The 268,609-nt window shown below is 35.6% G+C and overlaps 6 protein-coding genes and 1 long non-coding RNA gene across 10 annotated transcripts; 4 read left to right on the forward strand and 3 right to left on the reverse strand.

Annotated features, from left to right (window-relative positions):
- Positions 1 to 704: 704 nt before the first annotated feature.
- On the forward strand, positions 705 to 9,936 carry nudt3b (nudix (nucleoside diphosphate linked moiety X)-type motif 3b). Its single transcript, XM_030133697.1, has 5 exons — positions 705 to 1,267; positions 2,596 to 2,706; positions 5,291 to 5,335; positions 5,444 to 5,528; positions 5,843 to 9,936. The coding sequence occupies exons 1-5, from the start codon at positions 1,169 to 1,171 to the stop codon at positions 6,037 to 6,039; spliced, it is 537 nt and encodes a 178-aa protein (XP_029989557.1). The 5' UTR covers positions 705 to 1,168; the 3' UTR covers positions 6,040 to 9,936.
- Positions 9,937 to 12,398: 2,462 nt separating this feature from the next.
- Positions 12,399 to 16,341, reverse strand: rps10 (ribosomal protein S10). The gene is made up of 6 exons (XM_030133698.1): positions 16,254 to 16,341; positions 15,667 to 15,816; positions 14,499 to 14,673; positions 13,204 to 13,281; positions 12,782 to 12,837; positions 12,399 to 12,487 (listed from the first exon to the last, which is right to left on the reverse strand). Exons 2-6 carry the CDS (start codon positions 15,814 to 15,816, stop codon positions 12,446 to 12,448), a joined length of 501 nt encoding a protein of 166 aa, XP_029989558.1. The 5' UTR covers positions 16,254 to 16,341; the 3' UTR covers positions 12,399 to 12,445.
- Positions 16,342 to 19,554: 3,213 nt separating this feature from the next.
- Positions 19,555 to 94,190, forward strand: pacsin1b (protein kinase C and casein kinase substrate in neurons 1b). 4 transcript variants are annotated; one of them, XM_030133691.1, is made up of 10 exons: positions 19,555 to 19,666; positions 69,554 to 69,679; positions 80,627 to 80,783; positions 80,880 to 81,115; positions 83,302 to 83,457; positions 86,293 to 86,468; positions 87,814 to 87,934; positions 88,121 to 88,245; positions 91,071 to 91,267; positions 93,410 to 93,519. In XM_030133691.1, exons 2-10 carry the CDS (start codon positions 69,620 to 69,622, stop codon positions 93,517 to 93,519), a joined length of 1,338 nt encoding a protein of 445 aa, XP_029989551.1. In that variant the 5' UTR covers positions 19,555 to 19,666; positions 69,554 to 69,619. The 4 variants fall into 4 exon arrangements, with proteins under 4 accessions (XP_029989551.1, XP_029989554.1, XP_029989552.1 ...); XM_030133694.1 differs by lacking the exon at positions 19,555 to 19,666 and adding an exon at positions 43,305 to 43,654; XM_030133692.1 differs by lacking the exon at positions 19,555 to 19,666 and adding an exon at positions 61,861 to 62,041.
- Positions 94,191 to 97,063: 2,873 nt separating this feature from the next.
- LOC115419080 (uncharacterized) lies at positions 97,064 to 101,409 on the forward strand. The gene is made up of 2 exons (XR_003935396.1): positions 97,064 to 98,049; positions 100,774 to 101,409. It is a non-coding gene; the product is annotated as an uncharacterized LOC115419080 (long non-coding RNA).
- Positions 101,410 to 110,150: 8,741 nt separating this feature from the next.
- On the reverse strand, positions 110,151 to 145,743 carry spdef (SAM pointed domain containing ets transcription factor). Its single transcript, XM_030133695.1, has 6 exons — positions 145,323 to 145,743; positions 122,480 to 122,909; positions 115,685 to 115,882; positions 115,524 to 115,571; positions 112,044 to 112,178; positions 110,151 to 110,567 (listed from the first exon to the last, which is right to left on the reverse strand). Exons 2-6 carry the CDS (start codon positions 122,898 to 122,900, stop codon positions 110,389 to 110,391), a joined length of 981 nt encoding a protein of 326 aa, XP_029989555.1. The 5' UTR covers positions 122,901 to 122,909; positions 145,323 to 145,743; the 3' UTR covers positions 110,151 to 110,388.
- A 50,559-nt stretch (positions 145,744 to 196,302) lies between these two features.
- ilrun (inflammation and lipid regulator with UBA-like and NBR1-like domains) lies at positions 196,303 to 205,731 on the reverse strand. Its single transcript, XM_030133696.1, has 5 exons — positions 205,455 to 205,731; positions 203,664 to 203,818; positions 202,662 to 202,859; positions 201,908 to 202,212; positions 196,303 to 196,844 (listed from the first exon to the last, which is right to left on the reverse strand). The coding sequence occupies exons 1-5, from the start codon at positions 205,610 to 205,612 to the stop codon at positions 196,809 to 196,811; spliced, it is 852 nt and encodes a 283-aa protein (XP_029989556.1). The 5' UTR covers positions 205,613 to 205,731; the 3' UTR covers positions 196,303 to 196,808.
- Positions 205,732 to 211,186: 5,455 nt separating this feature from the next.
- On the forward strand, positions 211,187 to 218,530 carry snrpc (small nuclear ribonucleoprotein polypeptide C). The gene is made up of 6 exons (XM_030133699.1): positions 211,187 to 211,250; positions 213,234 to 213,276; positions 213,396 to 213,504; positions 215,308 to 215,367; positions 216,053 to 216,157; positions 217,995 to 218,530. Exons 1-6 carry the CDS (start codon positions 211,243 to 211,245, stop codon positions 218,114 to 218,116), a joined length of 447 nt encoding a protein of 148 aa, XP_029989559.1. The 5' UTR covers positions 211,187 to 211,242; the 3' UTR covers positions 218,117 to 218,530.
- Positions 218,531 to 268,609: the final 50,079 nt, after the last annotated feature.

A 268,609-nucleotide genomic window follows, 5' to 3' on the forward strand; every position in this document is an offset into this window, starting at 1 on the left:
GTGGACAGAAAACCCATAGCTGGGTCTTAGAATAAGAATAAATAAGTGGTATGAGGGATAAACTAAAATAGAATATATAAGGTTTATATCAAATCTATTTACAATAGCAGTTGTACGGAAATACAGTAACAGTTATGAGGTGAGAAGGTGCATAATGGAACAAAACAGCAGCAGAGAATAAACAAATCAAACAAGAATCCTTTAAATAGCTCAGCACAACTCTATTTATTGTCTCTTGTATCATGCTTTTAACAGATTTTATTGGTATTTTAGTGTTTTTTTAATTTCTGCTTTTCTGCTCATGCCTCTGTCTTGTGTTGTTTAAGTGTCCACTTCTGTCCTGTCTTTAAATGTTTGTGTGAGATTCCCACTCCTGCTAAGGCGGTACCAATCTACCTATGGGTATTAATAAAGTCACTTTGAACCTGGAAGTTTAACCTCAAAAACTAAAGGTGTTTCAAATCAGTAGGGATACTACAGTTTGTGTTACATCTCAGGTGATGTTATTATGACAAAAGTACGATGTTGATGTACCAATGACAATCCGCAGTAAAAATAATCGCATATAATTCTCCTAATTCTCTTTCATATGACACTGGTGAAGTCAGATAAGCCTGTGATGACGCATCCTCCCATTTTAGTTCCATCATATTTGGATCAGTTTTGAGGATCATGCTGGCGCTGTCCATTACCTGCGGTGCTGAAAGTGATGCTTCACACATCACACATCTTATTTATGCTGAAATACTATTTTCGTATTGTTACCCGGAAACTGTTCAAACTAAGTTGACAGAAACTTGGATTTGTTTCAGTTTTTAACAAGTGGCCGTGGAAAGCGAGTCAGAGCCCAAAGTGCTAGTTTGCTTCACCGGTTTCGAGCGTGGTGTTGCGTTTTCCTTGTATCCGTTGCCTCAATTCTTCAACATAAGTTAAGTGCATTTCTTACGCTGGACGAGCTATTAAAGGTTAAATTACGTCGTGGGCGTAGCGGCTCCTTGTAATGGCGACCGTGCCGTAGATGTGCCTAGGTTTTTGAAAATGAAGCGGAGAAGAAGTTATTTCTTTTAAGAAAAACGCCGAGGTTCCCCAGAGGAGGACTTTGCGTCTATAATCGTCATCTTTATAAGAGGTAAACGTAGCTGTACTTGTGAACTTTTGTGCCCCCGAAATGATGAAGCTGAAGTCAAACCAAACCCGGACGTACGACGGGGATGGTTACAAGAAGCGGGCCGCCTGTCTGTGCTTCAGGAGCGAGACTGAGGAGGAGGTGAGTCCGGTGATGTCGTGTCTGCAAGGCCCGGCTAACATTAGCCCTCGTAGCTGCTTTCAGTGTATCCTCTGTTTATAAACCAATATATATTTCACCGCTACTGTGGTTTGATGCCAGCTGGTAACGCCGACACACTAGTTACTTTAGCCTCTTGTCGCTTCTGTAGAGGCCGTGAATAACAATTACTTTTCAGCTCGTACTTACCTAAGTGTTATGTAAGCCTCTTTAGCAACATCGGTCTGGCATAGCTAGTTATACTTGGAAACAACCTGTTAGCTACATGCTAATGTTAGCATGCTAACTAGCCGTGTGGCTGCTGTGGGCAGCCGGCTCTCGGCCAGCGACCACAGCCCACAGCACAACCTGTGATCAGTGGGGACTTCATTCTTTTGATCAGCTGGCTACAGAACTCACTGTTTTGCTTTCTAAAATAAAATTTGCCCACGTTAGAGAGAAACTGGTTCTTAGTAATTGTTAGTGAGAACTATGTTAGCGTTAAGCAACTGGTATTGCTAGCCAACACTGGTAGATAGCTATGCTAGCAGTAGCTTTAAGGTAACACTGGACCTGTTAACCGGCTAACTTAGATTTCTAAATCTTACATGGGGTTGCCGAATATTTTATTATACGTAACACAAAGAATCAAAGTGTCTCTTAATCTCAATACAAACTCAGAACCTGTTTTGTCGTGTACAAATATCCCCACGTAGTTAACGGAACTGTGTATTGGCCACAGCCGCTACCTTAGTGCGCTCTCCCACGAAAACCTAGAACTCCAAGTAGCCTGCAAAGGGTTATTTCAGATCAGACGCGATTTGAAAAGCTGGTGTCCAGTCAACAACACAAACAAAGATGTCTTTGTTGTAGAAACATTTTACAAGGGGAGGAGACGAGTTGAGACTAAACTAATTCCTCAAAAGTAGAGGCAAGATTGTAAACAGCAAGGGTTGTTGATTTCGGAAAGCCATCTGTGTGATCAACACTTCCTTAGAAACTTTTACCAGAAACTAAAGTCTAGAAGGTTAGCACTATGCCAAACCTTGGGGTTTCATCCACAGATTTGCAGAAAAGCACGCTCACTAAGTCATACTTGAGTCATTAAATAGTTGGTGTAATCTGTGTGCAACCACATAGTGAGTCTCCAAAGGTGTAAACAGGCATGCTGTACATTATCTTTTCCTAAAAACTGCAGTGATTTTAATGAGTGTGATTACAGTGAGAGTCAAACTGTATTTTGAGACTGAATGGCAACCTGATAACTCTGACAAACACAGCATTGAGCCCAATTGTTATGCGTGTACAGTATTGATCGGGATTTGTTGCAGGTGCTGCTGGTGAGCAGTAGTCGACATCCTGATAAGTGGATAGTTCCTGGAGGGGGAATGGAGCCAGAGGAGGAGCCCAATGTTGCTGCAGCTCGAGAAGTGTGTGAAGAGGTGGGTTCTGTTTCAGAATAACTTGTATATTCAGTTTAGACTTGCATAGCAGATCTCTTTATTCCTTCTGACAGATGTTGTCAAATTCCAATGTGGCCAACTTGGCCTGACCCTTATCCAAAACCCGTGTGTGAAACTCGCAGCCAGGAATTTTGTTCTGAGAATTTACTTCCATTTGTAGTGAAGCACATTATAGGTTAACAGAAGTATTGTGTTTCATTTCTATTAAATCATGTCTGTATATAACACTGGGCCTAATACCTTACTCTCAAAACCCATTTCGTCAGTGTAGTCATCCTGTTTTCATGGACAGAGAGGCAGAGCCTAGCAACATGTAAGCTGTATCATAGCATCATGTTACATAGCAGTGTTTAGGTGTCAAAGGAGATTACACTGAGATTGAACACTTGCTGTCCAGTGGTTGCGTTGCGACACTATCCAATTGTACAACACTTTGAAATAAAAGAAAGGAGTGGGATTTATTTGTGTGTTCTGTTTTTATAGCTGTAAGCTTGTCTTTGAGGTGTTTTGAAGGATAAGACATGGATTTTTGTTTATATATGCACTAGGGATGAAGGGTATAAATTAGGTAGCTGCTCTAAACTTATTGGAAATCAGTACTGTGTTCAGTCCCTTTAATCAGTTGTTCTATCAGTGTTAAGAGTGGTAACATCTCTTGGGCATTATGATCTGAATTGTGGCAAGTAAGTGAAGGAATTGAATATCACCCGGCTGTCGGCTCTTGGCAGGGCACTCACCATATAAAGCCTATTCTCTGTCTGTGATCCATCACACTGACAGATGCTGATATCATCCCTTATCCTGGCTCCCTCTGTTTGGTAGCTTTGGTGGCTGCTGGAGTGGGCAGTGTGCCAACCCATTTCCACATGGCCAAAACCAATGTCACATCACATCTGATGTGTGTAAAAAGTGCTAAAAAGGCTGCATTGAGGAACTGTGGTGACTTTGAGTGATGCTCAATACATCACCTCTTACACTGGCTTCCTAAGCTTCTTATTGGACGGTGGTGTAACAGGACATATCCTAATCCTGACAAGCTTATTCTGATGACCGTATGATCAGCGAGTCAGCGATTATGCTTACAGTTTTGGAGTCTTGCCCAGCATGACAGTGCAGAGACAGGATTCAGGAACAGGCCAAAGGTTAAACAGGGCTTCTTTGTCTCCCTGATCTAATGCCTGTTAGAGCCCAGCCCTGCGCCAATAAGATGCAGGACAGTGTTCCATAACTTGTAGCCTCAATGCTGTGCATCCTCTTTGTAGTTGATGCCCAGTAGTGTTGTCAACTGCATGAAAGCCTTGGGTGAAACATTTTCCATCTCATAAAAACACACAGATTTACTTTTGGTCAATCACTTTATCCCTGGTGCATCTTTTGGGCTTCTAGTGGTGGCCCGGTTCTTTTCCATAGGATCTTGCTGAAGGCTTGAAGAGTGCAACACTGACTTCACGGTACAGCATATGCAGTCAACATTTATTTATAGACTGAAACTGGAACCTGAAGAAGAAGCTGCAAAGATGTCAGCAAGTGGCTGGGCTCTGTATCGAAACCCGACCTGCTATTCACCTCTGGGACGAGCAGGATCTACATCTATGCAGGAGATTTTTTTTTCTTGTCATTGGAATTTTTAACGCGTTGAAAGTGTTTGAGTTCTCTCAGGGGAAAAAGTTGTGAGATCTGCATCTGGCTCTCGACTTGAAGAGCAATTAGAATATCATTGACAACCGTCAGGGAAGTTGTTATTCTGTTATGTGTACTGACCTTTTTATTTGAACTCGCATTATTTTGTACTGAAGCACTCCATTTGCAACACTAAACGGCAGCAGGATAGAGGTGTTTATGTGATTTGTGGCTGTATAATTCAGGCGTTTAGTTTATAGCCAGTGAGATATTCACTCTGGGTTACACGTTTTAGATTTTTACTGTTGTTCACACAATCATAGAACTAAGATTATTTAAACGTTATTGGACGAGGTAGATGACTGATAGATGAAAAGCTTTCCAAGTGTGGTTTATAATGCGAAAGTACTTGGAGTATGATTTCCAGTATTTCCAATCTCAGCACAGTTAAAGGTGCCCTATATTGGATTTTTTCATGGTCATGTGCTTTTGTAAAGTTTGTTGGAGTTGATTGCTGACATTACCTACCTCCATTACTGAGCTGATGACTGTTTCTACGATAACAACCTCTACACAGATTTCTGTGTCAAGGTTTCAGGTCATTTTTATGTGAAAATCCTCACATTCACTTCCCAGTTGTTCAGTGCCTCTCTTCTTCTCCTCCACCATTGCAATAGCGTGTAACACTGGACACTGTTAGCTTAGAAATTCTGTTAGCTAACGTCAACACACATTCAGTTCCCAGCACAATGTTGACTCTAACAGAGTCATCTGAAAATTACTTGCAAATCCTACATAAAGAACATTCAATTGATGAGAGAACAAAAATATGATTTGAAATGTTAGACTAATAAATATTATATGTCTTTTAAGAAAAAAAGAGAGTTCTGATACTTTATTACTGTGATGTATGTATTTGTTTACCACTGGCTTTATTTTTCAGGCTGGTGTGAAGGGGACTTTAGGTCGTTTAGTCGGAGTATTTGAGGTAAGCTCCCATCTGTTGACTATAGACTTTGTTTGGTCCTCAAATGTCAACACATTCTGCAGAATATTTGAGGAGTTAAAAAAAGAATTTCCTTTTCTCCCCCCACAGAACCAGGAGAGGAAACACAGAACCTACGTTTATGTTCTTATTGTAACAGAGGTGCTGGAGGACTGGGAGGACTCGGTCAACATTGGTAAGGCCCCTGAATTTGTTTACTTGTCAAAATGGGGATCATACGGGCAAAGTTCTGAGGCAGTCACATGGGGTTTGTAGCTTTAAAAGCCTTATTTCTTTCAGGCCTAAGTGATACTGCAGCTTAGGTTTTTTTATGATACGTTTGTTTGGGGATTATAACACGAGCTTTGTTCCTGCCCTTGTGATTTCTGCTTTAATGCTGCATACAGTACTGGTAATTATTCAAAACCTGCTTTCCATTGTGCTTTTTCCCCTCTCTTGTGTCTCACATGTTGTAACTCGTTCCACAATGGTGTCTTGCTCTGTCAACAGGGAGAAAAAGGGAATGGTTTAAAATAGACGATGCCATACAAGTGTTGCAGTGTCACAAGCCTGTGCAAGCCACCTACTTTGAGGCTCTCCAGGAGAGTTGCCTGACCAGTAACGGAACACCTTTGGTGGCCACGATAGGTGGGGACCTCTCCCCTACCTACAGCATCAATCAGAGCTCTGTCTCGGGTATCAGATAACTAAAACCACAACTCTGATACCCCCAGGAGCTTTCGCCACCACTTGCGCTCTTACTTGTGTCATTTCTCTCTTCTCTTCTCTATTCTATTCTACTCTTCTCTTCTCTCTACTCTTTTTTTGTCTCAATAACATGGTTTGCCTTGCCAACTCCTTTGTGCCAGACCTGTGGCACAGACTTGATGACAAGTGTTGGGTGAATAGTCTGAAACACTTTGTAAATGTAAATGTAATTTTTGACCCCTCTCTTTTTTTTTTTTTTCTTTTTACTGACAATTGCATGAAGTGTCCCCTCGGCTCCCCTCATTCTCTTTCCTTAACGCGCCCTTAGCGTGGTGTTTATTGAATGCAAGAACTACTTTTTACTGTCGTAATGTAAAAGTGTATACTTAGTGCTTAAGCTGAAGGCTTTCGGTGGTCTTTTTAATGTCTCCTCCATCTTCAGTTATTTTTCTGTGAATGAATGTGCCCATTAGTGTATCCCCTCCCCTGTCATGAGGATAGGAAATGTTGTCTGTATCTGAATGAACAGATTTGTGGGAAGTGACTTGTCTTGCATGAGCACTGTTATATTGTCTCACTCGCTCGAGTGACCTGATGCTGACTGTGCAAACAGACTTGTGGTAAGGTCTTTGGATTCTCTTCATTTTGCTCCTTATCGTGGTTGTTGATGTCTCTCGGATCAGAAGGATACAGCCCCTCAGTAGTCTCTCAATTTCAAGTGTTAAGTGTGTTTCTCTGTTATTTGGGAAGCTAGCCAAGCACTACAGGTTTCACCCTTTGAGTAAAGAGTGGAAGAATGTCAACATACATTGTGAAATTAACCACCTTTTTCCTCAGTGTCTTTACCTCCTTTTTAATCTTTTTTGTTTTCCTTTTGAAGATGCTATCTCTTGACTACAAAGTCTTCCTCCATATACTGAGAGGGTAGAAATAGTAGATTTCAACCATGGACTTGTAATTTCAAAATGCAGCACATATCACATAAGTTATTTAAACCCATTTCCATATTTTACTCCTCACATTCAGTTTGTTAAAAATCAAATGTTTACATTGTGTTGGTAACATAGCACAGGTGACTGTAGTGGGCACTTTCATCATGGTAATTTTTTTTAACCCCTTGTTTAGTATTTAATCTGCATCCCCAAATACACTCAAAACATCTGCTTGACATTGAAAGTAATGGAATCTATAATGCTGTCTTTGGCAAGATGCAGAACAAACAAGCCTTGTACAGTTTGAGACCTCGTTTTTAACATGTAAAATGCTTTTGGATACTAGTTTTTTGTTTTTGTTTTTTCTCTCTAACGTCTTGGCAAAAGTCTCTTTAGCCGAGCTGCGTCACATGCCTGGATGTGGCGTGAGGCAGCTGGCTCAATACTGTGAAACTGGAGGCGCTGTAGATAGCATGTAAGAGGTTTTTATTGTAAATTCTTTATTTCTGTATAGATCAAAGGTGAGAGTGCAAATGACAAAACGCCTCTTACACATCTGTGAGTGCTATATGTCATTTCAATTGAGGCTGGAAGAACTGTTGGCTTTGGTTTCAGTTCTGTTGGGAGTTTTGGGTTTTTTTGTTTTGTTTTTTTGTTTTGGAAGATAGCATTCAGTAAATCTGAGGCTGAAGAACGAGGAATGTGGCTGTGGTTGTGGCTGTAAGTGTCGGGCCTATATAAAACTGAATACTGTATTCTCCTACTTTTTTCTTAGACCAAAACAAAGTTGTAACTGTAAGGAATTACTGTTTTTCCTCATCTTTGGTCAAGCTATAAAAATGAAGTAAACATGACTGTGGTTTAGAAATGGACAGGCAGTAAATCTTTTTCAGGCGAGCCACTTTTCTTCTGTCCTCAAACCGGGGTCAGCCAGTAGCTAAAAATGCTGCTACTTGGGTGGGCGGTAAACACTGATCACCTCGCTCATTCTGATCAAAATGCCACCAATTACTTTGTGCAACAGCTGCATTTCCCAAAAACTACAACAAAGCACAACATACCAACTCTGACCAGTTTTTGAGTGTGTTATCAATTAAAGTTTGGAAGAAATTAGTCAAGTTAGTTTGTAGATGCTTTAGGTTATCCATTGACAGGCTTTTCTCCCACAATGCAATGCATAACAGAAGTAGAGGAACTGCTCACAGCTGCAAAAAATTTGAAATAATTGTGGAGAGCAATGAAACATCTCCGGGAATGTCTCAGGAAAAAGTCTTACTTAAGGAAAAAAACATTTTAATGTCTCTTTATGAAGGGTTTTTTTTTTTCTAGCATGTTAATGTCTCACTTTTCACCTATTTTTTTTAGAATAATTTCCTACTAAAATGAGGCATTTTACCACACTTACGTAAACTAATGATAAAAATCTATATGTAAAGATAAATGTGTTATGTAGAATTAGTTTGCAAGACTGAGTTGACATGGTTTATGTTCTGGTGAGGTTTTGGTGATCATACAGCAAACACTTATGGGAAATGTAGGTTGCTTGCCAGAAATGTTGTATTTTGATGAAAATGAATAGGTGTTTCAGGTCTACAGGCCATTGCAGCAGTAGATACCTTCTGAACTTTGAGTAAAACCATCTCAGACTGGTTTAAAGAATCTCATCACGATGAATTAATGGCTACTGGAACAAGATCTAACCTGGAAAAAGGCCATTTCAGAAACGGTTCTTTTTTTTTTTTTTTTAGCTTATTTTTTATTGTTTTTTCTCCCGTTTATCATTGATGAGGGCATCTCTGTCCTAACCAGTCCAGTTCATACAGACTAATATCAGTCTGTGATAATAAAACCTGATTTCAAAATGAGTCATGAGTAACAGTATGGCTGAAAAGAGTCTAAAGTCTCTGACCGTTTCAGACTCTGGACTGATTTTATTGCTGTGTCTCAGAGGTGTGGAGGCCAAAGTCTTGCTTTATTATGCCCCCAGGGATTCATGAAAGATTTTTGTTGCTTAGACCTTTTAGTTTTCATCTAAATATGCAATCTGAGCTCAAGGCAACTGAAACAAAATGTAACCCTGTATAATTGGCTACAGTTCAATCTAGTCTGTGGAGGGTTGACAGGTATGTCAAAATGAATGTGAGGAGGATTTCTGCAGGTAACAGCCAGTGACTAAAACATTAATTACCACTTGTTCTTTATCCATTTTTTTTTTTTGTTTGATTTTAATTTGTTTTGTTCTTGTACATCACTAACACAGTTCCCTTACTGCTAGCAGGTGTACTTCAAATGTAGTAAATAAGAGCTGTGCCCATTTATTACAAAAAAAAAAAAAAACTCCCTTCTAACTCAAAGGCAGTTCTTGTTCCAACAAGTGAGAACATCTGTGAAGGGAATTAGTAGAGAATAAGGAAAGAGTTAAAACTGAGGAAAACTGCTTTTCTGCCATCAAACTGCCTCTTTTGTATGACATCAGAGCTTCGGAACCGGAAAAAGACAAAACAGAGGATTAATTATTAAAGACGACAATTGGAGCTTCAGATAAACCCACTTCCTTAATCTACCAAAGTATGTCATTCTAATTAGATAGCCCCATCTTGTGGCCAAAGTTAAACAATGAAAGCATATCACCTTGCAGCTGAGGATTGTAACAGTCAAGTTTCCTTTCGCACAATGGTTCGACTAGTTTCCTACATCAACAGCTTGTAAAGGTTAAAACTGATTCAGTGGCTGATTTGAAAGAGTTCTCCCAAATGGTTGCAATTGAACACGTGTGCACTTCTAGCCGTTGACCTCAGCCTTGAAGTTACATACATGTTGTAATTGTGTTCTCCAAGGTGTATGTGTCACTGGAATTTTATTTTCCTCTTTTGTCATTTGGGACTGTGGAATGAAACCAGTGCGAGAAGACTGAAGATTGTAATATAAATGTGCCAACGAATAAACACCAGTATTTCACATCCAGGCTTGTGTCATTGTGTCCATGCGGTGTTCTTATCCCACAGACAATAGAGGATTCATGTGGAGATTACCCCGACTTCATCTAAACTTAGTTTCCTTTTATATGTGCCATGTTTGAAGGGTTGGAAATCAGCAGACGGTTGCATCATTCTTTATATAAAACTGTTAGACCAACTCGAACTACCAGTACATGATGCACTCAGTGTAACAACACAACAGGAAATGACAATTATGCTGTAACCTAAGATGGCTGCAGTAAATGAGCGTCACTTAGACTCCACAATCCAAATCTACAGCTTAATGCACGGGTGTCAAACATACGGCCTGCGAGTAGAGAACAGCTCACCAAAGGGCCCAATCAAGCTCATGGGATAAATTTATGAAATGCAAAAATGACACTGAAGATGTTTATCAATTTAGTTCATGCTCCACATTGAGTACAAATCAATCTCCAGTGGGTCTGATCAGTAAAATACTATCACCTATAAATAACTTCAAATTGTTTTTGTCTTAGTGTAAAGAAGTAAAATAACATACAAATGTTGACATTTAAAAAGTTTTTTTCTCAAAAATATGAATAACCAGAGCAAATGAGCAACCTGAAATGTCTTAAGTGTGATTTAACCAATATTCTATCTGTTATAAAATCAGTTTTTCAACCTCAGGGTCGGGACCCCATGTAGGGTCACCTGGAATTCAAATGGGGTTGCCTGAAATTTCTAGTAATTGATTAAAAAAAAAACAAAAAAAAACTTACTAATATATGGTAAGTTGAGAGACAATCACAATACATAAAAGACATGACGAACTGTGAAGTTGAAACTGAAGCACTGTAGTATTTATCTTTCAAATGTTCATTGTGGTCGGTTTCAGATGCTGCAGCTCTTTCATAATTCAGTTTGAGTTATCGTTTGTTCAGTATTAATTGTCAGCCTTGTAAATCCAAGCTGGACTGACTGTACATATCCTGACCAAGGAAAATAAAATTCTCACTGTGCAGTAATCTACACCTGGCTTTTCTGCCTCTGTCCATAATAATATACAGGGTGGGGAAGCAAAATTTACAATGAACATTTAGGGTTTTTTTCTCAGCAGGCACTGCGTCAATTGTTTTGAGACCAAACATATATTGATGTCATAATCATACCTAACACTATTATCCATACCTTTTCAGAAACTTTTGCCCATATGAGTAATCAGGAAAGCAAACGTCAGAGTGTGTGATTTGCTGAATGCACTCGTCACACCAAAGGAGATTTCAAAAATAGTTGGAGTGTCCAGAAAGACTGTTTATAATGCTAAGAAGAGAATGACTATGAGCAAAACTATTACGAGAAAGTTTGGAAGTGGAGGAAGCAACAAAAAAACATACCAAAGCTTTTATTAAAGCTCTCAAATCCAAAATCCTAAAGGATCCAACCAAATCCATGAGAAAAATGGCAATTGAACTTGAGGCAGACAACCGTTAGAAATGCAGTAAAATGTGATTTGAAGATTTAAATTCTCATGACTTTCAATAAACTAATTGGTCATACACTGTCTTTCAATCCCTGCCTCAAAATATCGTAAATTTTGCTTCCCCACCCTGTACATTATACAGGCTAAATGTCATCTAAAGTTAATGTTTATGTGCAACATAGTACAGCAAACTATTATATGATCAAAAAAATAATAATTTTAGCAAAAAAAAAAAAAAAAAGTCTGTTTTAAATGTCTGGGGTCATCAGAAATGTGTAATGTGAAAATGGGGTCATGAGCCAAAAAAGGTTGGGAACCACTGTATTAAATATTTGTGATCTGTAAGTTATGAACATGTGTAAACGACTGACTGTAAACGACTTCAGTTTTTCCACAGTTGTTCATTACTTTTTAAAAAAAGAATAGTGTGAACATTTTCATTATGTAACTGTAACTGACAATTATAGGTTGTTTTTACTGCTCCAGCCCACTCCAGATCATATTAGGATGTGACCTCTGAAATAAAATGAGTTTGACACCCCTGGTTTAATGAATGTCAGCCTGTGTAGGTAGTAACATACTCATTTACCGCAGACTGATACAAACTCACAGTAATGAGTTTACAGTAAAAAAGTTGCCTTTATCTGAACAATTTTTGCAGGTCACGAAGGCGGATTATGAGATTTTAAGCTCCATGTGGTTCACTAAAGACCTGAACAGTAAAGGTGTGCTGTGTTGCTGATGAGAGCACAGTCCTGACTCAATCAGGAGCCCAGTGAAAAACAAGGTAATTACATTATAGGATCAAGTTTAAAGAAACAATGAGATACAGTATCTAATCATACTGAGGAACTTCTCCTTTTGCATCTCATGAATAAGGAATAAAGCCATTTCACGTGCCATCTCACTGATTACTAAACTCAAGCCAACTTCCCTCTTCAGCATCACAGAGGTTTAACTGTATTCATGAACCGCCATAAACCCCCCATAAGAACACACACTGTTCATTTGTATTTCCATTTTTTCTTTATTGTACAGAAAGAGATAGTTAAATTTACTGAGGCTGCTGTCCTCTGCCACGTCCGAAGCCGCCTCTCTGTAACGGAGAAAAAAAATTTAATTGGGTAAACACACCACATAGCTGTATTTCAACATCAATTTCTTACTGGACTATGCAACCTAAATTTAGTGTTCTTGCATTCCTTGTTCAACTGATGTAAAACCGCAGCCACAAGTGAACAGTCTTTCAGGAAGACATTTGAAGCCTTTGTACAACCATTTCTCATTTGATAAAACTACAAAAATTGAGTAGAAGTAAAAAGATAATTCTGACAACTGCACAGTGTTCTGTAAAATACCTATAAAGAAAATTAACAGAAGTAGTACTCACAAACTGGAACTCTGTGGCAGCTCCAGCGCCAGCCTCTGCTTTCTTGTCGGAACCAGCTGAAAATTACAGAACTCAGTCAGTAATCAGCGTTCACATGTTGAATTTAAGGCTTCAGTCCCCAAAATGTTACAATTACACATATCTACCAATAAAGATCCTCTTATCACAGTTCACTCTTCAACGCTGTCATGCTTTAAAAAGGCGTTTAACATATACAGATTTGTACAGTGTAAACAATATTTTGCCAGTGACTAAGTCTTGCTCTTTTACTTTACCAAAAGAGTTGTTTATTTACTGGAGACTCAATTTGTAGTTGAATGTCTTAACACAGCCTCTCAAGGTAAAGACAACCTTTCTGTCATAAACCATTCACGCAGTGACTTTGGGGAATAGAAGTCTGAGTGTTCTGATGGTATACGTACGGGGTGCAGCAGATCGCCTGTATGTATCTCTGTCAGCCTCACCACGGTTAAGGCGGGCAGGCCTCTCTCCTTCCATTCCTGCAAAGAAATAACAAAAATCCCTCAGCTTCAATTCCACCAGTTATGAAGTATTCTACTTAGTACACAACTTCAACCTGAGAGTTGCTGAGCAGCTGTCAAAGGCCTTCATTAAATATGAGATGGGAGATTTTCAGGAGTTCCTTAATGTGCTCATAATTCATGACTAAACAGTAGAACTTTGCATACCTAAGAGAGCAAAATCCCTGAATGAACCACTGTCTCGTGTCAGACAATCTCTTTATCGTACACTTATCAGCAATTAACTCCTAAGCACTTAATTTCTTACTGATCTGCTTAATGATTACATTAGCCTGATAAATTAAGGATGATAGGAACAACTGTCCTGAACATTTACTTCAGGATGAGACATTCAGCTTTAAATGTCAGATTTGCAGTCAAATGGATCATTATTTTAACAGACCCAAAACAGGATGATTAACAAATCCAACATGTGGAAAAAACAAAACTGCAGCAAAAACAGTCAGTGGAAGTGGGAAGCCTTTTATAACTTCTTAGATATGTGCAGATTTCCATCCCTTCCTAATACATCCCCATTTTCTAATCCCATCTAGGGTTATCTGCACTGGATCAATGAAGGACAGAGCCATAGCTGCAGCCTTTTGACTCCCTGATGTTAAGGCGTATGGAATGTTTCCATTCAGCAGATTTGAAACTGGACAATGTCTGTCAGTTGAGCCCCAAAATCGGGCAGAGTTTAAGTTAGCGCTACACCCTATAGATGCATTAGTATTAATATCAGATAAATACCCAAAACAGATCCAATATATTTTGTGAGTTGATTAAGTATTTGCCTGACTAGTTTTCGAGTCTGTACTCAACATTACTACCATTACACATAACATTATATTTGAATCCAATTTCCAGCAAAATAAATATCACACTAAGCAACTGTCATCTCCCACATTCCAGTGCGGCCAATTTGGGACTTCAATTCCCGCATATATTCCAGCTTTACTCTTATTTGTAAAACTTCAGTAAGTCTGTATTAAAATTTGCAGGTAACAGGAAATATGCCAAGCACTGCTTACAATTATAAGGCAGTATGTTATTCAAATAAACACATCACTTCACAATATCACTGCCTGTCTCATCGATGACTAACAATCATTATCAACCCTAGACAAGCATACTGATCAGATCCTAACAGATCATGCAGAACTCCAGCCGAGCCACACATGTACGTCCAATCTTACCCTTGGGCCTGGGCCTTGCGGTCTCAGGGCGGGTCTGGCGGCGCAGGGTAGCGGGCACGATCTCAGGGGGAAGATGGAGGAAGTCTCTCAGGTACTGGATACCTTCATTGGTGAGGTACCAGTAGAAATGACGCCAGGCAAATTGCTCCTTGACATACCCACAGGACTTCAGGGACTGTGAGAGAGAACACGTCATTTAGACATCATGTACTCAACTAAGCCAATTCATGTCTCAACTACACTTGCTCAGACATCAGGGAAACCAGAGCTGTAAGTTAAATCAAACTGTCAAGTGCCTCAACTGATGAGCTTAACTGCTATGCAGATCATTAAACAAAATGTGTATGTCCATTTGCATGGGATGCTGTGATGACAAGACCTGACAGTAAACTGCCCTGCATTTCTTCCAGCTTGGCTTGTATATAAATCTTCAGAGTACCAGAAAACAGTTTGACAGCATAAATCCACAATCAGATTTCAAAGCCATTGTGTCTCACAGCAATTAACTTAAGTCAGATTGACATCCACTTTCAGCTGTCAAGTGTTCAGACTGAAATGCACCTGCAAAGTGTATAACAAATCAGATGTACATCTATCACTGTCAACATAACTTTCACATTAAGTCTGTGAGCAATGTTTTCTGCTCAACCTTACTAAAAATCAATGTAGATATGCATTTAACAGTCCTGGGCTGGGAGTCTGAACACAAACACAATAGGTAGCAGCACCTAGAACTCCTCTGCTGTGGGTAAAATTACTGTGCCCCTAAAACAGGGGTGTCAAACTCAGGTCCTCGAGGGCCAGGATCCTGCATGTTTTAGATATTTCCCTCTTTCAGCACACTTGGTTCAATTACTGATCAACTCATCATCATGCTCTTTTAGAGGCCTGAGAATGATGTAATGGCTCCCAGGTGTGATGGAAGAGGGAAATATCTAAAACATACAGGATACTGGCCCTCGAGGACCGGAGTTTGACGCCTGTGCCCCTAGAACTTTCCCCTTATCCAGAACATCCGCTTCTAATGTATGCTCATCAATCACTGCTCTGACAACGCAGACCACCACTTTCACTCCAAACAATACAAGGCACTGACGGCATTTCCATATTTGTTCACTTATACCTCTGATAACAGTAACAGGGTTCATCTCATTGCCTGGTTTCTCACCTGCATCGCTTTCATCACATGTAGGTTGGGCACATTCTTATCAGCGAGCTCGGGATGCTTGGCCAGGTGGACGTCTTTCTTGGCCACCATGACTCCCTCCTTGAAGAGGAGCTCATAGATAGCAATACGATTCTTCTTGGGCATCAGCATCTGAAACACAAGACATGATCGGTGTCACTTCCCTCCTGTGCGAACAGCTAAAGGTAGGCTCAAACACGTTAGCATGCTAACTAGCTTGCATGTTAGCTAGCTTGGTTAGATATATTACAAAGCAACATGGATCTTTTCACACACGTTACAACACTAATACAGTGTATTTATTCTACAATCACTACACTGCTGGTTAAACCTTTACTAAACAGTAACTTTGACGAAAGCGGCCTGTAACCAAGAAAAATGGCAGCCTTTCGTGAGCATCAGTGCCGGAATACTTCATCAAATATCAAGTGTTATTAAACATTTAGAGTCAAAATGCGTTTACGTATACCACGGTGACATTAACAACAAACAAATATTACGCATAAGTGGGTAATATAAAATAAGATGTTGAAGATTTATTTAGATTACGACGCCGGGTTTGTCTTTACCTTTCCACTTGATAAGTGACCGGAGCCGGAAGGAAAGACTGTCGTTGCTCCGGACGGTTTAATGTCGCCGCCCAGGCCTGGAGGGGAACAGCGCCCCCTGCAGGTGTGGAGTGGAACTGCAGCCAGATAAATACAGTCAGTAACGGAGCTGAATGGGAGATAATTTTACTACAAAGACCCACAAAGACGCGTAGAATTTAGTTTATTTTTTTTAATCATGAGTGCTATATTTTTTAACATTTATTTTTGTGCCGATGAACTGTGTATCGCTACTTTCATGTCAATATGCGTTAATAATCAGGAAAAACACCAACGCTTTGGTTAGTACGTCAACAAAATAAAAGCCCAACCAGTTTCGTATTTAGTTTTTAGTATCAGGATGTATTTTTTTATTTATATGGAAGAAATATGCAACTTTTGTCAATCTGAATCTGAAACTACTCAACACTTATTCTTTTTATGTGAACATTCTTCTAAGTTTTGGTCCAAAATTGAAAATTATATCATATCTAAAAGTAACAATTAAATAAATATAACATCCCAGAATGTAATTACTTCTTTTAAACATGATACTAACAATTTAGAATTTATTGTAAATTTGTTCATATTATTTGGAAAATTTCATATACATAAAAACAAATATACTAAAACACTCCCGAATTTTAAAATCTTCCTATTAGAATTTGGAAATTATATTAAATCTTTAGAAGTCATTTCTAATGATAATAATAATAATAATAAAAAAAAAAAAAAAAAAAAAAAAAAAAGCACTAACACCTTGGCTATTTATAAACAATTTTTTAATACTGACTGAACTCTCTGTTGCATTTATTTATTTATTTATATTTGTCAGAATTATTATTTTTTATTTATTTACTTTTTTATTTTTACTATTATTTATATATTATGCTTTGTATTTTTAAATCTGTTCATTATTTTCTTAAACTTATATGTTCAAATGCACTTTCCCTTTTGACATCTTGTTGTTTGTTTAAAATGTTGTATTGTATACTCAAATGTTAATAAAGCTGAAAGAAAAAAAGAAAAAAAAAATTGATGAAGAAGTTATGTAATTACTATGGCTCTTGTCTTTACATACGTGCAAAATACTCCATTTTGTCTTTTTTCCCCTAGACTTGTCTTTAAATTTAATTTTAGTTAATTTTTTAATTTGTCTTTTATCTAAGTTTTCTTTCTTTTGTGCTCGTGCTCTTTCTATCACTGTGTATTTAATGTAGTTTTAATGTTTTTATTTTTGAATTGTATTTATTTGTCTAATTGTGACACTTGTTTCATTGTGAGGTTTGACTGTTTCATTTGCTAATAACAAAAATAAAAGTTACTCAAAAGGCATTTGAGTGTGAAAAAAAAGATGAGGTGTATTTTATTTTATTTTATTTTATTTTATTTTAGCTGCATGTGAGTTTTGTCCATTTGGATTATAACATTTGGATAAACTTAATTTGAAGCATATTTATGTGTTTGTCAGTCAGAGTTAAATGTGAAACATGCAAAAATACTATATGTATGTTCAAGATTCAAAATTATTTGTCACATGGTCATGGTATGAACAGTGAAATGCAAGCACTGTCCACAAGGCCGTGCTATAGAAATTCTCATGTGTTCATAGTGCAGAAACCAGAGCATAATGTACATCTGTATAACTTGATGTATTTGACAAAGAAATAGCTCAGTATACATCATGACAGCATGGTGAAGGTCAAGATCATTTTCTTCAACTTATTTTGAAAAATCTGAAAAGCATCTGCAGTGAGCAACTGACCATTAAATACAGGACTGAAAGCTATAGAAGATCCTTCATGTCCACTGCTATTAAACTTTACCACATTTCAGTCTGATAATTCACATTTTATTTCTAATTGTCATTTGTATTTTTTTCCCTTTCTTTTTCTTGAGCTAATGAAAAAAGTAGATTAACTTCCGGGGATCAATAACCTCCTGAGATCCAGGAAATTAAAAGGCTTTTATACATTAAATAATTGTCTTGATTGGAAACAGCATAAAGCAACAGTTCTGTCAAATACATTTTATTTTATTTTATTTTTATTTTATGGAATGTCCTTTGCAGTGGACAGTTTTTAAGTAAAGCTGTGAAACCCTTGTTTCCTACAGAGGACAAAAGTGCATTGCTGGGTCTCAAGAGGCTAAAGTTCATTTGTGTGAGTATCTGGATCTGTTAAAACACACTAGGATTTTAAGTAGTCTTACATAAATGTAATTGTTCATGTTTAAATGAAAAATATACATCATATCCATTCATTTCATATTTTATGTATGTGGGTAAAGCCCCCTGTCTTACTATGAAATTATCTGAGAATATTGGAATATGGTGATTACAATATGACTTAGGAAAAGGAAAGGAAGCATTGTTAGGAAGATAGGCCTATATTTTAAAATGTGTTTTGTAGTTATCTTACAGTTAGGGGGGCGGCCATGGCTCAGGTGGTAGAGCGGGTCGTCCAATAACCGAAGGGTTGGCGGTTCAAATCCCGTTCTGTCCATGTGCTGTTGTGTCCTTGGGCAAGACACTTCACCCTCCAGTGCCACTCACACTAAATGCGTATAAATGTTTGGTGGCGGTCAGAGGGGCTGTAGGCGCAAATTGGCAGCCTCGCTTCTGTCAGTCTGCCCCAGGGCAGCTGTGGCTACAGATGTAGTTTACCACCATCAGAGGGAGAATGTGAGAGCGAATGAATAATGGATCAATAATGTAATGCGCTTTGGGTGTCTAGAAAAGCGCTATATAAAATCCAATCCATTATTATTATTATCTAGAACATTTGATGTGTTTTAGCTTATAATGTAAATTATCCAATCCAATCCAACTTTATTTATAGAGCCCTTTAAAACAACTAAAGTGGACCAAAGACTAAAAGCTCAGTAAAAATAAATAAATAAATAATAATAATAATAATAATAATAATAATAATAATAATAATAATAATAAAAGCAAGATAAAATAAACAATAAAACAATAAAATCAAATAAATAAAACAAGTTAAAATTATGTCTCTTATTACATGTTTAAGGGGCTCCATTTATAAGCAGAGGATTTCTTTTGGGGTGTCCTATTACAAAATGTATTGTATTAATGAATTGTTGATTTTAATAACTGTTTGTGATAATTTTGTAATAACTGAATAAATATAATTATTTATAATTGAATATTGATTGAATAATAATGAGCAATTGAATTGACGCCTTTATTTTGAAGGAGTCTTCCGGATCGTGTCGCGTCAGTGCGCGTGTCTTGGACATCAGCTGACGGACCCTCCCCCATCTGGAGGCTCCACTCACAGCTTCATTCACCGGCCATTCAGCGGACTCCTCCGATCAACACAACGATGACATTTTAACCGCGTTCACAGGAGCTGGATTATCACTTCTTCCCGGTACGTTCTGCTTTTCTTCTTCTTCTTCTTCTTCCATCACTTATCTTCACCTTCACCTTTGTTGTTACTGAAGAAGCTCATTTGACGACTGAAATGTTGCTGAATATTTCGTGTGTTATCGGTGAATGATCAGGGGTTTGTCACCAGTGATGGACCCACTGACACAACATGAAAGAGTCCACAGCAGTGGAAGTTTCGGCTGTGTGTGTTCTGGAGCTTCTGCATTTGCATAAAAACCCTGCAGTTTGCATCCAGCACACATCTAACCGGAACCAAAACCACACTGAGCCCATACTTTACAGTCAGTAGGAGTGTGTTTTTGCCATGTGTCCACAGTTTAACACTGCAGTGTAGGAGTTGCTGTGCAGATCAGTGTGTGCAGGCTGCAGCAGAGCACTGTGGGGATGGGAGGGGGGGGGATTGACCCGGGTAAATAACCCCTGTCTCTGGGGAGGGAGACTGGGCTCCCAGACCGGAACATCTCCATGATTTACGGCCTGAAGAGCAGCTGGTGGTGGGTCAGGTCCGGGATGTTGTGTGTTTCCTCCTATCCATGAGCTCTGTCCTGGGTTCTGAACTCCAGTCTCAGCCTGTTCCCAACGCATCATACTGTTTGCCTAAGTCAGGGGTTCACAACCTAAAGCAGGGGGGTCAAACTCATTTTAGTTCAGGGGCCACATTCAGCCTAATGTGGTCTAAAGTGGGCCGGACCAGTAAAATAATATAAATAATAGGATAAGAACTGATAAATAATGTCAACTCCAAAGATTTTTTCTATGTTTTTGAGTTAACCCTCTGGTATCCGGGTGTACTTTTTAGGCACACTTTGCAATTCGTTTTAAAAAACTTCATATTATTTTTCACAATTTAAATAAGGTTAGAATTCAAAAGTTGTTCATTTGTGCATTATCTTTAAAATTCTGGCCACCAACTAAAATATGCACATTGTAAACAAAAGAAAATTACCAGACTAGCATCTGTCTCCCAAGTGTGCCTGAAACGCACTATTTCTTCCATTATAACCACTGTTTTTGATCCGAAAGCCATTAAGGCATAAATCCTGCTTTTACTGATGTCTAAGCTTCATTTGAGAGGTGAGGGTCTAAATTAATTTATTAACATTGTTAATGTTGCTGTCAATCATTGACATATGCCAGGCTGCAAAAATCAAATAACATGTAATCCAATTTTTATGTAGTATTTTGAAAAAACCAAACAAACATATTTTGTGTTTTTTGCATCAAAAAATGTAGTGACATGATGAAAAGAGATCATTTAAAGGGTTAAAAAAGTCTAAAATGAATGATTATTTGATATGTATGATGATTAGGGCTGACCTTAATTTACAAAAATAAAATCAAATTAAAGCAGAAAAATAAATCAATAAATAATATTTAATACTTTGATTTATAGGTGTGCATTTTACGCACACTTGGTGACAGATGCTAGTATTTTTGAACATTTGACCTAGTGCCAAAAATAATCATGCAAATTAACCAGTGTTGGAGTTAATCACTGACATATGCCAAGCTGCAAAAATCAAATAATATGTGATCCACTTTTTATGTAGTATATTGGGAAAAAAATAATTTTATGTGTTTTTTTGCATCCAATAAAAAAGGTTTGTTTACATTACAAACACGACATGTAAAGGGTTAAAAAAAAAAAAAGACAGTTACTGAGTATTTGGTGTTTTTATTTACGGCTCAAGTTGATGAAATAGAAAAAAGTGTAGAATTAAAAACAAACTGGATGAAATTTTTTTTTTTTTGACATTATTCTACAAGTATGCCAAAATGGCACACTTGGTGCTTAGTAAGGGCCTTGCTGGATGGGATACTGGAGGGTTAAGAAAGTCAAATTCCGTAATGAAAATGTTTACATATACGAACTGTACTTGAACATTTAAACAAATATGAAGTATGTGGAATTGTACCAATATTCTTCCTTTTACTAAATGTTGTGTGTATTTGTAGATCCACTGTGATCTGTAAGTTGAGATGCATATGTATAAATGATCAACTAAGGCATGATATTGTTAACATACACAAAGTCATCAACACCGGATGCTTGGAATTGCAACGTGCTGTGAGCATGCTCACGCCGTGGTGAAAGAGTGGAGGGAATATTAGCAAATGTCGGAAAAATGGGAAAATGCAAGTTTCAGCAGAAGTGGTTGCAAGAGGAACTTTTCAGGACCTGGTTAACCCTTTCATGCATGAATTATGAGAACCTTAATCAAGATTTTTTTCCTGAGTGTTTTTATTCCTCTTTAGGCATAAAAAAAAAAAAAACAATGCGATTGAGATTTTTTTTTTTTTTTATCAACCTATTTTTCATAGAGTTGCAAAAATGTCCACTTAGCGGGGCACCATGGGTTTAATTTTTGAAGCAAAGAAACGTATTTACCGATACACTATGAAAATTATGAAATACAAATAAATTTTTAATGCTGCTAATATGATCTTTTCTTACATTTTAACATACTCCAATACTAGTTATTACTCACTTCATGGAGATAATTTGCAAAAAGAAAAATAATGTTTAAAAAAACTGTTAATTACCATCAAATAGCAATTAACATGTTAGTGCAGATCAGGTTTATCATGAACAGCAAAGTTACTGTAATGGTATGAACTGTAGCGTCCACTGTGTTGGCTGATTTGGAACTAAAACAACAAAATCCATGAATATACAAGAGAACAGCTGTAGAATAACTGTCCACTGTAGTGACCACTATGCATGAAAGGGTTAAAGCCTGTTGATGGTAAACCGTCATAAAACTATTTATAGAACTGTATCTGCAGTTGGACATTAAATTTGTTTAAAGTGGCATTAAAAAGCATTAAATTAGATTTGCTGATACCTGCAGAAACCCTGTGATATGAACAGAAATATTAGGACACATCATGGCCACAGCTGTCAGATGTCCTGTTCATGCTGATTTGACATATAAACATCAATAGTAATAATCAATATGATATTTATAACAATATAAAATTATATTATTACATTTGTCATTATTGTTTTGTATCCCAGACCCCTGTTAGAAAAAAACCCCACCTGAATTCAATTTGTCCCAATATTTTTGTCCATATACTATGTGACTTAGGCAGTTATGCTATGTGGCTAACGCTATGCATAACACACTGCAGACTGTAATCGAGCCATTATACTGAGATGTCACAACAGATGTGAAGCAGAAGTTAGATTTCTACCACATGCACAAGTTATTTGTTGTGTATCGTGGTATCGGAAAGGTTCATCTGCTGACATAGAAGAAGTATAATATATTTTAAAAAGACTCTGGGGTTTTCGACAACATAACCAATGTGGTATAATGAACTGTATACAGATAACACACCACTTTCAATTAGCGTGTTATCTGTGCGCATTATAAGCTTTCAGCATGTATATTTACACCATGTAAAATAGCACGCCATTAGCATGATTAGCAGCTAGCGAGATTAGCAGCTAGCACGATTAGCAGTTAGGGTTAGGTTTCCCAACCTTTTTTGGCTCGTGACCCCATTTTAACATCACAAATTTCTGCCGACCCCAGACATTCAAAACGGAGACTTTTTTTTGCTAAAATTAATTTGTTTTTGATCATGTAATATTTTGCTATACTATGTTGCAAATAAACATTAATTTTAGACGACATTTAGGCTATATAATGTATATTATTATGGACGGAGGCAGAAAAGCCAGGTTGAGGATATGTACAGTCAGTCCAGCTTGTATTTACAAGGCTGGCAATTAATACTGAACAAACAATAACTCAAACTATGAATTATGAAAGAGTTGCAGCATCTGAAACCAGCCACAATGAACATTTGAAAGACAAACAGTACCACAGCGCTTCAGTTTCAGCTTCAGAGTTTGTCTTGTGTTTTATGTATTGTGATTGTCTCTGTCAACTCACCATATATTTTTTATTACTAAGTAGTTTTTTTGTTTTGTTTTGTTTTTATCATTTACTAGAAATTTCAGGCGACCCCATTTGAATTCCAGGTGACCTCATGTAGGGTCCTGACCCCAAGGTTGAAAAACACTGGGTTAGGGTTAGGGTGAAAGGATGAAAATGCGTACGTATAGCCCAACAAATGCAATAAACTAGTGTCACATACAATGCAATTTCATGAGATCAGTCTGGCATTTTGAGTTTCAGAAATGAGGGAAACTGAAACATGGAAAGGGTAGTGTATTGGTCAGGGAAGCTTTCGCTAGTCAGAAGAGTTGAAAATATTGACTGGAAACAGCTCTTTACCGTCACACTGCACATTTAATCTTTGCAGGGAAGCGTAGACATTCTTCACATGTCGCATAAGCACACTTTTGTTGTGGAAAAATTAAATAAAGGGTTTTGACAATCCCAATTCATAAAACAAAAGCAGTGTATCGTACAGTTAGCAAAACATGTCCGACCTTGAGGTGTACAGGTTACGTCCTCACGTCGGTATACGTCACCATAATAATCAATAGTATTTAAAGCAGCAGTACACAGGGAGGCAAACATTATTATCATATCTTGGCTAAAATTTACTTAGGGGGTCAAGTGAGTGGCCATTTTTATTCAAAAAAAAAAAAAAAATTGTAAGAAATGCATAGAACTTTGTTAAATAAAGCTAATACATTTGTGCACAGACTACTGATGTTATTTGACAGTGGAAGCTATATTTTCAGAAATATTGGATTTGGAATAGCACGTGTATGTGAAAACTTTTGCTGATGGACGGATGTGACATTACCCATGATGATCTGGTCAGTACCAGTACTTTAATAGTAATAAACTTATATACTTACTATTGCTAATTATTCTCTTATTCATAAATGTTAGTATTGTGGATCTAAAACAATAACAGCTGACACAAAAACACAAAATGTGGCAGTGGACGGACGTGACATCGTTGTTATGGATCCCATCATACTGATGCTCGGCAGCCATGTCACCGTTTCCACAAATGATCCCTGTGCAAAAACTAGTATCATAATTATTTATTGTATAGTTTATCATCGTACTAAAGAGTAAATAACAATATAGAATTGTTCTTTCTTTATAAAAAATACTTATCATTAGAAAACGGTTGATTTAAAAAGTGACGTCTGACATTCTTAATGTACAGGGTGGGGAAGCAAAATTTACAATATTTTGAGGCAGGGATTGAAAGACAGTGTATGACCAATTAGTTTATTGAAAGTCCTGAGAATTTATTTGCCACAAGAAAATTGACATAATAGAAAATGTTTTTATTCTATGTGTCCTCCTTCTTTCTCAATAACTGCCTTCACACGCTTCCTGAAACTTGCGCAAGTGTTCCTCAAATATTCGGGTGACAACTTCTCCCATTCTTCTTTAATAGTATCTTCCAGACTTTCTCGTAATAGTTTTGCTCATAGTCATTCTCTTCTTTCCATTATAAACAGTCTTTATGGACACTCCAACTTTTTTTGAAATCTCCTTTGGTGTGACGAGTGCATTCAGCAAATCACACACTCTTTGACGTTTGCTTTCCTGATTACTCATATGGGCAAAAGTTTCTGAAAAGGTATGGATAATAGTGTTAGGTATGATTATGACATCAATATATGTTTGGTTTCAAAACAATTGACATAGTGCCTGCTGAGAAAAAACAACTAAATGTTCATTGTAAATTTTGCTTCCCCACCCTGTATGTATTGGTGTAACATAAGCAGGATGGATCAGCACCATACTCCATATTGCAACCTGTAAAAATAAAACGTGATATGTAGTATATAATCTTGTAAGAAAAATTGGGGAATCTAAAAGAATAGAATATTTGTTTTTCAGGTAAATTCAGTTCAAATATAACTTGGCCATTTGTGACATGAAAATATAGCATTAATTGTGATGAAATTGGACATTTTTGAGCTGAAAACATAGTTCATATGACCATCAACATGTTGCAACAGAACTGAAATCCTGTAAATTTGCATAACTTGCATTTACCAACACAAAGTTCCTTTAGGGATTCACTTATATTGATTTCTTATGCACAAAGACATAAATAAGACCTCTAAGCAAATTTTAGCCAATCTATATTATCATTATAGATCATCATTACAGTAGGATCCATTGTTTTTGCTGTTTTACTCACACTGACTAAATATCAGATTATGTCACCGCTAAAATGTTTTTATTCTTCCCGTCTCTAGATTTAGCAGAAGAGCAGGACTACATGCATTTCCGTTCCTTTACTGGAGGTGAAATGATCAATCAGACTGAAAATACTGCATCTCAAATGTGCTTGTCTCTGAAGATCTTTTTGGATTGACACTAATTGTCACACAAAAGGTGCAAAGTAGCGACCTCCCCTTCTGTTCTGGGAACTTCCGTCACTATAAATGAATGAAAACAACAAACCAATTCCCTCGATTAATATAACAGGAGGCAGCTTTATCAATTATTTGTAGCTCTGAAAACCCCTTTTTTTCCCCTGTTTTAGATTAATTTTGTATTTCATCACAGCTCCAGGTCATTTATAGAAGAGTGTGTTCCTGTGTGCGCCAAAGTGCTTTTATGTGAGCAAACGCCTAATTGGATTAATTCATATGACAAATTAGGGATCCTCATCTGATTTGCGGTGTCCAATTCAACTTTTGTCTTTTTTTTTGTAGCTGAGATGACAGATGTGGCGTCGTTGCTAATGTAATTAATTAGACTAAACCCTAAATTGTGTGTTTTTTTTTTTTTTTTTGTATAAGTAGATTCATCTGTGTTATTCCCAGTGGACACACACAGACACCACTGTTTCACTTCAGTTGCCATTTGTACTTACAAGCTTGGCATGTGACATCTGGTGCTCTCGAGGCCTGAATAATGATGGTATATGTTTGGTGGAAAACTGTTAAGCTTGTTTATTCTTCTCTGTGAATCCCCTTTTGCTTCTATGACCTAGAGATATGACTTCAGGCAGTTTTAGTGTTCCATCTATGTCTGTTTGGATCAATACAATTAAAGCTGTTTTCTTATAAGAATTGGCAAAGCGCTGAATAAGTACTGGTTCAAAGTTACTCAGTTAAAGTGAGTACTGTGTGTGTTTTTATGAATCTTAGACCACCAAACAGAAAGGGCGCTATTTAAGTTTCCTTCATACGTGTGTAAGGTTACATACGTGTGAGACAGTAGGGCAGTGGCTTTGGCGTGAACTCGACGGTAACTGGAGCCTGAGATAGGATCCTCACAGGGGATCATGGGAGAAAAGAAGGCAGCGTTTCCTTAAAGGCCCAGGGCTTTGAACATGTTTCTTTTCACATAGTGTTGCACAGTGAAAAGAGGCAGAGGTAGATTTTGACCTGTGATGTGTGTGTGTTTTTAGTGGAAAAGGACGAGTTCTCAACATGTATAGACACGTACCCTGGGGTGCCAATAAGGAGGAGTAAACAAGACAAATTCATGACAGAAGCATAGAAGTCAGGAATTAGACGTTGAAAGTATGTTAAGTTTCAGTTTCATTTTCATGCTAGCGCAAGTGAAGGTATGTGTGTACCGCGCACCCACCCAGCTCCGACAGATCAACAAGATTCTGAAATTCATGAAAGGGCACACAGTGTTTACGGCCTGATCACAATCAAGGGTAACAGGAGGTGTGCACAGATAGATAAAAAATAATAATGCTCTATCAAAAAATCAGACAGGCCATTTTATTTGTCTGATATTTCTCTGTTAAAGTCCAAAATATTTTTGTACAGTGGCGATTTCTCACAGACTTCAAGGGAAGCCCGGCTTCCCCTAAAATTACGAAAATCAAATGGTCAAATATGTACGGTTGTGTTGACGTTTTATTGACTGCAAATGTGTTAGAACACGTTCATCTCAAAGATGAGTTCGTTCAGAATCAGCTTTATCACAAATCAACGGACTTGATGTTGTTCACTTCTCATACATTCCCGTGTCGCTGTTTTCTCATTCGATCTCTGCTCAGTGCATTTGTCCGTAGACTGCGGGCGTCCCTGGGCTTCAATGGGACTGAGTGGAACAGTTTTATTCATTGCCTCAAAACTGGACAGTAATTGGATAAATGCCACGATGTTGTCCCGCCCCCGGACGCCGGGCGTCTCTGGGGGTGAATGGAGCTGTGGGCGGAGCTCGGCCGGGCTGGACGCCAGAATCCTACGTGCTGATTGGAGGATCAGTCGAAAGGCTGAACCCCGTTTGATTGACAGCTATTTTCAGATCTCCTCCTTCACTGACACAGTTCAGTTTAATGCCGTCACACATTCTGCTGTGAAAGAGAGAGAGAAACCACTACGAAATTACTCGTTCATTTCTTGCACTGTAAATAAAACACACTCATTGTACTTCCTTGTTTCAATTTAACATAATTTCAGCGTTTTCTTGTTTCAGTTACATAATTTAATTATTTCTTGTTCGAGTTTAATATCGTTTTGTCGATAGTTATAAATCAATCATACTGTCTGCTAGGTCGGAGTGAAAGGAGCATCTCTTGTTTAAAAAGGCTGAAGTCTTACACCCACAACACAATGGGCCAAGGCAATCTAAGCAGCCCAGCTCTGCTGGACATTAAAAGGACACTGGTCCAGTCCCTGGAAAAGACGCCTATTTGGTACGATAAGGTCACTGAGCATTTTCTTAAAATGGAACGGAGGGCCGAATTTATGTTTAAATAACTTGACAACTTTTTTCTTTTTCTTTTTTTTTTTTTTTGATGTAAGCTGACAATGAGCTTCCCCTGTCTGAAAGACAAGCAGCCGCCACTGTTTTTGTATTATGGTGTCTACTAAAGATTTCGCAGGCTCGTACCCCTGTCAAATCAGAAATTATTCGGTGTATGGATACTACAGCCTAATAGCCTCCATATTTAATGCCTACAAAGATATACAAATGTTTCAGCTGAAAAATTCCACTGGCAACAAAAGCATCTACTAATCTAAAATGTAGCACTAATCCTATTTGCACATTGAAATAATAATTTGATATACAGTTTCTCAGCTTTTCATCAACATCACACATGACATGTTTAATACATTAAATACAAATATTCAAAACTACGGACGATAAAATAAATACAGATAAATCCTTTGGAAAGATACAATGTAATTTGGAAGTCACCACAAAAATAGATAGTGCTGCAACAACGAATCAAATAAATAGATCCAAATCAATTCTTGACAGTGTTGGGAATGAATTTGGCAGTGGATTCGTTGGGTCTTGAGCATGTACGTGTTGAGGCATGCCTGCACACTGTGTGGTGTAACAGAGGAAAACACAGAGCACCAAATGTGAGGCTTCAGATGCCGGGCCAGATTTGTAAAGCTAGGTTTAAGTTATGTTCTCGGTGGCCACAGCAGCCCCATTTGGCTGAAACGTAGTGTGCCATTTATGTTAAAAAAAAAAAGGGGCAGGGCAGCAGAGGAACCACGTGACACTGAAACAGGATATGACCTCCAGTGAACCGTTCTTTGCTGCTACATCTTTTGTTGTTGTTTTGACTGTGAGACATCTCAAATCAAATCAAATTTTATTTATATAACACCAAATCATAACAAATGTTATCTCATGACACTTCACATATAGAGTTGGTCAGAACCAGACTCTAAGCCAATTTACAGAAACCCAACAGAATCCTCCAGGAGCAAACACTTGTGACTGGTGACAGTGGCGAGGAAAAACTTCCCTTTAACAGCAGAAACCTCGAGCATCTAGTGGCAGAAGTGACATAACAGATAAATCATTACCAAGATAAACACATTCTGTTACTTATAGGTTGAATTAGGGATGCACCGATACCGATACCAGTATCAGCATCGGCTCCGATACTCAGTGTGTGTACTCGTACTCGTAAAAGTAATCCGATACAAATGCACCGATACCACTTACGGCCGTGTGACATTCACAGTTCAGTGCAGCAGGTACGCAGCGGTGGAATAATGTGTGGAGAGTGTGAAGAGTGTGGAGATTTTTCAAAATAAATGACGGGGATAAAAGTAACGCTGACTGCAAGTAACGTCAAAGACACAGACGGATACGGACGCAGCGTTCTGTCCGTCCTCTGCGTACATTCCATCTGTTTACCAGGTGCTCGCAGATGCGTAAACAGAATGCGAATACCAGCGGATGTACAGAGCGGTGCAGATCGCTGCCAACAGAAGTGAAAACGAAACTTATGGCTCATTTCTCTTTTCTCTACCTGCTGAAGCTAAGCTTTTAAACCTTACCTGTGAAAACGCTGAAATATTAGTATCACATTAGTGTTACCTCTGTCATCTCCATGTTTGTTATTACTGACTTTCTTCTTCTCAAAAAAATTTACTCTTCTTCGTGGTATTTGCCCAGTATGGTTAATTAAGAGCGGCGCCCCCTGGTGGATTAATTGAGAAACGCTCATTCCAACTCATTAAATGTCAGTCGCAGCACTTTGTTCCAGTCAGACTAATGACGACGATAAAGTACATTTACAAAAGGAACTAAGAACTGGAATGGGATTATTAAGTACTCGCATTGGTACTCAGTATCAGCGAGTACTCAAATGTAAGTACTCGTACTCGGTCTGGAAAAAAGTGGTATCGGTGCATCCCTAGGTTGAATGCATCAGATTCAGTGCCTTTCAGTGATCATGTGCCATAGTATTCATAATTTTCACACAAAAATGCCAATATTTGTGTATTACCTTAGAATAACTTGTTTGTATCCACAGAGGGAGTGGGTCACTATTTTCTCTAAATAAACTTCCTCCTAAAACATTAGTAGCTCTCTGCAAAATGTCAAAAAAAGAAAATTATACTTATATTTTCCAAGACCCCAAGGCTGATCTCCTTAAAAGACTTGGTTTAATGGCGTGTTCTGTGTGAGCTGTTTTAGAGACATCTTCCCAGACACTGATTAAATGTCTGACTCTGCTGCGCAGTCCTGCTGGGTTCTGAATCAGCAGAATCACTGAACAGTGCAGATCGGCTGTGAATGACTTTATTCAAAACAGTGTCAGCTTAACCCAACCGATCAGGTCCACCCGTAGAGGTGCCTGATTAACACATAAGACAGGGTTTTATGGTGATTTAATTTCATTTCATGGGATGTACTTGCAAGTAGAGCTGCAACTATTAATTTTATAATTGATTAATCTATCACTCATTTTCAGTTAAACAATTATTCGAATAAAATAGTCAAAATGTGAAGAAGATATGTCTGAAAATGGCAAATCAATTGTCCTTTTATTCCAGAACCAGCTGAAACAACAACCACAAAAAGTAGGAAAGTATATATAAAATTATCTATATCGAAATAACAACAGTAGCTTAATAGTATGTATATATACTGTATGTGTGTAACTAACATACTAACTTACAGCTTTGTGTTGATCCTGCTGTCATGTGCGTCACAATAAGCGTCCATGTGAAACAGCAGTGGAGCTAGTGTTTAACGGCTGCAAAATTAAGGAAATGACGCTTCGATTCAGGAAAATTATAATTGAATCATTTTTTTAAAAAATTGATTCAAGTTGATTTAATAGATTCAGCTTCACTTGGAAGAAACTTTAATGGAGCCACATTGCAATATGGTTCATCTGCCAAAATTGTAACTTAATGATTCGTAATGTCTTTTGCACTGATTCCAGTTATAAAGTGGCTGAACTTCTTTGTTTAGTGTGTATTCGTACAAAAACGTATACATCTCGTAAAGTTTTCAACTTAATCAAGAATAACACTTTGTAGTTCACATCTCAGGTCAGTGTAAGAGGTATAATACTGAATACATTTATATTTCTGATGGGTAAAGTCCACAATTAAAGGCCAAATGTGTGATGAGGGGTCACGGGTAGATTAATTTTAAAGGGTCAAAGGTCAGGGACCAGTGTAAGAATTCCATGCTGTGGAAAAAGTCGTCATGAATGCAAATGTTGTTGGTTTCCATCACTGTCAGTTCCAATTGTGCATCCACATTCTTCCGTTTTCCAGAGTATAATGCATAAGTTTGTATCTCCAGGGCATCTGTGCAGTGGACGCTACATTACAGAAACCATCTAAAAGCTAAAGAGGAACAAGAAGAAGCTATTAGAGGCTGCTGGCTCTGGGTTTTCTGTGCTCCGCTGAGGCACAGGCGTGTCTGATTTATAGTGTCAGTGAAGTGAAGTGCTTTAGAGCCAAAGGAGGTGGAAGGAAGAGGGCTTCTTGTCGCCATGGTGATGGGGTCTGTGTTGTGTCTTTGTAGATGTCCACATGTGCTTATGGATTAAAGAGGATTAGTTTCATTAATTATTAGCCTGTGATTGTCACTTTTTTGTGACATTAGAGACTGTGGAGCAAAAAGACAAAAAGACATGCCATTTTTACACAGAGATCCTGGAAAAAAGGTGAGATGGTGATCCCACCTTTTTTCCACTATTGACTGATTTCCACAGCCAAGACAAAGGAGTAACAGAGGTGAGACTGGCTGGACTTTTACACAGTTCTGGAATCAAAGGGGTAGTGATGCAGCGTATAGAGGGTATGCACATACGTCACTTCCCCCCTGGGCCACGCCCCTCTCAGTCAGACTGAGTGGCAAAAAGCAACCTGCTCAACATGATGGAGTATAGCAGTAAACACAGCAAGACCAGGAAAATGTGAAATACGAAATTAAATTAAGGACAATTGGACTTGACATGGATCCGTACGAGCTACCAAAGAACAAGTGGTCCACGAACACTGACATGTGGCCCGAAATCACGTGTCCAGACATCCAGGGTGTAGGGGATCATTACTATTTTTACCTGAAACAAACATGGTTTCATCATTACTGACAACTAGGGTCCAAAACTAGGGCAGAGAACCAACTGATCCAAAGTGCATTTACAGTAGGCCGTGTACTGACCCCAGTGAATATATGCATGATCTACTGGTACTGAGGAGATTTACGTCTAGTTCAGATCAAGTACTTTATACAACACAGATACTACTGCTGTGGACCAGCAGGGTATGACTTTATTCTTGGAAATTATGATATTTTTCCTACCTGTTTCTAAATTACGGTATTATTCTTGTAATATTATGGCTTTATTGTCAGAATATGACGACTTTAATCTCATAAATGAATGACTTTTTTGTTAAATTATGAGGTTTTTGTTATAACTATAACTTTATTCTCATAACATTGTGATTCTTTTTGTATTCGACTTTATTATAAAAAAAATTAAAGGTTTTATATCGATACTTTATGGCTTTAAACTCGTAGTGACAAGCGTTTTTATTTTCTCATGTGGCCCTAATAGTCCGTTGTAGCTTTGTGCTGGAGTACCCCCTGTATTTGAAAAACTAGGTTAGCCTCAGTTTAAGTTAATTTACTAATCATGTAAGAGCACAAGGTTCAGAATCACAAAATGAAGACAAAAACCATGAAAGATCTGATCTTGAAACCAAGAGCTTTACCAAGAAGTAACGTTAGCCAAAACAATACATAATTTAAGGTATGATTTTACCCAAAAATACAGCATAAATTAATGTTAGCTGACACGAAACGGGATCCACAAATCTAGGTTTGGTTTCCTGGATTTGTGGATCCATCTACTTCTCTTTTCTTTGTCTTTCGGTGTCTGTAAAAAAATATCTCCGACTGCTTTTCAAGCCTGTTCATACAATCAATCTCACAACAGCTCTTCCCCATTTTTTTATTGAATATTGTTCTTAAGTTTAGACAGTATTGAAGCCAACGCTGTCACTCATCTCCCTCTTTCTGCCACTCAGTGAGTGTAACCACGGTGACTTCCGCTAGCGGTGACGTCACGTGCATACCCTCTATACTGTGACGTATTACTTCCGCGTCGGAAATATCCTGAGCATAGCGGTGTTGCTAACCTCTCCAGAGTCGGCCTGTCTTTCACCGTTCCACAAATCTTAACATGGATAGAGTCCTCCGCCTGAAGTGACAGCAGTTCGTAGATCTCAGCGTCTCCCCAGTTTGACATCTTTCTGGTCACGTTGATATGTTTGTTTACTGTACACAGCCCACACTCATTTTTAAATCCCCCGGCACGAGGCACATGTAGTATGTCATCAAAGCATCATACCTTGGTTGTGGAATGAGAGGTGTTCCTTTTACACAGTGTTCCGGAATCATGATTCCACCTGTATTACTACCTCCAGCGGCGTTACAGAGCCGCGATAATGGAAGGATCAAATAATCCCACCATTTTGTTTACGCAGACGTCATTCCGGAATAAAGGCGAAATATTCCCGTAACAGAAGTGCTGCAACAGTCTGATATGTTTTCTTTGAACAATGTACTCATAGAATCAACACCTATGCAATTTGGAAAGTGTATTTACATTGGTATGTTTTTGTTTATAGTTAGAGTAAGCAAAGTGAAGTTTACTGTTCAGTGTATTGACTCATTTTGGGAATAATGTTTTTTCTTAAAGTGTTAAATATTCATCCTGTATTATATATCTGCCACAGGTTTAGGGATCATTGCAAAAAAAAGGTTATAGAATGATCTTTTTTTCTCTCCTTAGTATTATTACCATGTGGGCCTCAAAATAATGATTGTTTGGACTGTAATGTGAATATATAGGTACATCTCAAACATTAGAATATCATGAAAAAGTCAATTTTTTTTTGTCACTCATTTCAGAAAGTGAAACCCATATATTATATAGACTCATTAGACAAAGAGTGAAATATTTCAAGCCTTTTTTCTTGAAATGTTGATGTTTATCGCTTACAGATAATGAAAACCTAAAATTCAGTGTCTCAGAAAATTTGAATATTGCATAAAATCAATAAAAAATGGATATTTTAAACAGAAATGTCAGGCTTCTGAAAAGTATGTTCATTTCTATGTACTCAATACTTGGTTGGGCCTCCTTTTGCATGAATTACCGCACCAGTGTGTCAGGGCATGAAGGCTATCAGCTCAGGTGGAATGGAAGCCCAGGTTGGTTTGATAGCAGCATTCAGGTCATCTGCATTGTTGGATCTGGTGTCTCTCATCTTCCTATTGACCATACTCCATAGATTCTCTATGGGGTTCAGAAACCTGACATTTCTGTTTAAAATATCCATTTTTTTATGGATTTTATGCAATATTATAATTTTCTGAGACACTGCATTTTGGGTTTTCCTTATCTGTAAGCCATAAACATCAAAATTTCAACAAATAAGGCTTGAAATGTTTCATTCTATGTCTAATGAGTCAATACAATATATGGGTTTCACTTTCTGAAATGAGTGACAATTTTTTTTTTTTCTTTTTCTTGATATTCTAATTTTTTGAGATGTACCAGTATTCTTCACAGACTGCAGATCATACACAGTACATATTTATAATAGATGAAGCTCCCATACTTTCACCTATTTTTAGTGCTTTTTTGATGCTTTGAGTGTGGTATTTTGGCTATCAACATCATATTATTTAGATAAAACTACTGAGCTGAAGAGCCACTAAGTCGAGTACCGGCGTTACGTTAAATGTCACCAAATAATTAACCTACTTGATAAATAACAATGTCAACCTCATGTAATGCAGCGTTATACACACTCATTAGAGCTACCTGGGCTAATTAGCAGTCTGACAGACTACATAATCCATTAAGAATTAATGCTAACATTAACTAATACTAAGGTTGCATCAGCAGGCTGGTAATGAAGTAAACAGTTAATGAGATGACAGAATCCTTTCACAGTCTTGTTGGTGTAACTCTGTAAACACAACTACAGTTAACTGTTGGGGAAAAAAAAAAATTTATTCAGTAAACAGAAGCTCTGAAAGTCTGACTCAGCAGCCGAGCTACTACTGGCTGTCAATCAAAGCTCACAAAGAAGATGTAAACTGGACTCGCCTGTCAGTCACAGCATTCACACTGTCTGTAAACATTCCATAATTTTACACTTTAATATAATTTAACTCATAAAGACCCAAACAGCCACTGGTGACCAAAATCATCTACTGATGTAAAATGTTTAATAACTTCTGCACCACTAATCCTATCAATACATGTAAATAGTTGGTATAAAATGCAGTTTGTAATTTTTTCATTGAATTGAATTGAATTGAAAAATCTTTAATGTCCCCGAAGGGCAATTTGATTTGCAACAGAAGTGTACATATCTCACATATCACCAAAACAATCATTCTCACATAGTTTAATAAATACAGTAAATAAGTCATCATAGTTAATGGTGCATTGTTCCCAACAAGCTTATCTACAGGCTATTTAAAAACTTAACGGCAGATGGTACAAATGATTTGAGATATCGGTTTGATTTGGCTCTGCAGGGAAACGTGTACCTTCTCTTAGATAGAAGAAGCTGAAACTCTGCATGAAGAGGATGGAGAAGGTTTGCCAAAATGGCCATGGTCATCAGATATGACCCATTTGGACGTTCAGAGGTTCTGTAGTGAACATGGAAACACCATCATCTTCTACAACATTGATTCACTACTAAAACCCACAGAGTTTGATCAATGACAATGGATGGAGACTTGGTTTATGTTTGATTAATTAGATATTTTACTGCAAATGTCACTTTTTCTTCAGTTTTCTCTGTTTTTCATATAATAACCCTCAACTTTAATTTGAGCTTTTCTGGACATCTACATAATCGGTAAATTAAAAGTATAAAAATACCAGATTTTTTACTTAAAACTGCAACAAAAACTGAGCATAATAATAGAATAAATGGTGACAAATCACTCAGGAAAGGTTGAAAATGGAGAACATTTCATTTGGGAACTGACACAGAAGTAGCACTGTGTCTTTATGGGTTAAATGGGCAAATTTCACCATCTGTGAATATATTTATTTCTGCTAAAAATTTGGACAGTTCAACACCAGGGTCCGACTGAGTTGTTTTTGGAGTCAGACTCAAGTGGCATCTCTTTGAAACAGAGGTTTTATTTTGTTGTCTGAGCCGTAGCCCACATAGTTTGCACTTACCTGACTCATCCCTGATACTGTTTCCTCTCAGTGGGTCTCAGTCTAACAGCCACTGATCCACCACCAGAACAAAAACAGACACTGTTACTGTGTCTCAACACGTGTGTGTGTGTGTGTGTGTGTTCCCTTAAAGCTATTAGCAGCTGCACTGTCTTTGAGCTAGTTTTCATCCTCTGAGGTTTCAGCATCTCTCTGTACACAGCTCTGAGTGTGCACACTTTGACTCCGGCAGCTGGACCTGGGCTTCAATAAACAGCCTGTCCACACAGCCCTTATGCACCGGGCAGCAGGAAAAAAAACAAATTATTGATTACAAACAAACTGGAACAGAGAGCACTGAGGTCCAATACATTCACACTGAAGCAGAGTGAATTAATTTATTTGGTCATTTAACTGTTGTTTTGACTGGGAGTGTTTGAGGTCAGCATCTCCTATTTTAATTAAATGCACAATTGTAATGAAATAATATTAATAAAAGACAATTAAGTTAAATCATAAAATTTTGAGAGTAACTGCAGTCAACAAACTTTTAAATTCAGACTGTGAGAAATTAGCTTCAAACTAAGTGGTGTTCTCATTCTTGAATACAAATTTTGAAGTAATGTCTTTAATATTTTTCATGGTCACGTCAAACTCATGTTATAATGTAATGTTTAAAACAGCACATGCACATCCCAAAAAACTTCAATGTTATTCATTCAGTTTTTACATCATTTAACCAACTATTGATTTAAATTAAATTAATTAAAAATAAAAAGGGAGAAAAAGTCAATTGCAACAAGTACTAACATTAACATCAATATGGAAGTTGTTATTCTTGTTTTTCTTTATTGTCAAACAGATAATGTACAAATGATAAAATACAGATAAAATACATTTTAAACACCAGCAGAACATATAACACAAATGCAGACAGAAAACAAAATAATCCAATAAAACAGTAAAAACTAGTTTCTGTATATAAGAACACAGTCACAGGTTTCAAAGAGCTTATTGCATATCCGGTTTTTAGACAAAAAAATGAAAAGCAATTTAGCTAATTTCTGTTTGTGAAAAACAAATTTTCCATGTAGAATAAAAAAATGCTTAGAAATCTAATTCCATCAGCTGCATTATGATCGTAAGTGATAATATCCCCAAGGTTAAGTGGGCAGAATTAGAAGGATTATTCCCTGTAAAAGAAATAACATCAACTTGTACATAGAAATCAAAACTTTTATGGAAAACCAGCTATTGTATTAGTGTTATCATTAAAACTAACTTAAAAGAAGAAAAAAAAATCAAATAATTTGTAGATTTTGAAAAAGTGAGTAGATGTGGCTCATTGACATTAATGTCTGAGTTTTCTTCTCACAACAATAAAAAGGATGTTGTTGGAAAACAGAGTCAATTATTAGATTGTGTCTCGTCTGCCAGGAAAATGAGCAGACCTGCAGCACTCCGAACTCTTTTCTTGAGCCTGCCCAGTGGTTGTAAATTACTTCCTGCAGTAATGGGATCTAACACTGGGGTCAAACGGAGTGGGCCCTCGGGGAGAAACGTGATTAGATGATCCACAGATGGCACACACTGATGGGCTCAGCGCATGTCTGAGTGGACACAGCGGTTTTTATTTGAGGTTTTTTTTTTTTTTTATTGACTTCAGGAGACATATCAGGGTTTAGATGTTTCATTATCACCAGACTCTTTATGGATACATGCCTTTGTTCTCTGGAAAATAAATGATTTCCCCTTAAATGTGTACATGCATTAATTCTCTAAGTTTTCTGGGGTCATGTTTTACAATGCGGTCACATCTCCTGTCTCTCGTCCTATTCAGCCTTCACACGTGGTTTCCATTGTGCATCAGTGATTGTTATTGATTGAGCAGATGCAGCACAGCTGACCTGATACCCTGATGTCTGTCCTCAACTGAACAGTCTTTATCTACCACCTGAGAGACCGACTCCTTTCTCTGTCCTTTCTATCTTCTATCTTTTCAATAAGTGCCTTTTATGTCTTTCATTTTTTTCCTCAGTCTCTTGCCTCTCCTCTGCCAGATTACATCTTTTTTTTTCAGCATTATTATCCTTCTAAAAACTACAAAAATAGAACCAGTCGCCCTGTATTTTACCGGCATGTTCTATCAAGATTTGTAAGTTGAATTTGTGAAGTTGTGTGGTTCTGCCGCTATGTTAGAGTCCTGTGGTCTTGATGCAGATCAATCTTGAAATAGAAGTAGGTGGTACTTTCACTAGAGGAGAACTTATGTCGCATTTCCACTACGTGGAACCGGCTCGGCTTGACTCGGCTTGGGTACCAGGTCCTATTTCTGGAGACCGTTTCCATTACAGGATACTACCAACTTTACATTACCTGGACGTCATAGCGATGCAGCACATTACTTCCGTGTCGTCTGCTCAGAGAGTTGCTGATAAACTCGCTTGTTGGGTGTTGTCTCGTCAAGTTCATGCTGAATTTTTACATCTGCATCTCCTGGACCGACCATGGTGCAGTTTTCGGGCGGTCATCATGTGGATTAACCTACCGCTATATTTACTGTAAACTTCCACATCTGTTTTTTATAAAACGGCGGGTCACAGAGACGACTCTCTGACCAGTCAGTGTTCTGCAGTGTTTACACGTCACCTTTTAGTATCTGGTCCCCAGTCCTCGAACCTTAGCAGAGGTGATACCAAAAAAGTAGTACCGGGTACCAGATTCCAGGTCCTTAATCATATTGGAAACACAAAAAGGCAGAGTCGAGTTGAGTCGAGTCGAGTCGAGTCGAGCCGGTACCATGTAGAGGAAACTTGGCATAATTCAATCAAAGTCCATATATGACTTCTATCAGTGATCAGTGGTAACTGTATTGACATCTGTAACCATTTCCATGTGATTCCAGCCATCTAAAGATTGCCCATTATAACTAATGTCAGTTATTTAATATTTAAAAAAATTTGTCAAAAAAATCTAAATTTCTCAAAACTGTGAACAAACTGTGTAGACATTGTTCCAAGGAAGCTACAGATACAATTTGAAATGAATCCAACCAGTAGTTTCAGAGAACAATGTAGACATTTGTGGCCTTGAGTTTGACCCTTCAAGGTCGCTCAAGGTCAAAGGTCAATGACCCAAATGAAAGCCCATATATGACTTCCTATCAGTGCTCAATAATAACTATTTTGATATATTTAACCATTTCCATGTTATAACTCATTAAAATATGGTCCATTATAAGTAAAAGGAAATTTGTAATAATTAAAAAATTCAAAAATCTAAATATCTCAAAACTTGAAACAGACGTTGTAGACATTATCCCAAGGAAGCTACATAAAAAATTTGAAATGAATCTGATCAATAGTTTTGTCAGAGAAGATGTTTGAATTAATTGCTAACGGTGAAGACAACACCGGACATGCCTTCATCATCATCATCATCATCATCATCATCATAATAATAATAATAATAATAATAATAATAATAATAATAATACATTTTATTTGTATAGCGCTTTTCATGGAACTCAAACACAATTTACATACAGCAGACAAAAGATAGAATAGAACAGAACAGATAAAATAATAGCTCATGGTCCATCAGTGGGTGAACTAACTAGCATTGAGTGCAAGAATAAAGTACCTTTGAAAGCAAACCCTGCACACAGACAAAAGGTCCATGCCTTATAATGGGAGAATCCATTTATATCATACCATTTCATTAATTTTTTAACCTAAATGCATCAAAATGTAATTATGTCTAGATATTCACTCAGTGTACCTCTTAAGTGTCATAAAGATTGATGCAGTTGTTGGTGAATTACTCTGGTCATACACAAATCACATACAGTTCGTTTCTCCGAGCTAAGAGCTGATGTAGACAGGAATTCACACAAGTAATCAAGGTTACACACAAAGAGCCACATGAACACAAACACACACTTAAAGAGCCCTGCTGTTTTAATAGACTGCCCATTCAATACAAAGTTAAAATGTCAATGGCCATCCACAAAAGAACCATAACTACATAGTAAAGCTTTTAAAATCACTCTAAAACAAGGGAATGTTGGAGTCCACTCCACAATAACAGAGTTAACAGTCTGTTATATTCAACACATTAGTGCTGCTGTGGGCTTTTACTAATAATATGAGTATCATGGCTGCACACTGCCTTTTTTTTTTATTTTGTGTGGTCTTTGTGGATAAAATCTAAAAAACATGTTGACTTGATGTTTGTCCTGTGACCAGTGTTCAGACTCAGCTGCTGTTTCACTGAAATACACACTGAAAGGAGCACAGATTCAGGCCTAGTGAGTTCACAATAATACTGAACTATAGATTAGATTAAAAAACAGAAGTAATAATTCAGTGTTTATTTCAGACATAAACACTGTTTGGCAGCTTTGACATAGTAGTAGTTAGGGATGTAACGATTACCGGTATAACGATAAACCGCGGTAAAACTGCAGACGGTTAGAATTATCGTTTAAATTCTAATTATCATGATAACCGTGTTTGATTACCGCACTTTTAGGGGAAAAAAACACCTATGTAAAGCTATACTTTTATGCCAAATATTTCAGTATAGTTTTAATTTTTTACAATTTGAATTTTATATACCTAATAGTTGGAGCCAGTATTCACTTTTAAAGTCTTTGAAAAGGTTTGTTAAACATCTTTGTGTTATTTATGCAATAAAGTATATACATTTTTCAAATCGGATTTTATATTTTTTTGTGTTTTCTGGCTTTTTATGTTGATATAGTAGGTTAAAGTGAAAAAATAATAGGCAGATGATATAGATTAAGTTGTGCTGAAAAAAAAGATACCAAACATGGGTAGAGTAAACATTTCTGTATATAGTATATAAAGGCAAAATCAAAAGTACTGAAAAACGGCCAAATAGGCTCAGACCACTAAGGGTTAATATTTGAATGTTTTTGCCAACAGAATTTTGCCAATTATTTTATTTATTTATTTATTTTTAAATACAACTTGGTTAAATTATTTCAGTGTGCGTATAAGTACTTTTTGAACATTTTGAGCACAATTTCAATAATACCGCAATATTAACTATAACTGTGATTATTTTGGTCACAATAACCACAGTGTGAAATTTTCATATCGTTACATCCCTAGTAGTAGTACATGATGATCTTCCATAATGTGTTCCTGAAGTATGTTTTATATTAAAAACCTTAAGGATTAAACAATTCTGTCAGATAGAGCCTTTAATTTGAAAGGGTTACAGGAAGTGCTGCTTTACAGGATGTGATGCCATTGTGTGTAAACTGTCGATTTAGATGCAAGAAAAAATACAGGGTTGTGAATATTATCAAGTCACATAAAAGACGGATCTATTGAGGAGTTGGTCTTCTCACACCCTGCTGTAAAACTGGGCAATAGCATGATAAGTATCTTTATCATGATATATATATAGTACTGTGGAACCCTAGGCCAGGTTTGACGGTTTAGTAAAGTTATAATGATCACACAAACGCGTGTCTCAGTCTCTGTATTTAGATCTAATCAGGATATATGTGAAGTATGAACAGCAGGAAAAACAAAGGTTTCAGGGTAAAAACAGATTCTATAAACCACAGTTGTATTTATTATGACCTCCCTGTGCCTTTCACATGTTTTTAACCCTTTTGTTCAGACAATATGAGATTTATTGCATTCATTTTCAAGGTTTTTTTACGCCAGGTTTCATTCAACACAGGTGAGATGTTCGTAACTGTTTGCGTTGCTTCTTGTCATGGGGTCAGAGGTCACAATAAATAGTCACTTTGTACTAGTATGTACTGTACATGTCATTTATACATTTTGTGTATTTTTCAAAACTGTAATACTTTTTGTCGGTTCACAGCCACCCAGGTCCCAGTACGTTCTTGGTTTATGCGAACTTGCAATTGGAACAGTACTTGGGCCACAACCGATGATGGTTTACGAGAACAGAAGAACAGACCAGAACGCTAATATTTTTCGCTAATATTTTTCGCTTATATTTTAATATATATAACTGGGAAATGCACAATTATCTCACAACTATGACAATAAAATTACTTTTTTTTTTTAGAACAACAAATACATTTTGGTAACAAATATGAACATTTCAACAATATTAGTGGCTGCAGTAAGCCTGTTTACATTGCAAATCTCAGAACATTGAAGTGAAAACTGTGCAAAAACAGAAACACTTTTTCTCCCCCAGTCCAATCCTTGTCCATTCTCTAAACCTAAACTCTTTTTCTAGTCTCACCATGGCAGTAGATTGGTTTGTTGTGTGTCCCTAAAATGAGTTCAGGGTGCTCAAACGCTAGTTCCACCTCCTACATGTTCTAACCTGAAGAAGAAAAAACACCTAGGAGTGATTCCATGCCCCCCCCCGCCCCCCGGCAAGCCTTCGCACCTCCCCTAGGGGGCGTGCCCCACAGTTTGAGAAACACTGCTTTAAACAAAGAAATAATAATTTGTCATTTATTATGGTAACTATTTCCTTGTATACAGTTTTGTTTTCCTGATATTTTTACCATACCTCCATGGCCTACCCTGTTCACATTCTGCACACAGGGTGAAAATCATATTTCTTGCATTCTTTCATCTTTCAACGTCTGTAACTCAGGGTGTTTCCCATAACTGAAAAATCCAAACTATCCTTAAAACGAAACTAAAACTGGTCAGTCCTTTAAATACAGAAAAAAAAAAAAAAACAAGACAAAAACTCTTACATCTACATATGAGCTTCAAAAGATAAACAAAAAATCAACTAACATTAAAAACCAAACCTATAAAACCTGAACAAAACACAAACTGTTGTAAATAAAAGAAATAACATAAAGAAATTCTCCAGACTGTAGGAGTTCTGTTCTGTTTCTCCACCCGTTCTTGCATGTAGGTAATTATTGATGACTCAGTGTGTCCTCTCAGGTAGATGTCAAAGTTCAGCCTTGCCTCCGTGTTTGTAGAAAAGGTGTGTTGGACCGCACCATGTGTCACAACGGCAGGTGAACACAAATACTCTTTGACTCTCGGTCTCAGGTGTCGGCTCTCCCGAAAGCTCAGAAATTAGTCGGAGTGACGCTGTCGAGGACTGAGCAGCCGTTGGGAACATCCAGGTTCAGTAACGTCTACCTTTAAGACCATTTACCCGTTTGTAACGTGATCTACTTTCAGTTTCATGTAACAGATGATTCAGTGGATTAGTATTTATTTGTAGAAGTGTTATTTTGAGTAGACCGTGTTGAAAACTAGTCAAGAATCATCTTAATCTCAAGATCACGCAGAGATTTATCTGAATCCTGGTCTGAGCTTGAAAGTGTGTAACCTATAGATCACAGGTGTCAAAGGGTCCACACCGGCCCATGGTAGGAATTTGTGAAATGCAGAAATTACACAGAAGATATTAACAGTCAAGGATTTTAAAATAATTTTAGTTCAGGGGCCAGATAAATATCAGTGTGATCTCAAGTGGATCAGGCCAGTAAAATTATATCATAATCACCTATAATTAATGACAATTCAATTTTTTCTCTTTGTTTTAGTGTAAAAAAAGTGGAATTACATAAAAAAGGTTATATTTACAAAATATTATTTCACAAAAAATGTGAATAACCTAAACAAATATGAACAACCTGAAATGTCCTAAAAGTAGTGCAATTCTAACTATATTCTGCCTGTTACTAAATGTTTTGTGCATTTGTGGATCCAATCCATAATACATATGTATAAATGATAAGCTGAGACATAATACTGTTAAAATTGCACTTATTTTTTTAATGACATATCAGGTTGTTCATGTTATTCACATTTTTAAATTAACTTTATAGTAGGGATGTGACGATTACCGGTATAACGATAAACCACGGTAAAATTGCCAACAGTTAATATTACCGTTTAAATTCTAATTATCATGATAACCGTGTTTGATTACCGCACTTTTCCGGAGAGAAAACGGCTATGGAAAGATCTGCTTTTATGTCAAATATTTGAGTATAGTTTTAATTTATTACAATTTTAATTTTATATACCTAATATTTAGAACCAATATTCATTTTTAAAGTCTTTGAAAAGGTTCATAAAACATCTTTATGTTATTTATGCAATAAATTATATACATTTTTCGAATCGGATTTTATATTTTTTTTGTGTTTTCTGGCCTTTTATGTTGATATAGTAGGTTAAAGTGAAAAAACAAATAATAGGCAGTTGATATAAATGAAGTTGTGCTGAAAAAAAGATACCAAACATGGCTATAGTAAACATTTATTTATATAGTATATAACGGCAAAATCAAAAGGACTGAAAAACAGCCAAAAAAGGCTCAGACCACTAAGGGTTAATACTTGAATGTTTCTGCCAACAGAAGGTACATTGTGCCAATTATTTTATTTATTTATTTATTTTTAAATACAACTTGGTTAAATTATTTCAGTGTGTGTAAAAGTACTTTTTTGAGCATTTTGAGCACAATTTCAACAATACCGCGATAACAATGATAACCGTGATAATTTTGGTCACAATAACCGTGATATGAAATTTTCGTATCGTTACATCCCTACTTTATAGCTGTAAATATTTTTGTAATGTAATTATACTTTTTCACTGTTATTATTTTACTGGTCCAGCCCACTTCAGATCATACTGGGCTGAATGTGGCCCCTGAACTAAAATGACTTTGACACCCCTGCTATACATGGATGTGAAGACTTTTTTTCTGCATCCATAAATGACCTACGTCTAATTTGGTCACCCTTGGTTCTGCTAATCAATATGGCATTGATCCGACTGTATGCTGGCTGCTGCTGGACACTTCACCAAACACACCATCTGCTTGTGTCTCAAATATCTGTACTATCAATGATACATGAAGTGACTGTTGTAGAGAATGGGGAGTGAGTTTCACCGCTCTACAAATCTTTGCCAGTTGTGGGACTCACACTAATGCCTTTTTCTGCAGCTGTTTGGTCAAGGAAAGTCCTTCCTGTTGAATCTTTTCCAACAAAGCACTCCTTTCCCATTCATACAGTTGCACATATTTGTGTGTGGGCATTGCACAATAATTACAGCGCTGCTATTAAGCAACAGCAGCTGAGGGTTAAGTGCATTTTTTATCGAGCCTTCTTCAGTTACTCTAATAGCTGTTGAGAGAGACAAAAGCCTCACAGATTCTTGTCTTCCATTCATGTTTTATTTACACTACAAAAGAAATGTTTGAGGCTCACATATCAGATGAGAAATGAAACTATGTCACAATGAAGGGTTTATTTATCAGAGACCATTAACAGGAAAATACAAATAAGAAAGACAGAAAAAATCTGGTGGGTGAGTGTATTTTTTTCCCTCAGTAAATTCCTGCAGGCTGAGACTAGGCTGTATAACAAACACACATTCACTGATCGATTTAGTTTAAAAGTGGCTGAAACTGGGATGCAAATAATGATTTTCTATACAGTTCTTTCGTAAAATCCAGCCTGAAATCCAAAACTCATATATTATGTCTTCTACCAGACACAATGAAAAACATTAGATCCTCATATTTGAGAAAAAGCTGCTAACAGTGAAGTTTTGTAGATTTGCTCGACAAATCAGTTCAACCTCTCTCTCTTTTTATTTTTTTCAATCCTACAATCCTAATCAGCTAATTGTCTTTTGCAACACAGGACTATGATCAAAAAAACTCTTCTAAAGTCACCGCTGCTAACTTGTATTGATCTCCTGTATGTTATAATCTGGTTGTCTTTGGGGGTGACGTAAAATTAGATCAAACCTCAAAGACGCCACATGATTGGGGTTGGTCATCTCCTCTATCTGTTTACACAGCAGTGTGAATTATTGATGAATGTGACTCTATTTATAGGATCTGAATCTGATGAGGGCAGCAGTAGCACAGTTTGTCCTGAGGGAACCAAAAAGTGCTGCATTTGACTAATGTAGTCGAGACCACTCTGTGCAGCGCTGGAGGTGGAGGTGTTTGTACCGGAGAGAAACTCCACTCTGTGTGTGTGTGTGTGTGTGTGTGTGTGTGTGTGTGTGTGTGTGTTGTAGTTGAATATGTGTGAGGTTAGATGATAGAGAAAGCATCCGTTGATCTTGGGATAATCAGCAAACAGGACAGAAAGCTGTAGTAGTACTCAAAGGGTTCAGTTTTAACCCATAAAGAACCAGTGCTACATTTATAGCTGTTCCAAAATATTTTATTTCTCTATATTTAATATTTCTTAACCCTCTGGTATCCCATCCAGCGAGGCCCTTACTAAGCACCGTGTGCCATTTTGGCACACTTGTGGAATAATGTCAAAAAAAAAATTTCATAGTTTGTTTTTAATTCTTTTACACTTTTTTTCTATTTCATCAACTTGAGCCATAAATAAAAATACCAAATACTCAATAATTGTCACATTTTTTAACTCTTTAAATGCCGTGTTTGTATTGTAAACAAACCCTTTTTTAGGTGCAAAAAACACATTTTTTTTTTTTTTTTTTTCCAATATACTACATAAAAAGTGGATCACATATTTGATTTTTGCGGCCTGGCATATGTCAATAATTAACTCCAACACTGGTTAATTTGCATTATTATTTTTGGCACTAGGTCAAATGTTCAAAAATACTAGCATCTGTTACCAAGTGTGCCAAAAAGGCACACCTATAAATCAAACTATTAAATATTATATATTGATTTATTTTTCTGCTCTAATTTGATTTTATTTTTGTAAATCAAGGTCAGCCCTAATCATACATATCAAATGGAAGAAATAGTACGTTTTAGGCACACTTGGGAGACAGATGCTAGTCTTGTAATTTTCTTTTGTTTACAATGTGCAAATTTTAGTTGGTGGCCAGAATTTTAAAGATCATGCTAAATGAACAACTTTTGAATTCTAACCTCATTTAAATTGTGAAAAATAATATGAAGTTTTTTAACACGAAGTGCAAAGTGTGCCTGAAAGGCACACCCGGATACCGGAGGGTTAAGTGATTTATCACCATGAATTCTAATATTATCCTCTGTATTTTGCGTTTTTTCATTGAACATCAGGTATTTTTCTATATTTAATTTGCTGATCATGTAGATCACAGGTGTCAAACATACGGCCCGTGGGCCAAAACCGGCCCTCCAAAGGTTCCAATCTGGCCTGCGGCATGATTTTATGGAGTGCAAAAATTCCGCTGAAGTTATGAACAGTCAAAGGTGTTGAACTGGTTTGAGCCCAATGTGACCTAAAGTAAAATAATATAATAGTCTAATAACCCTTACAATAAAATGTGAACAACCTGAAAATTGAGTACAATTTTAACAATATTCTGTCTGTTACTAAATGTTTTGTGGATTTGTAGATTCGATGTGTAAGTTGTGTTAATAAGTTGACACATAATATCGTAGACATTCTTATTTTAGTTACACATTCCAAACTTCAAAATTTCAACAATATTATGTTTGTGTAACATTGTGTGTAAATGCACATGTAAAAGTGATAAGTTGAGGCATAATATTGTTGAAATTTAGGTTATTTTTCTTAAGAAATTAATTTTTTTTCTGGTTATTCACATCTTTTTGGCGAAAAGATAGTTTGTAAATGTAAATATTTTCATAATTTAATGTTTTTTATTGCACTAAAATGAAGAGAAAAACTTGGAGTTGTCATTATTTATAGGTTTTTATGCTAATTATTTTAAAGGTCTGGCCCACTTGAATTAGGCTGAATGTGGCCCCTGAACTAAAATGAGTTTGACACCCCTGATGTAGATGTTCATAAAAGGTCAGATTAAAGTTGAGGGTTATTATATCAAAAAAAGACAAAACTGGAGAAAAAGTGACTTTTTCAGCAAAATATATCATTAACTAAACATTATCCAAGCATGTCCATCCACTGTCATTGAACTCTATGGGTTTTACTGGTGAATCAATGTTGTAGAAGATGACAGTGTTTCCACGTTCACTACAGAGCCTCTGAACGTCCAAATGGGTCATATCTGATGACCATGAAAAGATGACAAACTGTATTTTACACCAGTTATTTACATGTATTGATAGGATTAGTGGATCAACAGGTATTAAAGATTTTCAGTATCATCAGTAGATGGTTTTGATCTTTATGGGTTAATGATAGGGCTGCACGATATTGGAAAAAACTGACATTGCGATTTTTTTTTTAACCCTGCAACATATATTGTGATATGAAAAAATACTCAGGAGGATATAATAGCTGTGTGGCACCAATGTGAATGGTCAAACAAATTAGTTGTGTTTCCTCTTGTTGTGGCAACAGGTGCAAGACACTATGAACACAGAACATGTGTTTCAGTATCATCCTTCTTGTAGCCGAAATAATTCCAAATAACTGACGGTGCTTTTCTTTTTGGCACCAAGTCGTAGTTTTTGATGATTTTCTCGTTCGTTGGTCATTTTTCAATGTTGTTACCAGCGATTCACTCCATGTGTAGGGGCGTGGTCTGCTTCGGCAAACTGATTAAGAACAATTTTGATTGGTGGATCGCTGCATGCAGTGTGTGTCAGGTACCCAGGATGAAATTAGATCAGAACACGTTGAGTCCATTTGCCTCCTACATTGCAGGATCTGCGACGTGACTATTGCGCACATGTACATTGAGATGACAATGCTCAAACGATTTATTGTGCAGTTCTAGTTAATGACGTATTAAAAATGAATAGATCAGAAAGACGATGATTTCACCACAAATCAGCCTGAAATGTATTAAATCACCTTTAGGAAAAGAGTTTTTAGTTTGTCCAAAGTCCCATAGGTTACCATGGAGGAGGTGGGGTTTATGACCCATATTGCAGCCGACCATCAGGTGGACATCCAGACATTTTGGACTAAAATCCAAACTGTTCTTATGATATCCATTGTACTGTACTTTCCGGGCTGTAAGTCGTACCTGTCTATAAGCCGCAGGTGTCCACGTTGTGACATGAGATATTTACACAGAAAGACGGTAAACAGAAAGATTATTTGAATTTTTATTTCCATACCTTAACTGCTTTTTTCCAAACAGTGCCTGTAACACGGCAGTAAAACGGCAGGAAAACAGCAGGTTAAAACACCCAGAAAAGTCATTGATGTCTATCTTCATTGTCCTTCTGCTCATTAAACCGCTGTAGTCGTCTTCTTCAGTGTTGGAGTTGAACAGCCTCAAAGGCTCCGTCACACACTTTTTACGTCTCTCCTTCGTTGTTGCTCAATGGCACTTCCGTGCTGCAGCTCTATTTCCTTCTTAGACAAAGGCATCAATTGCTTTTAACTTAAAAGCTGCAAAATATGCATTTCTTTGTGTGTTTTCCATGATGAGGGTCTGTGCATGACACACAAAATGATTGTTAAAAGTTAAACTTAAAACTTCTCCTCTTCATCACCTCTTCCACCTGTCTGTCTCACTTTTGCGCTTCCTGCTAGAGCGCCCCCTGGAGGCCGTTAGCCCGTATAAATCTATACTCGAGCTGCATCGCTGTATAAGCCACAGGGTTCAAAATGAGAAAAAAGTGGTGGCTTATAGTCCGCAAAGTACGGTATATAGAGTCTTTGTGGTACACTGCACATAGTGATAGTGATAGTAATGAGCCATTTGTTATATGATCCTCTTCTCAGATGGACCATAAAGATGGTGTCAGTAAAAAATAAATGACAGTGCTGTCAAAGTTTTCTGCTCAGCCAACAGCCTGTTTATCAGTGTAATTACCATGTTTTACAAAGTGTAGCTCTACGCTCTAGGTCTGTGGTGTTAACACACGTTGCTTATGTAGTGAGTTTATGTCACTCTGGTTATAGTGATACTTTAGCGTCTGTCTGCACTCAAGTGTTCAGTTTCAGTCCGCATTAGCGTGCAGGGTTTATGTAATGTGTTGTTTTACTGCTGCTGGAGAAGAAATCACTAAGATTTACCGTAAGTAAACGGGTCTGGTTTTTCAGCGCTTGGTTTGTAATGGATACTCTGCAGCTGAATGTTGACTGTGTTTACATCATCTAGATATTATCAAACTACTGTAGTAAGTTTGATCCAAAATGATGCAGATAATATCACATACAGCTTAAAATGACAGAAAACCAGAGGAAACTTGTTATAGTTTGGATGTAACTCCTTTATCTTTAACAAGCGGTAAGACAAGTGACGCAGGTTGTGGACCATCAATCTGTGTCAGAAGATTGTCATGTGATCGTTTGTCCAGATTACCAGCTCTATTCTGAAGTAATGAAGCGACAACAAGAACAACTCACATTTTCTGGTGGTTTTACATCAATAAAAACATGGATATGATGCTCTATTAGTGTCTTAAATCCACACTGGACCTTTAAATACTGGTGTTAGTGTTCACAGATCGAACAAAAAAGTTCCTTCTGGAAAAAATGTTTTTCTTTTTTTTTCTTGCACATTTCTGCAAGAACATGTGTCTGTTTATCAGTCAGTTGACAAGACACATTTAATTCATGACTTCTTTTGAACAGTTTGCTAGAATGTCACAAAATGTAAAGGAAATGTTCACTTGGATGCAAAGATGAACTGAAAAGATTTTGGTGGCCAAAGGTCAAAGGTCCTTGTGTTTTGACCTCATGTTTGTCCAAACTCCTGAACAAGATATATCAGAGTGTTACTTGTGGGAATTTTATGTAATTTTTCACCAGTATTGTGCAGGTTACTTCCAAACTGTAATACATTACAGATGACATATTACTGTTATTTAAAAGTAATCCCTTGCCTTGCAATATTACTGTCTCAGAATTGTAATGCATCACATGACTCCTGGATTAGTTTTGAGTTGGGAGCCTTGGGACGCATAAATTTGTGCCCTGAAGTACATGTGGACGGTTAGCTCAGTAAGTAATGCTACAGTCTACGATGTTTGAATCACCGCAGGAATGCTTGCATTTTTTTCAACATTTAACATGTTGAAATGGGGTGCAGTGCTGAGGACGCTGGTAGATAAATCCACAACTGACAAAGAATTCTAACTAGTCATAGAAACGTTAGCTTACCTTATCATTGCTAATCACAGGGCTCATGCTAACTACCTTCTGTAAAGCAGGGTTAGAGTTAGTAATGAGCATACGTCCATGTGGCCAATGGACTGTCTTCTACCATCTTCACCCATTGGCTGAACACCAACAGGAAATAGAACTTTCCTGCCACATTTTTGTTCCTTAATGCTGCGTTTCCACTACGTGGAACCGGCTCAACTCGACTCGGGTACCAGGTCCTACTTCTGGAGACCATTTCCATTACAGAATACTACAGACTTTACAGTACCTGGACGTCATAGCAATACAGCGTGTTACTCCCATGTCGTCAGTTTAGACGGTTGCTGATAAACTCGCTCGTTGCGTGTTGTGTTGTCAAGCTCATGCTGAATTTTTACGTCTGAACCTCCTCGACAAACCATGGTGTAGTTTTACAGGCTGTCATTATGTGGATTAACCTACCGCTATATTTACTGTAAACTTTCGCATCTGTTTTTTGTAAAACGGTGGGTCACAGAGACAATTCTCTGACCAATCAGTGGTCTGCAGCGTTTACACGTCACATTTTAGTATCTGGTCCCCAGTCCTGGAACCTCGGTGGAGGTGATACCAAAAAACTAGTACTGGGTACCAGATTCCCAGTCCTTTTTCGTAATGGAAACGGAAAAAGGCCAAGTCGAGTCGAGCCAATACCACGTAGTGGAAACGCGGCATAAGGTCTCGCAATCTTGCTGGTTTTTTTGTTTTGTTTTGTTTTGTTTTTGTTTTTTTTGTTGTTTGGTTTGGTTTGGGGTTTTTATTCATTTGAGCATTAAATTATGGGTGAAAATTGTATTGTAATGCAAGCGCTATTAAACATGTACCGAGTATAATATTACTGAAAACTGATTAGTAATACCTTACACTACTGCATTACAGCAAAAAGTAGCCCATTACTGTAATGCATTACTTTTGTTCCTCCCAACAATGTTTGTCACGAACATTCACTTGGACCTGAGGATCTACTAATTATATCTTTGTTGCCAAAGGTTAAAGACTGTTGTTACCTCACAAATCCCAAATTTGACCAGAACCTTTATCCACAGATTATGAATGCAGAGTCGGTGAACACATGTGGTTGAACTCGTGGTTGTTTAGTTGTTAAATTCCTGTCATATTTTATCTCAGACTTCTGCATTCTGTTGGTTACTACTTTCCTGACTTTCACATACCTGTAGTTCTATCTTCATAGTTTATCAGTTTATCTAGTTCATTTCGTTCTTGTATTTCAAGCCTTTTGTGTCTTTGGGTTTGGTTCCTCATGTTTCAGACTGAACATGAGATAGAGCCAAGTGTTCATGCGTCTGACTATTATTATCTGAGGTATTTGTTGCCGTGGCGTGTCCGTCCTCCACCTCACCTGTTGTGTTCATAACTGCGCACAGATCAGATGTGGTGACTCACGGAGACAATCGACCCGGTTTGTTCTGACCGGCCCGTCGGGTCTCGTCTCACTGACAATCAGACGATGACTTCATACCCGTCAACCTTCAGCCCAGACTCTGACAGACGTCTGTCTCTGTTGTTCTTCTGATTTTTTTTTTTTTTTTACGAACAACAGGATGTCTCCGATCATTTAATAAATGTGATGAAGGTGAATGTTTATTATACAAGTAATGACAAAGTAAGGTCAACATGAAATTCTACTCATGTCTTTCTACTCAGCTGCTTTTTTTATATATTTATTATTTACATATTTATGAATTTATTGTGGTTTGGCATTTGTCCCCTACATTCTGTTGTCTAGTGTAACTTTTGCTCTGCAGGTTAATGATAAGTTGTCTACTTATTAATCATTTTATGGCTGCCATGTCAACAGCAGGGCCCTGTTCTCTGGCCTTAATGCAGATTCAGATGAACAGAAGAGTTTATCTATCGTAGAATCATCCCCACCCTTCATGTGCTTAGACCTATATTGTCATAATCTACTTTGTCCCACCCCAGCTAGATTTTCTGGTAGATTGTACACAATACTTCCTTTAACATGTCTTGACACTTACTCACATTCCATCTTCAATTTTTTTTATTTATTTATTTTTTATCTCCAGTCTCCACCTTCATAACTATAAAAAAGCGGAAAACCTGTAATAAATCCAGTCGTCAAAAGAAAAACATAACCAAATGGCTGTAGTTTCCATTGTTTTAACACAGTGTAACACGCAATGTAATGATGTGACAAAAAGATGGCCACAATCTATTTATAACTGAAAAAGTGGCGTTTTGGACTACTTATGTATTTTGGGCCAAGGAACAAACAGGCGAAAACTGTTTATTAATACGACCACTACTTTTGGAGTTGTTAGTTGTTTGTAAAATTACAATGGGCTTACAGGTGGCCTGCAGACAAAGTCCATGGTCCGTGTCGATGTCAATACGAAACTAAATGAGGGCCATTCTGTTTCTCCCTAATCTGTGTGTTACACCAGTAAGATTAGTCATCAAGTAATGTGAATGTGATGAAGTCATACAGTCATGATGTAGCTAAAACCCTTTAAAACACATAAATAAGGTAACTATGAAAAAAAAAGAAAAGAGATGAATAAACAGTGTTGTCTTCAAGTGTCCTGGGAAATATGAGGAGCACCTGCAAGACCGCCTCAGTATCAGCATAAAATAAATGAGGGAAACCGTAAATATTGTATCGTGGAAAAAAAAAAAAAAACTTTCCAAGGGATGTTATAACAGTTTGGGTTTTTTTACATTTACAGATCTTTTTTTTTCTTATTTTGATATTTGTCATTTTGTAGTCACCCTGCTGTAAAATTATCCATGCCTGTCTTTGACTATTATACACTGTTGTCCATAAAGTTTGAATAATATATTTATACCCTTAAAAAAAAAAAAAAGGTAACAATGAATGCATTCTTGTCTGTTGCTTTTAGGGATGCACCAATTCTGATATGAGTATCAGGCATTAGCTCCGATACTCAGTGTGTGTACGCGTATTCATACTTAAAGTACGTAAAGTACGTAAAGTAATCCGATACAAATGCACCGATACCACTTACAGCCATGTGACATTCACAGTTCAGTGCAGCAGGTACGCGGCGGTGGAATAATGTGTGGGGAGTGTGAAGAGTGTGGAGATTTTTCAAAATAAATGATGGTGATAAAAGTAATGCTGACTGCAAGTAACGTTGAAGACGCAGACATGGACGCAGCGTTCTGTCCGTCCTCTGCGTATATTCCATCTGTTTTCCAGGTGCAGGTGGATGTGTACCCAGACGGAGAATACCAGCGGGTATTCTGCGGTGCGGACTGCCACCAGCGAAAGTGAAAACGAAACTTACGACTCATTTCTCTTTTCTCTACCTGCTGAAGCTAAGCTTTTAAACCTTAATAGCGAAAGCACTGCAACATTAGTATCCCATTAGTGTTACCTCTGGTGTCGTCTCCATGTTTATTATTACTGACTTTCTTCTTCTTCTCAAAAAACTTTACTCTTCTTCATGGTATTTGTCCAGTATGGTTAATTCAGAGCAGCGCCCCCTGGTGGATTAATTGAGAAACACTCATTCCAACACTTTAAATATCAGTAGCAGCACTTTTTTCCAGTCAGACTAATGACAACGGCAATAAAGCACATTTACAAAAGGAACTAAGAACTGGAATGGGATTATTAAGTACTCATATCAGTACTCGGTATCGGCAAGTACTCAAAAGTAAGTACTCATACTCGGTCTGGAAAAAAGTGGTATCGGTGCATCCCTAGTTACTTTTAATTTCAATACAAAACAAAATGAGGGTCATTATATTTTTCCTAATCTGTGCATGACACCAGTAAGCTTAGCTCAGCTCTATATGAACTTTACTGCTTCTAGAACCTGTGAATTCTCACAGGTCAATGCGCCAGTAATAATAATAATATTACAAAATGGCCATTCTGTGACACACTGCAAGACCATCACCTACAATATATTCAGATTCAGATTTCTTTATTTATCCCCTAGGGGCATTTCAGTTAGCAGGCATGGGTCACAGCAGGACAGGACATTAGACACACATTCCACTATACAATCCACTCAGATCTGTCAATGGACAGGACAGCTGAAGGGTCCAGCCATAAAGTGCAACAGCAACAAAGTGCAACAGTAGCAGTAAATAGATAAAATACATTTAAAACCTAAAAACAACACATGTAACAGCACAGGGTACCCTACACTACACATTACGCACTGTCACTGACATTTAAAAGTCTGATGGCAGAAGGAATACAGTTTCAGTCTGTGTAACTGAAGAACACACACCTCTAAATAGACAAAAAGCAGCTATTGTGAATTAAATCCCTTCATTGTTGTGTCAGTTTCATCGAATTTGTGTTTTAACTTTGTGCCTCAAGTACACCGTAAATAAACTTAGAGGATCAGCTTAAAATATTCTCCAAGTACTGAAATATTATTTTAATTTAGATATTGAAGTTTTAGGATGAATTGTTTTATTAGTTAATAGGTACTGTTTTCACATAGGATTCATTTGTTTAATCTGTTTTATTTCAATAATGTTAGTAGTGAGTTCTTTGTGACCAGGATTTATGTAGTACCCTGTTTCAGTTTAAATATTTTGTTTGTGTGTTAAGCTTGTTAAGATAGGAAACATCAGTATGCACCAAGGTTATTATCGTTAACGAAAACTAACGAAATGACGAAAACTAGAATTGTAAAAACATTTTCGTTAACTGAAATAAATAAAAACTATAATTAAAGGAAACAACAATAACTAACTGAAACTGCATTATGTGCTTACAAAACTAACTAAAATATATAAAAGTTATGGATAAAATTCCCTTCGTTTTCATCTTTGTCAATGTCAGATTGATATTAAATCAATTTATTTCCCTTGAGCAGTTTTAGCTGCTGGCACCATATGGTACTTCACGGTCCGTCACTTCTCGTCACTTGTGGTTTAGAGTCATCTTCTGGTTCCCACTCTACCTGGAAACATGGAAACTAAAGTTAGGAGAAAGCAGCAGAGTTCTGTACGGGATTTATTTGAATACAACGGCAAAGAAGAGAAAAGATATTAAAAAAAACTAAGCTAAAATAAAACTAAGCATTTAGACCAAAACGAAAACTTATAAAAAACTAGCAAACCTGCTCTAAAAACTAATTAAAACTAACTGAATTAGAGAAGAAAAATGTCAAAACTAAATAAAACTAAACTGTAATGAAAAATCCAAAACTTTTTTTTTTTTTTTTTTTTTTGGCCTGTGGGTTGGGTGGGTGGGAAGGGATGGGTGTTGACAGTCAGATATGTCACTCTTGATTGTGCATTGACTGCTACGAATTGATATGTCTGTCGTGTTCATTGAAAATGTTCAATAAATATAGTGGGAAAAAAAAAAAAAATCCAAAACTATTAGAACGTTGGTATGCACAGGATTTAAGTATTTTCTGTTCTTCCTTTAGATACACGCCTAAACACACACATATTCACACACATAGTGTTGTCAAACATAGGTGATAAGAAGTAAACTTAAAACAAATTAAAAACTACAATATTTTCTCCAGAAACTTTGTAAAGTAGTGACATAACACAGCTAACAGTCTGTGCAGCACTTCAGTAAATGTGTCCTACTTAGTTCATTTCTGCTGCTGAACCTCCGTCATCTGCTGTGAATCCAAACCAGAACCAGAACTCAGCCACAGACCTCAGCCCCAAAAATCATCCTCTGTAGATCAGATGTGTTCATCTGTCTGTAACGTCAATCTAGAGAACATGTGCAGCATATTTCTCATCAGAAATGTCTTACCACAGACACTAAAGCTGACAAGTGACACAGCTTCCACTGTATAAGTTAACAGTTAATGTTAGCCACATGTAAACATTGAACAGCAGACGCACACAGAAGGATGGTGCAGACGGTGCAGTTTTAAGAAAAGTTTTAACTGACTTTTTTTCCCCTAGCAATTTATTCTAAAGACACACAATTTTTTTTTTTTTTTTTTTGCTACATTCATCAGTACAGTGATAGTTTAATACTGCAGCAGCTTAGTCATTTATTGTGATAAAATACAGCAGATTGAGTGAACAGCACAATGCCTGTACATAACAAACAGCACAGACAAATACGTGCATCAGAAAGTAATGTGAATAGATATAAAGCACTTCCTTCTGTAGGTGCAGCTCTGAGGGTCTGGGGTCTGTGGATACCATCATACACTTTCATCATACTGGACATTACAGTTTAATGCAGCTTAATAATAATAATAATAATAATAAACTTTATTTGTATAGCACCTTTCATACAGAAATTGTAGCCCAAAGTGCTTCACATTGATTGAAAAAATACAATATTAAAATACATTAAGATTTGATTATACATCAAGAAATAAAATGAAATTTGAGAGAAATACAATAAAATAAAAATAAATATAAAAACAGCGCACATTAAAATATTTGATTATGCATAGAATTTTTGAAGTGCAAGAAATAAGATGAAATTTGAAATACAATAAAATAAAAAATAAAAACAGAAATACAATAAAATAAAATAAAAATAAAAACTGCACATTCCTGGTTCCTGAATTGTGACCCCATTTTTATCTCCTTTCAAAGGCTAATGAGAATAAAAATGTTTTTAATTTGGTTTTAAATATATTCAGTGAACTGGCTTCTCTAATGTCTTTTGGAATTGTATTCCATAACTTTGGTGCATAGTTAGTAAAGGCTGCGTCCCCCATTTTCTTTGTAATATTACTGGGAGTCGCTAGTAACCCTGCGTTTGATGACCTCAGTGTTCTAGCTTGTACATAATTGATCAGTGAGTTTGCAATGTAACTTGGTCCGGTTCCATTTAGAGCTTTATACGTGAGGAGTAGTATCTTCAAATCAATTCTGTAGGTTACCGGTAGCCAGTGCAGGGAAACCAACACTGGAATAATGTACTCTCTCTTCTTGGTTTTGGTTAATAACCTAGCTGCAGAGTTCTGAATCAGCTGAAGTCTGTCTGTGCTGCTTTTTGGGAGACCTGTAAGGAGTGCATTACAGTAGTCCAGTCTGCTGGAGATAAAAGCATGGACCAGTTTTTCAGCATCCTTTCGATTTATAACCAGCATTACCTTACACTTATTTTTGCACCTTACAGTTTAATTATCTTTTTTCTTTTTTTTTTTTTTTTTATCCAGGTCTGTTTTTATACTTCTAATTTACTATGTATAGTGTGTTTACTCTTGTGTTCTATTTTTTACTGTCTTGCTACTCCTGCTGCTGCTGCTGCTGCACTGTAATTTTCCAGTTTTGGATCAATAAAGTGCATCTATGTAATTATCTATCTATCTATTAACACTCCTGGAATCTCAGACAGGTCAGGGGGAGAAGACGGGAGTAAAAAATACTAACACCCATGACACTTTAACACCAAAAGAGTAAATTCAAACCATATATCATTTAACTCAGGTGTGTCAAACTCATTTTAGTTCAGGGGGCACATTTAATCCAAATATGATTTAAAGTGGGCTGGAGCAGTAAGATAACAGCAGTGAATAAAGCAAAATTATATTATGAAAATGGATAGATAGATAGATAGATAGATAGATAGATAGATAGATAGATAGATAGATAGATAGATAGATAGATAGATAGATAGATAGATAGATAGATAGATAGATAGATAGATAGATAGATAGATAGATAGATAGATAGATAGATAGATAGATAGATATGTACTTTATTGATCCCAAAGGAAATTCTGTGAACTCTGTTGCTCACATACATACATAAAAATGACACAGTGAAACATATGTGCAATAGTGCAAATATGCATAAGAGTTAAGTATAAAGAATAAGAATAATAATATTAAGGATACAAATGTACAAAGTTTCCTTACAAATCTAAATAACACCAACAACTTGGAATGTCTTAAAAAAAAAATTAAGTACAATTTTAACAATATTATGCCTCAGTTTATAATTTACACATGTGCATTAAAGCTTACATTACAAATACGCAAAACATTTAGTAACAGGTAGAATATTGTTAAAATTACACTTTCTTGGCTTAGGACATTTCAGGTTGTTCATATTTGTTCAGGTTATTCACATATTTTGTTTGTAAATGTAAACATTTTTATGTAATTTTTCTTTTTTTACACCAAAACAAAGCAAACTAGAAAAGCACTCAGAGAGCGCAGACCTCCGCCAAGGCAGATCAGTGGTCCCCCACCCCCGATCACCACCAAAATTTAATCATTTGTTCCTTGTGCCAGTATTAACATTTCCTGAATTTTTCATCCAAATCCATCCATAATTTTTTGAGTTATCTTGCACACGGACAGACAGACAAACCAACTCCGGCAAAAACACAACCACCTTAGCAGAGGTAAAAATTTCATGTTTTCATTATTGGTAGGTTATTATGATAGTGTTTTATTAGTCCAACCCACTTGACATCAAATTGGTCTATATATTGAACCTAAGTTAAAATGATTTTGACAATGATTGTTAATATCTTCAGTGTAGATTTTGCATTTCACAGATTCATCCCACAGGCCAGATTTTCCCTTTGGTGGACATGTTTGACATCTGTGATTTAACTCTTCTACTAATTATCACACCAGTTCATTGTTGGCAGAAAAATAACTTATTTCTGACCAGAGTTGCATTCACTCTTAAAGAGGAAGGCTGCTCACACCTTATGAATTTGCTGCTAAAAACACACAGAATTCATAGGCAGAATGGAGCTGTCGCAAAACAAAATTATAAATGCAGTTCTCAAACCTGGGGAGAGCAGTGTCAGGTACACATCTGGACTTTGGAGGCACTGGAGACAGTGCTTATATGTACCACAGGTAAAATGTTTCCTGTAGGTGTGTGGTTGTTTTTTTTGGTATGTTTTTTGTGCTCTGTCTTTTGTGTTCTGTCTTTGTGCATAAGAAATCAATATAAGTGAATCCCCAAAGGAACTTTGTGTTGGTAAATGCAAATTATGCAAATTTACAGGATTTCAGTTCTGTTGCAACATGTTGATGGTCATATGAACTATGTTTTCAGCTCAAAAATGTCCAATTTCATCACAATTAATGCTATATTTTCATGTCACAAATGGACAAGTTATATTTTAACTGAATTTATCTGAAAAACAAATATTCTATTCTTTTCGATTCCACAATTTTTCTTACAAGATTATATACGACATATCACGTTTTATTTTTACAGGTTGTAATATGGAGTATGGTGCTGATCCATCCTGCTCTTGTTACGCCAATACATACATTAGGAATGTCACACGTCACTTTTTAAATCAACAGTTTTCTAATAATGAGCATTTTTATAAAGAAATAACAATTCTATATTGTTATTTACTCTTTAGTATGATGATAAACTATACAATAAATAATTATGGTACTAGTTTTTGCACAGGGATCATTTGTGGAAACGGTGACATGGCTGCCGAGCATCAGTATGATGGGATCTGTAACAACCATGTCACATCCGTCCACTGCCACATTTTGTGTTTTTGTGTCAGCTGTTATTGTTTTAGATCCACAATACTAACATTTATGAAGAAGAGGATAATTAGCAATAGTAAGTATATAAGTTTATTACTAATAAAGTACTGGTACTGACCAGATCATCATGGGTAATGTCACGTCCATCCATCAGCAAAAGTTTTCACATACATGTGCTATTCCAAATCCAATATTTCTGAAAATATAGCTTCCACTGTCAAATAATATCAGTAGTCTGTGCACAAATGTATTAGCATTATTTAACAAAGTTCTATGCATTTCTTACAACTTTTTTTTTGACAAAAATGGCTACTCATTTGACCCCCAAAGTATATTTTATATATATATATATATGGACCTCTGAGTCTGAATTAAAGACTGACTGAATTGAATTGGTAACTCTAGTGACAAACTCCTTTATTTTTGTATATCCAACATCCACACTTGCTATTGAACCAACATTTTTAACACACACAAACAACTTTTTGCGACAGACAAAACTGGGCTTTTAGGACGAAGTCAAAGAATATCCATCATGAACTTTAGGAGTAATACTTTGAAGCTTTCGTCTGTGTTATGTTTCTGTTATATAATCCTAGTGTCAAGTCAAACTCAATGATTCACTGATCTGTTCTGAAGTTTAGTCCCAGACACCACAGTTCCTCCAGCCCACCTCTCTCTTCCCCCTCTTTTACCTTTTCCTCCTCTTCTATATCTCTGTCTGATCCATTCACACAAAACACCATGGGATTATCCCTCATTGAGACACACACACACACGCACACACACACATACACACTTTACACCGTGCAGGCTCGAGGCAGGAACATCTCAGATCACAGATTAGAGGGAGCAGCCCCCGTTCTCCTGCTCTGCTCGCTGATGCTCCGTCACTCAGTCAGTCAGTCACAGAGGCAGCAGCGAACCAAAATAAACCAGAGGGGAGGTGAGGAGCAGAGGGGCTGACTGCTGGAGGAGCCCACGTGCCTCTCTTTTCTCCTAGCTTTAGCCTTAGCCGCTGTGTCACATTAATGGAGGACTGGGGGTAAGCTTTTGTTGCTTGTGGCGGGGGTCTGTGCTCTGCGTCTCTGAGCATTCGGACGGCTTTTGTCTCTGTGAAGGGGAAGGGGTCGGACTGCCTCGGCGTGTTGATGCGACCGCTTGGCCGTGGCTGCTGCCAGTTTGGGGCTTTTTGATGCCTGTGCACTTGCTTCAGAGGGATGGGCATTCCCGATGAGTCTCCTGTTTGTGAGGATGTGTGTGTGTGTGTGTGTTTCACCGTTGCTTGTTTAAAGTGTGAAGAATGAATCAGTGAAATGTGATGGAGACTGAACCTATGAAGACAGTTGTCCATGTTTGGGTTGGAATTGTGTTTGTGTGGGTATGTGCTTTATTGTTTCATCTGTGTACAACTAATAAGTGCACTTAAAATAAGAAAATTAGAGCAAGATTCAAGCATTTCTGTGTTAATTTTAGTTTTACGTGTCGTCTGCGGTGAAAATAGTTGGAGAAGCTTGTCTGTGGTGGTTTTTCTTCCTTCACTGATGTGTCTTTCTATGAACCGAACAAGGGCTACCCCGAACAAAAGCCCCCTCTCGGCATGTAGCTAATGGATTAACCAAGCATGATAAACACCCACTTCTCTACCCCACTCTCCACGCTGCATCCGGCCGAGGCATTTGTTTAGCCCCCTCTGAAGCCGTAGGGCCAGGGCTTTTGTTGGAAATACTCTTTGATTAACTGGATTTTAGATTTGGAAGGTCGTCACTTTCCGCTTTCATTTCATCTCTGCCCTTCATTGTCAGAAGTGTTGCTCCATCCGTCGGGCCGTGGCTGACCCAAATACCCATGCAGTTCCCACCCCTCCCCCTGACCTCCTATCAAAGCTCATCTTTCTGCTTCTCCTCCTATTGTTTCATATCTCTCTCCTCTGGATTACAGCTTTACATCGATTGCATCGGTTTTGTGGGTTTTTGTCAATAATGATACATGACTAAGCTGTCAAATTTTAGACACATGCACACTGTGGACACATTACTGTATTTTAAAACTTCCATAAGGAATGAAATGAATCAACTTTGAGCAGTGTTTCTCTATTTCTGCTGTTTGGCTAAAATTTACTTAGGGGGTCAAATGAGTGGCCATTTTTGTCAAAAAAAAAAAAAAAAAAGTTGTAAGAAATGCATAGAACTGTGTTGAAATAATGCTAATACAGTTGTGTACAGACTACTGATATTATTTGACAGTGGAAGCTCTATTTTCAGAAATATTGGATTTGGAATAGCACGCGTATGTGAAAACTTTTGCTGGTGGACGGACGTGACATTACCCATGATGATCTGGTCAGTACCAGTACTTTATTAGTAATAAACTTATATACTTACTATCGCTAATTATCCTCTCAAAATGTGGTGGTAGACGAATGTGACATGGTTGTTACAGATCCCATCATACTGATGCTCAGCAGCCATATCACCGTTTACACAAATGATCCCTGTGCAAAAACTAGTATCATAATTATTTATTGTATAGTTTATCATCATACTAAAGAGTAAATAACAATATAGAATTGTTATTTCTTTATAAAAATCCTTATTATTAGAAAACTTGATTTAAAAAGTGACGTGAATCTAAAAGAATAGAATATTTGTTTTCAGGTAAATGCAGTTAAAATATAACTTGGCCATTTGTGACATGAAAATATAGCATTAATTGTGATGAAATTGGACATTTTTGAGCTGAAAACATAGTTCATATGAGCATCAACATGTTGTAACAGAACTGAAATCCTGTAAATTTGCATAACTTGCATTTACCAACACAAAGTTCCTTTAGGGATTCACTTATATTGATTTCTTATGCACAAAGACATAAATAAGACCTCTAAGCAAATTTTAGCCGTGTTATATTTCCTCTGTTTCTAGCATGTAAAGCTCACAAAGATCTCATGGAAAGAGCAGAATTCATCTAAACTAAAATTCACTTGCATATCTGCAGGAAATGTTTGAGCTGAGGCAAAGTCCCCTTAAACTATATTTAAGGGGAACTGAAATCTTCAAGTAAATTAAGTGTAGAACAAACATTAAAAGCCAGTGTATCTCTGTTAGAGGGGTTCATCTGTGGAATAATCTGGACCAGAACTTTAAAATGTCTTCTTCAATTTGTGCATTTAAAAGGATGTATAAATCCAGTATAATGACAAAATATTTATTTATTTATTTATTTGTTTGTTTGTTTGTTTGTTTATTTAGTAGGGACAGTACATATTAATGAATATTTCGGTAAATGTGCCAGTATTAGCAAAAAAGCTATTTTTCAACTGTTGTCCCTGGGTAAGATGTAAAGTACCAACATTCATAAAATTAGAAACATTTTAAAAATTAAGGCTACACCCACACATTACATAGCATTAATTCACATATACAGTATACACAGTTAACCTTTATGTACTAGTACAAACATTATCTGATATAGAACATTATCTGAGTAAGTGAATATCTAGTTATAATGTAGAAGAATGCATAAAATATGATATTATTGTGTGTTGCCTATTTTTAATTCATTAACTGATTAATACAGACTGTCACGATTAGGAGATATTATCACATTTGTTAATGATTATATTTATAGTAAATATTTAAAGTGCATATAAATATTATAGTTCATATTAAAAAAGGTTGATTATGTAAATCTGATTGTGTGAGGTGACTAAAAAAGTGTATGTGAATGGTTTGTATGGATGTTTTGTGTTATTGTAAAAATATATAGAAAAAAAAAGTGTGTTAACAAAGCAAAGGAAGCAAAATTATTTAATTATTAGTTTGTAAAAAGGGGGTGGGAGTCCATAAGTTGTACTTCTTCTCACTCCTTTTCGACCACCGAAAAATTTAGTTTGACCATGTTGTATGGTTCTTTGTTATCTGATGATTCTATGTGCTCAAAATAAAACTAAACTAAACTAAACATGTAATCTTTGATCCGAAACTATTGAAAAACCAGTGTTATGTAAGTCAGTCATGTTCTGAATACCTTCCTTTGCTTTAGCAACTCACTGGAATACCACATGTTGAGTTATTCCACCGCTGAATAACTGCTGCATCCCACGGTGAAGATGTATATATAAGAGGATGTGGAAATGGTGGGTTTAGAAAGGGGCAAAACTTGTCCCATATTTCTCAAAGCAAACAATTTGTTGATTAATCAAGTTAAGGAATGACAAATTATTGTAATTTCTATAAAAATGTAGTTTTTTGCAGCTCTACTTGCAGCCTTATATATTGGTACTGATTTCTAAACACATTTAAAATCTAAGATACATAGATATTTATTCTGATAACCTTTGAAAAGCATACATTCTGTGCAGATTTTTCATATGTGCCCCTTCTTTCTGCTTCCATAAATATGCTTTACATCCACTCTTTAAAATCTATGACACAACATTTGACGGCACTATAAGAGACTGATCCAAGTATCTAGGTTATTACAATGTCACGACCGCAGGAATAAGCTCCAGGAATAAGCACTTAATCTGTACATGATGGATGTAACTGAAAAGTCAAAGATTTGTTTTGAATTGCAGCATCATAAATGCGCTTCAGTTTGTATGTGTGAGGGTTTTTATTTCAGTGAATGTACAGTTTTCTGCCACACTTTTACGACATTTTACATGTAATCAATATAGGTCGATTTTGGATCCAGTAGTAGCTGATGGACAATATTAAGCTTCTCAAGTGGAAATGGTGGCTTTAACCCATAAAGACCCAAACATCCACCGCTGACGAAAAGCATCTACTGGCCTAAAATGTTTATTAGCTGTCCACTAATCCTATCAATACATGTAAATAATTCAGGTAAATTGCAGTTACTCAGCTATTTATGGTCATTAGATACGACCCATTTGGACGTTCAGAGGCTCACCATAATCTGCACCAGTAAAACCCATGGAGTTTGACAAATGACAGTGGATGTTGGAGGCTTGTTTTAGGTTTAGTTAATGATAGATTTTGTTGAAAGACTCACTTTTTCCTCATTTATTTTGGATTTGTTCTAATCGCCTTTGAACTTACTCCGAACGTTCATGAACATCTACATGATCAGTGAATTAAATGTAGGAAATGTAATTATTTTCTCTGAAAATGCAGAGAATAATATTATGATAAATAGTAATAAATCAATTGGAAAAGACAAAAAATTAATAATTCGGAATTTATGACAAAAAAGTTATGGGTCTTTAAGTGTTAAAGGAAAATCATTCATTCAGAAATTAAAAAAAAAAAAATACCTGGAATTACCTAGATTTTTCGCAGTTTCAGATTTATTGATTAATTACCTCCGCCAAGTGAAACTGCGGAGGTTAAGTTTTCATCGGGGTTTGTCTGTCTGTCTGTCTGTCTGTCTGTCTGTCTGTTAGCAAGATAACTCAAAAAGTTATGGACGGATTTTTCATGAAATTTTCAGTAAATGTAGATCCTGGCACAAGGAACAAATAATTAAATTTTGGTGGTGATCGGTGGAAGGGGACCGGGGATGGGGGTGGGCGGATTTTTTGCTTTGTTTGTCTCTCTGTTAGCAAGATAACTCAAGAAGTTTTGGATGGATTTTGATGAAATTTTCGAGAAAAGTTGATACTGGCACAAGGAACAAATGATAAAATTTTGGTGGTGGTGGGAGGCGGATTTTGCTGAAATTTTTAGGAAATGTTGAAGGGGAGGGGGGGCTGATCTGCCTTGGCTCATGTCTGCGCTCTCCGAGTGCTTTTCTAGTTACTTATTTGATTTTCAGTGAGAGATTTAGGTGTGTTTTTATTTTGACTTCAGTGTTCAAGTCAACATTTATTCAGTTTCTAATGCCGCGTTTCCACTGCATGGAACCAGCTTGACTCGGCTCGGTATTCCTGGAGAGCATTTCCATTACAAGATACTACCAACTTTACAGTACCTGGTCGTCACAGCGATGCAGCGTATTACTTCCGAGTCGTCTGCTCAGAGAGTTGCTGATAAACTCGCTCATTGCGTGTTGTCTCGTCTGAATTTTTATGTCGGCCACCTAAGACTGAATCTCCTCGACCGACCATGGTGTAGTTTTGGGCTGGTATCATGTAGATTAATGTACCGCTATATTTACTGTCAACTTCCGCATCTGTTTTTTGTAAAACGGTGGGTCACAGAGAAAACTGTCTGACCAATCAGTGGTCTGCAGTGTGTACACGTCACGTTTTAGTATCTGGTCCCCAGTCCTGGAACCTCGGCGGAGGTGATACGAAAAAAGTAGTACCGGGTACCAGATTCCAGGTCCTTTTTCGTAATGGAAATGCAAAAAAGGCCGAGTTGAGCCGATACCACATAATGAAATGGGGCATAATATAGTCCAATAGACAGACCATTACATAGATTGTCCATGATATCATCCAGCTTTCTAGATTTTTTCTGTTTGAAACTATTGCTGTTGTATCTGCCTTTAAAAACATCCACTATCAGTTGACCTCTCCTTTGTATTTATTGTATAGTGCCATTGATTTGGACAGGTTTTGATCCAACAAACAAATGCTTTGATGGGTTTTGATCTTTTTGTGTGAATTTTGACCACAAGAGAATTATAGGATTTGGACACCTTTTCTGATCTGACATGAGCTCTGCTATCCATCAGAACTTCTTGGTTTACATATATTGGTTTATTTATGAGCAGGAATGTGTTGGACACGTTCACAGGCATCACATCATCCTGTTTAATACAGCATCACAGAACTAATCTTTATCTAACCACCTCCTGGAATCGTCTGTAATGATATTCTGTGTTCCAGCAGTGAAAGCTGTTCATATACAGCTGGCATTTCACTGAACTGATAAGAGTTTTGTCAAATAACCCTCGCTATTGTTTTGCTGTCATTTCATCTTTGTTATTATCCAGCTGATTTGCATCTTGGCTGTGTTTCTGTTTGTTGGTTCTCTTTGTGCCTTTTGTTTTGTTTGTGAAACCTGCCTCTGCCTCCCCTGTGCACTTTTCTTAATATATACCTAAGCTCTTGCGTTGCAATGCGTCTTGTTTTTATTCCTGCGTTGCCTCCGTGATTTGATCGGGTGCAAATATAGCCTTAAGTAAACAAAGCTCTTGGATCTTTGTTTATCGCACTGCTGTGAGGAGGTGCAGGTGAAACTGGAGATTGATGTGAAAAGGCCGGTGAGTTCATCTGTAGGTTGAAAAATCTCCTCAGCTACAAGGTCTCGGGATAATATTAGGCGACTAAACGGAGGGAAGATTACTCTGTAATTAGACAACAGTGCTCTGACGGAGGCTGGGTGATGCCACTGAAAATGAATAGGCAGTCATTCCTTCTATTGACAGAGCTGTCCCAGGGGAGTCCAAGGAAACTTCATAACACTGTTAGTATCTATTGGTGGACCTTTGATCTCTTAACATTTTAGACTTTGTACTAATGTCTATCGATCATTCGGCTTATTATTAGTCATATCAGCTGGTTATGTATTCAGCCATTAATAATTTCATCTTATAATGTGGCTTTTTTTAAGCATAAATGGCACTTATTTCAGCTTTTCAGTTGAGTTAGGATTTTCCCCTTTTTTGTCTTAAATCATTCATAGCATACAAAAATATCTTTTTCAGTGTTAAAGAGGTTTTGACAGGTATATTTACAATTGTCAGACATTGTATGAGCCAAAAGGAATCAATAATTGTATACTTGTAAACTTATGATATACACTCACTGGCCACTTTATTAGGTACACCTGTTCAAACGCTTGTTCTCCCACATACTTTATAGGCCACTCATATAAAGGGAACTCAGAGTGTTTAGACATGTAGACCTGGTCAGATCCATCTGCTGATGTTCAAACCGAGCATCAGAATGAGGAAGACAGGTGATTTAAGTGACTTTCAGAACAGCATTGTGCAAGATGGGCTGGTTGGGGTATTTTAGACACTGCAGATCTGTTTTCACACACATCTGTCTCTAGAGTTTACAGACAATGGTTAGAAAGAGGCATTTTCACCGTCTATTGCCACTCACTGACACTTACTGGGAGAAAATGCCTGGTGACACCAGAGGTCAGAGGTGAACCTTGAAGCAGATGTGCTACAGCAGCCGCATATGCACTCACAGCAACTTTATTAGGTACATTTGGAACTAGTGAGGTGTACTTAATAAACTGGCCAGTGTATACTTACTAAAGTGGTCACCAAAACAAATACATATTTATGAAAATGTGCTATGAAAAATATCATTTATTGGCCATCTGTGTCTTGAAAAGTTCCACTTCATTATGATTTTTGCATCCACTTTAAAAAATAAAACATTTGTTGGTGGTAAGAAAAATCGAACCATGCGTCTAGATTATTAAAATGTGACCACATGAGATGCAGAAAAGTCCTTAATTTGTAGATCTTCAATCTGAAACTAAAATGGTCTTACCCAAAGGCTTTATATATGCAGCGACATCCCATCACTTACAGTTTTAAAAATGCGGCTGAATGATGGTTTTCTCCAAATGATTATACACGTCCCGTATCTGTCTGTTCACACACCACTGTGCTTCTCTTACAGTGCATGAGGAGCATTACTCTGCAGCAGACCGCCACCGCCTGAAGTCATCCTGCCAAATCTGGGACCATGTCTGGAGCCTACGACGAGTCCGCCAGCCAGGAGGAGACCACAGACAGCTTCTGGGAGGTGAGACTTCAGTCAACAGTCTTAACAGATTAAATCTAACCAGGGACTGACACTGCATCGTGATGAACTCAGTCTGAACCGGCTGAGCCTGAGAGGTGAGAAGAACAGTGTGAGGCCCCGTTTGTCATCACAGGTTTGCACTTAAAGGTGGGGTAGGAGATGTTTTCCTGAAGCATTGCTTAAAATCCCCTTCACACCCCGATTACAACTAATTAATGAAATGCTCTAACACAAAAATAAAGAAATTAGTCACCTGTGGAATGGACAGGACTGAAAAAACACCATCCCATCATTTTGAGCGCCCACTCGAAATGATTATTGATTAGTGTTATGTCTATCTGCCACCCCCCACCCCCCATGCGTACCCCTCTTCAAGCATGAATTGTGCGTTCTCAGAGGCTTGAAGTGCTTGTACAGGAAACAGAGCCAGAGCTTGGCTATATTAGCTATATTAGGATGGAAAGTTCACTAGCAAACTGTTTTGACTCTAACATAAATCAGTAGTAAGTGTAAAATTAGTCACACAGGTATGAACTGGGACTGTTCTGTTAAAGCGGGGGTGTGGGAGGAGCCTGAATGAGGTATGCATGGATGCACGAGCCGGAGCCTCAGCCGGGGTCGGAGCTGGGGTGAGGCCGTAGCTGCCATCGGAACCCGAGCCGGGGACAGAGCCTCAGCTGGGGTCAGGGCCGTAGCCGGCATCGGAGCCCGAGTTGGGGCCGTACGGGGACGGAGCCGGAGCCTCAGCTGGTGAACTGTTGCTGTGCAGCGCTCGTGAACCCTCGGGAACAAGCATTGCGCGTGCCAGTACTCTGGAGGCCTGGCTTTGGGGGGATATCTGAAGAAAGGGGTTTGGACTTTTGAACTGAGTATTTTCAAAATGTAGCTTGCTCAAACTGTTTTTCTAAGATCTCGGACCCCACCTTTAAATCACATATGTGCCTTTTTTTATGCTTTATATCCAAACACTAAACACTGCTGGGTCACTGAGCTCTGCTTCATGGTGTTGTACGTTGGCGCCTGTAATTCAATAATCAGTTAAAAATGCAATAATGTGTTTTAAAATGATGCCAGAACCAAGTGAATATAGAACTAGGGATGCACTGATACCAGTATCAGGTATCGGTCCGATACTGAGTGTGTGTAGTAATACTCGCTCTCGTAAAAGTGCTCCGATACAAACACATCGATACCACTTGACAGCAGCGTGACGTTCACCTCATAGTGCAGCAGGTACGCAGCAGAGGAGTAATGTCAGCAGTGTGGAGATGTTCTAAAATAAACGATGGTGACAAAATTAACAATGACTGCAAGTTGCGTTAAAGACAGTCGGATATGAACGGAGTGTATTGTCTGTCCTCTGCGTACATTCCACACATAATTCTGTCCATTTTCTGGGAGCTAGTGGATGCATACCTAGAGCCATATAAAGATCATCATATTATCATATAAGGTTCTGTGGGTACCCAGACAGAGAAGAAGTACCACTGGGAACCATGGAGGTAGAGGATCTGTTCAAAGAGCGACTGTGTGAGTTAGAGAAAAACTACTGATATTTATTACAACTACCCTCATCAATATCAATATTAGTATCCATGTTAGTATTACCTCCTCTGTCATCACCTTTTTTTTTTTTTACTGACTTTCTTCTTCTTCTTCTTCTTCTTCTTCTTCTTCTTCTTCTTCTTCTTCTTCTTCTTCTTCTTCTTCTTCTTCTTCTTCTTCTTCTTCTTCTCTTACTCTTCTTTGTGGTATTTGTCCAGTATGGTTAATTAAGAGTGGCGCCCCCTGGTGAATTGATTGAGAAACGCTCATTCCAACGCATTAAATGTCAGTAGCAGCACTTTGTTACAGTCAGACTAATGACAACGTCAATAAAGCACATTTTCAAAAGTAACTAAGAACCGTAATGGTATTATTAAATACTCATATCGGTGTTCGGTATCGGCAAGTACTCAAATGTAAGTACTTGTACTTGTACTCGGTCCTTAAAAAAGTGGTATCGGTGCATCCCTATGTAGAACATATGGTAGGAACTATGCAACTGATGAAAAATTACATTATTAAGCACTAATAAAATGGCAGAAAATAAGGACTTTACTAATTTGTTAATGAATTTCTGACTTTTACTCAGCATCAGTTGAATAATATCTGAATTGTTTTAGCTGATTCATTGTTGACAGTGTGCTGTACTGGCATTCTCTCACACAGTTACATCACCTACTACATTTCGTGAGCACAAACAGTCCCAAGTAATTTGAGGAACAGGTTCCCAGAAGTCTTTTAATTATATATGAGAGCTGCTAACTGTTGACAGCGACTCTAAGAAACCCAAAGTCCAACACATTGTACGCAGACAGTGTTATTATTGATGCTGCGGTGTGTTCAGCTCTGTATGACGGATGGAGTCCAGAGGGATTCCAGACAAATGGGGGAATTGTCACTTCATAAGTTCAGGGTTTCTAATCTGTTTCAGAGCTTTTGGCTCATTTCATCCTTATTGTATGTCTTCAGCCAGGCATTGCTTTTAGAAATCAGCTGGAGCAGCAAAAGGTGCCTGCTCCCAGCAAACAGTCACTATATCACAGTCAGTCACTGCATTACAGTAGTGGCTGCTGCAGTGTTTCCTGTTGATCGCTGACTCGGCTCGCTGTAGCTGCTGCTGAAGGAGACGGCTGGTGTGGAATACAATCATCGGTGCCCGGCTGGTTTCATTAGTCGACCTATCTGAGTTGTAGAAAGTCATTTTCAGGGTGAGGTATACATAAACATCTTTTATACATTCAGCTAAGCCAAAGAGTCGCAGAAGCATCCCTTTTGTGTCAGTAAGCTGTGAAATGAATACAATAAGAGCTTTGATCGCTTTTTTTCTCTACGGCTCTGTATCTGGGCAAAGCCTACACTTCTCTGCAGCTCCTGCGTCCACAGAGGGTTGTAAATTATATGGTATTAGTCAAACATAACCCTCTGCTTTTATTGCATAACTCCACACACAGCAGCAGCAGCAGTCCCTTCCCTTCCCTGCCAGCTGCTCCTGTTTATTCAATGCATCACCTGCAGGCTGAAAAGAGCTCCTGAGGGTCATTCCATGGCAATTCAACCAATGGTCCCCCACACGACAAACTGAACAAACTTATTCATCATGGAGCAAAAATGTGTTGTTGGATTGATCTTAAAGGATGAATGTCACAGAAAGACATTATCAAGACAAACAGGCTTTCTGAAAATTGGTGATTCTGGGAAATCTTAGCTACATTTATGTCATTGACCCTGGTGAAATTGGGTCAACTGACCAGCTCCATCCAATTTCCAAGAAGTGTCTACTACAGGCATCAACCTGAGCCAGTTCTGGGAAATCTATAATTATTCTACCTGAACCATCATGCAGTTCCACACCCTAGTTCAAATATCTCAAGTATTATCATAACTTGTGCAATAATCAATGCCATTATACTGTTGAAAATGCCATTTACACCTACGTTTGTATACAATTTGAAGAAAATATAGTCATGCAGTAAAAAAAATATTAAAAATAGAACCAGTTCTATCCCAAAGCTATCTTGAAACATATATGAAGACATGGTAAAAATTTCAAAATTTTCATTAACTGGCCACATGGTAATTTGGGTGCTCAAATAAAGAGTATTTTTGTGAAAAATTGTAATTGACCCATTTTATTCATTACCTCACAGCGACACTTTTCACTGAAATGTCATCTTTTTGCAGTATATTGTTGCATCTTCACTATAAAAATCCATGCAAAAAAAATTAGGTCTCTACATTCATCCATTATGGCACAGTGCAAGCCTGAAGAGAGAGGACATTTGGAAGAATGAGCCTTTTCGCCTGATTTCAAGGCCTCATGGACCAAACATGAAGCCACCTACAGTTATTTTGATGCAAAATATGGTCTTGTCAGGGGGATTTCACCCCAGACAGTAAGTTTCAGCAGTGTGGCTTGAATACCTAAGGAGATACAGCTCCTCAAAGTTGGCCGAAAAGCACATTTGCAAAATCAAAAAAAAAAAAAAAAAAATCATGAATTTTCAAAGGGCTGCATCTCCTAAACTATTACAGATATGACATTAAAATTTTTGGATGTGTTCGTTTATCTGGTAGGTGAACAAATGTGAATTTTTTCAGCATTTTCTGAAGGGGTCATACGGTGCACTTTCTGAAATCTGGTTGATTTGGGATGGAATGACCCCTATTTAAGGTGACGCCGCATGGACTGATCAGCTGCACCGGCCTTATCTTGTCTCCACATCATTGTATCTTTAGAACCATTTTGGTCCATCTCTGACCATGTCAACAACTATCAGTCTGAATGACATACACAGTGACCAGTGTGGATTTCAGTGAGTGTTAGAGTCATACAGAGCCGCCGGCAGAGCCCAAGGCCCCGTTTGCACCAGGGGTGTGTATTGACAAGAATCTGGCGATACGATTCAAATCACAACACTGTCAAAAAAGCTATTTTTTTTATTGGTTTTGTTTCTTTTTCAAAAGATTATTTCCTGGAAAAATGGATTTACACCAGAAATACAGTGGTGTGAAAAAATATTAGAAAACTTAGCAAATTTTAAGAAACTGGTGGTTTATTTGTTCCCAGAGCCTGAATTTCACTTTTCTGCCATTGCAAAAGGTAAAGGCAAAGGTACTGAGAATATTTCAGCTACAAATTTACCAGTCCAGTCCTTTTTTTACATTTTACTCTAATATGTAGTGTGCCCCCCCTTGGCAACAATTTAAGGAAACCCACTGGAATGAGCTTCTGAGAGCGTGGAATGACATTGGGGTTGAAACTCTCAGAAAATACATCGACACAATGCCAGAAAGATGCACTACTGTGATTGTTGCCAAGGGGGGTACACTAAATATTAGAGTAAAATGTAAAAAAAAAAAAAAAAAAAAAAAAAAAAAAAAGGACTGGACTGATAAATTTGTAGGCGAAATATTCTCAGTACCTTTGCCTTTACCTTTTGCAATGGCAAAAAACGGAAATTCAGGCTCTTGGAACAAATAAACCACCAGTTTCTTAAGATCTGACAAGTGTTCTAATATTTCTGCATACCACTATACTATAATACTAAACACATTTTTATTTGATTAGAACAGGATCTAATGCTATATCACAAAATGTTCCTGTGTTAAAACTAAAATTATATTTTACAGACATTACAGTTTAAGATCCTGCTCAAATGTTCATATTCTATTAGTTCATAACTAACATAACATTATTTTTGTGCAATCCCAACAAAGGGACTAATATTATTTAATAAAAGAATGTTAAATAATAATAAATGAAATATAAACCAAAAAAAAAACAAGAACACAAAAATGAACCTCCACAATATCTGCATTTGAATAAATACCTAAAAATATCGATACAGTACTTTTTAATATCGATACAGTATTGTGCAATGAAATATCGCGATATATTGCAGGACCAATATTTTCTTACACCCCTAGTCTGCACCTGTAATTTTATCATATTTATATCTGGATCTGTCTTTTTTTTTTATCTGATACCCATGTGTTTGTGTTTACACTTGATATGAATTATTTTACTTTGATTCTGCTTGAATTTTTTACAAGATTGTGGTTTTATTGTTAAAATGGGAAATAATAGTGATTAAATGTGCTACAAGCAAGTAAAGCGTTATTTCTTTAGCACTTTTTGTCACACAGATACAAAATGCAGTACGAATAAGCTAGTGACTAAACAAACAAAGAAGAATGAATTACAATATGAAATTTGGCACAGTGGCAGTCTGTTAAAAAAGTTAATGAACATTGTTTTTTTTAAGCTTTTTTTAAACAACCCAGACAAGTTAGTAGTTGTTCTGAAGGTGGAACAGGGGCTGGATGATCAAAGATTAAAAAAAAAAAAAGATAAAAAAAAAATTAAAAAATGTATTTGCCATTTGTGCATACATATACACATAGGAACATTTGTGCAGTCATTCAGGGAGTTAGATAAAAGATACTAGAAAAAGCACATAGTTCTGTAGAAACGTCCATGTACATCTGTAAGTGTATATATGAAAGTTTATAAAAACCAACCCAGGGTGAGGGCAAGATTTGAGGAAGTGATCAAGATGCTGAATAAAGACTAACCAGATCATAAAGCTACAGAAACACATGTACAGAGTAAACGTTTCTTGGTCCTTAGGTTGATCTTACATGGTGTTTCAGGCATTGTGCACTAACTTAAAATTCTCTTTGACCTTTCAACCACACAGTGACATCATAAAAACAGTTTTTTGTCACCTCAGGAATGTGACCAAAATATAGCTGTTTTTTTTTTTCTTTCCCAGATTTATTCATGAATTTATTACTACCAGGCATGATTATTTTCCTGCAGTTAGCTCTTTTGTGGTTACCATGTCAGGCATTCAGGGAGAAAATGAGTAGTTAAGTGCCCTGCTCAAAGGCACATCAGCCAAGAATGTCTCTTCCTGTCTGGGGATTCAAACCAGCAGGCACACACATCACCACCTGTTTGTTTATTGTTTATGCAGATCCCCATTAGTTTCCACCATAGTGGTTGCTACTCCTCCTGAGGTCCGTTAAAATACAAATATAGTTACAAAATACATACATATGTAAAAACTAGGGCTGGGCAAGTTAACGCATTATTACCACGTTAACGCATTCATTAAATAATGCCGACAATTTTTTTTTTAATCCCCCATTAATGCTGTTCTGCCTTTTAAGCAAGTCTTAGTTCATTTATACATATGGACTCTTTTTTTGAAACTCATGCTTTTATTTTGGCGCTCCACACGCACTTCAGAACCAAACGCCGTGCTGGTGTAACTGAGAGGAGAAAAGCCAGTTAACTTTCCGAGTAATGCTGAATCAAACTTTGTTTAACTCCTGCAGAAGCAACGCCTGTATGTATCAATCATTCTGTTGTTTGCTAAATAATTTCACATGCAAACGTGCCGTTAGAAACATGTTTATGACATTATTTTGGATGTGTTTATTACAATGTGTTATTAACATGTTTAAGCCAATTCGTTTATGCTAGCAGTCGGAGATGGGTTGCTTATTCTTTATGCCGGCTCATGCTAAGTTTATGTAAATTCATTGGTTGTGTTTAGGTATAATATGCCAGCCTTTGAACTAACCTTTACTTATTTACGATGTGATTAGCTCGATGCTAACTTGAGTGGGAAAATCCATAGACATGCTAACGATTAGCATTTACAGATTAATTTAAAATTTACAATTTTTGTCCAGCAACAAAGGTTCACATCAGAGATATTTTATACTATTCATTCTTACAACAACCGAACATAAAATACTCACAGGCCATACAAACAGAGTGAAATAAACGTGTCTGTTAGTTCCTTCTTATGTCCGAACTGACTACAGTAACACCGAAAGGACAAAAATACGATAGTGCAACTTATTCTGACCACTAAAGGGCCCCCTTTGCTTGCTTTTAACAACTGAACATCACATATTATTGGGCTTATTAGTATTAGTACTTATTAGTGGGCTTAAGACTCCTGTCAGTCACTCACAAGTGGAAATAAACTGGTGTGGACATAAACATGGAGAAAAGTAGCAGTCTGTTCCATGGACATTTTCATTTTAAATCTCTTCAGATGGTGGGGTTGAGAAGGACAAAGTTGTTTGGAAGCACTGTAATGTGTAATTATTTTTTTATCACTGGAGTACTTCCAGTCTGAAATATCACTTAAAGTCAATACACGCTGTTGATGCCAGCAACCCCCCCCCCCCCCCCCCCCATATAACTATTCGATCAATGGCAGAAATACACACGATTAATTGCGATTAAAAAATGTAATCGCTGCCCAGCACTAGTAAAAATAAGTTTACAATTCATTGTTATCATCAGCAAACTGAACATGTCATCTCAACACATAAACCTTAAAACATATAAACTTGTATCTTTACAGTAACTTGGATTACAAGCGTCAAAACAATCATTTGCATTCCTGTATTTCCTTCAGTAGTTCCTGTTTGAGTGTTTTTTTGTTTTGTTTTTTTAAATGTATGTAAGCTTTTAGTGTGTTTTATGTGCGAAGGTCACTTATTCCATAGACTGGAGGCCCTGTAAGACTCACCACCAGTTGTTAAATCCATCCACCGACCGCCTGTCAGTCTTAGACCTTAGAATAGATTTTAAGATTCTTTTATTAGTATCCACATCTCTCACTGTGCCGGCCCCCGTGTACATCTCAGACATGCTTTTAATGTTTCCTCCTTCCTGCTCCCCCTCAGATCCTGTGTTAAGGACAGTAAAACACCTCCACGGTCCTCACCTCTGGATCAGCCAGTGGATATATGAGGATCAGTAGACGCTCTTAAAAGGAACCTCAAGGCATATGTGTTTTAGCTGAGCATTCTCACAGTTGCATAATGAATCTTTATTAGATTTTATCTAAAATGTTTTAATATTGCATTTTTCTTTTGTTGCTTTTTTGTGTTGTTGTGTGGTGCATTTTATTATTTAAAAGCTGGACTCTTGTGCATATTTGCATTTGGCCCAGATCAAGCAAAAGTGAACATCAGTGTCAAAAATTAAAGTTTCCTCTATCATTTCTTAACCCTTTCATGCATGAATTATGAGGACCTTAGTCAAGATTTTTTCTTGAGTGTTTTTTTTTTCCTCCTTAGGCATGAAAAAACAATGCGAATGACTGGTTGTTTTTTTCATGGAGTTACAAAAATGTCCACTCAGCTACACCATGGATTGAATTTTTGAAGCAAAGAAACGTGTTTAAAACCCAATATCAGAAAGTGATATGAAAACATTTTTAATGCTGCTAATGTGATGTGTTCTCACATTTTAACAGATTTTAATACTAGTTATTACTAACTTCATGGAGAAAAAAAAAATTAATAAGTAAATAAATAAATGTGAAAAGCCTTTGTATTACAAAAAAAAAAAAAAAACTGTTAAGTTAATTACAGTCTAATAACAATTAGCAACTGATTTACACTAAACACGTTAGTGCAGATCAGGTTTATCAAGAACATCAAAGTTATAGTAATGGTATGAATGTCAGTGTATTATTATGGGATGGTGCAAAACTGTCCACTGTGTTGGCTGATATGAAACTAAAACAACAAAACCCATGAATATACAAGAGAACAGCTGGAGAATAACTGTCCACTGGAGTGACCACTATGCATAAAAGGGTTAAATAGGCTCATTGTTTGGCTTAAGAATTCTGTTTTATGGAACTGTTTACAAAATTTCAGTATCACTTGTAGAAAAAAAGATAACTGATTATGTATAGTTATACTTCTGACATATGTGTAAATGCACTATTAACTTTAATAACAATATTTGTTCTTTTTTTCTTATTAGTGATAGTTAACAAGGCATTGTGGACAGAAAAACAATAACAACAGCACATAAACAAAGGGAAAATCAAACAGATAAACAAACCAAAAACAATAACCACAACAGAGGAATGACAAACAACAACGACAACATCATATTACAATGAAAAAGAAAATAAATGTAAAGAACAGCTAAACAATATAGCTTGGTTAGGGGCGATAGGGAAAAGGGGAAGCGGGAAGTGTGAATGAAGGTGAGAAAGAGAGAGGGGGGAGTGAGGGGGAAAATAATAATTGTAATGATACAAAAATTTATAATAAAAATACCAGTAGTATAATTTGCTAGTATAATATTTATTCTTATTATTTTAAATCCGTGAATCTGTTTAATAATTCAACAGTACAAGAACATAGAAAGGTTATGTACAATCAAATTATGTATAAAATATGCTCTGCTATTAGCTGTATTTATCACTTCAGTTGTAAAATGCATGTTAAATTAAAGTTTATTAACATATTTGTAGTGTTTTAGTTCCAAAGTCTTTTATTCTGATACTGAACAAAGGTACAAACTGCTGTCCCCAAGTCACAACATACCTGTGTTCATAAAAACGTATCATTTAAACATTTTTATCCAATATTGATCACAATTGTAGCTAAAGCCCTTTGTTTCATTTAGGATCAATTTCTTATGAGATCACCATGTTTTCTACATTTTTGTAAAGTAAAAAAAAAAAAAAAAAAGCAAGGATGTTAATTTTGCATCCCTGTCATGCAGCAGTAATTTAAGTGTTTTTACTCCAAAATTTAATTTCTGTAAATTGTAACATGTGTCATGTGAAAATACTGAGACCTATTCATATATGTATTAACCCTTTCATGTATTAATTGTGAGAACCTTAGTCAAGATTTTTTTCTTCAGTGTTTTTATTCCTCCTTAGGCATGAAATAAACAATGCGATCCAGTTTTTTTTTTCTGTGGAGTTGCAAAAATATCCATGCATTTAATTTTTGAAGTAAAGAAACGTGTTTAAAACCCAATATCAGAAAGGGATATGAAAACAATAAAATAAAAACATGTTTAATGCTGCTAATCTGATGTCTTCTCACATTTTAACATATTCTAATGCTATTAATTCCTCACTTCATCGAGATAATGTGCAAAAAAAAACCCTTCTTGTCTAACAAATAACAATTGATTTACACTCAAACATGTTAGTTCAGATCAGGTTCATCAAGAACAGCAAAGTTACAGTAATGGTATGAATGTCAGGATAAGAGATGATGCGTAAGTGTCCACTGTGTTGGCTGATATGGAACTAAAACAACGAAACCCATTAATATACAAGAGAACAGCTGGAGAAGAACTGTCCACTGGAGTGACTTATGCATGAAAGGATTAAACATGGAGATAAGATATTTAGTTTTCAACTCAGAGCCTATTGAATATGAAATGTGTCCCCGTGTCACTGCTTGATTTGGCCCTTTTGTTTTTTAACAGTTGCTAGTTAAACATCTCATTTTGAAATCATGCATAAAAGGTGCTATAGAAAGAGGTCAAGGATGAATGTCATGTGACACACATGGGTATATGTCACTATATATGGAACTTTATGGCAGGTTGGGAACTACAAACGCAGCGTGAAGCGGATCGACGATGGTCACCGGCTCTGCAATGACCTGATGAACTGCATCCAGGAGCGTGCCAAAATCGAGAAAGCCTACGCACAGCAGCTGACGGAGTGGTCCAAGAGATGGAGGCAGCTGGTAGAAAAAGGTAAGCAGGGCCAGAGGGGTCTGCGTTGTATTTCTGTATGTTCCATTTGTTGTTTTTTATCTAGTATCTTCACATCCGTGCCTTCGCCTTCATCAGGGCCTCAGTACGGCACAGTAGAGCGAGCCTGGTTGGCAGTGATGACGGAGGCAGAAAAGGTGAGCGAGCTTCACCAGGAAGTGAGGAACAACCTAATCAACGACGACTTTGAGAAGGTGAAGAACTGGCAGAAAGACTCGTACCACAAACAGATGATGGGAGGATTCAAGGAAACCAAAGAGGCAGACGAGGGCTTCAAGAAGGCTCAGAAACCGTGGGCCAAGAAGCTAAAAGAGGTAAGAGGGACGGTTGGTTTTATGTAAATATCATGGGATGGAAAAATGTACAGTTTAACAAAAAAAGTGCCACTAAACCAGATTAATTCATTGTTGGACTCTACATTACATCGCACCAAACATTAACCTCCTGAGACCCAGGAAATATCAGCAAAGTACAAGCTTTTTTGTTTTTTATTAAATAAATGCCTATATTGGAAACATCATGATGCAACAGGTTTTTCAGATGCAGTTTTTACATTTTTTATGAAATGTCCTTTGTGGTGCACAGTTTTCTTTTCTTTTTTTTTGTATAAAGTTGTGAAACTCCTGTCCACAAATGTGGACAGAAAACCCTATAACTGGGTCTTAGGAGGTTAAAACCATCTCTGAAGGACTCAGACTCAAACCTAAGACAAGATTTAACATTTAATGAGCATATTTTTATGGATCGAACTCTATTCATTCTTTGTATACATCAATAAATTTTATTAAATAGAGATTAATTTTTAATTATGCAATAGAAGACTTCATTGAAAATTTTCTTTTCACACATTTTAAACCAATTCAACTTTGACCTAACCTTGGATTAATATTGGTGTAATTCAGTTTTCTTGTTGTCAAAGAATCCCAGTTGTGAAAAGTTAGTTTTACTTGGTACCAAATATGTGTAATGTACACTGAACAAAAATAAAAACACATCACTTTTGTTTTTGCTCCCATTTTTCATGAGCTGAACTCAAAGATCTAAAACTTTTTCTGTGTACACACAAGGTTTATTTCTCTCAAATATTGTTCACAAATCTGTCTAAATTTGTGTTAGTGAACACTTCTTCTTTGCTGAGATAATCCATCCACCTCACAGGTGTGGCATATCAAGATGCTGATTAGACAGCAGGATTTTTGCACAGGTGTGCCTTAGGCTGGCCACAATAAAAGGCCACTCCAAAATGTGCAGTTTTATCACACAGCACAATACCACAGATGTCACAAGTTTTGACTGTGCGAGGAAAATGGTGGTCACACCAAATACTGACTGGTTTTCTGACCCCCCTGGACCACCTAATACAGTAAAACTGCACATTTTAGAGTGGCCTTTTATTGTGGCCAGCCTAAGTCACACCTGTGCAATAATCCTGCTGTCTAATCAGCATCTTGATATGCCACACCTGTGAGGTGGATGGACTATCTCAGCAAAGGACAAAGGAGAAGTGCTCACTAACACAGATTTAGACAAATTTATGAACAATATTTGAGAGAAATAGGCCTTTTGTGTACATAGAAAAAGTTTTAGATCTTTGAGTTCAGCTCATGAAAAATGGGAGCAAAAACAAAAGTGGTGCGTTTATATTTTTGTTCAGTGTACTTTTGATGAAATTTTTTAGACATTGTTTTGTGTTTGGTTCTCCAGAATTGAGAAAATATACAGATTTTGATCAGTTGTAAAGTTTGTGTCATATTTATTGATCAGGGTTCGTATGAGTGCTTGAAATCCTTGAAAATAGTTGAATTTCAATGTTGTGTTTTCAAGGTCTGAATAGTGCTTGAAAATGCTTGCAACTATAACTCTATGATGTGATTTTATTTATTTAATTTTAATATTAACTCTGCCAGGTTAGATGGCAAGCCAAAGGTACTTACAGAGAGGTGATACATTTAGAAAAATAAAACTTTATGTCAAAAAAGAAAATGCTTTCAGGTCGACTCCAGGTACATTTTTATCTTAATCTTTGGCTTGATGTGAGTGTGATGGAAGAACAGCAAGTGGTTTTCCTTTTTCTTTGTGTTATCCTTTAATGTCTAAACTTTTTGCTGTTATGAAACATAATTTTAGATGTTTATAAGCATAATACAATGTACATCAGTGTGATAAAAAGTGGGGAAAAAAATCATATGTGTATGTATTCCTGTAGATATGTATTTTACCCCAGCAATAAGGTGCTGTTCTGGAAAAATGCAAAAATAACCCAAAAATAAAAGTGCTTGAAAAGTGGTTGAATTTGACCTTAAAAAATGTGTAGTAACCCCGATTGATAAGTATGGGGTCGTACACAAAGTCATGGTCACAGACGGAATGACTCATCAGTTATTTAAGATGCCAGGTGCTTTTCTACAGGGATCATATGTGTGATTTCAGTCAATAAATGCCATCTGTGCAAAAGTCCACTTCCAGGTCTGAATTTATCTGAATCCTTTTGCTTGTTTAGCTCGAAGCTGCCAAGAAGTCCTACCACATGGCCTGTAAGGAGGAGAAGCTGGCTTCCACCAGAGAAGCCAACAGCAAAGGAGAGGCGTCGGTGACGGCTGACCAGCAGAAGAAGCTGCATGAGAAAGTCGACAAGTGCAAACAGGATTCACAGAAGGTGAGAACATCAGCTGCTGCAGGTCACAGATATTATGTAAACATTACTGCTCACAAATGAACCAAAGCAAATTAAATCCCAGACTATTTTAAGATTTGGATGCGGAGCCGGTTTCTCATGTTAGCGTTGCATTTCTGAGAAGTGACGCCGTGGATCCAACATGAGCTGTAGCTGAACTGAAGTGGACTCTGGTCCCTTTGGACCTCTGCAACCTTCACACTCTACAATCACGATCCATGTGCATTTATTAGTGTTTCAAGGTTTACAAGATTAACAGAACAATTAAGCAGTTGTAAAAGAGGAGTAGTGGTTTAGTAGATGGTGTCTTGTTACTGGTCACTTCAAACAAAATGTACTTGTGTTTGTTTTTTGTGTGGTGTACAGTTGTCTAGTGCAGGGGTGTCAAACTCATTTTAGTTCAGGGGCCACATTCAGCTAAATTTGATCTGAAATGGGCCGAACCAGTAAGATAATAACAAAATAATATATAAATAATGTCAACTCCAAACTTTTCTCTCTGTTTTAGAGTGAAAAACAAGTAAATTTGCATTATGAAAAGGTTTACATCTACAAATTATCCTTTCAAAATATGTGAATAACAGGAACAAACTGAAAAAATAAGTGTACTTTTAACAGTATTCTGCTTTAGTTTATCATTTACACACGTACATTATAACTTACAGATCACAGTGGATTTACAAATACACAAAATATTTAATATTAGGCAGAATATTATTGAAATTGTACGTACTTTTCCTAAGACATTTCAGGTTGTTCATATTTGTTCAGGTTATTCATATTTTTTGCGAAATTATACTTTGTTTTAGTGTAAATACATGTGTGAATGGAGAAAAATTTGGGGTTGTCATTATTTTTATGTTATTATGATAGAACTTTACTGGTCCTGCCCACTTGAGATTGAATTGGTCTGAATGTGGAACCTGAACTAAAAGGATTGTTAACACCTTAGCGTAATTTTTGCATTTCACAAATTCATCCCAGGGGCCGGACTGGACCCTTTGGCGGGCCGGATTTGGCCCCCGGGCCGCATGTTTGACACCTGTGCTCTAGTGCTTTTCCAGTTGTACTATATGTTATTTGTTCCATGTGGCTCTTCAAGGTCTTGTGAAACATAATCTGTGTATGAGATATCATGTGTGGAAATGTCACTCAGGGGTTTGTCTACACATAGGACAAATAAAAGACAAAAAAATTATGAGTAAAGTTCCCTACTGTGTTTTACTGCTGTTCATAGTGATACTAAATTGCAGGTCAGATCCAGTCAGTCGTATTTTGTGAATATTTATTTTTATTGTGGCACATAAAACCTGCAGGAGCAAAAATCACAGGGTAGAAAAACAAAAAAGAAATTTACACCTTCTTTGTATAGGTCCCTCCTCTCAGTCCATTTCAAAGAAAAAAGACTAGAAATAAAAACAGATAACCTGGTGTTATTTCATACTCTTATGTTCACATTTTTAATACATCTAACTGTCTGGAAACAGTCGCGCTTAAACAAAGACCTGCATCACAGGGTTGATTTTCTACATTCTGAAACCACAGGTGAAGAGTAGATCCAGAAGTCTCATATCCAGATATAAATCCACTTGAATTATAATATGTTGAAATGTTATTCCCAGTGATGCTAAAATACTATCAAACACTGCAGCTTTAATGATGCTCACATTGTCTCTGAGCATATTTGTTTCAGTTTTTTGTTTGCTTATGTCTTGAGTGTCGTATGAAAATGTGTAAATCTCGTAAATTTATTCAATAATGGACTCTGCTGTTACAGAAGTTTAGTTCAGTAACATCAAACGTCATGACCCCAATGGCATCTACATCGGCCTTGACCAGTGGTTCTCAACCTTTTTTGGCTCATGACCCCATTTTAACATCACAAATTTCTGGCGACCCCAGACATTCAAAACGGAGACATGTTTTTTGCTAAAATTAATTGGTTTTTGATCATGTAATAGTTTGCTATACTATGTTGCAAATAAACGTTAATTTTAGAGGACATTTACTCTATATAATGTATATTATTATGGATGGAGGCAGAAAAGCCAGGTGTAGATTACTGCACAAAGTGAGAATTTTATTTTCCTTGGTCAGGATATGTACAGTCAGTCCAGCTGGGATTTACAAGGCTGACAATTAATACTGAACAAACAAGAACTCAAACTATGAATCATGAAAGAGCTGCAGCATCTGAAACTGACCACAATGAACATTTGACAGATAAACAGTACCACAGTGCTGCAGTTTCAGCTTCAGAGTTTGTCATGTCTTTTATGTATTGGGATTGTCTCTCTCAATTTACCATATATTTTTTATTAGTGCGTGTTTTTTTGTTTGTTTGTTTGTTTCATTTTTATCAATTACTAAAAGTTTCAGGTGACCCCACGTGGGGTCCCGATCCCAACGTTGATAAAAACTGGCCTAGAGAAACCCGACGCCAAAGACAAACTAGAGTAAAAGAATAAAGTGAGATGGATCATTACGGGTCAGCTGTGGCCTAGATGGCTGGAGAGTCAGCTTGTGCTGGTTTGACTCCCTGGACTGGCGGAGAATTGTTGGCTGATGTGCCATTGACCAAGGCACTTAACCCGATAAGCCTGATATGGCGAGCCCACTCCTCTTAGTATGCAGCATGTGATGCATGCATGATCTAGTGATGGGTTAAAGGCAGAGGACAAATTTCAGTGTGGTGCATGTTTACGTTTGTGAACCTACTGGGAAAATAAAGATTCTTCTCTCATTCCAAATGTAGTCAGCCCTACATCATTAACATACTCTAATGATAACACTGTGGTTTTGTTTTTGTGTTACAAGGCCAAGGAGAAGTATGAAAAGGCTCTGGATGAGCTGAGTAAGTGCACCCCCCAGTACATGGAAAACATGGAGCAGGTGTTTGACCAGTGCCAGCAGTTTGAGGAGAAGAGGCTGAGCTTCCTCAGGGAGGTGCTGTTGGATGTCAAACGCCACCTCAACCTCACAGAGAACCAAAGGTTAGAGATGTTCAAGACTGTTAACGTGTTCTTTTGTTGGAAGCTCCAAGAATAAGTCTGGATTCTTTTAGGTCTCATTTTTATAAATTTATTGTTGTCTTCTTCTGATCACAAACAAAATATAACTCAGCTGAGGATCCACACCCCAAGCAGGGAAAATGGATCCAGACATTCTAATGCACATCACTTTTATAATCCTTGTAAACTGATCTTCAAACTATGGGCTGAACCCCTTGCGCTAGAATGGACTAGTGTCATCTTACTCTAAAGTCAAGCAGATGTAATTCCTTAACTCAATGCAAAACCCCCTGTTTGGTGTTTACCTCTTAATCTCTAGTTGTTTACGATCGTCTGTGGGCATGTGTATTAGTCCTATGATCATAAATCTGTCAGGTTAGTATGTGACCAAGATGTGACCTATCTTAAAATATTTACGACTGACCAGTGAAACAAAGAAAATCTGATACAAGATGCTGGAGACTATGTGGTGAAAGTAAAGCCAATCATTTTCATATATTTTGGGGCTGCTCTTATATTGTGCCTTTTTGGCAGGACTTGAAGAAAAGCATGGAGAAAATTTTCAAAGTCCAATTTCCATTCACATTTAGACTTGGGAAAAGAGAACCAGGGGATAACACATTCACAGGATAAATACCTATTCAGAATATTGTCGGTAGTAGGGAAAAAAGCCATCACTAGGAAGTGGTTAAAAAAGGATGCACCAAAAATGGTGGACTGGATAGAGGTTATAGATGACATCTACAGGATGGAGAAGATGACTTTCTCTGTCAGACTGGATTCAGACAAATTCACCAAGTATTGGAAAAACTGGGTTGATTTTAAAACACTATTAAGAGCTGATTTCACTTGACCATGTAAACCCTGGGTTCATGCTACACTTTAAATGTTCAATGTTCATGTTATACAGGGGGAAAGAATGGAATGTGAAATATGTGTTATTTCCCTTTAACTATATTTTGGGGAGCTTTGTATATTTTTTACTATTTCTGTCAATGCTCCCCTGTTTGAGAATGTTTTGCGTTTTTGTTTTTTTGTTTTGTTTTTTTTTATTTTTTTCTTCTCTTTACATACATAGAAGTCATGTAAATGATGTAAAATGTTAAGATGATGCTGACTGAAAAATAATAATAAAAAAGATAATTACAAAAAAAAAAAAAGAAACAAAGAAAATCTAGTGACACAAAGGAATCCTAACTAGCACTGATTAATATGTGATTAAACTTAAGAATTCAACTATCTAAATTAAAATAATCTTTCAAGACATTTTTTACACTGAGGCATGTGTTCACAGTCACCTGCTTAACTATTGTTACATGTTTTACAGTTATTCTACAGTATACAGAGACCTCGAACGCACCATTACAACAGCTAGCGCACAAGAAGATCTGAAGTGGTTCAGCAACACCCACGGCCCTGGCATGCATATGAACTGGCCACAGTTTGAGGTACGCAAATACAGGAACAAGCTGCCGCAACGTTTCATGAATAAAGATATGGTATCGCTGCTGCATCGTTCCAGCTCTGATGAGAACTGATCAGTATGCAACAATAATACCTGTGTTTGAACAGCAGCCTCTGAGCAACATTAAAAATCCAATCTGAGCGGTTTGGGTCTTCTTCTGTGTCTACAGGAGTACAACCCAGACCTCACCCACAGCATCTCGAAGAAGGAAAAGTCAAAGAAAAGCAGCGACGGAGTCACGCTGACCAACGTCTCAACACCAGTGGACCACGCTCAAGCAGGAGATCGAGGAAGGTGAGCACGGAAATTAATATGTGTCAACAGAACTCACACTCTGCGGATACTCTTATCGACATCATGTCCTAAATGGAGCAGTCATTGCACCCAAACCTGAACTGATGGGAACCATTCATCACTGGGTGCTTTTTTCCCCCCAAATGGAATCTGCATTTTTCTGACAGTTTTTGGCGGTGATCCCAGATTTCTGCAGGAGTCAGCTGACTGTGGTTTTGTTTCAGCTCCCCAGATAATATCCATTTAACGTAATAATAACTGTTTTCAGAAAGGATGGAAGTGACTGTCAGAGGTATTCGCTCCATCTGTCATTGTTTGCGTTATAAAGTGGGCACGTGCTTTGCTCTTCAGGTGTAAATCGAATTTTTGACAGATTTGAATTCTAAACTTAAAGGGTACCTGTTAGAGGTGTGTATTGGCAAGAATGTGGCGATGCAGTACAAATCACAATACTAGGATCACAATACGATATATCGCGATATATCACGATACTGTTAACAAGGCAATATTTTTTGTTTTGTTTCTTTTTTTAAAAGATTATTTCATGGAAAAACTTATAAACTTATAGTGCAGCATTTGGATAAATGAAGTTTTAACATGTGGCTTTACCGGTACAAAAAAAACACTCAAATAAATAAATAAATAATATTTTACAGACATTACAGTTTAAGATTCTGCTTAAATGGTCATATTCTATTGCAAAAAGAATACACAGTTTTCAGTCCCTAAATCATCCAACATCATTTTTTTCCCCTTTTTTTTTAAATTTATTACTATTTGATTTTTTTTATTTTTTAAAAATAAAAAAATAAAAAAGGAAATCATTCAACATCATAACATTTTTGTGCAGTCCTAATTAAAAAAACAAACATTTGCCTCCTTCAGACTGTAAAAAGTGCTTTTAGGATGCTTGAATGATCCATTATTCAACAAAACAGCGTTAACAATTTCAAAAAACTACATTTATGACCTGCAGTATCACAATACTACTTTTGTAGTATACAAACAACAGAACAAAATGCCCATGTGAATACAAATATAAAAGAGTTTGAAAACAAAAAAACAAAAATGAACCTCGGCCATGTCTGCATTTGAATAAATACCTAAAAATATCGATACGGTACTTTTTAATATCAATACAGTATTGTGAAGTTAAATATCGCGATATATAGCAATACCGATATTTTCTTACACCCCTGGTACCTGTAGTGAATTTTCATTGCTAGTTATCTCTGAAGATCACATATAATCCTAGCGGTTCCGTCGGTAACTTATGTTATAGCCTGATGTCAAGTATGCGTAAGCACTACGTCTCTGCTCCATCAGTCAGGCATGGTCAGCGACATGTTACCTCCTTCACAGGCTGTTCCAGCACTGGTAATGACGAAAGCTTGTAGTATTGTCCGATTACCTGAGCTGTGATGGACTGGTCACTGACCCCGTACAGCAGACACTAGTCTAAGATGACACATTATCGGCTTGTGCTGGGTCGTATCGCTAGGACAGTGGTGGCGTGCAAAGCTTACACCTGCACAAACAACAAGCTCAAACATCTGCTTTCCACCCAGTCTGCACTGCAAAAATCAAAATCTTACCAAGTGTATTTTTCTCATTTCTAGCCAAAATATCTCATCACACTTAAAATAAGACATAATCACCTTAAGAGTAACTTTTCAGTGAGATATAAGAACTTATTTTTAGACAATAGATCTTGAAAATCTTATTTCAAGAAATCTTACCAAGATAATTTTCACTTGTTCCATTGGCAGATTTTTTTGCTTGAATTAAGAAAAAAAATCTTGAATTAAGCAAAAAAATCTGCCAATGGAACAAGTGAAAATTATCTTGGTAAGTTTTCTTGAAATAAGATTTTCAAGATCAATTGTCTAAAAATAAGTTCTTATATCTCACTGAAAAGTTACTCTTAAGGTGATTATGTCTTATTTTAAGTGTGATGAGATATTTTGGCTAGAAATGAGAAAAATACACTAGGTAAAATTTTGATTTTTGCAGTCTGGTTCACTGACTGCGGCTTGTTTACTCACACTGATCACCTGGAATCAACATATGCATGTCACCTCCTGGCCGGCAGTGGCTGCTCCCCGTAGGTTCTGCCTATGCATGTAATTCATTTAATAAAAAGGTCCAGTGTGGTGCATTTATGGTGATTTTTTTTTTTTTTTTTTTTTTACTGGATTTGCACCACCCTTACTTACAACTAATAGACAAAACACAATTAATGCCATAAACATGACCACTACAGGTACACTTTAACTAGGATCAAGTAGTTCGGAAAATGAATGAATAAATTAATTTTACCTCACAACAACTAGAGACCATCACATGCACGCAGACAGAGATGTGTTAAAATTGCCTTCATTACATTAGATGTTTAATTAGTGTCAATTTACAGGTGAGTGTGAGGTTTTTATTATTTACTAAAAGCTGTGTTAGTGCACATTGCAGATTTTTGTCATATTGTGCTGGCCTGTGTCATGTGGACATAAAAATATTCACTTCTTGACCATTATGTGGTTTCCTTTAATGCACCACAGTGGTTGTTGTACAAACTGATAATTTTTTTGTGTTGTTTTTTGTCTTTCTGCTGCTATAATTACAAAAGTATAACCAATAAATACAAAAGTTACCCTTAAAAAAAAAAAAATTAAAAATTGCTGTCATTTAGATAGTGGATCACTATGTTCCTACAGCGTCTGATCAGTATTTTTAAATATGTTGTATAATTGTGTACATACTTTAGTTCATTACCTTGGTGGTAGTAGTAAGATTAAGTTTAATTAAAAGTTGAATTGTGTGGTTTTCAGTGTAAGCAGTTATGAGAAGAACCAGGCGTTCACGGCCTCCACAGAGTGGTCAGATGAAGACCAGACGGCCCCGAACTCAGGCAACGACACCAACGGAGGATCGAACCCCTTCGACGAAGACGTGGGCAAAGGAGTGAGAGTCAGAGCGCTGTACGACTATGAAGGCCAAGAGCAGGACGAACTCACCTTCAGAGCAGGTGAGTGTGAGGCCATGGGACTCCTGTTGGAGCTGGAACAGGTTCATACATGTGTCCTCTGTTGGTTTGTAGGTTTACAACCTTCAGGTAAAAGCAGCCTGAGGTTATTAAAGAGCTTCAAAGCCTCTAAGGTCAGAGGTCAGGTTGATCTGGTTAAACTGTGGGACTTGGAAATTTGTTTTTCACCGAACGTATTTACAGGTTTTTATTAAACAAACAGTGTGTAGTTTATTTTGATTTTTTATTTATTTTTTTATTGATTTATTTAATAGGGACCATGCACATTTATGTACATTTCTGTATAAAAAATACAGTCATGTAAATATTCCAGAATGAGTAAAAAGAACTAGTTTTCATCTGCATTTCCTAGGCAGATGACAAAAACAAAACATAAAACAGCCAACATTAATACATCACTTGCTCGCTATAAATTAAAACATGTAGAAATACACATAATGATGACATAGACGTCATCAAAACAAACAAACAAATAACAAAAAACAGACATAGGATGATCACAGGGGCATTAGCCTATACATTCACCTCTATACTTATATACAGTTACTGCTACTAGTAAGAAAAAGAAGCAGTGGAGGATCATGGGAATTTTTTCTCAACTAATGATGAAATTCTATCAATATAACTCATAGAAAACATGCTTTACACACATTATGTTTATTGATTTATATTATGGCATTTGTTCTCCTTAAAAAGCCACAAGTCATGTAAATGCTAATGTTAGTTAATGTGTTGAAAACATTTGGATTATTGTATGTATATTAGTCAACCACACAGGCCTAAATTGGAAACGCTACATAGGAAATTACTTTAGGAGGTGAGGATTTCTGTTTTTACTTAAGTCTTTTTTTTCTCAAATTTGTCAGGAAACATAAAAACTTGACCAGAAATATTTGATGGTGTAGGCAAAAAAAGTCATTTTTGTCAGAAAATTATCTTAGGAAAGTGATAATAGTTTTAACTGTCAAAATCATCCTTCCTCAACCCTTTAAAAGCCACTCATAGAAATACTCTGAAATTCAAAATGTAAATCTTAGTGTGCTGTTGTAGGACCTAACAAGACTGTATTACTTTTGTGATTTTTTTTTTTTTTTTTTTTTTTTTTTTTTTTTTATTGTTATGTAAACAATCAAAGTCAATGAAGTTACCATGTCTGGTTCCTTACCTGCAAGTGGCAAAAAAAATACAAGAAAAACACATGTAATGTGAAAGGAACGTACATTTTAGAACATTAGAACATCACTTTTAGAGCGTTACAACATCATAAGTGCTGATCCAGACCCCTGTCCACATCCACATTATCCCTTTGAACATCATTCCTTACATTAGTACCATTACTTCATGGTACCGAACAAAGCAGGTACACTCACTGTTCATGCAGAGGTGGACCTTACAGACCCTGGAGACCACATTGGACCTGAGATTGTTGACTCACTGTCCTCACTGGAACTGTAATTGTAATGTATGCGGAAATGACCAAAAATAGGATAGAATAGTCTTTATTGTCATTGTAACATGAAACATGTACATCGAAATTTAACAAGTGTCAAACAATCAGTGCATAATAACATAATAATAGACATAATAGTCACTTGCCTGATAAAGGGTTAACATTAACCAAGTTATTTTTGTGCCTAAAATGAACTAAATCTTCTCTCCCTAAACTATAGTGAGGTGGATTAACATATTTGAACGACAGATGATGCTTGTATGTCAATTTTTTTTTAGAGTTACAATAATAATAATAATAACAATAATAATAATAATAATAATAATAATAATACAATTTATTTATAGGTGCCTTTCAGGACGCTCAAGGTCACCGCACAAAGTTGTTAAAATAAAACACAATTAAAATTACACACATACATATATAAAACACATAGGCAGCAGATAAAATTGAAATTACGGAACAGAGTAAGCCTGTCTGAATAAATAAGTTTTAAGCTTGGCATTTTCTAGTATTTGTGTCACCGCAGAACATGTTGTGTTTGTGTGTTTGTCTTCCTTTAAGTTGTTCTTGGGAGACGTTAGCGTCTCCTCTGTGTTACTCCAGTGTGCTAGTTTCTCACTACGCTGCACCTTTTTTTTCTTTCTTTCTTTTCTTTTCTTTTATTGATGAAGGGGATGAGCTGACGAAGCTGGAGGAGGAGGATGAACAGGGCTGGTGTAAAGGTCGCCTTGACAATGGCCAGCTCGGTCTTTATCCAGCCAATTACGTGGAGCTGATCTAACCGTTGCAGCTCTCTCGTTGTGTCGCTGGAAGGCAAACCCAGACTGAACCGTCCAGTCATACCGCACATTGCCAGAGACTTGAAAGCAAAGCTTCCTCTTCCTGTCAGGCACAGTGAGCTGTCTTCATCTCAGAACTCATCACAGGATTCAGGATCATCTCCTTAAACCGCAACTGTTTTTAGTATATTTTGTGTGTAGCTGTGGTGGATTTCAGTTGTGACACTAACATGCCATATGTTCTTTCATCATGTTAATGATATGGTATTGTGCCTGGATAGTGAGAATGAGCTATGCATTTTGCATTTCATGTATATATTTAATCTTTTTTTTTTACAGTCTGGATGCTTGTACAGTTTCTCCCATATTGTTGGCTTTTTTTTTTTTTTTCTTTGTGAAATATTTCATGTTTAGACTCAAAACAATAGTTTGACATTTTGGGGAAATACAGTAATATATTTTCTTGCTGAACATAAGATGAGAGGGTAGAAACCACTCCAGTGTTTTTCTGTTTGATATGAGAGAAAGTCAGTCAGGAGATGTTAGCTTAGTTTAGCTTAGAACAAACACTTGAAAGAGGAGAAGACTACGGAGGTTAACTCCGCTAAAAACTCAGATCTTGAACTTCTGGAAATGATGTATGATGGGTAACACTTTCATAATAAGGGTGTAAATCAGGGGTCTCAAACATGCGGCCCGGGGGCCAAATGCGGCCCTCCAAAGGGTCCGATCCGGCCCGTGGGATGAAAGTGCAAAAATTAACCTGAACAGTCCAGGTTGTCCAAATTTATTTTGGTTCAGGTTCCACATACAGACCAATGTGATCTCCAGTAAAAATAACAACACAATAACCCATAAATGACAACGACAAATTTTCTTTGTGGAAAAATTATGTGGAAAAAATTGAAGTGAAAAAAATAACATTACACTGTGAAAATATTCACATTTACAAAACATAAAATGCAAATAAATACATAAATAAAAACAAAGATGAACAACCAGAAATTTGCAATTTGAACAATATTCTGCCTGTTACTAAATGTTTTATGCATTTATGTGTTAATAATAAGAGATGGAATATTGTAGAAATTGATCAAATTTTAGTTCCAAAGTCCAAAATTTTAACAATATTCTGCCTGTTACCAAATGTTTATGGAACACTGTGTGTAAATGCACATGTATAAATAATAAGTCGAGGCATAATATTGTTAAAATTGCACAAGTTTTTCTAATGGAATTTCTGTTTTTTCAGGTTATTCACATCTTTTTTGTAAAATGTAAATATTTTCACAATTTAATTGGGGGTTTTTTTTGTACTAAAACAAAAAGAAAAACCTGGATTTGTCATTATTTATAAGTTATTAAGTCATAATTTTACTGGTTCTGGCCCGCTTGAGATCAAATTGGGCTAAATATGGCCCCTGAACCAAAATGAGTTTGAGACCCCTGGTGTAAATTATGTTTAACTAGTATTTAACTATTACATGACTGATTATGTTTAAAGCGGAATGTGACATGATTTACATTTTTCACCATAAACACATTTTCTTGATCAGTAACGAAATTGTCATAACTTATTCTGTACATTAACTGAAAACACCATCCAATTGGTTTGATTCTGTGTTAAATTTAGATTCATTTATTTGATCAGCCTCTCTGTGAGATTACCAGATTTAGTTTAATTACATCTAACCTCATGGAAAGAATTCTGCTGCATCTAAAGATTTCCAAACCAGTATGTAATTACATTACTGTTAAGATCCTAAATTTACCTTGACCCTGGTGGACCATGACTAGATGTACTGGTCTGTCACAGGGCTCCTACCCATAATCCCACTGGAGCTTGTTTTCCCAAATGTAAAGCCTAAAGTCCAGCATAAAGATTGGACTGTGCTTCAGTGGATAAAGGTCATGTGGTTTGATGAGTCCAGATTAACCCTGTTCTGGAGAGATGGGCGCATCAGGGTGAAAGGAGAGGCAGATGAAGTGATTACCCATCATGCCTAGTGCCTACAGTACAAGCCTGTGGAGGCAGTGTTATGATCTGGGGTTGGTTCAGTTGGTCAGGTCCAGGTTCAGCAAAAAAGATGGAAATTAATATTGTGACATTGCATTAAATTACTGAAACAATGCTACTTTGAATGTGTGACACAGTCAAAGCTAAAGGCAGTTCAATGAAACACTACAGCGCAGGGCTTTTATTTTTTTTTTTTTTTTGGCCAGGATGTGTACGTAACAATATTATTATTTTATTTTCTTGATTAAAATAGTAGTGGAGTGTTCTCTCGACAAGTTTATAAATGTTAGTTTCAGCAAAGCCGTGCAAAAAATAAGACAAACACTACATAAAAGACACAATAAGATGAAAATGATATCAAGGATACAGACATAAAACAGGAGAACTAGATAAAATTATGTCAAGGACACTACAAAATGAAAATAATCTGAAAGAGGAAACATGAAAAAATGAAGTTAACATTAATATTCAGACACTATTTTAACAACAGAAGTAATTGTTGACATTAACACACAATAAGTGACTGATTCTAGTGAAGTACATTTAATTCTGTTATTTTCACACTAGAAGAGTCAGATAACACAGATATTATAGTCATTTGTTTAAATTTGGGTCTTGAGGGGATATAAAATTTCTGGTTTGAGTCTGGAACTGCCTTAATGTGTTACCGTAGTACAGTTTATCATTTCATTCACCCTGTTATCACACAAATAACATCCTCATTTTAAAGGGTTACTGCACAGGTGTCAAACATGCGGCCCGGGGGCCAAATCCGGCCCGCCAAAGGTTCCATTCCTGCCCGCAGGATGAAAGTGCAAAAATGAACCTGAACAGTCCAAGTTGTCCAAATCCTTTTGGTTCAGGTTCCACATACAGACCAATGTGATCTACAGTAAAAATAACAACACAATAACCCACAAATAATGACAACAACAAATTTTCTAGGTGAAAAATTATGTAGAAAAAATTGAAGAGAAAAAAATAACATTACACTGTGAAAATACTTACATGTACAAAACTATTCTTTCACAATAAAACACAAATAAATACATAAATAAAAACAAATAAGAACAACCCGAAATGTTTTAAATGCAGTTTTAACAATATTCTGCTTGTTACTAAATGTTTGGTGCATTTATGGATCCACTGTGATCTGTAGTTGTGTTAATAATAATAAGAGATGTAATATTGGAAAAATTGTTCAAATTTTAGTTCCAAACTCCAACATTTTAACAATATTCTGCCTGTTACCAAATGTTTATTTAACATTGTGTGTAATGTACATGTATAAATAATAAGTCGAGGCATAATATTGTTAAAATTGCACAAATTTTTCAAATGAAATTTCTGTTTTTTCAGGTTATTCACATCTTTTTTGTAAAATGTAAATATTTTCATAATTTAATTGGGGGTTTTTTGTACTAAAACAAAAAGAAAAACTTGGATTTGTCATTATTTATAGGTTATTAAGTCATTATTTTACTAGTCTGGCCCACTGCAGATCAAATTGGACTAAATGTGGCCCCTGAACCAAAATGAGTTTGACACCCCTGGGTTACTATATGTTGTTTTTTTTTTAAAGAAAGGCTGTCATCATTTACCAGCAAGTTACCGGTCACTTAAATAAGCCAAAAAAACTCTATCAACCAGCAGACACAGCTTGTCATTTTCACACATCTATTTGGATTCAACAAACTCACTGTGTGAATAATGAGTCTCGTACTAAGCTAAGCTAACTTAATGCAGTAGTTTAATATTTAACAGGTAGTTACGAGAACGGCCTGATTTTTTTTTTTTTTTTTTTCAACCAGTTCTGTGTTGAAACTTTTTTCCTTTTCTTGACTCACTTCACAGCATGTCATTAGCGTTTTTGAGATGAAACCAGATCGACGGCTCACATCAATTAAAAAAAACAAAAAAAAACAAAAAAACAAAACAAAGACAGTCACTCTGCAAAGCCTTTCTTTAAAGTGGAAATGTGTAGTTCCACCAAACACTGCAGCTATTGTTTACATTAACCTCCCGTCTCCATCTATCGACGACAACGTGCCTGTCACTGCTTTTACCTGTCGTATAGTTTGGTCTCGCAGGCTGTTAATAAAGCAGACACCATGGACAAAAACCTGCCTGAAAATGTCAACTCGCAGCATTTTTCTATGAAGATTAGCTTTGTTTCCCAACCAAGAATTCTTTTGTTTTTATTATTATTGTTATTATTTCTGCATTTAATAAGACTTGTTTACTCTCAGTGAATGTCAGTGACTCTGTACTATCAGCTTGTTGCTCTTATCTGTGTGATTATGTGCATGCTGATGCTCCCACACACTGATTACTCTCTTACTGATCTAAATGGATTCAGTGCATGGCTGCAATTTGTTTCCACCAAAATTACTGACAAGCTCAATCAGGATGCTGCAAACTGTGTCACATCCTGATTGCTCTGATCCGCTGTGTGGCAAAAAATGCAGGATGTATAGAGTATACATCCATCTTGTCTTTTATATTGAAATATTTGGTTTTAAATAGGGGTGTGTATTGGCAAGAATATGGCAATACCCTACAAATCACAATACTAGGACCATGACACGATATATCGCGATATATCACGATACTGTTAACAAGGCAATATTTTTTGTTTGTTTTGTTTCTTCTTCTAAGACACAGGTGTCAAACACGCGGTCCAGGGGCCAAATCTGGCCCACCAAAGGGTCCAATCTGGCCCTTAGGATGAATTTGTGAAATGCAAAAAATTATACTAAAATATTAACAATCCTTTTAGTTCAGGTTCCACATTCAGACTAATTCAATCTCAAGTGGGCAGGACTGATCTAAAGTGGATCAGACCAGTAAAATACTATCATAATAACAAATAAATAATGACAACTCCAAATTTTTCTCTTTGTAAACGTAAATATTTTCATGTATTTACACTAAAACAAAGTTTAGTTTCACAAAAAATGTGAATAACCTGAACAAATATGAACATTTTGAAACGTCTGAAGTGCAACTTTACCAATATTCTGCCTGTTACTGAATGTTTTGTGTATTTGTAGATCCACTGTGATCTGTAAGTTATAATGTACATGTGTAAATGATAAACTGAAGCAGAATATTGTTAAAATTACACTTATTTTTTCAGTTTGTTCATGTTATTCACATCTTTTGAAAGCATAGTTTGTAGATGTAAACCTTTTAATAATGTAAATTCACTTTTTTCGCTCTAAAACATACAGAAAAGTTTGGAGTTGACATTATTTATATATTATGATGTTATTATTTTACTGGTTCGGCCCACTGCAGATCAAATTTAGCTGAATGTGGCCCCTGAACTAAAATGAGTTTGACACCCCTGTTCTTAGAGATTATTTCCTGGAAAAATTGAATTATACTAGAAATATGCCCAAATACTAAACACATTTTTATTTGATCAGAACAAGATTTAATACTATATCACAAAACTTTCCTATGTAAACACAAACATTTTTTTTACAGATAAATACAAATAAAATTACAAGTACAAAACACACTCTCAAATAAAAATAAATAAATAGAATTATGTTTTACAGACATTACAGTGTCAGATCCTGCTCAAATGTTTGTATTCTGTTAGTTGTGAATAGAATGCATAGTGCACAGTCCCTGAATCGTCAAACACCAGAACATTATTTTTAGGCGGTCCCTACAAAGGAACTTACATCTGTCTCTCTCAGACAGTAAAAAGTGCTTTTTCGGGTTATTGAAATAACTATTATTTAAACAAAACAGTGTTATCAGTTTTAAAAAAATACATGCATGACCTGCAATATCACAATACTACTTTTTTAGTATAGAAACAACAAAACAAAATACCCATGTGAATATAGAAATAAAAGAGCTTGCAGGACTAACCAAAAAATAATAAAAAACAAAAACATGAACCTCCGTCATATCTCCATTTGAATAAATACCTAAAAATATCAATACAGTACTTTTTAATATTGATACAGCACAGGTGTCAAACATGTGGTCTGGGGGCCAAATCTGGCTCACCAAAGGGTCCAGTCTGGCCCCTGGGATGAATTTATGAAATGCAAAAATTACACTGAAGATATTCATCATTTTAGTTCAGGTTCCACATACAGACCAATTTAATCTTCAGTGGGTCAAACCAGTAAAATACTATCATAATAACCTATAAATAATCACCACTCCAATTTTTTCTGTTTGTAAATATAAACATTTTCATGCCATTTTACTGTATTTACACTCAAACTAACATTTCACAAAAACACGAATAACCTGAACAAATATGAACATTTTGAAATGTCTGAAGTGTAATTTTAACAATATTCAGCCTGTTATTAAATGGTTTGTGTGTTTGTTGATCCACTGTGATCTGTGTGTTGTAATGCACATGTGTAAATGATAAACTGAGACATAATATTGTTAAAATTGCACTTAGTTTTTTTTGAGAAATTTCAGTTTGTTCATGCTATTCACATTGTTTTAAAGCACAGGTGTCAAACATGCGGCCCGGGGGCCAAATCTGGCCCGCCAAAGGGTCCAGTCCGGCCCTTGGGATGAATTTGTGAAATGCAAAAATTACACTAAAATATTAACAATCCTTTTAGTTCAGGTTCCACATTCAGACCAATTCAATCTCAAGTGGGCAGGACCAGTAAAATACTATCATAATAACATAAATAATGACAACTCCAAATTTTTCTCTTTGTAAACGTAAATATTTTCATGTATTTACACTAAAACAAAGTTTAGTTTCACAAAAAATGTGAGTAACCTGAACAAATATGAACATTTTGAAATGTCTGAAGTGCAACTTTATCAATATTCTGGCTGTTATTAAATGTTTTGTGTGTTTGTTGAGCCACTGTGATCTGTGCATTGTAATGCACATGTGTAAATGATAAACTGAGACATAATATTGTTAAAATTGCACTTAGTTTTTTTGAGAAATTTCAGTTTGTTCATGTTATTCACATTGTTTTAAAGGATAGTTGGTAAATGTAAACCTTTTCATTGCATAATTTTACTTTTTTTTGCTCTAAAATATAAAGGAAAGTTTGGAGTTGACATTATTTATATATTATTATGTTATTATTTTACTGGTTCGGCCCACTGCAGATCAAATTTTGCTTAATGTGGCCCCTGAACTAAAATGAGTTTGACACCCCTGCGATACAGTATCATGAAATGAAATATCACAATATATTGCGGAAACGATATTTTCTTACACCCCTAGTTTTAAATCAAGAAAACGAATCAAACCTCATTAGGAGTGCACGTGGCAGTGAAGTACACGTTATATGAGATTGGTGTGTTACTCCTGGAAACCACAGGTGTAAAACTATCCCCATGTCAATGAGGAATGAGTGCTGCACAGAAAAGCAGAAAGAGGATCCGGCTTTGAAATATTGATGAGGCAATATCTTTGTGCTGCGAGAGAAATCCAGTTTTAAAGGGTCCAGGAGGGACACGTCTCTTGTAATGGTGAATATGCTTCTCTGTGCTTTTTTTTTTTTTTTAGAGTGTTGCTTTTGTAAGTGCTGGAGTCAGAGTGGTGTAATAAATATTGCCTTACCAAAATCTGCCACCCTGCCAAGCCCAAAGACTCTCAACCATGGTGTTCGACAAAACGAAAGAGAGCTGAGCTGGCGTCCACAGAATCTGACTCCTCCTGTTCAGTTTTCACCAGGCCCTGTGTCTGATGATGACGACTGGATGAATCTAAAGACTCCAACGTCCTAAATGTACTGTACTTGAAGGCTGAGTGAGGTCTGTCAGCGAGTGTTTGTATCCACCGTGTAAAGCTACAACTCTGTCGTCCACTGTGAAACTCCTGGGACACACACTGAAGGACTTTAAATCATCTTTTAAAAATAGCGCTTTGTTCTTTTCTGTCTGTAAATGCTGGAAACATGGGGTCTGCAATGATAAGGAAAACTTTTTAGAGGACTAGAGTTCTTTCTTTCTTCTTCTTTTTTTTTTTTTTTTTTTTTTTTTTTTTTTTAGCATAGTGCTGTAAATTTCCAAAATGTAGTGCCTGTTCATCTGCATACGCAAAAATAAAAAGATGTCATCGGAAAACGGTAAAAATGTGTCTGTGGGTTTTTTTAACATAACATACATCGACTGTTGATAACTGTTCATATTAAAATATGGTTTATTATAAGTAATAATAGAATCACTGTGCCATGAGAATTTGGTTAAATGAACAAATAATCTGTAAAATAGAAATGCTGAAATTTATGAAATACAGGATTATGCAAATTAAAGAGCTGGATTTTTTGCTACAGATGTCTCACCTTAAAGTGAAATGAGGTAAGATTCAGCATTCAGATTCAATAATGCGCTCATGATTTTAAAACTACAGATGAGAAATGTAAATATTAATTCATGTCTGGAATAGAATAGAATAGAATAGAATAGAATAGAATAGAATAGAATAGAATAGAATAGAATAGAATAGAATAATTTCAACATGAGACAAGAAATAAATATTCATTAGTGTCTATATAAATACATGTCTAACATATTAGAATAGGACAGAATACAATAATATAAAATAGAATAGAATAGAATAGAATAGAATAGAATAGAATAGAATAATTTCAACATAAGACAAAAAATATAAATATTCATTATTGTCTGTATAAATGCATGTCTAATAAAATAGAATAGAATAGAATAGAATAGAATAGAATAGAATAGAATAGAATAGAATAGAATAGAATAGAATAGAAAAATGCATTGCTGGGTTTCAAGAGGGTATGAACAGTGCAAATAAAAAAACAATAAATTACCAAAAACAAATAATATGCACAGAATATATTCTGTAAATGGAAGGTGAAACAGAAGTGAAAAGGTTCAATGGTACCAGTGGAAAAAGGCTAAACCACATAAACTGATAAGTGCCTTTGCTTTAAACACATTATTAAAAGCTACCACTAGAGGTCACTAGTAACCACTGTGCAGTTTATTATTCCTGTCAGTTTTCCTCCCCTGAGTCACATTCCCTCAAAAACCCCACAATCCTTCAGTGTCAGCCACATCTATCCACACACCTGTTGCCAGTTAATGAGTTAACCTTCTGTCAAATCTAACGTCAGGCTTCAAACAGCTCCACTGTTCATCCACCTGCATGTCATCCACAAAGATCTGACACTCACAGGTCAGGTGGTTAGTTGAGTTTTATTAAATTCTCAACGCTATTATTTGTTTATGGAGCAATTATTGAACGGACATGAGTCAGCATGTTTTACCTCTGCCAGGAGGTATTGTGGTCACTTTGCTTTGTGCGTTTGCATGTTTGTTAGCAAGATAACTCAAAAAGTTATGGATGGATTTTCATGAAATTTTCAATAAATGTTGATACTGGCACAAGGAAGAAATGATTAAATTTTGGTGGTGATCGGGGGGGGGGACGGATGGGACAGATCTGTCTGCGCTCTCCGAGTGGTTTTCTTGTTCAATTTTGTTTCTGATAACATTTCTAATTATGTGATTATCCCTAATTCCTCATAAAATCTCATCTTTTATTATTTACCTATGGGGCTGATCCGGAAAAACACAAGTGAGACAATAAAACACAATGAATATACTTCCTAAACTATTTGTTTTTCCATTAATAATTTCTGATTACCTCCACCAGGAGGTATTGTGATCACTTTGCTTTGTGTGTTTGTTTGTTTGTTTGTTTGTTTGTTTGTTTGTTAGCAACTTTACAGGAAAACTATTACAACCATCTTTACCAAATTTTACCCACAGATAGGCCTAGGCCCTGGGACCAACCCATTAAATTTTGGGCCAAGTAGGCCAAAGTTCAAGGTCACAGCAAGGTCACAAAATCTCAGATTTTCCTTTCTCTCATCATTGAGCAATTTTTGAAAATTCATAAAAAATTCAAAACAACTCCGATTAGCCTCCAATTTGATACACCCATAGCTTATAACAATATCTTGTATCTGACACAAAATTTTCCACATCCACTGTGGAATGTGGACTCTGCGGACATTTCAATTTAACATCGAAAATCCCATTTACGACACATTTTTCATTTTAACTCAACAAATATTGATTGAAATTTCATATAATTTGACATACACATGACTGGTACCAAGCTTCAACTTTTTCTGCTCTATGGAACAACCTGGAAACTGTTTAATTTAAAAAGAAATAGCCGATCCACACATGCACACCGTTTGGGGTGCTTGGCGGAGGTTTGCGTTCTCTGAACACTTGTTACTATTTGTGTTATTGTTCTACAAAAGCAGGATGGCTGTGAAAAGCATAGATTTTTTTCACAAACTACTCCTCTGTTTTATATTGCACTGGATAGTCTATATTTACATGACATATTAATGCAACAAAGATTCACAAATTACCTTTTTTTCTTTTTCTTTCTTTCTTTCTGTAAGCAATATTAACATCCTTTTTTCTTTATTAAAAAAAAAGAACAGTGTACTTTTTATCAATGATATCTTGTGTAATATATTGTGAGACTGTTTTGAATAAAAATTTGAATTTAAAAAAAAGTGTGACATTTGTGTCAGTTCTCAAATGAAATTTTCTCTGTATTTAACCATCCTTAAGTGGTTTATTACCATTTATTGTAATATTATCTTGTGTATTTTGCATTTTTTCAGTGAAAATCATGTATTTTTTTGTATTTAATCCACTGATCATGTTGATGTTCATCAAAGCACAGAGTAAAGCTGAGGAATATTATATCAAAAATAAAGAAAACTGAATAGAAAGTGTCTTTTTCAGTCCAATCTCTCATTAACTGGCCATAAACCCAGTGTCTCCATCCACTGTCACTGATCCAACGCCATGGGTTTTACTGGTGAATCAGTGTTGTAGAAGATGACGGTGTTTCCATGGTAACTACAGAGCCTCTGAACATCCAAATGGGTCATATCTGATGACCATGAAAAGATGACAAACTGTATTTTACACCAATTATTTACATGTATTGACAGGATTAGTGGATCAACAAGTATTAAACATTTTAGATGATTTTAGTTGATGGTGGATGTTTGGGTTTTCATGGGTTAAATGAGTTCACACATATATATTTTTTTCATTTAACTCTCAATAATGTTGGAGACAGAACTGTTTCAAAATCCTCATCAATATTACTCTTAAAGGTAATTACTGAATGTTTACCACCCATTCTATCTTGCAAACTCTCCAGTATCAATAACAGAAACAACATACTCCTAAAAAGTATAAACACTTTTCATCAGCGCATTAACATTTTCATGTGAGCGAGTGATGTTAGTGTTCCAGCTGCCAGGTCTTTGGTTTTGTTAATGGGCTTTGTCATCTTTGTCAGGTGGATGTGAAATTAAATTAAATTAAATAACGGTTGTTGTGATAGTGGTGACAAAGAAAGCAGGTGGTGTTGAATTATTTTCCCTTCTACCTGACACAACTGTGTTTGCATTGGACCAGTTTGTCATCACACATTTCTTGCTACTAAATAGATGTTCCCCATAAAATCCTTTACTCCAATGTCATCTTAAATCAACTTCTATTACTCATATAAAACACACAGATTAATTTTAACTTCTACAATACCTGCTTTTTTATGTACTATGAATTGCACCGTCAGCTCAAAGTATTTTTTCTTGGCAGATAATGTTGTGAAAAGAACAGTTGTAATAAAAAGGAACAGAATGTGGTTGTTAAAGTGATCAAACTTCAACAAAAATCTGACAACGTGCAGAGAAAAAGCTGTTTCTTAATTGTTGTGCAATGACATTTTTATTTTATTTTGTTTAACCTTTATTTAACCAGGAAAACCTCATTGAGATTAAAAATCTCTTTTCCAAGAGTATCCTGGCCAAGACGGGCAGCAGTACATTAAATAGTTACAGACACAAACTTTCATACATAAAACAAAAACAAGTTTTCTTTTTTTTTTTTTTTCTTTTCTTTTTTATAATGGGCTCAGCTGGCTGACAGGCAGCTGTCTGTACCGATAAGGCAGCAGCCGACACCAACTGTATAAAAACAAGTTTTCAATACGTAAAAACACATAGTCAAGTCAAACCTTCCAAAGTCAACTTTGAAAAAAAGTGCCCGTGAGATGAAGACAAAGTGCGTCAGGCAAAACATCTGCAGCCAGATGTCTCCCTCTCTAAGTCATACAACATCTTCTTAAAAGTGTCCAACGAAACCATATCCTTAAGTTTCAGGTCTTTTTGTAGTTCATTCCAGGTGAATGGGGCCATATACCTGAAGGCCTGTTTTCCCTGTTCAGTTCTAACTTTAGGAACAGACAAAAAGAAAAGATCCTGAGAACGAAGATTATAAGTGTCTGTGGTTCTCCAACTGATGTAGGTCAGAAGGTAGGATGGAACAGACCTAGAATAGACTTATAAATTAAAATACGCCAGTGACTAAGTCTGTGAGCCGACAAAGAAGACCATCCTACACGATCATAAAGCAAACAAAGATGAGTGAGATTTGAAATTGGTGATGAACCTCAGGGCTCCGTGATACACAGTGTCCAATGACCGTAAGCTATGGGAGGGGACATGCATATACAAGACACCATAGTCCAACACAGACAGAAACATAGCTGAAACCAGTCTCCTCCTTGATTCAAAAGACAGACATGATTTTATTCAAAAGAAGAAGCCAAGTTTTAGTTTTAGTTTTTTAACAAGCTGCTGAATATGAGCAGAGAAAGAAAGGGAGCTGTCAGTTAAAATGCCTAGATATTTATAAGTCGGGACGAGTTCTATCTGAGTTCCCTGAGTAGTGATCAGTGATGGTAGGTTTGACAGTTTGGACCTTGAGTTTAAAAACATCATGACTTTTGTTTTGTCTGCATTTAAAACCAGTCTTAAGTCATGAAAATTTTGTTGGACAGTGTTAAAAGCAAGTTGTAACTGGGTAAGGGCTTGGATAGGTGTGAAGCAGAAGTGTACATGACTGTATCATCAGCATAAAAATGAAATTTTGCATTTGATTTATTCTGATTGATGTTATTAATGTAAAATTAAGGTAGTGTACATGTTACGTCAATAGATGGCACTATTACACCATGGTTTCATGTTGAACTCCCATTTCGGTAGCACTTTTTTGTTTTTTTTGGTCTTTCTGTTGCCACGTAGGGTTGATACCGGTAGTATAGCGCGCCATGTTTCCTTTAGTGTGCACTGTATCACCCTGCAGGTAAGACATGTTTTTTTGCTCTGACTGTTTGGAACCTAAAATTGTTGCAGGTTTAGCTGTTACTTATGGTGTTGTACCTGTATTTCTTTTATGTATAAACACTGACGTAGAGTGTATCACCCTGCAGATGGTTATTGGGCAAAATAAACGGTCCCCCCACGATTTTGAACTCCTCTCTGCCTCGCTCCTTACTGACTGCATCCCTGCTAGCATCCCTTAAAAACACACATAATGCAGAGCCACATAGCTGCGGCAGTGTATGAAACCTAGGCCGTGGGACAGGCAGAGAGATAGGGCTACATAAACTATGAACAAAAGTGGCCCCAGGACTGACCCTTGTGGCACACCTTATGTCAAGGTGAGTGAGCTGGAAGTACAGCCATCTACCTGCACACACTGCTTCCTGTCTGTCAGGTAATTTTTAAACCAGCCAACTGCGTGTTCCCACACTCCTGTTTTAAATAATCTATGTAAAAGAATAGAGTGATCCACAGTGTCAAAAGCTTTTGAAAAAAAAAGGGCTGCACATTGCTGTTTGTTATCAATAAAATCTATAGTGAAATTTTCAGCGGTATAATCATTTAAGACAGGACACAGATGCATATAGGGGTAAAAAATTCAGTTTATTAAGGCCTGTTTGCAGCTCAGATATCTTATATGTGCTCAAAACAGGCAGGAATGTAAAACTTTGACAATATAAAAAGAGCAGAATAAACCACAGATGAATCTAAAAAGCAGGACTCACCTGAGTCACACCCAAAACATAATTATTTTACAAGTGACATTACTAACACAACAGTTTGAGGATCTGTTTGTGTAGGTTTCCACCATTCACCAGATTCATCAAACTGCAAACATCTCCTTCTCTTTACCATACCGTTTTTGTAGCAGAACATGTCAGGTCTGTTGGCTGATGGGTTGACTGTTGTGTTTATAGTAACCAGGACCAAACCCCAAAAAGAAGCAAAACAATCCTTAACCACATTGCCAACATGAATTGTAGAAGAACTGGCTTTAAATCAAACAAAGATTGTGGTCAGGATACAGCGAAGCTCAAAGGCTGACTGGAGGCCATTTTTTTTCTCTGTTGCTTTTACATTAGAGCAATCAGTTCTGTCTGGTGCAGTGAGTGGAAAAAATTAAAGCCACATTATGAACAAACAGGCAGATCATGCAAATGAAAGGCAGTTCATTTACTTCTTTTTTTTTTCTTTTTTGTTTTTAACCCTTTCATGCATAGTGGTCAGTACAGTGGACAGTTATTCTACAGCTGATCTCTTGTATATTCATGGGTTTTGTTGTTTTACTTCCATATCAGCCAACATAGTGGACACTTATGCATCATCCAAAACACTGCAATTCATACCATTACTGTAACGTTGCTGCTCTTGATAAACCTGATCTGCAGTGACATGTTTTAGTGTAAATTAATTGCTAATTGTTATTAGACTGTAATTAACAATTTTCTGAAACAAAACCCAGAAAGCAAAATTCTTATGGCTTAAATCTGGCCCAAAACTGGCATGCCATTTTGGCAAAGTTCTGGGAGGATGTATGGGCCCTAAATAGGCAAGCCAAAATCAAACTAGAAGGAAGCCAAAATTCACCCAAAACTAATTGCGGACTTCCAAAATATAGCCATAATTGTCCCAGAAAAGCCCCAAATCCCCATAATCCAGCCAAAGAGTGGCCAAAACTGACCCAAAGAGAAGCCAAAAGGAGGCCAAAATTCACCCAAAATTTGTGTTGATCATGCTTTTAAAATGAAGTGGGGTAGAAATTGGGTAGAAATTCCTACTCTTTGTGCAGTGTTTTGGCTTTACAGAAATATGCCGAAACACAACCAAAACACATCCATATATGGAATAAGATGTTGCCGCTCTTCAGTCAATCTTCTGTCTTGCCATAAACATGCCATACCATCCCTATACTTGATCCTGCTCTTTACCCAGTCTTTTGCTTAACCAGACATATGCCATAACTCAGCCATATATTGCTGGTGCCTCCATATCTATTATGGATAACCTTAATCATACCACAGTTGAGCCTAAAGGTTTTCATAATGCCAAAAGAAAGCCAAAAATGCCAAATGTATGCCATAATACTGCCAAAATATTTGCTATCTGGGAAAGTTTTTGTTGTTGTTTTTTTTTTTCGCATATCCTCCCGAGACCCAGTAATGCATTTTGTTGTCTGTAGGGGACAAAAGTTTGACAGTTTAACTTAAAAAATACTGTCCATTACAAAGGACATTCCATTAAAAAAATCAATCAATGAATAAAAATTATTTTTAAAATGTATCTGAAAAAACTGTTGCATTATGCGGTCTCCAATCAAGACAAATTTTTAATGTAAAAAAGCTAAAACTAGCAATTTCCTGGGTCTCAGGAGGATATTATCTCCATGAAATGAGTAATAATTAGTATTTGAGTATGATAAAAATGTGAGAAAACATCAGATTAGCGGCATTAAAAATGTTTTTGTGTCATAGTTTTCGCACAGTATATCACTTTCTGATGATGAGTTTTAAATACATGTTTTTTTGTTTCAACAATTAAACGCATGGTGTCCAGCTGAGTGGACATTTTTGTAACCAGGGGTGTAAGAAAATATCAGTATCGCAATATATCGCAATACTTCTTCACAATACTGTATCAATATTAAAAAGTACTGTATCGATATTTTAGGTATTTATTCAAAAGCAGACATGGTGGAGGTACATTTTTGTTTTTTTGTTTTTCAAACTCTTTTATATCTATATTCACATGGGTATTTTGTTCTGTTGTTTGTATACTACAAAAATGGTACTGTGATACTGCAGGTTATAAATGTAGTTTTTTTTAAATTGTTAACGCTGTTTTGTTGAATAATGGATAATTCAAGCATCCTAAAAGCACTTTTTACTGTCTGAAAGAGGCAAATGTTTGTTTGTTTTTTTATTGGGAATACACAAAAATATTATGATGTTGGATGATTTAGGGACTGAAAACTATATATTCTTTTTGCAAAAGAATACGAACATTTAAGCAGAATCTTAAACTGTAATGTCAGTAAAATATTATTTATTTATTTATTTGAGTGGTTTTTTTGTACCGGTAAAGCCACACGTTAAAACTTGATTTATCCAAATGCTGCACTGTAAGTTTTCCCGTGAAATAATCTTTTAAAAATAGAAACAAAACAAAAAATATTGCCTTGTTAACAGTATCGTGATATATCGTGATATAACGTATTGTGATCCTAGTATTGTGTTTTGTATTGCATCGCCACATTCTTGCCAATACACACCCCTATTTGTAACTCCATGAAAAATAAGTTCATAAAAAAAAAAAAAAAATTAAATTGCATTGCTTTTTTCATGCCTAAAGAGGAATAAAAACACTGAAGAAAAAAAATATTGACTAAGGTTCTCATAATTCATGCATGAAAGGGTTAATCTTGTGTTTTATTCTGGAGCAAGAAAAAGCCCGAAGAGCCACAGTGTTTAGTCTCTTCCTGTCCTCCTTCACATAACAGTTGTGTAGGTACTTCAGTGTGTAATGTGCACAGGATCCATGTAGTCTTTCATCTCAGGCCTAAACTGTTCACGTACACAGTCAGATGTGTCCTTTTAAATATGTCTCCTCCTCTCTCTCCTCCTCCTCTTCTTCCTTCTCCTGCTGCCTCCACTTCATACAGGGTGAACAAACTGGTAGACCAGTCTCTGAGACACGTCAGGTTTGCGGATGATGCCCTTCTTGTAATATTGGCGTATGGAGCGGCTCAGCTTGTCATAGTTCATAGCAGGTCGATTCTTCCTCATCCCCCACAGTCTGGCAACGTGAGCAGAGTCTTCGATTTTGAAAATACCTGAAATCAAAAGACACACGTTTGTTGCCACACGACACTGTTTATGGACACTTAAACCAACAAGAGAGACGAGAGAGACATCCCAGCAATTATGGTTTTATATGTTTAGACCAGGGGTCTCAAACATGTGGCCCGGGGGCCAAATGTGGCCCTCCAAAGGTCCCAATCCAGCCTGTGGAATGAATTTGCAAAGTGTAAAAATTCCACAGTCAAGGCTGTGGAACTCATTTTAGCTCGGGTTCCACAAAAGACATGCGGCCAAATCTGGCCCACCAAAGAGTCCAGTTCGGCCCTTGGGATGAATTTGTGAAATGCAAAAATTACACTAAGATATTAACAATCCTTTTAGTTCAGGTTCCACATTCAGACCAATTCAATCTCAAGTGGGCAGGACCAGTAAAATACTATCATAATAACATATAAATAATGACAACTCCAAATTTTTCTCTTTGTAAACGGAAATATTTTCATGTATTTACACTAAAACAAAGTTTAGTTTCACAAAAAATGTGAGTAATCTCTACAAATATGAACAACCTGAAATGTCTAAAGAAAATTAAGCACAACTTTAACAATTTTCTGCCTGTTACTAAGTGTTTAGTGTCTTTGTAGATCCGATCCATAATGCACATGTAGAAATGATAAGTTGAGGCATAATATTGTTAAAATTGCACTAAATTTTCTTAATTTTTTAAATTCAAATTTCATTTTTTTTCAGGTTATTCTTTTTTTTTTTTTTTGGTTTGGATAGTTAATAAAAGTAAGTATTTTCATAATTTAATGGGTTTTTTTGCACTAAAACAGACAAAAATTTGGAGTTGTCATTATTTATATGTTATTATGTTATTATTTTACTGGTCTGGCCCACTGGAGATTAAATTGGGCTAAATGTGGCCCCTGAAAGAAAATGAATTTGAGACCCCTGGTTTAGACTCATGTATTTGAATAGATTTATCAATTCTGTAGAAGTGATTTTTTTTTTTTTTTTTTAAATCTTGCATATACAAGGGAGTTTCCCAGTTTGGGATTAATAAAGTCTATCTATCTATCTATCTATCTATCTATCTATCTATCTATCTATCTATCTATCTATCTATCTATCTATCTATCTATCTATCTATCTATCTATCTATCTATCTATCTATCTATCTATCTATCTATCTATCTATCTATCTATCTATCTGTTCTCAGATGAACCCCCAGCAGTTCTACAAAGAAGGAATCTACCCATGGAAACATAGATTGCAAAAGTGCTGGAGCTTTTGTAGAAAACATTTTTTGTTATTCTGATGAGTGAACTTTTTATTACATTCGAGAAGTTTTTGACTCCCCCTCATATGTTAAAATATACTCTTTAATTGTATTTTTTGGTTTTTCCAAAGACAGCCGTAAAGTGTGTCTTTCTGTCTGAATCATCTCTAAATAAAACAAGATGGATTAAAATGCCTAGTCCTGGTTTATCTGTTACAAGCGTACCTTTTTCTTTATTGAGCCAGCGGATGCAGCGTCCATAGTTGTGAGGTTTGAGAAGGAGTTCTCTGAGGAACTGCCACAGATGAATCGGCTGTCCTGAACTAGATGAGTCCGCTTCAGACCACAGCTCCTCACCGACTAAAATGAAAGAGAACAGTTTGATTATGACGCTTTGAGAGCAAATACAACCTTAAACTGGAGCTATGGTTAGCTAGGGTCACAGATAGCCATCACATGTAAGATTAAGGGTTAGGCTTGGGATCTCTACTCAACATCTCTACCAATAGAAACTGAGTGACCCAACAGTTCGGAGTAAAGAGTCGAAGGCAATGCGAGGGCCAGGGTTGGGGTTAGATTTACTCTTTAGCTGCATTTAGCCCATAAAGACCCAGGGCTAATTTTGTAGCAGTTCCCAAATGATTTTTTCTTTTCCACTGAACCTTCCTTAAGTGATTTATCACCATTTATTACAATATTATACATTGCATTTTGCAGGTATTTTCATATTTTCTTATATCTAATTTATTGATCATGTAGATTTTCATAAAAGTTACAGCAAATTCAAAGGTTATTAAATCAGAAACAGAGAAAACTAAAGAAAAAGTGACTCTTTCAGCAAGATATCCATAACTGAACATTAAAAAAAGCATCTGCATCCACTGTCATTTGTGAAACTCCATGGGTTTAACTGGTGAGTCAGTGTTGTAGAACACAGGTGTCAAACATGCGGCCCAGGGGCCAAATCTGGCCCGCCAAAGGGTCCATTCCGGCCCGTGGGATGAAAGTGCAAAAATTAACCTGAACAGTCGAGGTTGTCAAAAATCATTTTGGTTCAGGTTCCACATACAGACCAATGTGATCTACAGTAAAAATAACAACACAATAATCCATAAATGATGACAATGACAAGTTTTCTTTGTGAAAAATTATGTAGAAAAAATTTCAGTAAAAAAAATACCATTACACTGTGAAAATATTTACATTTATAAAACTATTCTTTCACAATTAAATGCAAATAAATACATAAATAAAAACAAAGATGAACAACCCGAAATGTACAATTTTACCAATATTCTGCCTGTTACTAAATGTTTTGTGCATTTATAGATCCACTGTGATCTGTAGTTGTGTTAATGGTAAGAGATGTAATATTGTAGAAATTGTTCAAATTTTAGTTCCAAACTCCAAAATTTTGACAATATTCTGCCTGTTACCAAATGTTTATGTAACGTTGTGCGTAATATACATGTGTAAATAATAAATCGAGGCATAATATTGTTAAAATTGCACTAATTTTCAAATGAAATTTCTGTTTTTTCAGGTTATTCAGATCTTTTTTGTAAAATGTAAACATTTTCTTAATTTAATTGGGTTTTTTTTGTACTAAAACAAAAACAAAAAACCCTTGGATTTGTCATTATCAAGCCCGGATTAACCATATGGGCAACTGGGCAATTGCCCAGGGGCCCGCGACCTCTGAAGGGCCCTGGATAGCTCGGGCATAACAAAAATATCTGGTTATCTTTTGCTTATAAATGAAACTGTCCGCTGCCCGGAGCCATTGCACTGCACAGAAACCCTGCTCCTGCTGTCTGTGACCGTGAGCTGAGACCCTCTCCTCATTGGTCAGTCCAAAAAGCTAATCAGCGGTGACGCAAATCAACGTGCGTGCACTGAGCGGGATGTGAGACGTCAAGAACTACGCAACGTACGCGAATCAAAACATTGCAAACATGGAGAAGCAGCTAAGTGGGAGCGCCAAATGAAAATTAAAAAAGGAGAGGGGCATTAAAAAAGCTGAAAATTTAAAGAACATACCTAAAACAGGTAATTTATTTACTGTGTCTAACATGAGAGAAAGCAGATTTCAAGATGTTTACATTGCAATTACTTTAACTCTCTTGTTGAATTCTGAGGTGACAAGGGGATTTCTGTTTAAAATTCATATCTGATTCTATCAGATTATGTTTGTGTTTTTGTCTGTGGGCTTTTTCTGATGATTCAATACATTTGTGTTGGCAAAAAGTGTTCTTAAATAAATACTGGATAGTTTGGAAATGGTTTCTTATTTATTTTTTGTGAAAATGGAGGACACTTCCCTCTCTTTCAAATGTAGTGGATCAATTTTAGATTATACTGATGCTAATGTGTTTTGTTTTCATATCATCATATGCAAATGAGTGGCCTTGACAAGAGGCTATAGTGGTGCACTTATAGTTCTACGAGCATTTATACATTTGTACATCAAAATGCATTTGATGATAGTTAGATATCGAAGTATAGGGTATATTTACATATATTCCTGGAACTTATTCTGTGTTTTGCCAGATTATAGGGATCCTGGGGTTGTGATGATGGGGCCCTTGAATATTGTTGCCCAGGGTATGATGAAGCGTTAATCTGGCCCTGGTCATTATTTATAGGTTATTAAGTCATTATTTCACTGGTCTGGCCCGCTTGAGATCAAATTGGGCTAAATATGGCCCCTGAACCAAAATGAGTTTGACACCCCTGCTGTAGAAGATAACAGTGTTTACATCTTCACTACATAGCCTCTGAACGTCCAAATGGGGGGAAAAACTGCATTTTACACCATTTATTTCCATGTATTGATAGGATTAGTGGATCAACAGTTATTAAACATTGTAGATCAGTAGTTGGTTTTGGTCACCAGTGGGTGTTTGGGGTTTTATGGGTTAAACATTCAGCCACATGTTCAACACAAATCCTAGAGCACAGGTGTCAAACATGCGGCCCGAGGGCCAAATCCAGCCTGTGGGATGAATTTAAGAAATGCAAAAATGACACTGAAGATATTAACAATCAAGGATGTTAAACACATTTCAGGTCAATTCAATCTAAAGTGGATCAGACCAGTAAAATACTATCATAATAACCTAGAAATAATGAAAACTGCACATTTTTGTCTTTGTTTTAGAGTAAAACAAAAAAAAAGTAAAATTACACAAAAATAGTTACATTTACAGGCCATCCTTTTACAAAAAAATGTGAATAACCTAAAAAAAATATTAACAACTTGAAATATCTGAAGAGAAGTATGTAGAATTTTACCAATATTCTGCCTATTGCTAAATGTTGTGTGTATTTGTAGATCCACTGTGGTCTGTAAGTTGTTTAAATGACAAACTAAGGCATAATATTGCTAAAATTGAGCTTATTTTTCTTAAGAATTTTCAAGTTGTTCATATTCGTTCATGTTATGTTCAGTACAGTTCGTAGATTATGGAATTTTACTTTTTTCAAAACTTTGGAGTTGACATTATTTATCAGTTCTTATCCTGTTATTTATATTATTTTACTGGTCCGGCCCACTTTATGTCATATTAGTCTGTATGTGGCCCCTGAACTAATATGAGTTTGACACCCCTGTCCTAGAGGATGTTCCGATTGTATAGTGCCTTATTTCTTCTGTTATAACCCTTGGTGTTTGGGAGAAAGAAAAGAAAATAAAACCAAACCAACCTGTTGTTTTGGGGTCTCCAACCGAGCACCTCTCTTTCATCCACGCAGCTGCAAAGAAAATGAAGTTGAATTTGCATGTTTTTCTTTTGTTTATTCTCTTCTAGAAGTACATGACACAACTTCAAAACATCTGACACTATGACAAACGAGTCCAAACTCACCTGACTTCCAGATGTCCAGGTGTGCATGCAACGTGTCTCCGCATTGAGGGGAGCGCTGCCGAAACTCCTCCTCACTCATGGCACACAAGTCCTTTCCTGTCAGCTCCTGAAAGGCTTTTCCCGCGTGGGGTAACTTATACAGGTGTTCAGTCCAAAGCAACCACTTCTGGACGTTCCCTGTGTTCCACTCAATAGGATCTAGAGAACAAACACAGGGAGAAACACAGTGATGAAAATGGTGAGAAAACTAACACCTGCACCCATGATAACTTAGTTTAGGGTTATTGCACCATGGAGATCTATTGCCCTTCTATTGCCCTTTTATGCACTGTAAGCCTGGACTTTGTATTTACTAAAATGCTTTAATTACAATGTACTTAAATAATTTAAGTTTTATGGCATTACTATAAAAAGTTAGGTATTTTCTATTAATTTGTAGACATAGTTGAAAGTACGAAAAAGTTTAAGTTGAATGGAATTAAATCACTAAGTTTTAGTCATGACCACACCTTTTTATCTCCGCATTGCATTGTGGGTATTGGGCATGTTGTTGAAAATGTGTTAATTTTATGTGCAGGGGTTCAGCGGGTTTGTGGTGTTAGTGTTAATTTGGACTTAATGTGTGTATGGCGGTGTTTATTGGCCTTTTTGTTTGTTTTTGTATTTTTGTAGAGCTGTACCATGAGTCAGAGCCATAGGAAGAACAATGGCTTTTCTGTTCATCAGTGATTATTCTTATAGAATGGTGATCTTAATGTATTGCTGAATTAAAAGCATTTCCTAACCTGGCAAATGATATTGACTCAACTTCCAGCCATGTTACAATACGTTAAATTGAATAATTATACAAAGCACTTTAAATTGCAAAATGTATCAATTTAAATTAACTTGGAATTGAATAAAATGAACTGATGATATTAAGTCTAATGATTAGTGATGGGACTTTTGGCTCTTTGAAGGGAGCCATTCACTGAAAAGAGCCGTTCAAAAGACTGGCTTTTATGTTTTTTGCATTCTTTTGAAACACCAATGTTTTAACGACTAAATAGGCTACATGTGATGATTGACATGACATTTCAAAGGTGTTTAATTGGCGCTGCAGTAAATATTACCTTTCCGTAAAAAAGAATAGTTAGTTCAAATGTGTGGGCTAAATACATGACATGACAGGTGACATTAGGCAAATGCTGGAATTACATTGTATGTAACTCCGACAACATGAACAAAAATATATGTAAATACTAGAAAGCTGCACAATGCACAAATATCTTCAAACCGTTGTTCTTCAAAGTAGAAATAAAATGTGGTAATAAGAAAAGGAATGCCGTGATAAGAAATAGAAAAAAAAAATGTGCACACTTTGGCCTGCAGATGTATGCACCGGATGTTGCTACAACCGAACAAAAAGAAACAATCTTAGCAAAAAGAAAACAATTGAAAACATAGAGGGTTTCAGTGACGCTAAATTGACAGGCAATCGGACACTCCCTCCTGAAAAAAAAAATAAAATAAAATAAGATAAATGAACAGCTCTTTACAAAGACTTGGTTCCCATCGTTCATTTCAAAGAGCCGCTCAAAAGATTCGATTCGTTCGTGAATGTCACATCACTACTAATGATTCTTCAAAGCAATTGACATTGCAACAAATTTTAAGTTAAATTAACTTGGCATTTAGTGTGTTGTACTTAAAATAGCGATTCCATTCAAATCAAGTATTTAAGTTTAATACACTCAAGTTTTCATTACTTAAATTTTTTAAGGCAACGTGTTACCTGAGATTTTTTAAGTAAACTCCACTTATCCGGGCTTACAGTGTGCTTTATTGTCTTATTTATTGTTCTGTAAGCTGTTCCTACATATTTTTGGCTGCTAAGGTGTTTTTATACTTGTCAATGCAAAATAGTCGATGAAACATAATTTTGTTCTGCGCTGTATCCGTGTTGGTATTGTGTTTGAATGACAATAAAGTGTATCTTGAATCTTGAGAGTAAAGCATACTGAGTCAAAATGAGACTTCGTTTTTTATAGTCTGATACCTTTCTTTCGCTGAAGTGAAAAGTAAACCAAACTGTACGCCCTAATCAGATGAACAGATGATTGGGGATTGCTTAGGTTTATGACAGCCAGCAGCCTCACAATGCATAATGCTTCCCCTGTTTGCTTTTCCTAGCAGGAACGACCTCGCCCTTAAGACTGTGTACTCGTCTACTGGCATGAACAAACCATCACTGTCACTATCCAAGAAAATGCATGCAAAGGTCAGGATTAAATAGATCCTGGAGCAAGTAAACATGGCTTTGCGTCAGTAGAGATATGATTGAAGAGATCTGTCATCTCCCTAGAGCTGTCCACACACATATGTTGGTTTTGGGAGATCCAGGAGGTTAGGAGCTTTTGACTCTAGTGTTTTACCTGTGAGTAACGGGCGACATGGTGGGGTTTTGTGAAGAAAAATGGTGTGTAGGTTTTTTGTGTCAGTTATATCCCTTAATACTACAACCCCCCCGTCTCCATTCAAGACTTTAGCAGGTGTTGCTGACGTTGAAGTGCAGCTTACCTAGGGTTTGGGATGTAACGATATGAAAATTTCATATCACGGTTAGTGTGACCAAAATGATCACAGTTATCGTTATTATTGTGGTATTGTTGAAATTGTGCTCAAAATGTTCAAAAAGTACTTATACACACACTGAAATTATTTAACCAGGTTGTATTTTGAAAAAAAAAAAAAAAACAGCGACAAAAAACCCAAATCAAATAATTGGCACAATGCACTTTCTCTTGGCAGAAACATTCAAGTAGTGATGTGACATTTACGAACGAATCGAATCTTTTGAACGGCTCTTTGAAATGAATGATGGGAACCGAGCAACAGTGATTAATCACTGTTGTGTTTTGTGCAATTTTTTCCATATGTTTACACACATTTATTGTTCTTGTTTTGAGGAGAATAAAATGTTATTTCATAAGAAAATGTTTTAATTTCTTCTTCATTTTCAGGCTACAGACTAGTCCACATAACGTACCACGATGTTTTTTGGTCAAATTCCAGCATTTGCCTAATGTCACCTCTCATGTCATGTGTTTAGCCCACACATTTGAACTAACTATTCTTTTTTACGGTGTGATAATATTTACTGCCGTGCCAATTAAACACCTTTAAAATGTAATGTCAATCATCACATGTAGCCTATTTAGTCATTAAAACACTGGTGTTTCAAAAGAATGCAAAAAACATAAAAGAGCCAGTCTTTTGAACGGCTCTTTTCAGTGAACAGCTCCTGACTGAACGGCTCCCTTCAAAGAGTCAAAAGTCCCATCACTACGTTCAAGTATTAACCCTTAGTGGTCTGAGCGTGTTTTGGCTGTTTTTCAGTACTTTTGATTTTGCCTTTATATACTGTATAATGAAATGTTTACTATACCCATGTTTGGTATCTTTTCTTTCAGCACAACTTCATTTATATCATCTGTCTAGTATTTTTTTTCCACTTTAACCTACTATATAAACATAAAAGGCCAGAAAACACAAAAAATATATAAAATCCGATTTTAAAAATGTATATAATTTATTGCATAAATAACACAAAGATCCTTGACAAACCTGTTCAAAGACTTTAAAAGTGAAGATTGGTTCCAAATATTAGGTATATACAATTAAAACTGTAATAAATTAAAACTATACTCAAATATTTGACATAAAAGCAGAGCTTTACATAGACGTTTTCTGCGGTAATCAAACACAGTTAGCATGATAATTAGAATTTAAACCAGGGGTGTCAAACATGCGGCCCAGGGGCCAAATGCGGCCCACCAAAGGATCCAGTTCGGCCCCTGGGATGTTTTTGCCAAGTGCAAAAATTCCACAGTTCTGAAATGAATTAAGCAAAAAAAAAAAAAAAAAAAAAAAGCTTGAATTAAGGAAAAAATCTTCAATTAAGCCAAAAGAAAAAATCTTCTATTAAGTAAAAAATATCATCAATTAAACAAAAAAAAATCTCAAATTTAGCAAAAAATCTTGAGTTAAGCCAAAAAAATCTTCAAATAAGTTAAAAAAAATTTTGAATTAAGCCAAAAAAAAAAAAAAAAATCTTCAAATAAGTAAAAAAAAATTTGAATTAAGCCAAAAAAAAAAAAAAATCTTCAATTAAATAAATAAAAAAAAATCTTGAATTAAGCCAAAAAAAAAAAAAAAAAAAAAAAATCTAGAATTAACAACTTAAATTTTTTTTCTTTGTTTTACTGCAAAAAATAATATTAAATTATGAAAACCAAATTAACCACCATTAATTTGGTGTTAAGTTTTCTATTTCTCTGGTATATTTTCACCTTTTTATGTTTCGCTTATTTGTTTGCTTGGATACATTGTTTTTTTGTTTTTTTCTTTTTCCTATATTGGATGCTGGGTAGCTGAATTTGTTATGTAGGACAGGCATTAATATAAGCATTTTGCTTCTGCCTGTGCCTTTCAGTCATAACCTGTTGGTAATGTTTGTAATGTTTGAAGTGCTGTTGTTGACACTGGTTATTATGTGATGACTGAATAAAGAATTTCATCATCCAAAAAAAAAAAAAAAAAATTACATTTACAAACTATCCTGTAACACTAAAATATGAATAACCTGAACAAATATGAAGAACCTGAAATGTCTAAAGAAAATTAAGCACAGTTTTAATATTTTTTCTGCCTGTTCCTCAGTGTTTAGTGTCTGTGTAGATCTGATCCATAATGCACATGTAGAAATAATAAGTTGAGGAATAATATTGTTAAAATTGCACTAAATTTTCTTACGTTTTTAAATTTAAATTTCAGTTTTTTCAGGGTTTTTTTATTTTTATTTTGGATAGTTTATAAAAGTAAGTATTTTCATAATTTAATTGGGGTTTTTTTTTACACTAAAGCAAAGACAAAAATTTGGAGTTGTCATTATTTATAGGTTATTATGTTATTCAATTAAGCAAAAAACAAAAAATCTCAAATTTAGCAAAAAATCTTAAATTAAGCCAAAAACAAAATCTTCAATTAAGTAAAAAAAAAAATCTTGAATTAAGCCAAAAAAAAAAAAAAATCTTCAATTAAGTAAAAAAAAATATTGAATTAAGCCAAAAAAATCTAGAATTAACAACTCATTATTTGTAGGTTATTATGTTATTATTTTACTGGTTCGGCCCACTTTAGATCAAATTTAGCTGAATATGGCCCCTGAACTAAAATGAGTTTGACACCCCTGAATTAAGCCAAAAAAATATCTTCCGTTGAGCAAAAAAAAATCTTCAATTAAGCAAAAACAAATCTTCAATTAAGTGAAAAAAAAATAAAAATCTTCAATTAAGCAAAAAAAAAAAATCTCAAATTTAGCAAAAAATCTTCAATTAAGCAAAAAAAAATCTTCAATTAAGTAAAAAAAAAATCTTCAATTAAGTCAAAAACAAAACAAAAAAAGTTCAGTTAAGTTAAAAAAAAAATCTTCAATTAAGCCAAAAAAAATCTAGAATTGACAACTCATTATTTATAGGTTATTATGTTATTATTTTACTGGTTCGGCCCACTTCAGATCAAATTTAGCCGAATATGGCCCCTGAACTAAAATGAGTTTGACACCCCAGAATTAAGCCAAAAAAATATCTTCCGTTGAGCAAAAAAAAATCTTCAATTAAGCAAAAACAAATCTTCAATTAAGTGAAAAAAAAAAAATTAAAAATCTTCTATTAAGCGAGAAAAAAAAAATCTCAAATTTAGCAAAAAATCTTCATCCATCCATCCATTCATTCTCTTCCGCTTATCCGGGGCCGGGTCGTGGGGGTAACAGTCTAACCAGGGATGCCCAGACTTCCCTCTCCCCAGACACCTCCTCCAGCTCTTCCGGGGGGATCCCGAGGCGTTCCCAGGCCAGCCGAGAGACATAGTCTCTCCAACGTGTCCTGGGTCTTCCCCGAGGTCTCCTCCCGGTGGGACATGCCCGGAACACCTCCCCAGGGAGGCGTCCAGGAGGCATCCGAAACAGATGCCCGAGCCACCTCAGCTGGCCCCTCTCGACGCGGAGGAGCAGCGGCTCTACTCCGAGCTCCTCCCTGGTGACTGAGCTCCTCACCCTATCCCTAAGGGTGCGCCCAGCCACCCGACGGAGGAAACTCATTTCGACCGCTTGTATCCGGGATCTGGTCCTTTCGGTCATGACCCAAAGCTCATGACCATAGGTGAGGGTAGGAACGTAGATTGACCGGTAAATTGAGAGCTTCGCCTCTCGGCTCAGCTCCTTCTTTACCACAACCGACCGGTACAGCGACTGCATCACTGCAGACGCTGCACCGATCCGTCTGTCAATCTCACGCTCCATCCTTCCCTCACTCGTGAACAAGACCCCGAGATACTTAAACTCCTCCACTTGGGGCAAAGACTCCCCACCGACCCGGAGAGGGCAAACCACCTTTTTCCGGTCAAGAACCATGGCCTCGGATTTGGAGGTGCTGATCCAAAAAAAATCTTCAATTAAGCAAAAAAAAAATCTTCAATTAAGTAAAAAAAAAATCTTCAATTAAGTCAAAAACAAAATAAAAAAAAGTTCAATTAAGTAAAAAAAAAAATCTTGAATTAAGCCAAAAAAAATCTAGAATTAATGACTCATTATTTATAAGTTATTATGTTATTATTTTACTGGTTCGGCCTACTTCAGATCAAATTTAGCTGAATATGGCCCCTGAACTAAAATGAGTTTGACACCCCTGATTTAAACGGTAATACTAACCCTTTTACCGCGGTTTATCGTTATATCGGTGATCGTTACATCCCTACCTGGGGTGATGTTGAGCAGTTTGCAGGCGGTTTCGATGTCCTTCAGCACCTCCCCCACCACCATGCTCTGCACCTGCTCCAGCGAGCGCTCTTCCTCCTGCCCTCCCAAACCAGGAGACAGCCCCTGCTCCTGGCTGTCGATGACGGGACACTGCTCCGGCTCCTCCCTGGGCTCCATACGGTTCATGGGCATAGCCAGCGTCTGCGAGGCCTCCGAAACCTTCACCACCCATGTGGCGTCTTCGGTGAGGAGCATGTCGAAGCAGGACAGGTAGAGGCCCGGGATGCCGCGCTCCAGAGCCTCCATGCCGGGTTTGGTGTCCTCCATACCCCAGGGTCCAGCGGAGGCCCTGGTGCGTTCCAGAAGGGTGAAGGAGTTGTCTGTCATCCCCATCCGAGAGCCATACATAGGGTTTGACATAACTGGTAGCTGAAGGAAGGACAGACAAAAACAACATTAAACATGTCTGTGAGCATGTTCAGCTTATTGGTCAGAAGCCATGAACAAAAACATTAAAAGAAGACATGTTTGTACCAGATACAGATACAGGCTCATTGTTATGTTCAGTCCCCGAGCATTTAATTTCACCTTTATTTGACCAGGTTGGTCCCACTGAGATGGGGGATCTCTTTTTTAACGGAGACCTGGCCACATAATAGTAAGTAGTAATAGTAATAGTAATAGTAATGTAGTAGTAGTAGTAGTAGTAGTAGTAGTCACAGTAATAGTAGTAGTAGTAGTAATAGTGGTAGTAGCAGTAATAGTAATAGTAATAGTAGTAGTAGTAGTAGTAGTAATAGTAGTAGTAGTAGTAGTAGTAGTAGTAGTAGTAGTAGTAATAATAGTGGTAGTAGTAGTAATAGTAGTAATAGTAATAGTAGTAGTAGTAGTAGTAGTAATAGTAGTAATAGTGGTAGTAGTAGTAATAGTAGTAGTAGTAATAGTGGTAGTAGTAGTAGTAGTAGTAGTAGTAGTAGTAATAGTAGTAGTAATAATAATAGTAATAGTGGTAGTAGTAGTAATAGTAGTAGTAGTAATAGTGGTAGTAGTAGTAGTAGTAGTAGTAGTAGTAGTAATAGTAGTAGTAATAATAGTAGTAATAGTGGTAGTAGTAGTAATAGTAGTAGTAGTAATAGTGGTAGTAGTAGTAGTAGTAGTAGTAGTAGTAGTAATAGTAGTAGTAATAATAATAGTAATAGTGGTAGTAGTAGTAGTAGTAGTAGTAATAGTAGTAGTAGTGGTAGTAGTAGGGGTAGTAGTAGTAATAGTAGTAGTAGTAATAGTAACAGTGGTAGTAGTTGTAGTAATAGTAGTAGTAGTAGGACTAGTTGTAATAGTAGTAGTAGTAGTAATAGTAGTAGTAGTAGTAGTAGTAGTAGTAGTAGTAGTACTAGTAGTAATAGTAGTAGTAGTAGTAATAGTAGTAGTAGTAGTAGTAGTAGTGGTAGTAACAGTAGTAATAGTAGTAGTAGTAATAGTAGTAGTAGTAGTAGTAGTAGTAGTAGTAGTAGTAGTAGTAGTGGTAGTAATAGAAGTAACAGTAGTAATAGTAATAGTAGTAGTAGTAGTAGTACTAGTAGTAATAGTAGTTGTAGTAATAGTAGTAGTAGTAGTAGTAGTAGTAGTAGTAGTAGTAGTAGTAGTAGTAGTGGTAGTAATAGAAGTAACAGTAGTAGTAGTAGTAATAGTAGTAATAGTAGTAGTAGTAATAGTAGTAGTAGTAGTAGTGGTAGTAGTAGTAGTAGTACTAGTAGTAATGGTAGTAGTAGTGGTAGTAGTAGTAGTAGTAGTAGTAGTAATGGTAGTAATAGTAGTAGTAGTAGTAGTAGTAGTAGTAGTACTAGTAGTAATAGTAGTAGTAGTGGTAGTAGTAGTACTTGTGGTGGTAGTAGTAGTAGTAGTAGTAGTAGTACTGGTAGTAATAGTAGTAGTAGTAGTAAAAGTAGTAGTACTAGTAGTACTAGTAGTAGTAGTAGTAGTAGTAGTACTAGTAGTAGTGGTAGTAGTAGTAGTAGTTGTAGTAGTACTGGTAGTAATAGTAGTAGTAGTAGTAAAAGTAGTAGTACTAGTAGTACTAGTAGTAGTAGTAGTACTAGTAGTAGTAGTAGTAGTAGTAGTACTAGTAGTACTAGTAGTAGTAGTAGTACTAGTAGTAGTAGTAGTGTAGTAGTTGTAGTAGTAGTAGCAGTAGTAGCAGTAGTAGTAGTAGTAATAGTAGTAGTAGTAGTAGTAGTAATGCCAGTGGTAGTAGTAGTACTAGTAGTAATAGTAGTACTAGTGGTACTAGTAGTAGTATCAACTACAACAAACAAAAGGGAAGTTCATGACAGAGTCAATGAGCTTAAAATAATATTATCAACCATGTTTCTCATTTGTAAAATAATCTCATTTTAAGAAAAACATACTATATCTGACTTTGTGTTGTTAAAACCCTAAAAGACGCGTGTGCATAATATCCCAAAGGAACAACATTTTTTTCTCCATTTCATAGATAGACACCACTTACACGATTTCTCAGTTTAAGAATTTTAATTCCATCCTTAGTCATTTGAATTTATTTGTTTCCTTCTTTTCTTATTTAAGGGTTTAAGTGTTGTTTTGTCATGTAGAAGAACCCTCAGACCACTCAGAGAACACAGACTTTCACTTTCACAATAGTCCAGTCTTCTCAACATTATCAAACAATAAACAAACCACAAATTATGTTTTGCTGTCTAACTGTTCTCATGGCAACAAAGTTTGGTTTTGTCAGTTGGTGCCTTTTGGTGAGAACGTACGATGAGGAGATAAAATCACCTCAGGGAAAATCCAGTTGTCCCCAAACGTACAATACCATTAAAATAAAATTAATGAAGTAATTATAGATGGTAGGTCAATTCTTAAAAGTAGGAAAGTAGTTAAAGCAGCGTTCCAATTGGAGTGCTCCATCTATTTACCTTTGGCTAAGGTGTCATACAGTCCAATGGAAGAGGTCTGTTTATCTACTGGCCTCAGGCTCTGTCATGTTAGGAACCAAAGTAAAGAGAGAGAAAAAAAAAAAACAGCCTCCACCCCTTATGATGAATCTGCTTCACAATTAATGGGACTATCCATCACCCATGCCCTATCCCACAGGTGTCAAACATGCGGCCCGGGGGCCAAAACCGGCCCACCAAAGGGTCCAATCCGGCCCCTGGGAGGAATTTGTGAAATGCAAAAATTACACTGAAGATATTAAGGATGTTAACATCATTTTAGGTCAGTTCAATCTAAAGTGGGTCAGACCAGTAAAATACTATCATAATAACCTATAAATAATGAAAACCACAAAATTTCCTCTTTGTTTTAGTATAAGAAAAGTAAAATCACACAATTTTTTTTCCATTTATAGACTAGCCTTTTACAAAAACATGTGAACAACCTGAAATAATAGAAGTATGTGGAATTGTACCAATATTCTGCCTGTTACTAAATATTTTGTGTATTTGTAGATCCACTGTGATCTGTAAGCTGTGATGCACATTTATAAATGATAAACTAAGGTGTAATATTGTTAAAATTGCACTTATTTCCTTCTCTTTTTTTTTTGGTTTGGATAGTTTTTAAATGTAAATATGTTCATAAATGAATGTTTTTTTTATTGCAATAAAACAAAGAGAAACACTTGGAGTTATTATTTAAAGGTTATTATGTATAAATGATAAACTAAGGTGTAATATTGTTAACATTACACTTATTTCTTTCTCTTTTTTTGCTTGGATAGTTTGTAAATGTAAATATGTTCATAATTTAATGTTTTTTTTATTGCAATAAAACAAAGACAAAAACTTGGAGTTATTATTTACAGGTTATTATGTATAAATGATAAACTAAGGCATAATATTGTTAAAATTGCACTTATTTATTTCTTTTTTTTGTTTGGATAGTTTGTAAATGTAAATATGTTCATAATTTAATGTTTTTTTTATTGCAATAAAACAAAGAAAAACTTGGAGTTATTATTTACAGGTTATTATGTATAAATGATAAACTGAGGTGTAATATTGTTAAAATTGCACTTATTTCTTTCTTTTTTGGTGCTTGGTTAGTTTGTAAATGTAAATATGTTCATAAATGAATGTTTTTTTTTTTACTGCAATAAAACAAAGAGAAAAACTTGGAGTTATTATTTACAGGTTATTATGTATAAATGATAAACTAAGGTGTAATATTGTTAACATTACACTTATTTCTTTTTTTTTTTTTTTTTGGTTTGGATAGTTAGTGAATGTAAATATGTTCATAATTTAATGGTTTTTTTAATGGCAATAAAACAAAGAGAAAAACTTGGAGTTATTATTTACAGGTTATTATGTATAAATGATAAACTAAGGTGTAATATTGTTAACATTACACTTATTTCTTTTTTTTTTTTTTTTGGTTTGGATAGTTAGTAAATGTAAATATGTTCATAATTTAATGGTTTTTTTAATGGCAATAAAACAAAGAGAAAAACTTGGAGTTATTATTTACAGGTTATTATGTATAAATGATAAACTAAGGCATAATATTGTTAAAATTGCACTTATTTATTTCTTTTTTTTGTTTGGATAGTTAGTAAATGTAAATATGTTCATAATTTAATGTTCTTTTTTTATTGCAATAAAACAAAGAGAAAAACTTGGAGTTATTATTTACAGGTTATTATGTATAAATGATAAACTAAGGCATAATATTGTTAAAATTGCACTTATTTATTTCTTTTTTTTGTTTGGATAGTTTGTAAATGTAAATATGTTCATAAATGAATGTTTTTTTTATTGCAATCAAACAGAGAAAAACTTGGAGTTATTATTTACAGGTTGTTATGTATAAATGATAAACTAAGGTGTAATATTGTTAACATTACACTTATTTCTTTTTTTTTTTTTGGTTTGGATAGTTAGTAAATGTAAATATGTTCATAATTTAATGTTTTTTTTATTGCAATAAAACAAAGAGAAAAACTTGGAGTTATTATTTACAGGTTATTATGTATAAATGTTAAACTAAGGTGTAATATTGTTAACATTGCACTTATTTTTCTTAAGAATTTTCAGGTTGTTCATATTTGTTCATGTTACGTTCAAATACAGTTCGTAGATGTACACATTTTCATTACGGAATTGTACTTTTTTCACTCAAAAACATAGAGAAAACTTTTGAGTGGATGTTATTTATAAGTTCTTATCGTATTATTTATATTATTTTACTGATCCAGCCCACTTTAGATTAGATTAAGCTGAATGTGGCCCCTGAACTAACATGAGTTTGACACCCATGCCCTATTCTCAACCAAGGTTCAAGAAAACTGAAGTAATACTTTTTGCATAATCCTGCTGACAGAAAGATAAATGGAACTGATCGCATAATGGAGCATAATATAAAATAATTGGAGCTACTCTACGATTTTACAAATAGTGTTTTAGCTTTTTTTTTCTTTACAAAACTAGTTAAAAAGCAATTCAATTAAAATGCATTAAATCAAAATTACAATACCTCTTCCAAAAGTTTCGTAGTCTTAGGGTTAATAAAGAGACTCCATGAGAGTATGTGCAGGCGTGACTGAGCAGAGAAGAACTGAGTGGATCTCCTTTAAGAACCCCAAAGTCAGACTGAGATATTGGGGAAATGACCCTCATGAGAGTTAAAACACACACAGCGCTGCAAAGTGGATTTGACTGAGTCTCTTATTTGTGGGTCAGTGGCCCAGAATGCCTTGTGGTTTGGGGGTGGGTGACTTGCATGGAGCCCCTGAAGAAGCTCTGCCGCCTGCGTGGACTTTCAAGGTGCCGTCTCTGCGGTCCTCTGTCTCCACTGTCAGCTGGAGTTTTTTTAATCAAATCGGCCTGATCACAATCAAGGTGCACAAGTATATTTGCATCAGTTATTAATCAGTATTGCAAAAAGATACCCCCAAAACCATTCCCAAAATGTTTCTTTGGCCATCTTATTACTAGATCTTACAATCCTCCAAATTTGAAGAAAATCAGATAAAAACTGATAAAATGGAAGTGAGTAATAACTAGTATGAGAAAATGTTAAAATGTGAGAAAACATCAGATTAGCAGCATTAAACATGTTTTTATTTCATTGTTTTCATATCATTTTCTGATATTGGGTTTTAAATACATATTTCTTTGCTTCAAGAATATAATGCGTGATGTAGCTGAGTGGACATTTTTGTAAATCCATGAAAAAAAACAAAAAAACAACTCAATTGTATTGTTTTTTTCATGCCTATGGAGGAAAAAAAAACTCAAAAAAACAAAAAAAAACCCCCAAAAAACTCTCAAAAAAAAAAAAAAAAAACTAACGGCCTGATCACAATCAAGGTGCACAAGTATATTTGCATCAGTTATTAATCAGTATTGCAAAAAGATACCCCCAAAACCATTCCCAAAATGTTTCTTTGGCCATTTTATGATTAGATCTTGCAATCCTCCAAATTTGAAGAAAATCGGATAAAAACTGATAAAATGGAAGTGAGTAATAACTAGTATGAGAAAATGTTAAAATGTAAGACAACATTAGATTAGCAGCATTATATTTCATTGTTTTCATATCATTTTCTGATATTGAGTTTTAAATACATGTTTCTTTGCTTCAAGAATATAATGCATGATGTAGCTGAGTGGACATTTTTGTAAATCCATGAAAAAAAAACAACAAAACTCAATTGTATTGTTTTTTTCATGCCTAAGGAGGAAAAAAAAAACTCAAAAAAAACAAAAAAAAAAAACCCCAAAAAACTCTCTCAAAAAAAAAAAAAACTAACGGCCTGATCACAATCAAGGTGCACAAGTATATTTGCATCAGTTATTAATCAGTATTGCAAAAAGATACCCCCAAAACCATTCCCAAAATGTTTCTTTGGCCATCTTATAATTAGATCTTGCAATCCTCCAAATTTGAAGAAAATCGGATAAAAACTGATAAAATGGAAGTGAGTAATAACTAGTATGAGAAAATGTTAAAATGTGAGACAACATCAGATTAGCAGCATTATATTTCATTGTTTTCATATCATTTTCTGATATTGAGTTTTAAATACATGTTTCTTTGCTTCAAGAATATAATCCATGGTGTAGCTGAGTGGACATTTTTGTAAATCCATGAAAAAAAACAAAAAAACAACTCAATTGTATTGTTTTTTTCATGCCTAAGGAGGAAAAAAAAACTCAAAAAAACAAAAAAAAACCCAAAAACTCTCTCAAAAAAAAAAAAAAAAAACTAACGGCCTGATCACAATCAAGGTGCACAAGTATATTTGCATCAGTTATTAATCAGTATTGCAAAAAGATACCCCCAAAACCATTCCCAAAATGTTTCTTTGGCCATCTTATGATTAGATCTTGCAATCCTCCAAATTTGAAGAAAATCGGATAAAAACTGATAAAATGGAAGTGAGTAATAACTAGTATGAGAAAATGTTAAAATGTAAGACAACATTAGATTAGCAGCATTATATTTCATTGTTTTCATATCATTTTCTGATATTGAGTTTTAAATACATGTTTCTTTGCTTCAAGAATATAATGCATGATGTAGCTGAGTGGACATTTTTGTAAATCCATGAAAAAAAACAACAAAACTCAATTGTATTGTTTTTTTCATGCCTAAGGAGGAAAAAAAAAACTCAAAAAAACAAAAAAAAAACCCCAAAAAACTCTCAAAAAAAAAAAAAAAAAACTAACGGCCTGATCACAATCAAGGTGCACAAGTATATTTGCATCAGTTATTAATCAGTATTGCAAAAAGATACCCCCAAAACCATTCCCAAAATGTTTCTTTGGCCATCTTATAATTAGATCTTGCAATCCTCCAAATTTGAAGAAAATCGGATAAAAACTGATAAAATGGAAGTGAGTAATAACTAGTATGAGAAAATGTTAAAATGTGAGACAACATCAGATTAGCAGCATTATATTTCATTGTTTTCATATCATTTTCTGATATTGAGTTTTAAATACATGTTTCTTTGCTTCAAGAATATAATCCATGGTGTAGCTGAGTGGACATTTTTGTAAATCCATGAAAAAAAACAACAAAACTCAATTGTGTTGTGTTTTTTTATGCCTAAGGACGAAAAAAAAAACTCTCAAAAAAAACAAAACAAAAAACAAAAACTCAACTAACGGCCTGATCACAATCAAGGTGCACAAGTATATTTGCATCAGTTATTAATCAGTATTGCAAAAAGATACCCCCAAAACCATTCCCAAAATCTGATAAAAACGGATAAAATGGCGACCCAATGAGTGTGAAAAACGTGCACAATTTTATTGTTATAAGAGAATAAAATTATTGTACATAATGTTTTGTAACACAATAAATAATTACTACTCAACTCCTGTGTCTTTTTTATTACAAAATACACACATCACATTGCTAGACATTTATTGATCATTTTTGTTGAACAGCTGTTTGATTATCAATTCTTATTTTCAGTATTAAGACAATCCACCATTTTGTTCTGAAAACCCTTCATTTACAGCCCTTTAATTGTAATAATAGAATGGAAACCTGTTATTTCAGTATTATTAGGACTAAATATGCACAACTAGACAGATTTTGGTCTGCTCCCTGGCTGCAGAAAATTTGGTAACAATGTGGCAAACGGATGTTTACGTCGAACCGCATGTTTTCAATGGCGCGTTGTTCACCAAAATTCATGTAGTATTCGTACACCAATATACTTCCATCAATAATATCGCGCATATGCCTTATAGATATATTGTTATAACTTGTTCACAAATGTTTATTTACTCCTGCACCAGGAAGACTTAGTTAACCCTCCGGTATCCCGTCCACCAAGGCCCTTACTAAGCACCAAGTGTGCCTTTTTTGCACACTTGTGGCATAATGTCCAAAAAAATTTCATACAGTTTGTTTTTAATTCTTTTACACTTTTTTCTATTTCATCAACTTGAGCTGTAAATAAAAATACCAAATGCTCAATAATTGTCACATTTTTTAACCCTTTAAATGCTGTGTTTGTAATGTAAAGAAACCATTTTTTTTGGATGCAAAAAACAAAAAAAAAATATTTTTTTCAATATTCTACATAAAAAGTGGATCACATATTATTTGCTTTTTGCAGCCTGGCATATGTCAGTGATTAACTCCAACATTGGTTAATCTGCACTATTATTTTTGGTGCTAGGTCAAATGTTCAAAAATACTAGCATCTGTCACCAAGTGTGCGTAAAATGCACACCTATAAATCAAACTATTAAATATTATATATTGATTTATTTTTCTGCTCTAATTTGATTTTATTTTTGTAAATCAAGGTCAGCCCTAATCATACATATCAAATGGAAGAAATAGTGCGTTTTAGGCACACTTGGGAGACAGATGCTAGTCTTGTAATTTTCTTTTGTTTACAATGTGCACATTTTAGTTGGTGGCCAGAATTTTAAAGATCATGCAAAAATGAACAACTTTTAAATTCTAACCTTATTTAAATTGTGAAAAATAATATGAAGTTTTTTAAAACAAAGAGCAAAGTGTGCCTAAAAGGCGCACCTGGATACCGGAGGGTTAAAGATCTAACAGAGATACAACCATGTGGTTAGCCAGATTTCCATTCCAATCTTGTAGAGTCCGTACACCAAGTAGTGTCCGTACACCATATCAAAATATCTGGGTCTAATTTTATTGTTTCTGTCAATATGTGTCATTTTTCAGCACACATGCTTTGGACATGACATCTATGCAATAAACAATGCATGATTATCCTGTGTGCTGAAACGTTTGTATATCTTTGTAGGCATTAAATATGGAGGCTATTAGGCTGGAGTGTCCGTACACCCAATAATTTCTGATTTGACAGGGGCAAGCCTGCGAAATTTTTAGTAGACACCATAATACACAGGTGTCAAACATGTGGCCCGGGGGCCAAATCTGGCCCGCCAAAGGTTCCATTTCAGCCTGCAGCATGAAAGTGCAAAAATTAACCTGAACAGTCCAGGTTGTCCAAATCCTTTTGGTTCAGGTTCCACATACAGACCAATGTGATCAACAGTAAAAATAACAACACAATAACCCATAAATAATGACAATGACAAATTTTCTTTATGAAAAATTATGTGGAAAAAATTTAAGTGCAAAAAATATTACACTGTGAAAATATTTACATTTACAAAACTATTCTTTCACAATAAAACGCAAATAAATACATAAATAAAAGCAAATAAGAACAACCTGAAATGTGTAATTTTAACAATATTCTGCCTGTTACTAAATGTTTTGTGCATTTATGGATCCACTGTGATCTGTAGTTGTGTTAATAATAGCAGATGGAATATTGTAGAAATTGTTCAAATTTTAGTTCCAAACTCCAACATTTTAACAATATTCTGCCTGTTACCAAATGTTTATGTAACATTGTGTGTAATGTACATGTATAAATAATAAGTCAAAGCATAATATTGTTAAAATTGCACAAATTTTTCAAATGAAATTTCTGTTTTTTCAGGTTATTCACATCTTTTTTGTAAAATGTAAATATTTCCATAATTTAATGGCGTTTTTTTTGTACTAAAACAAAAAGAAAAACTTGGATTTGTCATTATTTATAGGTTATTAAGTCATTATTTTACTGGTCTGGCCCGCTTTAGATCAAATTGGGTTGAATATGGCCCCTGAAGCAAAATGAGTTTGACACCACTGCCATAATACAAAAATATTTTGGACTTTAAAAGAGAAATATCAGACAAACAAAATGACCTGTCTGACTTTTTGATAGAGCATTATTACTTTTTATCTATATGTGCACCCTTTCTGGTGCCCTTGATTGTGATCAGGCCAAATGGAAGTTAGATAATGTGAAGAGGACCAACCAAGGTGTGTGTTTTAAGGCAAGACTGACGTGTATTTTTTTTTTTTTTTTTTTTTTTTTACAGGAAATTGCTATCATTAGTGTTCATTTATGGATGTCAGCTGTAGCATAAGTGTTGTAATCTCAGGGTGAACTGATACACGGCGCCTATACTGTGTACCTGCCACAGCTGGCATATGGGAAGGCACACTGCTGTCACGCACCACGTTATCAGCGGTTGTGTCCGAAGGAAGTGTGCTCACCCTCACAGAGCGCAAGTTCACGGTAAGTCACAGCTTTATTTGTCGACACACAAAGAAATTTGACTCTCATAAAATTGGCAACACCATAGACTACACCCATCTGACAAAATCTAATCTAAGTTTTATGATGAGTCCAGGTGATCTTCAAAACCTGAAATTAGGGAAACACAATATGCAGCTCAATGTTTTTTCATAACTGGGTTAAATTCTCTTAAGCTTAAGACATAAGACCTAAAAATGGCACTGACTTTATAAAGTCATTACTCTCTACACTTTGTTGAAGCCATGTCTGGCATCTATTATCATTTCTGAAATAGTGGAAAAACTTTGTAGTTTATATGTTTTCTGAGGTATCAAACTCATCTGCGGTGGTGCTGGACAACACTGTGGTGGCCCAGAGGTGCAACAGCCCAAAAAATTATACATATAAGAACAAAAAAGAGAAGAACCCACAAAATTATCCTCTAGCCCCAAAAATTATCCACTATAAGAAAAAAAAGAGAACAGCCCAAAAAATTATCCACTATAAGAAAAATAAAAGAGAACAGCCCAAAAAATAAGAATCCCCCCCCCCCCCCTTTTTTCACATAAAAATACTGTTAAAATACATTTGCAAATATATCATAATTTCACAAATATTTCTTTTCTATTTATGAGATTAAACTGTTAATTTAAAGTTTAATACTGTAAAAATAATAATAATAAAACGAGATAAAATTATTGACAATTAACCATAAAGAAGTATTTGTTCTGTAAGTTGAACAAGACTTGTTTGTTAATTGACAAATATCTTGTGTAATTACGGGAGGTTTCACAACGAAAATGTTGAATAAATGTATTTTTGTGAATGTATAACATGTATAAGCACTGATAAACTATCCAAATACAGTTTTTATCAGTGGATTGTACAACTTAGTGTCATTGAAAATTATTTATATATATATATGTATATATATATATATATGTATATATATATATATATATATATATATATATATATATATATATATATATTATTATATATATTTTTTTTTTTTATAGGTAATTTGTTTGTTTTAATGCATGTAAATATTCTTTATTAAACATTAAAAAGTCAAAAAAAAAAATGCAAAATCTCATGTAAAGTTAGGGCAAAAAACTGTATTTTAATTATGGAAAATTACTGTATTTTTATGAGCTGGTTATTTTTTAAGAGTTTTTTTTTTTTTTTTTACAGTGTAGCTGACCAGTGAACAGCTGCAGTTCTAGCTGGTTGAAATGAAATATAGACTTACTTTATACTTTTTCATGACTTGTGTAGAGTATTTCAAATACTGTCTTTAACCCATAAAGACCCAGTGCTACTTTCATGGCAATTCCCAAATAGATTTTTCTCCATATGTAACATTTCTCCAGTGATTTAGCACCATTTATTATAAAAAAAACTGTATTTTAATTGTGGAAAATTACCATATTTTTATGAGATGATTATTTTCCGTTATTTAACAGTATTTTTTCAGTACCCCTGCTGCTGGAATATTACCGTTTTTTTTTACTTTTTTTTTTTTTTTCACAGTGCAATGAACCAACTATACTATATATAATACATACAGCTGGCAGTACAGAGGCTGTGTCTGTGCTAACCTATTGTATAGTTTGTTCAACGCCTATACAGGCATTACATTTTCAACATTAAGTAGGCTATATAGACAAAAACTGCTTTTTTCTATCATTTTACTCACAGCTCAGTCATAAATACAGGTCTGACATTTGTAATAAACAAAGACATAAAACATTGTTTCTCAAATTTGCCAATCTTTGGTGATTTAATTCTATATACACCTTGGCCCCGACTGACATTCATTCATTTAAAAATAGCGCTACCCTGTACCAAGATGGCGGCTCCATTGATGCATTCGTTCCTATAGACTGCAGTTACCAACACGACATAGTGTATACATCTATGTGGTAAATAAACTGCATGACAGAATCCTCTGACTGTCTTTGTAATGCAACTCCTTAAATACAACTTTTGTTATGATGTGGTGCTATATAAATAAATTTGATTAATTGATTAATTGGTTGAACATTTTTTGTACCAGGCTGTAAACACATTTATTTCAGCTGTACAGTTGTGCATTTGTACTTGGGGATGTTTGGGGAATGACTAACTTTTGGAGGCAGACTATTCGTGGACGTTCATTTTACTGTTTCCACACTGACTTCACTTTTCAGCACTATAGTTATTTTTATGTATGCACTTGTACCGGTTGAGAATTTGAGGTAAATCAAACACTGAAGTCAGTCTCATGCAAGATTATTCTCATTAACGAAAACTAACGAAATGACAAAAACTAGAATTGTAAAAACATTTTTGTTAACTGAAATAAATAAAAACTATAACTAAAAGAAAAAAAAAAAACATAACTAACTGAAACTGTATTGTGTGCTTATAAAACTAACTAAAATGTATAAAAATTATGGATAAAATTCCCTTTGTTTTCGTCTTTGTCAGTGTTGGCTTGATATGAAATCAATTTATTTCCCTCGAGCAATTTTAGCTGCTGGCACCGTATCGATGGCCAAAAAACAAATTTTTAGATTTTGAGTTTTCACATTAAATGGTGAGAACAAGGATGACTCCACATTTTCAGTCTATCTGCAAGATAATCCTGCCCTTTCATATGACATGAAGGTCACCTGTCAACAACAACAAAGACCATACTATAAAAAAACTAAACCATCAATCAATCAATCAAATGTTATTTATATAGCACCAAATCATAACAAAAGTTATCTCATGACACTTTACAAATAGAATTGGTCAAAACCAAACTCTAAGCCAATTTACAGAAACCACCAGAATCCTCCAGGATCCATGATTTTTTTTTTTTTTGCTTCCTGAAAAAAGTGATTTTTTCAGATAGGTTTTGTATTTTGGCCATCAATATGATATTTAACTCACTATATTTAAGTCACTTGTGGTTTCCAGTCGTCTTCTGGTCCCCACTCTACCTGGAAACATGGAGACTAAAGTTGGGAGAAAACCGCAGAGTCCTGTCTGGGATTTATTTGAATACGATGGAGAAGAAGAGAAAAAAAATATAAAAAAAACTAAAACTAAACTAAAACTAAGCATTTAGAAAATAACGAAAACTAATAAAAACTAGCAAACCTGCTCTAAAAACGAATTAAAACTAACTGAATTAGAGAAGAAAAAGTCAGAACTAAATAAAACTAAACTATAATGAAATATCCAAAACTATTAGAACCTTGGTCTCATGTAGGGATGTAACGATATGAAAATTTCATATCATGGTTATTGTGACCAAAATTATCACAGTTATCATTATTATCGTGGTATTGTTGAAACTGTGCTCAAAATGTTCAAAAAGTACTAATACACACACTGAAATAATTTAACCAAGTTGTATTTTGGAAAAAAAACAACAAAAAAACCCCCAAAGTAAAATAATTGGCACAATTGTTGCAGAAACATTCAGGTATTAACCCTTGGTGGTCTGAGCCTATTTTGGCCGTTTTTCAGTACTTTTGATTTTGCCTTTATATACTATATAAACAAAAGTTTACTATAGTCATGTTTGGCATCTTTTTTTTTTTAGCACAACTTCATTTATATCAACTGCCTATTATTTTTTCACTTTAACCCTTTCATGCACAGTGGTCACTCCAGTGGACAGCTCTTCTACAGCTGTTCTCTTGTATATTCATAGGTTTTGTTGTTCTTTTCATTGCTTTTTTTTTTTTTTTACACATATCTTTATTAAAGTTTTAAGACACTACATATCTTTTCTGACATGAATTGGTAACATTATGTAGATCTCTCCTGAGCATAAACCTCCAGAATCACAAGCCCTCCCCATAGTTTTCACACAATTTATCAGTAAATACATGTTTCTGTGCGTCAAAAATTAAACGTATGGTGTCCGGCTGAGTGGACATTTTTGCAACTTCATGAAAAATAGGTTCATAAGAATTTTTTTTCATGATTATTTTTTGTATGTATTTTTTTTTTTTTTTTTTTTTTAATTTAAAAAAATATATATATTTATTTTTTATTTATTTTTCAGAAGAAAATTTTCAATCGCATTGTTTTTTTTCATGCCGAAAGAGGAATAAAAACACTCAGGAAAAATTTTTGATTAAGGTTCTCATGATTCGTGCATGAAAGGGTTAACCTACTATATCAACACAAAAGGCCAGAAAACCCACACAAAAAAATATAAAATCCGATTTGAAAAATATATATAATTTATTGCATAAATAACACAAAGATGTTTTATGAACCTTAAAAGTGAATATTGGTTCTAAATATTAGGTATATAAAATTAAAATTGTAATAAATTAATACTATACTCAAATATTTGACATAAAAGCAGATCTTTCCATAGGCATTTTCTCTCCGGAAAAGTGCGGTAATCAAACACAGTTATCATGATAATTAGAATTTAAACGATAATACTAACCGTTGGCAATTTTACCGCAGTTTATCATTATACTGGTAATCGTTACATCCCTAGTCTCATGGAACTGTTTCTACAACATACTCATTCACTACAGTTCACACAACTCATAACATACCAACATGTTCAATATTTTCGTAACATCTCGTTTGGACTATTGTAATGCTCTTCTTTCAGGATTACCCAAAAAAAGTTTCAGAGTCCTGCAGATGGTGCAAAATGCTGCAGCTCGGGTTCTGACTGGAGCTGGGAAATACGATCATATTACCCCAGTGTCGGCCTCTCTTCACTGGCTTCCATGTCAGGTTCGTGCTGATTTTAAGGTGCTTTTATTGACTTATAAAATTTTAAATGGAGCGGCACCTTCTTACTTGACAGAGCTGGTTAGACTGTATGCACCTTCTGGTGCCCTTCGTTCTCAAGGATCTGGCCTCCTGACTTTGCCTAAAGTCAGGAAAAAGACTGTCGGTGAGCGAGCCTTTTCTTTCTGTGCGCCAGCACTTTGGAACAGTCTTCCTCTGGACATAAGGCAGGCATGCTCTGTGGAGGTTTTTAAAGCAAAGCTCAAGACCCACTTGTTTACTCTGTGTTATAAGTCGTGATGTGCTTTTACTGTTAATGTTTTTAGCTTTTATGTTTTATTGTTTTATTGTGATTGATTTTATATCTGTACAGCACTTTGATTGAAAGCACTTTACAAATAAATTATTATTATTATTATTATTATTATTATTATTATTATTATTATTATTATTATTATTATTACCTCCGCCAAGGAGGTTATGTTTTTGCCAGGGTTTGTTTGTTTGTCTGTCTGTTTGTTTGTTTGTTTGTTTGTTTGTTTGTTTGTCTGTCCGTTAGTGTGCAACATAACTTAAAAAGTGACTGATCAGCCTTGGCAGAGGTCTGCGCTCTCCGAGTGCTTCTAGTTATTATTATGTTACAGACTCTATTCCAAATAAACCCACCAACTAGAAGCACTCGAAGAGTGCAGACCTCCGCCAAGGCTGATCAGTGCCCCCCCCCCGTGGGCCCCCCCACCCCCGATCACCACCAAAATTTAATCATTTCTTCCTTATCCCATTTCTAACAAACCCTGAAAATTTCATCCAAATCTGTCCATAACTTTTTGAGTTATGTTGCACACTAATGGACAGACAAACAAACAAACAAACAGACAAACAAACAAACAAACAAACAAACAAACCCTGGCAAAAACATAACCTCCTTGGCGGAGGTAATAAACAACTTAACTCGCCCAAAGTTAAATGAAGTTGTCTTCCCTGCCTCCTAAAAAAAAGATTCACATCCAGTCTTTGGTCCTCAACCCCCCGCAGTAAAACCCCCTCCCCATCTTCTTTTTATCTCCAGATTTCTCGTAAACCACAGCCCACACTCCCTTTCACTCCATCAGGAGTCAGATTAAAAGCCAGTGGCATCCCAGCCTGGCTGCTGCGTGTCAACTCTGCTCTGTAACAGCTTGCACTAAGCCCATTAGCAAAGCAAATTTAGCCATATTACCTTCTTCCAAAAGGAAGAGGGGGCACAAGAAAAAGACACAAACACCCCCCCCTGTGGAGAGGGATTACGGAACTGACTGATCCCTAAATGAGTTTGGTCAAGACGCTGATATTCATTTCAGGAGCATTAGAGCTTGCTCCATTTACTCAGCAAAGTCAGTCTTTGACACAGGTGGGAAAAGGACTCCCTTCATGCAGCCCTGCACCCTGGGAAACGTATTTTTTCTACATACTTGGTCTCATTTATGAAGGGGAAAGTGATTATTTGAGTTAAGGTTTTTATCGTTGGCTTAGAGCAATGGTTCGCAAACTTTTTCAGCTCAAGACCCAACAGAAAAATGTGTTGTGTCACTCAAACATAGAAAAATGTCCCATGAATTGTCATAAACAGCACTTTTATTGACTTTTCCAAGAATAAAACTCTTAAAGTTTCTTTTCTTTTTTTTTTTTTTTTTTTAACATCTTTCACTTCCATCTTGTTCCATCCTCTATGTCAGGGGTGTCAAACTCATTTTAGTTCAGGGGCCAGATTCAGTAAAATTTATCTGAAGTGGGCCGAACCAGTAAAATAATAATATAATAATATATACAGAGTGGGGAAGCAAAATTTACAATATTTTGAGGCAGGGATTGAAAGACAGTGTATGACCAGTTAGTTTATTGAAAGTCATGAGGATTTATTTGCCACAAAAAAATTGACATAATAGAAAATGTTTTTATTCTATGTGTCCTCCTTCTTTCTCAATAACTGCCTTCACACACTTCCTGAAACTTGCGCAAGTGCTCCTCAAATATTCAGGTGACAACTTCTCCCATTCTTCTTTAATAGTATCTTCCAGACTTTCCCGTAATAGTTTTGCTCATAGTCATTCTCTTCTTTACATTCTAAACAGTCTTTGTGGACACTCCAACTATTTTTGAAATCTCCTTTGGTGTGACGAGTGCATTCAGCAAATCACACACTCTTTGACGTTTGCTTTCCTGATTACTCATATGGGCAAAAGTTTCTGTAAAGGTATGGATAATAGTGTTAGGTATGATTATGACATCAATATATGTTTGGTTTCAAAACAATTGACGTAGTGCCTGCTGAGAAAAAACAACTAAATGTTCATTGTAAATTTTGCTTCCCCACCCCGTAAATAATGACAACTCTAAATTTTTACCTCCTTTTTCTATGTTTTAGAGCGAAAAAAGTTAATTTACATTATGAAAAGGTTTACATCTACAAACTATCCTTTCAAAAGATGTGAATAACATGAACAAACTGAAAAAAATAAGTGTAATTTTAACAATATTCTGCCTCAGTTTATCATTTACACATGTACATTATAACTTACAGATCACAGTGGATCTACAAACACACAAAACATTGAATAACAGGCAGAATTTTGTTAAAATTGTACTTACTTCTCTTGAGACATTTCAGGTTATTCGCATTTTTTGCAAAATGATACTTTGTTTTTGTGTAAATACATGAAAATATTTACATTTACAAAGAGAAACATTTGAAGTTGTCATTATTTATATGTTATTATGATCGTATTTTACTGAATCCTGCCCTCTTGAGATTGAATTGGTCTGAATATGAAACCTGAACTAAAACGATTGTTAATATCTTCAGTGTAATTTGTTGCATTTCACAAATTCATCCCAAGGGCCGGACAGGACCCTTTGGCGGGCTGGATTTGGCCCCCGGACCACATGTTTGACACCTGTACTCTATGTCATTTCAATCTAGTCTGCTCTTTAATATCGTCTTTATGTTATTTTGTGTTTTATGTCACATCCATCTTGTGTCATCGTTTCCAAATTAGTCTTTTATGTAACTTTTGTCCTCTTACATCTTTAACAACTGATGCATTTCACTTGGAAAAAAATAAACACTTCTAGAGTCTTCCAGAGACCAATTTTCTTCTATTTTATTGGGAAAATTAAATCACATATTATATTATTGCTCTATATTTCCTTTTAATTTGAAACCCCATACAACCTATGGTCCCGCCCCTAAGTTGTCAGAAACACAGGCTTAAATTCATTGATCTTAAATGATCTGATGCAAAAATAGATCTAAATATAGCTATCAATGTGTTATATACAGAATTTACCAGGAAAAACTAAACCAACTCTGTCTACTGTCTGAAGTAGGCCTACAACTCTTACGTCACATCTCTTTAACCCTTTCACGCACGAATTATGAGAACCTTAATCAAAATTTTTTCCTGAGTGTTTTTATTCCTCTTTAGTCATGAAAACAACAATGTGATTGAAAATTTTCTTCTGAAAAAAAAATTTAACCCGTTTAGTCCTATCAGCCCACCTGCAGGCCGAAAAAATTATATTAATATTCATCTACTATAAAAATACAATAAATCAGGACAATGAATGTTTTTTTCAACTTTTGCTCAAAGTTTAGACCCTAATGTTAATAAAAGTACATCAAAAGTGTATTTTAGTGCAAACTTTAATGTTCAAACATGATTTTTAATCTTTGTGGGGTGAAATATACGCTATTAAAAATCTCCGACACGAACAATTAATTTATGCATATCATTGTCAATCCAGCCGAAAAAAAAACAGGCGAGGATAAAAAAAATTCTAATTTCTCTTATAGTTTGTTACAATTTACTCAGGCATAGTAATAGATACAATATTTTAGACAATGGGAATAGATTCTGTGAGGTCTCTAAATGTCCATAGACACCAAGAACATCCATATGAACCTTATTATTGTGAAGTAATTCTTCATTTACTTTGGGTATGTCTGTTTAGGCGTTTTTCCCCTGAAAATATGGTCAGGGTTTAACAGGTTAAAAAAAAAAAAAAAAAGAAAAAAAAAAACATAAAAAAATAATAATGAAAAAAATTTTTTTCTTATGAACCTATTTTTCATGAAGTTGCAAAAATGTCCACTCAGCTGGACACCACACGTTTAATTTTTGACGCACAGAAACATGTATTTACTGATAAATTGTATGAAAACTATGGGGATGACTTGTGATTCTGGGGGTTTATGCTCAGGAGAGATCTACATATTGTTACCAATTCATGTCAGAAAAGATATGTAGATGATGATATGTCTTAAAAACTTTAATAAAGATATGTGTGGAAAAAAAACAAAAAACAAAAAACAAAAAACGAACAACAAAATCCATGAATATACAAGAGAACAGCTGTAGAATAGCTGTCCACTGTAGTGACCAGTATTCATGAAAGGGTTAAAGGCAGGTAGTGAACATTGCAGAGCAGTGAAGTGAAGTCAAGCTTAAAATCAACCCATTATTTTATTTATCATCATTGCTGAAATGGGTATGTGTCAGAAGTCCGTTAAGTGTTCATGTTAATGTAATGAGTAATAATTAAACCAACCAAAAATCTGCTCTTTCTGTGATTTTAACCTGGATGTTTCAATCTGACTCACAAAAAAAAAAAAAAAAAAAACATTTTTAAAAAAGGTCATTGGCAAGATTTTAAGACAAAAAAAAAAACAAAACAATCTAAGATCATCTGCAAGGGCTCAGCTCCACTGTGAAAAAAAAAAAAGTTTGCTGTTTGACTCTGGAGTTGAAGGAGTGTGTACAGCCAGGCGTGACTGTTTGCCATGTGAGCGTTAAAGGGCAATTTTTTCCCCCCTTTTTTTTCTCTGTCATTGTTTCTCATGGGAAACTGGAAGTCATTGTTCCCAGAACAAGGAAAAAGGGTTTAATCAGTGTAACTTTTACTGGGATGATCAACAGACAGGAGGATATAATTTGCATAATTCTCATAAACGTGTCATTTTTGTAAAGTTTTCAGGTGTTCTGTTCACATCGTTCCGTTTTTAGACTGATAAATGAAAGGTGATTCTTTTAAGTTGGTTTTATGAACTGAAGATAGGCATGTATTTATAACGCCTATGGTTTAAGCTGTAGTTTTAAACTTTATTATTAGATTTATTAGGTTTTTTATTCGTTTCTCCTTTGAGCATTTTGCATTAACTGACACTTCTACAAATATGAGTGTACAGTCTAGTTTGTTTTTTTCACTGAGAACTATTTCATTTTCACTTATAATCAAAATCCCAATTAAATCTCCCAGCTCATCTTGGATGACGCTGACACCGATAATGTCTGTTTATCTGTTTATCTCTGTAGTTAGTGGCATAAAACGTCCAACAACCCATCAGACACCTTTTATCTGTCAACATTCAGTTTTTTATCTTTGCAACTGAAACTTAATATGCCACTGAAGGAAAAACAAAAGAAAAAGGAAACATGAATATACACAGCAAACACAAAGAAAAAAGAATGAATGCTTTTTCTTCCATTAACATTTCATTATTTAGACGGACATCCATGGTTTTTTCACAAACCTAAGAAACTGCTGTTTTTTGAGGAAGATTGAATAGAAAAAAAATGGAAAATGTAATATTACTGAAAATTTCTATGTCTTAACACATGCAGTTTAAGTCTGTATTTCTGTATCATGATGTTATATCTGCTCTCATCAGCGAGTCATGGTGTTATTTTACGATCTGAGGTGAAACTAAAGATATTATCTTAATTTCGTAACAACTTGAACCTACTAAAGTAAACAAAATTCTGACTGTAAAATAATGATTCTTATTCTTATTCTTAGATTTACTGATTTACAACAAACAAATCAAACTTTTCAGCCTTTATACAAGTTAATTTCTAATTACAAGCAATCATATATGAGGATATTGCTCCCAAAAAAAAAAATGTTGGTAACACTTTATAATAAGTACACACTATGAAGCATTAGTTAAGCATTAACAAATACTGAATTCATTATTTTTAAAGCATATTTCTGACATGAATACTCATTAATATATGGTTTATAAGCACAGTTATAAATGTTTTACTAATCATTCATAATCATAATCATTCATCATTCAGTCATGCAGTTTGTTTTAATAATCCCATGTGTTTTGTCGTTCCTTTGTTAGAATAACTGAAACTTTTGTGAGTCTTTAGGCATTGCCAACCTTTAAATCTCATTTGTAAATGCTTTATAATTACAAAGATAGAGCACACTTTAGATGAGCTCACACCATATACTTAATTAATGAGTAGTAAGTGCTTTATAACTACCTGAAATAATGAATTCCTGTATTAATAATTGTTTATAAGACATCTATTGGAAAATAAATGTGTGAGTTAGTATAAAATACCCACTAACATATTCACTAACCATTAGTACATGTCTGAATAGCGTACGTGCGAGCATAAATACACATCATAACTGGTTTGTAAGTGATACAATACAAATTTTTAAATGCTGAATCCATAATTTATAAAGTATGAAAATACAATCATTCAGCACAATGTAGATGAACTTATTAATGAGTAAAACCATTATAACTGTGCTTATAAACCATATATTAATGAGTATTCATATCAGAAATATGCTTTATAAATGATGAATTCAGTATTTGTTAATGCTTAACTAATGCTTCATAGTGTGTACTTATTATAAAGTGTTACCAAAATGTCTCTAGCTTTCAATGTTAATGTTTTCACTGAAGCCCAGATTGAATTTTCAACTGTTGTCCCAAAAGTGTTCATTTTAGTAGCCTTTATTTACATGATGCTGATCTTATCAGTATTAGTTAATATTAGTTACTGATGAATTTGTCTCTGTGCTATTGAACTCCTCACAGCAGCATGTACCTGAAGTTGAATTTTACTTATTCTCAGCGAACTAACAAAAACTGAAACGTCTCCTTCAGAAACACAACTTTGTGTACATTGTGTGTATTCTTGTCTTCTTACCAAGGTGAAGATGCTCTGTGCTGCAGCTGCCACAGATAAACACTAGACTGGATGGTGCAAGAGGCAGATGCAGGGCAAGAGGCCGCCGTCTGGTTCTGAAGGATGAAGGATGGCCTTTGTGTCCCGCAGCAGACCAACACTCAGCTCAGCTCAGCTCAGTCAGGACGCCTCGGCGCTACCTAGAGCCAAAGTGCAGCAGGAGGACACCTTTCAATCAGCCTCCCTCTGATGACAGTCACAGACCAGCAGCAGCAGCAGCAGCACGAGGAGGAGGAGGAGGAGGAGGAGGAGGAGGAAGTGGAGGAAGGGGCCCTCCCAGGTTTTTCACACTGTAGCTAACTACACAGCCTAAAGCACAAATGCAAACTGATCTTCAAATGAAAGCACCTGCTGGGGGTGAGTTCGAGGAGGCGACAAGGAGCAAGTGCAAAGGAATTCCAGCAGCATTCACTGCAATTTATATTTATAGGCCAGTCATGTTTACGTATGCACACAACCCTAGAGGTGTGTATGCATGTGTGTGCATGTCTGTGTGTGTGTTCAGATATTGGCTCAGACCTCCTTAAACACTACTACTACTTGACCCCAGAGCTTAGGTTACAGACAATTTAAAAGATAAGAAGCAGAAGAAAAAAAAAAAGGGCCAGTTCAGTTTTTATTACATACATGTTTTTATTAAAATAACTATGAATTGTGTCCAGTCATGTCTTCATCTTATACAGTGTGTATATTCCCCTGTGAGCCTAGATTTCATCCAAACTTTTGTTCACACACTGTAAAAAAAAAAAAAAAAAAAAACAGTAAAAAAAACGGCATTATTCCAGCAGCAGGGGTGCCGAAAAAATACTGTAAAATAACCATCTCATAAAACTACAGTAATTTTCCATGATTAAAATACAGTTTTTTGCCCTAACTTTACATGAGATTTTGTATATTTTTTTTATAAATCACCAAAGACTGGCAAATTTGAGAAGCAATGTTTTATGTCTTTGTTTGTTACAAATGTCAGACCTGTATTTATGACTGAGCTGTGCGTAAAATGATAGAGAAAAGCGGTTTTTGTCAATATAGCCTACTTTATGTTGAAAATGTAATGCACATATAGGCGTTGAACGAACTATACAATAGGTTAGCACAGACACAGCCTCTGTACTGCCAGGTGTATGTATTATATATAGTATAGTTGGTTCATTGCACTGTAAAAAAAAACAAACAAACAAAAAACGTAAAAAAAAACAAAAAACGGTAATATTCCGGCAGCAGGGGTACCGAAAAAATAATGTTAAATAACAGAAAATAACCATCTCATAAAAATACAGTAATTTTCCATCATTAAAATATAGCTTTTTGCCCTAACTTTACATGACATTTTGCTTTTTTTTTTTTTTTTTACTTTTTAATGTTTTATAAAGAATATTTTCATGTATTAAAACAATCAAATTAACTGTGAATATATATATATATATATATATATATATATATATATATATATGTATAAATAATTTTCAATGAGACTAAGTTGTACAATCCACTGATAAAAACTGTATTTGGACAGTTTATCAGTGCTTATACATGTTATACATTCACAAAAACACATTTATTCAACATTTTTGTTGCGAAACCTCCCGTAATTACACAAGATATTTGTCAACTAGAAGCACTCGGAGAGCGCAGACCTCCGCCAAGGCTGATCAGTGGCCCCCCCCCGTGGGCCCCCCCCACCCCCGATCACCACCAAAATTTAATAATTTCTTCCTTATCCCATTTCCAACAAACCCTGAAAATTTCATCCAAATCTGTCAATAACTTTTGGAGTTATGTTGCACACTAACGGACAGACAAACAAACAAACAAACAAACCCTGGCAAAAACATAACCTCCTTGGCGGAGGTAATTAACAAACAAGTCTTGTTCAACTTGCAGAACAAATACTTCTTTTATGGTTAACTGTCAGCAATTTTATTTCGTTTTATTATTATTATTATTATTTTTACAGTATTAAACTTTAAATAAACAGTTTAATCCCATAAATACAAAAGAAATATTTGTGAAATTATGATACATTTGCAAATGTATTTTAACTGTATTTTTCTGTGACAAAGAAAAAATTTCTTTAAAAAAAATGAATTTTTTTGGTTATTCACATTACAGTTTTTCATGTTATTTTACATTTGACATGTAAAATCACAGTCTATTTTTTGTCATTTCATTGATATTTTCCTGTATCTTAAAAATACAAGATACAAGATTGAAGATTTTTTTAATTAATTGAAGTTTTTTGTTTGTTTTTTTGGCTTAATTCAAGATTTTTTTTACTTACTTGAAGATTTTTTTTTTTTTTTTTGGCTTAATTCATGATTTTTTTTTAACTTAATTGAAGATTTTTTTTTTGCTTAATTCAAGATTTTTTGCTAAATTTGAGATTTTTTTTTTTTTTGGCTTAACTGAAGATTTTTTTTTACTTAACTGAAGATTTTTTTTTTTTGCTTAATTGAAGATTTTTTTTTTTACTTTATTGAAGTTTTTTTTTTTTTTTTTTTTTTTACTTAATTCAAGATTTTTTTTTTGCTTAATTCATTTCAGGACTGTGGAATTTTTGCACTCGGCAAAAACATCCCAGGGGCCGAACTGGATCCTTTGGCGGGCCACATCTGGCTCCCGGGCCGCATGTTTGACACCTGTGGTCTAGATGTTGCAACTTTGCTACTGGCACTTTTTGCACAGTAATAAAAATGGACCGGTGCCATTTGTTAATGTTGTGACATTTTGAGCTGACAATGGTTTTCTATTCATGTACCAGAACTTTCAACAGGTAATGATGATTCTACGATTACAAACTAGAACATAATATCCTGGGTGTGTCGTCTGGAGACACAAGACTAAATGTTTTTATGTCACACTCCTCTCACTTTTGTACTGAAGCAAGAACATGAACATGTGTCATTCTAGGATACTTAAAGTGTGCTATTCATGTGACATTACAAAATGAGGGTAAAGCAATCCAAGAAAAAAAAACAAAAAACAAAAAAAAAACAAACAGAAAAAAAGATACTTCCCAGTAGTGCGTGTACTTTGGAAACATTCCATAGTGTTCCATTTGAATGATATGTGATTTCAACATATGCAATGACTGCTGTAGATGATTCCATCTTTATTCCTGGGAAATGCTGAATGACACCTGACCTCTGAGGGAAAGAGAAAGAGAAATGAGAAAGAGATTATAGATTATCCCTTTCATGCATGAATTATGTGAACCTAAGTCAAAATTTTTTCTTGAGTGTTTTCATTCCTCCTGAAAAAAAAAAACAAAAACAATGCGATTGAGGTTTTTTTTTTTTTCATGGAGTTACAAAAATGTCCACGCAGCTACATTGTGCATTTAAATTTTGAAGCAAAAACACATGTATTAGAAACTCAATATCAGAAAGGGATATTAAAACAATAAAATCAAAACATTTTTAAAGCTGCTAATCGGATGTTTTCTCACATTTTAACGTATTTTAATACTAGTTATTACTGACTTCACAGAGATAATATAAAAAAAAAAATGTGTTTAAACAAAAAACAAATAAACAAAAAAAAAACAAATATTAATTACAGTATAAAAATTACCAATTGATTTACACTAAACATGTTACTACAGACCAGGTTTCTCAATAACAGCAAAGAATGTCAGTGTATGGAATGATGCATAAGTGTCCACTGTGTTGGCTGATACGGAACTAAAACAACAAAATCCATGAGTATACGAGAGGCTTTGAATAACTGTCCACTGTAGTGACCACAATGCATGAAAGGGTTATGCAGAGTCACTTTATCTAGAAAACACAGTTGCGAAAATGTAATGTAATTCTGTCTAAATGTGTGAAGCAGCAGTTTAAGATGGACATTTTTTGATCATTTATGTTTGAACAAAGTTGCTTTATCAAACTCATAGAAACAGCTTTCAACAAAAAGGTTGTTATTAGCGAAACAGAGACCTCTCACAACAATAAAAGTACTTTAAAACCATTGTTTATCTTATCATTTTCCTTCTAATCTTGCTTTTAATTCACTTTGTTAAGTTGCTAAATGGACAGTCTCCTGATAGCACCTGTTCAATCCAAATGTGTCTTATTCAGTTTCTTTTCTTTCAGTTCCAGGACATATTTTCTATTGTTTATTTCCAATGCCAGAGCTGTGAGGTTGATATGGTTTGCCACAGTGCATGAATGGAGTAATTGTCAGATACAATGAAGGTGTGCACTAAACTGCGTCAAGGCCTCTCAGCAGCAGAGTGTTTGTAGACACACCAAATCAAACCGTGACTGATGACAACCGTGGTTTCCTTCTTAACTATGAAATTGTAAGTGAATGTGTGTATTAGTGTGTGTACACATGCTTCTTTAAGACATACAGTAGTATACATTATCAGTATTATACATAAGTAACCCAACATATTAACCCTTTGATGCATGAATTATGAGGACCTTAGTCAAGATTTTTTTGCCAACTGCTTTTATTCCTCTTTAGGCATAAAAAAAACTATGTGATTGAAATTTTTTAATGAACCTATTTTTAATGGAGTAGTGATGGGACTTTTGGCGCTTTGAAGGGAGCCATTCACTGAAAAGAGCCGTTCAAAAGACTGGCTCTTTTATGTTTTTTGCATTATTTTGAAACACCAGTGTTTTAATGACTAAATAGGCTACATGTGATGATTGACATTACATTTTAAAGGTGTTTAATTGGCGCGGCAGTAAATACTGTAAGTTACCGTAAAAAAGAATAGTTCAAATGTGTGGGCTAAATACGTGACATGAGAGGTGACATTAGGCAAATGCTGGAATTTGACCAAAAACATCACGGTACATTCTCTCTTAGAGGCTCAATTAAATCATTTCATACCATTTGGGATCCATGTTTATGGTATTTCGATTCTTTAAATTTTCCTCAGAATATAGATGATTAAACATCATTGAGAAAGAGGGGAAAGGAGAAGAAAGGAGGGAATAAGAAATTATGTGTAGTCTTTTCCTTTCTTGTCTTATTTCTGTATACTATACTACCCTTTTTTTTTTTTTTACGATTTGAGTTCCTTTATCATTATTTATGGTTTCTGTTTTTGATTTTCTTTTATGTTTTTCCTTATTTTTTATTTATTTATTGATTGATTTTTTTTTTTTTTTGGCCTGTGGGTTGGGTGGGTGGGAAGGGATGGGTGTTGACAGTCAGATATGTCATTCTTGATTGTGCATTGACTGTTACAAATTGATATAATGTCTGTTGTGTTCATTGAAAATGTTCAATAAATATAGTTGGAAAAAAAAAAACATCTCGGTACATTATGTGGACTAGTCTGTAGCCTAAAAATGAAGAAGAAAATAAAACATTTTCTTATGAAATAACATTTTATTCTCCTCAAAACAAGAACAATAAATGTGTGTAAACATACGGAAAAAATTGCACAAAACACAACAATGATTAATCACTGCAATTACTTAAATACCTGAACAACTGTAGTGCATTTTCCTTCAGAACAAGAACAATAAATGTGTGTAAACTCTTTTTTTTCTGCTCGAACATTCTCCTCCTGCCCAGTGCCTCCCCAGTGACGCTAAATTGACAGGCAATTGGACACTCCCTCCTTAAAAAAAAAATAAAAATGAACGGCTCTTTACAAAGACTCGGTTCCCATCGTTCATTTCAAAGAGCCGTTCAAAAGATTTGATTCGTTCGTGAACGTCACATCACTATAATGGAGTTACAAAAATGTCCACTCAGCTGGACACCATGCGTTTAATTTGTAATAACAGCCGATAAAATAATAAATTTGCCATTTTTAAAATGTAATAGACCAATAACATAATACCTGGCCAGTAACATAATAAAAGTCCTGAACTGATAATGTAATAACTTTTGGCCAATTACATAATAACTTATTACATTATTGGCTGGTTATTGAGAGAGAGACAGAGAGAGAGAGAGGAGAGAGAGAGAAAGAGAGAGAGAGAGAGAGAGAGAGAAAGAGAGCAAGAAAGAGAGAGAGAGAGAAATTTTATCACAGTTATATCTAATAAATTAAACTTAAATACAGTGATATTAATATATTATTACATTATTGGCTCAGTTCTTACATTTGCAAATATTTTTTTACCAGGCCAATAACGTCAGAAGTTATTACGTTATTGGCCAAAAGTTGTTATGCTATCGGTGCAAAACTTTTATTACGTTATTGGCCTATTACAGTTTAAAAATGGCAAATTTATTACGTTATTGGTCATTATTACGTTATTGGCTTCTACAAGCGAAGAAACATGTACTTAAAATGCAATATCAGAAAGTGATAAACTGTGAAAACTTCAGAATACTTTTTTTTTTAAATGCAGCCAATCTAATTTTTTCTCACATTTTATCCTACTCTAATACTTTTTATTACTCACTTCATGGAGATAATATGCAAAAAAAAACTTTATGTTTAAGAAAACTATTAATTACAGTCTAAGAACAACTACCAATTGATTTATCAGGTTTATCAAGAACAGCACAGTTACAGTAATGGTATGAATGTTGGTGTATTACACTGAGCAAAAATATAAATGCACAACTTGTTTTTGCTCCCATTTTTCATGAGCTGAACTCAAAGATCTAAAACTTTTTCTGTGTACACACAAGGTTTATTTCTCTCAAATATTGTTCACAAATCTGTCTAAATTTGTGTTAGTGAACACTTCTTCTTTGCTGAGATAATCCATCCACCTCACAGGTGTGGCATATCAAGATGCTGATTAGACAGCAAGATTTTTGCACAGGTGTGCCTTAGGCTGGCCACAATAAAAAGCCACTCTAAAATGTGCAGTTTTATCACACAGCACAATACCACAGATGTCACAAGTTTTGAGGGAATATGCAATTGGCATGCTGACTTCAGGAATCTCCACCAGAGCTTTTGCCTGTGGATTGAATGTTCATTTCTCTACCATAAGCCATCTCCAAAGCTGTTTCAGAGAATTCATGAAGAAGACTGTGCGAGGAAAATGGTGGTCACACCAAATACTGACTGGTTTTCTGACCCCCCTGGACCACCCAATACAGTAAAAGTGCACATTTTAGAGTGGCCTTTATTGTGGCCAGCCTAAGTCACACCTGTGCAATAATCCTGCTGTCTAATCAGCATCTTGATCTGCCACACCTGTGAGGTGGATGGATTATCTCAGCAAAGGACAAAGGAGAAGTGCTCACTAACACAGATTTAGACAAATTTATGAACAATATTTGAGAGAAATAGGCCTTTTGTGTACATAGAAAAAGTTTTAGATCTTTGCGTTCAGCTCATGAAAAATGGGAGCAAAAACAAAAGTCATGCATTTATATTTTTGTTCAGTGTATTATGGGATGGTGCTTAAGTGTCCACTGTGTCGGCTGATATGGAACTAAAACAACAAAACCTGTGAATGTACAAGAGAACAGCTGTAGAATAAGTGTCCACTGTAGTGACCAGTGTGCATGAAAGCGTTAATTAAATGAATCTTCCTCATGAGGTCAAAAGGTCTGCTTTTATGGTATTGTTCTATTGACAGTAAAACCGTAACCGCATCCTTAAGATTGAATTGAACTGAATTGTTTGCTTTTGGATTTATCCACATCCCATCCACTGACAAAATTTGCATGGCAGTTTTCGCATCGAAAGTGTGACCTTTTCCTTGGCTCGGGAACAGTATTCTCATGGTTGAAAGACAGTAAACTAAAAAAAAAAAAAAAAAAAATACAAAGCTTGAATTGGTACACTGATCTTGATATGAGTAATGATTGTGCAGGTGTCCCCACTGTAAACAGGTGTCACATTTTTCTGAAACAACTCACCCACTTGTGTAATTGTAGCAAAAGGCAAAAAAAGAACAACAGTATCTGACCTCAGTGTAATCTCTGAAGAGTTTATTGAGTACAAGTTGTAAAAATACTAAATGTATTCTACAGTGTAAAGGGACCCTTATTTAATTACTTCCTTGTGAGATAACGTTACTCTTCACGCAGACAGTTATTAGATTAAGTTGAAATCATTTCCTGATGATTTAGTTCAACAGACACGAGGTTCCATGAAGTATTATGTTGCTTGTAAAACTGTGCTGCAGTGACAGGTCTGAGCATGCAGATGTGCAACAACTAATACATGTCAGGTTAAAAGAGTAAAGATTGTTACATCATGGTTGTTAAACTGTCTCTGAGTTGGAAAAGTTGAACCTCTACACCAAGGTTATAATAGTTTTGGATTTTTCATTATATTTTAGTTTTATTTAGTTTTGACTTTTTTTTTCTCTAATTCAGTTAGTTTTAATTCGTTTTTAGAGCACGTTTTGCTAGTTTGTATTAGTTTTCGTTATTTTCTAAATGCTTAGTGTTAGTATTAATTTTAGTTTTGTTGTATCTTTTCTCTTCTTCTCCATCGTATTCAAATAAATCCCATACAGGACTCTGCTGCTTTCTCCCAACTTTAGTCTCCATGTTTCCAGGTAGAGTGGGGACCAGAAGACGACTCTAAACCAAGAGTGACAAGAAGTGACGGACCGTTAAATATCATATGGTGCCGCTAGCTAAAATTACTTGAGCGAAATAAATCGATTTTGTATCAATCCGACATTGACAAAGACAAAAACGAAGGGAATTTTGTCCGGAATTGTTATACGTTTTAGTTAGTTTTGGAAAACACACAATACAGTTTCAGTTAGTTATTGTTTTTTCTTTTAATTATAGTTTTTATTTATTTCAGTTAACGAAAATGTTTTCACAATTCTAGCTTTCGTCATTTCGTTAGTTTTTGTTAATGATAATAACCTTGCTCTACACATCGCTATCAGTTTTTATTACATAAATAAGCAAAATGAATGGACATATGGGTAGTACAACATTAATAATAAAAAAAAAAGTAGTTCAACTGTTTAACTCTCAACTCAGCGAATGAATAATGGGTCAATAATGTAAAGCGCTTTGGGTGCCTATAAAAGCACTACAGAAATCCAATCCATTATCATTACCTCAGCCAAGGAACGGCAGAGGTTATGTTTTCATCGAGGTTTGTTCAACCGTTTGTTTGTCAAGATAACTCAAAACCAGGGGCGTAGAATTGTGTAGGGACATTAGGGACACGTCCCTACCAATATCCAGCCACTACTGTTTTGTCCCCATTAATACAACCACTGTCTGTAGTGTTTAGTCAATGATCATGGCACACAAAGGGTTAATAGTCGGTCTCTGCTAGAAGTCCCGCCTCTAACATAAATGTTGCTCTCCGATTGGCTCTTTGGTTTCACTACCGTGCATGTGATTGGCCGTCCCCACTGTCACTCCATCTACTTGTAAAAGGAACCTGCTAGTTGGACCGCTAATGTAAGTTTTCAACATGTTTGACAGCTAGACAGATTTTAATATCAGTGGCGCCATTTACATGTACATTTGTACATGTGTCTGTTTGCTTGTGTGCGCGCCCGTGTGTGTGTGCTTGGTAATTAGGATGTAAAGGATGTCAAAGAAAAGAAAACTGGTCATAAGACACTTCTTTAGGAGTCAAAGTGTAAGTTAGTTCAAGGGTCTAGAACTGCAGAGGCTCAACACAGATACTGAATAAAAAACATTATTTAATGCCAAACAGAAACACTTTAACAGTTATTTCATTTATTATTTTACCTCATTACCTTATAGGTTAATTGGTTAATCTAAATTGCCCATAGGTGTGAATGTGAGACGGATCGTTTGTCTCTATATGTCAGCCCTGCGATGAACTGGCGACTTGTCCAGGGTGTACCCCGCCTTCGCCCCTATGTAGCTGGGATAGGCTCCAAGTGACCCCCGTGACCCTAGTGAGGATAAAGCGGGTTCAGAAAATGAATGAATGAATGAATTCTACTGCATTTCTATGGAAGAGCAACTGTTTAAAAAACACACATAAAGAAAATTTGTGGGGAAAATACAATAAAACCTCAGATTCTAAATGTGATTCTAGATGTGATTTTATCCATATTTTTGGGGAATACATTATATGTAATAATTGAAACTAAAAGCCTTTTTTGCTCAGGCAGTAACTGTACCATCAAACTCTATGATCACTGTATCCCTAATCTGTTCATATGTCATGCATCAACTTATTTTTGTCAGGTGACAAACAGTAGAGAGGCAGGAGGAGGTAGAGGAGGAGAAGCTGGAAATTCACAGATGACGTTAAATAATAATGCATATGTTCGTCATGAGAATAACATTGCAGAATGCATTAAATTCTTGTATTGTCTGTAGATATTCAGATATGCATCATAAACATGTCAATTACTGATTTTTTTTTCTGACTATGATTGTTTGCTTGTTTGATCAGCTCGACATGACGTGAAATTATGATTGCAAATGCAAAAAAAAATCAACTTTCTGGAGTGCTGCCTTGGAGCACTTTTGTGTCCCCACCAATGTCAAAATCAAACCTACTCCCTTGCTCAAAACGTTATGGACAGATTTGGATGAAATTTTCAGGAAATGTTGATACTGGCACAAGGAACAAATAATTACAATTTGGTGGTGATCGGGGGGGGGGGGGGGGGGGCTGATCTACATTGGCAGAGGTCTGCGCTCTCCAAGTGCTTTTCTAGTTGTTATTGTTATTCAACTATCTTTCAATCTTAGCATTCAATTCTGTATAAATTAAGGCGTTTTTTTCAAAGAAAAATCATGAATGATTGCATTGTACTTTGAGACAGAACCATAACAACTGTAAAATATGTTTCTCTCTTTAAAAAATAGTTTGTAAGACTTAATGTGTCGAGGCTTAGCGCGTATGATAACTGTCAATTTTCATGATAGATATCTTTGAGTAAATACTTGGGAGCAGAACTGAAGTGTACTAGTTTTATTCAATCATAGTTCATAATCTAATATAATAACAGTAATATAAACATTAAATAGTGACTGAAGGCTCAGGCAGGAGCAATACATTTACAAATCCCCGTCTACATTCTCATCACTTTAATGGTAAAGTGTGTCAAATTTCTTGCGTGAGAAGAACGTGGTCGAGTGAGTGATAAACTAAAAGGGAAGAGCAATTATTTCCTGGTTCTGCCATGTTCTAAAAACACAAATAACAGCACCTTTGCTAAACAGTATTCGGAATAATCCAGATTTAATCCTTTCATGCATGAATTATAAGAACCTTATTCATGATTTTTTTCCTGAGTGTTTTTATTCCTCTTCAGGCATGAAAAAAAAAACCAATGTGATTGAATTTTTTTTTAAGAACCTATTGTTCATGGGGGTGTAAAAATGTCCACTCAGCTGGACACCATGCATTTAGTTTTTGAAGCAAAGAAACATGTATTCACTGATATACTGTGTGAAACTATGAAATAAATTTTTGCAATGCTGCTAATCTGATGTTTTGTCACATTTTAACATACTCTAATATTAGTTATTGCTCACTTTATGGAGATAAGATGCAAAAAAAAAAACCAAAACTTTTGTTTCAGAAAAACTGTTAATTACCGTCTAATATCAACAACAAGCAATATATTTACACTCAAACATGTCAGTGCAGATCAGGTTTATCAAGAACAGCAAAGTGGTATGAATGGTATGAATTACAGTGTATGAGATGATGCATAGGCGTCCACTGTGTTGGCTGACATGGATCTAAAACAATAAAATCCATGAATATATAAGAGAAAAGCTGTAGAATAGCTGTCTACTGTAGTGACCACTGTGCATGAAAGGGTTAATATACAGCTGAAAACCAAGCTTCCTCATCTCTGCTATGTGTTACAGGCCTTTATTTCTCAGAACTGTTCAGGAAGTGAGGAGAGCAGAAACAAGATGGAGCTGCGTAATGGAGTCACTGTGTTTTTGTGTTGTTTCACTAATGCACTCTGTGTGTTATTCTGTTATTGGTTGGATATACAACCACACAGCCCAAATGTCAAGACAACCCCAAAACACGACAAACCAAGAGGGAAATAGAAAACAAGATCCAAGCAGAGAGCAAGGTCTCTGCAGGTAAATACACCATCAACCAGAGAGAAGTGATGACTGAGATGCTCACTGTATTGAACTGACTATTGTCATGTAACACTTATAAGGAAAACCACTCCAAAAACACACAAAAAAACAAAAACCAGAAGGAATATCCCATTCCATTTCCATCCTATCCCATTTCCAACAAGTCCTGTGGCCTTTAAATTATTTTTCTATTCCACTATAATATTACACAACAAACCAGCCCCCAATTATGAGCCACTTCCTCCTCCTTTTTTAGCTCAGTGGCTGATAGCCTACAAAGTTTGTTTACAGTTTTCAGAATTTTAAATGTAAAAATTTTTGACAAATTTTTCAAATATTAAAATTTGCCTTTACTTATAGATAAGATAAGATAACACTTTATTTATCCCACCATGGGGAAATTTCACAGTTAACAGCAGCAACATACAACAAGCAGAGAAAAAGACAGGTAGAGAAAATAGTCAAGTTGCCACTCTTATACTTCCCATAACAGACCCTGCAATGCTAAAACCAGTAAACTTTTTAAATGGAAATGTGTTACATATGGTTAGTAGAGCAAACTTAACTTGGCTGCTAATTGTGCAACCTTGAGCATTTCTCAGAATTCAAGATGGCGTCCTCCACCATCTTGAATTTTCATCAATTTTCAACTTTTGTTCTCGTTGACAAAGAAGGTCGTGTAATATATGGTTTGTAGGTTTTCCAGGATGGGGAGTCCATTTCTGAAGTCATTTTTTTGGATACAGGTGAAATCAGAGGTCGAATTAGACTATGGCGAGCTAGTGGAGGACGAATAAATATAGGTCTCTCTATAATTTCCATACATTATTTTTCTTAATGCAAATGCAGATGCCTGATTAGTTATTAGTATTATAGCACAACCAGACAAGCATACATACAAACAGGTGTACAAATATACATAATAAATACGCAGGCCGTGCAACATTGTGGTTTTTTTTTTAAGTCAAATGCGACATTTGACTTTTGATTTGACCTGTATCCAAAAAGATGACTTCAGAAATGGACTCCCCATCCTGGAAAACCTACAAAACCATTATATTACACAACTTTCTTTGTCAACCAGAACAAAAGCTGAAAACTGATGAAAATTCAAGATGGCGGAAGACACCATCTTGAATTCTGAGAAATGCTCAAGGTTGCACAATTGGCAACCAAGTTAATTTAGCTCTACTAACCATATGTGACACATTACCATTAAAAAAGTTTACTGGTATTAACATTGCAGGGTCAAAATCATGGTAACTTGAGTAAAAACCATGAGTGAAAATGAAAAATATACAGAGAAATTTTAAAAATTTGGTATTTATATAAATATTTAAATAAATAAAGAATATAGTGGGCTATATTTTGGTGGCTAATAAAATGGAAATGGTTACAGATATCAATATACTTACAATAGGAAGTATACATGGACTTTCATTTAATTAGTTGAGTTCTTGTTGAGCCACATTATGTAATAAATTCCCATTATGTAATAAAAGTTCAAAATGTAATAAGAATGTCACATCATCTTGTAATAAAGTCGCATTATGTAATAAACTGACGCATTTTGTAATAAACTACATCAACGCATTATGTAGTAAATTTTTTCGCATTATGTAGTAAGTTATTACAATTTGAGAAGTTTATTACACAATGCACTTGACACATTTTTATTTAAAAAATATAATAACATGGTTCATTATATAATAACAATCCAAATTAAAATAATTTCAGAGCAATTTAGAGGAAATGAGTGACAGGAGCTACAGGTAATGTAATCAGAACTTTAACCACACAGTTTAAAGATTAATTTAGCACATTACATTTTCCTGAAAATAAAAATGTGTCAAGTGCATTTTGTAATAAACTTCTCAAATTGTTATAACTTACTGTATAATGCGAAAAAATTTACTACATAATGCATTGAGGTAGTTTATTACAAAATGCGTCAGTTTATTACATAATGCGGCTTTATTACAAGATGATGTGACATTCTTATTACATTTTGAACTTTTATTACGTAATGGAAATTTATCACATAATGCGGCTCAACAGTTCTCCTCCAGTGAAAGTACCACCCACTTCTGTTGGAAGATTGATCTCCTGCATCAAGACCACAGAACTCTAACATAGCGGCAGAACCTGACAACCTCACAAATTCAACTTGTTATTGATTCTTCATAGAACATGCAGAGATACACGGCTGTTGGTCCTATTTTTCTCAGTTGGTGCCAGTTGGATAGTTTAATAGACTGTTACCGTGGTAACAAAGATCTAGGTCTTACACATCTGAGTGTAACCTAAGAATTGATATGTTTATAGGCTTAAAATAAGGCATCTTTACCTTTTACTTGACAAGTTCCTTTAACCTCCTAAGACCCAGCTATGGGTTTTCTGTCCACATTTGTGAACAAGAGTTTCACAACTTTATACAAAAAAAAGAAAAGAAAACTGTCCACCACAAAGGACATTCCATAAAAATTTTCAAAACTGCATCTGAAAAAACTGTTGTACCATGATGTTTCCAATATAGGCACTTATTTAATAAAAAAACAAAAAAAGCATGTACTTTGCTGACGTTTCCTGGCTCTCAGGAGGTTAACCCTTTCATACATAGTGGTCACTACAGTGGACATCTATTCTAAAGCTGTTCTTTTGTATATTCATGGGTTTTGTTGTTTTAGTTCCGTATCAGCCAACACAGTGGACGCTTATGCACCATCCCACACACTGCAATTCATACCATTATCGTAACTTTGCTGTTCTTGATAAACCTGATCTGCACTGACATGTTTAAGCGTAAATCAGTTGCTATATGTTAAGAGACTGTAATTAACAGTTTTCTTCAACAAAAAGATCTCCATGAAGTGTGTAATAACTAGTATTAGAGTATGTTAAAATGTGATAGAACATCAGATTAGCTGCATTAAAAATGTTTTCACACAGTTTATTACTTTAATATTGTGTTTTAAATACAGGTTTCTTTGCTTCTAAAATTAAACGTATAGTATCCAGCTGAGTGGACATTTTTGTAACTTTATAAAAAAATAGGTTCAGTAAAAAAATTTAAATCACATTGTTTTTTTCATGCCTAAAGAAGAATAAAAACACTGAGGAAAAAAATCTTGACTAAGGTTTTCATAATTCATGCATCAAAGGGTTAATATGACAACAACATACATCACCGCTTATTTTACATTTTGCAAACCACACACCATAAAAACTAACAAACCAAAAAAGTGGTTAGAAACAGTCATATGCAAATGCACATACGGGACTTACTGTTTATTTTGTAAATAAGATTCATCCAAAGAAGGAATGAATAAGCTTGCAGCTGAAAGTAAAAGATAAGGAAGGGATCTGGATATGTACTGAAAAACGGATGAGGATTGTTGGGTTCAGTGTACTTGATGAGATTTTGTGACAATGAATGTAGTTCTGTTGATAAGAGAAACAAATAGCTCTATATTTTAATGTTTTTCTTAAATTCAGATATCTAATCATCGTTCACTTCTGTGGTTTTAAATGTGAGCTTAACAGTGCTTTAAGTTCACATATAATGTTATCACTTATTGTGTATGTATTTGTGCTGTTGAATTTGGTACAACACTAAAGTCTGTATAGTTAATCTAGTGCAGCTGTAGCTATTGAAAAATGGTGATAAGGTCTGATGTGCTGCACCTGTTGGGTTGACTGTGCCAAAGCTGTCAGACGTTATAATTTATACAGGTTTGTGTTTCTTGATTGGTTGATATGTGTTTTTCACTGTAAACCAAATGTGTGTCATCTGTGAAGTCTGAACGTTATGGAAGTGACATCTGTTAATCATGTTAAAATTCTATTAAACTCTGAAGTGTTTTCTTTAATAACAATATGAAAGTATTCCACAACACGTCAATGTTTTGCTCTGTTAAGAATCCAATAATAATCTCCAAGATATAGTGGAGTAGAAGAAGAATGACACTTTTTACCAGTTTTTGTTTCAATGCTTAATGCTGTGTGAAGCTTATTAGGAGAAATATCTTTATTTGGACTTAAAAATGTCAACATTTTTTGTTTTTCTATGTTCCGTGTTGCAGCTAAATGCAGCTTCATGTTTATTATTGCCTTTGTATTTATTAGTTTTCTTCTAAATTCTACATTGGACTGAGCAAGTGAGTTCTTTTTCTGCACTCTCGCTGTTGCATTCATCAGTGTTATGATTGGAAAAACAGCTTGTATTTGCAGTAGGAAAGTAAATACGTGGTCCAACAACAGAGCAGAGTTAAGCTGAGCTGATAAAACACCAGAATGACAGAATGATAGATGATTAAGAAACCAAAAAAGCAAACTGTAGTGTCTTTCTGTAATGTTAAAAAGCAGTGGGGAGTTTTATTTTGAGGCGACACTTGCCAAACTGGATACAAACCTTTGATTCCAGCATGCTTTGTTTGCATTGGACCTGATCCATGTCTTCAGGGGAAACTTCTTTATTCGTTGCCCCCAAAGGTTTCTCAAAAAAAAAAAAAAAAAAAAAAAAAAGTTATGCTTTGTTATGATATGTCAAAAGGTGGAAATGGAAGGCATCATTCAATGTCACATGCACATTTATTAACGCGATTTTGTGTGAAGACATGTGTAAAACTGAAGTGTAACGCTTTCCCCTGGAGCAGAAAGTGCTCCTGCCTTCTCTTCATTGAGAGTTTCAGAATGCAGTTATGGGTGTGGGGTGCTCTGTTCATAACTAATTGCTTTTCAGTGGAAGTGTATGTCACACAATCCATTGCCTCATGCACTTTTATTAATGCGATTTTACTGAGAAGACAGACGTCGGCCTGATCACAATCAGGGTGTACAAGTATATTTGCATCAGTTATTAATCAGTATTGCAAAAAGATCCCCCCAAAACCATTCCCAAAATGTTTCTTTGGCCATCTTATTACTAGATCTTGCAGTCCTCCAAATTTGAAGAAAATCGGATGAAAACGGATAAAATGGCGACCCAATGAGTGTGAAAACGTGCACAATTTTATTGTTATAAGAGAGTCAAATTATTGTACATAATATTTTGTAACACAATAAATAATTACTACTCAACTCCTGTGTCTATTTTATTACAAAATACACACATCACATTGCTTTTCATTTATTGATCATTTTTGTTGAACAGCTGTTTGATTATCAATTCTTATTTTCAGTATTAAGACAATCAACCATTCTGTTCTGAAAACCCTTCTTTTACAGCCCTTTAATTGTAATAATAGAATGGGAACCTGTTATTTCAGTATTATTATGACTAAATATGGACAACTAGACAGATTTTGATCTGCTCCCTGGCTGCAGAAAATTTGGTAACAATGTGTCAAACGGATGTTTACGTCGAACCGCATGTTTTCAATGGCGCGTTGTTCACCAAAATTCATGTAGCGTCCGTACACCAATATACAGGGGTTAGACAAAATAATGGAAACACCTTCACCTCAAGATGATAATGCCCCAATCCATACAGCTAGAATTGTTAAAGAATGGCATGAGGAACATTCTAATGAAGTTGAGCATCTCGTATGGCCGGCACAGTCCCCAGACCTCAACATTATTGAGCATTTATGGTCAGTTTTAGAGATTCAAGTAAGACGTCGATTTCCACCGCCATCGTCTCTAAAAGAGTTGGAGGGTATTCTAACTGAAGAATGGCTTAAAATTCCTTTGGAAACAATTCACAAGTTGTATGAGTCAATACCTCGGAGAATTGAGGCCGTAATTGCCGCAAAAGGCGGACCTACACCATGTTAAATTATATTTTGTTGATTTTTTAAGGTGTTTCCATTATTTTGTCCAACCCCTGTACTTCCATCAATAATATCACGTATATGCCTTATAGATATATTGTTATAACTTGTTCACACATGTTTATTTACTCCTGTACCAGGAAGACTTAGTTACAGATCTAACAGAGGTGCGACCATGTGGTAAGCCAGATTTCCATTCCAATCTTTTTGAGTCCGTACACCAAGTAGTGTCTGTACACCATATCAAAATATGTGGGTCTAATTTTATTGTTTCTGTCAATATATGGAATTTTTCAGCTGAAACATTTGTATATCTTTGTAGGCATTAAATATGGAGGCTATTAGGCTGTAGTGTCCGTACACCGAATAATTTCTGATTTGACAGGGGCAAGCCTGTGAAATTTTTAGTAGACACCATAATACAAAAATATTTTGGACTTTAAAAGAGAAATATCAGACAAATAAAATGGCCTGTTTGATTTTTTGATAGAGCGTTATTATTTTTTATCTATATGTGCACCCTTTCTGGTACCCTTGATTGTGATCAGGCCTTGTATAAAACTGAAATGTAACGCTTTCCCCTGGAGCAGAAAGTGCTCCTGCCTTCTCTTCATTGACAGTTTCAGAGTGCAGTTATGGGTGTGGGGTGCTCTGTTCATAACTGATTGCTTCTGGGGATCACAGCATAGGTTTCAGTTAGTTTAGTTCCATCCGCAAAATGAGTCATGTTTTTGTGTGGTTAGTTTCACCTATCTGTCTAAAGTGACGTCTCCAGGTTAAGGCAATGCTATCTGTTATCAGCACATGCAGCTTTGTGATTGGCTGCCTTCCCAGATAGCAAAATCATTTTGGCCCAAAACTGGCATGCCATTTGGCAAAGTTCTGGGCGAATGGCCAAAAATAGGCAAGCCAAAATCAAACTAGAAGGAAGCCAAAATTCACCCAAAACTAATTGTGGACTTCCAAAATATAGCCATAACTGTCCCAGAAAAGCCCCAAATCCCCATAATCCAGCCCAAAAGTAGCCAAAACTGACCCAAAGAGAGGCCAAAAGGAGACCAAAATTCAGCCAAAATTTGTGTTGATCATGCTTTTAAAATGAAGTCAGGTTTTCTTCTGGGTAGAAATTCCTACTCTTTGTGCAGTGTTTTGGCTTTACAGAAATATGCCAAAACACAACCAAAACACATCCATATATGGAATAAGATGTTGCCGCTCTTTAGTCAATCTTCTACCTTGCCATAAACATGCCATACCATCCCTATGATCATTTCATCCCTATGATCATCCCTTTATGATCATTATATCAGCCAACACAGTGGACACTTACGCATCATCCCATCCACTGCAATTCATACCATTTCTGTAACCTTGCTGTTCTTGATAAACCTGATCTGAAGAAATACATTTTAAATCAATTGCTAATTGTTATTAGACTGTAATTAACACTTTAACAAAGATCCCGCTCTTTGCCCAGTCTTTTGGCTAACCAGACATATGCCATAACTCAGCCATATATTGCTGGTGCCTCCATATCTATTATGGATAACCTTAATCATACCACAGTTGAGCCTAAAGGTTTTCATAATGCCAAAAGAAAGCTAAAAATGCCAAATGTATGCCATAATACTGCCAAAATATTTGCTGTCTGGGTTGCAATAACAATAGACCACTGTGTCTGTAAACAATATTGACCCAAACAGCTACTGATGACCAGTGTCATCTACTGATCTAAACTGTTTAATACCTGTTGATCCACTAATCCTATCAATACATGTAAATAACCGGTGCAAAATACAGTTTGTCACCTTTTCATGGTCATCAGATATGACCCATTTGGACGTTCAGAGGCTCTGTAGTGAACGTGGAAACAGTCATCTTCTACAACATTGATTCACCAGTAAAACCAAGGGAGTTGGATCAAAGACAGTGGACAGACACACTTGGTTTATTTTCAGTTAATGAGAGATTTTACTAAAAAAGTCACTTTTAATTCAGTTTTCTCTATTTTTGATATAATAATCTTCTACTCTGAGCTTTTATGAACATCTACATGATCAGTGAATTAAATACAGTAAAATGCATGATTTTCACTGAAAAAAATGCAAAATACACAAGATAATATTACAATAAATGGTGATAAACCACTTAAAGATGGTTAACTATACAGAAAAATTCATTTGGGAAGTGATACAAATGTCACGCAGGGTCCTGATGGATTCACTCATAAAGACCCAAACAGCTACTGATGACCAATGTCTTCTACTGACCTAAACTGTTTAATACCTGTTGATCCACTAATCCTATCAATACATGTAAATAGTTGGTGTAAAATACAGTTTGTCATCTTTTCATGGTCATCAGATATGACCCATTTGGACGTTTAGAGGCTCCATAGCCAACGTGGAAACACCGTCATCTTCTACAACACTGATTCACCAGTGAAAACCAATGGAGTTGGATCAATGACAGTGGATGGAGACACTTATTTGTGTGATCACTTAATAACATATTCTGCCGAAAAAGTGACTTTTTCTTCAATTTTCTCAGTTTTTGACATAATAACCCTCAACTTTAACCTGAGCTTTTATGCACATCTACATGATCAGTGAATTAAAAATAGGAAAATACACGATTCTCACTGAAAAAATTACAAAATACAGAGAATAATGTGAGAATAAATGGTAATAAATCATGTCAGAAAGCTTAAATAGAGAGTTCTTAACAGTTCAACTCGACTAGTTTAGCTCTTTCTGTAGAAACAAAAAGAACCAAGAAGAACTATGGAGAAGAACGATGGCCTGGGCAAATGAGAACTTACACGGACATCTTACATAGAGAGAAAAATTAATTTGGGAACTGCCACAAAAGTAGCACTGGGTCTTTATGGGTTAGCAGCAGTTTTGTTTTGTTTGGTCCTGTTCCTTTTGTGCATGAGGAGTACTTGGGTGGATACAGTGTTATAACATTACTACTATTTGGCTCCACTTATATGCTTTGTATTTGCACATTCCCATGCACTGTAGATCATCCTGTGTAAAATTGTCTAGATCCACTCATGGATTGAACACTGTGTGATTTTTGCACTGTATGACTCAGTGTTATTTAACCCTTTCATGCATAGTGGTCACTACAGTGGATAGCTATTCTACAGCTGTTCTCTTGCATATTCATAGGTTTTGTTGTTTTAGTTCCATATATTCTCTCTGTAGCACTTTGAGATTCTGCTGAATGAAAAGTGCTTTATAAATGCAATTGTTATGATCATTATATCAGCCAACACAGTGGACACTTACGCATCATCCCATCCACTGCAATTCATACCATTTCTGTAACCTTGCTGTTCTTGATAAACCTGATCTGAAGAAATACATTTTAAATCAATTGCTAATTGTTATTAGACTGTAATTAACACTTTTCTTAATAATTTTTTTGTTTTTTGCATATTATCTCCATGAAGTTAGTAATAATTAGTATTAGAGTATGTTAAAATGTGAGAAAACATCAGATTAGCTGCATGAAGAATGTTTTTGTTTCATAGTTTTTCTTCTTCCCAATCCTTTTCGAGTGTAGATGAATGATTTTGGAATTTTGAATTTGCATTTATTCTGTAAATGCTCGAAATAAACAAAAAAATAATGAATGAATGAATCGTTTTCACACAGTATATCACTTTCTGATGGGTTTTAAATACATGTTTCTTTGCTTCAAAAATTAAACACATGATGTCCAGCTGAGCAGACGTGTTTGCAACTCCATGAAAAACAGGTTCATAAAAAAAAAAAAAAAAAAATTCAATTGCATTGTTTTTTTTATGCCTAAAGACAAATAAAAACACTCAAGAAAAAAATCTCGACTTGTCATAATTCTCATAATTCATGCATGAAAGGGTTAAATCTGGAGTTCTGTGCTTTGTATCTTAAAAACCCACTATTATAGTTCCATGTATTCTGTACTTTCTTTTCCCAGTGTTTCATCATGATGTGACATTATTTTAGGTGCGAACTGCCTTTGTGAATGTATTAGACATCATTATACAAATCATGTAAATAAAGTTAGCTTGCCTCACCTGATATAATAACAATATTTATGTTAATACGTAGTAATATTTAAACACATTTCATGCCGGTGAAACACCTGTCTCTTTGTTCTCCTTTTATTTGCAGATACTGTTGACTTGTTTTCGTTTAGTGACATATTTGGTGTACCCGTGCAGAGAACAGCAGATGCGTGAGGACTGACAGACGAGGACCCGTAGAAGGAAGTATCCTTTAAATTCTTCAAAGGAAGGTGTCAGTCCTTTACAGGATCCTGGACAGTGGAACAGTCCCCCAGTGAAATCTGATAATGTACCGCTATGTAAATGAAGTAATGTGGAAAAGAGTCAGAGCATGTTGAATTTCCTGGTTCTGTGGTTTCTAAGTCAGCGGCTTTTGTTTGGGATAATGTCTGTGTCGGCCTCGGGCCTTTCTGTGTGGGGTTAGCATGTTTCTGCTTGAGTGGGGTCTCTCCATGTACTCTGGCTCCCTCCCACTCAGCTGGTCAGTGTAAATCACCCACAGGTGTGAATGTGACAGTCAGTGGGTGTTCGTCTGTATATGTCAGCGCTGTCATGTACCTTTACCCACTGGTGGACAGGACAGGCTGCAGCACCTCACAACCCCCGAGCAGCTGGCTTTAATAACTTTATTTAAATTCATTTTAATATTTTATCGATTTCATTCTATTTTTAGAAAAGTCTCATTGAGATTAAAAACTTCTTTTGCAAGAGTGCATGAAAATAAATTACAAAGTAGAAGCTTATGTTATGCAACTGACTTTAACCCATAAAGACCCAAACCTCCACCAGCGACCCAACCATCTACTGATGTCACCTGTTGAATACCTGTCCATCACTAATCGTATCGATGCGTGCAAATAACTGGTTCGTCATCGTTTCAAGGTCATCATCTGTATGAAAAGCTGCTGAATACTTGAATTTACCTCAGGATTAATAAAGTATCTATCTATCTATCTATCTATCTATCTATCTATCTATCTATCTATCTATCTATCTATCTATCTATCTATCTATCTATCTATCTATCTATCTATCTATCTATCTATCTATCTATCTATCTATCTATCTATTTCTCTCTCTCTTTCTCTATCTATCTATCTATCTATCTATCTATCTATCTATCTATCTATCTATCTATCTATCTATCTATCTATCTATCTATCTATTTCTCTCTTTCTCTATCTATCTATCTATCTATCTATCTATCTATCTATCTATCTATCTATCTATCTATCTATCTATCTATCTATCTATCTATCTATCTATCTATTTATCTATCTATCTATCTATCTATCTATCTATCTATCTATCTATCTATCTATCTATCTATTTCTCTCTCTCTTTCTCTATCTATCTATCTATCTATCTATCTATCTATCTATCTATCTATCTATCTATCTATCTATCTATCTATCTATCTATCTATCTATCTATCTATCTATCTATCTATTTCTCTCTTTCTCTATCTATCTATCTATCTATCTATCTATCTATCTATCTATCTATCTATCTATCTATCTATCTATCTATCTATCTATTTCTCTCTCTCTTTCTCTATCTATCTATCTATCTATCTATCTATCTATCTATCTATCTATCTATCTATCTATCTATCTATCTATCTAGCTATCTATCTAGCTATCTATCTAGCTATCTATTTCTCTCTTTCTCTATCTATCTATCTATCTATCTATCTATCTATCTATCTATCTATCTATCTATCTATCTATCTATCTATCTATCTATCTATCTATCTATCTATCTATCTATCTATCTATCTATCTATCAGTTGTCAGACAAAGCCCCAGCAGTTCTACAAAGGAGTGCAAAAGTGTTGGAGCTAATGTAGAAAACATTTTTTTTGTTATTTTGATAAATAAACTTTTATTACATTTGTCTGAGAACTTTTTGACTCTCCTTCAAATGTTAAAATAGACATTTTTTTAATTGTATTTTTTTGTATTTTCAGATATGACCCATTTGGACATTTTGAGGCTGTGTAGTTACCATGGAAACACTGTCATCTTCTACAACACTGATTCACCAGTAAAACCCATGGAGTTGGATCAGTGACAGTAGATGGACACACTGGGTTTAGGTTCAGTTAATGAGGGATTTTGCTGAAAGAGTCACATTTTCTACAGTTTTCTGTGTTTGTGATATAATAACCCTCAACTTTAATCTGAGCTACATCTACATGATCAGTGAATTAAATGCAGGAAAATACCTGATTTTTTCTGAAAAAAAACAAAAAACAAAAAACAAATAAAGAAGATATTACAGGGTTATTCGAACAGAATGAACCGATTTCATGACGCATTGCTTCAGTTCTCAAGCATCATCATGGAATGAGTCAGTGACCATTTGAAAGAGGAGTTTTCTAAGTTTATGTTCCATCGCTACCCACTAACCTCGATGACCTTAACCCTTTTATGCATGAATTACGAGAGCCTTAATCAAGATTTTTTCCCGGAGTGTTTTTTTTTCCTCTTTAGGCATGAAAAAAACCCAATGTAATTGATTTTTTATGAACCTATTTTTCATGGAATTACAAAAATGTTCACTCAGCTTAAAATTAAACCATGCGTTTGATTTTAGAAGCAAAGAAACATGTATTTACTGATATACTATGTGAAAACTATGAAATAAAAACATTTTTAATGCTGCTAATCTGATGTTTTCTCACATTTTAACATACCTGCATGGAGATAATATCAAAAAAAAAAACCAAAAACCCACACAATTTTTGTTTAAAAAAACAAACAAGACAAAACTGTTTATTTCCGTCTAGTAACAATTTGCATTTTTTTTTTTTTTACACTCAAACATGTTACTGCAGATCAGGTTTGGTTCAGTGGATCGTGATATGCTGGTACGCTTCTAGGAGGAATTCTATTGTTGCATTGATGTTTTCCGTGCTGCAGGTGGTGGACACAATGAACATTTATAAGACAGGAAATAAAAGTTGATTGTGAGTAGAGTACTTGTGACTTGGCTGGAGTTTTCTATTGCTTTTCCTTATTAAAATATTGCATAATGACATTGGTTCATTCTTTTTGAATAACCCTGTATTACAATAAATGGTGATAAATCACTTAAGAAATGTTACAAATGGAGAAAAATTCATTTGGGAACTGCCATAAAAGTAGCACTGGGTCTTTATGGGTTAAAGACAGTATCTGAAATACTCTACACAAGTTATGAAAAAGTATAAAGTAAGTCTATATTTCATTTCAACCAGCTAGAACTGCAGCTGTTCACTGGTCAGCTACACTGTAAAAAAAAAAAAAAAAAAAAAACAACTCGTAAAAAAAAACCCAGTCATATTCTGGCAGCTGGGGTGCCAAAAAATCATCTCATAAAAAATACAGTAATTTTCCATAATTAAAATACAGTTTTTTGCCCGAACTTTACATGAGATTTTGCTTTTTTGTGACTTTTTAATGTTTAATAAAGAATATTTACATGTATTAAAACAATCAAATTACTTATAAATATATATATATATATATATATATATATATATATATAAATAATTTACAATGAGACTAAGTTGTACAATCCACTGATAAAAACTGTATTTGGACAGTTTATCAGTGCTTATACATGTTATACTTTCACAAAAATACATTCATTCAACATTTTTGTTGTGAAACCTCCCGTAATTACACAAGATATTTGTCAATTAACAAACAAGTCTTGTTAAACTTACAGAACAAATACTTCTTTTACGGTTAATTGTCAGTAATTTTATCTCATTTTATTTATTTATTTTTTTACAGTATTAAACTTTAAATTAACAGTTTAATCTCATAAATAGAAAAGAAATATTTGTGAAATTACGATACATTTGCAAATGTATTTTAACTGCATCTTTCTGTGAAAAAAGAAAAATTTTCTTTTAAAAAATGGAAATTTTATGGTTATTCACAGTTTCAGTTTTTGCATGTTATTTTACATTTGACATGTAAAATCACAGTCTATTTTTGTCATTTCATTGATATTTTCCTGTATCTTAAAAATACAGGAAAAATCTGTTAAATAAACAGTGAAAATTCTGTTAAATTACAGATTTTTTTTTTTACAGTGTACATATTTTACAGGTAAAAGACACTACTCTATGTTCAGCTCCTTAAGCATTAGTTTTCTACTTAAGATTAAACTAAAATGTCACCATCTTTGATAGATTTCACAGCAGTTTTATTTATATTTGTACTTTAATAAATACTGACTCTTGCCTGTTATTGTATTATTTCTTATGTAGTAGTTCATCACTGTGAAGGACCTCTGATCTGCCCTGAGTGTACAGCATCATCTTGACAAAAAGTCTGGCACACCACTCATCTTTTATGATACGTTCTCCACCCAGACAAATAAAATCCCTAATCTAATTGCAATGAGACTTCCAGGATAACACACACTATCAACCAGATGGTATATGAAAACACACAGCAGCTTCCTATGGTCAACACAGACAACTACTGCACTTCACCTGTCAGATCAGTCCAAATGATTCACTTTATTATTTGACTGAAATGAAGAAGACATCTGTTATACCTGAATTTAAATGGGTGTGTGGATCTGGTCTGTGCTGTTTGGGATGCATAGCTGAGCACAGTAAAGGGGGGTGGTGGTGGTGGTGGTGTGTGTGTGTGTGTGTGTGTGTGTGTGGGGGGGGGGGGGGGCTCATTTGAATTTAGTCAGATAATGATCAGAGGAAGAGATTTTTAAATTAAACATCTCCATTTGTGTTATTTGGAAGCATTTGTGTACAGTCACCTATAATCAGTTCTTCATAAAATGTTGAGCTGCACTTTTAACAACTTTTTTTTCCTGTAAATAAGTACATACAGTATTCCGTGGAGGATTAAGGCCACTGGAAAGAAAAAAAATAAATAAATTAAGGTCCAATATATTTTTTTTTTATTATTATTCTGAGAAAAAAGTCAGAATTTTGAGATTAAAGTCAGAATTCTGAAAAAAGAAGTCAGAATTCTGGCTTTAATCTCATAATAATAATAATAATAATAATAATAATAATAATAAAAACATTTAACCCTTTCATGCATAGTGGTCATTACAGTGGACAGCTATTCCACAGCTGTTCTCTTGTATATTCATGGGTTTTGTTGTTTTAGTTCCTTAACACCCAACACAGTGGACGCTTATGCACCATCCCATAATACACTGCAATTCATACCATTACTGTAACTTTGCTGCTATTAATAAACCTGACATGTCTGAGTGTAAATTAATTGCTTGTTATTGTTATTAGACTTGTAATTAACAGTTTTTTTTTTTTTTTTAAACAAAAAGGTTTTTTTTTTTGCATATTATATTTGTGAAGTGAGCACTGACTAGTGTTAGAGTAGGATAAAATGTGAGAAAACATCAGATTAGCAGCATTAAAAATGTTTTTATTTCAGAGTTTTCACACAATATATCAGTAAATATGTGTTTCTTTGCTTCAAACATTAAAGACATGGTGTCCAGTTGAGTGGAACTCCATGAAAAATAGGTTCATAAGGAAATTTTCAATCACATTGTTTTTTCATGCCTAAAGAGGAATAAAAACACAGAGGAAAAAAAATCTTGATTAAGGTTCTCATAATTCATGCATGAAAGGGTTAAAACAGTCACAATTCTGAGAAAAAGGTCAGAATTCTGTGATTAAAATCAGAATTCTGACTTCTTTCTCAGAATTCTGACTTTTTTCTCTCTCTAATAAAAAATATATTGCACCGTAATTTTTTTTTCCAGTGGCCCTAATCCCCTTCCATAGAATACATTCAGTCATTCCTTTTCTGAACCTGCTTTATCCTCACTAGGGTCACAGGGGTCGCTCGGAGCCTATCCCAGCTATTTATGGACGAAGGTGGGATACACCCTGGACATGTCACCAGTTCATTGCATGGTCCATTGAATACATATCTGATTTTAAAAAAAAGAAATAAATGAAATAGAATTAACCCTTTCATGCATGAAGTATGAGAACCTAAATTGATTTTTTTTCCCTGAGTTTTTATTCCTCTTTAGGCATGAAAAAAGTAATGAAATTTAAATTGTTTTTTATGAACCTATTTTTCATGGAGTTGCAAAAATGTCTACTCAGCTGGACACCATGTGTTTAATTTTTTTTAAGCAAAGAAACATGTATTTATTGATACACTGCGTGAAAACTATGAAATGATTTTTTAAAACGTTGTTAATCTGATGTTTTGTCACATTTAAACAAACTCTAATACTAGTTATTATTCACTTTATGAAGATTATTTGCAAAAAAAAAACATAAAAACTTAATGTTTATGACAGTCTAACAACAATAACAAGCACCTGATTTACACTCAAACATGTTAGTGCAGATCAGGTTTATCAAGAAGCGCAAAGTTACAGTGATGGTATGAATTGCAGTGTATAGGATGATGCATAAACGTCCACTGTGTTGGTTGATATGGAACTAAAACAATAAAATCCGTGAAAATATGATAAGAGAACAGCTGTAGAATAACTGTCCACTGTAGTGACCACTATACATGAAAGGGTTAAAAAAAAAAAAGTCTAGAACTACGGACTTTGGATCTTACCTTTTACTTTTTTGGGGGGGACTTTCGTCTCCAGATATCTTTCCCTGACACCCCAGTCTAATTCCTTTACCTCTATGCTCTTGACAACGTGTGCAAAAGGCTGTTTGACTTGACAGAAATGATGGGCAGTTATCAAACAAAACAAACCTATTGACTTAAGCACTGTAGGAGATCAGAGATATGATAGGCGCCTCGCAGAACCCACAGCGAAGCAAAAGTCAATATTTGCATTTATTTACTGTCACAAAATGTCTGCAGAGCCCAGTAGAATCACCACACTTCACACTTCCTGCATTCACATGGACAACACATACAAACACACACACTGGAAACTGCATCACCATGCGGGTTACACACCCTTAGGCTCTTCTAATGGAGCACAGTTAATAAATATGACATAACTTTTAACAACATAACATAATTTCCACCTTAAAACCTTTTAATTATAATTACACACAACAATATTTTTGCACACTTATTTATGTATACTTCTTTAGTTATCATATTGATAATATATTGTCTAGTAGGCCTACATATTGTACAAATTGCTGTTGTAATTGTGTCTTAATAGGTGTATAATTAGAGCTTTATATATACACTATATTGCCAAAAGTATTCACTCACCCATCCAAATAATCAGAATCAGGTGTTCCAATCCCTTCCATGGCCACAGGTGTATAAAATCAAGCACCTAGGCATGCAGACTGCTTTTACAAACATTTGTGAAAGAATGGGTTGCTCTCAGGAGCTCAGTGAATCCCAGCGTGGAACTGTGATAGGATGCCACCAGTGCAACAAATCCAGTGGTGAAATTTCCTGGCTCCTAAATATTCCACAGTCAACTGTCAGCTGTATTATAAGAAAGTGGAAGTGTTTGGGAACGACAGCAACTCAGCCACGAAGTGGTAGGCCACGTAAACTGACGGAGCGGGGTCAGCAGATGCTGAGGCGCATAGTGCGAAGAAGTCGCCAACTTTCTGCAGAGTCAATCGCTACAGACCTCCAAACTTCATGTGGCCTTCAGATTAGCTCCAGAACAGTGCGCAGAGAGCTTCATGGAATGGGTTTCCATGGCCGAGCAGCTGCATCCAAGCAATACATCACCAAGTGCAATGCAACGCGCCTGATGCAGTGGTGTAAAGCACGCCGCCACTGGACTCTAGAGCAGTGGAGGCGCCTTCTCTGGAGTGACCAATCGCGCTTCTCCATCTGGCATTCTGATGGGCGGGTCTGGGTTTGGCGGTCGCCAGGAGAATGATACTTGTCGGACCCCACTGTGCCAAGTGTAAAGTTTGGTGGAGGGGGGATTATGGTGTGGGGTTGTTTTTCAGGAGCTGGGCTTGGCCCCTTAGTTCCAGTGAAAGGAACTGGGAATGCTTCAGCATAACAAGACATGTTGGACAATTCCATGTTCCCAACTTTGTGGGAACAGTTTGGAGCTGGCCCCTTCCTCTTCCAACATGACTGTGCACCAGTGCACAAAGCAAGGTCCATAAAGACATGGATGACAGAGTCTGGTGTGGATGAACTGGACTGGCCTGCACACAGTCCTGACCTCAACCCCATAGAACACCTTTGGGATGAATTAGAGCGGAGACTGAGAGCCAGGCCTTCTGTCCAACATCAATGTGTGACCTAACAAATGCGGTCCTGGAAGAATGGTCCAAAATTCCCATGAACACACTCCTAAACCTTGTGGACAGCCTTCCCAGAAGAGTTGAAGCTGTTACAGCTGCAAAGGGTGGACCCACGTCATATTGAACCCCATAGACTAGGAATATATATATATATATATATATATATATATATATATATATATATATATATTTATATATATATACAGTACAGGCCAAAAGTTTGGACACACCTTCTCATTCTTCGCGTTTTCTTTATTTTCATGACTATTTACATTGTAGATTCTCACTGAAGGCATCAAAACTATGAATGAACACATGTGGAAATATGTACTTAACAAAAAAGTGTGAAATAACTGAAAACATATCTTATATTCTAGTTTCTTCAAAGCAGCCACCCTTAGCTCTGATGACTGCCTTGCACACCCTTGGTATTCTCTTGATGAGCATCAAGAGGTAGTCACCTGAAATGGTTTTCACTTCATAGCTGTGCCTTGTCAGGGTTACTTAGTGGAATTTCTTGCCTTATTGATGGGGTTGGGACCATCAGTTGTGTTGTGCAGAAGTCAGGTTGATGCACAGCTGACAGCCCAATTGGACAACTGTTAGAATGCATATTATGGCGAGAACCAATCAGCTAAGTAAAGACCAACGAGTGGCCATCATTACTTTAAGAAATGAAGGTCAGTCAGTCTAGAAAATTTCAAAAACTTTGAATGTGTCCCCAAGTGCAGTCGCAAAAACCATCAAGCGCTCCAACGAAACTGGCTCACATGAGGACCGCCCCAGGAAAGGAAGACCAAGAATCACCTCTGATGCTGAAGATAAGTTCATCTGAGTCACCAGCCTCAGAAATCGCAAATTAACAGCAGCTCAGATTAGAGACCAGATGAATACCACACAGAGCTCTAGCAGCAGACACATCTCTACAACAACTGTTAAGAGGAGACTGCGTGAATCAGGCCTTCATGGTCAAACAGCTGCTAGGAAACCACTGCTCAGGAGAGGCAACAAACAGAAGAGATTTATTTGGGCCAAGAAACCCAAGGAATGGACATTAGACCAGTGGAAATCTGTGCTTTGGTCTGATGAGTCCAAATTTGAGATCTTTGGATCCAACCGCCGTGTCTTTGTGCGACACAGAAAAGGTGAACGGATGGATGCTACATGCCTGGTTCCCACCGTGAAGCATGGAGGGGGAGGTGTGATGGTGTGGGGGTGCTTTGCTGGTGACGCTGTTGGGGATTTATTCAAGATTGAAGGCAACCTGAATCAGCATGGCTACCACAGCATCCTGAAGTGACATGCCATTCCATCCGGTTTGCGTTTAGTTGGACCATCATTTATGTTTCAACAGGACAATGACCCCAAACACACCTCCAGGCTGTGTGAGGGATATCTGACCAAGAAGGAGAGTGATGGAGTGCTGCGCCAGATGACCTGGCCTCCACAGTCACCGGACCTGAACCCAATCGAGATGGTTTGGGGTGAGCTGGACCGCAGAGTGAAGGCAAAAGGGCCAACGAGTGCTAAGCATCTCTGGGAACTTCTTCAAGACTGTTAGGAAACCATTTCAGGTGACTACCTCTTGAAGCTCATCAAGAGAATGCCAAGAGTGTGCAAAACAGTCATCAGAGCTAAGGGTGGCTACTTTGAAGAAACTAGAATATAAGATATGTTTTCAGGTATTTCACACTTTTTTGTTAAGTACATAATTCCACATGTGTTCATTCATAGTTTTGATGCCTTCAGTGAGAATCTACAATGAAAATAGTCATGAAAATAAAGAAAATGCAAAGAATGAGAAGGTGTGTCCAAACTTTTGGCCTGTACTGTATATATATATATATATATATATATATATATATATATATATATATATATATATATTTATTTATTTATTTATTTATATATATATATTTTTTTTTTTTATTTTTTTTTTTCAATTAAAAAATAAAATTCAATTTAAAAAAAAAATCACTTCAAGTAAAAAAAAAAAACTTACTCTGTCAAACAAAAAAAAGTGTTCAAATGCAATTTTATGGATCTTTAATATTTTTTGCATTTCACTTATTTTGTTACTTTTAATTATATTTCTGATTATTTTATTGAATATTTTACCAGTTAAATCACCCAAACTTGCTTTATTTGACTTTGTTTTCTAGTATTGGAATGAATCAAAGTATATTTACTATGCTACAAGTACAAACCAAAAACAAATATTTTCAATCAAAAAAAACAAAACAATACAAAAAAAAACTTTTCAACCAAAGAAAAAAGTGTTCAAATACAATTTTTTGGATCTTAAATATTTTTTTTGTACTCAACACGTTTTTTCTTTGATTGAAAAGGTTGGGTTTTTTTATTGCAAATTTTTGTTTGATTGATTGATTGAAAATATTTTTTTTTATGTTTACAGCAATAAAGAAACAAATCTACCGTCATAAAAAATAGGTTCAATAAAAAAAAAATTCAATCACACTGTTTTTTCATGCCTAAAGAGGAATAAAAACACTCAGGAAAAAAGTCTGGACTAAGGTTCTCATAATTTATGCATGAAAGGGTAACTGAAGTGTGAAAAATAGTGGGATAAATAAAGTCTCATTTCATCTCATCTCATTTCATCTCATGCCCCTGCTGTATATTGTTATATTCTATGTTTATACTATGGTTTATAGTTTATAGTTATATTCTATTTTTTTGGTATGTTTTGTCTACTCTGCTCATTTTGCACTGTGGGGCCTCAGAGTCTTGTAATTTCAGTTTTCCATATGTGATGTACATATGGCAAAAACTGATAATAAAGCTGACTTTGACTTATTCTCACAGTTCTTCAGTGTTGCTATTTACTATCTACAGTTACAATAGTTTGTGGTACTAGCTAAAATTAGCTTAAAAATACAGCCAGTTAACTTCAATCAACAACCAACAATACAAACATTTTATCACCTCAGTTATGTCGTTTAATCTATTCCTGTATTTTATTCTTTTTTTATTCTTTTATTTTATTCTTCTGTAGCACTTTGATCCACTGTGGTTGTTTTTAAAGTGCTTTACAAATAAAGTTGGATTGGATAATAATAGCAGTAACAATATCAAATGAACCATAAAGAATTTTATTTAATCAATCATAAAACATGTAGAATCATAAAAAATAAATAAATAAATAAAAATGGTAGCATAAAATTCATGGCAATCCATCTAATAGTCACAAAGACACTTGTCTGTATTCTACAACTTTTTGATCTAGTGGATCCTCTCCTGACTATAATAGAAAAGGCATCAATCATATACATAGTTATCAAATAGTTATCACAATTTTCTGTTCATAAAACATGAGCTTCTTACTAGAAACTCCAAATACCAGTAGTCTGATCTGTGAATATTTGCGTAAAGTGCATTTATTTAGAGTTGAGATGAACAGTAGTGTGGTCTGATCACAGACAGTGGAATGTAAGTAAACACTGTAATTATTCTACACACACCTGAGGCAAATTACCTGTATGATTTATGTTTTATACCACATTAAACTTCTACTACTTATCCACAATCTTCTGGACAAATACTACACCTTTTGCTCAGATTTATTTACTTTTCAGATTACAATTTTTCATGTTCTTCCTGTCTAGTAAAAAACACTATTTACTGATAAAAATCCTCATCTTTGGAATATATGAAGTTTTTTGAGCTTGTGAAAAGTTGATTTTTCATTGGATAGCAATACTAGAAACATAGGATTAAACTGAATATGATGCTGCATCATCATCATCATCATCATCATCAAGCTGTGGCTGAGTTGGCAGAGTGGGTCTTCTAATGACCAAAGGGTTGGCAGTTCAAATCCATTCCTGCTTCACATGTTGAAGTATCATTCATTTGTTTATTTCGAGCATTTACAGAATACATGCAAATTCAAAGTTCCAAAAAAAAATCATTCATCCATACTAAAAAAGGAGTGGGAAGAAGAAAAACTTATTTAATCCCACCCCCATTCTCATCATCAAATAACTTAACGTATTAACATTTTAAATACTCACTCCTGTCCTTTGACTTCAAACCAGAACAATGAACAAAATAGGCCTATACCAAATTAGAATGAACTCATTTGACAGTATTTACATTATAGAACCAAATGTGTGTAAAAAACAGAAACAAAGTACATTTCTGGTGGTGTTACCATGGGTAACAGTTAACAGTCAATTTACATGATAATAATTACATACCAACAATGGTAAAAACAAAAAACTCTTATTATTCCCAAATACGTCGTGACAAAGTGAGAAACAAAATAAGGATATGTACAGGAGGTGATTTTGAAACATGGAGACGGATGAAAGCGGGGAAGAATTTGAAGACGGGGGTCGGCTGGTTTCTTATACCTATGTGGGGGGGTACAGTAGCGATCCACCCCTCTTGTACTTCGCGGAGGTAAAAGTGAAACTTAAGGCTCATTTCCCTTTTCCCTATCTGCTGAATCTTCACAAACTTTTATTTGAGTGGGTAGGACGTTTGTCCTGTTCTATTATATATTATACATATACATAATAAGTCTGGTGGTGATTTTTTTGTATGACATTTATGGTGTGGTGGCAAGGATTAGTGGAAACGCTAGTAGTAGACTCTCATGCTGGATCTGGCAACCCCTAGCCTTGGGGGAGGCGGAGAGGATACCACACTCCACAGTATTTTGAATGTGATTGCAGTACCAGTTTTGGCCACAATCCTACATACAGCACCTTTCACATTCGTTCATTCATTCATTATCTGAACCCGCTTTATCCTCACTAGGGTCATGGGGGTCGCTTGGAGCCTTTCCCAGCTACATAGGGGTGAAGGCGGGGTACACCCTGGACAAGTCACCAATTCATCGCAGGGCTGAACATATAGAGACAAACAATCACTCTCACATTCACACCTATGGGCAATTTAGATTAACCAATTAACCTTTTAGTGCATGTCTTTGGATGGTGGGAGGAAGCCGGAGTACCCGGAGAGAACCCACGCAGACACGGGGAGAACATGCAAACTCCACACAGAAAGGTCCCACCCCCCGTCGACTGGTGTTGGAATCGAACCCAGGACCTTCTTGCTGTGAGGCACGAGTGCTAACCACTGCACCACCCTTAACATATAAGACAGAATATTGATGGAACAGTATTAAGACCCTCCATCTTTATACTGGGACCAGACCATATTTTTATAGAACACTTTAAATCGGTGGACATTTTGGCATTGCTTGGGTTGGATGTCCAGACTGTTCCAAAGTTTCACTCCACATACAGACAAACAAAAACGTTTACGAGTGGTTCGAAATTTGGGTGATGCAAAATCTCCAAAGCCTCTCAAATTATGAGTACTCTCTCGAAATGTGAAGTTTTTTTGTAGATTACTTGGTAGTAATTTGTTGAATGCTTTAAATAAGATTATTGCTGTATAATATTTTACAAGATCATGGATTTTTAATAGTTTTGACTGAATACAGAGAATATGAGTGTGTTCTAAAAATCCAACTTTATGTATGATCCGTACTGCTGATTTGTTGAAGTGTCTTTGGGCAAGATGGTGTATGAATGTGTAGAAAAGAAAAGGGTGGGACCTCTCTGTGTGAAGTTTGTTCTCCCTGTATCTGTGGGTACTTTACCTTCCTCCCCTCATCCAAAGACATGCACTGACAGGTTCATCTGTTAATCCGAATTGCCCATGGGTGTGAGAGTGTTTGTCTCTGTGTCAGCCCTGCGATGAACTGGTGACATGTTCAGGATGTACCCCGCCTTCCCTGGGCTCCAGCGACCCCCCGCGACCCTAGTGAGGATAAAGCAGGTTCAGAAAATGAATGACTGATGCCTCACTGTAGATCACAGGAGTCAAACATATGGTCTGGCCAAAACCGGCCAGCTAAAGAGTCCAATCTGGCCCCTGGGATGAATTTGTAAATCCTAAAATTTCACTTAAGATATTATATATTATATTAAGATATTCAGGAGCTAAATTCAGCTCAGTTCAGATCAGTAAAATACTATCATAATGACCAATAAACAATAACAACTCCATTTTTTTCTGTTTAAGTGTTTAAAAAAAAAAAAAAAAAAAAAGTAAAATTACATGAAAATGTTTATATTTACAAACTATCACCAAAAAATGTGGAAAAACCTGAACAAATATGAACAGCCTAAAATGTCTTAAGAGAAGTGCAATTTTTTACCATATTCTGCATGTTACTAAATGTTTTGTGTATTTGCAGATCCACTGTGATCTGATCAGTGGGGCAAAAAAGTATTTAGTCAGCCACTGATTTCGCCAGTTCTACTTAGAAAGATGAGAGAGGCCTGTAATTTTCATCAGAGGTACACTTCAACTATGAAAGACAAAATGAGGAGAAAAAAAAAAAAAAAAAAAAAATCCAGGAAATCACATTGTAGGATTTTTAAAGAATTTTTTTGTAAATTATGGTGGAAAATAAGTATTTTGTCAATAACAAAAGTTCAACTCAATACTTTGTAACAAAACATTTGTTGGCAATTGTAACAGGCTTAGTACAGAGGCTGAACCCAAATGCAAGACCAGTAGACAGATGTTAAGTCGAGAGTGTTTATTAAACACAGTCACAAAGGTTAGAGCACAACACAGAATGATTAACAAGTCTGTGAAGACGCTGAGCTCAGGACTAGACCTCTGGGCCGTGAGCGGGGTCAGTGGACGGCCGGCGTGGCCGAGCTGGAAAAATCCCAACGGCAACCCGACTAGGAAAAAACAGAGGGATGTCAGAAAACAGACCAGGTCATACATGGTAAGGCAATACAGAAGGCAACGGGACATGAGGGACAGGCTAAACTCACGGTCAGTAATCCAGGCGCATGGTCGAACACACAGGTAAACGTTGGAGGCTGAGGTATCCCAGGGGTAAGGCAGAATTGGTAGTCGGATAAACGAACCAGGTCACAACAGACGAGCAGGCAGATCAGGAACAGGCAGAATCGGTGGTCGGTAGACAAAACGGGTCACAACGGGCGGAAAGACAGACAGGATCCAAGAAACGCTGGTAGGTAAGCACATGAGGGAGCAAACATACTGGCAAAGACAGAGGGCAAGACACAGGGTTTAAATACACAAGAGGGTGGGAAGACAATTAGACACAGGTAGAACACATCAGGGCGGAGACAGGCAATCAGGCACAGGTGAAACAATCAGAGAGGGGAAGTAAAGACACCAGACATGACACATGAGGGAAACTTAACAAAATAAAACAGGAAAGGACAGACAAAACAGAAAAGACAGACAAGACAGACAAAATCCAGACAGTCTGGGAGCCGACATGACAGCAATGACAGAGGTCAAATGTTTTCTGTAAGTCTTCACCACGTTTGTACACACTGTAGCTGGTATTTGGGCCCATTCCTCCATGCAGACCTCCTCTAGAGCAGTGATGTTTTGGGGCTGTCGCTGGGCAACACGGACTTTCAACTCCCTCCACAAATTTTCTATGGGGTTGAGGTCTGGAGACTGGCTAGACCACTCCAGGACCTTGAAATGCTTTTTACAGAGCCACTCCTTTGTCACCTGAGCAGTGTCTTTGGGATCATTGTCATGCTGGAAGACCCAGCCACGTTCCATCTTCAATGCTCTCACTGATGGAAGGAGGTTTTGGCTTAAAATCTCACGATACATGGCCCCGTTCATTCTTCCCTTAACACAGATCAGTCGTCCTCTCCCCTTTGCAGAAAAACAGCCCCAAAGAATGAGGTTTCCACCCCCATGCTTCACAGTAGGTATGGTGTTCTTGGGATGCAACTCAGCATTCTTCTTCCTCCAAACACGACGAGTTGAGTTTTTACCAAAAAGTTCTATTTTGGTTTCATCTGACCACATGATATTCTCCCAATCCTCTTCTGGATCATCCATATGCTGTGTCAAACTTCAGACGGGCCTGGACATGTACTGGCTTAAGCAGGGGGACACGCCTGGTGCTGCAGGATTTGAGTCCCTCTTGGCGTAGTGTGTTACTGATGGTAGCCTTTGTTACTTTGGTCCCAGCTCTCTGCAGGTCACTCATCAGGTCCCTCCGTATAGTTCTGGGATTTTTGCTCACCGTTCTCATGATCATTTTGACCCCATGGGATGAGATCTTGCGTGGGGCCCCAGATGGAGGGAAATTATCAATGGTCTTGTATGTCTTCCATTTTCTGATAAATGCTCCCACAATTGATTTCTTCACACCAACCTGCTTGCCTATTGTAGATTCACTCTTCCCAGCCTGGTGCAGGTCTACAATTTTCTTCCTGGTGCCCTTGGACAGCTCTTTGGTCTTGGCCATGGTTGAATTTGGAGTCTGACTGTTTGAGGCTGTGGACAGGTGTCTTTTATACAGAGAACCAGCTCAAACAGGTGCCCTTAATACAGGTAACAAGTGGAGGACAGAAGAGCTTCTTAAAGAAGTTACAGGTCTGTGAGAGGTAGAAACCTTGCTTGTTTGTGGGTGACCAAATACTTATTTTCCACCATAATTTACAAATAAATTCTTTAAAAATCCTTCAATCGGTATGGTTACATGATGTTTTTTAAATCCGATTTATTTTTCCAGAAGAAATTAATTTGGAACTAAAGTATTTTCTCTTCTGTTTACATGGAAATGTTTAACCCGAAAAAAGGTTTACATGAGGTATTAATGAGGTAGATAAGTGAGCAAAAGGGTTTGCGCTGCAGTGCTCACGTTGCCTTGTTCTCGCAGCCCTTCTGTTAGCTTAGCTTAGCATAGTCACTGCATTTCCATAGTCACACGTAGCCAGTTTTTTAAAGGTGATTTGCTGTCTTTTGAAAGCGATTTTGTGAAATCCGATTCTCCCTAATTATTTCTTTAGATCTGCAACTTACTGCACTCATACAATCTTGGGACTGTTGTGTTGACGGAAGTTGGAAAATCTTTTTGCTGGAAGGGATGCATGCGCTAAACTAGCTTTGCTTTACCGTTTTAGCTTTGCATTCGTTTTTATTTCCCAAGATTTTACTCCTGCAGTAAGTCACATCGCCATGATTTGAGCCTCAATTTGTGATCATATTGACCCCACCGGACTAAAGGAATGATTAGGGAGAATTGAATTTCCCAAAACCACTCATAAAATTCTACGGATCACCCATGAAAGCCTGGTTACGTCTGACCATAGGAATGAAGCGATTATGCTAAGCTAGGCTAAGCTAAGCTAACGGAAGGGCTGCGAGAACAAGGCAATCGGTGCACTGCAGTGCAAACTGATTTGCCCACTTATCGAACTCATTAGTGCATGACAAATGAATGAATAAAAAAACAGGTGGTGAACTCTTCCTTCAGGGTTTTAGAGGCTGGTAGATCCCATCAGAATAGCCCACTGGAACAGTTTGGGTTGACTAGACTGCATTTCTTCCGCCAGTGCAGAATGTGTGCATCATCGTGACAGGACAAGACAACAAGCATGCACAGAATGGCAGGAGTAAAGTCCAAACGGAATAAAGGGTTTACATGTCCGAGGAATAATTTAGTTCGGAATTAAAAGGGGATTAAACCAGTGACTTTATTCGGATTTAAATTTATTCCGGACTATTCTTTTTCAGCTGGAATAAGGTGTTTACATGGTCATCTTAAATAGGATCTAACATTTATTCAGATTAAACCAGGAATAAAAGTTGTCATGTAAACGCACGGAATGTGATTTCCTGGATTTTTTTTTCTCATTTTGTCTCTCATAGTTGAAATGTACCTCTGATGAAAATTACAGACCTCTCTCATCTTTCTAAGTAGGAGAACTTGCAAAATCAGTGGCTGACTAAATACTTTTTTGCCCCACTGTACATGAGTAAATGATAAACCAATAAGGGATTAAGGGACTACACCCAAAAATCAGCCAAACGTGACACAACCTCTGGTGTTGAAAATCTGCAGACTGTCTTTACTCACTGTGAGAGTATTGAAAAATTGTTCCTAAAAAAGTTCTTATTTTGTTTTAATTTCAAAACTGTTTGGTGCTTTTTTAAAATCCATTGAGTGTAAGATTATTAAATAGAAATTCTAGGTCCATATTATTAAAATTTTTTTAAAGGATAGTTTGTGTCAAGGAATTTTGGGGAGAAGTTAGAGGTATGTTACAGGAGATTTTATCAATGAAACTAGTGCTGGAACCCAAGTTTTTAATATTAGGATTATACCCTGAAGAAATTCAAATAAATTGTATTGAGAAAATCCTTATAAACCTGGGAATATTACAAGCAAGGAGAGTGATCGCTGTCATGGAAAGAAATGGGCAAATCGAGCAGAGCAAAATGACTCAGAGAATTGTCTTTATGTTTACCACTTGAAAAAATCACATACACTTTAAAAGACAAACAAGACACATTTGAAAAAGTGTGGGGCCGTTTCATTAATTATATTAAGAACAAAGATTTGACTTATCAGTTGTGGGTATCTGAGACATCATAATTATTCCCTGTACAGGTCCACAGTCATATGCTGTATTCTGACAATAATACTCATCATTTAGAAGAACTGTCATTAATTCAAGCACTGATTTGAAATGTGCCATTTTGTCTGGGTTTTTTTATATTGTTATATGTTGTATATATAGCCTATAAAAATCTCAATAAATATTTTATGTGTATATGCTGGTTTTCGTAAACACACGAATCCACTATTTTTACAGTCTAAAACTTTAAAACTCATTGACCTGGTGGAGTTCAAAACTTTTCAAATAATGTATAAAGGAAAGAATAACTTACTGCCGGGCAATATTCAAGAAATGTTTCGTGAAAGAGAGGGAGACTATGATTTACGGGGAAAGTTAAATTTAGAGTCATAAAGTATGCACTAGGTTAAAAGGTTTCTGTATCACCATCTGTGGAGTGAAATGGTGGAACAAATTGTGTGTGGAGATAAAACAAATATCAAACATCCATCCATCCACCCATTATCCACCGCTTATCCGGGGCCAGGTCGCGGGGGTAACAGTCTAAGCAGGGACGCCCAGACTTCCCTCTCTCCAGACTCCTCCTCCAGCTCTTCCGGGGGGACCCCGAGGCGTTCCCAGGCCAGCCGAGAGACATAGTCTCTCCAACGTGTCCTGGGTCTTCCCCGAGGTCTCCTCCCGGTGGGACATGCCCGGAACACCTCCCCAGGGAGGCGTCCAGGAGGCATCCGAAACAGATGCCCGAGCCACCTCAGCTGGCCCCTCTCGACGCGGAGGAGCAGCGGTTCTACTCCGAGCTCCCCCCTGGTGACTGAGCTCCTCACCCTATCCCTAAGGGTGCACCCAGCCACCCTGCAGAGGAAACTCATTTCGACCGCTTGTATCCAGGATCTTGTCCTTTCGGTCATGACCCAAAGTTCATGACCATAGGTGAGAGCAGGAACATAGATTGACCGGTAAATCGAGAGCTTCGCCTCTCGGCTCAGCTCCTTCTTCACCACAAGTGACCGGTACAGCGACTGCATCACTGCATATCAAACATAATTCATTTAAAAAAAAAAAAAGATATAAAGAATTGATTCTTGTGAGGTACAGTATTTAATAATGACAATGAGGCCTGTTTGTGTATGAATGATGTTGTACTGATAAATATGCTGTAATTATTGAAGAAAATTGTTAAGTTGTTGAGTCTGTTTGTATGACTGTACTGCCATGATCATATTACTGTGTATAATTCATTTACTGCATAATGTATTAGTTGTGGTTGGATGCTAAAATTAGGAAAAATGCATTGTTCGATTTTTGTATCAAGTTAGTGATAAAGGTGGAAAAGCACTTGAGGGGTCGGATTAAATAAGTTCATACTTCTTCCTACTCCTTTTCGACCATGCAATATTCAGACATGCATGTACTTGAAAACAGATTCTGTTCATTTAAATGTTATTTTGTTTTTGTCTTATTTTGCTTTGTTTTGTTTGTTTGTTTGTTTGTTTGTTTGTTTGTTTGCATGCTCGAAATCAATAAATAAATAAATAAAATTACTGGGGGGAAAAAGGATCGTTTGTCGATGTAAACATTTTCATAATGTAATTTTGCTTTTTTCACTCTAAGTTAGGCATAAAAAGTTTGGAGTAGACATTATTTAAATTTTATGGTGTTATTATTTTACTGGTCCGGCCCACTTCAGATCATATTGGATTGAATGTGGCCCCTGAACTATAATGACTTTGATACCCCTGCTGTAGATAATTCTAACAACAGTACATAAATCAGCTCAAATGAGATGAACATTAAATATCTACAGCAGTAAAAAATGATCCACAAACATTAGGGTGGTCCAAAAAAATTTTTTTTTTAAGATTCTCTGGATTTGGTTCCATATCTGGCCAAATTACTTCGGTCCAAATTTTATGCAATTTTAATTAATATTTAGAGGTTGCACAAGACACGTGAAGATTGCTGTGTATACTTTAACACAGGGGTGTCAAACTCATTTTAGTTCAGGGGCCACATTCAGACAAATTTGATCTGAAGTGGGCCAAACCAGTCAAATGATAACATAATAATATATAAATAAGGTCAACTCCAAACTTTTCTGTATGTTTTAGAGCAAAAGAAGTAAATTTACATTATGAAAAGGTTTACATCTACAGACTATCCTTTCAAAAGATGTGAATAACATGAACAAACTGAAAAAATAAGTGTAATTTTAACAATATTCTGCCTCAGTTTATCATTTCCACATGTACATCATAACTTAAAGATCACAGTGGGTCTACAAATACACAAAACATTTAATAACAGGCAGAATATTGTTAAAATTGTGCTTGCTTCTCTTAAGACATTTCAGGTTGTTCATATTTTTTTTGCAAAATTATACTTTGTTTTAGTGTAAATACATGAAAATATTTACATTTACAAAGACAAACATTTGAAGTTGTCATTATTTATATGTTATTATGATAGTATTTTACTGGTCCTGCCCACTTGAGATTGAATTGGTCTGAATGTGGAACCTGAACTAAAAGAATTGTTAATATCATGGTGTAATTTTTGCATTTCCCAAATTCATCCCAAGGGCTGGACTGGACCCTTTGGCGGGCCGGATTTGGCCCCCGGGCCGCATGTTTGACACCTGTGCTATAACATAACTAGCCAAATGAATAAGGCATATTAGAATAATCTGTAATTTTATTCTCAAAATCAAACTGCAAATCGCATAAAAATGTTACTTAGAAAGTCCAGCAACCACTGTTGCTTTATTGAAATTACAAAAAAATGTTGCTGTGTTCTTTGACAACTTGTTGCCAGTACTGTTTGTGATCTTCATTTTTTGTTCGGCTACAGTTGAAGTCTTGAATAAGCTCCACCCCTCTTTCAGCAACATCACTCACAACTTTTCTGGAATGCACAGTTTTCTCATCCTTCTGAAAGTCTTCATCATCAGCCCAGTGTTCTGGAGGAATTCTGAAGAATGTTTGTGGCAGATCCAAAGTTTCAAAGAAACACATGGTGCTGGTGGTGACAAAACCACTGATCTGCATCCCTTCATAATCTGCTTGATTAAGGGCAAACCAGCGCTTTAGTGGAACCAAAAGAACCTTCATTTTCCATCATGTTGTGAACCATCAGCTGCTTCTGCTCAGGTGTCACACTGGAGTCACAGAATGCCAGGCCCATCAGTTCTTCACTCCAGTACCACAGATGGGGGCGGCCTTACTTCATACATATACTCAGTGCCAATGAAAACGCAACACTTGAATGTGTTTTATTGTTCCTGAGCTGCATCAATATGTTTAAGTTTCACCTGTATAAGATAATCCCAGACAATTTCTTAACAACCTGAGACTGGTTGAGCTATTGTCATGCTTGAATGAACTTGTCTGCATTCATAAGACTTGTTTTTCTCATTGCTCAGCAATGAACTGCTCAGCTTAAGGAACTGTGGTCAGTTAAGGAGTGGTCATGTTCTGTATATAAAGGCAAGCTGAAAAGCACCAAAATCATTTGCAATAACTCAGCGATGCCTAGACTGACACGTGACCAAAGATGCCATGCTATGGGGCTCCTGGAGGCCGGAATCTCTGCTCGGCAGGTGGCGCGCCGTTTTGGATGCAATGTGTCCATCATAGTCAGGATGCAACAGAGGCATGAAGAAACTGGCTCAACTGCAGACAGACCTCGCCCTGGACGAGCACGTGTGACCACGCCACAGCAGGATCGCTACATTGAGCTGCAGCACCTCTGGGACCGCTTTGTGACTTTTGGTTTTGGGGGTCCTTGAGTTTCTTTCTTTATCCTTATTTTTTGTCAACAAATTTGGATGTGATTTTTTATTTTTACTGTATAGAAATGGCCTATGATTAATTCCAAAGAGCTTATGGAATAAAAATCCTCATCAATTTAAAAAAATATAAGAATATTCAAGTGTTGCGTTTTCATTGGCACTGAGTATATATTACTAGATGAAGCACTCAAACCTTGGTGTTGATAGAACTGCTGCTTCTCTTATCAGGTCAGCTCGGCTATGCTGAAAATGCAAAATTAGTCAGATTCCAGAAAACTTCCAGCAACTTGTGCAACCTCTAAAACATTTCCTTTTTCTTCCAAATTTTTTCCTAAATCATCTTTTGAATGCCAAAACCTAATGCAGGGTTCTAATTGAGTTTATCTGAAACTTTATTTTTTACCATGATTGTTGGACCACCCTAACAAACATCATAAATAATAACAAGGGACCACTTCACTGCACAATGACCGCTTTTGCATTTTATAATTGAAGGATTCTTTGCTGAATACTTGTACTTACTTATACTCATTACTCAGCAAGCTTTTGAATGAGAACTTTTGTTGGCTTTGTCACTACTGTCCTCAGGGGACACATAGTGACTGACAGTTTCTGTGGAAGCCTGTGACTGTAGCGGGATGCCACTGAATCATCGCTAAAAAAAACATTATTTGAACATTGGGACATGTATTGCTCAATCAAAGACTTCGTGTCTGTTCTTTGTACCCATCAGTGAAATCAAATAACACATTAAAACTGTCACTTTCCCAGCACATTTTACATTGTGTCCTTCCAGGGAAAGTCAGTGTAATTTCAATGCATTAGTCATGTAACAGTACAATTTTTAATTATGATTAATGTGTAAGTGTGTATTTAATTTAAACTCAACGGTTAAATTCAAGAACAAGTCAAGTCAAAGCAGGATTACTTTCCACACTGTAGATCAGGGGTGTCAAACTCATTTTAGTTCAGTGGCCACATTCAGCTAAATTTGATCTGCAGTGGGCTGAACCAGTAAAATAATAACATAATAATATATAAATAAGGTCAACTCCAAACTTTTCTGTATGTTTTAGAGCGAAACAAGTAAATTTACATTATGACAAGGTTTACATCTACAGACTATCTTTTCAAAAGATGTGAATAACATGAACAAACTGAAAAAATAAGTGTAACTTTAACAGTGTTCTGCCTCAGTTTAGCATTTACACATGTACATTATAACTTACAGATCACAGTGGATCTACAAACACACAAAACATTTAATAACAGGCAGAATATTGTTAAAATTGCACTTACTTCTCATACGATATTTCAGGTTGCTCACATTTTTTTGCAAAATTATACTTTGTTGTAGTGTAAATACATGAAAATATTTACATTTACAAAGACGAATATTTGAAGTGGTCATTATTTATATGTTATTATGATAGTATTTTACTGGTCCTGCCCACTTGAGACTGAATTGGTCTGAATGTGGAACCTGAAATAAAAGAACTGTTAATATCATGGTGTAATTTTTGCATTTCACAAATTCATCCCAAGGGCCGGACTGGACCCTTTGGCGGGCTGGATTTGGCCCCCGGGCCGCATGTTTGACACCTGTGCTGTAGATTAACCCATAAAGACCCAAATATCCACCAGGGATCAAAACCATCTACTGATTTAAAATGTTTAATAACTTAAAATGCAGTTTATCATCTTTTCATGGTGATCAGATATGACCCATTTGAATGTTCAAAGACTCTGTGGTGAATGTGGAAACACCGTCATCTTCTACAACATTGATTCACCAGTAAAACCCATGGAGCTGGATAAGCGATAGTGGATGGACACATTTAATTTATGTTCAGTTAATGATAGATTTGCCTTAAAAAGTAACTTTTTTTCTTAGGGTTTCTCTCTTTTTGATATAATAGCCCTCAAATGTAATCTCATCATGATCATTAAAGTAAATGATTAGTAAATTAAATATAGGAAAATACCTGATTTTCACTGAAAAAACACAAAGTATAGAGGACAATATTATGATATATGGTGATAAATCACTTAATACTTATTTGATTGAGAGAATGAGTGTGAAGAGTGTGAAAAGCTGAAAATATACTTTGAATAATCTAAAATAATAAAACTATTCTGGTTTGTTAACATTTTTTGTTTATTACATAACTGTGTGTTTCCTCATAGTTTTGATGTCTTCAATATTAATTCTACAATACAATAATAAAAATCCATTGAATGAGAAGATATGCACTGTAAAAAAAAAAAAAAAAAACCTGGTAAAAAAAAAAGGGTAATATTCTGGCAGCAGGGGTGGCAAAAAAATACTGTAAAATAATGGAAAGTAACTATCTCATTAAAATACGGTAATTTTCCATAATTAAAATACAGTTTTTTTGCCCTGACTTCACATGAGATTTGCTTTTTTTTTTTTTTTTTTTTTTTTTTAACTTTTTTGTGTTTAATAAATAACATTTACATGTATTAAAACAATCAAATTACTTATATATATATATATATATATATATATATATATATATATATATATATATATATATATATATATATGAATAATTTTCAATGACACTAAGTTGTACAATCCACTGATAAAAACTGTATTTGGACAGTTTATCAGTGCTTATACATGTTGTACATTCACAAAAATACATTTATTCAACATTTTTGTTGTGAAACTTCCCGTAATTACACAAGATATTTGTCAACTACCAAACAAGCCTTGTTAAACTTACAGAACAAATACTTGTTTTACTGTAAATTGTCAATAATTTTATTTCTATTATTATTTTTTTTACAGTATTAAACTTTAAATTAACAGTTTAATCTCAAAAACAGAAAAGAAATATTTGTAAAAATATGATACATTTGCAAATGTATTTTAACTGTATTTTTGTGAAAAAAGAAAAAATTTCTTTTAAAAAATTTAAATTTTATGTTTATTCAGTCAGTTTTTTCGTGTTTTACATTTGATGTGTAAAATCACAGTCTATTTTTGTCATTTCATTGATATTTTCCTGTATCTTAAAAATACAGGAAAAATCTGTTAAATAAACAGTGAAAATTCTGTTAAAGTACAGATTTTTTTTACAGTGTGTCCAGATGTTTGACCTTGTACTGTGCATATAATGATCATTATACATTGTTTCTCCTAAAGTTGGAATAATGTTGTTTTATTCCCATTTATACACATCAGTAATCCCCTTCAGCCTGGTGTAATCATTACATACCAAAACCCAGTTATACTTTATCTATCAAAAATAAATCACATTTTGACAATCATTTCATGAGAAGAGGTAAAAAATATTTTATTCCAACTTTATGGGCAACAGTGTAATATTCAACAGAGGGTGTGTTCCACTTTATAACACTATGATATGTAGCAGATGGAATTGGTGAAAAAAAAAACATTAGAGAACAAGACTGTACTGTCCAAATAGAGCACAAAGTGAAGTAGTATATCCATTATTTTTTTAGGTTTTATCACCAAAAAGGCTCATTCAGATTTTGACCATTAATTTGTGGGTCTGAAATAGGCCTCCTTTTAGTTTAAGTCAAAAACACCAGATCAGACCCAGATTATTTATATATTAGCAGACATTCATTCATTCCTGTGTATTTTCTCATACGCATATATTCTCTTAAGATTTTCGTGAAAAGCCTTTTCTTAACGTTTATTTTGTTTTGAGACCTTGCCCTTGATATATTTTCTGAGTTAAATAACTGTGACATGACACTGGATAACCCTGATGTAATGTGATACTAAAGCAACCAAGGAAATTAAATCCGCAGAGTTAATAGGCAACTTTCCAAAAGCAGTAGGTTCAGTATTAGGCCCTGCTTCAAGAAAGATGACAAGTCATTGTTTCAGTGTTAATTTAATCATACAAATGCTTCTTTATAGATACAGGAAAAAAAAACAACTTATTTTAACATTTTTCTCTTCAGATAAATGTGCTATCTTAGGACTATTTAAACTTTCACCTCATCCACTCACTTTGCCACCCACCTCAAACCATACAGAGCCACAAACTAAAAACTAGAGAATGAATCCAGCAATATTCAGATTTCCTCACTATCTGTCTCTGTCACACTCACAAACAAGCAACCGAACACACACGCACAAAAAAAAAAAAAAAAAAAAAAAAAAAAATTTAAAAAATTTTGCAAAAAGCATTGCAGAACAGTGTATACTGTTTGGGAGGAGGTTTCGACTGACTCTCAAAACAAATACACCCGCACTGCAACGCTAAATCATGTTGAGTTTCACAAACAATGATAGGGGGAAATAAACGGTAAACTTAACATATTAGATTTCAGAATTATAACCAGAAGAATGGGTGATGAAACTGTAGAAATAACAGTAACACTATATGGAAGTTCCTTCGACAAGCTTTACCCTTTTATTTTGAAACCCAAAATACATAATGAAATTCACCGTCTGAAATTATGAACACAGCAGAGCTCAAGTCAAGTCAAATCGAGTAGAGAAAATGTCATTTCTCACCGTGTGTAACCTAAATGTGTGCGATTTCATTTTTATTTGTATGATCAGATATTGGTGCAGTGAAGAAACTGATGTTTAAAAACAAAACAAACAAAAAAAAAGTTGAAGCTTATCGCCAAGAAAACAAGATTTAAAGCTTTGAAAAAACAGGCAATCTGGGGAGAAAATATACACAAAGTTCAAACCTTCTGGAAAATGCTGGTATCACAATCCACAATAAGCCAAACGTCAACCCTCCTCCTCATCAGAGGTGAGAACAGCATTGTGCAAATAGCAGTAACAGAACATCAGTGCTAATTACTCTGAATCATATTTAGACAGATTTACCAGGATCAAACCATACCCCCCCTTTGCTTTTCTTTTTTTTTTTTTTTTTTTAAACAATGTATTGAGCATCATATCGAGTGACGTTTGAGTGGGTCGACTGTTTTTTAGCACCACCTGCTGGATGTAAATCAGGCTTTGCATCTGCAGTGCACGACGAGACTTCAAATAAATAACACCAGGGCAGCTAGTGAATCATTTCCACCGAGCAAGTGAAGAATCACTTAACAATACTTGAGAGGTACACGAGTAGTAAAGCTTTCGCAACGTAGATGTGTATTCGTACAGACAAGTCATCCCTTACCCAAGTAGTATACACCATTTTGTGTCAGTTAAGTCCAAAGGGAAACCATAACGTACTGTACATGCGCACACACGGGCCACACACGCACATACATTAATATCTAATACACATAGACACAGACTCTACAATCACTCATCAGGCAGAATAGATTTAGATGGCTTTATCAACCCTCCCTCACAGCTCACATGCTTCAAACTCACTCGTATCCTTTCGCGCTTCAGCTTCTATTTAAAGGGGAAACCCACCCTAAAAAAAAAAAAAATAAATAAAAATAAAACACACACAAGCAGTCTCACATCAGCGTGGCTAGATGACAGCACAGATTAGTGTCTTGGTTTTCTGGATTTCATCTTTGGAAGAGACAGGGTTCCTACACGGGGATCATTACTGTGGATTTTACATTTTAGATGCTGAAAATGTTTGAGCAAATATGTCTGATTAGTGGCAAGAACCTTCAAGCAAAAATGTAGAATGTATTCGATCTGGCTCAGCAAAAAAGAACAGTCGAAACCAGAGGTGTCAAACATGCGACCCAGGGGCCAAAACAGGCCCGCCAAAGGTTCCAGTTAGGCCTGCGGGATGAATTTGTAAAGCGCAAAAATTACACTTAAGATATTCACAATCAAGGATGTGGAACTCGTTTTAGTTCAGGTTCCACATACAGACCAATGTGATCTCAACTAAAATAAGAGCATAATAACCGACAAGTAATGACTCCAAATGTTCTTAGTTTAATGTGAAAAATATTACATTACACCTCTAAATAATGACAACTCCAAATTTTTCTGTTTGTGTAAAAAGTTACATTAAATTATGAAAATATTAACATTTACAAACTATCCTGAATGTGAAAAACCTGAAACCTGAAATTTTAACATTATTCCTCCTGTTATTAAATATTTTGTGCCTTTTTAGATCCAATCCATAATATGCATGTATAAGTGGTAAGTTGAAGTGTAATAATGTTAAAATTGCACTTAATTTTCTAAAGAAATTTCCGTTTTTTCAGGTTTTTCACATCATTTTCATTATGATAGTTTGTAAATGTACATATTTTCATAATTTAATTTTGATTGCACTAAAACAGAGAAAATTTTGGAGTAGTCATCATTTACAGGTTATTATGCTATTGTCTTACTGGTCCGGCCCACTGGAGATCAATTTGTGCTTAATGTGGCCCCTGAACTGAAATGACTTGACACCCCTGGTCTAAACTGTCTAAAAACACAGACTACTGCCGTAGTGTTGATGAGCAGTACCTAGTCCTTGGCACCGAATTCAACTGTTCTTAATTATAAATCGAAACCAATCTCCTAACATCAATTAATTGGCCATTTTAGCATCTTTACGGTTAATTTCCAACCAGTCTGAATCTAAATAAATTGTAAAACTGTATGAATTTCATCCAGACTGCAGCGCATCATGTTGAACCTCAACTTTAAAAGCAAGATTCTAGTGGGCTGACACTAAAACACAGCTTATCCTTTAGTGAAAATAGCATAAAAGTTGTCTTCAGGGGTAGTGGAATCCCCTCCAGGTGATTAGCAGCAATGTTTCTCTTTTCACAATTGCTTTGAAGGCCTAAAAAAAAACTCAACTGTAAACAGTATTTTATGTTGTCATGACACTTCAAACACTTTGCACCTGTGTAGGAACCCTGGTGAGACATTCTCACTTGCGTTATTATTCAAACCCCCCCCCCCAGCGTGGATCAACAAGTCGTATGTAAATTGTTTAGGGTTGATTTTCCCTTTAAGTAGGGGTGTGTTTTGCAGTGGAAACAAAAAAGAATGATGTGTATCTATTTTTAAGGGTTTATAGCACTCTTAAATGAAGCATTCACACATGCGAATCCGGGTGTCGATGTCAGGTGGGATGTTTTTCGTAGCGGATGTAATCCAACACCTCACTGTAGTTTGTGTTTCTGTGGAAACGGGCCACGGGTCGGGGGAGAGGGTGGTCATGAGTCAATATAAAACAACTGTTCCTCCCCCCCCTCTAGCTCCTCTGCTTTTTAAGGACTCCCAGGGTGCTTCGCTCATCCTCCGCCTTGGGGGGGTCTTTGTCTTCCTAGCTCTGTCCAAATGGATAGGGTCCGTGAATACCCTGGAAAACAATGAGGGGAAAAAAAGGACATTAGCAGAGTAACAATACTATCTACAGCTTAACGATGTAGTGGAGGATCCAGGTCATATAGACTGTAGACTGTGGAATGGATAACCTGTCTATGTGTAATTTACACTTCTTTGTTTTTTACTGGTGCACTTTTTGTTTCTATTGTGGTTATTGACTGTCAACTGCTTTTATCATCTGTGTGAGATCTGAACACTGGGGGACACAGGATAAGTGTATCACCTGGATAGTGTAACTGTAATTGTCTTTTTTCTGTTTGTATTGTTGTTTATTGTTTAAAAAAAAAAAAAGAAAATTTAATACACACTTAAATGACAAAAAAAAAAAAAATCTGTAGCAGATTAAAGAAGGGTTTTCTTAGGGCTCATGTATTGTGATGGGTTTGTTTTTTGTTTTTTTTTTGCTCACATTTTTTTAACCTGTTCTGTTCAGTAATCTGGACTCCAGTATTAGGGTACTGGGTGCCATGGGTTGCTCTAATTCAGTGGTTTCCATTCTTTTTTGGCTCGTGACCCCATTTTAACATCACAAATTTCTGGCGACCTCAGACATTCAAAACAGAAACTTAATTTGTTTTTGATCATGTAATAGTTTGCTATGTTGTGTTGCAAATAAACGTTAATTTTAGATGACATTTAGGCTATAAAATGTATATTATTATGGACAGAGGCAGAAAAGCCAGGTTGACGTTACTGCCAAAAGTGAGTATTTTATTTTCCTTGGTCAGGATATGTACAGTCAGTCCAGCTTGTATTTACAAGGCTGACAATTAATACTGAACAAACAATAACTCAAACTATGAATTATGAAAGAGATGCAGCATCTGAAACCAGCCACAATGAACATTTGAAAGATAAACAGTACCACAGTGCTTCAGTTTCAGCATCAGAGTTTGTCCTGTCTTATGTATTGGGATTATCTCTCTCAACTCACCACAGATTTTTTATTGGTACGTTTTTATTTTTATTAATTACTAGAAATTTCAGGCGACCCCATTTGAATTTCAGGCGACCCCAAGGTTGAAAAACACTGACCTATACAATATCAAAATTTATAGAACAAATCAAAGAAACATGGAACAAATCACTCTCAGATGGAGTGAACTGTCAGGTCTAATTTCATGCATTATTTCTCTCTTTAAAGTCAATCTTAAATGCGGTCTGTAAGTTTTCAAATGGCCTGAATTTGTATGAAAGAAGTGTAGTATTCAAAAACAGGTAGAAGCCTGAGGGAATACACAACCCATATTTCTTAATGGATGTGACAAACTTGAGTGCGGTATGCTAACAGATGTCTTCGAGTCAAGTCTTCATTGTAACAAAACCCATGCTTGTCAGGAACAGCTCGTTCACTTTGAAGATTTTCTTCATTCAACACCTCAACTCGCGCTGACAAAAGGTTAAGTGTTTTATTTGACAGCGTAATTTAGTGGCAGAACCAGAGTGGTGAGTTACTCGAACTGTCAATGAAGGCGTAACTATGACAGGCATGAGGCGGTAATAATAACTATGTGGATCTGCAAAATTCAGTTCAGTTGAGTGAGTGGCTAATGACAGGTAGACATAGTGATACAGGATACAAAACACACAAACAAATGTAAGGAAAAGAAGCCCACATTATCCTTATTCAAATGGCTACATATGCAACACAGTGGTGACGCTCATATGAGGACAATCAAATAATACTGTAAAGATCATGTTAGATGGAAAAGTAAAAGTGCTGCATTGTTTACAGTAAGATTGGGGATATGATGATGTGTATGGTAAAAATGTGTCGACTGTGTGCAAGGTTTGTCAATACTGTTTCTCCTGCAAGATGTTGCAAATGGCATCAAAACTATTGAGAATACTGGTTTTATTTGTATTGAATCTGAGGCTTCATATCACCAGATATTTGCACAATGAAATTTATTTTTTGACAGTGTTATTTTTCTCATGAGGACCCTTACAACTTTCATTTTGACAGAATATTAGTCTTAGTATCTTTTGTTTTTTTTTACCTCAAGTCTTGTCTCAGACAGAGTTGATACAGTTGTGTGTGTTTGTTTAGCGATTCCAAACAAAAGAAGAAGATAATAATAATGTGATGAAGTTGAATTGACAGAACAATTACTCTGTGGTGATGTATAGAACTTTGTTGCAGTGATATGAAAAGAGAAGACTTGGTCATATCAGCAGCAAGTTTAAGATATTTTAAAATCACTATGAATACATAAGGGCCTTGTTCACATCCCATGGTCCTGGGGTCAGACCTAAATAATGCAGCTGGTGTGAACACAGAAAAATATTGGATAATTACAAGATTACTGTTTTGTTTTTGCTTTTTTATCACATCCCCCGAAGGGGAGGCAAGGGGTATTCTTTTTGGTTCGGTTTGTTTGTTTGTTTGTGAACACTCTAGCGGTAAAACTATTGGTTGAATTCATACCAAATTGGGTTTATAGATTGCCAGTGACCCAGAACAGATCTGATTACATTTTGGGAACAGTAGGTCAAAGTTCAAATTTTTTATTTTTAAATTCTTTTCTTTTCCCCATTTACTTACAACGGGCGAAATTTCAAATGTCTATAAAAACAATAATCTTGTTTCAATTTACTTCAAACTTGGCACATATATAGCAGCAATTGATAGGCTGACATCCCCACACACATAGATATGATGACATCAGCTGGACTGATACCAAAATAAGATACAATATGTGCAAGGGGCAGGGTTTGTTGTACCTGGCACCACTTGTTTATTCCTGAGTTCTTGTCTGTGCAGCTGTGGGCTTCAACCAAAATACAAACTATTACTATTTAGACTCAAAAGACAGTATACACAGCTGAACACTCAACAGTTAAACCACACAGTGGTCTCACACACAGGTCTACACTCATAACAAACCTGTGCATTGAATGGTCTGCAAACATGGCATACATGCTGACATTAAACATGATAGCACAGTGGTATTTAATCAGCAGTAACAGAGCTGCTAAAGCCAAAAGTATGTTAAAGCTGTACTTTCTGGCAGTGCTGAATGACGTTAGAGATCACCAGAGTCTTGTCCCCAGGCACTGTGGTTGTCCGTGTTAAATTTTATGTTAATCCATTTAATAGCTGTTGAGATATTTCACTCTGGACCGAAGTGAACCCATGCAGTGGGGGGCTACTGCTGACAGCACTGCAAAGTCCTTTAGTTAGAATATTCATGATCCCCAGAGGTGAATTCCTACATCTCTGAAGATTTGACTATTAGGTTTCTAATTATTTTTACAGTCAAATCCCTGTGGATGATCTTCCTATCTTTAGACCACAGTTTCACAAAAGGACATACAAAATAGAGCTGCACAATATATCATTTGAGCATCGTCATCGTGATGTACACGTGCACAATAGTCACACTGCAGGTCCTGCGACATAGGAGGAAAATGAACTAAATGTGTTCTCATGTAATTTCAAGGGTACCTGACTGGCACACACTGGGCGCAGCGATCCACCATTCACAATTGTTCTTAATCAGTTTGCTGAAGCAGACCACAACCCTGCAAACTTGGTGCCAAAAAGAAAAGCAACGTCAGTTATCTGGAATTATTTTGGCTACACGAAGGACAATATTGAAACACGAGTTCTGTGTCAACAGTGCCTAGCACCTGTTGACACAACGAGAGGTAACATCTAATTTATTTGACCATTGACATTGGCACCACACAGCTATTATATCCTCCTGAGTATTTTTTCATATCGCAATATATATCGCAGGGTTTAAAAAAAAAAAAAAAAATCGCAATGTCAGTTTTTTCCAGTATCGTGCAGCCCTAATACAAAATCTGATGAAGAAACAGGAATAGAAATTTACTAAAGTTAAAATGTACTGTTTTTGTATGTGTATGTATGAGTTCCTACTGTGGCAGCTGGAGGATAAATGTTAAATTTGCAAAAAAAGATCTTGACTTGTCATGTAAAAGGCAAACTGAGCAGATATCAGCAGTGATGGTTTCTTCCAGCTAATGGACATGGTAGATTTTGGGGACCTGTGGGAATGGGATACGCCGCGATTCTACCCAAAGCTCATTGTCCCAGTACTCAGGAGCTTCGTTGAGACCAGTGATGTCTGTGTTTTCATCCTGATCTATAAGTTCAGGCTCCCAAAGGTTTAGACTCCATCAGCGGTCCATCTGTCACATGCTTTCTTCTGCAGCTCTATGGTAAAGTGTCAAAGCAGAATGAAAAACTAAATGCACCTACAGCTTTGTAAAAACTGCCAGTGAACAAAAAATATAAGCACACATTATAATATACACTAAATGTATAAAAACTTGTGGACAACTGTGTAATACAAATAATCTACTAGGAACAGAATTAAAATATGTTGTGTATGGCTAACTTTTTGATACCTCTGAAAAAAACATGTCTAAAACTGATAGGAAAATCTACATTAAATGGTTAACCCACAGAGACTTAGAGCAGTTTTTATGGTACCTGACCTGTACTCGTTTATCTAGTATCAGATGTCAAACATCTTCTGAATCATGACAACCTCAGCCTTTTCCGGTTCATTTAAAGACACAATTATAGATCTGCTTTGTCTGAGAATGAATGAATTCACAGGGGTAAAAAAGTTGTAAAATTGTGTTTTGTTTTGGGTTTTTTTACATTGTCACTCGGGAATTTTTTTTTTTCTTGTTGACAATGTTACACATACATGTTTTAGAATTCCAAATGATTTATTGTCTAAATCTAACCTGTCCTAAAAAATACAGCCATTTTTTGCATAAAATTAAGAACCTAGGATGAATCAATGCGGCACAATGTTAAACCATGACCTTTTTCCCAGTGGAGACTCTTAAAGCTCAAATAAGGCCTCGGTAGCACTTCTATAAAGCTGACAACTCCCACTTGAATAAGGGTTCATGAGTTATTCAGCATGTTTTGGAAAATATACATTTTGGCCAGATGATGGTCTTGGTCTTTGAGGGTAAAATATCACAATAAGCTGCACAATCAAATACACAGTCACTCAGAAATGCTACATAAGTGTTTTGATTTATACATACCTGACCATATGTCACCACAGAAAGATTGGTTTGAAGACCATTTGACGCCCTATTTACAGCATTATGAGACAGTCCATTTTGATCTTGCTGTATTTGCTCTTGTGTGCGTTCCCACGCTCCACCAGGATCTCTGAAGCTGTCGTCAGTGGCGTCGTGCTTGTTCTTCTGTGGTGAGGCAAAAGGGTTGAAATCTCCCTGCACATTGCGCTGGGGTTGGGTGTTGAACTCTGTCTCGAAGGAGGATAACTGCTGGGTCACGCCGAGGAGACCGCCAACTTCTACACTAAGAATTACCCAGATTACATCTGTAGAGGCACAGAAAACCAAAAAAAGCAGACTGACAAAGTGCTCACTTTCTCAGAGTTTTAAGGTTGTAAAGTTAATATTTTTGTTTTGGTTGGTCAGACAAAAGAAGCTTGGTTAGAACTATGTTGACAGAACTATGACAGTGAAAACTACACGCTGACCCAGGCATTCTGCAGCTTTTAACAACATAAAATTTTTAGGTCATTTTCAAGACCATCACGATTGCAAATTGCATCCCATGTTGACGCTCCTGACATGAATACATAACAACACTGGATGATAACAGAAGTTGATAACACTGGTGTTTTTTTAATGAATGATGAATGTTTTTGTAACTTTCCATATGACTAATGTTAGATACCAAAATTGCTTCTTCATGTGTTTTCCCGCTCAAAATGCAGGGGGTTTCAAATTTGTTCCTTTCACTTCAGATTCTTAAATTTCTTACCTCCATAAAATAATCCTGTTGCTGTGCACATCCTCCATTGGCCCTGGTACATGCCTGGGTTTGTGGGACTTCGCATCTGGACACTGACATCTGATATTTCCTGGGGGTCTAGAGACTTCACCATAACTGCGTTTACATGCCCAAACTGATCCCCTCCAATGTATTTGAGACAAACCCCAGGTGGCCACGACTCTGCACCTACAATATACAAAAACAAGCCATGCAGTTACTCAATTATCAACAACAAAAAAACTCCAAGTGTAAATACAAGACACGTTCAAGCACATACATGACTGAAGACCTTTGCACACAAATAAAACACACTAGAGACTGCTCAGTATACTTCTTTTAGGGTCAATGCAAACACTGAGTTTTAGTAATCAAGGATGGTCATCATACATAAATGTTCCATTTACACTGAAATGTTTTTGACACTTCAGTGTAAATGGTATTACTCGTGATGTGTGATCATTCAGATAGTGCTGTGGTTGGACATTGCTCAAGATCACACAGGAGTTACTACAGACTAGTCAGGTCAAGCGGTGACATTGGCTAGGGTGATTGCAAAAAAAAAAAAAAAAAAAGTCTCCAGCCTGAAATTTTTTCTTCAGGTCAGGTCATGAGGAATGGGTCGTTGGTGGGCCTACATCCAGCAATTTAGGAAAATATTTTGGAAACTCTTGGACTTATTGACACAGATTTAAAGTAACATGGTTTTAATGGGCACAGAGACACAGTTTCAATTCTTGATCGTATTATGATGTAAGGACCAATGTGTCTAGAAAACAAGTTAAATATTTTCAATACATGCATTTATTATACATCACAGTAATAAGCTAACAAATGAGTGCATACAGAATAGGATAAGAGAAACTTTGATTTTTCTCATAGATGTGCGTGTTCCTTTGAGCTGACCCAGACCCAGATGACTTCCTCAGACCCACACCAATGCGTTTTTTATAATCTCTGAACCTTACACTGGTTGCAGTACGTGTTCCTTACCTGTGTTTTGTATCCTCCAGGTCTTTGTGAAGGGTGTATCTGGAGGAACAGACTCTCCCTCCCCAATTGTCACATCTTCAACAAAGGACATGGATGGCGTGTTGACGTTGGGACTTTCAAAGTCATAATATGCACCAATAGCTGCCTGTAGGTTCCTGTTGGAACAGAAAAAGTGTGGGAAAGAGTAGATGTGAGATTGTCAGGAGCTGATACTTCTTCTCTTGAATTGAATTTCATGTCTAAATAAATGCGACTACTGCTTTAGGCTTTATTAGCAAATGATACAACAGTGAGACATGACATGATATGATACATGATGCATCCAAAGCTAAAATAAACATTAAATTTCGTCTAAACGTTCAAGGCCAAAAGTAAAGCACTACCAGCTAAATTACAAGAACTGTTTGTCTTCACTTCAGAGAAGGAAGAGCATAGAAGGAAAGGTCATTTCAAGCACCAGTGTGCACGGACAACTGTGAAGCAGATGTGCGTATCAGTGGTGGGTGTTAAGCTCTGGAATTGTCTTCATAATGAGCTGAAGGACTGTAAAAACATATTCCAACTGAAAAAAAGTGTATAAAGAAAGAACAATGAGATTATATGAACAGTTATAAGTTTTACATTTGGCTTTGTATTTGTTTTGCATCTTGTGACATATTTATTTACTTATTTTGGTCTGGTATAATGTTTTTGCATCATTTCATCAGGTTTATATTTACCTGCTTTGTACTTTCTGGACATGTAGTTTTGCACTTGGTTTTGTTTTCATTTCGTACTATCTTTGGATGTATTTAGTTTGGTTTGTCTGACTTTATACAGTATGATTTTATAGCTAGTTGTGTATGGCTAACCATTAAGGTTATTATTATTTAGAAGGGGGCAGGAAATATAAGATTTTCTTCATCCTGCTCCTTCTGGAGCATGGGTGTGTATATGTTTGTTTACTTGATGATTATTGAATGTTTACTGATGAAATGCACAACCATGAACAAAATAAATGAAATGAATGAATAAACAATATAAGAAAAAACTAAAACTCTGACAAAATAATACACTTCCGAAAATGATAGTGAATTATTATTGGTGTATTATTCTAAACTCTGTATCGACTGAAACGAAAACAGAGACTATTTCCGTGAAATAACTCCTACAAGAGTCACGTGATGTGTTACCTATCCAGTATGACGCGGTGATTTTTCACACTGTGGAAACAAATAGATGAAGATAATGCCAATTAAAGTGTGGAGTGGACCTCTGTGACCAACCCCACAGACAAGCAATGGCTTCAAAGGTTAATTTTCTCTTGTTTAAAGACACAAACACATTTTAATCAAGACCACTTGTTGTGTCTCGTGAACGGATCACGACTGATTACGTCACCAGACTGTGTTGAGTTGTGGTTTCCTACAGAACACGGTTTAACTGGCTCTGAGGACTATTATGTAGTTAATACGGCAGATTACGTACACCGAGATGCCTTTGTACGCAAATTAGCCAGCTAGCTAGTTAACTACAGTGGGGTTTGCATTTGTACTTTCTGCATCTTGTTGTTAGAACTCACGGTCAGGACAAACTTTGCCGTTTCACTTCCGTTTGCCCCTGGTACGATCGTTAGGAGTTAACTGCCACTTCCCGTGTCGGAATGATGAATGATCCTCTGGAGTGCTGAACACGAACGTAACTACACTAACGCACGCCTGTCATCCATTTTTAAAGCATCTGAACCCACACTAAACAGCGAATTACACAGCAGTGCTTGCCCGTCTCAGGCCTTCGTATCCCCGGACTCACCAGTTGGTCATGTCCAGGAAGAAGGCGCAACCGGCTGGGTTGAGCTGAAAGCCCAGCAGCCTCTGAAACTCCGAAATGAGGACGTCCTTGTCCGTGGTGCCCATGCAGCTGAATTTCTGCATGAGCTCCGCGTCCACGTCCATGTCCGTGCCCTCCATGGGTGACGGGAGTCCCGTAGCTGAGACGGGGTGGTGCGGGGGTCCTCTCAGTTTATTCCGAGGCCTTGTCCAGCCATAACAACCAGCTCAACAACAACAACCGCCAGTGCGCATGGCACGACTAGGGGGACGATGTTTGACGTTGCAACAGCCCGCGCGTCATTTTGCGCCAATCACGTAGAGAGAGTCGACGTCATCTGTTGCTATTTGCAGCCATGTTTTCATTGGTTTATCAATGAATCAATCAATCATTGAACTCCAAAGCGCTCCAAAAACATTAGTGATGAGACTTTTTGCTTTTTGAAGGGAGCCGTTCAACCAGGAGCCGTTCAAAAGACTGACACTGGTCAACAACAAATTTATTGTTTAAGTTTTTTGAGTTGATTTAGGAAAATTGTGGTGTGCTGAATCCAAAAATCACATTAATTTTGCTCAGTCAGGTCAACTTTCTGAACTATGCTACATTTTGGCTTTTTAACATTTTTGCTTACATTTATGGGCATTTTCACATCATATGATACACAATTCTTTCATATTTCTTGCAATAAATGAGTTCTGAAGATTTTACTTTTGCCAATTTATGATTAATGTTTTTTTTAATATTACACGTGAATGAAATGGCTTCAACTAGAACACAGGTGTCAAACATGCGGCCCGGGGACCAAATCCGGGCCGCCAAAGGGTTCAGTCCAGCCCCTGGGATGAATTAGTGAAATTGCAAAAATTACACTGAAGATATTAACAATCAAGGATGTTCAAATCATTTTAGGTCATTTCAGTCTAAAGTGGATCAGACCAGTAAAATACTATCATAATAACCTATAAATAATGAAAACTGTAAATTTGTCTCTTTGTTTTAGTATAAATAAAGTAAAATTACAGAAAAATGTTTATATTTACAGAGTAGCCTTTAACAAAAAATGTGAATATCTGAAATGTCTTAAGAGAAGTCTGTGGAATTTTAATAATATTCTCCCTGTTATTTAATGTTTTGTGTATTTGTAGATCCACTGTGATCTCTAACTTGTGATTCACATGTATAGATGATAAACTAAGGTGTAATATTGTTAACATTGCACTTATTTTACCAAAGAATTTTCAGGTTGTTCATATTTGTTCATGTTATGTTCAAGTACAATTCATAGATGTAAACATTTTCATTACAGAATTTACTTTTTTCACTCAAAAGTTCTTATCCTATTCTTTATATTATTTTGCTGGTCCGGCCCACTTTATATCATATTAGGATGGATGTGGCCCCTGAACTAAAATGAGTTTGATACCCCTGAACTAGAAGATCTTGCAAAAATAAGCCTGACGTATTCTGCTACATCTGCGGTGAATACACCATTGTACCTAACAGGAATCCTGTTAGAAAATGATTTTTTTTCTCTTAAAACCTATTTTGGGTGAGAACTATATAAAAAATCAACTGATAAAGTCACAAAAATGTAATCAATTTTGTGAGAAGATCAAATTTTTCAAAATCCAATTAGCAAAAAAAACCTGGTCTGATTGAGAAAAACAGATGTCATTTTTGGATTTCCTAATTCAGTTGAAAAAACCTAGACAACTTGCAAAAAACATTTTTTTGTAACCCAGTGTGATCTTTTATGTTTTTGGCATTATTTTGAAACACCAGTGTTTTAATGACTAAATAGGTTACATGTGATGATTGACATTACATTTTAAAGGTGTTTAATTGGTGCGGCAGTAATTATTATCTTACCACAAAAAAGGATAGTTATAATAATAATAATAATAATAATAATAATAATAATAATAATAATAATAATAGCTTTATTTATATAGCACCTTTTAAAAAATTTTACAAAGTGCTTTTGACAGACAAGTAAAGGGCACAACAGCAGGATACCAGATGTAAGAAAAAACACTAAAACAGAAGCAACACAATAGGAGAGATGTGTACAACACTGCAGAAAAATGACGCTTCAAATAAATTAAATGAATCGGAATAAAGAGGGCAGGGATAACGTAACATGATGCTGTCAAATAAGATAAGATAAGATATTCCTTTATTGATTCCACAATGGGGAAATTCACAGTGTTGTCAGCAGCAAACATACACATAAACATAAACATACACATACGCGTAAAACAGTCATATAAATTTGAATAAAACAGTGTTTAAAAGGAGAGTGCAAATACGGTTTAATATGAATGTAGTGCAAATGGTTATAATACATACATATATACATATATATATATATATATATATATATATATATTATATATATATATATATATATATATATATATATGTATATATATATATATATATATATATATATATATATATATATATATACTTTTTTTTTTTTTTTTTCATTTTATTTTATTTTATGATGTTCTTTATTAATATTGTTCTCTTAAATTTTGAAAATGTTGCTCAGTCTGGAAAAAATAAGTATTTTTGTATGAGAGTGATTGAAATGTAAAACCAGATTTTGATTAATAAAGTTGGGAAAAATCCAAAGCGCTCGTTTTGCGGTTGAGCTGTATTGGACACAACAGAAGGAAATATAGCTTCTGTTTTCCCTTATTCTGCACATTGATTACAGTACATTAATATTTGATTATCCCCGTTTTTATTCAATGCATTGTTAATTTAATGTGGTTCATCTGTACTTCTGTTATTTATGTTTGACATTTGGATACAACAAATAAACAAATCAATAAATACATATGTAAACACATGTTATGAAGCTAAATGCTAATAATAATAATAATAATAATAATAATAATAATTATTATTATTATTATTATTATTATTATTATTATTATTATTATTATTATTATAAAGATCAGTTTACAAAGAAATCATTTTCTAAGTGTAATATTTAATTATTATTAATTATTGACATTACCAAATAATTTAAATATTAAAATATTACTAATGTTAATTTTATGGTGAATATATACAGTACATAACCACAGACAGAGGGCCTTCTTCCTTGATCATTGCATTCATGCATATAGTTCTGCAGTCTTCTTTAAGTCACTGAAACATGGATAAAATGAATAAAAAAGACTTAGAAATCTGTACTGTTATTGTTTGTTTATTGTTTTATTAAAGACAGTCTACATAAGTTTGTTTGAAAGTGTATTACTGTTTAGTATGGCAGACTGGTTTGGCCATCTGACTGTGATAAACAAAATAAATTTAACAGAATCGCCAAAACAGCGAGAAAAGTAATAGGTTAGCACAAAAGTCGTTAGAGACACTGCATGACATAACAGTGAACAGGACAGTTATGTCTTTTATTGGTGATACAGAACATCAACTACAGTAGGAGTTTTCACTGTTGACTTCAGGTCACAGATAAAGGATGCCTTTGGCAACGAAAAAGGTCTATAAAGGACCTTTTTGATCAAGAATAGTCAGTCCATTAAACAGATGTGATTAAAAAAAAAAATGTGTGTAAATGTTGTAATGTGGTGGGGGAATTGTTTTATTGTGATTTTATCTCTACTTATTTATTTGATTATTTTTACATGTCCGTGCTGTTTGTGGGTGAACGAAAGATCATTTTCTACTGCGGTTGACAATAAAGTTGAATTGAAATGAACTGAAACCAACTGAATTGAACTGAGTTGAATTTAAATGAAATGAAAAGAAAGGAAAGGAAATGAAATGAAATGAATTGAATTGAACTGAATTCTGTTCTTATGTCGTTTGATTTTGTTTGATTTTTAAGACTGTTTTTCTCTTTTGGTTTTCTGTTTAATAGTTCGACTCATATGTTTGTGCTGAAGCACCATTTCCACTATTGTTCATTTCACTTATTCCCTGCTTTGTTTTGTATTTTGCCCTTTTGTCAGGCTAATTAACAAATACATTTTTCTGCCAATAGACTGTAGTATAGAGTTTATATATAGTATATAGTTCTGCCTTAGAAATACTTGAATACTTTGTGTGTAGTTTGTAGTTTAGTACCGGTACTTTTGTTTTAAAAAATAATAAACTACAGCTGAAATGATCAATTTTTGGTTTTGAATCTTTATGTTTGTATCACGAACTTCTTTTCTTGTCAGCTACATTTCAGCAGAATCTGCGGTGATGACAACTTGGATTGTTTTTTTCAAGATAGATTTGTGTATTTTTTTGTTTGGTTTTGTTTTAGCCCTAGAACTCTTGTCTAAAATGGCTTCACAAGTTATAGCTCAACATTATCACAGAACTGCTTATTTTCAGCTAAATATATTCACCACTGTTATTTACAGTGGTGGAGAATCCCTGCCCCATAAAGTAAAAGTCCTGCCAGATATTGATCCTAACTATTCACTTAACACAGGTGATTCCACTAAATATCCCATCTACCGAGATGAGGGGTTGTGCTCATAAAAATGGGCTGGTTCAGTGAATGGTTTAAACAAATACATGGCAGGATTTTTATTTTATGGAGCTGGTAATTTATGACTTAATGGGGGTTGTTTTATTCCTGATTATGATTAGCCAAAAAAGTGCATATTTAAATACTACCAGAAATAAGTTTATCTTAAATTCACATAAAACAACAAAGAAGGTGCTGTCTTACATGTAACAGCCACTGAAACCCAGTGATGGAGAATCCCAGCTCCATAAAGTAAAAATCCTGCCATGTATTTGTTCCAACCATTCACTGCACCAGCCCATTTTGATGAGCACAACTCCTCATTCAGGTAGATGGGACAATTTGTGGAATCACCTGCGTTAAGTGGACAGATAGAGCTAATACATGGCAGGACTTTTACTTGATAGAGCTGGGATTCTCCACCACTGCTGAAACCAGCAAGTTAAGTGTTTCTGAATAATGCATTAATTCAGGTAGGCATTGAAAAGTGAGAGATATTGAAAAAGAAAGACATAATAAAGATTGCATCGTATTTATTGCACATGAAAATAATTTCTTTGTTTTAAAAGACCTAAAATACAGCAAAGAGGACATAGATTATAGTTTAACCCTTTCATGCATAGTGGTCACTACAGTGGACAGTTACTCTACAGCTTTACTCTTGTATATTCATGGGTTTTGTTGTTTTAGTTCCATATCAACCAACACAGTGGACACTTATGTGTCATCTCATAAACTGTAATTCATACCATTATTGTAACTTTGCTGTTCTTGTGTGGAAATCAGTTGTTAATATTTATTTTTTGCATATTATCTCCATGAAGTGAGTAATAACTAGTATTAGAATATGTTAAAATGTGAGAAAACATCAGATTAGCAGCATTAAACATGGTTTCATTTCACTGTTTTTATATCACTTTATGGTATTGGGTTTTAAATACATGTTTCTTTGCTTCAAGAATAAAATTCATGGTGTAGCTGAGTGGACATTTTTGTAACTCCATGAAAAACAGGTTGATTTTAAAAAAAAATTCAATCACATTGTTTTTTGGTTTTTTTGGGTTTTTTTATTTTCATGCCTAAAGAGGAATAAAAACACTCAGGAAAAAAATCTTGATTAAGGTTCTCATAATTCATGCATGTAAGGGTTAAAGCTATGTTAGTTTGGTATGTACAATTTTCAGGCGGAACTAACGTTGAGTGGAGCTTATTTCTGGTAGGAACACCTTAATGTGAACACTAGAATCGCGCTTCCGGCGGAGAGCGGGGTGAAACATGCCTAAGTAAGTTCTAGTTTTATTCATAATTTTCTTGTTTTCTCATTGTAGCTTCTTATCCGATTTGTAAGACATGTATACTTAGACAGAGTGACTAATTTAATGAGCTTTACTCCGAAACAAATCGACATGCCGGTTTGTTTGTGTGGAAACGCTGTGAGCTTTGTTTGGGCTATGTCTATTTGCTGGGCCATGCGAGCGGTAGAATTACTTACAACGTTTCTCAGATAAAATGTAACCAAACCACTGTGATATGTCATAATTTGACCACCAAGTGTTGAAAATACTACGGAATGTGGGCTGATAAAATGGTGCTAAACTGGTTATTTAAACCATCTTAAATGAAAGTAGTTTTTCTCGTTTATTCTGGAGTTCTCGATATCTCCTCATTAGTAGATTGATGGGCCCTAATGTGCAGATTTTCTGTTTTCTCCACGTGTTTATACAAGTTTTTTTTCTGTGTAAATCACAGTTTGATATAATTTAACCCGGTCCTAATACCAGAGCTAACAAAGTTCAATGGTAAGTAATGACAAGCAAATTGTTTACCCAATGGACATTCATTCATTCATTCATTATCTGAACCCGCTTTATCCTCACTGGGGTCGCTTGGAGCCTATCCCAGCTACATAGGGGTACACCCTAGTCCAGGGGTCTGCAACCCTGGTCCTAGAGAGCCACTATCCTACATGTTTTAGATGTATCCTTCTTTCAACACAGCTGATTCAAATGATAAGCCTATCATCAAGCTCTGCAGAAGCCTGATAATGACCATCAGGTGTGCTGGGAGAGGGAAACATCTAAAACATGCAGGATAGTGGCTCTCTAGGACCAAGGTTGCTGACCCCTACCCTTGTCATTTCGCCAGTTCATCGCAGGGCTGACATATAGAGACAAACAATCACTCTCACATTCACACCTATGGGCAATTTAGATTAACCAGTTAACCTATCAGTGCATGTCTTTGGATTGTGGGAGGAAGCCGGAGTACCCGGAGAGAACCCGCGCAGACACGGGGAGAACATGCAAACTCCACACAGAAAGGTCCCACCCCCCGTCGACTGGTGTTGGAATCGAACCCAGGACCTTCTTGCTGTGAGGCACGAGTGCTAACCGCTGCACCACCGTGTCACCCTAATGGACACAAATAAGGAAAATATAATTCTTAAGATCCTGATCCAGTGTCAAGTTTAGTTGCATTATTTTGGTAGTATGTGTTATTACTTCACTTCACGCTCCAAAGAACAATGTACAGTCATAAATACAGGAAACGCAAATCACAATCCTTTCACATCCATTGAATGAGCTGTAGTGTCTTGTTTCTTGATTGTCATACACCATTCATGTGAAGTCCTGTGTGAAAATGGCCAAACATTACACTTTTATTTGCACCTCAGTCTTTGTTTATCTACACAAGACAACACATTAGGTGGTATTACAGTACTGAGTGATTATTTTGCATTTACATTTATGCATTTGGCAGATATTTTTTCCAAAGCGACCTACATGGGGAAAACCAAAATAAAAGAATAAAATACAAGAATAGATTAAAAACATAAAGCAGCTGTACAATTAATAAGTGTCATACAGAATAATAATAAAGCAAAATGATAAACTAAAATACAAGAATAGATTAAGAAGACATAAAAACAGCTGTATAATTAAAACAGTGAAATAAAAATACCAAATAAAACAACAGAATAAACATAACGCATTTAAAATAAAATGTTTGAAAGTGCTAGGACAGGAGGTGCTCTCGGAAGAGCTGGGTCTTCAGGAGCTTCTTGAAGATAGGCAAGGACGCCTCTGATCTGGTAGTGCTTGGTAGAGCCTGGATTGTCTTGAGCAAGGTTTCGGGACTGCCAGACAACATTCTCTAGACGATTTTAATGTTTTTTATGTGATACTGCAAGTCTTAAAGGATGAGTCTCACCTACAGTTGTGGATTTGTTGCACAGTCCTCACTTTTGTAATATTTTTGTTTCACAGGTTTTACTGCGATTACTGTGACACATACCTCACACATGATTCGGTAAGATGTGTTTTATATAAATTTTCTCAAGGTAAATGGTTGAAAAGCATCAGTGTACTTGGTATTTGTGGCTTCTGTCTGTATTAAACATCGTCCTTTTTGCTGTGTTTTTGTTCTAGCCTTCGGTGAGGAAGACCCACTGCAGTGGTCGCAAACATAAAGAAAATGTGAAAGATTATTACCAGAAATGGATGGAGGAGCAGGCTCAGAGCCTTATCGATAAAACAAGTAAGCATCATTCAGGTCAAACACATTAACACAGGATTACAGGTTACTGTTCTCTAATGTGTGGTTTTATTGGTGCTGTCCCATGAAATTGTTTCATGATATAAGTGTCTTAAAAAATTTAATCAAATAGATCTTTTTACCTTTGCTCATTCAAAAATCAGAGGGTTAATAAAGAGAACTATATAGGGAATAGGGCATTTAGGCACAGGCTGCAAACATCCATTGACATTTTGTTAAGTTTAACCTCCTGAGACTCAGGACAGAACAAGTTTCTACTTTTTTGAATAAAAAAAATAGTTTTGAGTGAAAACAGTCTAATGCAACTTTTTCAAAGTCAGTGATTGTCCTTTGCAATTGACACTTTTTTTTTTTTTTTTTTTTTTTTTTTTTTCTAATGCCGTAAAACTCATGTCCACAAACATGGCCAAAAAATAGCTCTTAGGAGGTTAAAACAAACTGACATGAATTATAAAGACAGTCAAGATTTAAAGCATATATTGTCATGTTTACAGTAAAGAAACAGGTTTTCCTACACAATGAAAATCTTACTTTGCTGTCCACACTGAACGCCACAAGAGAAGAGCATAAAAATATAAAAACAAAAAGCTGGCATTTGAGAGTGGAGCAAGGAAACACATTCGCCACAGGGGGCACCATCTTGCATCTTTCCATGGTGAATGTGTAACAGACCATAACCGCATCATACAAATCCATCCCAGCCGTTCCATATACTAGTTATATTCCATATAAATAAGGCTTAATTGCAAAGCTTTGCCATTGTAGAGTGAAATGCACTTTTGTCGGTGTCAGTTTCTAAAATAATTTAAACATCCAAGAAGGAAAGGTAAATATTGACCTGTGTGGTCATGTGAACATGCTAAAAGCAGCTGAGTGTCACTCAAGTGGAGAAGAGGAAGAACTTAAAATGCCTCCTTCAGCATTTAAGTCATAAGTACAGGAGGGTGTGGAAGGGTGGTGGACAGTATGTCGGCATTACAGCACAACGAAGCCATGTGACGGTGACAATGCATCAAGGTCACACATTTCTTGGTGGGTTAAGTGATTTGGAGGGACCAGGCAAAGACCAGTGAGATAAGTGCAAAAAATGGAGACAAACCTATCTCTGCCTATCAGTTAATATGAATGTGTATACACTTTGTTTCCACTGAGCCAAAAAGAGACTCAGTCCATGACTCAGAAAGTGTTGTATAATATGAACCATGAGTTTTGTGGTCTGTTACACCCCATTTGAGTCCTGATACGTGTCCTGAATGTGTGGTAGAGCGAGTGTGGGACTGAAATGTGAAAGTGACCCCTAGTGGTTGTTCTGTGTTACTTTGTGCAGTCAGCTGAACTCACACTAATGTGGGCACAGGCAGCTTTTCCATAATTAACACCATGTGAGATGTTGTTAATAAACTACATATTAGAGTCTGTTATGTAGCCCACACAAGGCATGTTCATTCATGCGTGTGGGATATCTGAGCCCTCGACTTAATAGTGTATAGCATTCACCGGCTTATTTTGGCCCCCTCTGAGATTACAAACATTAATCCACATAAGGGATGCAAAGCCATAGTCAAGCTTAGTATTGTCCACCGTGAAGACACTGTTTTTTTTTTATTTTTTTTTTAAAATTCCCTTTTGAGACCAATTGATCTTCAAGCAGCATTTTTTTTTTTTTTTTCCACATTGAATAGACCTCATACACTGTTGTTTATAACTAAAAATCAGTGATGCGAAGGCTTACACTACATGCTGCTTCTGTGTTAATATTGTGAGTGTGTGTGTTGTTTTCTTTAGCGGCTGCTTTTCAACAAGGAAAGATTCCTCCTACACCTTTCCCCGGTGGCCCTCCCCCAGGTGAGTCCACAGTCTTTAAGCCATGCAGTAATGAGGTAATTAACTCCAACACTGGTGCTTTAGATTTATATGTATATAGAAAACACCATCAGCCCACGCTCCATTTCAAGGTCCTTATAAACATATTTAATTGCATAGTTTTTAACAATGAACTCAAATGTGATGATATGGATTTATTAGCAAGACCATCTCATGATAAAAAAAACTAAAGAAAACCCCTCTTTGTTTCAGCATTTTACTTCCACAGCTTTATTGCTGAGTTCCGGGTAATGTTGCAGTGACTTGGTTAAAATGAAAGTAAACATTTATTGCATTCAAACTGTCCATTGAATGCAAATTAGCAGCATTTTTAAGTTATGAAAGTGGTTTCGCTCTCAACACTTTGAAGTGTCATTTTCAAAGGGAGACCACAGAACAAGAAAGAGGCCCAGATCACTTGTGACTAAATTTACAGATGAACTGGGAAAAAAAAAAAAAACGAAAGATTAATGTGTCAGGAAGCACCATTTGAAATGATAACGCTCCTGCATTTGGATAAAAGGAACAGCAGGATATAAGTAACTAACAGAAGGTGTGAATGCTCGGTGTTGGGGACGTCATATGCTGCTAACTTAAAAGAAATGAAGTCATGCTGTATATGAATCGGATGTAATTGTTGTGTGTTATTATGTTGTTTGTAAACCAGGTGGTCCTCCACGTCCAGGCATGCTGCCAACACCACCTATGGGAGGACCTCCTATGATGCCCATGATGGGACCCCCACCACATGGGATGATGCCCGGTGGACCTGGTAAGAAACAGTTGTTTCCCAGCTCTCTGTAAACAGAGATCCTGCTGTGTTGTGTAAAAGGTTTAATTGGCTCTGTGATTTCTTCCACTACCAGCTGGTCCGTTGTTTTTATGCTGCTTTATGACTCAATGCTTGTATTTTTGTGTTGTGCATAAAATAGCAAACCAAATATGCAAACAATAACACATTTTATTTACATCAACACTTGTGTAAATCTAATCTTGCACCAAAGTAGAATCAGACTGTATTACTTTATTATTCGTCTTGTTATATTTTCAGTCAGAGCTGAAAATACCGGAACTCATTTCACTCATTATTACCTCTGCCAGGAGGTATTGTGATCACTTTGCTTTGTGTGTTTGTTTGTTTGCGTGTTTATTTGTTTGTTTGTTAGCAACTTTACGGAAAAACTATTACAACCATCTTTACCAAATTATACCCACAGATAGGCCTATGCCCTAGGACGAAACCATTAAATTTTGGGCCAAGTAGGCCAAAGTTCAAGGTCACAACAAGGTCACAAAATCTACAATTTTCCTGTCATCATTGAGCAATTTTTGAAAATTCATAAAAAATTCAAAATGACTCCGATTAGCCTCCAATTTGATACACCCATAGCTTATAACAATATCCTGTATCTTGCTCAAAATTGTCCACATCCACTGTGGAATGTGGACTCTGTGGATATTTCAATTTAACATAGAAAATCCCATTTACCACACATTTTTCATTATAACTCAACAAATATTGAGTGGAATTTAATAGAATTTGACATACACATGACTGGTACCAAGCTTCAACTTTTTCTGCTGTATGGAACAACCTTGAAACTGTCTAATTTTAAAAAAAAAAAATAGTCGATCCACACCTGCACACCGTTCGTGGTGCTTGGCGGAGGTTTGAGTTCTCTGACCTCTTTTTTTTTTTTTTTTTTTTTTTTTTTTTTATTTTATTTTAAATTATACATTTACATAAACATGTGCTTGGACATAAGGAACAATACAGACACAATACAAAAAAAACCCAAATTGTACAACAAACCTACAGACCTATTAAACACAAAAAAAGAGAAAAAATAACAATAAAACAAATACAACCAATAACCAACAACAACAAAATAAATGTTATCAACTCCTCTTTACAATGCTCAGGGCTGATTAAGAGTTAGTATAATATATACTAACGACAAATTTCTCCATCAAGAGGACATAGGAGACAGCAGGACACTCTTGTTGACAGTAGAGAAAAAAAAGGATTCTATTGTTGATAAAACAAGTTATTTTGTCCACGAACAGAAACCTTAATCTTTTCCAACTTAAGACAGAAAAGTAAATTTTACTCATTTTTTAAAATTGTTTGCTGACCATGACCAAATTTTGCACTTTAAGAAATTGCTGGGGACCTAAACTACATCTCACTTCATTTTTTTTGGTCAAACTCTTGTTATTACTTTGTGTTATTAATAAATGATTGCCTTTTTTTATTTTAATTAAATCTTTTGGCCTGTTTTTCATTATGGTGTGTGTTGCTGACCTTTTTGCAGTGGGATTTTATCTGGTTAAAGAAAGGTTAAAAAAAAATATATATATATAAATGCAGTGAGAATATTTAAAAATGGCATGTGAAAAATAGATCAAATAAAATGCAAAATAAAAATATTAAAAAAATATATATACATCAGTATTTGCAAGGAAATCGGACAACAAAACTGAAATTTGAGGCGTGTGTGCCTGCCATCACAGCTCATTTACGGGCGTTTGAGATGCGCCTACATGCATCATTTTAAGCTTTTCCTCTTTGTCATAATCTAAGCTGTGTAAAACCTCATCTCATTTAGGAGGCATGAGGCCACCGATGGGAGGACCCATGCAGATGATGCCAGGACCACCACACATGATGCGTCATCCTCGTCCGATGATGATGCCAGTGAGGCCTGGCATGATGCGACCAGACAGATAAGACGGTGGATTTTCTCTGCTCTTTGTTGCCATGAACAGACACAGTTCTAGTGAGGACACTTGGGTTAACAGTTGGATTTGTTAGTATATATGGTTTTTTTAAGACACAGATGTCCAATTCAACCTCCAGCATCATCCTCAATGTAATTGTCCTTTTTGTATAATTACTTTCTGCCTGGTATTTATTACTATAAACATCAAGCGAGTTAATTCCAGATCCTTATTTTAAAGACTTTTTCTTTTTTAGTTAAATCTCTTGCACATCAGTGTCTCTTTCTGACACTGTTCAACACGCATCTTAAAGAGCAGGTTGGGTTTAGTTTTTTTTTTTTTTTTTTTTTTTTACATTTTTTGTTGGTGTTTTCATTGTATGTCATTCATTGCATTGTTTTGTGAAATAAAACAGTGATTTTAAGCTGGTGTCTTGCTCATACTTTAACTGAGCCACTACCGACAACCAACTCTTGGTTGGATTGAATTATTTTATTACTGTACTAGGGATGTAACAATTACTGGTATAATGATAAACCATAGTAAAATTACAAATGGTTAGTATTACTGTGTAAATTCTAATTATCATGATAACCGTGTTTGATTACTGCACTTTTCTGGAGAAAACAGTGTAAAGATATGCTTTTATGTCAAATATTTGAGTATAGTTTTAATTTATTGCAATTTTAATTTTCTATACCTAATATTTAGTCTTTGAAAAGGTTCATTAAGCATCTTTATTTATGCAGTAAATTATATAGATTTTTCAAATTAAATTTTATATTTTTTGAGTGTTTTTGTCCTTTTGTGTTGATATAGGTCAAAAAATAACAGGCAGTTGATATAAATGAAATTGTGCTGAAAAAAAAAAGATGCCAAACATGGGTTTAGTTAACATTTGTTTATATAGTATATAAAGGCAAAATCAAAAGTACTGAAAAACAGACAAAATAGGCTCAGACCACTAAGGCTTAATACTTGAATGTTTCTGCAACAGAAGGTACATTGTGCCAATTTATTTGTTGTTTTTTTTAAAATACAACTTGGTTAAATTATTTCAGTGTGTGTATAAGTACTTCTTGAACATTTTGAGCACAATTTCAACAATACCGCAATAATGATAACCGTGATAATTTTGGTCACAATAACCGTGATATGAAATTTTCATATTGTTACATCCCTATATTGTACAGATGTTACTGATGGGAGAACAGGACAAGGTTATACACAAACATTGATACAGACCCTGAAATGGAAACAGGCAAAAACAAAATGGTAACAACAACAATAGAAGAACATCAGTGAATTGAAGAACAGAATAATCTGATATTACCAGGAGCAAGCAACAAATGAAACAAAAATAGCAACAGAAGAACACTGGTGTAGCAAAATTACTCAAAGGCAGTATAAACCAAAGGTAACAGTCAGGTGTAGGTGTAAGTCTTGACGCATGTTTGAATGTGTGTGTGCACGCGACCACAAATGACTATTTCTTTATACGAGCTTAAACATAAGGTTCCCTTGATTAATAGATGACATATTGCTACAACTGGAGGCGTATGTGGACGGTAAAAGGCTCCTCTGAACTCGGCCACCTGAGGTGTCTCTAAGTGGCATTTTCATGTTCTCTGTGCCTGAAGGTGTGAATGTGTTTGTTAAATGTGCCAGCCGCATTATAGACTAGTGACCTCCCCTGCTTCTGCCTGGTCTTTTGTAAAATGCATGATGGGAGAGGCTTCACCTCCTTCAGTGTTAAAACCAGATCTGGAAAAGGGATGTGTGTGTTGTTTCATTAGACAAACAGAAAAAAAAAAAAAAAATCGACCCGGCCTTCATTAGTTTATTCAGTCAAGCATGTTTAGAGAATTACAGCTGTTACATAAGGATCTGTTGCTGCTAGTGAATCATTATCCCAGCTGACATTTGCAGGAATACACTCTCGCTCTCCTTCAGATGCATGTCACTTGTGTACCCATGATCACAAACTGCTTCTAATTATGAAAACATCTCAACAGATGGAGCTAGAGAGTCATATAGCTTTGCAATTAGACATCCAAGACACTGGAATGATGTGTGATGACTGATTTTGTGCTTCCATGGACTGTCAAATTTCTTTGTATCTTACAGTCCCAGAGGACATTTTTGTGGCTTTATGGTTTAGGAAATTTCTAGGCCACATATAAAAAAGAAACAAATTTGTTGGGGGGCAATAGCCATATGCTTCACGCTGTGTTTGCCAATTTATATACTTACAGACCGGAGGGAAAGCACTGCAGAGACAATCCTAAAGTGTTCTGTGCACCGCATCAGATAAGTTTTGCTAGCTGTCAGTCATGCATGTTGTAAATTGTGATCTTCAAAGAGACTCGGACTAGATTACATGCAATCTGATGGCCACTCTAAAGGACAGATTCCATTAAATGTCCTATAAACATCCACTCTCCACATCAGCGAGACAGGAATAAAACCATGTTAATGCACATTTTATGCATACGTCGAGCATAGGCGGATGACCGTGTGCCATCTGAAATCTGAAGAGTCTATGAATATTCAATCTAGCCATGAAGTAGAGCATTGCCCTGAAGGGAGTGAAGTGGAGTGGGAAAAAGTGTTTATGATTAGAACTCAGGAGTTAGGGATCATGAAAAAATTTGTATTATAATAAAGCTTACAGGAGGGAAACCATTCATGAACAGCCGTCGGGAAGTTTTATTGGATATTTGGAAAGTAAGTAGAGATAACAACAGAGGTGGCACAAGTACACACACGGTCAAGTGGAAACAGGCCGATAAAAGAAATACTGATTCAACTTCTTTACTCGTGTGAAAGTAGAGGCTCTGAAATGTACACAAAGTTAAAAAAAAAAATTAAAAAAAAAAGGCCTGTGGGGCATTTCTATGAGACGAGTATGGAAGTAAATCTGTCTCATCAGATTTTGAATTATAAAAGACATTGAATTTCTAGCACTGAATTTTTTTTGCACTGAAATTAAGTGTCTGAATTTTTTGTCTCTCAATTTAACTATGTTGATAAATTTAGAATAAAAGAAATTCAATTGCAAAAAAATCCGAATCCAAAAAATTCAGATGCAAAAAAAATCAGACGCAAAAAATTCAGATCACATATCCGGGACACCAAGGATAAATAATTGATTCTATCTCAAGTCGAACCGTCAGCCAGCCAATCGAGTTATGTTAGGTTGGTCATGTGATGCCGTTGCAGGAAGATGGTCAGCGCAGATGTGTGATCTGAATTTTTTGCATCTGAATTTTTTGCCACTGAACTTTTGGCGTCTGAATTTTTGGCTTCTGAATTTTTTTGCATCTGAATTTTTTGCCACTGAATTTTTGGCTTCTGAATTTTTTTGCATCTGAATTTTTTGCTTCGGAATTTTTTGCCACTGAATTTTTGGCTTCTGAATTTTTTGCATCTGAATTTTTTGTCACTGAATTTTTGGCTTCTGAATTTTTTTGCCACTGAATTTTTGGCTTCTGATTTTTTTGCATCTGAAATTTTTGCCACTGAATTTTTGGCTTCTGATTTTTTTGCATCTGAAATTTTTGCCACTGAATTTTTGGCATCTGATTTTTTTGCATCTGAATTTTTTGCCACTGAATTTTTTGCTTCTGAATTTTTGGCTTCTGAATTTTTTTGCATCTGAATTTTTGCATCTGAATTTTTTTGCATCTGAATTTTTTTTATTCTAAATTTATAAACATAGATGAATTCAGAGACAAAAAAATTCAGATACTTAGTTTCAGTGCAAAAAAATTTCAGTGCTAGAAATTCAATGGCTTTTATAATTCAAAATCTGATGAGACAGATTTACTTCAATAGATGAGCCTCTTTTTTTATAATATAAGAATAAAATTAAACCATTAAAAAATAAATGAATAAATTTTTCTGCAGTGTGTTCTTCTTTTTCATCTTTTAGGTTGTTTTTGTTGTGCTTAACCCTTTCAACCCCTGAGACATTGTTTCAGTGAAACGAGCTGCTGTGAATTCACATCTGTTTCAGTGTCATAAAAGCTGCTGTGAGTATGTGCTTGTGTTCCTTTTGTTTAGTCGTTTTGCTTTTTTGTGTGTTTTAGGGTCAAAACAGGGTGGAATAACAGAAAAAGACAAAGAGAGGAACTGAAGTTTTACAGGTTTTACTAAATAGAATGTACATCACTAAGAGATTTAGGATGTTGAATATGAACTGTGAACCGGAACACACTTAACTATTTGAATCTTGGACCAGTAGTTTTTGTTTTGGGACTCTTTTTCTTTCAAAATAGTTCGGTTGCTTTTTGACACCTGGTTGAACTCCAAAAAGCAGTTACACGGTAAAAACTCTGTCAAAACACAATAAATAAAAATAGAAAAGCACACTGAGAGCGTAGACCTCCACCAATGCAGATCAGTGTCCCTCCCTGATCATGACCAAAATTTAATCATTTGTTCTTTGTGCCAGTATCAACATTTCCTGAAAATTTCATCAACCCCCCCCCCCCCGCCCCCATTCAACACCAAAATTTTATAATTTATTCTTTATGCCAGTATTAACATTTCCTGAAATTTTCATCAAAATCCTACCGTCCATCCCCCCGATCACCACCAAAATTTAGTCATTTGTTCCTTGTGCCAGTATCAACATTTCCTGAAAATTTCATCAAAATCCCCCCCCAATCACCACCAAAATTTCATCATTTGTTCCTTGTGCCAGTATCAACATTTCCTGAAAATTTCATCAAACCCCCCCCCCCCCCCCCCCCATTCAACACCAAAATTTTATAATTTATTCTTTATGCCAGTATTAACATTTCCTGAAAATTTCATCAAAATCCTTCCGTCCATCCCCCTGATCACCACCAAAATTTAATAATTTGTTCCTTGTGCCAGTATCAACATTTCCTGAAAATTTCATCAACCCCCCCCCCCCCATTCAACACCAAATTTTTATAATTTATTCTTTGTGCCAGTATTAAAATTCCCTGAAAGTTTCATCAAAATCCTACCGTCCATCCCCCTGATCACCACCAAAATTTAACAATTTTTTCCTTGTGCCAGTATCAACATTTCCTGAAAATTTCATCAAATTCCATCCATCTGTCCCCCCCATCACCACCAAAATTTAATAATTTGTTCCTTGTACCAGTATCAACATGTCCTGAAAATTTCATCCAAATCCATCCGTCCGTCGCCCCGATCACCACCAAAATTGAATCATTTGTTCTTTGTACCAGTATCAACATTTTCTCAAAATTTCATCTGTCCCCCCCATCACCACCAAAATTTAATAATTTTTTCCTTGTGCCAGTATCAACATTTCCTGAAAATTTCATGAAAATCCATCCGTCCGTCCTGATCACCACCAAATTTTAATAATCATTTGTTCCTTGTGCCAATATCAGCATGTCCTGAAAATTTCATCCAAATCCTTCCTTCGGAGGTAATAAAGGAAAGTCACCACACAGGGGTGACATGGTGCAGTGGATAGCACTGTCGCCTCACAGCAACAAAGTCTGGGGTTCGATTCCAACCAGGGACCTTTCTGTGTGGAGTTTGCATGGACTCTCTCCGGGTACTCCGGCTTCTTCCCACCGTCCAATGACATGTGCTGATAGGTTAATTGGTCAACCTACCATTGCCCATAGGTGTGAATGTGAGAGTGATTGGTTGTTCGTCTCTATACGTTGACCCTGCGATGAACTGGCAACTCGTCCATAGGTAGCTGGGATAGGCCCCAGCACCTCCCACCACCCTAGCAAGGTTATAATAGTTTTGGACTTTTCATTATAGTTTAGTTTTATTTAATTTTTTCTTTACTTTATCTAATTCAGTTAGTTTTAATTTGTTTTTAGAGCAAGTTTGCTAGTTGTTATTAGTTTTTGTTTTTTTCTTAATGTTTAGTTTTAGTGTTGTTTTAGTTTTTTCATATTTTTTATCTTCCTTGCTGTCGTATTCAAAGAAATCCCAGACAGGACTCTGCTGCTTTCTCCCAGTTTTAGTTTCCATGTTGCCAGGTAGAGTGGAGACAAGAAGCCAACTCTAAACGACAAATGATGAGAAGTTACGGACCATGATGTGCCGTATGGTGCTGTCGGCTAATATTGCTCAAGCGATTTCATGTCAGTCCGACAAAGATAAACACAAAGGGAATTTTTTCCAGAATTTTTATACGTTTTAGTTTTGTAAGTACACAATACAGTTCCAGTTAGTTAACATTTTTTTCTTTTAATTATAGTTTTTGTTTATTTCAATTAATGAAAATATTTTTTCAATTCTAGTTTTTGTCAGTTTTCCTTAACAATAATAGCCTTGGACCCTAGTGAGGACAAAGCAAGTTCTGAATGAATGAATGAAATCACAACAACACTGCAAACAGCAGTAAAAACCAAAAACAACGAAGAAAACAGTGTAAATAAAACTTAAATCATCTATTTTTTTAGCGAGTCCGTCTCACTCATTGCTCTGTGTTTTGCCTCCCATTCCATAAGTGGTGGGGGGTGCACTGAGCATGCTCAGATGTCTATGGAAAGAACAAGGTCTATTCTATCAGCACGTTTTGAAAATTTTCCTATTGAGCAAACAGTTGAATTTCTATAATTATTTAAAATAAATCATACATTCAGCATGAGCACCACAGACATGTTAGGGAAGTGTTTTTCAACCCTGGGGTCGTGACCCCACATGGGGTCGCCTGGAATTCAAATGGGGTCACCTGAAATTTCTAGTAATTGATAAAAATAAAAAGTTACTAATAAAAAATATATGGTGAGTTGACAGAGACAATCCTAATACATAAAAGACATGACAAACACTGAAGCACTGTGGTTCTGTTTATCTTTCAAAAGTTCATTGTGGTCAGTTTCAGATGCTGCAGCTCTTTCATAACTCATAGTTTGAGTTCTTGTTTGTTCAGTATTAATTGTCAGCCTTGTAAATCCAAGCTGGACTGACTGTACATATTCTGACCAAGGAAAATGAAATTCTCACTTTGTGCAGTAATCTGCACCTGGCTTTACTGCCTCCGTCCATAATAATATACATTATATAGACTAAATGTCATCCAAAATTAACGTTTATTTGCAACATATTATAGCAAACTATTACATGATCAAAAACAAATTAATTTTAGCCAAAAAAAAAGTCTCTGTTTTGAATGTCTGGGGTCGCCAGAACTTTGTGATGGGGCCATGAGCCAAAAAAGGTTGGGAACCACTGCGTTAGGGGTTAAAGGGTTAAGAGATACACAGAGGGAACATACAGACCTGATCAAAATCTTAAGACCAGTTGAAAAATAGCTAGAATTTACCTTTTGCACATTTGGATCTTAATGAGGTTTTAAGTAGAGCTACAATATACAAAAGCAAGAAGGGGGAGTGAGACAAAAAGCACTTTGAAAAAGTAATTTATTGAAAACAACAAGTAAACTGAAATAGGCTGTTTATCAGCTGATCAAAAGTTTAAGACCGCAGGCTATAAAAGCCAAAATCTGCTCAAAATTCTCATTTTCTGTCGGGCATTCACACGGTCATGCCCTCCTGATGGCTAAAGCTAAGAAGCTTTCTCTTCTTGAACGTGGTCGGATCGTCGAGCTGCATAAGCAAGGCCTCTCGCAGCGTGCCATTGCTGCTGAGGTTGGACGCAGTAAGACAGTCATTCTAAATTTTTTGACAGATCCTGAGCATTATGGAACAAAAAAGTCAAGTGGTAGACCCAAAAAAATTACACCTGCGCTGAGCCGGAGGATCCGATTGACTGTCCGTCAAGACACAGGGCGGTCCTCGACCCAAATTAAGGCCCTTACTGGTGCCGACTGCAGCGCAATAACCATCAGACGGCATCTGCGGGAAAAGGGTTTCAAAAACAAAAAACGAATTCAAAGACCTCGTCTCCTACAACGCCACAAAACTGCTCGTTTAGACTTTGCCAGGGAGCATCAAACATGGGACATTGAAAGGTGGAAAAAAGTTTTATTCTCTGAGAAAAAATTTAACCTTGACGGTCCAGATGGCTTCCAACGTTACTGGCATGACAAGGAGATCCCACCTGAGATGTTTTCTACCCGGCACAGTGGAGGGGGGGTCCATCATGATCTGGGGTGCTTTTTCATTCAGTGGAACACTGGAGCTTCAGGTGGTGCAGGGTCGTCAAACGGCGGCTGGTTACGTGCAGATGTTGCAGCGGGCATCCCTCATGTCTGAGGGCCCTCGTCTGTGTGGGAACAGCTGGGTTTAAAAACAGGACAACACTGCAGTTCACAATGCTCGCTTGACGAAGGACTTCTTCAGGGAGAATAACATCACTCTTTTGGACCATCCCGCATGTTCCCCTGATTTAAATCCCATAGAGGACATTTGGGGATGGATGGCAAGGGAAGTTTATAAAAATGGCCATCAGTTCCAGACAGTTGATGCCCTTCGTGAAACCATCTTCACCACTTGGAGCAATGTTCCCACCAGCCTCCTGGAAACACTTGCATCAAGCATGCCCAAACGAATTTTTGAAGTGATTAACAAGAACGGTGGAGCTACTCATTACTGAGTCCTACTGAGAAAATTTTTTGTTCTGGTTTGGAGAGTTTTTTGTAATTTTTTGAGCGACGGTCTTAAACTTTTGATCAGCTGATAAACAGCCTATTTCAGTTTACTTGTTGTTTTCAATAAATTACTTTTTCAAAGTGCTTTTTGTCTCACTCCCCCTTCTTGCTTTTGTATATTGTAGCTCTACTTAAAACCTCATTAAGATCCAAATGTGCAAAAGGTAACTTCTAGCTATTTTTCAACTGGTCTTAAGATTTCGATCAGGTCTGTATTTTTAGTGCATCCCCGTCCATTTAAGATGAAATCTGCATTGATGGTGTGTAGGTGCAAAATGAAAACAATCCTCTCAAATTCACTAAACTTAGTAACGAACCCTTCTCAAAAAGTACTAATACTTCTGTTAAAATGCATAGATTAAAGGTCATTAACCCTCCAGTGTCTGGGTGCGCCTTTTAGGCACACTTTGCACTTCGTGTTAAAAAGCTTCATATTATTTTTCACAATTTAAATAAGGTTAGAATTCAAAAGTTGTTCATTTTTGTATGATCTTTATAATTCTGGCCACCAACTAAAATTTGCACATTGTAAACAAAAGAAAATTACAAGACTAGCATCTGTCTCCCAAGTGTGCCTAAAACGCACTATTTCTTCCATTTGATATGTATGATTAGGGCTGACCTTGATTTACAAAAATAAAATCAAATAAGAGCAGAAAAATAAATCAATATATAATATTTAATAGTTTGATTTATATGTGTGCATTTTACGCACATTTGGTGACAGATGCTAGTATTTTTGAACATTTGACCTCGCGCCAAAAATAATAATGCAAATTAACCAGTGTTGGAGTTAATCATTAACATATGCCAGGCTGCAAAAATCAAATAATATGTGATCCACTTTTTATGTAGTATATAGAAAAAAAAAAAAGTGTTTTTTGCATCAAAAAAATGGTTTGTTTACATTACAAACACGGCATTTAAAGGGTTAAAAAATGTGACAATTATTGAATATTTGGTGTTTTTATTCACGGCTCAAGTTGATGAAATAGAAAAAAGTGTAAAAGAATAAAAAACAAACTGCGTGAAAATTTTATTGACATTATTCCACAAGTGTGCGAAAAAGGCACACTTGGTGCTTAGTAAGGGCCTTGCTGGACGGGATACCGGAGGGTTAATGAAATACTTAATTACAGTATTTGTGTGTTGTTACTTGACTTTGCTACATATCAACAACTGCAGAAGAACTGACCTGAAGGAGTACACAGCCAGCCCTTGATGTTGCTATTACTGTGTGCTAATTCAGGCTCACCTTTTTAATATTCCTGTCATACAAGTGAATGCATTAATATCCTGAATATCAACACTTTGGGCTCACAGGAGAGGCGCTCTGAAAGCTATTCTCTGCAGCCCCTCAGACCCATCAGCAGTAGGAGCAGCACCGTGAAGGAGGAAGAAGAAGGAAACCTGCTCATACACAACTGTTACCAAAACCAAACACATTTTACTGTGTCTTAATGATTTTTTGGGTTCTACGTTCATGATGGTGCAGTTTGTTTTTTTTCTGTGCTGCCGGCATGCATTTGGCATTCTTACCACTCAACAGCCTTGGTTGAATGAAAAAATGATAATCCCCTGACTGCCGAGCCTCTAAAGCCAATTGGCTCATAGCTGACTGGAGACCAGGCAGATGCTTGGAAGTTTGGCATGCAGAGGCTGATTGCGCAGGGCTGCTGGGTGGGATATTGATTAAACGAATCACAGACACTGAAACGCTCTGCAAGGCAAAGATTTTTGTAGACTCTTTCAATACCCCCCGTCTCTCTTTTTCCCCCCTTTTTGTCTCTCGCTCCATCTCTTTTCCACATCCTCTCCGCCTCCTCCCTCGTGCTACCAACACTACTCTGTAATTTAATCCATTTAGTCATGGCTCCAGATCAATATCCATTTTCTTTGGCCTTAGGGAGAGCCTTTCGAATCTGCTCCTCTCAAACAGTGGTTGTGTTGGCCAGCAGGGGTTCCCATGGGCCTGCGGGCTGATACAGATGTACTACACCACAGTATCCGACAAAACAAAACAAAGCGTACGTCTAATCTCTCGCTAACCTAGTCTGATATCGAAGATCGCTGTTGTCCAAGTTAACGGCGTCCTTTTCCGCTGGATCACCGGTGAAGTATTTGAGTTGTTGAAATGCAACACCTCGGTCTAGTAGAAAATGAATGACGTCGAGTCTGATTCAATTAAGACTAATTCGATTAGCCTTGTAAATGACCACAAGAAGACAGAATTATTATTTCATCTCCCTCCAGGATTGATTTACTGTCAGCACCACGTGGCATGGCAGATGAAGAGTATAGTAGGTTTTACTATGCAGCCATGAAATCCAAACAGTCATTCAGTCAAACAGCCCAGGGCTCCAGGACGAATATTAACCCATAAAGACCCAGTACTACGTTTGTGACAGCTCCCAAATAGATTTTTCTCCTTAATTAACCTTTCTTAAGTGATTTATTACCATTTATTGCAGTGGTTCCAAACCTTTTTTGGTTCATGACCCCATTTAATAATAATAATAAAAATAATGATAATTATTATTATTATTATTAGTAGTAGTAGTAGTAGTAGTAGTATTAGTAGTATTAGTATTATTAGTATTATAACTTTATTTATATAGCACCTTTAACCCTTTCATGTATACTGGTCACTACAATGGACACTTATTCTACAGCTGTTCTCTTGTGTGTTCATGGATTTTGTTGTTTTGTTTTTTGTTTTGTTTTTTACACATATCTTTATTAAAGTTTTAAGACATTACATATCGTTTCTGACATGAATTGGTAACATTGTGTAGATCTCCCCTGAGTGTAATAGTTATAGTTTTCACACAATTATCAGTAAATGCATGTTTCTTCGCTTCAAAAATTAAATGCGTGGTGTCCAGCTGAGTGGACATTTTTGCAACTTCATGAAAAATAAGTTGCTAAGAATTTATTATTATTACTTTTTTTTTTTTTTTTTAATTTATTTATTTATTTTTCATAAGAAAATTTTCAATTGTATTGTTTTTTTCATGCCTAAAGAGGAATAAAAACACTCAGGAAAAAAATCTTGATTAAGGTTCTCATAATTCGTGCATGAAAGGGTTAAAAACTGAGTTTACAAAGTGCTTTGACAGACAAAGCAAAAGTGCCCAAAAGCAGAATAAAAACATAGCAAACAACACAATAAAAGAGATAAGTACAGCAAACACAAAAATGGAGAGGGCAGAAACAACATTATATGATGTTGTCAAATGTGAAATGAAGGAGTGGAATAAAACAGCATTATGTATGCCAATAACTAAAACAGGGTAAAATTAAATATTCAGCATTAAAAACACTAAAACATCACAAATTTCTGGCGACCTCAGACATTCAAAACTGAGACATTTTTTTTCCCAAACTTAATTTGTTTTTAATCATGTAATAGTTTGCTATACTATGTTGCGAATAAATGTTAATTTTAGACAACATTTAGGCTATATAATGTATATAATGCACCTTTTTGGTGTCTGCTTCTCAGTTTCTGTTGGAGATGTCTTAGCGGGGCCAGGCATGTGAAGAAATCTTTCCATTCTTTGTCCGGTCCAGTTTTCTCACTGCAACTGTGTCCAGGCAGGTTGAAGTGTAGTAACGCACATAGTCACATGATCGAGTCAGTCAAGATATGCCCTCTCAGATATGATATCCTGCATTTTATTTGAACTGGATTTTTATAAGGAAAGGATGTGGTGTTTTAATTAGAATGAAATATATATTGAATCATTTTAAAATATTTTTTATTAGTAGTTTTTTGGTTTTTTTTTAATCTATTCACTCATTCATTCATTCATTCATTCATTCATTTTCTGAACCTGCTTTATCCTCACTAGGGTCATGGGGGTTGCTGGTGCCTATCCCAGCTACTTACAGGGTGGGGAAGCAAAATTTATAATGAACATTTAGTTGTTTTTTCTCAGCAGGCACTACGTCAATTGTTTTGAAACCAAACATATATTGATGTCATAATCATACCTAACACTATTATCCATACCTTTTCAGAAACTTTTGCCCATATGAGTAATCAGGAAAGCAAACGTCAAAGAGTGTGTGATTTGCTGAATGCACTCGTCACACCAAAGGAGATTTCAAAAATAGTTGGAGTGTCCATAAAGACTGTTTATAATGGAAAGAAGAGAATGACTATGAGCAAAACTATTACGAAAAAGTCTGGAAGATACTATTAAAGAAGAATGGGAAAAGTTGTCACCTGAATATTTGAGGAACACTTGCGCAAGTTTCAGGAAGCGTGTGAAGGCAGTTATTGAGAAAGAAGGAGGACACATAGAATAAAAACATTTTCTATTATGTCAATTTTCTTGTGGCAAATAAATTCTCATGACTTTCAATAAACTAATTGGTCATACACTGTCTTTCAATCCCTGCCTCAAAATATTGTGAATTTTGCTTCTCCACCCTGTATGGGCGAAAGAAAGGTACACCCTGGACATGTCGCCAGTTCATCACAGGGCTGACAGTTTTTTTTTTTTTTTTTTTTTTTTTTATCAATTACTAGAAATTTCAGTCGACCCCATTTGAATTCCAGGCGACCTCATGTGGGGTCACTACCCAAAGGTTGAAAAACACTGATTTATTGTAATATTATTATTCATTTAATATACTGATCATGTAGATGCTTATGGAAAGTTAAGGGTTATTATATCAAAAACAGACAAAACTGTACAAAAAGTGACTTTTTCAATTAAATCTATCATTAACTGAACATAAACCAAGTGTCTCCATCTACTGTCATTAATCAAATACAATGGGTTTCACTGGTGAATCAATGTTGTAGAAGATGACAGTGTTTCCATGGTAACTACAGAGCCTCTGAATGTCCGAATGAGTCATAACTGATGCCCTTAAAAAGATGACAAACTGTATTTTAAACCAATTCTTCACATGCATTGATAGGATTAGTAGATCAAAAGGTATTAAACTGTTCACATCAGTGATACTTTTAGTAGATGTGGGCTTGTCTGGTCATTGCTGTGTTTTCTTTGAAAGTACAATTTCAGTGTACACAAACATTTCAAAGGAGGTGATCACAAATTGTATAACTGAAAACACCATTGAGGTCTTTAATGAGGTCTTCTCCCTAACACCTGCCCTGTCAGCGGGTTCAGTCAATGAGCTTGTCACTAACTTCAATGATAAGATGCTAAATATTATGGATTCCATTGCTCCCACTAAGGTGAAGGTTATCTCTGGAAGGAAAAAGGCTCCATGGAGAAATTCCACACTGGTAAAACATGAAAAAAGAGAGTGTCGGAAAGCTGAGCGCAGATGGAGAAAAACAAATCTATAAGTTCATTATGACATCTATAAAGAGAAACTTCACCCTTATAACTTACAACTAAGGAACGCAAGGAAGTCGTATTTTTCTGACATTATCACCAAAAACAGTCCTAGTGCTCGGGCCTTATTTGCTGCAGTCAACAGGCTAACAAACCCTCCTGTGTCAGTAAAAGTGGACCACATTAGTCCAACTCTGAGGTCCTTACACTGGCTGCCTGTCCGTCAGAGGATAGACTTTAAAGTTCTGTTGCTGGTCTATAAAGCTCTGAACGGTTTAGGACCAAAACACATCAGTGACCTCCTGACCCAGTATGAACCTACCAGACCCTTCAGGTCATCTGGATCTGGTCTGTTGTCAGTTCCCAGAGTCAGAACCAGACATGGAGAAGCTGCGTTCAGCTTCTATGCTCCGCATGTCTGGAACAAACTTCCAGAAAACCTCAGATCAGCTGAAACACTCAGTTTATTTAAATCCAGGTTAAAGACCCACCTGTTCTCAGCTGCATTTGAATAGAGTTTGTATTCATCAGTTCAGATCTGCACTGTTCCTTTTAACCCTCCGGTATCCCGTCCAGCTAGGCCCTTACTAAGCACCAAGTGTGCCATTTTGGCACAAGTGTGCCATTTTGGCACACTTGTGGAATAATGTCAAAAAAAATTTCATACAGTTTGTTTTTAATTCTTTTACACTTTTTTCTATTTCATCAACTTGAGCTGTAAATAAAAAATACCAAATACTCAATAATTGTCACATTTTTCAACACTTTAAATGCCATATTTATAATGTAAACAAACCATTTTTTTGGATACAAAAACACAAAAAAATATTTTTTTTCAGTATACTACATAAAAAGTAGATCACATATTATTTGATTTTTGCAGCCTGGCATATGTGAATGATTAACTCCAACATTGGTTAATTTGCATTATTATTTTTGGCGCTATGTAATATGTTAAAAAATACTAGCATCTGTCACAGAGTGTGTCAAAAATGCACACCTATAAATCAAACTATTAAATATTATGTATTGATTTATTTTTCTGCTCTAATTTGATTTTATTTTTGTAAATCAAGGTCAGCCCTAATCATACATATCAAATAATCATTCATTTTAGATTTTTTTAACCCTTTAAACGATCTCTTTTCATCATGATGTCACTACATTTTTTGATGCAAAAAACATAAAATATGTTTGTTTGTTTTTTTTCAAAATACTACATAAAAATTGGATTACATGTTATTTGATTTTTGCAGCCTGGCATATGTCAATGATTAACAGCAACATTAACAATGTTAATAAATTCATTTAGACTCTCACCTCTCAAATGAAGCCCAGATATCAGTAAAAGCAGGATTTTTGTCTTAATGGCTTTCAGATCAAAAACAGTGGTTATAATGGAAGAAATAGTGCGTTTTAGGCACACTCGGGAGACAGATGCTAGTCTTGTAATTTTCTTTTGTTTACAATGTGCATATTTTAGTTGGTGGCCAGAATTTTAAAGCTCATGTACAAATGAATAACTTTTGAATTCTAACCTTATTTAAATTGTGAAAAATAATATGAAGTTTTTTAACATGAAGTGCAAAGTGTGCCTAAAAAGCACACCCGGATACCGGAGGGTTAAGCCAAAAGTTTTTATCTGTTTAATCTGCTTGTCTCTCTTATCTGTTTATCTGTTTTACCTATTTATCTGATTTTTGTTTGTTTGTTTTTCTCATGCCTTCTGCTGTAATGCTTTTAAAGTTGTATGTAAAGCACTTTGAATTGTCTTGTACATGAAATGTGCTATAGAAATAAAGCTGCCTTGCCTCGCCTAGATGGTGAATGTTTGGGTTTTTATGGCTTAGAAGCTCTCACAAAATGTGACCTGTGGAACTGGACAGTGGTGGAAGTAAACGACAAAATATGAGCAACTTTAAAATATTTACAATTAACAATTAAACAGATGATAATTGGAATACAGTTATACTCTTAAAATCAATACACTCCAACAATAACATAATGATAATGATAACTTTTTTGTGATCTGGCGCTATATAAATAAAATTTGATTGGTTGAGTGATTTAATTGGTTTTCCCCTGTAAGTCGCTTTGGAAAAAAGCGTCTGCCAAATGCGTAAACATAAACATAAACATAAACAAACGTGCACGATTGGCTCTGAAGCCTTTGATTCAAACAGAATATCATCTACCTGTCTACAACATGAAAGAGCACATTTACGCTACTGTTATTTATGTAATGTCCTTTTCTTCCATTTCATGCTTTATGAAAACAGAGAATGCAGAAATTGCCTTTTCAGGTGCCATGTTTTATTTCATCAGGATTAGCTGCGAGGCATCGAACTGCACTTCAGAGACTAAGCGAAAACAAACTGTAAACTCATAGTTTAATTTTCAACTTGGTTTATTGGCTTTCACTCAAACTCGATGCCGTAGAAAGTAAAAGGTCAAGGAAATATTGCGTCTTTGTCTTGTTTTGCAGACAGAGCATCACACTGTTTTTTTGTTTGTGTGTTTTTGTGTTTCCATATAGTTACAGCAGGTGTTACGTAGCACTGTGGCTGTTTATTAAAAATGATTTAATGCAGTAGTAATGTCAGATAATGATGATATAATCCAATGTATTTAACCCTTTCATGCATGAATAATGACAACCTTAGTTGAGATTTTTTCCTGAGTGTTTTTATTCCTTTTTCATTCATGAAAAAACAATGCGATTGAATTTTCTTTTAATAAACCTCTTTTCTTTTATAAAGGTAGATTTGGTTTTTTTTTTATTGCTTTAACAAAAAAAAAAAAATTCTATAAAAAAAAGTGTTTGAATGAAAAAAAAAATTACGACCCAAAAAAATTGTATTTGAACACTTTTTTTTTTTTTTTTGATTGAAGTGAATTTTTTTTTTTTTTTTTTTTTTTTTTAAATTGAATTTGTATTTTTTATTTTTCATTTTTTTTATAAATTATTTTTTTTTGGGTTAAAGCAATAAAGAAACAAGTCTACTTTCATATTTTTTTGTGGAGTTCCAAAAATGTCCACTCCGCTGGACACTATGTGTTTAATTTTTGACGGAAGGAATGCAATATCAGAAAGTGATATACTGTGTGAAAGCTATAAAATCAAAACATTTTTTTTTAAACAATATCTCTATTGAACTTTATATTACACAATTAACAATATACTCAACATAAAGCAAACAATAAGCAACATATTCCCCCCAAATAAATAAATGAATGAAAGCAAATAAATAAATAAAATAAAATAAAATAAAATAAAATAAAATAAAATAAAATAAAATAAAATAAAATAAGCATAAATAAACAGCATACAGCTCCATAAATCAGCACCATTGTCAAAATTAATTGGTCTCATAACATCTGAGAAACTCAGTTAAAGGTGACCATACTTTCACAAAACCCCCTCCCCTTCCTTTAACAATATAAGTGAGTCATTCCAGTACAATACAAGATGCCATCTCCTTCACCCACATATGTACTGAGGGTATATCCATTTTCTTCCAGTATAATCAAAACATTTTTAATGCAGCTAATCTGATGTTTTCTCACATTTTATCATATTCCCAATTTTTATTAGCAATTGATTTACACTCAAACCTTTCACTGCAGATCAGGTTCATCAAGTAAAGCAAAGTTACAGTAATGGTATGACTGTCAGTGTATGAGATGATGCATAAGCGTCCACTGTGTTGGCTGATATAGAACTAAAACAACAAAACCCATGAATATACAAGAGAACAGCAGTAGAATAACTGTCCACTGGAATGACCACGATGCATGAAAGGGTTAAAATATGTTTACACTTTGAATAATCTAACAGAAAACATTAGAAATTACTTTTAAGGGCATGCATTTTGCAGTAAAACACATTGTCTCACAACTCTGTCACTTGCAGGGTTCAACTATTGTTTGCCAAGTGCAGCGTCAAAATCGCAACGGCTGCAAATTTTTTGATGAAGGTTGAGATGTGTCACAACATCCCAGTATAAATGAAGCATTGTGAGGCTACAGAGGTTCTCTAACCCATACATCATGCTCTGCAGACATGCAAGAACATGCTTAGTCATTACAATCCTCAGAAAAAATCACATTATCATATTTATTATCTTTTTTTTTTAAATTTTGTGATGCAAAAATTACCATTCCCACTCACATTATTACTTTGACTGCAACTGCGACATCTGTCAAAATGATTGCAATGTGTTTGTTTTTTTTTCTGCATATCAGCCCCTTGCAGGTCTTTGAGGCGTAAACCCGTCGTTAACTTCCCTACTTTATTATAGATTGTCTTTTGAGCTGCACAGTGTCGGCCTGCCAGGGGCCAGCTGTGTGCTCTGTGGACACTGACAGTGATTCTCCTTCACCTGTTCCATGATGTTGTGCATTGCCATGTTTTATAAATAACCATGTTAAATATTCATTTGTAAGCATTTGCATTGAAAATATGATGTACCGCACAGCTGAGTTTCATAAAGTCAAAAGGACAGGCAGAGTATTTATGCAACGATTTACTTGAAATGATAGAAGCTTCCTGGTGCAGAATGACAAGAGAAAGTGTTTACAAACACATCAAAATGACATATTAGTGTTTAATCATCAAATAACTCAAAAATAAAGCAAAACTGTGGCTCAAATAAAGACAAATTTGGGAATCTTAGCACATCTTAACACTGATCTAAGCTATCATTGAGCTCTTGTCAGTTTGTTTTTGTGTTGCTATTTCTGTTTTCTTGCACTTTTTTTTCTTAGCTGTTTGTCACCACATACATATTTTGTCAAACATAAGTCTTTGTTGGTTTTAATATTGTTTTTTCATACTGTTGGTTTTTGTGTGTTTGAGTGTTGTTTCTTAACCAGGTATAATATCTGGAAATTACCTACACTGCAAAAGAAGAAAAAAGATCTTCAAGAAAGTACAACAAAAGTCTTTCTAAAAAGAAAAATATCCTCAACAAACAAGTTTTGCACTAAATAATATTATGGAAATATATGTAACTTATTCATAATAAGACTCTTCAGCTAATGTTGAGCAAAATTTTCCACATTACAAGCTGTAACAGTGGTTTTGCATGAAATTCCAGCAGAGGAACAAGATTGTGTTGTTTTATTTCAAGACCACGCAATTTCTGAATTTAAGCAGTGTATGGAAATACACAAAATTTTATAATAATAATAATAATATATTTTCACTCACTACAAGCTTTAAATTTCATATTGTTGGAGTGACTGACTTTTGACGACATTTAAGAAATTGTCAAGAAAACAGAACTTTTCTTTTAAGTACGTTTCTTGCCTAATTGTATTTCTTTTCCTGTAATAAGCAAAAATATATAAACATTTTCTAGTTGCAAATTAAAGTGGTTAGATAGACATAGATATAGATATAGATATAGATATAGATATAGATATAGATACAGATATATAGACATAGATATAGATGTAGATATACTATAGATATAGACATAGATATAGATACAGATATAGATATAGACATAGATATAGATGTAGATATACTGTAGATATAGATACATATACAGATATAGATATAGATATAGATATAGACATAGATACAGATATGGATATAGATATAGATACAGATATAGATATAGACATAGATATAGATACAGATATAGATTTAGATATAGATATAGATACAGATATAGATACAGATATAGACATAGATGTAGATATACTGTAGATATAGATACAGATACAGATATAGATATAGATACAGATATAGATATAGATATAAATACAGATACAGATATAGATATAGACATAGATATAGATGTAGATATACTGTAGATATAGATACAGATATAGATATAGACATAGATGTAGATATACTGTAGATATAGATACAGATATAGATACAGATATAGATATAGATATAAATACAGATACAGATATAGATATCGACATAGATGTAGATATACTGTAGATATAGGTACAGATACAGATACAGATATAGATATAGATATAGATACAGATATAGATATAGATATAAATACAGATACAGATATAGATATAGATATAGACATAGATATAGATGTAGATATACTGTAGATATAGACACAGATATAGATATAGATATAGATACAGATATGGACATAGATATAGATATACTGTAGATATAGATATAGATACAGATACAGATATAGATATGGACATAGATATACTGTAGATATAGATTCGATATAGATGTAGATTATATATATATATTGCTTACCCCACTATTTGCTTAAAACCAGGAAGTTTGATTAAATTTAAGAATATTTTCATTCTTTATTTTTATTTCTAATAGGGCTCTTTTTTTAGTGTACTATGCCTACAAGTCCTACATAAATAGCATAGGTTGCATATTTTTTTAATGTATTACTGTACTGTCACTGTCAAGTAGGATTTTTATAAAAAATTATAAAAAAAAAAAAACATTAGTAATAATTTGTCACTCTAAAAGTCTAGAAGTTATGCAGACCACCATGAACATTTATGAGTTCATTTATTGCAGCGTGAACTAATATTCATGCATTTAATTAATGTAGAATCAGATATATGGTCTTGATGTTACACCAAAATGGTGTTTCAACTTTATAGGGCATCCATTGAAATACTCTGAAATTCTGAGTGTGTTATTGTTTGGTGTGACATCAGTTTCCCTCCTCTTGCCACAAAACATGAGTCACACTTGCTAAAAAGTAAACACATGCAATAAAACAAGTGTTATAAGTTCATAAAATGACAAAAATAACTCATATTCACTATTTACAGCTTTAATATATCTGTTAAATCTCTCTGGATCACTGTATGCACTACAAAAATCTAAATCACAGGTGTCAAACATGGGGCCCGGGGGCCAAATCCGGCCCACCAAAGGGTCCAATTCGGCCTGCGGGATGAATTTGTGAAATGGAAAAATTACTCTGAAGATATTAACAATCAATGGTGTAAAAATCATTTTAATTCAGGTTCCACATACAGACACATACAGTCCAATTACATTTCAAGTGGGTCAGAACCAGTAAAATATTATAATAACTTATAAATAATGACAACCCCACATTTTCTCTTCATTTTTTTGGTGTAAAAAGGTAAAATTACATGAAAATGTTGACATTGCCAAACTATACTTTTACAAAAAATGTGAATAACCTGAACAAATATGAACAAACGGAAATATCTTTAGAAAAGTAAATGTAATTTTACCAATATTCTGCCTGTTACTAAATGTTTTGTGCGATTGTACCGCACATGTGTAAATCATAAACTGATAAAACGAGGCAGAATATTGTTAAAATTACACTTGTTTTTCTTAAGACAATTCAAGTTGTTCACATGTTTCAGATATTTAAGGAAACTTTGTGGATGTAAACCTGATCATAACATAATTTTACTTTTTTCACTGTTATCATTTTACTGGTTCGGTCCACTGGAGATCAAATTGAGCTGAATTAGGCCCCTGAACTTAAATGAGTTTGACACCTCTGATCTAAATCTTACCAAGTGTTTTTTTTCTCTTTTCTAGTCAAATATCTCATCACACTTAAAATAAGACATAATCACCTAAAGAGTAACTTTTCAGTGAGATATATTTGCTTATTTTTAGACAATGGATCTTGAAAATCTTATTTCAAGAAATCTTACCAAGATGATTTTCACTTCTTCAATTGGCAGATTTATTTATTTATTTATTTATTTATTTTTTGCTGACCTAACTTTTTTTTTTTTTTTGCTTAATTCAAGCAAAGAAAAAATCTTACAAGTTACTCTTTAGGTGATTATGTCTTATTTTAAGAGTGATGAGATATTTTGACTAGAAATGAGGAAAAATACACTTGTTAAAGCTAAAGCTAGCACTAAAGCACAGGATAGACCTCATATTTTATCTTTGCGGAAATTACCAAAAATAGTCACTTGCCCGATAAAGGGTTAAGATGTACCATTGTGCCTGTGAAGATGGTTGACAGTACAGAGGTGGCAGTAAAGCAGAGAGAACGAGGTGTAAAATAATGAATGAAGGTCTCCACCTGAACTTGTGATGTTGCAGGTACACGGTCACCAACCTGGAAACTAAACACAGAAAACAACAATTTCACCTTAGAGTTCATTACGCAGCTGTTCTGGAGTGTTTGATCATATCGTGTGATCCTCATTAGCAGGATTTTGTGGTCTGGTTTAAACCCTGAACGATAAGGCTCAACTTTTAAGCCCGGCACGGAGAAGAAAATGCAAATTAGAAAATGCATATGGAACACGGGCTGTCTTTCACGCATCCATTATGCACCATTAAATAGTCTAATAGTCGTATGGATGTGAGAAAAAACACATCTTAACAAGTGTTCAGAGGACGCAAACCTCCGCCAAGCACCCCGAATGGTGTGCATGTGTGGATCGACTATTTCTTTTTAAATTAAACAGTTTCAAGGTCGCTCCATACAGCAGAAAAAGTTGAAGCTTGGTACCAGTCATGTGTTTGTCAAATTATATTCAATTCCAATCAGTATTTGTTGAGTTATAATGAAAAATGTGTCGTAAATGGGATTTTCAATGTTCAATTGAAATGTCCACAGAGTCCACATTCCACAGTGGATGTGGACAATTTTGTGCCAGATACAAGATATTGTTATAAGCTAAGGGTGGATCAGATTGGAGGCTAATCGGAGTCGTTTTGAATTTTTTAGGAATTTTCGAAAATTGCTCAATGATGACAGAAAGGAAAATCGTAGATTTTGTGACCTTGCTGTGACCTTGAACTTTGGCCTACTTGGCCCAAAATGTAACCCTTTCATGCGTAGTGGTCACTACAGTGGACAGCTATTCAAAGATGTTCTCTTATGTCCTCCTGGGACTCAGCAATATATGTTTGTCTTCTGTAGTGGACAAGAGTTTCACATCTTTACTTAAAAAATAAATAAATGTCCACTGAAAAGGACATCAATTAAAAAAATATATATATATATCTGAAATAACTATTGCATCATGCTGTTTCCAATTAAGGCAATTATTTAATTTAAAATGGTGAAAATGTTTACTTACTGGGTCTCAGGTGGATATGTTCATGGATTTTGTTGTTTTAGTTCCATATCAGCCAACACAGTGGACGCTTATGCATCATCTCATACACTGACATTCATACCGTTACTGTAACTTTGCTGTTGTGTTGTAAATGGGATTTTCAGTGTTAAATTGAAATGTCCACAGAGTCCACATTCCACAGTGGATGTGGACAATTTGTGTCAGATACAAGATATTGTTATAAGCTGCGGATGGATCAGATTGGAGGCTAATCAGAGTCGTTTTGAATTTTTTATGAATTTTCCAAAATTGCTCAATGATGAGAGATAGGAAAATTGTAGATTTTGTGACCTTGCTGTGACCTTGAACTTTGGCCTACTTGGCCCAAAATTTAATGGGTTGGTCCCAGGGCCTAGGCCTATGTGTGGGTACAATTTGGTAAAAATGGTTGTAATAGTTTTCCCATAAAGTTGCTGACAAACAAATAAACAAACAAACAAACAAACAAACAAAGCAAAGTGATCACAATACCTTCTGGTGGAGGTAACAAATGGTTCAGGGTTTAACAGGTTAAAATACTTCTGCATTAACTTCACTTTCAAACTGCAGTTGTCTTTTTTTTGTCTCTCTCTTTTTTATGGGCTCAGCTGGCTGACAGGCAGCTGTCTGTACGGATAAGGCAGCAGCCGACACCAACTGTACTCCCAGTCATCATTGCCCATTTTTCTGACACCTTTGCTTGTGTACATTTTACCAGGGAGTATCTCACTTTTTTTTTTTTTTTTTTTTCCCCCACTTGTCTTGTCCAGCATCCTAACAGCAGAATGGTAGTCTGGCTCCTTCTGGTGCTGAACAAATTTGCTTTGCCAAGGGTAACTTCATAAAGTATATGAAGCGCCCTTTGATATTCTACTGTGTTTATTATGAGTTTTGTTGAACCACATTTCAATGCCGGACCTGACATGGGGGGGGGCAGTAGCAGAAGAAGGGGAGAGAACAAGAGAGAAGAAGGTGGTGAAGACCCTCACAAGAAAGTATCAGTTGTTGCAGTTGTTGTCTTTAACAACAACAAAACACTGCGTCTCCAAGAAGACACAAGAAAAGCAGTAGGAGAGCGCAGACCTCCGCCAAGACAGATCTGTCCCCCCCCAATCACCACCAAAATTTAATCATTTCTTCCTTGTGCCAGTATCAATATTTCCTGAAAATTTCATGAAAATCCATCCATAACTTTTTGAGTTATCTTGCTAACAAACAGACATCCACGCATAAAAACACACAAAACAAAGGGATCCCAGTACTTCTTGGCAGACGTAACGAGGCAATTGTCTGTGTATATCCATTTTCATAGCGTTTTGTTTTATTTTCCCAAATCCAACAGTCTAAATTTGGATGTTGACATTATAAATTTTTCATTTAACCTCACCTCTGACTTGAATATTTTATCAGGGTCCACGTCACCTCAAACATATGGTTCTTATCATACTTGCATAGCAAAGCAGTTGCAAATGTCAGCCTCTTACCCCCAACCCACGTGCCGTTGCAAAGATTGTTTTTGCTCCTCTTACCACTTTATTCCAAGGAACTCTTACTCCCTTGCTCCTTCTGTATCGTGCACATTTAGCCTCTGTGACGTTGTTCTAGTTTACCTTGACTGACTCAAGGTTTTTCTTTTGCTTCACTACTTTTTCCTTCTGACTCTGACCCATTTTTATGGTTTCTATTTCGAGACAGGGAGTATTTGTTTAGCTTTTAGTACGTCAGTTAATAAAGTACTGCAGTCAATAGATTTTTTTTTTCTTTCTTTCTTTCTTTCTTTCTTTCTTTCTTTCTTTCTTTCTTTCTTTTTTTTTTTTAACTCTCAGCTGCAATAAACCTGGGAATGTGTTCTGTCTGTGTGTGGCCATTGTCAGCAGCAAAACTCCCTGATGGGGAATTCAGAGTCTTGTCCATTGTTTCACTGTGAGTGTTGATGTAACACAGGAAGCTCTGTCTGCCTTCAGCCTCCTACAAACATTGAAGTCTGCACGAATGCATGTGCACAGGGAGTTATTGCACTGTTTCATGTCTGACATATAAATGAGGAAACTGTAAACTATAAACTCAAACTATAAACTATAGATTCAATCATGTGGGTCTATTTTAGTTCATGGACCGACACCTAAACCTCACCGGAAACTCATTTAGATGTTTAATCTGTATGGAAGTATTAAGCTAAAACTTTGGCCTGAAAAAGTCACCACCTGGTTTTAACTCAAATGACCCTTTACTACAATTTGATATATCCTTATTTAACATACTGTAATATCATCTGGGCTAGTACATACACAACATCTATCAAACCACTCTATCAACTACAAAAGCGTTTTGTCAGAATCGCAGCCAATGCTACTTTTACAGCACATTCAGCAGGTCTGTTTCACCACTTAAAAGTTATGACTGTGTATGAAATCAACAAATTACAGATAGCCTTATTTGTCCATAAAATTGTCCAAAACATTTCATTTTTTACCTGATCAAAACAAAGGCTTCTTCCAGTTCAACTCAGACATTCATCACCACAGTAGAAGACAGCGGAATCTACTAAGACCAATTATGACAAAATCCAATCAGAAACAATTTACAATACTGTATAGGGGCCCCATCATATAGGACAATTTAAGCATGTTTAAGTGTGTTCTTACCCAGATTCAAAAAACTCTTAAAACTGGATTTCATAGAACACCCAAGCACTACTTTCACCTGATCTGTTTGTTTTCCTTGATTCAATTACCTTTTTTCTCAGTTAGATAATTTATTAGTTTCATTCTGAATTTCGTTTCATAGTTTTGTTGATTCTTATTTATTTCTACGTGCACTGCTTGTGATGTATTTAGTTTCTTTGTTATACTTGTTTTTGACTTATTCCCTTCAGTTAGTTAATTTTGTTTGCCTATGATTATATATCATTATTAGACACTGCTAATAGTTTTTTATTTCAAGTCTTTGGGGAGGCCCACGATAAACCACTTTGGTTTTTGGCTTCCCTGGCATGTCTTTTACTGTTTTTATTATTATGTTTTATTGTCTTGTATACATGCGAATGAAAAATAAACAATAAACAATAAACTCAGCAAATAGTTCAGATTCTTAACCCTTTCATGCATAGTGGTCACTCCAGAGGACAGCTGTTCTCTAGTATATTGATGGGTTTTGTTGTATATCAGCCAACACAGTGGACACTTATGAATCATCCCATACAGTACAATTCATACTGTTACTGTAACTATGCTGTTCTTGATAAACCTGATCTGCAGTGACATGTTTTAGTGTAAATCAACAACAACAAAAAAAAAAACAGATTAATTTATTTATTTATTTTGCATATTATCTCCATGAAGTGGATTAGGGACTACAGATGGAAATTAGCACTGTTGCTACAACCTGATATATTTACAGCTGCAATTGTTGTAGATTTTCACTAATTTGCACTGTCCCTAATTTTAAAAAAAAGTTCAAACTAGTATTAAAGTATCTTAAAATGTGGGAAAACATCTGATTAGCAGCATAAAAAGGTTTTTATTGCATAGTTTTCCATATCACTTTCTGATATTAAGTTTTAAATACATGTTTCTTTGCTTAAAAAAGCATGGTGTCCGGCTGAGTGGACATTTTTATAACTCCTTAACATAAATAAATAAATAAATGAAATACTGGATCGTATTGTCTTTTTCATGCCTTAAGAGGAATAAAAACACTCAGGAAAAAAAATGTTGACAAAGGTTCTCATAATTCATGCATGAAAGGGTTAATATGTTTCAGCTGCTTAAGTTCTTTAAATCTACCTGATGCAGTAACTTATTTCTTTAGAATCCATCAGTTTGATACAGAGCATAAAGATTAGACCAGTGCTTTTCAACTTTGGGGCTGGGACCCCATGTGGGGTCACCTGAAATTTCTAGTAATCTTACTCATATGAAATCTGATTAATAAAAAAAATATATGGTGAGTTGACAGAGACAATCCCAATAAATAAAAGACATGACAAACTGTGAAGCCGAAACTGAAGCAGTGTGGTTCTGTTTATCTGTCAAATGTTCATTGTGGTCGGTTTCAGATGCTGCAGCTCTTTCATAATTCATAGTTTGAGTTATTGTTTGTTCAGTATTAATTGTCACCCTTGTAAATACCAGCTGGACTGACTGTACATATCCTGACCAAGGAAAATCAAATTCTCACTTTGTGCAGTAATCTACACCTGGCTTTTCTGCCTCCGTCCATAATAATATACATTATATAGACTAAATGTCATCTAAAATTAACGTTTATTTGCAACATAGTATAGCAAACTATTACATGATCAAAAACAAATTAATTTTAGCAAAAAAAAAAAAAGTCTCTGTTTTGAATGTCTGGGGTTGCCAGAAATGTGTGATGTTAAAATGGGGTCACGGGCCAAAAAATGGTTGGGAACCACTGAATTAGACTGTGTTTCAATAGATAAAGGTCATGTGGTCTGATGAGTCCAGACTGACCCTATTCTAGAGGGATGGACGCATCAAGGTGAGAAGAGAGGTGGATGAAGTGATTACCCATCATGCCTAGTGCCTACAGTACAAGTCTGTGGGGGCCGTGTTATGATCTAGGGTTGATTCAGTTGGTCAGGTCTAGGTTCAACAACATTACGTGTCCAAAAAATGACGGAAATAAATGTTGTGACATGGCATAAATGTATTGAAAAGGTGCCATTGTTACGCTCAGTCTAGGGGTTGCCGAGATGCAACATGGTGTGAGACTCCCCTCCCTCCATGTCCCTTAACAAATAGGAGCAAGCTAGAAAAAACAAATGACCAGCAGTCACGCAACTGCAATTTGAAATATCCATCCATCCATCCATCCATCCATAACAGTCTAAGCAGGGATGCCCAGACTTCCCTCTCCCCAGACACCTCTTCCAGCTCTTCCGGGGGGACCCTGAGGCGTTCCCAGGCCAGCCGAGAGATTTAGTCTCTCCAACGTGTCCTGGGTCTTCCCCGAGGTCTCCTCCCGGTGGGACATGCCCGGAACACCTCCCCAGGGAGGCGTCCAGGAGGAATCCGAAACAGATGCCCGAGCCACCTCAGCTGGTTCCTCTTGATGTGGAGGAGCAGCGGTTCTACTCCGAGCTCCTCCTTGGTGACCGAGCTCCTCACCCTATCCCTTAGGGTGCGCCCAGACACCCTGCGGAGGAAACTCATTTCGGCTGCTTGTGTCCGGGATCTTGTCCTTTCGATCATGACCCAAAGGTCTTGACCATAGGTGAGGGTAGGAACGTAGACTGACCGGTAAATCGAGAGCTTCGCCTCTCGGCTCAGCTCCTTCTTCACCACGACAGACCGATACAACGACCGCATCACTGCAGACGCTGCACCGATCTGTCTGTCAATCTCACGCTCCATCCTTCCCTCACTCGTGAACAAGACCCCAACTGTGGATTGGGTGGCAGTCGACGGCAGGGGGCTCGACGACCCGATCCCCAGACACAGACTCTGGCTCTTGGGACATTTGAAATATTTATTTATAAAAAAAGTAAATTAAATCAGGTAGGGAATCAAAGTAACAAACAGAATCATACTTCAAGCTGCTCAATAGGCTGATCTACAAATACAAACGAAAGAAACCAAAATACATCAATCTTACGTATACCCTAACGGAAAACCAGGAGAAAACTTAAAGAAAAAGATTCCCTCCTTTTGCAGCTGACTTTACAAAGTTCCAACAAAAATTACAGAAGGCTGGTCTGAAATGAGGGGGATGGGATGAGAGGAGGGGATGAATGAGAGGAGGATGAGAGGGAGGTAAGGTGATCCGGCTTTTAAATGTCCCAGCTCATCTCTGAGGAACCAATCAGAAGCAGCCAGCAGACCAGTATCACACCTGCAGCTCATCCTCCATTAACCACTATCTGTTTGGAGGGAAAGACAGAACACACACCCACCCACAGAAGAGAACAGAAAAACTACAAAAATACAACAGAATCACAAATGGCACAACACATCACAGACTCAAAAATCACTAACTCTTAACACCCTATTCAACATAATGTTAGATTGTGGGGCTTTAATGTATTTTAGGTGTCCATGTTCTGCACCCTTATTCATAGATATGCATGTTTTTGGGATTATTTTAATTTTAAATGTAATTTATATCCCCTATTAAGATTGCTAATATTATTTTCAGACAGCGCAGAAATATGTTTGCTCACATAATTTAATTATTTCATTAACCCTTTCATGCATGAATTATTAGAACCTTAATCAAGATTTTTTTTTTTCCTGAGTGTTTTTATTCCTCTTTAGGCATGAAAAAAAAAACAATGTGATTGAATTTTTTTTTTTAAATCAACCTGTTTTTCATGGAGTTACAAAAATGTCCACTCAGCTACACCATGAATTTTATTCTTGAAGCAAAGAAACATGTATTTAAAACCCAATATCATAAAGTGATATTAAAACAGTGGAATGAAACCATGTTTAATGCAGCTAATCTGATGTTTTCTCACATTTTAACATATTCTAATACTAGTTACTACTCACTTCATGGAGATAATATGCAAAAAATAAATATTAACAATTGATTTCCACTCAAGAACCAATCAAGAACAGCAAAGTTAAAGTAATGGTATGAATTGCAGTTTATGAGATGATGCATAAGCGTCCACTGTGTTGGTTGATATGGAACTAAAACAACAAAACCCATGAATAAACAAGATTAAAGCTGTAGAGTAACTGTCCGCTGTAGTGACCACTATGCATGAAAGGGTTAAAGGTTATTGCACTTTCTAGCACATTTTCTTCCCCATTCGACATTGGATATGACGGAACTCATTAGAGTACATCAGTTTTTGAATAAATCTTTGCTAATAGAATGTGCATATATATATTTAGATACTCCTCTGTCCTTTATTCGATTATTAAAGTTAATAGAGAAACATTAGAGAAAGTCAATAGACAATGGATTTTTGATATCATTTATCAATCAGTTGGAGCAAATAAAGGATGAAATTCACTGATAATTTTGCTTTTGAAAAATATCAAGTACTTATTGCCGAATGTCGTTTCTTTTGTTTTTGTCTTGTCTTTGTTTTGTATAAAAAAAAAAAAAGTAAAATGACTAGTAAAAAATAAGTGTCCAAAAAAAATAATAAATCACTGCTTCCAGCTTGTTACCTTCCATTTTTCATTCTGCTTTATTTCCTTTTCTTTACAGTAAACCTAACATATTTCAGTTGTTGACCCAAAAATGTTATTTGAATCTGTCATTTTGAGATTTGGGGAATCATTATTCTCCATTTTCTGACCTTTTATGCATCCAACAAGTAACTGATTAATCAAATCAATAATGAATTGGATTAACTGGAAATTGTATTTTTAATGATAGCTGCAAATTATATTAATCCAATCCCATGGCAGTTTTTATCTGTGTAGACATGGTCAAAATGAGCATCAGAAAGAAGAAGAAAGGTGATTTATATGACTTTGAACATGGTGTGGTTGTTCGTTCCAGTCAGACTGGTCTGAATATTTCAGAAACTGCTGGTTTAGGGTTTGCAGAGAGTGGTCTGAGAAAGAGGGAATATCCAGCTAGCATCAGTTCTCTGGGTGAAAATACCTTGTTGATTCCAGAGGTCAAAGGCTGGTTCAAGCTGAGAGAAAAACAGCAGTAACTCAAATAACCACTGGCTGCACCTGAGGTATGAAGTGGAGCATCTCTGAATGCATAACATGTCAAACCTCCAGGCAGATGGACTGCAGCAGCAGAAGACCAAGCCATACCACACCTACTGGAGTATCGCTGCTGACCACGGCCGTGCCTTTATGACCACAGTGCATCCGTCTTCTAATGACTACTTCCAGCAGGATAACGCACCATATCACAAAGATCACATCATCTCAAACTGGTTTCCTGAACATTCCACTGTACTCAAATGTAATCTAAGTAGAGGGTTCAACCTGGTACGAACAACCTGAACCAGGTGGTCTTTGTGTGTTCATTGTTTTCTTCATTTTTCTGCATTTTGTTTCATATTCATTTTTGTTCATTTTGTTCAATATTTTCTTCATTATTGGTCATTTTGTTTTTATATTTTCTTCATTTTTGATTGTTTTCTTCATTATTTTTAAAAAATTTTCTTCATTGTGTTTTTATTTTCATTTTTCTTAATTTTGTTCAATATTTATATTTTCTTCATTTTTGTGCATTTTGTTCATTATTTCCTTCATTTTCATTCCTTTATTTTCTTCATTTTTGTGCATTTTGTTAATTTTTTCCTTCATTTGTGTTCATTTAATTTTTGTATTTTCTTCATTTTTGTACATTTTGTTCATTATTTCCTTCATTTGTGTTCATTTAATTTTTATATTTTCTTCATTTTTGTGTATTTTGTTCATTATTTCCTTCATTTGTGTTCATTTGATTTTTATATTTTCTTCATGTTTGTGCATTTTGTTCATTATTTCCTTCATTTGTGTTCATTTAATTTTTATAGTTTCTTCATGTTTGTGCATTTTGTTCATTATTTCCTTCATTTGTGTTCCTTTAATTTCTGTATTTTCTTCATTTTTGTGCATTTTGTTCATTATTTTCACTATTTGTGTTCATTTAATTTTTATATTTTCTTCATGTTTGTGCATTTTGTTAAATTTTTCCTTCATTTGTGTTCATTTTATTTTTGTCTTTTCTTCATTTTTGTGCATTTTGTTCATTATTTCCTTCATTTGTGTTCATTTAATTTCTGGGGTTTTTTTTGTGCATTTTGTTCATTATTTCCTTAATTTGTGTTCATTTAATTTCTGGGGGGTTTTGTGCACTTTGTTCGTTATTTCCTTCATTTGTGTTCCTTTAATTTCTATATTTTCTTCATTTTTGTGCATTTTGTTCATTATTTTCTTTATTTGTGTTCATTAAATTTTTGTACTTTCTTCATTTTTGTGCATTTTTTTCATTATTTCCTTCATTTGTGTTCATTTAGTTTTGATATTTTCTTCATTTTTGGGCATTTTGTTCATGATTTCCTTCATTTGTGTTCATTTAATTTCTGGTTGTTTTTTTTTTTTTGTTTGTTTTTGTGCATTTTGTTCATTATTTTCTTCATTTGTGTTCATTTAATTTTTGTACTTTCTTCATTTTTGTGCATTTTTTTCATTATTTCCTTCATTTGTGTTCATTTAGTTTTGATATTTTCTTCATTTTTGGGCATTTTGTTCATGATTTCCTTCATTTGTGTTCATTTAATTTCTGTTTTTTTTTTTGTTTGTTTGTTTTTTTTTTGTGCATTTTGTTCATTATTTTCTTCATTTGTGTTCATTTAATTTTTGTACTTTCTTCATTTTTGTGCATTTTGTTCATTATTTCCTTTATTTGTGTTCCTTTAATTTCTGTTTTTTTTTTTTTTTTTTTTTTTGTGCATTTTGTTCATTATTTTCTTTATTTGTGTTCATTCAGTTTTCGTATTTTCTTATTGTTGTGCATTTTGTTCATTATTTCCTTCATTTGTGTTCCTTTAATTTCTATCTTTTCTTCATTTTTGTGCATTTTGTTCATTATTTTCTTTATTTGTGTTCATTTAATTTTTATATTTTCTTCATTTTTGTGTATTTTGTTCATTATTTCCTTCATTTGTGTTCATTTGATTTTTATATTTTCTTCATGTTTGTGCATTTTGTTCATTATTTTCTTTATTTGTGTTCATTTAATTATTGTATTTTCATCATTTTTGTGCATTTTGTTCATTATTTTCTTTATTTGTGTTCATTTAATTTTTGTATTTTCATCATTTTTGTGCATTTTGTTCATTATTTCCTTCATTTGTGTTCATTTAATTTCTGTATTTTTTTTTTTATTTTTGTGCATTTTGTTCATTATTTTCTTTATTTGTGTTCATTTAATTTTTGTATTTTCATCATTTTTGTGCATTTTGTTCATTTTGTCCTTCATTTGTGTTCATTCTGCTGATGTGAGTCCACTCCTCCTTCTGATTGGACCAAACCCACTCCCCCCCTAAATTTTAATCATTTCTTCCTTGTGCCAGTATCAACATTTCCTGAAAATTTCATGAAAATCCATCCATAACTTTTTGAGTTATCTTGCTAACAAACAAACAAACAAACAAACATGCACACACACACACAAAGCAAAGCGAACACAATACCTCCTGGTGGAAGTAACAAGCGGAATGTACGCCATTGTAATGGAGTAGAAGTAGTGTTTCTTCTTCATAAATGTACTCGAGTAAAAGTACAAATTATGTCGTATTAAAAGTACTCTTAAAAGTACAATTTATGTAAAAAGTTACTTAAGTAAATGTAACAGAGTAAATGTAATGCATTACTACCCACCTCTGGGAGAGAGTAACCACGAACATATCAGCTGTACAGCAGTGATTCATGGGATGTAATGATCAACCTCCAAAGACGTTAGCTGGAGCCTTTACAACCAGCCATCCCAAAAACTTACAGCCGATTTTCTCTGCTTTACTGCTCTTGTAGTTACTGCTCTCTGCCAGTTTTCCAAATGACAAATGTGCTGCTGCAGAATGATAGTCATCAATTTGAGTCTGAGAGGGTGAAACAAAAGACGTTTCGTAGCCACGCGTGTGCAGGGACTGAACAAATGAAGATAGAGCCTCTGATTTTCCACTCATGCTCAATTTGCGTTTCTGTCGGAGTAGTGTGACAATCTTCAAATCCCTCAGTTTAGTTTAGTTTTTTTTTTTTTTTTTTTTTTTACCTGAACACAAGTACTCAGCCAGGGTTGCAAAACTGCACTTTTTATTCATGATTACTGTCAAAGATTAAACTACACAATCCACAACTTTTCCAACCTCAGCGTTATGCACATTAACGCATCATGTCTCCCAAATTGTTTCTAACCAGAGCAGTCTCAGCCATCCATTTTGTCTTTCTTTATCGTGAATAAAAAAAAACACCTTTTGTTCCTCTCTATCAGTCAAAATGCACTCATGGTTGAATTAAAATAGCACCCCTTCATTACCGCCTTATTCATGCATGTAATGGTGTTTAATACAATGAATGTGTTCTTCTAAGAAATTAACAAAAACCTTCTGTCTTTATCAAAATATACAAGAGACTGCAGTCCTCTCTCAAGTGCTTCTTCTTTTGTCAAAAGATTGTGTTTAGTCAGCTCTCGACTAAATTAACATATTTGAGCCCCCACCCTCGATCCACCAACTTTAAAGTTTCAGGACGCCTTAAGCTGGATCATTAGTGTCTCCTGACTGTTCACCCTCCTCCCACAGACACAGTTCTGTCTCTTTGTCTTCTCTTTCCTCGTCTCTGTGTGCTGACTCCTCCTAAGGGCCTGTATATACTGTCCCCTGTTGGAGGTGGAAGTCTGTGGCCACTGACAGTGTCTCAAATACTGCTAACATTACTCCGACTATAATCTCCGTATTCATTAATATGTGTGTACATCTCTGCACACACAACCCCTATCGCTCTGTCTGTCCTGGAAAAGGAACCATTCGTCTATGACTCATCTTTTTTTCCAGTTACTTTAACCCTTTCATGCATAGTGGTCACTACAGTAGACAGCTATTCTCCAGCTGTTCTCTTGTATATTCATGGGTTTTGTTGTTTTAGTTTCATATCAGCCAACACAGTGGACACTTATGCACCATCCCATACACTGCAGTTGAAAACATTACTGTAACTTTGCTGTTCTTGATAAACCCGATCTAACATTGTTCGAGTGTAAATCAGTTCCTTGTTATTGTTATTAGACTGTAATTAACCCCCGGTATCCCGTCCAGCTAGACCCTTACTAAACACCAAGTGTGCCTTTTTCGCATACTTGTGGAATATTGTCAAAAAAAAATTCATACAGTTTGATTTTAATTCTTTTAAACTTTTTTCTATTTCATCAACTTGAGCCATAAATAAAAATACCAAATACTCAATAATTGTCACCTTTTTTAACCCTTTAAATGCTGTGTTTGTAATGTAAACAAACCATTTTTTTAGATGCAAAAAAACTTTTTTTTTTTTTTTTTTTTTTTTTTTTTTTTCAAAATACTACATAAAAAGTGGATCACATATTATTTGATTTTTGCAGCCTGGCATATGTCAATGATTAACTCCAGCATTGGTTAATTTGCATTATTATTTTTGGTGCTAAGTCAAATGTTCAAAAATACTAGCATCTGTCACCAAGTGTACATAAAATGCACACCTATAAATCAAATGATTAAATATTATATACTGATTTATTTTTCTGCTCTAATTTGATTTTATTTTTGTAAATCAAGGTCAGCCCTAATCATACATATCAAATGGAAGAAACTGTGTTTTAGGCACACTTGGGAGACAGATGCTAGTCTTGTAATTTTCTTTTGTGTACAATGTGCACATTTTAGTTGGTGGCCAGAATTTTAAAGATCATGCAAAAATAAACAACTTTTGAATTCTAACCTTATTTAAATTGTGAAAAATAATATGACATTTTTTAACATGAAGTGCAAAGTGTGCCTAAAAGGCGCACCCGGATACCGGGGGGTTAACAACAAAAGTTTTTTTTTTTTTTTGGCATATTATGTCCATGACGTGAATAATGACTAGTATCAGAGTATACTGCAAACAAAAAGTTAAGGATATTTCTTTTTTTTTTTTTTTTTTTCTTGTCATTTTGCCATTTGTAAATAAAACTGTCTGGTCATTTAAAAAAAAATGTGTTTCAATTCAATTCACACACAAAAAAGTAAAAAGCGTTGTCCAAGAATCCCAACTGAAAAAAATAGCCCAAAAATCAAAAATATCCATAACTTTTTGTTTGTAGTGTATGTTAAAATGTGAGAAAACATCACATTAGCAGCATTTAATGTTTTTATTTCATAGTTTTAACACAGTATATTAGGGTGGTCTAATAATCATGGTAAAAAATAAAGTTTCAGATAAACTCAATTCGATCCCTGCATTAGGTTTTGGCATTCAAAAGATGATTTAGGAAAAAATTTGGAAGAAAAAGGAGATGTTTTAGAGGTTGCACAAGTTGCTGGAAGTTTCCTGGAAATTGACTAATTGTTCATTTTCAGCCTAGCCGAGCTGACCTGTAAGAGAAGCAGCAGTTCTATCAAAACCAAGGTTTGAGTGATTCATCTAGTAATATATGTATGAAGTAAGGCCGCCCACATCTGTGGTACTGGAGTGAAGAACTGGTTGTCCTGGCATTCTGTGACTCCAGTGTGACACCAGAGCAGAAGCAGCTGATGGTTCACAACATGATGGAAAATGAAGGTTCTTTCGGTTCCACTAAAGTGTTGTGATACCCCTAATCAAGCAGATTCTGAAGGGATGCAGATCAGTGGTTTTGTCACCACCAGCACCATGCGTTTCTTTGAAACTTTGGATCTGCCTCAAACATTCTTCAGAATTCCTCCAGAAGACTGGGCTGATGATGAAGACTTTCAGAAGGATGAGAAAATTGAGCATTCCAGAAAAGTTGTCAATGATGTCGCTGAAAGAGGGGTGGAGCTTATTCAAGACTTCAGCTGTAGCCGAAGAAAAAATGAAGATCACAAACAGTACTGGCAACAAGTTGACAAAGAACACAGGAACATTTTTTGTAATTTCAATAAAGCAGCAGTGGTTGCTGGACTTTCTAACATTTTTATGCGAGTTGCAGTTTGATTCGGAGAATAAAATTACAAATTCTTCTAATATGCCTTATTCATTTGGCTAGTTATGTTATAGTATATACAGCAATCTTCACGTGTCTTGTGCAACCTCTAAATATTAATTAATTTGCATAAAATTTGGACTGAAGTAATTTGGCCAGATATGGAACCAAATGCAGGGTTCTAACCCAGAGAATCTTAAAAAAAAAAAGTTTTTGGACCACCCTACAGTATATCAGTAAATACATGCTTCTTTGCTTCAAAAATTAAACACATGGTGTCCAGCCTGGTGAACATTTTTGCAACTCCCTGAAAAATAGCTTAAAAAAAAAAAAAAAAAATTAAATCACATTGTTTTTTAATGCCCAAAGAGGAATAAAGAAAAAAAATCTTGATTAATGTTCTCATAATTCATGCATGAAAGGGTTAACAGAGGGTTGAATGATGAGGGTGTAGTAAATTTGACGTAAATTTGTGATTTGTGATGCTGATCTATAAAAAATAAAACCTGTCTGGACTTGAAATGTGCTCATGCTGTTGAATGACACTTCCCAGAGGAGTGAATTTCACATTTAAATATATTATTTTGTAAGGTTTCCAAGAAAAGGGGAGAAAAAAAACATATTATTTGTCTGCAAAACAACAGGACTACTTTGTTTCTAAAATAAGAGCGACTAGGTGAAACCGGGTTAAAACAATCTCCTTTAATATCAGCTTTTAAATCTGAGGTAGTCATGACAGCAAGCTCGGACTGAATACTGGAGTGCTGTCTTGCCTTTTACTCCAGCAACAAGTAAAATTGCTTCTAAAAATGTGTTTGGCAGAGTCAAGGGTAAGGTCTATTTTTAAGGAAGAAAAGGATTCCTGTTCTCTAACATTCTTTGATGTGCAAAAGTTAAAAAGGCTAAAAGCCCTCGGCTAAGCACTGTGTATCTAAAGATGAAGGCAGATCGCCACAGCAATACACTGGTGCACAGAAGAGAATGACTCCTTTATGAGATGTGAGACAGTATAGGCATGGTTTGTACAACAGGGAAAGAAATGGGATAGAAAGACGCTGCTAGTATTTAGTATCTTGAGTATGTGCAAAGTCGTCTTTTATAAATGGATTTTTCTTCAAGCGTCAGCAGTGATTAATGTCTTTAGTTCCGACGTGTGTTCTTAATCTATCTTAAAGTGCTGTGTGAGCCATCTAATAATGGAAGTGGATTGTCTTACAGTATTCAGTCCGTGAGAATGACTCTTAGCTGAATATATTGAACATGTTTGATTGATTCATGACTGCCTATATCTCTGCTATCATTAAGACATACATCTCCACGGTGCTTGCTGGATATGGAGCTTGTCAAGGGCAGCTATTATGGTGCTGTTATATTGAAAGTGACCTGAGTGTGAACTGTCAGCATTATCTGTGGATTAATTACCCTGCCTTCTCATCCCTTCTTCTCTTTGAATTTAAATGTGTCCCTCCTTTACTCTCCCTGCATGTATCACTGATAGGACCCAGTGAATTGTTGGTTATTAAATCCAATAGAATTTCTTTTTCTTATCTTCAGTTGGAATAAAACAGGGAATGTGTTTAATCTGTTAGTGGCCATTGTCATCGGCAACCTCCCTGATGGGAAATACAGAGTTGTGCCCATTGTTTTGGCCATGAGCAGAGCACGAAGAATTAACCCAAGACAGGAAGCTCTGCACTGTAAAAAAAAAAAAAAAAAAAAAGTAAAAAAAAAACAGTATTATTCCGGCAGCAGGGGTGCCAAAAAAATATTGTTAAATAACGGAAAATAACCATCTCATAAAAATACAGTAATTTTCCATAATTAAAATACAGCTTTTTGCCCTAACTTTACATGAGATTTTGCATCTTTTTTAGACTTTTTAATGTTTAATAAAGAATATTTACATGTATTAAAACAATCAAATTACCTATAAATATATATATAAAGAATTTTCAATGAGACTAAGTTGTACAATCCACTGATAAAAACTGTATTTGGACAGTTTATCAGTGTTTATACATGTTATACCAGTGTTTTTCAGCCCACGTGGGGTCACCTGGAACTCAAATGGGGTCGCCTGAAATTTCTAGTAATAAATAAAAAATTAAAACTTACTAATAAAAAGTTACATTATATAGCCTAAATGTTGCCTAAAATTAATGTTTATTGCAACATATTATAGTAAACTATTACGCGATCAAAAACAAATTAATTTTAGCAAAAAAAAAAAATGTCTCCATTTTGAATGTCTGGGGTCACCAGAAATTTGGAACGTTAAAATGGGGTCACGAGCCTTACAAGGTTGGGAACCACTGTGTTATACTCTCACAAAAATACATTTATTCAACATTTTTGTTGTGAAACTTAATTACACAAGAGATTTGTCAATTAACAAACAAGTCTTGTTAAACTTATAGAACAAATACTTCTTTTACGGTTAATTGTCAGTAATTTTATCTCGTTTTATTTATTTATTTATTTTTTTACAGCATTAAACTTTAAATTTACAGTTTAATCTCATAAATAGAAAAGAAATATTTGTGAAATTATGATGCATTTGCAAATGTATTTTAACTGTATTTTTCTGTGAAAAAAGAAAAAAATTCTTTTAAAAAATTGAAATTTTATGGTTATTCACAGTTCCATTGTTTTTATATTATTTTACATTTAACATGTAAAATCAGGCTATTTTTGTAATTTCATTGATATTTTCCTGTATCTTAAAAATACAGGAAAAATCTTTAAAATAAACAGTGAAAATTCTGTTAAATCCCAGATTGTTTTTTACAGTGTGTGTGCGCCTGCAGCTTTAGCACCGACATTATTGTATGCACCTCCACATTCATTCACTTGAACATGAATACGCAGGTGAGCCGCATCATATATCATGCTATCTTTTCATGTCTTAGATCCAAATAAAGGATTCCATCGTACACTTTGATTCTGATCTCCCAGCATGCTAAATTTATCTGTTAAATTTATCTTTATCCCTATGTTGCCTGCAGCATCTTGGCACATGATGCCACATAGTGTGAAAAAAAAAAAAGACTGAGCAATCCCTTATCACACTACACCAAAAATATTTCCTTTTTAGGGGGATGCTGTAATAACATCACTGATAACGGTTTTAAAGGTGAGTAACAACAGTGGAATGTCCTGTTCAGCATCAGTTGCTTTCTATTTTCCATCGTGTTGGAGGCATGTTTCTTTGTGTGAAAGCGCAGAACTGGTGAGGTTCTTTCAAGAGCTTCCTTTGCTGGGAAACTCCTGTATCTCCTCTTCTCATAAGACATGTTCAAACAGGCAGCCAGAGGGAAAAATGAACACTAAATCATGCTTGAGTTTACTGGAACAACCTCCCCTACTATGGGTAGAAAAAGACCCTACAACAGTTTTCAGAATTCATGCAGTCTTTTCCATCACCAGCAGATGTATTATACTATTGATAGGAGGGTGTTTTGGGAAATTCCCAGAATATTCATGACAGATTACTAGGGGAGTAAGAAAATATCGTTTCCGCAATATACCGTGATATTTCATTTCATGATACTGTATCGATATTAAAAAGTATTGTATCGATATTTTTAGGTATTTATTCAAATGGCAATACGGCGGAGGTTCATGTTTTTGTTTTTTATTATTTTTTGGGGAGTCCTGCAAGCTCTTTTATTTCTATATTCACATGGGTATTTTGTTCTGTTGTTTCTATACTAAAAAAGTAGTTTTGTGATATTGCAGGTCATGCATGTATTTTTTTAAACTGATAACACTGTTTTGTTAAATAATGGTTATTTCAATAATCTGAAAAAGCACTTTTTACTGTCTGAGAGAGGCAGATGTTAGTTCCTTTGTTGGGACCGCTCAAAAATAATGTTGTGATGTTTGATGATTCAGGGACTGTGCACTATGCATTCTATTCACAACCAATGGAATATGAACATTTGAGCAGGATGTGAAACTGTAATGTCTGTAAAACATAACACTGGTCAACAACAAATTTATTGTTTAAGTTTTTTGAGCTGATTTAGGATAATTTTGGTGTGCTGAATCCAAAAATCACATTAATTTTGCTCAATCAGGTCAACTTTCTGAACTATGCTACATGTTGGCTTTTTAACATTTTTGCTTACATTTATGGGCATTTTCACATCATATGATACAAAATTCTTTCATATGTCTTGCAATAAACGAGTTCTGAAGATTTTACTTTTGCCAATTTATGATTAATGTTTTTTTTAATATTACAGGTGAATGAAATGGCTTCTACTAGAAGATCTTGCAAAAATAAGCCTGATGTATTCTGCTACATCTGCGGTGAATACACCATTGTACCTAACAGGAATCAAGTCACAAGTTTCATAAAGTATGTTTACCAATCTTATTTTGGTATTAAACTTGGTGACCAAGATAAAGTCACAAAAATGTAATCAATTTTGTGAGAAGATCAAATTTTTCAAAATCAAATTAGCTAAAAAACCTGACCTGATTGAAAAAAACAGATGTCATTTTTGGATTTAGCGGTGCAAAATGGTCCTAATTCAGTTGAAAAAACCTAGACAACTTGCAAAAAGTATTTTTTTGTAACCCAGTGTAATTCTATTTATTTATTTTTATTTGTGTGTGTTTTGTACTTGTAATTTTATTTTTATTTATCTGTAAAAAAAAAAAAAAAAAAAAAAAAAGTTTGTTTTTGTGATATAGTATTAAATCCTGTTCTGATCAAATAAATATGTGTTTAGTATTTGGGCATATTTCTTGTATATTTCAATTTTTCCAGGAAATAATCTCTTAGAACAGGGGTGTCAAACTCACTTTAGTTCAGGGGCCACATTCAGCCTAATATGATATAAAGCGGGCCGGACCAGTAAAATAATATAAATAATAGGATAAGAACTTCGAAATAATATCAACTCTAAAGTTTTTTTCTCTGTTTTTGAGTGAAAAAAAGTCAAATTCCATAATGAAAATGTTTACATCTATGAACCGTACTTGAACATAACATGAACAAATATGAACCTGAAAATTCTTAAGAAAAATCTGTGCAATTTTAACAATAATACACCTTAGTTTATCATTTATACATGTGCATTACAACTTACAGATCACAGTGGATCTACAAATACACAAAACATTTAGTAACAGGCAGAATACTGTTCAAATTCCACATACTTCTCTTAAGAAATTTCAGGTTATTTATATTTTTTGCAGAAGGCTAGTCTGTAAACGGAAACATTTTTGTGTAATTTAACTTTTTTTTTTTTTTTTTACACCACAACAAAGAGAAAAAAATTGTAGTTTTCCTTATTTCTAGGTTATTATGATAGTGTTTTACTGGTCTGACCCACTTTAGACTGAACTGACCTAAAATGATTTTAACATCCTTGATTGTTAATATCTTAGTGTAATTTCTACATTTCACAAATTCATCCCAGGGGCCAAATTGGACCCTTTGGCGGGCCAGATTTGGCCCCCGGGCCGCATGTTTGACACCAGTGTCTTAGAAGAAGAAAGAAAACAAGCAAAAAATATTGCCCGGTTAACAGTGTCGTGATATATCGCGATATATCATGTCATAGTATTGTGATTTGTGTATTTGCCAATACACACCCCTACAGATTACCAACTAAACCCAGTTAGGTGAGAAAAAAATAGTATCTCCACCCTCCAGTCTGTGTTTCTTGCTCTCGCTCTGACTCTGACGGATATCCAGGCCTACGTCTTCACTCAGCCATGCACACTTGCCCTCCCATTTCCCTGCTGAGAGGTCAGCTCTGTTCGCGTCTGTTGGAAAGCTTTCACAGGGGCTGCATCTTTAGCCATTCTGAGCTAACAGCAGGTAGTTTTGCTGTTGCCGGTACTCAAGTCATTTATTCATTCCTTGGACTTTGAAGGAACTTCAGCAATAAAGTAAAAAAAAAAACAGTGTCATCTCAACATCTGACACCTGCTGTCAGTCTGTCCAAACCAAATGCAAATACAGTCTACTCTCGTTAAACTGCCCGCCGTTATACCGCCATTTTCGCTCACCGCCGACCAAAACCATTGCACAAAAATCCCCAATGCATTATTCCATTAGCTACCGCCATTTCTGCCTATCGCCATCCGCCAGCCCAGTTCCATGCACAAACAACACTTATACCATTGATTTCCCGACCGTTATACCGCCAGTGTGATTGCCATCGAGTACACATAAATTTTAACAATGCAGTGAAACAAACGCGCCAGACCCTGATCGCGACAAGCTACGAGTAGGTCTACGGAACAGCCACCGTTCATTTATCGCAGAACACTCAGTAGGTCAGGATGTCGGGAAGAGGACGTGGGATTAAGCCAAAGCCTCAAGATGATGGGGTGTCATTTCCCGACACGGTATAATAATGCTTAAAATGTTTCCCCACTTTAAATGATCCCTTACAACATAACAGAATCAAGATTTATTTAGAAACGCAATTAGAACGGGTTAACGGAGGCAGCATAGACATCATATAGTAAAGACATGCACATTATGGACGCAACCAATTGTCACGCCATTTTCGCTATACCGCCAATTTGGCCGTGAACGGAAGTTGGCGGTATAACGAGAGTAGACTGTATCACTTTCACTGCCAACAAACTGAAACATTTTGGAGATCTGTCAAACTACAGGGTGTATAAAAAAAACTATACATTTTGATAAATTACCCCCAGTTCCGCATTTGATGATTTTTGGAATTTTCTTTTAAGGACGTCAGTAGGTAGGGGATGGGTGGATATTTGTCCAAATTTACAGACACAGGCTTTCATGCATGAGTGAGCAGCGGCAAATTGCGCAATCCAAGTTAAAACTGCGGTGGGATTTAAATCCAGTCAAAGGTCATGGGAGGGGACAGCGGGCATCCATCTTGTTTTCCACTAAATTGCCAGATTACAGCAGTAACACTTTGGCCACCATGTCACTTTCATTTCTCTACCCATAGCAGCTGTTCCTGCCTTTCAAAGTTAATTCAACTTGTTTAGGCCTGAAAATGTCACTGAGGACAGGCCTAACCCTACACTGTAAAAAATAAATAAATAAATGAATAAATAAATAAATAAATAAATAAGAAAAACAGTATTATTCCGGCAGCAGGGGTGCCGAAAAAATACTGTTATGTAACAGAAAATAACCATCTCGTAAAAATATGGTAATTTTCCATAATTAAAATACAGTTTTTTGCCCTAACTTTACATGACATTTTGCGTATTTTTTTGACTTGTTAATGTTTAATAAAGAATATTTACAAGTATTAAAACAATCAAATTACCTATAAATATATATAAAGCATTTTCAATGAGACCAAGTTGTACAATCCACTGATAAAAACCGTATTTGGACAGTTTATCAGTGCTTATACATGTTATACATTCACAAAAATACATTTATTCAACATTTTTGTTGTGAAACCTCCCGTAATTACACAAGATATTTAACAATTAACAAACAAGTCTTGTTAAACTTACAGAACAAATACTTTTTAAGGTTAATTGTCAGTGATTTTATTTGGGGTTTTTTTGTTTGCTTTTTTTTTAACTTTAAATTAACAGTATAATCTCATAAATAGAAAAGAAATATTTGTGAAATGACGATACATTTGCAAATGGATTTTAACTGTATTTTTCTGTGAAAAAAAGAAAAACATTCTTTTAAAAATAGAAATTTTATTGTTATTCCCAGTTCCAGTTTTTTCATGTTATTTTACATTTGACATGTAAAATCATAGTTTATTTTTGTCATTTCATTGTTATTTTCCTGTATCTTGAAAATACAGGAAAAATCTGTAAAATAAACAATAAAAATCCTGTTAAATTACAGATTTTTTTTACAGTGTAACCCTAGCCCTAACTCTAATCCTAACCCTAATTTGACCCTTCGTTACTGATTTTTTCAGGGTCCCATGACCTTTGATTGGATTTCAATCCCACCGCTACTTTGTGCAAACCAGTTTTAACTTGGATTGCACAATTTGCCCCTGCTCACTCATGCATGAAAACAAAGATCTGTAAATTTGGACAAATATCCACCAATCCCCTACCTACTGACGTCCATAAAAGAAAACTCCAAAAATTATCAAATGTGGAACTGGGGGTAATTTTTCAAAATGTATAGTTTTTTTTTAATTTTTTTTATTGATACACCCTGTATATATGCTGTATGTGGCTGGCCTTGATATGACCCATTTATTGGTTTCATTCTGACTGTAACTCAGTGCAATATATTGTTGTTTTCTTGGATTTCTTCGCTTGTGTATGGTTAACAGCACAATTTCCCACATCAGGGTGGTCTGAAAAAGATGCTTGGATGAATGGCATCTCTGCTGCCTCAGGGAATGGTGACATTAAAGGTCAGCATCACTACATTCTTGTCTGATGCTCTCGGGGTAATGTCCTCTTGGCCTCTGCAAAAAGAAAGTGGAAATGGACTTAGAGAATGAACTATATGGCTGTTATTTATCTAGTTTCTCAGTCATGATAGCAGCCAGGGCTGCCTCCAACGAAAGATTTTCCAAGTTGTCTAGTCATTGCAGATTCATTATATTCATGTAAAACTAATATTTCTGCTGCTCATTTGTTGACATGCGGGTGGACTCCATTTCTAAGATAGTAATAGGGTTCAATCAAACGAAAGTGAACATCAACATAAAAAAGTCAATTTGGACACATCATTTATCAAGTGTATATATTTAATGTATAGAACATGTTTGAACCACAATAACGTCATTAATTCTTATTGTCCAAATATGGAATCTTAAAGCGGCTAAAATTTGCTTAGAGGTCTTATTTATGTCTTTGTGCATAAGAAATCAATATAAGTGAATCCCCAAAGGAACTTTGTGTTGGTAAATGCAAGTTATGCAAATTTACAGGATTTCAGTTCTGTTCAACATGTTGATGGTCATATGAACTATGTTTTCAGGTAAAAAATGTTAAATTTCATCACAATTAATGCTATATTTTCATGTCACAAATGGCCAAGTTATATTTTAATTGAATTTACCTGAAAAACAAATATTCCATTCTTTTAAATTCCACAATTTTTCTTACAAGATTATATACTACATATCACATGTTTTATTTTTACAGGTTGCAATATGGAGTATGGTGCTGATCCATCCTGCTTATGTTACGCCAATACATACATTAAGAATGTCACGCGTCACTTCAACAGTCTTCATCAACAGTTTTCTAATAATAAGCAACAATTCCATATTGTTATTTACTCTTTAGTATGATAATAAACTATACAATAAATAATTCTGATCCTAGTTTTTGCACAGGGATCATTTGTGGAAACGGTGACATGGCTGCAGAGCATCAGTATGATGGGATCTGTAACAACCATGTCACATCCGTCCACTGCCACATTTTGTGTTTTTGTGTCAGCTGTTATTGTTTTAGATCCACAATACTAACATTTATGAATAAGAGGAGAATTAGCAATAGTAAGTCTATAAGTTTATTACTAATAAAATACTGGTACTGACCAGATCATCATGGGTAATGTCACGTCCGTCCACCAGCAAAAGTTTTCACATACACGTGCTATTCAAAATCCAATATTCCTGAAAATAGAGCTTCCACTGTCAAATAATATCAGTAGTCTGTGCACAAATGTATTAGCATTATTTCAACACAGTTCTATGGATTTCTTACAACTTTTTTTTTTGACAAAAATGGCCACTCATTTGACCTCCTAATTAAATTTTAGCTGAAAGAAGCGATAGAAGAAGATTTCATCCACAGGGATCTGACTCTCCTCTTTGGACAGCTTGTCACCTCCATTTTTAGATGTTTATCAATACCTCTGAGGGTAAACCAGCTGCTTCCACCTGTCGATAGTTTTGTAATACCAGGTGATTTCATGTATAAAACGTATTTGAACCATAAGAATGTCATTAATGTGCAAATATGTCCAAATAGTCCAAATATGGTCATGTCTGGCTCCAATTAACCAACACTGGTATCATTTAAAACACCCATAAAACTTACACCAAAGAACAAGAATGACTCTTCTGCAGGTTCACCGACGGAAACCTTGTTACGACTTTTACTTCCTCTATTTGATGGAAGTGTTATCCTTTTTAAAATACCACTTACACAGTACTGGAGAAGTTCCAAACCTTCTGCTAGGCTGCATTAAATTTACAAAAAGACATGCAAAAGACTGTCTATTACTATGAGAAATTAAAATTCTGAATAATAAAGTTTGTGAGTTCATAAGCTGGTCACATTTAAAAAGACTATCTGTGAACTGTTACAGAGAAATTACTCTTTATTTGTCATTTACCTATATCAGTATAGACCACCACAAGTTGTAAATAACACTGTTAGTATTAAATACATTAAATAAAGCATTGTGATTATATCTAGCTTGTTGTTTTAAAAAATAAGTCAACATTTGGAGTGATGCATACAATGATAAAGAGTCGTCCACCTGTTACTATGGCAACCTGTCCACGTGTTACAACATTCTAATAAAACAGACTTTTCAAAATTGTACTCCAAATTTTATTTTCAGCACAGTTGAACGTAGTATCTAAAAGGTTTGTCCTACTTGATATCAATTTCTGTCAAGAACAGATGTTTTGAATATTTACGTGAAGCTTAAAAAATTGATATCCGTTTCAAGTCCACGTGTTATCGAGCAGTAATTTGACATTTTTTACCTAAAAATTTTATCTCCCCAAATTTTGTTATACATAATGTTAACCTATAAGGACCCAGTGTGACTTTTGTGGCAGTTTCCAAATAAATTTTTCTCTTTATTTAACCTTTCTGAAGTGATTTATCACCATTTATTACAATATTATCCTCTGAATTTTGCATTTTTTCCAGTGGAAATTATGTATTTTCCTATGTTTAATTGGCTGATAATATAGATGTTCATAAAATCTCACAGTAAATTCAAAGGTTATTATATCAAAACAGAAAAAAAATGAAGAAATAGTGACTTTTAAGTAAAATCTGTCATTAACTGAACATACCCCCAGTGTCTCCATCCACTGTCACTGACCCAACTCCATGGGTTTTACTGATGAATCAATGTTGTAGAAGACGACGGTGTTTCCATGGTGACTACAGAGCCTCTGAATGTGTCTGAATGGGTCATATCTGATGACCATGAAAAGATGAATAACTGCATTTTACACGAATTATTGGCATGTATTGATAGGATTAGTGGATCAGCAATTTAGATCAGTAGATGCTTTTGGTCGACGGTGGATGTTTGGGTCTTTATTTGGGTCTTTATGGGTTAAAGTGTATATAAATACCTACTCAAATATGTATAATACATCCATACAAGTTACCCTGATTACATGACAGAGACTGTTAAACACGAAATGTGTCCATGTGTTACTGTTTGATTGGACCCAATAGTCAATACTGAACATTGTACAGAAGCACTGAGGCACTTGGGAACAGGTAGAGATATTTTTGGAAATACTGAAAGTTTGACCCAAATATTCTGAAGAACTGTGAAGTTCCTAGGTCATCTGAGTCATGGCATATCTACATGCTGTTTGTCAGTAAGTGGGGTTGGATAGAGTTGATACAGAAATCAGTCTGCAGGCTGTTGAAGGTACAAGTAACCAAGACAGTTAGGGAAAGACGTCATTTTTTTAAGGTACATGATCCACTCACACATTTAGAATAAAAGACTCATTAATACGTATAAATTTCTTCACAAGTGACATATTGCACTACATATGAAACCAGAAGATGTCTGAGCCCAGGCAAAGTAATTATAATTTAAGGGGAACTGAAATCTACAAGAAAATTAAGTGTAGAACAAACATAACAAGTGTTCAGAGAACGCAAACCTCCACAAAGCACCCTGAACAGTGTGCATGTGTGAATCGACAATTTCTTTTTAAACTATGGATGTGCAAAACAAATAACAACGATATTTCATGAATTGCATTTTTACGATTTTTTTGAAAATGGTGCATAAAAAATAACAAAAGTCAACAGAGTGTAACGGAAGAGAAATGGAGCAGAACGATATTTCATACAAAGTTGAAGCTTGGTACCAGTCATGTGTATGTCAAATTATATTAAATTCCAATCAATATTTGTTGAGTTATAATGAAAAATGTGTGGTAAATGGGATTTTCTATGTTAAATTGAAATATCCACAGAGTCCACATTCCACAGTGGATGTGGAAAATTTTGTGCCAGATACAAGATATTGTTATAAGTTACAGGTGGATCAAATTGGAGGCTAATCGGAGTCGTTTTGAATTTTTTTTAATGAGTTTTTGAAAATTGCTCAATGATGAGAGATAGGAACATTTGAGATTTTGTGACCTTGTTGTAACCTTGAACTTTGGCCTAGTTGGCCCAAAATGTAATGGGTTCATCCCAGGGCCTAGGCCTATCTGTGGGTACAATTTGGTAAAGATGGTTGTAATAGTTTTCCCGTAAAGTTGCTAACAAACAAACAAACAAACACACAAAGCAAAGTGATGACAATACCTCCTGGTGGAGGTAAAAAGCCAGTGTATCTCTGTTAGAAGGGTACATCTGTGGAATAATCTGGAGCAAAACTTAAAAATGTTTTCTTCAATTTGAGCATTTAGAAGGATGTATAAATCCACTATAATAACAAAATATAGAACATTATAGAAGTACGCACAAAATAAGATATTATTGTAATTAATTGGTTATCACGATAAGAAGATACTATCATATTTATTAATCATTATATTTGGAGTAAATATTTAAAGTGCATATAAATATTATAGTTTATATTAAAAATGGTTGTTTATGCAAATCTGATTGTGTGTGAGGTGACTAAAAAAGTGTCTGTGAATGGTATGTATGGATGTTTTGTGTTATTGTAAAAAATATACAGAGGAAAATGTGTGTTAACAAAGCAAAGGAAGCGGATTTAGTTTGATTATTAGTTTGTAAAAAGGGGGTGGGAGTCAATAAGTTATACTTCTTCCCACTCCTTTCCGAGCGCAGAAAAATTGTATTTATTTATTTATTTATTTTGACCATGCTGTATGATTCTTTGTTATCTGATGATTCTATGTGCTTGAAATAAACTACTACTGCTGCTACTACTACTACTACTACTACTACTACTAGAATAATGCACTTTTGTAACATCAGTTTTACAAGTGGAAGTACAAATGGAGCCACCAGTTAACCACAGCAAAAGCCTGATGTTTATCTGGGCTATGTAAAGTTCAAGACAGCCATGCTAAGTGGCTACTCACAGGCTACTTATGTGTTTGAGATGATAAGTCACGCATGAGGTTGACAAATGAGTAATGGATCAAGTACAGCGAGCCAGTCATTATAGCAAAATAAACCCCTTGGTCCTGCTTCAGCCTGTCAGGGTTTATTTCATTATAATGGCCAGCTCACTGTACATTGTCATGCTTATTACATGGCTGCTTTCCAAAGAAATCAATAGTATGACAACAAATAGTGGTTTTAAAAGGATTTTATGGATTTAAAAAAATAATCCCCTGAGTCTATGATTAGAACTTAACTGATAGCAGTTATCTGTAGCTCACAGCAAAGGTCCTGTTTTCCAGATATAGCAGACTGTAAAATGCCTTTACTGACCAATATGTAGAAAAGCCATTTAATAATAGATGGCATATGAAATATTTTTGCCTGCTGTGTTATGCACTTTACTGCTATGTATACTTCTGGTCGCTTGTATGATCCATATAAGGAATGTAAACAATAATATCTGTCTGTGACTGAAAAAGTGCCACCGCTTCCTTACTTACTAAGATATCGACTCATCTACTGACGTTTAGTCGACTATTAAGGGGCCGCATTAGAAAGAAATTCACACCACGTTATGTTCATAAGAGGCTGGCTTTCATGATTTTTAAAGGGGTCATATTTTGCTATACCTACTTTTATTAGTCTTTGG

This window comes from Sphaeramia orbicularis, chromosome 5 (genome assembly GCF_902148855.1).
Source record: "Sphaeramia orbicularis chromosome 5, fSphaOr1.1, whole genome shotgun sequence".
Taxonomy (NCBI): domain Eukaryota; kingdom Metazoa; phylum Chordata; class Actinopteri; order Kurtiformes; family Apogonidae; genus Sphaeramia; species Sphaeramia orbicularis.

Excerpts from the sequence above, each read along its gene's own strand:
- nudt3b (XM_030133697.1), top strand. The coding sequence starts at position 1,169 with ATGATGAAGCTGAAGTCAAACCAAACCCGGACGTACGACGGGGATGGT. Across the intron at positions 2,707-5,290 it reads CTCGAGAAGTGTGTGAAGAG|GCTGGTGTGAAGGGGACTTT; the intron begins GTGGGTTCTGTT and ends TTTATTTTTCAG. Across the intron at positions 5,529-5,842 it reads GGAGGACTCGGTCAACATTG|GGAGAAAAAGGGAATGGTTT; the intron begins GTAAGGCCCCTG and ends CTCTGTCAACAG.
- rps10 (XM_030133698.1), bottom strand. The coding sequence starts at position 15,816 with ATGCTGATGCCCAAGAAGAATCGTATTGCTATCTATGAGCTCCTCTTC. Across the intron at positions 13,282-14,498 it reads CGCAAGGCCCAGGCCCAAGG|GAATGGAAGGAGAGAGGCCT; the intron begins GTAAGATTGGAC and ends ATTTCTTTGCAG. Across the intron at positions 12,838-13,203 it reads CAGGCGATCTGCTGCACCCC|CTGGTTCCGACAAGAAAGCA; the intron begins GTACGTATACCA and ends TGTAATTTTCAG.
- pacsin1b (XM_030133691.1), top strand. The coding sequence starts at position 69,620 with ATGTCTGGAGCCTACGACGAGTCCGCCAGCCAGGAGGAGACCACAGAC. Across the intron at positions 80,784-80,879 it reads GAGGCAGCTGGTAGAAAAAG|GGCCTCAGTACGGCACAGTA; the intron begins GTAAGCAGGGCC and ends CGCCTTCATCAG. Across the intron at positions 86,469-87,813 it reads AACCTCACAGAGAACCAAAG|TTATTCTACAGTATACAGAG; the intron begins GTTAGAGATGTT and ends CATGTTTTACAG.
- spdef (XM_030133695.1), bottom strand. The coding sequence starts at position 122,900 with ATGTCAAACCCTATGTATGGCTCTCGGATGGGGATGACAGACAACTCC. Across the intron at positions 112,179-115,523 it reads TGGAGACCCCAAAACAACAG|TCGGTGAGGAGCTGTGGTCT; the intron begins GTTGGTTTGGTT and ends CTTTCATTTTAG. Across the intron at positions 110,568-112,043 it reads CTGGCTCAATAAAGAAAAAG|GTATTTTCAAAATCGAAGAC; the intron begins GTACGCTTGTAA and ends TTTTGATTTCAG.
- ilrun (XM_030133696.1), bottom strand. The coding sequence starts at position 205,612 with ATGGAGGGCACGGACATGGACGTGGACGCGGAGCTCATGCAGAAATTC. Across the intron at positions 202,213-202,661 it reads AACAGGATTATTTTATGGAG|ATGTAATCTGGGTAATTCTT; the intron begins GTAAGAAATTTA and ends GTGCCTCTACAG. Across the intron at positions 196,845-201,907 it reads CTGTGGTGACATATGGTCAG|GGTATTCACGGACCCTATCC; the intron begins GTATGTATAAAT and ends ATTGTTTTCCAG.
- snrpc (XM_030133699.1), top strand. Across the intron at positions 213,277-213,395 it reads CATACCTCACACATGATTCG|CCTTCGGTGAGGAAGACCCA; the intron begins GTAAGATGTGTT and ends TTTTTGTTCTAG. Across the intron at positions 215,368-216,052 it reads CCCCGGTGGCCCTCCCCCAG|GTGGTCCTCCACGTCCAGGC; the intron begins GTGAGTCCACAG and ends TTTGTAAACCAG.